Consider the following 288,358-nt stretch of genomic DNA (forward strand, 5'->3'; position numbering starts at 1 on the left):
AGTGGTTAAGAAGATCTTGGTATAGAGAGTTACAACTTGTATATAGTATGAGTCCATCTTGTATATAGTATGAGTCCATCTTGTACATAGTATGAGTCAGTGATTGTATTAACTCTTGTATATACCATGGTTTGATGAGAATGACATGTTTTGTGTAATTCAAATGGAATGATTATAGTAATTTTTGGGTTTCTGTTTTGATTCAAAGTTCTGAAAGTATATATATAGACTAGAAAAATTGCATGACAACACAAAATTACTTGTTATCACTAAAAGATCTTCATTAATTAAAAACTCAGGGTAATGCAAAAAGCCTTTACACTCCCACCCAGGAGAAGAAACTACTACTAAAACATGTTCAACTCCCAACCTTTAAGGGAGAGGGAACCAACTTAGAATGTGTTGCCGAAGCCTGGCTCAATGTCATGGATGACTATTTCCTGGCAGCAGGAACTGCTTCAAAAAATCAGGCAATGCTAGGAATGTTTCGACTCACTGGAGATGCGAAACTCTGGTGGAAACAGCATTGTAGAGATAATCCTTCCATTAGTCCATCCTGGGAAAGAATGAAACAGGCAGTGAAAGAAAGATATCTTCCTCCGGCTCATCAAGCTATTAGAATGAATGAAGTTTTCACCCTCAGACAGTTAGGACTTACTTTAGAAGAATACTACACCAAATATGTGTCCTTACGACGTTATGCACCACCAATGACAACGGAACAACAGATTACTCGCTTCTGTCAGGGCCTAAACAAACCTTTAAGTACCCACTTAGAAGCTATGAGACTCACATCTATTCAAGATGTCCTTCTCAGAGCTAAACCGCTTGCGACTGAAGGAAACCCCCCTGCAAGGAACTATTATAACTATAATAACTTTAGAGGAAGGACAAGGGAAAATTTCAACCAAGGAAATCAACGAAGGGCAGTGACAATTGCAGCTACTATAGAACAGGCTTTTCCAAATATCAGATGTTATGGATGCAATCGAATGGGACACTACAGGAGCCGATGCCCCGAGGAGAAAAATCGCAGAGTTGTTGCTGGAACTACTCCTTAGACTCAGATAGGCCAAGGAAATAATCAAAGAGGAGGAAGAAATAGAGGACGAGACATAGGAAGAGGTAGAGGAGCCAGAGCTTATGATGCAGTGGGAGAGCCAACCTTGATGGATGAAGAAGATGAAAGAGCTACTCTTTTTGCTGCCATTGATAACCCTGGAGCTCGGCAACAATATACAGTCATCCAAACCATTGCAAACAAAGAAGGTGACAAATTTGAACTACTTATAGATTGTGGAAGCATACACTCTTTTCTCCCCCCTAAATGCTTAGGAAACTCAGATTAAACCAATATCCCACCAAGAAATTAGTGGTAGAACTAGCAAATGGGAAAGAGGTTCTATCTCAATTTACAGCCGGGGAAGTTGAATTTGAACTGGAAGGAACCCTCACTTCATCTTACTTTCGACCTCTACCAGTAGGAATCTTTGACGGTATTCTAGGAATGGATCGGTTAATAAAAAATCAAGCCCATATTCAGTGTGCTCAAGGGAACCTATCCTTCAAAAATCACTTAGGTGAAGAAACATTAGTACAAGGATCAAATGGGAAGCCTAAGGCTCATTTAGTTAAGGCTAGTCGTCTTTTGAAAGGGTTACACAAGGGGCAACAAATCTTTGTAGTAAAACTCAATAAGGAGGATGATTCAGAGGACAACACAACTCCAAAATGGCGTAAGGAATTTTCGGATATATTTCCGGAAGATCTCTCAAATTTACCTCCCCCAAGGGACATAGACCACGAAATAGAAACCTTTCCAAGTAGTGAGCGAATTTCAAAAAGACCCTACAAAATGTCCCTCCCTGAAGCTATTGAATTAAAAGAACAGCTTCGTCAACTTATTGAACACGGATTCATAAGACCGAGTCTTACAAGAGGGTGAGCGAGTTTTTTCGAGCGACAAAAAAAACGAGCAAGTCCCTCAATAAAGTTATTTTCCTTGAGGGTAGCTGGTGATGCTGAGGGGGATTTACTAGTAGTACTAGTTGGGAGACGTGACCAGTGCAACGGTTGGGAGACAAAAGCTTCTCATGCTCTGTAACCATATTTTCTGGTCATGTTGAACGTAAACTAGAGTGGTCCGCCTGCAATTGCACCACCCAATCTCTCCTCAAAGAGCTATGATTGGTTGCGACTCTATTGTCCTTACTTTTCTTAGTGCCACCCACGTTTTTCTAGTGCATGCACTATAAAATTGCAGCTTGAGGCACGATTTTGCGGTGGCTAGAGCGCAAGCACTTAGCCCCCGTATGCCCTATAGAGCCTAGACGAGACCACTCTGCAAAGCACATATAACATTTGTAAGCCCCCTATGCAACTGGTGGAACGGGGCTTTAAGCACTTGTGCCTTTTTTCTTCTAGATAAAAGATCAAAGAGGAACTGGGAAGAGCAATGAGATTCTTACGCCTAATGCAAACAAGGAGGTGGAAATCCTTAGCACAGGGGCATCAAAGCTAGGTGGCAAAAGTTGATTTGCCGTGCAATTGAGATTAACTTCCTTCGGGCCTGTTATTTCCGCTCGCACGAGAAGAGTTGTTGAACTTTCTCAACCTCTCTCTTTTTTGCTCTTCCTCCTTCAGAAAAGGCTAATCTATATATCTACGGCGGGACTTGGCTCTAAAGACACTGGTCCAAATCCAAAATGGATTATAAAGAGGCCGAGCCTCGAGGTGACCAACGTCATGCACGGATTCTTCGTACCCCTTTCGACAAGGCAATAGGTAGGCACCCGAGTACCATGCCAGCTTGATTCTGCCTTAATCTTGCCGTGGACTCTCAAGCACAAAATACACTAGTAAAAGACTGAATTGACTTCTGAGCTTATGCTATAATGGTTTGTGTTGATTATAACAAACATCACTTTACTTTCCAAAGCTCCTTGCCTCGATACTCCGCCTTGGGTCACCGATGAGCTCATCCGGCGGCGCCGACTCTACAAAGAGAAGAAGCGAAATCTGGTCCCTGGATCCTCCATTTGGGCCCACGTCTCCCTGATCCCTCTCAATCGCTCCTGAGCCCCAAGTGCACTCTCTCTCTCTCTCTCTCTCTCTCTCTCTCTCTCTCTCTCTCTCTCTCTCTCTCTCTCTCTCTCTCTCTCTCTCTCTCTCTTTTGTGATGAATATCAACTGCAGTTTTCTGCTACAGATACAAAAAAATGAGAATCACACCTAGGTATCTCTGTGGCGGTGATCTCTGATAAGGGAATTGTAGTCCACCATGGAGAATATTTTCCCCACGTATGACAATCACTTCTTTTTCTCAGTACCACCAGTAGATCTCTGCTTCCGGAGAGCAGCATACATTTCCTCATGCTTTTTCCTCCTCCTTAGGTGAGTTCCAAGCCTCCTCTTTGCCATCTTAAGAGCTCTCTTGTCCTTTCCCACCTTCAAAAGCTCAGTGATACGCTTCTCATAAGGTGCAAACCCTACACCTTCTTGGATCAGCTTCTTGACAAAGGAGGTTCTGGTTCTTACCCTTTCTTGAGGAAGGACGAGCAAGAAGCTCGCGCTTGGTAACGATGTGCCCCTTGTTTAATCCCGTCTCGCAACCGAGTGTGTGTCAACTTAAAGAAAGTGAATGCTGCAACAATCAGGGACAATTATCCCCTGCCAATAACTGATCATGTTCTAGAGCGTGTATCAGGGAAAACAGCATACTCTTTTCTTGATGGTTTTTCAGGATATAACCAGCTAGCCATAGCACTGGAAGATCAACATAAAACAGCTTTTGCAACGGAGTGGGGAATCTATGCTTATAGGGTTATGCTTTTTGGTCTAACCAATGCTCCCGCAACCTTCCAGAGGCTGATGACGCATGCTTTCAAGGAATACTTAAGGTTGTTTCTAGAAATATACATGGATGACTTGTGTGTACATTCTCTTCTGAGAGATGAGCATCTAGAACACCTAAGAAAAGTATTTGAGAAATGTAGGACATACCGCATTTGTCTCAATCCTGAGAAATGTGTGTTTATGGTCCGACAGGGAAGAATTCTGGGACATATTGTCTCACAAAACAGAATATCCACGGATTTAGAGAAGATAAAAGTTATAGTGGATATGCCTAGACCAACCAATGCGAAACAAGTGCAGAGCTTTATGGGACATTGCGGATATTATAGACGATTCATTTACATGTACGCTATAATAGGCCAACCACTTTACAGGCTGATAGTGAACTTTGAATGGACAGATGAGTGTGAGGAATCGTTCAAGAAATTGAAAGAGGCACTCATTACTGCTCCAGTCTTGAAATCACCAGATTGGGAGAAGATATTCCATGTGCATATAGATGCTTCGGCATATGCAATAGGATGCATTCTGGCTCAGCCAGAAGAAGGAAATATGGATTTTCCTATCTGTTACGCCAGTCGACAGCTCAACAATGCAGAGAAGAATTACACCACAACAGAGCGAGAAGGATTAGGAATGATATATGCTGTGAAGAAATTTCGGCATTATCTTCTAGCCAATAAGTTTGTGTTTTTTACGGATCACCAAGCCTTGCTCTACCTAGTGAATAAACCATGCAATACCGGGAGAATAGTGAGATGGTTCATTATCTTACTGGAATTCGACTTCACGGTAGTTGTAAAGAAAGGAAAAACACATCTTAGAGCTGATCATCTTTCGCGATTGACGAATGGAGAAGACCCTATAGGAGTAGATGACGACATGCCAGACGCGTACTTGTTCAACATAGAAATGATACCGAAGTGGTCTCAAAATGTCGTTAACCTATTAACCTATGGAGGAGAGTTCGATAGAAGAGAATACAACCAGAAACATATTGCTATTCAACAATCCAAGAATCTTCAATTGGTTGCAGGAAGGTTGTATCAATTGGGAAATGATCATGTTTTACGACTATGCATCAATCCTGAGGAATATAATATATATCTGCGCGAAGCACATGTTCAGGAATGTGCATTTCATTGTTCAAGAAGGAACACATATAGGAATTTGTTACAATTGGGAGTCTATTGGCCAGGAATGAAAGAAAGCGTACATGAATATGTCACTGTATGTATTTATGTTCATCAAAACCGCCAGCAGAGTATTCGACATTATATCAGATAATGATCGCTCCAGAATGGAGTCAGTATATTGTTGAATATCTCACAAATAGAACTTTCCCAGAAGGAACGTCAAAAGCTCGTCAGAAATCTGTAGAGACAGAAGCTAGAGATTACACTTTCATAGGAGATCAACTCTATAAGAGAGGTAAAAACAACCAGCTTAGGATTTGCGCATCAGAGTTTGAGTATGTGATAATCCTGGAGCAAGCTCATGGAGGAGTAGGTGGAGGCCATTTCTCAGGTGATAAGACAGCAAGACTTGTCTTAGCCGCAGGAATATGGTGGCCAACATTACATATGGACGCTGAGGAATACGTTAAACGGTGTGATGACTGTCAGCGAACCAAAGTACCACTTAAAAGAGATGATATGCTGCTTAGACCAATGATGGGGGCGAGAGCTTTTGCAAAATGGGGGATTGATTATGTCGGACCCATTTCACCTCCTGCATATAAGACTCATGCACAATACATCATTGTGGCTACAGACTATCTAACAAAGTGGGTCGAAGCAAAGGCAACTCAAAAAGCAGATGCCAGGACCATGGCACAATTTCTGTATGAATACGTCTTTGTACGATATGGATTGCCAATAGAAATTGTGAGTGATCGAGGCACACATTTTATAAATGAAGTGATAAAGATCCTTCTAGATGAATTCATGGTAATCCATAGGAAATCAGCTCCGTATCATCCACAAGCAAACGGACAAGCTGAAGCAACAAACAAAACCATATGCACGGTCCTTACGAAGATTGTATCTGAGTCGAGAACTGACTGGGACCGGAAGATGCATTCAACATTATGGGCATATAGGGTAGCATATAAAACATCAATAGGAACGACCCCATATAACATGGTTTTCGGGCTAAATGCTATCTTACCAATAGAATTCTTGATTTCAACCTTAAGGGTGGCTAAGGATCTAGAGTGGACAAGGCACGAGCTTTCTGATAGAATAGATGACCTGGAAAAACTAGATGAGCTTCGCCTAAAAGCAGTAGCTTCTATCTACGCTCAAAAAAGGTGACAAAAAGAATTTTTTGATAAGCATGTGCGGACTAAAGAGTTTAAGGTTGGGGACTATGTCCTAGTTTACACTCTGAAACAGCATGCTAAGAAGCTTAAAAAGCGAGGGATGGGACCTCTGGTGATTAAAGATCTATCACCAAGTGGAGACGTCAAGCTTGCTACATTAGACGGAGAAGAAATGCCCAATTGGATTAGTGGATGCAGAGTGAAAAAGTATCTTTTGCCGCTAACCCAAGACATGCTTCTCAAAATACATCAAGAAAAGCTGCGTGTCCAGAAAAAGCAAAAGATTGTGGAGGAAGCGCAAGCCGAGGCGAAGGAAAGAATGGAGAAAAGAAGACTACTACGTCAGAAACAGCGCAATGAAGGAGCAATACGAATAAACGCAGTCAGTATAACAAAATGGATAATGACAAAGAAGAACCCATCATTGAATGCAAAGTAGGAACCAACCAAATCAAAGCCAGAGCACTATTGGATTCAGGAGCTCAAGCTAACCTACTTTCACTCAGTTTGTATAGACAATTGACAAATGACACTAAACTACAAACTGCCAAGCAAGAGTTAAAGAGTTACTCTGAGAATTCAATCAAAACTGTCGGATGCACAGTTTTACATATACAGATTAACCAATATGTGTATCCTCATATGTTTTACGTTGAAGACCAAGCTACACAACAACCATTATTGCTAGGACAACCATGGCAGAAACAATACAATGCAATGATTGACTGGAGTTCTAAATCAGTGCTTATCAAATACGAAGGTGAAAGCCAATCAGTTAAGTTCACCAAAGAAACAGAGCCAACTCCAAAGGACGAATCCAAAGACAAAGGTAAACAACAACAAGAGAAAAAGAAGAAGCAATGGCAACCAAAAGTTTCTTTACAACCGGATTACTGTTCGACGAGGAATTCTCAACAGTGAATAAGGAAGACAAGCAATAATATAACAGCTCAACCTTGGGAAAAAACGAAGTCAAAGTTAATATGGAGACCAAAAAAGGTTGTGCCAGAGAACACAAAGGTGGAAAACAGAGTCTTCAATACCAGACAACAGAGTGATTCCAGACAATCAAGGACAGTGAAACAGATCTGGATTCCAAAGAAGTTCATGACGGCACAAAGCTATAGCAAGCAAATTTGGATCCCAAAGATTTGTAAACAAAAACTCCCTTCAGTACAATCAACGGAAATTCCTAGGTATTTCAAGTCGAGGAAATCAACACAAAAAACAAAGCAGGTTTGGGTCGCAAAGAGTTTGTGGCAAGCACAAGCAAAGCGGAAGCAGATTTGGATTGTGAAAAAGAACAACAAGGTAAAGAAGAATCCATCGACTGATCCTACTACCGAAGTATCACCAACCCAAAACCCGACCACCAATCCTTCAATCAAACAAAGAGCACCTTTATTGGAAAGACTGTTGTATCATCGCTCTGAAATTGCATTGGGAACTTATGACCAAAACAACTACAATGCTTCGCCCACAGACACTTCATAGTCGTCCGGGAGGACTCAGACTAGGAGGGGGGGAGATATATAGGTATACAGGAGTTACAAAGCAACTACAAGCGCCAAAAACAAAGAAAAACAAAAATTATATTACAAGGGCAGTGTCTTACATGATTTTGCAATTTTTATGTTTGATTGCGGATATTGATAATATTTATGCCCTTATATACCTTTTTTTGCAACAAGAAGGGATCAAATGATGAATTTGGGTCTCTAGACGTGTAAATATCACTAAATAAGAGTGTTTTTGGAGCAAAAAAGTGAAAAAAAGTGGTAATCTAAGTCCAGAAATCACAAATAAGTGTATATTCATATACACAGGGTTACCAGCTATTTATCATGTATGTTTGGAATTTTTTGGCTTCAATTTGCTATTTTCCTTTATTTTTTTATGATTTTATTAATAAAAGTAAAAGGAAAATAAAAAAGCAGGTGAAATGAGATCGGAAAAAAGAAAAGACCAGGTCCGAAGCTTACAAAGAGAGCTAAGATTAGAGCAAGTGCAAAGGTTGCACATTGCGGAGGGATCATTGGCAGCAGAGGAGAGGCTCACTTTAGAAAATCAAACACTAAGAACAGAGAATGAGACCCTCCGCAAACAGCTCCAAGATCTACAAGAGCAACAAAGAAGAGAGACAGAGACACCACAAGAAGGATCAGGTGGAGCAGCCATAGAGCTACCAGAAACTGGAGAGGCAACCACAATTGAAGATCCAACCCAGTTCAAGAGGTGGCCTCAACTTCAGGAATCTCTGAAGAAGAAGAACAAAGGCTCCATGACCAAATAGAAAAGTCAGCAGAGGAGAGTGCTAAGGCGGAAATGGAATGGGAGAGGAGACTCCTCATCTCCATTAGACTTCAGGGACTAGACACAAAAGTGCTCCATGAAGAGTGGATGCAACCCAGCCTGCCTTTCCCTTTGATGAAGTTTGAAGTGATAAAAACGAAAAAGAGAATAGAGGAGGAGCAGTATGTCGCTCTTTACGAAGGCGACATCACAAAAGAGGAACAATCAAAGAAGATTGTAGATTCGCAGCCTAGATGGAGGAAAGGTTGGCTGAACAAATACCCAGCCTACCTCATCTACTTGGTAGAGGCACCAAAGGAGATTCGGGAGGATGCAACCTTCTGCCCGGTGCCAAGAGTCAGAAGCTGGAAAGAGCATGGCAGGATTGCAGAAAAGAAGCCAAATTGGCTTAATTACCCAAGGATGCCAGGACCAAAGGCAGGAGAGAGAATAGGTAAAGCCTACATGGTGAAAACCCTAACGGGCACCATCAAGCTCTTTACTGGCTCTCCTAACCTTTCGTGTCAGATGCTCAAGAAAATGTGCAGGACTCTCTTAGCTTGCATTGAAGTGTTCGCGCCAGATAAAGCCACGACCTCGAGTCTACTATCGACGGCCGACACAGTGACTGATATGATGTATGACCTTTCATTGCAGCCTTCTCCAAAAGTGTTGCACCTCCTATACCAGAGGATTATGTTTTTGCCTAGCTTCCACATGCAAACATTCGAAGAAGCTTTCTACACCGGTTTTCTCACCCACGAGAGTAAAATATTCGGCCCAACCTTGACCATCGACAACCTGCGATACGAATCACATTTGCAGATGCTCAAGACGACAGGACTTTATTGACCACGCATAAAGGTCATGTCAGGGACGACATGAACGCGGAGGGGGGGAGTGTTGAGCGAGCCAGCAGAGGATCACACCCACATTTTTGCTCACACTCATCATTTTTGTAACCATTGATTGTAATAAATGTCTTTCCGACATTGATTTTGAATTGAGCCATTCATTAAGTAACGGGACTCAATTGAGTTTCCAGCTTGTAATCCCGAAGCAATTTCACTTGCTGATGTAATTAGTTAGAGATGTTCTCACCTCCAAGGCTGAGGTATAAAAGCCAAAGTTTTTGTAACCTAAGGAGATTCAGATTATTAATCAAAATGAGTTTTTGAGCGCCGTGACTGTGTCTGAGAGAGAGAGAGAGAGAGAGTCTTATCTACTTGCTACGCGAGCTACGGAGCTGCCATTGGAGAAGCGACACCGCCATTGTGTTAGCAACGGCGAGAGCTACGCACTGATACCAAGAGTGCGCGCTATCGGCTTCTATGTGTGGTAAGTTCCTACGAGCTTCGGTGTGAGTTTTCTTCCAACTTGTGTGTCGGAATAGAGTGTGCAGCATATCTATAGAACCACAACGAGTAGAGCTACACATTAGTACCATCGGGGTCAAGTTTCGGTCACCTGTATTTTTCGGCCTGTCTTCATACGCGTTTACCGCACGGAGTGATTATAGGTTGATTTTGCAGTTCAAGTCTTAAGGGTGTTGTTCTTACCTAGTGTATAGACTTCCCCTTGAGTTTGAGATCGATTCAATGATTCTAGATCCTGTTTCGTATAGCATTCGTTCGTAGTACGGATTTCAGTCACTTGCGTATTTTAGAACTTAGATTTGATTTCCTTAGTAGTGATTGTCATTAGAAGGTCGAGTAGGTGATTTGACACCCACCTAGTTGTTTCCATGCGCTTGCGGATCAAGCTCCGTCCTCGTCTGACAAATTCAGTTGTTGGTTGAGTTCTCGCTATTTAGCTTCCGCTAGCGGCGTAACCGCCTTAACATAGTGTCAGGTCCGACCGACTCCATCATAGCATGACACATTTGCCAGCACTATACAACACAATCATCTGCTAAGCAACCCATGCATCATCCATCTACGCTAGAAGCAACCGATTTTGTTTTTGCTGGCTCAATCAGTGAAGGTCTATCCAACTGATTGTTGTGCATGATTTGTTTGTTTTGCAACCTGCTAGGTAGCACCTTGTATTCTCTTATCTAATGACAACATTCTGTTGTGATAAAAAATCTGCATTAGCTCACATCCCGTGGTCTTGCAATCCATTGGCCCGCCGTCTAAGCCTCTCAACTTTCTCAACTTGGCCAAAGTCCTTGGCCTTAGTAGGCTTTCTTGCTGCCACTTTTGAACTCGAAAGCAGTCCTCGGTCTTAGTAGGATTTCTCCTTGCCACTTTTGAACTCAAAAGCATCGGCCCTATTTAGAAGTCCTTGCAACATAAAGTTTTCTACACCGAATCAATGAGTGCATCCAAAGCCTTTGGAACTTACAAAGCCAAGGTGCCAATCTGCAAGAAGATAATCAAACTTCCAAGTGCTTTCAATCATTGTGAAGAGTTGCTTTGCATTCAACAAAGAGCTACTTCACATTCGTCATTTTATTGTAACCTCCTCTTGTAAAACTCACAATGGATAGACACTGCCTATACGTCATGTCATGTATATGATAAGACGACCCATAATCATGAGCACAGACACAAGCACTACACGTGAAATGTATGTGTATTGTTCTCCATTTGCAATAGAGAGTGCATCCTCAACAAGCTGCACCGATGAAGAAGAAGGACGTGACTACATGAAAACAACCACGAAGACAATGACATGACATATTCATTGGTCTCTCCCATGTTTTGTAAAGGCTTTAGACTCTGTCTCTATAAGAGGTAAGACCGGGCCTATGAACGATAAATGTAATTGGGTAAACTTTATAAACCCAAAGTTTGGGAGTAAACTAAAAACTCCGTCAATGATGGTAGCTCGTTAGAAGCACCAGGTTATGGGTACACCTTAAACCCTTGGTTGTGAAAAAACCTAAAACTCATAGATTGGAGTACACCAAAAACTCTGTAGTATGAATGATATGATATCAAGGGGAGGAGTCAATGAAATTGAGTTCAAGGGGGAGGCAATCATAACCTCTCAAGGGAAGAATTGTTAGGATGAGAGCCTAGATTGCTCCACCACATCGGAAACACCTCTAGCCACATAAGAAAGGATAGATGATGACATGGTCCTATGAAAAGATGATGCAACCCTTATATCCAATGGATGTAAAGCACTAAGCATATTGAAGAGGCTTCTCTCTATGAATCAATTGCACTTTGAGTTTACTTCATTGTGTCTACACTGTAGGTTTATGCTCTTGCTATTTCCATAGCCTAAAGCCTAATCATAATCACTCTAACCCTAACACCATGGTGAAGCCAAGGCTCCATCCCACCATAGCTCATGCTTACCATTGGTGATAGGGACTGCGCTTTCGCATCGACTAACCCATGAAGTGGTATCAGAGTTGACGATTCGCACCTAGGCTTAACTTATTTCTCCCTCTCTCCCTCTCCCTAGTCACTAGCATCAATAATCAAGCATGTACATGTTCTTGGCAATACCAATGAGCCACTACCCATCTTGAATAGTGAGCTACCCTTCTTGAATAGTAAGCTTTGGATTAGTGACATTATTATAATTGTGTGTGTGTGTGTGTGTGTGTGTGTTTGTTTGTGATTTTTTAATTCCTGTCCATTTTGAGATCATTTTCACCCTACTTTGGATTACCATAACTTTCATGGTAGGTTGCATTGCATTTTTCAACTTATGTGTGTGGTGTGTGGTTCATGACGCCGTTCCATAGGGCCCTCAGGAACCCAAATAACGCGTCACTTAGGCATTCAATTGAGCTCTTAGGAACCCAAATTGCATGTCACTTGGGCATTCAATAGGCCTCTCAATGTCCATTTGTTTTCAACTTTCAATAAGTTGCTTAACTTTTGGATTTTGACTTCATTAGCTCTCTAATTACTTTTATTGTACACGTAATCTCTTTATTAAGCACCTATGGAAGAAGCACTCGTCAAGAGCTTTCATTTGAGCCCTAGATCACTAAAATTGATAAGCATTAGCATCTTCAATTAACTTGGTAATTTTATTGTTTAATCTCTGGTTTTCTACAACAGACATAGAAGTGTGTCTGTGTGAGCTTCGGAGCACTCAATGCTCAAATTTTTTTCTTTATAAAGTAGGGCAAAAGAAAACAAACCCCCCCCCTTTTTTTTTTCCTTCAAACAACGTGGAAAAGCCCCTTATGAGGGGAATCTAAGGTCAAAGAGAGAAAGAGATAGGACCCACGTGCCCATCTCCTAGCGCCCCTTGGGCGAACGTGCATGCTTTCAAAGACGAAATTAATTCCAGTGTCGGGTCCGACAGACTCCATCAAAGCACAACACATTTGCGAGCGCTATGCCACACTATCATATGTTGGCCCTCGCATCACCCATTTGCACTAGAGGCGGGTGATTCCTTTTTTGCTTGCTCAATTAGTGAAGGTCGACTCAACTACTTGTTGTGCATCTTTTGTTTCATTTTACAACTTGTTGATCACCTTGTATGCCCTTATCTAATGGCATCATTCTATTGTGTTCCAAAATCCACATTAACTCACATCCCGTGGTCCTTAGATCCATTGGCCTGTTTGAGGCTTTGAACTTGGGGAAATTCCTTATCCTTAGTAGCCTTTCTTGATGCTACTTTCAAAAGCATCAACCCTATTTAGAAGTCATTCTTGTAGCATAAAGTGTTCTACACCCAATCCATGAGTGCATCCAAAGCATTTGGAACTTACAAAGCCAAGGTGCAAATATGCAAGAAGATATTCAAACTTCCAAGTGCTTTCGACCATTGTGAAGAGGTGCTTTGCATTCAACAAAGAGTTATTCACTTTCGTCATTTTATTATAACCTCTTGTTGTAAACTCACAAGGGATAGACATTGCCTATACGTCATGTATATGATAAGACCACCCATAATCATGAGCACACACACGAGCACTACACATGAAATGTATGTGTATTTTACTCCATTCACCATAGAGATTGCATCCTCAACAAGCTGGACCAATGAAGAAGAAGGAAATGACTACATGAAAACAATGACAAAGACAATGACATGACATATTCATTGCCCTCTCCCATGTTTTATAAAGGCTTTAGACACTATCTCTATAAGAGGTAAGACTAGGCCTATGAATGATAAAGGTAATTGGGTAAACCTTATAAACCCAAAGTTGGGGAGTAAACTAAAAACTCCATCTCTAATGGTAGCTTGTTAGAAGCACCAGGTTATGGGTACACCTATAACCCTTGGTTGTGAGAAAACCTAAAACTCACGGTTTCGAGTATACCGAAAACTATGTATGCATGATATGATATCAAGGGGAGAGTCAATGAAATTAAGTTCAAGGGGAGGGCAATCATAGCTTCTTAAGGGGAGGATTGTTAGGGTGAGAGCTTAGATTGCTCCACCACGTGGGAAACACCTCTAGCCACATAAGAAAGGATAGATGATGATATGGTCCAATGAAAAGAGGACGCAACCCTTGTAGCCAATGGATGTAAATCACTAAGCCTATTTAATAGGCTTCTCTCTATATAGGTTTATGCTCTTGCTATTGCCATATCCTAAACCCTTATCCTAATCAATCTAACCATAACCTTAACACCAGGGTGAAGCTAAGGCTCCATCCATTATAGCCCACACTTACCATTGGCGATTAGGGAGTGTGCTTCTGCATCAACTAACCCATCAAGTGGTATAAAAGCCAATGGTTCACACCTAGGCTTAACTAATTTCTCCCTCTCTTCCTCTCCCTAATCACTAGCATCGCTACCATGGGCATGTGCTTGGCAATATCAATGAGCCAGTACCCTTCTTCAATAGTAAACTTTTGATTAGTTGCATTCAAAAATTGTGTGTGTGTGTGTGTGTGTGATTTTTTAATTCGTGTACATTTTGTAATTATTTTCAGCCTACTTTGGATTACAATAACTCTCATGGTAGGCCGCATTTCATTTTACAACTTATGTGTGTGGTGTGTGCTTCATGACGCCGTTCCATAGAGCCCTCAAGAACCCAAATCGCACGTAACTTGGGCATTCAATTGAGCTCTCAAAGTCCTTTTGTTTTGAGCTTTCAATAAGTTGCTTAACTTTTGGATTTTGACTTCATTTTGACTTCATTAGCTCTTTAATTACTTTTAGTGGGCACATAACTCTCTTTGCACGCGTGGAAGAAGTGCTTGTAAAGAGCTTTCATTTGAGCCTTAGATCATTAAAATTGATAAGCATTAGCATCCTCAATTAACTTGGCAATTTTATTGTTTAATCTTTCGTTTTCTATAGCAGACATAGAAGTATGTGTGTGTGTGTGTGAGCTTTGAAGCATTCAATGCTGAAAGTTTTTTTTGATAAAGCACGAAAAAAGAAGACAAAACCCTCTTTTTTTGCCTTCAAAACCACGTGAAAAAGCCCCTTTTTAGGGGAATCTAAGGTTAAGGTCAAAGAGAGAAAGAGAGAGGGCCCACATGCCCATCGCCCAGCACCCCTTGGGCGGACGTGCATGCTTTAAAAGGCGCAATTAATTCTAGTGTCAGGTCCGCCGAACGACTCCATCAAAGCACGACACATTTGCCAGTGCTATACGACACTATCATCTGCATTAGCTCACATCCCGTGTTCTCGCAATTCATTGACCCGTCTGAGGCTCTGAACTTGGCCAAAGTCCTTGGCCTTAGTAGGCTTTCTCGCTGCCACTTTCGAACTCAAAAGCATCAGCCCTATTTGTAGCATAAAGTTTTCTACACCGAATCAAAAGTGCATCCAAAGCCTTTGGAACTTACAAAGCCAAGGTGCCAATCTGCAAGACGATATTCAAACGTCCAAGCACTTTCAATCATTTTGAATAGGTGCTTTGCATTCAGCAAAGAGTTACTTCACATTCATCATTTTATTGTAACCTCCTCATGTAAAACTCACAAGGAATAGACACTGCCTATACGCCATGTATACGATAAGACCACCCATAATTATGAGCACACACAAAAGCACTCACTACACATGGAATGTATGTGTCTTTTATTCCATTTTCCATAGAAAGTGCATCCTCAACAAGCTGCACTGATGAAGAAGAAGGACATGACTAAATGAAAACAACGACAAAGACAACGACATGACATATTCCTTGGCTCTCCCATGTTTTGCAAAGGCTTTAGACTCTGCCTCTATAAGAGGTAAGATCCTGCTTGAATGATAAACATAATTGGTTAAACCTTATAAACCCAAAGTTTGGGCTCCGTCTATGATGGTAGCTTGTTAGAAGCACCACGTTATGGATACACCTTAAACCCTTGGTTGTGAGAAAACCTAAAACTCACAGATTGGAGTAAACCAAAAACTCTGTATGAATGATATGATCTCGAGGGGAGGAGTCAATGAAATTAAGTTCAAGGGGGAGGCAATCATAGCCTCTAAAGGAGAGGATTGTTAGGATGAGAGCCTAGATTGCTCCACCACATGGGAAACACCTCTAGCCACATAAGAAAGGATAGACAATGACATGGTCCAATGAAAAGAGAATGCAACCCTTGTATCCAATGGATGTAAAGCACTAAGCTTATTGAAGAGGCTTCTCTCTATGAGTCAATTGCACTTCGAGTTTACTTCATTGTGTCTACACTATAGGTTTATGCTCTTGCTATTGCCATAGACTAGCACCTAATCCTAATGACTCTAACCCTAACACCATGGTGAAGCTAAGGCTCTATCCACCATAGCCCATGCTTACCAGTGGCGATTAGGGAGTGCACTTCCTCATCGACTAACCCATGAAGTGGTATCAGAGTCGACGTTTCTCACCTAGGCTTAACTAGTTTCTCCCTCTCTCCCTCCCCCTAATCACTAGCATTGCTAATCAAGCATGTGCATGTTCTTGGCAATACAAATGAGCCACCACCCTTCTTCAATAGTAGTGAGCTACCCTTCTTGAATAGTAAGATTTGGATTAGTGGCATTCTAATAATTGTGTGTGTGTGTTTGTTTGTGTTTTTTTAATTCCTGTGCATTTTGTGATCATTTTCAGCCTACTTTGGATTACCATAACTCTCGTGGTAGGCTGGATTGCATTTTGCAACTTATGTGTGTAGTGTGTGGTTAGAAGTCCTTCTTGTAGCATAAAGTTTTCTACACCCAATCAATGAGTGCATCCAAAGGCTTTGGAACTTACAAAGACAAGGCGCAAATCTACAAGAAGATATTCAAACTTCCAAGTGCTTTTGACCATTGTGAAGAGGTGCTTTGCATTCAACAAAGAATTACATCACATTTGTCATTTTATTGTAACCTCCTCTTGTAAAACCCATAAGGGATAGACACACATGAGCACACACATGAGCACTACACATGAAATGTATGTGTACACACATGAGCACTACACATGAAATGTATGTGTATTTTACTCCATTTTCCATAGAGATTGCATCCTCAACATGCTGAACCGATGAAGAAGAAGGACATGTCTACATGAAAGCAACGACAAAGACAACGACATGACATATTCATTGGCCTCTGCCATGTTTGTAAATGCTTGAGACAATGCCTCTATAAGAGGTAAGACATGGCCTATGAATGAAAAAGGTAATTGGGTAAATCTTATAAATCCAAAGTTGAGGAGTAAACTAAAAACTCCGTCTATGATGGAGCTCGTTAGAAGCACGAGGTTATGGGTACACCCAAAACCATGGGATGCGAGAAAACCTAAAACTCAGGTTTGGAGTAAACCAAAAACTTTGTATGCATGATATGATCTCAAGGGGAGGAGCCAATGAAATTAAGTTCAAGGGGGAGGCATTCATAGCCTCTCAAGGGAAGGATTGTTACGATGAGAGCCTAGATTGCTCCACCACATGGGAAACACCTCTAGCCACATAAGGAAGGATAGACGATGACATGGTCCAATGAAAAGAAGATGCAACCCTTGTAGCCAATGGATGTAAAGCACTAAGCTTATTCAAGAGAGTTCTCTCTATGAATCGATTGCACTTTGAGTTTACTTCATTGTGTCTACACTATAGGTTTATGCTCTTGCTATTGCCATAGAATAGCACCTAATCCTAATGACTCTAACCCTAATCCTAACATCATGGTGAAGCTAAGGCTCCATCCACCATAGCCCACGCTTACCATTGGCAATTAGGGAGTGCATTTCCGCATCAATTAACCCATCAAGTGGTATTAGAGCCGATGGTTCGCACCTAGGCTTAACTAATTTCTCCCTCTCTCCCCCTCCATAATCACTAGCATTGCTAATCAAACATGTGCATGTTTTTGGCAATACCAATGAGCCACTACCCTTCTTGTGCTTTTAATTAGTGGAATTCTAATAATTTTGTGTGTTTGTGTGTGTGTGTGTGTGTGTGAGAGAGAGAGAGAGAGAGAGAGAGAGAGAGAGAGAGAGAGAGAGAGAGAGAGCCTTTTTAATTTGTGTACATTTTGTGATCATTTTTAGTCTACTTTGGATTACCATAACTCTCTTAGTAGGCCGTATTGCATTTTTCAACTTATGTGTGTGGTGTGTGCTTCATGAAGCTGTTTCATAGAGCCCTCAAGCACCCAAATCACATGTCACTTGGGAATTCTATTGAGCTATTGAAGTCCATTTGTTTTTAGTTTTCAATAAGTTGCTTAACTTTTGGATTTTTAGCTCATTAGCTCTCTAATTACTTTTAGTGTGGACATAATCTCTTTGCATTAAGCATGTGTGAAAGAAGCATTCATCCAAGAGCTTTCATTTGAGCCCTATATCAGTAAAATTGATAAGCATTAGCATCCTCAATTAACTTTGTAGTTTTATTGTTTAATTTTTGGTTTTCAACCTCCCAAACTTGGATGGTACCCAAGAAACTCGCTAAAGCTGCTACAGACCGTATTCCGACATCTTCTTATTATTTTCTGTCCCTTTTGAAGAATGTTGCGCAGAAAAAACTCCCTTGTAATGAGAACACTTCTTTGGCTGAAGCTTGGGGACATGGTGGTCCGCTCTTACAAGAAAGTTGTTACAGGAGAAGCCTCTTTATCGCAAGGTGCCTTTATTTTCAATCATTTGGGTCCAGGTCTCGACCCACCTCCTTAGGTACCTACAAATGGGGAGGATGTGTCGATGGGCACTCGTACTTGAGTTTTCTCTCCTTTTTCCCATTTCCTTGCCCGTTGTATATACCATATCAGAATGCATAGTTCTTTGAATTGCATCTCCTATAATGTGCGTGGGTTATGCAATCACGACAAGTGGCAGCTTACCTAGCACTATGTACATACATGTGAAGCGGACATTGTGGTTCTTCAAGACCATAACCAACATCAATTTGTAGGACAAACTTCTTACTCTGCAGGCTACTAATAGCTTATGCACGATCAACTGGCTATTTTGGAGTGCTTATACTTGTTCGATACGAACTCTTCCCGACCTTGGTTTTCAATGACCTGACTGGGAGATGGATGGTCATCCAATGTATTGTTAATGGGGAAGTTTTTGAATTTGGAGGATTATATGCATACACAGCTTTTGCAGATAGGGAACAATTGTGGAGTGCTATCTCCTCTTATTGTTGGCGTTCCGATTTTAGTAATGCACCAAACCTTGCGGATAATACTACTAGGCATTCTCACATAATCATGGGATCAATTTATGTAGACATGGAATGGGCTTGTTTTTTGGCTCTTTTTGCATGCGATTGATCTAGGATTCACTTTTCACCATTATGCTCAATCTATGTATCGCGCTCGGTTGGATCACTGGTATCTTTTTCACATGCAACAGTATGATGACTTTGTATGCGAGATGAGGATTGATTATGCTATGTGTCTCTAGGATCATTTTCTTGTATGCTTGAAACTTCGTTTTGGCTCTTTTGATGTCAATGATCGCCTACCCAAGAAGGCTTTTGCACGTCAATAATGCTTATCTCAAGCATGAGTCTTTTCGTGCTATGATTGTGGATATCATCCCACCTTTGATCTCCCAGATGTATATTGATATGGATATAGCTTGGTTTTGTTTTGTTATGTGTGTTCAATGTGTTATCTAGGATTATGGTAGAGATTATTTGTCATAATTAAGGGAATAGGTTAATTAGGCAAAGGATGCTTGTAGCGGATTAATGCACTTGGCTAATCATTCTTCTCTTACTGACACTCAAATGATAGATTTTTTTTCTACTCACGCTATGTTACGACACAATGATGAGAGGAAATTGGCCAAATGGCAGACTCGAGCTCGTCAACAGGCCTTTGCAGATAAAGAATGTGTTTTTAAACAATTTTTCCATTCTTTCAATGCGACAGGCTCAAGGCTTGGAAGCTGTTCTCAGTAAGTTGGGATTGTATGCCAACTTGCTTGATTTGGGTCGATGGAGAGCTTTTTGGTTGGGATGGTCTCTCTTGTGGAATTTTTCTTGTCTTTCTTGGATTATTTGAAGTTGCCTCTATTGAATGAAGACATCTTGGGAACAACAGGAACTGCCCTCCTCTGGGAAAGAAGGTTTGCTCAAGCTGATACCTAAGCATGCATTGTGTGAAGAATTCTCTCATTGGTGGCCTATTACACTCATGCATGTGGTATATAAATTAATGGCAAAAATGATGACTCAAGTGCTTTCTGCATGAAGGCTTGCATCAATCTCAATACGGCTTCATTCCACGACATCAAATTACTGATAACCTCGTGAATGTCATCATTGGTATGGAATATGCAAAATATACTTGACATGATGTCTTGGTCATGCAGGTTGACATTGAAAAGGCATTGGATACTATTCTTTGGGATTATATTATGGATAACATGCAACACTTGGGATTTGGGCATCACTCTTGATACCTAGAGGACTTTCTTTCTAGCCTTCGGAGCCTCATAGTGCTCCAATTTTTGTATCCCTTTCTTTTCGTGGGTTTTCCTCGCTTTGAGGTTTCCCACTTGTAAATTAATCAAAGAAAAATTACAAAAATAGAAAAAATTGTGTGTGAGCTTCGGAGCATTCAATGCTCAAAGGTTTTTTTTGATAAAGCAAGAAAAAAGAAAACAAAACCCCCTTTTTTTGCCTTCAAACCACGTGGAAAAGCATTTTTTTTGAAAAACCTAAAGGTCAAAGAGGGAAAGAGAGAGGACCCATGTGCCCATTTCCTAGTGCCCCTTGAGCAGACATATATGCTTTCAAAGGTGGAATTAATTCCAGTGTCGGGTCCCGCCGACTCCATCAGAGCACGACACCATTTGCCATCACTATATATCACTATCATCTGTTGGCCTTCACATCACCCATCTACACTGGAAGCGAGCGGTTCCTTTTTTACTTGCTCAATCGGTGAAGGTCAACCTAGCTGCTTGTTGCACATCATTTGTTTGTTTCAAAACTTGCTGAGTAGAGCCTTGTATGCCCTTATCTAATGACAACATTTTGCTGTGCTCAAAAATCCGCATTAGCTCACATCTCATGGTTTGACAATTCATTGGCCCGTTTGAGGTTCTGAATTCTCCAAAGTCCTTGGCCTTAGTAGCCCTTTCTGATGCCATTTTCAAACTAAAATGAAATTGGCCCTATTTAGAAGTCCTTCTTGTAGCATAAAGTTTTCTACACCAAATCAATGAGTGCATCCAAAAACTTTGGAACTTGCAAAGCCAAGGCACGAATCTGCAAGAAGATATTCAAACTTCCAAGTGATTTTGACCATTGTGAAGAAGTGATTTGCATTCAGCAAAGAGTTACTTTACATTTGTTATTTTATTGTAACCTCCTCTTGTAAAACTCACAAGGGATAGACTGCCTATACGTCATGTCATGTATACGGTAAGACCACCCATAATCATGAGCACACACACGAGCACTACACATGAAATGTATGTGTATTTAATTCCATTCGCCACCCATAGAGACTGCATCCTCAACAAGCCGACCGATAAAGAAGAAGGACATGACTACATGAAAACAACGAAAAAGACAACGACATGACAGATTCATTGCCCTGTCCCATTTTTTGTAAAGGCTTTAGATAGTGCCTCTATAAGATGTAAGACCAAGCCTATGAATGATAAAGGTAATTAGGTAAACCTTATAAACCCAAAGTTGGGGAGTAAACTAAAAACTCTGTCTATGATGATAAGCTTGTTAGAAGCACCAAGTTTTGGCATCACTTGCATTAAACAAGATGATAATAAAGAATAGATTTCCAGTCCCAAGGATTGAGGACTTGTTTGATAAGTTGCAAGGTTATTTACTTTAGTAGAATAGACCTTAAAAGTGGCTATCATCAAATACAAATGGTGCTAGAAGATATTCACAAGACAGTCTTTAGGACTACCTTTGGCTTGTACAAAAAATATCTTGTCATGCCTTTTGGGCTCACAAATGCTCCAGTCACATTCAATTGAATAATGGAAATAATTTTTCATGTACATAGGGCTTACACTAGAGTATTCTTTTGATGATATCATAGTCTCCTTTAAGTTCTTATAGGAACACAATGAGTATCTCAAAGCAGTGTTTCAAGCAATGCAAGGGAATAAGTTATTCATTAATCACAAAAAGAGTGAATTTTTCTTAGAAAAGATTCATTATTTATTATCTCAAAGGATGGTCTTTGTATGGATCCACAAAAGCTTGAAGTGATAAATGAATGGCCTCAGCCAAGGAATCTACATAAACTACGAAGTTTTATTGGAATGTGCTCATACTATAGAAGATTCATTGCAAAATTCTTGGCCATAGCAAGAGCATTATATGATTTGACCAAGAAGAACATCAAGTAGGTATGGACTCAAAAGGAGAGAGAAGTCTTCACTAAGCTTAAAGAAAGACTAAAATCTCAACACGTCTTAGTGCTAGCAGACCTCTCAAAGCCATCTGAGATCCATTGTGATGCTAGTAGTGATTGACTTGGAGCAATACTACTTCAAGAAGGGCATGTTGTATGCACTTATCTAATGACAACATTCTGTTGCATTCAAAAATCTGCATTAGCTCACATCCCGTGGTCTTGCAATCCATTGGCCCGTTTGAGGCTCTGAACTTGGCCAAAGTCCTTGGCTCTAGTAGCCTTTCCCGTTGCTACTTTTGAACTCAAAGCATCGGACCTATTTAGAAGTCCTTCTTGCAGCAAATGTTGCATTGTATCAATGTTAGTACACTCACTCCTAAACATATAGAGCACTCTTGGCATTAGAGCTGACTTTCCTTTCCACTCATGAAATTTGAGTATCTGGGAGTAAAAGGGAGGGTCCTCAAGGATATGCAAGAGGAGAGGATGAAGTCAATGGATACCAAGAAAGAGATAGAGCCTATATGGAGGATTGTGTGGTTCTAGAAGCATCCCAAGTATTACATTTCTCTTAGCAATGCACTAAAAGAAATTTGATAGGAACCACTTTATTGTCCAACACATAGAGGTTAGAGTTGACATTTTTACCAAAGAATAATCAAGACAAGGACCACCTGGCTACATTACCCTTTGATTTTCAAACCAAGGTAGTCATTTGTTGGCTGGTAGAAAAAACTCACCGTTTGGAGTAAACCAAAAACTCTATATGCATGATATGATCTCAAGGGGAGGAGTCAATGAAATTAAGTTCAAGGGGGAGGCAATCATATCCTCTTAAAGTTCAATACTGTGATCTTGACTAAACAATGTCGAGGGCAACTATCATTTATAAAGGAGGGGGAGTGATTGGAGATGTTGATACGGACACTCCTTTTAGTGAAAATTCCTTTATAATTGACACATTTGTATTATTGAATTGCAAAATAACATTTCTATAATTTTAACTTGTTAATCTCTGTCATATTAATGTAGAAATGTAAACAATGGGAACTATGTCTAAGGCCATGTTTGAAACGCTCTAGGTATAAAGGTCAAATAAAAAGTAATCATCATATATTCTTTTTTGACAATCCAAATCAAGTATATACTATTGCACTATATTTCTCTCCTCTTGCTCTTTCATTTGCGTATATACATTGTCAATTAAATGAGGTTTCCCATTATGCCGTGTGAGCATAAATCCACTATATTTTTAAGTGATTATGCTAATTTTTTGATAGGAGACTATTCCTAGGCCTTAGTTGACGTGAAAAACAATGGATTGCGATTCATGTACCTTCCAAAAATTAGTTGTAAGAGTTCAAATAGGTTATATTATCCCTTGCCTATACTCATCAAATTTTTCTTCGTGTTTAGAACTCATTTGGGTTAGGAATTGTCAAGTAGTTAGTAGGAGCAATAAGATCGAGTGTGTGTTAGTTGTAGATGGATAGTGACAATACTGTGATTGCTCAAGAGTGCCTCTCTTTTCTGATTAATTACATTGAGTTTGACAAACCAAATATGTCTTCGTGTCCCATTTTGATTGCTTTCCTAAGTATTGAAATTAGAGTGTATGAGTGCCATATAACTATCCTATAGACATCCCTGGTTGTAGTGATCCCCCATAAGGACTTGGCCAAGACACCCTCCAGAAATGTCATCATGGGACTATATGCAAGGCTCATGTTTCTACCACGCCATTACATGCACAACTTTGAAGAGAGTTTTATCACAAGCTCGTTCAAATATGAGCCTTCAATCTTCAAAGTCCACTGGTCCAATGAATATTCAAGCATAGCATATCTCATATCAAAATACCATTGTTTCAATCCCATTGCCCACCAAGCTAAAGCAAATATAAGTGCTACAAGGTAGGTTCCATTTAATCACTTGATGAACTATCATACCGTAACCTTAGGCTCATGCTAGTTTTTTTAAAAAAAATGCAAGAGATGTTTGGTCTTTTAGATTGTCTACATTATAGATTGCTTCAAGAACACTTTGAATGCTAGAAAAGGAATATGTATGCGTTCAAGCGCTTGATGAATGCATGGTGTCAAGAGCAACAATTATCTTTGAGGGGGCAGTGATTGTAGATGCTGATACGGATAACTCTTCTAGTGAAAATCTACTTTTAAAATCCTATTATTGAATTGCAAAAGGCAATCTCTAGAATTGTAACTTGTGGATCTCTCTCTCATTAAGGTAGAAATGTAAACCATGGGAATTGGGCTTAAGGTTATTTTTGAAAAGCCCAAGGTATAAAGATCAAATTAATAGTGAAACATTCAGCTCTCTAGATGAGCATTGTACAAGTTGAGCTACTATATAGAGCAAATTTGTACATATCTTCTTTTCTGGTAATCAAAAAAGAGTTATGACTATTGCATTGTGTCTCTCTCCTCTTGTTCTTTCCTTTGAGTATACATTGCCACCTTGGATGACGTTTGTGACTATGCTCTGTGATAATAGGTCCAATGTTTAGATGAATTTTCAAGTGATAGTGCTAATATTTTGAGAGGAGAGTGTTTTTAGTCCTTAGGTGATGCTGTTAGACTACTTTTGTTCATGTTACAAAATGATGAGTTGCGATTTATATACCTCTCAAAAATGGGATATTTGGGTTCCGATAGGTTATATTAATCCTTGCCTATAGTCTCCCAAGTTTTCTTGGTGTTTTGAGCTCATTTGGTTGAAGAATCATCAAGTAATTAGTAGGATCTAGGATTGAGCATGCCTTAGTTGTAGACTAATAGTGATGATTCGGTGATTTCTCAGGAGTGCATCTCTTTTCTTAGTAACTTCATTATCTTAACAAACCCAATGCATTTCCATGTCCCATTCCGGTTGCTTCCTTGAGAGTATTGGCATTAGAGTTTGTTAGTGTCAAATAGCTATGTGATTTGGGACCCAGCCAGTACACCTCAAAAATGTCATCATGGGACTCTATGCAACACTCATGTTTCTACCGAGCCACTATAAGCAGACATTTGAAGAGAGTTTTGTCACAAGCTCCTTCAAAATTGTGTCTTCAATCTTCAATCCGATAATAAAGGATCTTCAAGCATGGAACATCACATATAAAAATGCTGGCATCTATAATGCACTGGAATATACAACCCACCAAGCTAAAGTAGAAGCAAGAGTTGCAAAGTATGGGCATGCCATTTAAGCACTTGATAAAGTCCCATATTGTGACGTTGATTAAACAATGTCGAGGGTGACAATCGTGTATGAGAGGAGAGTGGTTGCAAATGCTGGTAAGAATACCCCTTCTAGTGAAAATACCGTATAAAAGTCACATTTGTATTATTGAATTGCAAAATGCCACCTCTCAAACTATAACCTGACAATCTCTGTCTTGTTAATTTAAATTTGAAAACCATGGGAACTAGGCCTAAGGCCATTTTAGAAAAGCCCTAGGTATAATGATCAAATTAAAAGTGAGAGACCTAATTTTTTGAATGAGCATTGTATGAGTTGAGCTACTGCTACACAAAGCAAATTTGTAATCATCATTTTTTTTTTTTGGTAATTCAAATCAAGTTCTAACTATTGCATTGTGTTTCTCTCCTCTTGTTGTTTCATTTGAATCTATACATTGTCTATTTGGATAAAGATTATGACTACATTGTATGAGCATAAATACACTATTTTGATGGCATTTTAAAGAGATAATGTCAATTTTTTGATACAAGACTATTTCTATACCTTAGGTGATATTGATAGACAAGTTTTATTCATGTTTTGTTGATGTGGAAAATGATGAATTGCAATTCATGTACCTCTTAGAAATGGGATGTTAGGCTCCAAATAGGTTTTATTAGCCATTGCCTATAGTTTCTAAAGGTTCTTGGCATTTTAAAATCATTTAATTGAGGAGTCATCAAGTAGTTAGCAGGAGCGATGGTTGAGCATGTTCTAACTGTAGATCAATAGCAACAATTCTCTGATTGGTTAGGAGTATATCTTTTTTCATAGTAACTTTATTCTCTAATAAACCCAATGTATCTCCATGCCTTATCTCGATTGCTTCCCTGAGTACTCACATTAGAGTGTGATTTCCAGATAGCTATGCTATAGATGTCCGTTTTTTGCGGTGATATCTTAACATTAGGATGTGACTAAAACACCCTCCAAAAATTTCATCATGGGGCTATATGCAAGGCTCATGTTTCTACCAAGCCATTACATGCAGGCCTTTGAAAAGAGTTTCATCACAAGATCCTTTAAGATCAAGTCTTCTATCTTCAATCCGATGACAACAAATCTTCAAGCACAACACATCCGATATTTGAAATGTTATTGTCTCAAATCCAATGAAATACATAGCACGCCAAGATAAATCAGATGCAAGAGATATTGGAATGTTATTGTCTCAAATTCTCTGAAGTACACAGCCCACCAAGCTAAATCACATGCAAAAGCTTTGAAGTACAGACGTGCTACTTAATCAATTGACAAAGTCCCATATTGCAACCTTGATTAAAAAATGTCAAGGGCGACAATCATCTATGAGGGGAGAGGTGATTGCAGATGCTGATACGTATAATTTTGCTTATAAAAGTCACATTTGTAAACTACTAAATTACTGAACTACTAAACACCATCTCTAGGATTGTAACTTGTGAATCTCTCCCTTGTTAAGCTGAAAATGTAGACCATGGGAACTATGTCTAAGGCCATTTTTCAAAAGCCCTCTGTATAAAGACCAAATTGAAGGTGAGAGACCCAATGAGCATTGTACAAGTTGTGCTACTACTATACAAAGAAAATTTATAACCATCATATCATTTGTTTAGCTAATTCGAGTCAAGTTCCAACTATTGTGTTGTGTTTCTCTTCTCTTGCTCTATCATTTGAGTGTATATATTGTTTGTTTGGATGAAGTTTGGGACTATGTTATGTGAGCATAAATCCATGATTTTGATGATATTTCCAAGTGATAATGCTAATTTTTTTATAGGAGAGTTCTCCTAAGCCTTAGATGATGCTATTAAATCACTTTTGTTCATGTCTTATTGATCTATAAAATGATGGATTGCGATTCAGATACCTCTAAAAATTGAGATGTTTATGTCCCAATAGGTTCTATTAATTCTTCCCTTTAGTCTCCCAAGTTTTCTTTGTGGTGTTTTGAGCTTATTTGGCGGAAGAATAATCAAGTAATTAGTAGGAGCGAGGATCGAACATCATTAGCTGTAGACTGATAGTGACGATTCAATGATCTCTCAAGAGTGCATCTCTTTTCTTAGTAGCAAACCCAATGCATCTCCATGCTCCATCCCATTGCTTCCTTGAGTATTGATATTAGAATATTTCAGTGTCAGATAGCTATGCTATCGATGTGTGGTGTAACAATTTGCTAACATTGAGACCTAGCCAATACACCCTTCAAAAACGTCATCATCGGATATTATGTGAGGCTCATATTCTACCAAGCCATTCACATAGATCATCAAAGAGAGCTTCATCATAGGCTTCTTTGAAATCAAGTCTTCAATCTTCAATCTATTGACAAAGGATCTTTAAGCATGACACATCACATATCTAAATGTTGTTGTCTCAAACCCACTGAAATATGTAGCCCACCAAGCTAAAGCAAAATCAAGAGCTTCAAAGTATGAACATGCCATTCAGGCTCTTGATGAAGTCCAATATCATGATTTTGATGAAACAGTGCGGAGGGCAACAATTATCTAGTAAGAGATGAGTGATTTGCAAATGTTGATGATATAGATAGCTCTTCTAGTGAAAATATCCCTCTAAAAGCCACATTCATATGATTGAATCGCTAAATCCCATCTTTTGAATTTTAACTTGTGAATCTATCTTTCATTAATGTAAAGATGTAAACCATGGAAGCTAGGGCTAAGCCATTTTTGAGAAGCCCTAGGCATAAAGGTCAAATTAAAAGTGAGAGACCTTGTTTTTGGATGAGCATTGTATGAGTGCTACACAAACCAAATTTCTACTCTTCATATCTTTTTTTCCGGTAATCCAAATATAGTTCTGACTATTGTCCTATATTTCTCTCCTATTGCTTTTCTATTTGATTGTATATATTATTGAAGTTTGCAAATATGCTCTGTGTGACTATAAATACTTTGTTTGATGGTATTTCAAGTGATAATGCTATATTTTTTATAAGAGGCTATTCCTAAGAATTATGCAATGTTGTTGGACCACTTCTATTCATGTTTATGTCAATCCGTAGAATGATGGATCACAATTCATGCACCATTCAGAAAGTGGATGTTAGGGTCTAGATAGGTTATATTAGTCCTTTCCTATAGTCTTCAAACTTTTCTTGGTGTTTGAAGCTTAGTTGACAGAGAAATCATCAAGTAGTTAGTAGGCAACAAGATTGAATGTGCATTAGTTGTAGATTGAGAAGTGTGATTTAGTAATTGCTCATGAGTGTATCTCTTTTCATAGTAGCTCCACTAAGTCTAATAGACCCAATGCATCTTCATGCTCCATCCTGGATGCTTCCCTAAGTATTGACATTAGAATATATTAGTCCTAGATAGCTATGCTGTAGATGTTTGTTGTTACGAAAATCCTCTAACCTTGGGACTTGGCCAATACACAATGTCATTATGGGAGCATATTCAAGGCTCATGCTTTATCAAGCCATTACATGCAGATCTTCACAAATCTCCTTTCAAATTGAGTCTTCAATCAGGTGACAAAGGATCTACAAGTATGACACATCGCATATCAAGAAGTTATTATCTCAAACCCACTAAAATATATAGCCCATCAAGCTAAAGTAGATGCAAGATCTACCTAGTATGGATGTACCATTTAACCACTTGAGTCCCATACCCCAATCTTGATTAAACAATGTTGTGGTCAACAATCATCTATGAGGGGAAGAGTGATTGTAGATGCTAATAGAGATACCCTTTCTAGTGAAATTCCCCTTGTATATCCAAGTTTTGGATGTCAAGATCAAGATATGTTCTATTATCCCTTAAGGACCTATGATATCTAAAGTTTTCTTCGTGTTTCAAGCTCATTTGGTTGAGAGATCATCAGTGATGATCGAGCATGTGTTAGTTGTTGTAAACCAATAGTGAATCAATAGTGATAATTTTCAGATGATCAGGAGTGCGTTTCTTTTCACAATAACCTCATTGAGTCTCATAAACCCAAGGTTTCTTCCCTGAGTATTGATTGACATTACAGTGTGTGAGTGCTAGATAGCTATGCTATAAATTTTTGTTATTGCAATAATGATTCCCTAGCGTTGGGGCTTGGCCACAACACCCTCCAAAAATGTGATCATGGGACTATATGCAAGGCTCATGATTCTACCAAGTCATTATATGTAGACCTTTAAGGAGACTTCCATCAAAAACACCTTCAAAATTGAGCCTTTTATGTTTAATATGGGGACAAACGATCTTCAAGCATGGTACATCACATATCAGAATGCCATTGTCTCAAATCCATTGAAATACATCGTCCACCAATCTAAAGCACACACAAGAGCTGTAAAGTATGAACATGCTATTTAAGCTGTAACATTTAATGGCCTAATAACTTATGTGTAGCGGAAATTAGCATGAACATAGTGGGCATTTCATTAGAATAGATTCCTAATGAGAATTACAAGAGTGCTTGGGTGGAGAGAGCAACAAATAGCATAACACCTAGTTAGATAGCATCGACAATACTTTCAAAAGAGAAAGAAATTAAGCTATTGACAACAGTTGAGGACCGGATTTTCATGGAGCCGGTCCCCCCTCCAAAACGCTTTGTATTATGGTTTCTCCCATCAAGAGAGACATTGTACAATACAATTCTTTGTGTTCCTTCAAAACTAGCTAGTGCAATGAAGATGGAAACTTCATGCACTAAGCAAAACACTTAACAAACACAACTTGAATTATCCCCGTTCTCAGACTCAAGACCTCACACACCTTCGAAGATGGTGAGAGTAGCAGGGTATGAGAGTAGATTGAGAGGAAGAAGGAGTATCTTACGAGAAAGATGTACATCTCCTCACATAATCACTCATATGTAGCATAGCTTAGCTCAGTAATTAGCATGGTAGAGGAGATGAGCATGCATTGAAGCTTGGCTCTTGGTTGGATTTGCATCCACATGCCAAGAGAGTGTTGATGTAGGCTTCTATCTCACAAGCTTGGAGTAGGTGATGAGTTCTCCATTAAAGCTTGGGAAGAGATAGTCTTCTCTTTTTTCACACATGAGCTTGTGTGAGTGTGTGTGTGATAATGCCTTGCAAAAATCAGCTCCCAATCTCTCTTGGGCGAGCCCTCTTGCTAATTGCTCTTGCTGAAGCCTCATTGGCCCTCCCCAAGTCAAGTCAATTACAATCAAGCAGCATAAGTGATAGCCTTCTGACATGTGTCCCCCTTTCCCCTTTTGTGAGAGCTTTAGGTAATTAAATAATTAAACTAAACTCTCATTGGACCCCTTTGCCTCCTGGCCAATAGGAATCAGGCAAGCCATGGGGCTCCTGAATGCTCATTGGACCTCTTGGGAGACTGCCCAATAGTCTTCTAGGAGACTTAATTCTCATTGGTTTCTTTTATTAAATGTTTTTAAATTAATTAAACTAGATTTAATCTAGCTTAATTCTCATTGGTCCACTTCAAGGGTCATCCAATAGAAATTGGGCACACCTTGTGGGCATCTGGCCTAGGGAGCTGACATGTGTCCCTCATTCCCTGTGTAAAGGGAGCCTGTGTGTGTGTGTGTGTGTGTGTGTGTGGCTTTCTCTCTCATCCCCTACCTTTAGGGATCGCCCCCTCCCATGTAGGGATGTGCAAAGACTTTTAGGGCACACACAAAGCATCCAATTTTCCCTAGGGTTGACCTTTGGACACAACCTTTGAATTTTGGAACCTTAGCATTTTGGAAGTATTAATGGGCTGAACCTTAGGGTCTTTTTAGCCCATTGTTGCACATGGCTCTTTTGCAAATGGCCCCCCCCTTTGGATCCCTATTTTCCCTCCTTTGGATCCCTACTGTGGCCGGTCTGCTAGCTTAACCAATATTCTAGCTTTTTCTCCCCTGGCCTTCCCCACATTAAATGATCAGTTTAATATGAGAAAATCATTTAGGAGAATTAGATATTGATTATTATGACATTACCTCTCTCTTGAAATCATAGTCGTCCTCGACTATGGTGTAGAGAAGATAAAGCATGTTCATGAGTCCTTTTCTTAGCGGGTAGAGGATCCTTATGTTACCCTACGACATCATTCCACAATGGATGACTAGTCCATTTGGCACTTGAGAGCCTGAGGCTGCCGCAAGCATGTCTGCACATTAGTCCTATCAATCTTCCATAGTAGAGTGACAAGCTCTACTTGGTGTTTGGGAGACGTCGTCTCCACAAACTTGATCTAAGCATGCATACTACTTCATTTTGGTGCACAAATAAAGAAAAAGAGAGTCTTATAAGACAAAAATTTTGTTCATTTTTAACATTTTGTACATTTGCTTACTCTTGGGAAGCATTGTAAGCATTGACAAGGTTTAGGTTATCCTTTAATTGTATGCCTTGCATCCATCTAGCATCTTCAAAAGGATAATTCTTAAACTTAATAAGCTATCGTCGGATAGTCTTACCGCCTCTTAGTACCTTGTCTTCATGTCGGAGAATGGACTCGGGCTGCAGCACCTCTTCTTGGTCCTCGATCTCTAGTGGGTCTTCAATAGTTGGTTCTTGAGGTGGCTCTCCTTTGTAAGGCTTTAATAGGCTCACATGAAAAGCATTGTGTATGAGCCAATGATTGGGCAACTTGAGTTGATAGGCCATCTCATTGATTGGCCTAAGAATCTGAAAGGGACCATAGTACCTTTTTGCTAGTTTAGCATAGTACTTTTGGTGACCCGTAGGATTCTTGCCCGTTGTGTGCCTTAATCGAGCCTTGGGAAACTTTAACAAGACCCAATCATTTTCTTTAAAGGCTTGGGCTCTTCTGTGCTTGTCAACAGCAGCCTTTTGCCTTTGCTGTGAGATAGAGATAGCATCCTTAATCTTTTGGAAAGACTCTTGTAGGTCTCGGCTATACTCATCTGCAGCAAAGATCTTCCCATGTACCTTAAGTAGCAAGGGACTTTTTGATCTTCCCTCAATTACCTCGAAAGGTGCTTTTCCCGTGGAAGTGTGTACAGTGTTATTGTAAGCATACTCCACTAAGGGTAAGTACTTCTCCCATTGGGATCTTTGATCTACTTCCGTTACATAGGCTTTTAGTAGATCGAGAATGGTTAGGTTAGCTATTTCACTTTGGCCATCAGTTTGTGGATGATAGGCCGAAGAGAAGTTTAGCCTTGTTCCTAAATTCTCAAAGAGACCCTTTTAGAAATTACTGGTCATTCTAGGATCTCTATCCGACACTATGGACATGGGCAAGCCATGGTACTTGAAAATTTGTGAAAGAAAGAGGGTTGCCATTTGATGGGCTTTCATAGTCTTTTTGACAGATATAAAATGATCTTGTTTACTAAACCTGTCTACTATCGTCCATATTCCCGTATTCCCATGGATAGACTTAGGCAATCCAAAGATAAAATCCATGGATATGCTCTCCCATGGTGAATTAGGGATTGGCAAGGGTTGAAGCAATCCAAGTTGCTTCCCTCTATCAAATTATTTCTTTTGGCATACCACACATTTGGAAACATACTCTTGTATGTTCACTTTCATGGTAGGCCAATAGAAATATGTTTCAATTCCCTTTAAGGTAGACTGAATCCCTCTATGCCCCGCATAAGGTGGAGCATGAGATTCATACATTACTTTCTCACGTAGTGAGTTAGTAACGCATAGTCTATTGCCATAGAGAAGATAACCATCTTGTAAAGTAAATGGTTCTTCTTTCTTCCCTAATGCAAGGGCTGAAATCACATCTCTAAAATCGGGATCAATAGCATACTCATCTATCATTGAAGATAGATCATTGTGAGTTGCTATGGAAACCGCATTCACTCTCGGCCGTCGTGAGAGTGCATCAGCTACTTGATTATGCTTGCCAGCAATGTGAGCAATATGAAAATGAAATTGCGAAAGGAAATTTGCCCACCTCATTTGTTTGTTGGAGAGCTTGGTCTGTGTCATGAAGTACTTAAGACTTTGGTGATCCGTTCGCAGAATGAAAGGAGTCCCCAATAAATAGTGCTTCCATGAGTCTAAGGCATGTAGAACTGCAAGGAGTTCCTTTTCGTATATGCCTAGAGCTTGCTCAACAGGGTCGAGCCTTCGACTCTCATAGCCTATGGTGTGCCCTTCTTGGAGCAAAACAGCTCCAAGGCAATCACCACAAGCATCGCATTGGACCTCAAATGGTTTTGAGAGATCCGGTAGTGTAAGCACAGGTTGAGAGATATGTTTTTCTTTAAGCTTTTCGAAAGCATTGTTTTCCTTAGCAGACCATGTATACCTAACGCTTTTCTTTGTTAGGTCATGTAATGGTCCCGCAATTTGTGAGAACTTTTCTATGAAGCGTCTATAGTATGCACACATACCTATGAAGCTTCTTAGTTCATGAAGATTCCTTGGTTTAGGCCATCCTTTTATTACCTCTAACTTGGATGGATCCATTTGGATGCCATCTTGAGAGATAATGTGACCTAAATACTGAATCTCTTGCAAGAAAAATTCACTTTTCTTTCGATTAACATAAAGTTTATTCTCTCTTAAAACTTGAAATATTACCTGGAGGTGTTGCTTGTGTTCCTCCAATGAATTAGAGTAGATGATAATATCATCAAAGAACACTCCAATGAAGGTTCGATGAGGCCTGAACAGCTTCTCCATCAAGCGGTTGAATGTGGCTGGTGCATTGGTCAAGCCAAAAGGCATGACAATGTATTCGTAAAGACCAAATGTAGTACGAAATGCGGTCTTTACAATGTCTTGATCAACTATCCTTATTTGATGATAGCCACTTTTTAGGTCAACCCTACTGAAGTAGGTCGATCCTTGTAGCTTATCAAATAGGTCTTCTACCCGTGGAACGGGAAACCTATTCTTGATAGTGATCCTATTTAGTGCTCTATAGTCGACACACATACGATATGTGCCGCCTTTCTTTTGCACTAATAGCACAGGTGAGCAAAATGGAGATGAGCTTGGCCTAACCATACCCTTCTCAACTAGCTCATGCACTTGCCGCATAATCTCCTCTTGTTGAGCTTGAGAAAATCTATAAGGAGGTTTATTAAGCGGTGAACTTCCTGGAAGAAGTTCAATTGCATGGTCATCATTACCTCGTTTAGGAGGTAGCTCACAAGGGATGTCGTCAATAAAAACATCTTGAAACCCCTTGAGAAAATTGGATAACTCTAATTCCTTTTGGTTGCTTTTATTTTCTTTTGCTAAAGCATTAGGTTCATTTTGAGAGTCTTTAACAAAAATCATGTACACGGAAATAGAGCTCTTTATTGACTTGTTGAAAGCTTGTGTATGTACAATGGGGATGGTGTTACCCATTTCCTTAGCATCTATATACATGTCTTTTTCCCTGAACTTAAAGGAGATTCTCCTTTCAGGAAATTTAACATCGGTAGCCAGGCGGTCAAACCATGGTGCCCCTAGGATTACATCCTCATGCTTGAGAGGAGAGATAAAGAAGTCCTCTTTGTCCACATAGCCTTGAACATGAAGCCTCAATTTCCCGATTAAGGGAGTGACTGAAGTTTCTTGCCCCTTGAAGGCACTGTCTGTGGGTAGGACATCTCCCATCTCGTAGGATTGTATTCCTAGCTTGGTGGCCAACTCTATAGATATAAAATTGTGAGTAGAACCAGGGTCAAAGAGAATAAAAGGATCATGTTCTCTTACCTTTCCCCAAGCATGGCATAGAGGAGATCCTTTGTGGTGAGTTTGGTGAGTCTCCTCCTCTTGGATTTCAACCAAGGAAGCTCTAGGAGGATCTTGGCGGTTATTCTTTTGGGGACAAGCGCGGTACGCATGCCCTTGTTCGTCGCACTTGAAACACCGGTTATCCTTACGATACCGCTCAAGCTCTTCAAGAGAGAGTTTATTCTTTCCTTTGTAAACTCCCTTCTCTTTAGCTTTGTTGGAGTTTCCCTTAGGAGACTTTTGGACATTGTCCTTCCCCTTAGGCTCATTGGAACCCTTGTTTTTCGGGGGCTTATTATTTCTTTTTGCCCCCGTTTGGAAATTGATTCGAGAGGCGACCATAGTGTGGTGTATTACCGCTGATATGGTACGTGGTCTTTGGGAGTTGACATACTCCGCCATTTCTTCGGTTAAGCCCGCACAAAATTGTTGCTTTTGCTCTCCAAAATCCAACTTTTTGAAGACAGTGGCTTTGAGTTGTAGGTCCCAAAACTTGTCTACATATTTGTGGATAGATTCATTGGGAGAGAGCTTTAAGCTTCGCCATTTGGTGAGTACTTTGTCTTTGGCATCGGTGGCCAAAAACTGCTTCATAATGGAAGCTCTTAAAGCTTTCCATGTTCGTGGAGCTTCAACGTTGGCTCGTAGGCTAGACCACCATTGTCTGGCGGACTTTTGAAAGTGCATAGCTACATGGCGTAGCTTAGAGGACTCCGTGAAGCCCTCATCTCCAAACGCTGCAACGAATTGTTGGATAAAGGCCAAGACTTTGTCCGTAGCACCAAAGGTACCATCATAGGTAAGGAAAGAGATGCTCTTCCCTCCCTCTTTGAATTTATTCAACTTGGACAACCTCTTCCATGCGGCATAGGATTTCCTATGGCCTCTTCTTTTTGATGGTTCAAAGGTTGCACCATCACTTTCTTCAGAAGGTGAAGAATTTGAAGAAGGTGGAGAAGAGGGTGACCTCTTTCTCGCCTTTTTCTTGTCTTGATCTTTGTCGTCTTCACCATAGCTTTCATGAGAGGAAGAGGATGAAGAAGATGGAGAAGAGGGTGTCCTATTTCTCGCCTTTTTCTTCTCTTGCTTTTAATCATCCCTCTTTGAATTATGGCGTGGAGAAGAGTGTGATGGTCTTCTCCGCTTTGGTGGTGATGGAGAGCGTTTAGCCCGCCGTCTTCATGGAGCCATCTCCGCCGAGGTGGCGGGAGACTCGCTTCTTTCTCATTCCTTCGGTGGAGGCTCTTGAGTTCTCCTTTGGGAAGGAGATGCATCATAAAGAAGTAAATTCTTGAGCCCTTCATATGGATTCTCTTCTTCTTCCCGAATCGGAGAGAGACCTCTTTTGGTAGTCTCACAAGGAGGCTTCCTAGGTGTTCTCTCGTCATGGTGATGAGCTTGGAGAATCCCGTGAGCACGGAGCTGCCGTTGCACTTCACTTTGGAGAGATGGATTGCCCATGGCTTGTTGAAGCCTAGAAAAAAGATAGTTAACAAGCATTGAAGCATCATTAGTAGCTTGCTCTCTTTACTATTGTCAGCCATTCTAACAACTTTTAGGTGTAAACTTTTTAGGTGTACTTTGGCACTTCAAGCCCTAGTTGCTACTCATCTTTACCCCTTTAGAAAAAGCACTCAAGCTACTGTACCCGTGGCTCGAATACCATTAATTGCAAGGAATAGAAGAGAGGGTCTTTCAACACCAAAATAGCACCGGCTCCTGTCAAGCTTCTAATAGCTCAATAGTGGTTAAGTCGTAGGCAAGCCCCGTAGGACTCCACTATTAAGACCATAGCTCTCGACGGTGATGCCCCGTTAACTGCACGAAGGCAGGCGCACTACAAGGCTGAAAAATTCCTATTCTACTTACTCACAGGCAATTAATAATACCAACCATTTGTAGCTAGCTTGAGGACCTCCCTTCTTGAGCAAGAAAAGAGAAACCTTGAGCTCTGATACCAATGTAACATTTAATGGCCTAATAACTTATGTGTAGCGGAAATTAGCATGAACATAGTGGGCATTTCATTAGAATAGATTCCTAATGAGAATTACAAGAGTGCTTGGGTGGAGAGAGCAACAAAAAGCATAACACCTAGTAAGATAGCATCGACAATACTTTCAAAAGAGAGAGAAATTAAGCTATTGACAACAATTGAGGACCGGATTTTCATGGAGCCGGTCCCCCCTCCAAAAGGCTTTGTATTATGGTTTCTTCCATCAAGGGAGACATTGTACAATACAATTCTTTGTGTTCCTTCGAGACTAGCTAGTGCAATGAAGATGGAAACTTCATGCACTAAGCAAAACACTTAACAAACACAACTTGAATTATCCCCGTTCTCAGACCCAAAACCTCACACACCTTCGAAGATGGTGAGAGCTAGCAGGGTATGAGAGTAGATTGAGAGGAAGAAGGAGTATCTTACGAGAAAGATGTACATCTCCTCGCATAATCACTCATATGTAGCATAGCTTAGCTTAGTAATTAGCTTGGTAGAGGAGATGAGCATGCATTGAATCTTGGCTCTTGGTTGGATTTTCATCCACATGCAAAGAGAGTGTTGATGTAGGCTTCTATCTCACAAGCTTGGAGTAGGTGATGAGTTCTCCATTAAAGCTTGGGAAGAGATAGTCTTTTCTTTCTTCACACATGAGCTTGTGTGAGTGTGTGTGTGATAATGCCTTGCAAAAATCAGCTCCCAATCTCTCTTGGGCGAGCCCTCTTGCTAATTGCTCTTGCTGAAGCCTCATTGGCCCTCCCCAAGTCAAGCCAATTACAATAAAGCAGCATAAGTGATAGCCTTCTGACATGTGTCCCCCTTTCCCCTTTTGTGAGAGCTTTAGGTAATTAAATAATTAAACTAAACTCTCATTGGACCCCTTTGCCTCCTGGCCAATAGGAATCAGGCAAGCCATGGGGCTCCTGAATGCTCATTGGACCCCTTGGGAGACTGCCCAATAGTCTTCTAGGAGACTTAATTCTCATTGGTTTCTTTTATTAAATGTTTTTAAATTAATTAAATTAGATTTAATGTAGCTTAATTCTCATTGGTCCACTTCAAGGGTCATCCAATAGAAATTGGGCACACCTTGTGGGCATTTGGCCTAGGGAGCTGACATGTGTCCCTCATTCCCTTTGTGTAAAGGGAGCCTGTGTGTGTGTGTGTGTGTGTGTGTGTGTGGCTTTCTCTCTCATCCCCTACCTTTAGGGCTCACCCCCTCCCATGTAGGGATGTGCAAAGACTTTTAGGGCACACACAAAGCATCCAATTTTCCCTAGGGTTGACCTTTGGACACAACCTTTGAATTTTGGAACCTTAGCATTTTGGAAGTCTTAATGGGCTGAACCTTAGGGTCTTTTTAGCCCATTGTTGCACATGGCTCTTTTCTAGATGCCCCCCCCCCTTTGGATCCCTACTGTGGCCGGTCTACTAGCTTAACCAATATTCTAGCTTTTTCTCCCCCGGCCTTCCCCACATTAAATGATCAGTTTAATATGAGAAAATCATTTAGGATAATTAGATATTGATTATTATGACATAAGCACTTGATAAAGTCTCATACCACAATCTCAGTTAAATGATGTGGAGGGTAATAACCATGTATGAGGGGAGAAGTGATTGCAGATGCTAATATGTATACCCCTTCCCTTGTAAAGAACACATTTGTATTTTTAAATTACTATGAGGGCCATGTCAGGGACCATCGAACTGTACCATCTCCAAATGGATACACCATGACCTCCAACATCCCTCCTGCTTGAGACTGACACCAAGACATGACTCCTCTTGCTCTTCGATGCCAACTCAAGGGGGTTATAACATTCACTTTGTCTTATATGGATACCTTAGTCTCGAAGCACCTTTGCTTACTAGTCCAACTTTCTAATCGAAGTCATTAAACTAGATTTGAACTCAACCTTCAAGGGTCAACTGATGGGAGTTCTCTAGTTCACCCTTGTTTCAAGGTCACTAACTCTTTTTTCCTGGTTATTGACCAAGCATAGTCGACGGTGCGTTTCTGTTAGCAGCAAGCTAGCACAGATACCACGGATACCATTTTTCTAAGTTCTCATTGTAAACAAACTTATTATTTTGATAAATTGGGAATATTGTAACTCCTAATTTTTGGATAAACCTTGTTATTGATGAGCCGGGGCTACAAGCTTTTAGATTGTATCAACCTGTCATTACCCATCTTTGGTAGAACTCCCAGATTATTAGTTTTGACCACAAAAACCTTGGCTAAGGTATAAAAGCCAATTTTTGTAAATTATTAAAAAGTTTTTTGGATATTGAAATACACAACGTGAGCTAACAGCGCTCACTTCTCTTCTTCTCATGCTTCCTACTCCCTCCCCGATTGTCACATTGCAATCGCGTTTGTTGTGTTGCAACCGCAGGTAAGAGCTCTACACAAATACCGTGACGAAAACACATCACGGTATTTTGTAGCTTTTGGTGTCATTGACCTGCGGCCTAATTTCATCATAACTAGGAATTTACACATTCAAATCAAAAACTAAGCATAGGCGGGGTATTGGGGCATCATTGCTAAGTATTTAGATGCATTTTGGGTCGAAAACGACCAGGTCAAAAATCAACTGCTGTTAATAATCACAAATTTGGCATTTGATTTAAAGTGAGATTTGAGACCATAAACATGGGTGCTTAGGTCTTATAAACATGTTCTAGAAGTTTTGTTATGTTTGGATGTCATTTGATGCTACAACGGAAGTGATTTGTTTGCCGATGAGCGATTGGCTTTTAGTGATTTTTGTCACTTGAGTGTAGCATGAGTTAGATGCTAGTTGTTAGTTGTTTTCTGAGAGATTGACACCCTCTTGTAGCCTCTATGCACTAGTCAAGTCAGCTTCATCCCATGGATTGACAATTTGATCGTGATTCTCGCTAATACTGCAATAAGATAGGATAGTGAGGTTAGACACGCGTCCTACATTTGGCACCGTTCCCGGGGATCGAAGAGACCTAAACTAGGAAAAAACATGAGCGTCTTGTGAAGTTATCCTTTAACTTCCTCTAGGATCGCCTAGAGTTCAAAACTTTTTTTTAGAAACCGCATAGCCTAATATATTGTCATCTTCTGCTGTGTAGAGGTAGCTTGGAAGTAATCGTACCATCTGAGTGCCTTTAGGATTGTAGAATTATAGAAATAGATTAGGATTTTGAGGATGATTGATAGATGAGACAAGTCTTAAAATCAATGCTCAAAAAACCATAAAAGACAAGAAAACGAGTGTTAGTGGACACTTTTCACAACCCCATTGCATGAGAATCTAGGAGTAGGGTAAGTAGGATCCGAGGTGGATTTCAGAACATTGCTCTCTCTGAAAGAATCATTGTGAGCTATTATTGCAAGTTGCAGAATTTCAGGTCTATGGCTAGAAATAGCATGAAAAGACTCCAAATCACTCAATCTGACTGGAGAGTAAGCTTAAAAGTTGTTTGAACCCGTGGGTAAGCTCAAGGACACTAGCACATATTACCATAGTAGGACTTCACTTTGCGGAAGACCAAACCATGCAAAGGAGCGTGAGACTTGGAGTATTTTGGCCACCTATGAGGAGTGATGTTCGCTCTTTTGTAAAGGACTGTTCTCAATGTCAAAAACAAACACCCATACCTCACGTAACATTGTTTCAAATGTCACGTGTTCCTAAATGGAGTAACTATCTGGTTACTTACTTATCAAGCCAAACATTTCCTGAGGATATGAGTAAACGTCACCAAAGAGCAATTGAAACTGAGGCAAGAGACTATGCTCTTATTGAAAACCAACTGTATCGGAGAGGTAAAGATCAACATTTGCGTCTTTGTGCAAATGAAGACGAATTTATTCCAATTATAGAACAAGCACATGCTGGACTAGCTGGAGGTCACTTTTCTAGTCAGACCACCGCAAGAGCAATCTTAATGGCAGGCATATGGTGGCCAACACTTTTTGCAGATGTCAAATAATATGTTTGAAGGTGTGATTCTTGTCAACGAGCAAAAATGCCAACACGTATAGATAGCATGCCCTTAACACCAATGATGGGGGCTAGAGCTTTCACAAAATGGGGGATAGATTCTGTTGGGCTGATACAACCACCTGCTTATAGAACCCAAGCTCAATATATCATTGTAGCTACGGACTAGTTGACCAAGTGGGCTGAGGCTAAAGCAACTCAAAAGAATGATGCCCGAACCACTGCCACATTCTTATATGAGTATGTATTCACGAGATATGGACTGCTAATAGAAATTGTTACTGATCGGGGAACTCATTTCCTCAATGAGGTAACTGAGTATTTGCTTAATGAATTTATGGTCATTCATAACAAATCAGCTCCCTATCACCCACAAGCAAACGGACAAGCTGAGCATACGAACAAAATTCTTAGCTCGGTATTGTCTAAGGTGGTAAGTTCAGGAAGGACAGACTGGGAAATGAATCTCCATGCTGCTCTATGGGCTTATCGAGTTTCATTCAAAACAGTTTTAAATGCTACACCCTTTAACCTTGTTTATGGTCTTGATGCCATACTGCCAATAGAATTTCTATTGTCGACACTAAGGGTAGCAAAGAATCTTGACTGGACTGGACACAAATTGTCAGAAAGACTTGAAGATCTAGAAAAGCTAGATGAGCAAAGACTAACTGCTGTAGCTCACATTTATGCACAAAAGCAGAAACAAAAATAGTTTTTTGATTCCCGTCTAATTACAAAAATCTTCAAGAAAGGGGACTTAGTGTTAGTCTATTCCCTTAAGCAACACATTCCCAAGTTTTAAAAAAAGGGAAACGGACCATTTATCATTGAAGCTGTATCTCTAATTGGAGCAGTTAAGTTGTCCACCCTAGATGGTGAACCAATGGATAATTGGATTAGTGGATGCCGTTTAAAGAAATACAAGCTAACCAATGAGTTGCTAGAAAGAATGCATGCAGCCAAGCAAAGAAGGATTAAATGACAGTAGGTTATTGATGAAGCCCAAGAGGAAGCTCGGCTTTCGGTACTCAAATGAAAAGCTGCTCTCAAAAATCAACAGATACTGATTCCCATCAACACTTTGGATATAGATGATCGACAATGGGAATTGCCTAAAGATGCAATTTCAACAGATGATGAACGGTTAGACGGAATGGATCTGCACATAAAAGTACAACTCAATAATCATAGCACAAATGCTTTGGTCGACACAGGAGCTAGAGTAAATGCAGTCAGTTATTCCATGTACAAGAAAGCAACAAGTCAGTCTTTGACAGCAGGAATAGTGACAATCAAAGGATGCAACAAGAACCCAACCCCAACATTGGGAGCAGTCAACTTGAACGTGGTACATGGATTTTCATTTCCTCATCAGTTTGTATGCTTACCAGATGAACACATGAATGAGACGATGATTCTTGAAATTCCCTGGATGCAAATATACAAAGCAATACCAGATTGGGATACAAATCAGCTCAAGCTATCACCTAAAGGCGGGCAACTCATTGTTCCAATTGCACCAAGCAAGGAGGAATGGAAAGGAAGCAATCAACAGACCAAACCACGAAGCAATCAATCTTCTCTATCCTCTCGACAAGAAAATGCTACAAGTAGCATGCAAGGAGTCATGAAAATTTGGGTACCAAAAGTACAGCTTAAGGATAAGCCGATCCAAATTTGGATGCCCAAAACATCATCGACAGTACCAAAGGTGGTTCCAAAGCTCAAAACACAGAGACGAGCTTCTCCGAGCAAGGAACCTAACATGAAAAGGATTTTTAAGAAAAAAGAGCACTTATCTTCTCCACAAACCGTAAAACCAATCAAGCAATGGAGAGTTAAGTCTCAGTAGACTCCACCACACCATTCCACACCAAGCACACCAGCCTACCAATGGCAAAAGTGTTACCAACAGCTCATGCAATTACCGTGCTGAAGCATCCTAATGGTACAATCAAACAGCAAGCACACAAGCTACAAGATTTCTCTTTGGAAGACAGCTTCAAAAAGCCTCGACATCAGAAACCCTTGAGTTAATTACTCAAAATCCAGCTCTTGCACATCATAGTGGTTCGAATTGCATTGATCTTCAAAGCATGGTAGAGCCAACCACGGCTATGCATAAGACACGATTGTTCAACCCATGCACACAGTCGTCTCGAAGTACGCCATCTAGGAGGGGTGGAAGGGTACTAAGTAATTAAGGGCAATGTTTGAAGAGGGAGAAAAAAGTTCAATATTAACGTGTGATTTTTTAAAAAATTACCTAATAATTTATCGTTAAGGAAAAATTCACTGATAATATCTTCCAAGTGAGTGTAAATAGAATATATACTATCAAAAAATCATTAAAAAATAGTCCTTTTTGGTTATTTTTCATGGTTTTTCTTGATAATGAGACTTAAAAATGGAAAAATCCAACAAAAATTAATAAAGCTGTGTTTTTCAATGGATTTTCTTAATTATTAGATTTCTACTTTGTTTTTTTAGCGCATTTTGTTATTTTCTTTGATTTTTTTATTAAACAGGTCAAAAATTAATAATAAATAGCAAAGAAGCTCATATGGAAAAATGGAAGACACGGTGGTGATAAAAAAGACAAGGCGCATAAGCACAAAAATTTTCAATGAAATCGAAAGATGGAAGCGGGAAGCCTAAATTAGGTGGCCAGACCTACTTTTGCAAAATTCTTGCAGAATGAGTTATAGGAATCCGATCGGAGAAATTTTTGAGTTTAACATAGATTTCACAGCCTAGTAGGACTAATGGGGGAATCTGGGGAAAATGGTTCGGAAAGTCCGAGTATAGATATCCCAGGTAGGCTAAAACAACCTCATTTCCACTTGTCACCTTTGCAGAGAGAGCTTTTCGACCTCTTTCGTGCATACTTTTCAGAGTCTACAGTTGCCCGTTTTCAGCGTCGTCTCACACAAAACATGAGGGGTAAGTTCTTTACTCATCAATGATCCATTTTGTACGGTCGGTTAGCTAGTCTAAACCCCTAGAAAAAACCCTAGAATTCGAGCAGTGCACGAAGACCTACGACCAAAAATTGATCATAGCGGCTTGTGAGCTCGACCAAATTAGATGGGATTTGAACTGTAGCATGCCCTAACATAATAGAACCTTTCTATATCATCAGTTGACCATTCGGCAGGGGTCGAGGGGGTCCTCAGAAGAAAAGCTAGGTTTTGGCAGATGCCAAAATTTGGTTATGACTCCATAGACAGCTTCCATACGAGGTTTATATACAATGTAGATGATTGGTTTTGTGAAAGCAATCAAGCAAAGCCCTCAAAAAGCAGAAAGCGGTTCGAAGGCTACAAAGCGTCAAATTCGATATACGAGATCAAAATGACTCCAAATGAGCCAGAATTGGATGAGTTGCTTCACGACTATGTTGCGGACAAGTCCAAAGCCTCACAAGTGACAAACCAACTCAACAGGTAGTGTAGTCATAGAAATCAACGATTTCAGAGTCGACAAAGCACAAAGTGATGCCAACAAGACCAAATTTGACCAAATTTAATTTAGGACTTGTTTTAGGTGTATAGAATGTGTTTAGGTCAAAATTTTTAAGTTTTGCAAGAAAATTGTGACTGTTGTAAATAATCGTGATTATTTACTTTTGCAAAATGGTATCATCACCTCACCTATCATGTGTATACGCCAAAAATCATGTATGAGCCAAAGTGAGCAAATAACTTGTAAAATTACCAAAAAACGCAAAGAAGTCTTTGCAAGCCAAAATTTGAGTTATGGACCACTCTTTTTGACCCAAATCACCTCATATCACATACACAAGGTCTATACAATGCTTAGAACCAATTTGTACCAAAAAATGTTGATTTTGGTAGAAAAGTTAATAATCGTGATTATTTACTTTCTAGCCAAAATGAAGGAATTTTGATATTTTGCCATCATAAATCCAAAGTATATGATGTGGTAAACCCACTAGCCAAGTTTGAACCAATTTGGAGCTCAAAATCTCAAATTTCCATTATATCTACTGTTTCAGAGACCTAAAGCCAAAATCTCGTACCATTTTCACCCTATGCATCCAAATGAGCCCATATTTCACTCAGAGCATGTATTTGGTATATACTTCAAGCCTGTGATGCCAAGTTTGCAAAAAGTTGGAGAAATTACTCAGCTATAAATAATCGCGATTATTTATTTTGGTTGTAAATTTTTGTTTGAACTTTACAATTTTGTTCCTCACATGTTTTTATGCATCTATGCTTGTTCAAAAATTGATTTGAAGCAAATTGGACCAAAATTGTCAACATTTCAGACTAAAGGACATTTCGAAGAAAAATCCATCAAATATGCTAACTTTGACACTCTATTCACTGAACAGAAGCCATGCAAGCAGCAGAGAGGGCCAAGAAAAAGCTCAACCAGAAAGAAAAGTTGCAAGAAGTACCAGCTTACCAACTGGACGCCGATTCAATCAAAACCGCCAAGGCAACCTATCTCTCAAAGGAACAGCTTGAGGAGCATCACACCACAGTGTTCACTGCCATATTTAAGAGCGAGGAGGGGCATCAAGTAGAGTTGCAACTCCTACCAAAGGAAGTGTATGATGTCGCTGCAAAGCCCGAAGCCAAAGATGCCAACGGACGGCTAGGACTCATAGATTTTTATGAACAAGAGCCGTGCGGAGTGGACTTCCAAAAAGCTTACGAGCTTTTGTCTGCGATCAAGGAAGATGGAACTGCACAGATTTCTGACCCACAAGGGAACAAAGTTGAAGTAGTGATCACCAAGGAAATAGTGGCAGAAGCACTCAGACTGCCCACATAAGGAATGACAATGAGGGCAAGGGATAGGAAGACGGTAGAAACTTTCACAAAAGAAACCGCCACGGCCATCTTTGCAGACCTTATTCATAAACAAGTTGAAGATCCAGGTAGGTTATACCACCAACACTTCCATTTCCTTGCTAAGAGGCCGCCAAGGTATACAACACCAAACCATGCGGTTTCCACTACCTTCACACAAGGACTTAAGTCAACAACCAGGCAACTGGTTGACCATGCTCAATATGTCTTGACCACTTTGAAAGGAATAAAGAAAGAAGGAAAGATCACATACCTGGGTGCACCAGAGGAGTTGACAAGGATTGCATACCATGCCATCGGCATGGCCAACAACCTACCACCTGCTCCATATCAAAACACTTGGATAGTGTCAGCTCAACCATCTCCTTGAGCTACAAGGTTTGCCAAAAGATCATAGAAGTCAGATGAAGAGTGTGCTGAAAGCTCACCGGAATGGCATAGTAGTGAGAGCTCGGATAATGAAGAAAAAAGAGCATGACGGGAGGAAATGAAGAGAAAAGCCGTGGCAGCACACCAAGAAGAGCCTGTTCAAAAGCAAGCCCAATTTGAAAGAGAGAAACACGCATACCAACGCAGTCGCCAAGCACAAGGAAAGGACCCGGAAAAGTGGGTGCCTAGTGGACTTAAGGGACCAAGAACTAAGCATCACACCAGGAAGCTAGGTTGAAGAACCCACTGAAGTACTGGAATGGATGTACCAAGGAGTAGAAGTTCTAAAGCTAAAAGAAGCAGAAGAAGCGATGAGAAAAGCGAAAGAGGTAGCAGAACATCAAGAGCATGCAGAGGAAGACACTGCACAAGGAGAAGAACAACGTCCTCAAGGTGATGTGTCTCCCCATATCTCTTCTCCTATTTCTGAACACCAAGATCACCCAATACCGAGCCCACCACCATCACCGGCAGTTAGAACCACAACAACAGCCAACAAAAGAAGCAGAGCCTGAACAAAAAAAAACACCTGAATCTACACAAGAATCTGAACAGCAAGAAGCAGCGGAAACAACACAACCAATAGCTGTCTCTACTCAAGAGAAGAAAATAAGAAAGAGCCAGAGACAAAAAAGGCAACCAGTCCTGTACCAGAAGAGGACTCCGCAAAATTTGAGTACACAAGAGAACAAGAGGCTGAGAAAACACCCGCTACCTCAACACAACAAGATAAGGCCGAGGCACCACCTTCTACCTTAACTGAAAAAGATCAGCAGCCACAAGGGCAACAACAACAACTAGCAGCCATGATGTAGCCGGAGGTAAAAGAATCTGCAGAAACATCAAGACAATTAATACAAAGTGAAGATTGGCAATCGAATGATTAAGTCATCCTGCAAGTGAACAAATATGAACGAATCATCCTGCAAGTGAACGAATATGCTAAGCAAATGCAAGAGATGACAGAAAGACTTCGCTCAGTAGCACTTGGCCGTAGCACACGGGCCAAAGAGTTAGAGATGGTGATTGACGCACTCCAAGGGGAGCTGGATGACAGACTCAATGTCATCATCGATCTACAGAGGCAAGTGCACGAGTTGAGAGTGGAAGTTGAACAACATCAGTCGCAAGAGATAAGCAACAAAAAGAAATGGAGGAACTGGATGAGTTGCTCACAAAACTGTCAGATGCGTGCAAAGCAAAGGATGATCAGCTAATGGAAGTTACAATTGAACTTCTATCTATAACCCTATCAGCTCAAAATATCTAGGTACAATTAGATGTGGCCAATGCTTCCCTACAGTACTCAGAACAAAGAATCAATGATCGGGCGCTATTCTTGCGGCAAATACGAGAAAATCCAGCCGTCGCCTCGATCAAGGGAACATACGAGGTCTACAAGGCATTAGAAAAGAAAAATAAAGACCTCAAGATGGAGCTGAAATTAGAGCAGTCTCAGTGCAGAGACCTGGCTTTAATGCGGGTCCAAAGAGAAGACGAGATGCTGAAGGAGATAATTGAACTCAAATGAGTCAACCAGCTACTGAGAGAGGGAAGGAAAAAAAATGCAAGAAGAGGCAGGCACTTCGGAGCAACCTCAGATATAAATCCCCTCAGTATCATTTGTTGACATGGAGACACAGTCCACAGTAGAGCTGGGAAGAATTTCAAGTACCAATTACCAAAGCAGACACACTGCCCATGGTCTAGCTCTCAAAGGCTGAAGAAGATACAATGAAGGAAAAAGTTACACGAGGTACATGAGTAGTGGAAGGTAGCAATGGATTGGGAGCTGAGAGAACTTCATTCCATCAATGTCACACAACTCACTCCCAATCAAATAAATACGCAATGACACCAACAATCCCTGCCCTACCCTCTGATTAAAGTTGAGTTGCTGCAAGTAAAAGAAAGGCTTTACACCAACATGCAAGTCGAGGACACAGATAAAGACCACCCAAAGTGAAGGTTGAGCTAGCTGAACAAGAATCCCAGGTTCTTGATTCTGTTCACAAGAGCACTTGCGGCCCTGCAAAAGGATCCTACCTTATGCCTATACCAAGAGCAAGGACCTGGATAGTACATGAGACACTACTAAAAAAGCGACCAACTTGGCTACATTACCCCAGATTGCTTGCTCCAGAAAAGGGACAGCCGACTGAAGAATACATGGTGAAAACCCTAAAGGGCGCCATGTTATTCTTTAAAAGTCTACCAGATTTGTCATGTGCTATGTTATACAAAATCTATCGAATGCTGCTCACTCACCTGCATCAAAGTGTTCAATGAGCCAGAGCAAGCAAGCGCCCCTTGGATGTCATTTCTTAAGGGTAACAAAGGGTTGTGCTATGATCTCAGTGGCCAACCTTTTGAGGAAGTCCTCTATGGCTTCTATGCTAGGTGCATGTTTCTACCTTCTCACAATATGCTGGTGTTCGAGGAAGCATTCTACACGGGATTTTTCACTTGGCGAACGAAGATAGTTGCGCCAGTGATCATCAACCTGACCTCAAGGTTTGTAAGCTACTCAACAGTGGAGCTGAAAAACAGAGTAACTATGCAGTTCTTGTAAGTGCCAGATAAGGAACGAAAAATCAGATATCAAAAGGCTCTAACAGTGCATAAAGATCGCCTCGCCAGCCGCTTGTCCGAAGACTACTTCAGCCCATAAAGCTATGTCAAGGGACGACATAGGGGAGGAGGGGAGAATGTTAGCAGCAAGCTAACACAGATACCACGAAAACCCTTTTTCGGAGTTCTCATTGTAAAAACACTTATTATTTTGATAAATCGGGAATATTGTAACTCCTAATTTTTAGATAAACCTTGTAATTGATGAGCCGGGACTACAAGCTTCTAAATTGTATCAACCTGTCATTATCCATCTTTGGTAGAACTCCCAGATTATTAGTTTTGACCACCAAAAACCTTGGCTAAGGTATAAAAGCCAATTTTTGTAAGTTATTAATTTTTTTTGGATAATAAAATACACAGTGTGAACTAACGGTGCTCACTTCTCTCATTCTCGCACTTCCTGCTCCCTCCTCGATTGTCACATTACAGTCGTTTATGTTGCATTGCAACTGCAGGTATGTGCTCAACGCATTGACGTAACCACATCACGCTATTTTGTAGCTTTTGACGTCGCCTACCCGTGGCCTAATTTCATCATAACTAGAAATTTATACATTCAAATAAAAAACTAAGCATAGATGTGGTATTGGGGCATCATTGCTAAGCATTTAGATGTATTCTATGTTGAAAACGACTAGGTCAAAAATCCACTGCTGTTAATAATCGCAATTTTGGCACTTGACCTAAAGTGGGATTTGAGACCATAAGCATGGTACTTAGGTCTTATAAACATGTCTAAGTTTCATTATGTTTGGATGTCATTTGATGCTGCAACGAATGTGATTTGTTTGTCGATGAGCGATTGGCTTTTAGTGATTTCTGTCACTTGAGTGTAGCATGAGTTAGATGCAAGTTGTTAGTTGTTTTCCGAGAGATTGACACCCTCTTGTAGTCTCTATGCACTAGTTGAGTCAGCTTTATCTTATGGATTGACAATTTAATCGTGGTTCTTACTAATACTGCAATAAGATAGGATAGTGAGGTTAGATATCTCCTTCTCGTGCTTCCTACTCCCTCCCCGGTTGTCACATTGCGGGTGCGTTTGTTGCATTGCAACCGCAGGTAAGAGCTCTACGCATTGACGTAAACACATCACGGTATTTCGTAGCTTTTGGTCTCGCCGACCCGCGGCCTAATTTCATCATAACTAGGAATTTACACATTCAAATAAAAAACTAAGCATAGGCGAGGTATTGGGGCATCATTGCTAAGCATTTAGATGTATTCTGAGTCGAAAACGACTAGGTCAAAAATCCACTGCTGTTAATAATCATGATTTTGGCACTTGACCTAAAGTGGCATTTGAGACCATAAGCATGGGTGCTTAGGTCTTATAAACATGTCCTAAAAGTTCCATTACGTTCGGATGTCATTTGATACTGCAACGGATGTGATTTGTTTGTTGATTAGCGATTGGCTTTTAGTGATTTCTATCACTTGAGTATAGCATGAGTTAGATGCGAGTTGTTAGTTGTTTTCTGAGAGATTGGCACCCTCTTGTAGCCTCTATGCACTAGTTGAGTCAGTTTCATCCCATGGATTGACAATTTAATCGTGGTTCTCGCTAATATTGCAATAAGATAGGATAGTGAGGTTAGACACGCGTCCCACAGTTTCCCCTAAGATGAGTGTATTTACTGCACAAATTCCTCATTTCCAAGTTTAATTTGCGCTCCGTGGATGAGAATCCCTTTCCCCGTTTCTGACTAAACTTCATGGACAACATAAAATTAGATTCAACTTTTTGGCCAACAAATGAACCCTCCGAAATCCGCCCTTCTACCAAACCATTTGACAATGCATCTTTCCAAGGTAATACTATGATACTAGAAGACACTATTCCAACCAAGAATAAATTTTACGCATTTGAACGCAATATGTAATCTGTTGCATATCCTTGCAAGTGTGCATTTATCAGGTCTTTTCTCACCTTCTTCCATTTCAGAATGTTTTACTTTTTTGTATTATTAAAGTTATCCAGTTATCTTTCAAGCAATCACATATACTTCTCTAGGCATATCCCTGTCCTGCTCTTAGGACTCGAGTATCTGTCCCCTCTGCTATGTATGGAGGCATGCCTTAACACAACTTCCAATTCTTACAATTAATCTACCTTAAGCTCCTTTTAAATAAATATTCGAGAAGTAGAGCAAAGGTTCGGTTGATGAGGACAATTCTAGAATAGCCCATTGAGGTTCCTAGCCTTTTCAAAGTTCCTTTTTACTAAACAATTAATTAATCACATCTTTCTTCCTTATCCGATCCTTTCATGGAATCATTTTTCTTCATCATTTTCCTATTGGCATCAGACCTACCAGAACTAGGCCAATTTTCAAACGCATCCGCGAGTCTCATCACTCGGTCATGACACACTCCCATTCAATCCCATTTCTAGAGCAATGAATGAATCTGAGCTCAAAACATAGACCAATGGTTATTAGTCCTAGACAAAAAGGACCATCCCCCATTGCATCCCACATGTAAACACCGACGTTGGCCTTTTTCCAAACATGTAAGACAAACTTCACACTTAAATCTTCTATGTTATGCTAGGGCTATCCACGTCAAATCTTCTCGATAAAATTTTAATCTTAGCTTAAATTTAGATTAAGTTCCTTAAGTTATAATCTTTTAGTTCCTATTTCATTTTAATCTCTACTCAAACAAGACTTTAAGAAAAACAACGAGTTTCTTGGGAGTTAAGATTTTGTCTCGACGTAAATTTCAAGTTAACTCCGTCTTGGACAAATCCAATTTGTTTTTCTTGCATTATTTGCAATCCATAGGGCATCTCCATGGAAGCCATGGGAGTTTTATGTTCAAGAAACACGGTCATGACATCCGTGAAGCTATCCCCTTACTACTCTCATATCGTAATTGCATTAAAAAAATCAAATAATACAAACTTGAAGGAACAATGCATATGCTCTTTAGGATGATCTTTGCTTTAGTGTGGTCCATGAAGTGCAAACGTAAAACTTTAGAGTGAACCAACTTACAATCGTAAACTTCTTTTGAGTAATTATCAAGAGTCAATGCTTGATTGTGTAAGAGTAGAACCTTGCAATGAATGATAGTATAAAAGTGAAATGCAAAGTTCCTAAGAGTCGATATGTTCGTGTAGTGAGAAATGATCTTGCAAGTGAGTATGAATGCTTAATAAAATCTTCTTGAGATGGAATTTAGGCTTACCTCTTCTACCATGGAGAGGATTACTCACAGTGTTTTTAGGTCTCATTGGATGCTATTAGACTTTTGTTCATGTTTTGTCGGCTTCCAAAATGATGGATCAAAATTCATAAACCTCTTAGAAATGGGATGTTTGGGTCCAAATAGGTTTAGTTAATCCTATAGTCTCTAAAGTTTCCTTGGTGTTTTGAGCTTGTTTGTGTGAAGAATCATCACCTAGTTAGTAGGAGCGAAGATTGAGCATGCATTAGCTATAGACCAATAGTGACAATTTAGTGATTTCTCAAGAGTGCATCTTTTTTTCTTAGTAGCTCCATTGAGTCTAACAAACCCAATGTGCCTCCATGCCCCATCATAATTATGTCCCAGTGTATTGAGTGTAACAAACCCAATGTGCCTCCATGCCCCATCCTAATTGTGACCCAGTGTATTGACATTAGAATATGCTAGTGCTAGATAGATATGCTATAGATGTCTATTGCGGTGGGTTGCTAACTTTGGGACCTAGCTAATACACCACCCTTCAAAAATGTCATCATGGGAGTGCTAGATAGATATGCTATAGATGTCTATTGCGGTGGGTTGCTAACTTTGGGACCTAGCTAATACACCGCCCTTCAAAAATGTCATCATGGGACTATATGTATGGCTCATTTTTCTACCTAGTTATTATATGCAAACCTTCAAAGAGGACTTTATCATAAGTTTTTTTACAAATTGAGTTTTTAATCTTCAATCCATTGACAAACAATCTTCAAGCACAAAACATTTCATATTGTAAGATTTCTGCCACTCTTGGAGAGGGAATCTCCATGTAAAGTAAAATGATCATGCCATTTTATTCATAAATAGAAAGTTTCTATTTTTAGGAGCTTTTTCACTCCGATGAGCTATTGCTGTATGTATTGACGTAGGCTTTTCAAAAATAAAATTTAAATTCTTTGTCATTTTTGTCTAAAAATAGTAAGTTTTGAGGTGCTTGCTCCTTTGTAGACGTGATCATCCCATCTAAATCTACATCATCCTAAATTTCCATGAAAATAGCTATCTGCTCAAAAACTATTAATATAGCAGGTGTGTGCATCTGACGCATTAGCTCGTCTCAAGCTCATCTTTTAAAAGCAACTTTCATAATTGAATTTTGATAATCTAAGCCCACTCTAGTCAATTAATCCTTATTCTCAAGCTAGTATATTTAATTCATAATTCAAAATTATGTGTGCGTATGCATGTGAATGTCCATAGATGCCCATAGAATGACCGATAGGCATGGACCCATCTGCTTTGGAAAGAAAGGCTCTAAGCGGGGGCTTACATGAGATGTAACACTAGAAGACTTAGAAAATGGACTTTTGATATTTCTTGGCTAGCAAGTGAGTTTAAGACACCTCTATATAGCTTAGAATAGCAATAGGGGACGCCCTTGGAAGCTAGGGACTAGCTTAGGAGCAAGGGGGCAGCTTAAGCACAACCCCAACTTGCCAAAATCTATTAAAAGGACCCTCTTCTCACTCATTTTGGATATACTCCTGGGAGAAGAAGACTCTATTGTTGTTGCTTGTAACCTTGGTGATTACATCAAAGTTTTGAGAGATGAATAACTCAAAAGCACAATTGGATGAAAGCTATTATTTTTTTAAATGTTTAATCATGCTACCATCTTTTGTCTCTTTTTCATTTAAAATCCTTTCTAAATGTTTCTATACTACCCTACTTCTTTCACTCAATTTCACAGTCTCTTATGTATGATCGTATATTCAAATTCTCATCAGTATGCGTGCAAAACAAGCTAATCTCGTTCAAACTCCTGGTTCAACTAAAGGGATTAAGTGCTTGCCAAAAAATGGTGTAAACTAAGCATGTGGTTAGTGTAGGTTGCATTACACGGGTGTATTGACATGAATGTCTTTTAGACTTTACATAATCACCTGTTTTATTTCCTTAAATTTAAATTATTGGAAGGGACATATAAGTTGGTGTAATTATCATTGCCATTTCCTTATGGTCCAAACGGTTTGTGTCAACTTAACTAAGTAGTGGGGTGAAGATGGCCCCAAAAAGAACCCGTGCAAGACTCACTTTGATGAGGGTGATGCTAGTTGGAAATCTATTAAGGGAAAAAGAATCACAAGGAGGACGTATCATCAAATTTGCTAGGCATCGGCCTCGCAATAGATAAGGTTAGAATAATATATATAAGTATTACATGCATTGCATAGATGTTAGAGAAGTGAAAAGAGAAAAAAATCTAAAAATAAAACCAAATCCAAAGTAATCACGGCATATTTTTTTATGATTCTTTTTTACAAAAGAAAGACTGTTTGAAAAATAGATTGTTCAATTATAGGAAAAAATTGCCTTCTTTATTTTAAATCTTATACGCATGATATGTACACCCATATGCAATGTTATAGCATTCAATCCGCTAAGCCCTCCTCCGTGGATATCAAAGGGAGTTTAGACTATAGCGTGTTTGTGACCATATTACAAGATAATCCCTATGGATTTGTGTGTAGATTGTACGACACTTTGTGAATTTGTGCATAGATTACAAGACAATTTGGTTATATGGGTAACCAAAGACATCGAGGGTAATAAACTCTCACAACGAGAAGTGAAATTTTAGGGTTTTGACGTTTAAAAAAGTAATTTTTCTTTTAGGAAAGAATATTTTGGTCTTGATTTGATAACATTTGAAGGGTTGTTTTGAGGAATCCATGACAAAAAGTATAAGAAAATGAACTTTGTGTTATGAACAACCATGTGGTAGTAACTAGGAAACAAGTTTAAAGTGTGAGTGTGGATGTGGAAAGTGGGTATTGGCTCATGTTTCCATGTCAATGGATCAGTGGTCTTGATTAGTTCAGTAACTCTTTACTCTCCTTCGTTTAGGAAAAGAAAAATTAGAACCTCATTATGTTAGCCTTTTAGGTTATTAAGAAGTTCCATTTGAGCACCATGAATAGGCCAACCATAATGTAGATACAAATTTATATTAGGTGTTCTCATACCATTGACAAATAGAAGATATCATCCTCAAAAAATGATTAAGAACATTATTTTAAGGTATTTCCAAACCAGTGGACAAAGTAATAATGAGGGCTTTTTTTATTTCAGTAAGTCCGGCCTAATCTTGTGATAGGAATCCCTATATTTGTACACACTATAAGATTGGCCATAGATTCTAGAATTACGAATGAAAATCAGAATAGGTGCATATTTATGACTAGAATAGATGATTCTTCTCTAATGTTTGTGTCTCTTTCTCACACAATTGGATAAAAATGTTTTTATAAAGGGCTATAGAGATATTCTTTATCACTTGTATGGTATTTTGATGGTAAATTTTGTCCTAAGTGTAGATGGCCTAGGTGATCCTAGATTAGGGCGGTTGTTTATGCCTGGCTAGTGATGGGTGTAAATAATGAAGAACAAGAGGAACAGAAACAAGAAGCCACCACTCTCACCGCTAGAAGATCTAAAGGGAGACTAGTATAAGCATCCGCAGATGAAGATGAAGAGAGGGACAAAGGCCCCCCAGAACGACATGATATGGAAGACCAATCGTCCAGAGAAAGTGCTCTTGAACCATTGAACACTAAAGAAGAAAGAAAATGGGTTGTCAAAGGTAAACAAAAAGTAGGGAAAAGGAACTCAAAGAGACTTAAAGTACCACCACCAGTGATCATCGAAGAACTTTCCTAGAGATCCACAAGGATGGAAAAAGGGAAAGAGGCTTTTGAAAGGGAACGAGGTCTACAAGGTGATTTTAAAGATTTAAATCTCCGTAAGATTCAAACAAAGAACCCTATATACCATCAAGGCAAGGACCCTCTTGAAGATCTGGAATTCATATATATATATATATATATATATATATATATATATATATATATATATATATATATATATTAGAGAGAGAGAGAGAGAGAGAGAGAGAGAGAGAGCAGAAGTAAAGATCTAGAGATAGAATTAAAGCTAGATCAAATGCAAAGAAGAGAACTATCAGTCAGTTTTATGCACAAGGAAGAAGACTATCTAAAGCAAATTGCCAAGCTTCAAGAAGAGCTACAAGTGGCTCATATGTAGCTTAAAGGAAAACAAACCATCATAGAAGAAGACACCACTGAGCCAATCACTAAGGTTGAAGGCACAATTTTTTAAGGGTGAATATTGAGCAAGAGATAAAGTACATATGGAAAGAGACAATGGCCGAGGAGGAGCATGAAATGTTTCTCATCTTACCTCTCATAAGATCATTGACACATGGCATCAAAAATCTCTTCCTTATGTGCTAGTGAAGTATGAATTCCTCAAAGTTAAAGAATGATTGATCAAGGACCAAGCAATTGATACTACAGAGCCATATCCATCCTGGAGAAAGTATTGGTTAAAGTAGCATCCCAGGTATATGATAATGCACACACAAGCTCCCCAAGAGATAAAAAAGGATCTCACCATTTGTTCAATCCCAAGTGAGGAGTTGGGATAACCATCAAATCATTTTGAAGCAACATCCCACCTAGCTGAATTATCTTAGATTCTCTCCACCAAAAGGAAAAGCTACTGACTACATGATGATGACATTTAGAGATGCAATAGGGGTCTTCAAGAGAATCCCAAACTTGGAATTCATTTTTTTCATCAAAATAGCCAAGATGATTCTCACATGCATGTAGACATTTCATCAAGTAGAGCAAACAGACGCACCATGGATGTCTTTCTTAGAAGGCAACTAGGTACTTTGATGTATGACCTCTTAGATCAGCCACTAGATGAAGTGCTCTATGGAATATGCAAACCTTTGAGGCTTCCTTACCTTCAGAACAAAGATCTTTGGCCCAATCATTGAAAATCTACTAGCAAGATTTATTGGATACTTAGTCATGGAGCTCAAGATACCAATAGATCTTTAGATTCTCACAAAAGGTGACAAGAAGCTCATAATCAAATATTATGAAGCCCTTGAAGCTCTCAGGAAATAGCACACAGCTTGCATGCCAAAGAATTACCTTGCAATATGACATTGTCATGGATGACCCAGAGTAAGAGTGGGAGAATGTTACCAGCATGCTAACAAAGCGGCTCATTTTTTAGCTTAATTTTGTAATTACCTTCATTTTTTATATTTAAAACTGATCATCTTCAAAGCTATAACTTCAATTATTTTTATGAGAATATAAAGTTGATAGTCGAAGCTGTGAGTTTTGAGATTATAATTACCTGTATGTTCTCTCTAGTCTGTTTCTACCCTCTTGCAATATTCTCTCACTCATAACTCCCTTGTGGATTGTCTACTTGAGGTGTTGTCTGTTCCATTGCGAAATCTCTATGTGACATTTTAAGTTTCTTATGGATGATTCTATGCTTTGTATCTAATCCTCTTCTTAATAGAATCATAACTCAAGTTTAATCATCCAAATTACATTTTATGCATAGGAGAGGTGGCACCATTGCTAAGCTATTGAGTGCACTTTGAGCCAAAAAAAAACTATGTTAAAACAGCCCTTGTAGATATTAAGTGTTCTTTCAAAAGTGATTGAAAAGTGGATTTGAGACCTTAGGCATGTGTTTTAAGCTTCATCTACTTGACCTATAAGTTTGGTAACGTTTGAACTTTGTTTGCTTGGTGAATTATCAAGATTTTCTTGTAGATGTTACGATTAGTTTTTGTTGTCTGCCATGAAGTTGAGTGTAGTTTTGTGTAGATAAGGATTGAGTGTATTTTTCAAGTACCTTTTGACCTCTTGTAGTCTCCATACAAAATATTTGTGTCAGCTCTATATACAATGATACTTCAAAGCCTATAGGCAAGAGTTAATTGAACCTATATGGACCCTGACATTCCATTTTTAAGAGGTACATGAGTTGCAATCCATCCTTTTTCACATCAACAAAAGGTGAATATAAGTGGTCTAACAACATTATCTAAGGCCTAGAAACAATCTTCTATTAGCAAATTGGAATTATCACTTGAAAATACTATCAAAATAGTGGATTTATGCTCAGATTATGGCAAAATTCATCCAAACTGACAATGTATATACTCAAATAAACAAACAAGAAAAGAGAAACACAATGCAATAACTTGAATTGGATGCCCATAAAAGAAGATATGATGATTAAATTTACTCTATGTAGTAATAGCTCGCCATGTACAACATTCATTGTAAAAATTAGGTCTCTCACTTTCAATTTGACCTTTATACCTAGTGCTTTTAAAAAATGGCCTTAGGTCAGTTCCCATGGTTTTAATTGCATAAATCTGTTGATCCTTTTGTAGACCCTTCAAAAGTCTACTAGTTTTAACTAAGTGAGCCTTAGGTTTCCCATTCTTTCCTTGAACTAGAACCTCATTCGCAAGGTTATCTGTAAAGGTAAAATTCCCTTGTGCACAGTGAATGTGAACCTGGTTTTGTTTCAATCAATCCATCCCTAATATCCCATCATAAATTCCTAGGGGTAAAGTGAAAAAGTGAACGAAAGTAGGGTATCCCCCGAGTTTAAAATTTACATGACTTATTGTATGTTGAGTTAGGACTTCTTTTCCGTTTGTTAGATCTATAATTAATACGGTATTGGTTTAGCTTTAGCTTTCTTGTGCATTTAAGAGAGAAAAATGAGTGTGTCCTTCCATAGTCAATTAAGAATTCAACTTTTTTCACCTTGGCAAGCTCCCGGTGCTTGGATGAATACATATTGTTGTCTTGCCCCAAGATTTTCAATTGCGGCATGAAGAGTTGCTCGTTCATCAGCTTGGTCTCCTACTGTAGGCTCGGGCCACAACTCCTCTTCCATGGCCTCTTCTTGCATTTCTGCCTTGAATAGGTTGACCTCTACCATTTGGGGCTATAGGAATCGCATGTGCAGTTGTTACTACATTTCTTATGGGATACTGACTTCTATAGTGACCTACTAGTTCATTACACTTATAGCAACAAATATTTGGATGATGGCGTTGAGTTACTGTAGTTATTGTTGCTATAGGACGAGGTTGATAATCTTGATTAGCACGTCTAGTGTTCCAATTGTTGGGCATGTCCCTTTGGTTTCTAAAGTTTGCTCTCCCTTGATTCCTTTCCATTTCTTTAGCCAAAGGTGTTGCCCTTAAGAGAGCACCCTGGAGTGAAATGGGTCTCATTTCTTCAAGACAAGTATCCAAAGGCTGATTTAATCCTTGACAAAATCTAGCTACCTGCTGCTCAATGGAAATATTGGGCTCACATCTTATAGGGTTACAAATTTAGAGTAGTACTTCCCTACTGATAAGGATATTTCAAAGAAAACAACTCATTCATCTTTATGGTCCAATGAGCTAGTGGAAGATATCGCTCTGTAACTCTCTTTTAATATCCTCCTAAGACTGGAAAGATCATAGGATACCCAACTCCTTGCAATGATGATTTCACCATATCTTTGCATCGCCAGTGATGCAAAACATTGCAAGCATAGTTTGATTTTTGGGTTGGGTCTCTGCAGCTTCAAAATAGTCTTCCAAAGCCTCAATCCAAGCTTTTGCATCGCACTCAATATGGGTTTTCTTGCCTTTGAATGTGGGAGGTTCGGCTTGTTTTAGGAGAAGTTTTTTCTCATGTGCAATAGTGTACAAGGCAGTGGATGGTACCTATGCAATAATGCACTTATTGGTGATTTGATTTAAGATTCAATGCCATATCAAGTGTGTAACATTTAATGGCCTAGTAACTTGTGTGTAGCGGAAAATAGCATGAACATATTGAGCATTTCATTAGAATAGTTTCCTAATGAGCATAACAAGAGTACTTGGGTGGAGAGAGCAACAAAAAGCATAACACCTAGTTAGATAGGCATGAACAATACTTCAAAAGAGAGAGAAATTAAGCTATTGACAACAGTTGAGGACCGGATTTATATGGAGCTGGTCCCCCCTCCAAAAGGCTTTGTATTATAGGTTTCCCACATCAAGAGAGACATTTTACAATACAATTCTTTGTGTTCCTTCAATAACTAGCTAGTGCAATGAAGATGGAAGCTTCAAGCACTAAGAAAAACACTTATAGAACACAACATCAATTCCCTCACGGCCTCAAACCCAAGGCCTCACACACCTTTGAAGATGGTGAGAGCTAGCAGGGTATGAGAGTAGATTGAGAGGAAGAAGGAGTAGTCTTACAAGAAACATGTACATCTCCTCACATAATCACTCATATTAGCATAGCATAGCTTAGTAATTAGCATGGTAGAGGAGATGAGTATGCATTGAAGCTTGGCTCTTGGTTGGATTTGCATCACAAAGCCAAGAGTTGTTGGTGTAGGCCTCCCTTCTGGCAAGCTTGGAGTAGGTGATAAGCTTTTCATTAAAGCTTGAGAAGGAGAGAGAGAGTCTTCTTGATCCACACATGAGATTGTGTGGTAAGGTGTGTGCTAATGACTTGACAAATTCAGTCCTCTCTCTCTCTCTCTCTCTCTCTCTCTCTCTCTCTCTCTCTCTCTCTCTCGGTCGACCCCTCTTGCATTTTACTCATGCTGACACCCCATTGGACCTCTCCCAGCTTAGCCAATGAAATTTAAGCAACATAAGTGATTGCCTTCTGACATGTGTCCCCCTTTCCCCTTTTGTGAGAGCTTTAGGTAATTAATCAATGCAACTAAACTCTCATTGGACCCCTTTGTCTCCTGGCCAATAGGAATCAGGCAAGCCATTGGGCTGTTGAATGCTCATTGGATCCCTTGGGAGACTGTCCAATAGTCTTCTAGAGAGCTTAATTCTTATTGGTTCTTTTATTAAGTGTTTTTGAATTAATTAAACTAGACTTACTCTAGCCTCATTCTCATTGGTCCACCTCCATGGCCATCCAATAGGATTTGAGTGCACCTTGTGGGCATCTGGGCTAGGGAGCTGACATGTGTCCCTCATTCCCTTTGTGTAAAGGAAGCTTGTGAGTGTGTGTGTGTGTGTTTCTCTCTCATCCCCTACTTCCAAGGCTCGCCTCCTCCTATGTAGGACTCATTGAAGACTTTTTGTACACACACAAAGCATCCAATTTAACTAAGCTTTGACTATTGGACAGAACCTTTGAATTTTGGAACCTTAGCATTTTGGAAGTCTTAATGGGCTGAACCTTAGGGTCTTTAAATCCCATTGTTGCACATTGCTCTTTTGCAAATGGCCCCTCCTTTGGATCCCTATTGTGGCCGGTCTACCAGCTTAACCAATATTCCAGCTTTTTCTCCCCTGGAACTTTCCCATATTAAATGATCAGTTTAACATGAGAAAATCATTTAAGAGAATTAGATGTTAGTTATCATGACATTACCTCTCTCTTGGAATCATAGTTGTCCTTGACTATGGGGTAGAGAAGATAAAGCCTATTCAATTAGTCCTTTTTTTAGCGGGTAGAGGATCCCCATGTTACCCTATGATATCATTACAGAATGGATGACTAATCCATTTGGCGCTTGAGAGCCTAAGGCTGTCGCAAGCATGTCTACACATTAGTCCTATCAATCTTCCATAGTAGAGTGGCAAGCTCTACTTGGTGTTTGGGAGACGTCGTCTCCGCAAACTTGATCTAAGCATGCATACTACGTCACATTTGTGCACAATAAAGAAAAAGAGAGTCTTATAAGACAATAACTTTGTTCATTTTAAACATTTGTACATTTGCTTACTCTAGGGAAGCATTGTGCATTGACAAGGTTTAGGTTATCCTTTAATTATGTGCCTAGCAGCTTCAAAAGGATAATTCTTAAACTTAATAAGATATCGTTGGATAGTCTTACCGCCTCTTAATACCTTGTCTTCATGTTGGAGAATGGACTCGAGCTGCAACACCTCTTCTTGGTCTTCAATCTTCTGTGGGTCTTCAATAGTTGGTTCTTGAGGTGGCTCTCCTTTGTAAGGCTTTAGTAGGCTCACATGAAAAGCATTGTGTATGATCCAATGGCAACTTGAGTTGATAGGTCATCGCCATCTCATTGATTGGCCTAAGAATTTGGAAGGGACCATAGTACTAACCTTTTTGCTAACTTAGCATAGTACTTTTGGTGTCCTGTAGGATTCTTGCCCGTCGTGTGCCTTAATCGAGCCTTGCGGAATTTAAGTAAGGCCCAATCATTTTCTTTGAAGGCCTGGGCTCTTTTATGCGTATCAGCAGCAACCTTTTGCCTTTGCTATGAGATAGAGATAGCATCCTTAATCTTTTGGAAAGATTCTTGTAGGTCTTGGCTATACTTATCTGCAGCGAAGATCTTCCCGTGTACCTTAAGTAGCAGGGGACTTTTTTATCTTCCCTCAATTACCTGAAAAGGTGCTTTTCCAGTGGAAGTATGTACAGTGTTATTGTAGACATACTCCACTAAGGGTAAGTACTTCTCCCATTGGGACCTTTGATCTACTTTCGTTACATAGGCTTTTAGTAGATCAAGAATTGTTAGGTTAGCTATTTCACTTTGGCCATCCGTTTGCGGGTGATAGGTCAAAGAGAAATTTAGCCTTGTCCCTAAATTCTCAAAGAACCCTTCCAAAAATTACTGGTCATTCTAGAATCTCTATCTGACACTATGGACATTGGCAATCCATGGTACTTGAAGATTTGTGAAATGAATAGGGTTGCCATTTGATGGGCTTTGATAGTCCTTTTGACAGGTATAAAATGAGCTTGTTTACTGAACTTGTCTACTATCGACCATATTCCCGTATTCCCATGGATAGACTTAGGCAATCCAAAGATAAAATCCATGTATATGCTCTCCCATGGTGAATTAGGGATTGGCAAAGGTTGAAGCAATCAACATTGCTTCCCTCTGTCAAACTTTGTGTTTTGGCATACCACACATTGGCAAAGGTTGAAGCAATCCACATTGCTTCCCTCTATCAAACTTTGTCTTTTGGCATACCACACATTTAAAAACATACTCTTGTATATTTGCTTTCATGGTAGGTCAATAGAAATATGTTTCAATCCCTTTTAGGGTAGAGTAAATCCCTCTATGCCCTGCATAAGGAGGAGCATGAGATTTATACATTACTTTCTCACTAGTGAGTTGGTGATGCATAGTCTATTGCCATAGAGAAGATAACCATCTTGTAAAGTAAATGGTTCCTCTTTTTTCACTAGTGTAAGGGCTGAAATCACATCTATAGAATCGGGATCAATTCATCTATCATAGAAGATAGATCATTGTGAGTTGCTATGGAAACTGCATTCACTCTCGGCCGTCTTGAGAGTTCATCGACTACTTTATTATGCTTGCCAGCAATGTGAGCAATATGAAAATGAAATTGCGAAAGGAAAGTTTCCCACCTCATTTGTTTGTCGGAGAGCTTAGTCTACGTCATGAAGTACTTAAGACTTTGGTGATCCGTCAGCAGAATGAAAGGAGTCCCCAATAAATAGTGCTTCCATGAGTCTAAGGCATGTAGAACTGCGAGGAGTTCCTTTTCATATATGCCTAGAGCTTGCTCAATAGGGTCGAGCGTTCGACTTTCATAGGCTATGGTGTGCCCTTCTTGGAGCAAAACAGCTCCAAGACAATCACCACAAGCGTCACATTGGACCTCAAATGTCTTTGAGAGATTTGACAGTGTAAGCACAGGTTGAGAGATAAGCTTTTCTTTAAGCTTTTTGAAAGCATTGTTCTCCTTTGCAGACCATGTATACCTAACATTTTTCTTTGTTAGGTCATGTAATGGTCTTGCAATTTGTGAGAACTTTTCTATGAAGTGTCTATACAATGCACACATACCTATAAAGCTTCTTAGTTCATGAAGATTTCTTGGTTTAGGCCATCCTTTATTACCTCTAGCTTTGATGGATCCATTTGGATGCCATCTTGAGAGATAATGTGACCTAAATACTGAATCTCTTTCAAGAAAATTTTCACCTTTTTTTTAATTAACATAAAGTTTATTCTCTCTTAAGACTTGAGATATTACCTGGAGGTGTTGCTTGTGTTTGTCTAATGAATTAGAGTAGATGATGATATCATCAAAGAACACTCCAGTAAAGGTACGGTGAGGCCTGAATAGCTTCTCCATCAAGTGGTTGAATGTGGCTCGTGCATTGGTCAGCCAAAAGGCATGACAATGTGTTCGTAAAGAACAAATGTAGTGCAAAATGCGATCTTTACAATGTCTTGATCAACTATCCTTATTTAATGATAGCCACTTTTTTTGGTCAATCCTACTGAAGTAGGTGGACCCTTGTAGCTTATCAAATAGGTCTTCTACCCGTGGAACGGGAAACCTATTCTTGATAGTGATCGTATTTAGTGCTCTATAGTCAACACACATACGATATGTGCCGTCTTTCTTTTGCACTAATAGCACAGGTGAACAAAATGGCCCATGAGCTAGGCCTAACCATGCCCTTCTCAACTAACTCATGCACTTGCCACATAATCTCCTCTTATTGAGCTTGAGAAACTCTATAAGGGGGTTTATTAGGCGGTGAACTTCCTCGAAGAAGTTCAATTGCATGGTCATTATTGCCTCGTTTAGGAGGTAGATCACAAGGGATGTTGTCAATAAAGACATCTTGAAACCCCTTGAGAAAATTGGATAACTCTAGTTCCTTGTGATTGTTTATATTTTCTTTTGCTAAAGCATTAGGTTCATTTTGTAAAATCTTTAACAAAAATCATGTACACGGAAATAGAGCTCTTTATTGACTTATTGAAAGCTTGCGTATGTACAATGGGTATGGTGTTACCCATTTCCTTAGCATCTATGTACATATCTTTTTTTCTATACTTAAAGTAGATTTTCCTTTCAGGGAATTTAACATTGGCAGCCATGCGATCAAACCATGGTGCCCCTAGGATTACATCCTTGTGCTTGAGAGGAGAGATAAAGAAATCCTCTTTGTCCACATAGCTTTGGACATGGAGCCTAGTGCATTGAAGGCTTGCAATCATAAGGGACCTTTGAGGAACTGACTGCTGTGCCTGGAAGAATTCTAATCCCAATTAAGGGAGTGGCTGAAGCTTCTTGCCCCTTGAAAGCACCCTTTGCGGGTAGGACATCTCCCATCTCATAGGCTTGGATGCCTAACTTGGTGGCCAACTCTGTGGATATGAAATTGTGAGTAGAACCAGGGTCAAAGAGAACAAAAGCATCATGTTCTCTTACCTTTCCCCAAGCATGGCATAGAAGAGATCCTTTGTGTTGAGCTTCCTCTTCTTGGATTTCGACCAAGGTAGCTCTAGGAGGTTCATGGCGGGTGTTCTTTTGGGGACAAGCGCGATAAGCATGCCCTTGCTCACCGCACTTGAAACAGCGGTTATCTTTGCGATAACACTCAAGCTCTTCAGGAGAGAGTTTGTTTTTGCCTTTGTAAACTCCCTTCTCCTTAGCTTTGTTGTTATTGGAATTGCTTTTGGGAGACTTTTGGACATTGTCCTTCCCCTTAGGCTCATTGGAACCCTTGTTTTCCGTGGGCTTAGAATTTCCATTTGGAAATTGATTCGAGAAGCCACCATAGTATGGTGTATAACCGTAGATATGGTGCGTGGCCTTTGGGAGTTGACATACTCCACCATTTCTTTGGTTAAGCCCATGCAAAAATTGTTGCTTTTGCTCTCCAAAATCCATCTTTTTGAAGAAAGTGGCTTTGAGATGTAAATCCCAAAACTTGTCCACATATTTGTGAAGGATTCGTAGGGAGAGAGCTTCAAGCTCCGCCATTTGGTGATTACTTTGTCTTTGGAATCGGTGGCCAAAAACTGCTTCATGATGGAAGCTCTTACAGCTTTCCATGTTTGTGGAGCTTCACCGTTGGCCCGTAGACTCTATAGACCACCATTTTCTGGTGGACTTTTGAAAGTGCATAGCTACATGGTGTAGCTTAGAGGACTCCGTGAAGCCCTCATCTCCAAACGCCGCATCAAATTGTTCGATAAAGGCCAAGACTTTGTCTGTAGCACCAAAGGTGTCATCGTAGGTAAGGAAAGAGATGCTATTTCCTCCCTCTTTGAACTTGGATGACCTCTTCCATGCAGCATAGGATTTCCTATGGCCTCTTCTTTTTTATGGTTCAAAAGTTGCACCATCGCTTTCTTCAGAAGATGAATAATTTGAGGAAGATGGAGAAGAGGGTGACCTCTTTCTCGCCTTTTTCTTGCCTTTGTCTTCCTTGTTGGCACCATCACTTTCTTCATAAGAGGAAGAGGATAAAGAAGATGGAGAAGAGGGTAACCTCTTTCTCGCCTTTTTCTTCTCTTGCTTTTTATCATCCCTGTTTGAATTATGGTGTGGAGAAGTGTGCGATGGTCTTTTCCGTTTAGGAGGTGATGGAGAGCGTTTAGCCCGCTGTCTTCGTGGAGCCATCTCCACCGAGGTGGTATGATGTCATAATAATCTATATCTAATCCTCCTAAATGATTTTCTCATGTTAAATTGATCATTTAATATGGGGAAGTGCTAGGGGAGAAAAAACTAGAATATTGGTTAAGCTAGCAGACCGGCCACAGTAGGGATCCAAAGGGGGGGACCATCTGCAAAAGAGCCATGTGCAACAATGGGCTAAAAATACCCTAAGGTTCAGCCCATTAAGACTTCCAAAATGCTAAGGTTCCAAAATTCAAAGGTTGTGTCCAAAGGTCAACCATAGGGGAATTGGATGCTTTGTGTGTGTCCAAAAAAGTCTTTACACATCCCTACTTAGGAGGGGGCGAGCCTTGCTTGTAGGGGATGAGAGAGAAATCCACACACACATACACAAGCTCCCTTTACACAAAGGGAATGAGGGACACATGTCAGCTCCCTAGCCCAGATGCCCACAAGGTGTACCCAATTTCTATTGGATGGCCTTGGAGGTGGACCAATGAGAATTAGGCTAGATTAAATCTAGTTTAATTTATTTAAAAACACTTAATAAAAGAACCAATGAAAATTAAGTCCTCTAGAAGACTATTGGACAGTCTCCCAAGGGGTCCAATGAGCATTCAGCAGCCCAATGGCTTGCCTGATTCCTATTGGCCAGGAGGCAAAGGGGTCCAATGAGAGTTTAGTTGAATGATTAAATTACCTAAAGCTCTCACAAAAGGGGAAAGGGGGACACATGTCAGAAGGCTATCACTTATACTGCTTAATTACCATTGGCTAGGCCTGGGGAGGTCCAATGAGAGGAGAGCATGAGCAATTAGCAAGAGGGGTCGCCCAAGAGAGAGAGGGGGCTGATTTTTGCAAGGCATTATCACACACACACTCACACAATCTCATGTGTGAAGTAAAGAAGACTCTCTCTCCTTCTCAAGCTTTAATGGAAAGCTTACCACCTACTCAAAGCTTGTGAGAAGGAGGGCCTACACCAACAACTCTTGGCTTTGTAATGCAAATCCAACCAAGAGCCAAGCTTCAATGCATGCTCATCTCCTCTACCATGCTAATTACTAAGCTAAGGTATGCTAATATGAGTGATTATGTGAGGAGATGTACATATTTCTCGTAAGATACGCCTTCTTCCTCTCAATCTACTCTCATACCCTGCTAGCTCTCACCATCTTTGAAGGTGTGTGAGGTCTTGGCCAAGTCTGAGACCGGGGATAATTGATGTTGTGTTTGCTAAGTGTTTTTCTTAGTGCATGAAGCTTTCATCTTCATTGCACTAGCTAGTCTTGAAGGAACACAAAGAATTGTATTGTACAATGTCTCTCTTGATGGGAGAAACCATAATACAAAGCCTTTTGGAGGGGGGACCGGCTCCATGCAAATCCGGTCCTCAACTGTTGTCAATAGCTTAATTTCTCTCTCTTTTGAAAGTATTGTTCATGCTATCTAACTAGATGATATGCTTTTTGTTGCTCTCTCCACCCAAGCACTCTTGTAATTCTCATTAGGAATCTATTCTAATGAAATGCCCACTATGTTCATTCTAATTTCCGCTACACACAAGTTTTTAGGCCATTAAATGTTACACAGGAGATTCAGTTCTTTCTTGTTCCTTCGGTAGGGGCTCTTGAGTTCTCCTTTGAGAAGGAGATGCATCATCAAGAAGCAAAATTTTCAGCCCTTCGTATGGATCCTCTTCTCCTTCCCGAATCGGAGAGAGGCCTCTTTTGGGAGTCTCGCAAGGAGGCTTCCAAGGTACTCTCTCGTCATGGTGGGGAGTTTGGAGAATCCCATGAGCACGAAGCTGCTGTTGCACTTCACTTTGGAGGGATGGATTTCCCATGGCTTGTTGAAGCCTAGAAACAAGGTAGTTAACAAGTATAGAGGCATTATTAATAGCTTGCTCATTAGCAAAATTAAAGCTATCAACATTAATTTCACTCTCTTTACTATTGTCAGCCATTCTAACAACTTTTGGTGTAAACTTTTTTAGGTGTACTTTGGCACTTCAAGCCCTAGTTGCTACTCCTCTTTATCCCTTTAGAAAAAGCACACAAGCTACTGTACCCATGGCTTGAATACCATTAATTCCAAGGAATAGAAGAGAGGGTCCTTCATCACCAAAACAACACCGGCTCCTGTCAAGCTTCTAATAGCTCAATAGTGGTTAAGCCGTAGGCAAGCCCTATAGGACTCCACTATTAAGACCATAGCTCTCGATGGTGATGCCCCGTTATCTGCACGAAGGCAGTCGCACTGCAAGGCTGGAAAATCCCTATTCTACTTACTCAATTGCATTTAATAGTACCAACCATTTATAGCTAGCTTGAGGACCTCCCTGCTTCAGCCAGAAAAGACAAACCTTGTGCTCTGACACCAACGTAACATTTAATGGCCTAGTAACTTGTGTGTAGCAAAAAATAGCATTAACATGGTGAGAATTTCATTAGAATAGTTTCCTAATGAGCATAACAAGAGTGCTTGGGTGGAGAGAGCAACAAAAAGCATATCACCTAGCTAGATAGGCATGAAAAATACTTCAAAAGAGAGAGAAATTAAGCTATTGACGACAATTGAGGACCGGATTTACATGGAGCCCGTCCCCCCTCCAAAAGGCTTTGTATTATAGGTTTCCCCCATCAAGAGAGACATTTTACAATACAAGTCTTTGTGTTCCTTTAACAACTAGCTAGTGTTAGGAAATAAGACGTAGCTAAATAGATAATTGAGTAGATTACTTAATGGAGAGAGACAGATTTACATAACGAGATTATAGAGTAGAGAGAGAGAGAGAGAGAGAGAGAGAGAGAGAGAGAGAGAGAGAGAGAGAGAGAGAGTACACACGATATACGTGGTTCATCCAATGTGGGCTACGTCCATGGGAAAGTAGCCACTCAATGGCTTTAGTACTTCAAAACAAGAAGTAGTTTACAAAGGGATTAAACCCTTAACAGAGCTCCCGCCTTGCTTCACTCTCACCACCTCACACTCACCTTGTTGCATCAACTTCACACTATGAAATGTGTGTAGAAATGGCCTCCTTTTATAGGCCAAAAGGATTATCCTCTCTCATGAAAGGCAGCCATGTGTAGCCGCCCTTGTGTAGATAAGTCCAAATCGGACCCTCCAATCCACTCATGTGTGGCCGCCCTTGACAAGACAAGTCCGCTTTTGAATTCGGCCACCGGCCATTGACTACCGATCACCGGCCAACCGACGGTTGTTTTCCGACCACTTTCCGGTCGCCATCCGGCCATAATATTGCGGCGAGGCCCCTAAAGTTGCCCCTGATTTTTTGTCCGTGAAAATTTTGGTTTTTGGCGAGTGATTTTCCTTCACACACGATGGCTTCTCCTCATAATGGGGGCCTTACAAATGTGCGCTTTTACCACAGAAGATTACAAGGTAAATCAGGCTCCATACTTAATAATCTCCCACTTGGAGACTGATCTCAAAACCAAACCTGTGTGACTGCTTTCCATCCTGGCTTCTTATCCTTGAATGCCGATTGAAGATGAGCAAAAGATCAACTTCTCCTTGTTGACCACCTTTGTAAACATGTCTGCAGGATTTTCACTTGTATGCACCTTTTCTAGCTTTAGCTGTCCCTCTTCCAAAAGAGTGCATATGAAGTGATATCTCACCTCAATGTGCTTTGTCCTTGAATGAAAGGCTGAGTTCTTTGCAAGATGGATAGCGCTTTGGCTATCACTATACAAGACACAATTGTCTTGTTTGAATCCAAGCTCTTCTAAGAATTTGTGAAGCCACAGAATTTCTTTGCTTGCCTCCGTCATTGCTACATACTCTGCTTCCGTGGTAGAAAGTGAAACCACTTTCTGCAGCTTTGAAGCCCAGCTTACTGATGTGCCTCCAACCGTGAACACATAGCCAGTAGTGCTCCTTCGAGTATCTTTGTCACCTGCCATATCTGCATCAGCATACCCTTCTAGAAAAATATCAGTTCCTCCAAAATACAAAGCATTTGTTGTTGTCCCTTTTAGATACCTAAGTATCCACTTCACAGCTTGCCAATGCTCTTTACCTGGGTTGTCCATGAATCTACTCACAACTCCCACTGCATGTGCAATGTCTGGCCTTGTCCAGACCATAGCATACACTAGAGAACCTACCGTTGCAGCATATGGAACTTTAGACATATAGGCTATCTCCTCTTGTGTCTTTGGATACATATCCTTCATTAGTTTAAAGTGATCAGCCAAAGGTGTAGAAATAGGTTTTGCATTTTGCATTGCAAACCTTTCTAGTACCTTCTTGATATAATCTTCTTGAGATAGCTTTATTGTCTTCTTCGTCGTGTCCCTTGATATTTTCATACCAAGTATCCTCTTTGGAGCACCTAAATCTTTCATTGAAAAAGATTTAGACAGCTCCTCTTTTAGGTCTTTGATGTCCTGCATGTTAGCACTTGCAATCAACATGTCATCAACATATAACATTAGGATGATGAATTTCCCATCTCCCAAATTCTTCGTGTAGACGCAGTGATCCGAGTTGCATCTTGTGAATCCATGATCCAACATCCATCGATCAAACTTCAAGTACCATTGTCTTGATGCTTGCTTTAAACCATACAAGCTCTTCTTTAATCTGCAAACCATTTTCTCCTTATCTTTTACTTCATACCCCTTTGGTTGAAGCATGTAGATTTCCTCCTCTAAGTCACTGTGAGCGAATGCCGTATTTACATTCATTTGCTCGAGATTTAGATCATGAGCAACCACAAGGCTTAAGACAAGGCTAATTGAGTTCATTTTTACAACAGGAGAAAATAATTCATTGAAGTCAATACCTTTCTTTTGAGAAAACCCTTTTACTACAAGCCTAGACTTGTACCTTTTTTTTCCCACCTTCTTCCTTCAGCTTGTACACCCATTTATTTTGAAGTGCCCGCTTACCTTTAGGCAACTCAACCAACTCCCATGTTTGGTTGCGATGTAGTGAGTTCACCTCCACTTGCATGCCCTTCGTCCATTCTTCTTTGGATTCATGTTGCATAGCTTCTTCGTATGATTCTGGCTCTCCATAATCTGAGATCAAGAGATGGTTGAAGGAAGGAACAAACCTTTCTGGAGGTCTACTTGCTCTTGTAGATCTTCGGGGAATAGTTTGAGGCTCCTCATAAGGTTGACGTTGTTGCACATTGTCACCGTTTGCAGTCCTTGAGTCTTCACCGTCCTCAAGCTCCATGTACTCATCACCTGTTTCTTTTGTTTGTTTTCTTTCCAAGTAATCTTTGTACGTATTTTGTTCGTTAAAAATTACATCCCTACTCCTTAAGATTTTACCATCTTCAGGATTCCATAGGCGATACCCAAAGTCACCTTCTCCATAGCCAATGAAGAAACACTTTTTGGATTTTGCATCTAGCTTTGATCTTAGGCTTCTATCTATGTGCATGAAAGCCTCACACCCAAACACTTTGAGAAATGCAGAATTCACCGGTTTACCTCTCCATGCCTCTTCTGGAGCTCCCCCATCCAATTCCGTTGAGGGTGACCGATTGATTAAGTACACAGACGTACTTACAGCTTCCGCCCAAAGCTCAAGCGGTAGGCCTGCATGTAGCCACATGCTTCGTGCTCGCTCCATGATTGTCCTGTTCATCCTTTCCAAAATCCCATTTTGTTGAGGTGTCCTTGGGGTTGTCCTTTGCCTCCGAATGCCATTGCTAGCACAAAAGCTTTGAAAAGCTTGGCTGCAATATTCGCCTCCATTGTCGGATCTGAGGCATTTAACCTTGGTAACTGTTTCATTATCCACAAAGGCTTTCCACCTTTGAAATATTGAAAATACATCGGATTTATTCTTCATGACATAAACCCATGTTTTTCTAGTCTCATCGTCTATGAATGTTACATAGTACAATGAGCCACCAAGTGATGGTGTACTTGCAGGACCCCAAACATCAGAATGAACCAACTAAAGTTTTTTATTTTTTCTTTCATTTCCCGATTTTTGAAATTTTATCCTCTTTTGTTTACCATAAACACAATCTTCACAGAACTCGAAGTCCACTTCTTTCAAACCTGGTAGAAGCTTCTTTGTTTGAAGGATTTTCATTCCTTTGGCACTCATATGCCCAAGCCGATAGTGCCACACCGCACTATCAACTTATGTAGTTGCTGCACAAGCTGAAGGATGCGTGCTAACAGTACACAAGTAAAGTGTGCCGACTTTTTCTCCCTTGGCAACCACCAAATATCCCTTTGATATCTTCGACCGTTTGTTTCCGAATGCAATGTTGTGACCTTCATCGTCCAATTGTCCTGTAGAGATCAAATTTTTGCGAAGAGAAGAAACATGCCTAACATCTTTAAGCTTCCATTCATTTCCATTAGCAGTTTTGACAGAAACTGTATCTTTTCCGACAATCTCACAAGCTTCATCATCTCCCAAGTATACATACCCAAAATTACCTTTGGTGTAGTCTTGGAAATGTTGCTTGTGTGGTGTCGCATGGAATGAAGCCCCGGAATCTACTATCCAGGAATTAGACACATTGTCTAATGAGAGAATTAGAGCATCTTACTCTACTTTACCTGCCACATTGGCCTCCGATGTTGGCTTGTTGTCTTGAGACTCTGTCTCCTTCTTCTTCTTGGACCAACAATCCTTCTTGACGTGGCCCTTCTTGCCGCAGTTCCAACATTCAAGAACTGACTTTGTGCGTGACTTGCTCCGCCTTGAGCGATCACGACCCTTTTGGTTTTTGAACCTCTCCTTAGGCCTTCCTCTTGTTTCCACTGACAATGCAGCACTTGATGACTCTCCTGTACTTCTCCTTCACATTTCCTCGCTTAGGAGAACACCCACAACATCATCAAACTTAACACTAGGTTGGTAATGGGACACTTTTATGTCCTGTGAAGTGACCATTTTCCTCGAATTAGGTCAAGAGTTTCAAAATGGATTTTGAGGTGCTATCTGTCTAAAAAGTTGTCTCATGAGCTGAAAAAAACTCGACATTTTTTTGGAATATCAATTCCATCTTTAACCTTGTCCTTGCACAACATTTCACAACCTAAACTGTGTGAAAAAACGGGTCCTGTTTTTGGCTTTTTTCAACTTTTTGCAACTATACCAATTCATGTTTGTGAGGTCTATAATGCTAGAGAACTATATTTAGTAGCCCTAAACATGTCCTGATGCTTCTTGGGAGAAATAAATGTTAAAGTTGTAAGTTATGACCAAATTACAAAAATTGTCAAATCCTGTTTTTTAACCAATTTTAGCTCTTCTATGATTTTTTTGGTGGCTTTCATGATATCCAAATGCAGTTTTGATTTTCCATGTCGCATATTGTAACATAAAGCTAATATTCCTTGAGTTTTGGGGCACCTAATACCCTATTTTGTATAGTAGACAATGATGGTTGATTTTTTCAATTATAGAAGAAAACGAAACACTCTAGTATATCAAGTATAGCTTTTTCAATATTGTTAGTTTCTTGTGACAACTACGTGCATTTTGTAGGTAGTAACCATATCTAGTCATAAGGATCAAATTTGGCTAGATATTGAATAGTTTCTATGGGATTCTACGACTCATAATGTTGAACCCAGTTTTTTCATGTTTGCTGTATTTAGCACTTCATCTTTGTCCCCAAGATTTCCCTTGGTAAGAGATGTATTATTCTTTTGACATGCTCCATGGCTCCTTATGAACCTAAAGGACAATAGGGAACTAAGAAAACATGCATATATTATTTGTATTGAGCGTGGCTATAGAAACTTTGATGATAGGTTTGTAGAATGGTAAACATTCAACTTTTTTGTACCTATTTATTTTTGCAAAACAAAAAATAGTGAGTGAGAAGCAATCATATGTTATGATCACCAACCCATTGAAGTTAACTAGGGAATTTATCTCAAGTCCTACAAAAATCCCTAATCTTATTTTTATGCAACAAAATGTAAGAAATGACTGTTTTGATGAAAATGTACTGGTCCATCAACTTTGGAGGCTTGGTGTGACCAAAAGATGAGAAATTTTACAAGTTTCTTATTTTTCCCATGTGTAGTAGGCCTTGAACTATAACCTCATGAAAGGATTTCACAAAATGAGTGGATCTACTATGGTTTTGGAGGTTTTTTTCAAAACCCTGAAAGGACACTTTTATGTCCTATTAGGTTACCAACCTAGTGTTAAGAGTATTTGTGCCAGAGATAGAATTACTTACAACCATCACAAGGCTGTCCCAACTATCCGGTAGAGATGATAGTATAAGAAGAGCTCGCACTTCGTCATCAAAATTGATTTTCACCGATCGAAGTTGACTTATGTTTGTGTTAAAGTAATTTAGGTGTTCTGCAACTGGACCATTCTCTGCCATCTTTAGATTGAACAAGCGCTTCATAAGAAATACCTTATTGGATGCCGATGGTTTCTCGTAGAAGTCATCAAGTGACTTCATCAAGTCCTCCGTGGTCTTCATCTCCGAAACATTGAAGGCCACCGTTGACGCCAAGCTTAACCGGATTGTTCCCAGGGCCTTTCGATCAAGGACAATCCATGCTTCATCTGCCATCGTTGCGGGCTTCTTTGCAAGACCGCCTAGTGGCAAATAGAGGTCCTTCTGGTAGAGATAGTCTTCAATCTGCATCTTCCAATGTTGGTAGTTTTTACCGTTGAACTTCTCAATCTTGAGCTTCCCTTCCTCTGCCATAACTCCCACTCAATTCAAGGAATCCTTTCCTTGAGATAATTTAGCTACGAGCAAACCTTGCTCTGATACCAGTTGTTAGGAAATAAGACGTAGCTAAATAGATAATTGAGTAGATTACTTAATGGAGAGAGACAGATTCACATAACGAGATTATAGAGTAGTGAGAGTGAGAGAGAGAGAGAGAGAGAGAGAGAGAGAGCGTACACACGATATACGTGGTTCACCCAATGTGGGCTACGTCCACGGGAAAGCAACCACTCAATGGCTTTAGTACTTCAAAACAAGAAGTAGTTTACAAAGGGATTAAACCCTTAATAGAGCTCCCGCCTTGCTTCACTCTCACCACCTCACACTCACCTTGTTGCATCAACTTCACACTATGAAATGTGTGTAGAAATGGCTTCCTTTTATAGGCCAAAAGGGCTGTCCTCTCTCATGAGAGGCAGCCATGTGTAGCCGCCCTTGTGTAGATAAGTCCAAATCGGACCCTCCAATCCGCCCATGTGTGGCCGCCCTTGACAAGACAAGTCCGCTTTTGAATTCGGCCACCGGTCATTGACTTCCGACGACCGGCCAACCGACGGTTGTTTTCCGACCAGTTTTCGGCCGCCGTCCGGCCATAATATTCTGGCGAAAAGGAATATTCCGGCGAGGCCCCTAAAGTTGCCCCTGATTTTTTGGCCGTGAAAATTTTGGTTTTTGGTGAGTGATTTTCCTTCACGCACAATGGCTGCTCCTCATAATGGGGGCCTTACAAATGTGCGCTTTTACCACAGAAGATTACAAGGTAAATCAGGCTCCATACTTAACAGCTAGTGCAATGAAGATGGAAGCTTCAAGCACTAAGAAAAACACCTATAAAACACAACATCAATTCCCTCACGGCCGCCGCAGATCCAAGACCTCACACACCTTCGAAGATGGTGAGAGCTAGCGGGCTATGAGAGTAGATTGAGAGGAAGGAGTAGTCTTACGAGAAAGATGTACATATCCTCACATAATCATTCATATTAGCATAGCATAGCTTAGCAATTAGCATGGTAGAGGAGATGAGCATGCATTGAAGCTTGGTTCTTGGTTGGATTTGCATCACAAAGCCAAGAGGTGTTGGTATAGGCCTCCCTTCTCACAAGCTTGGAGTAGGTGATAAGCTTTCCATTAAAGCTTGAGAGAGAGAGAGAGAGAGAGAGAGAGAGAGAGAGAGAGAGAGAGAGAGAGAGAGAGAGAGAGATTATTCTTGCTCCACACATGAGATTGTGTGACAATGTGTGTGCTAATGACTTGACAAATTCAGCCCCCTCTCTCTCTTGGTCGACCCCTCTTGTATTTTACTCATGCTGACACCCCATTGGACCTCTCCCAGCTCTAGCCAATGAAATTTAAGCAGCATAAGTGATAGCCTTCTGACATGTGTGCCCCTTTCCCCTTTTGTGAGAGCTTTAGGTAATTAATTAATGCAACTAAACTCTCATTGGACCCCTTTGTCTCCTGGCCAATAGGAATCAGGCAAGCCATTGGGCTTCTAGAGAGCTTAATTCTTATTGGTTCTTGTATTAAGTGTTTTTGAATTAGTTAAACTAGATTTACTCTAGCCTCATTCTCATTGGCCCACCTCCATTCCGAACCTTAGGGTCTTTAAAGCCCATTGTTGCACATTGCTCTTTTGCAGATGCCCCCCCCCCCCTTTGGATCCCTATTGTGGCCGGTCTGCCAGCTTAACCAATATTCTAGCTTTTTCTCCCCTGGCACTTCCCCATATTAAATGATCAGTTTAACATGAGAAAATCATTTTAGGAGAATTAGATATTAGTTATTATGACAAAGTGATTTAAACTTCAATAGCTCAAGACAAAACTTAAGATGCAATTAATTCAAGATGCCATAACTTTTATTCCTGCAAGAAATAAAAAAAAGTTGGCCTTATTGAGAACTTAGACAAGCATTTATTTATTCTATCGTGATATATACAAGGGTTAGCTTTGCTAAAAAGCTAGATAATTCTCAGAGCTAGATATCCAAGGACATAATGGTACAATCGATTGACGTATATAGTTAAGTTTCTACAATCCACCATTCCATTTGAGTAGTAGCTCTTATACACATCATGAGAGGGTCGTAAAATACCCTGGCTCTTATTTTGGGAAAAAATGTCAGGGATAGAAATGGATTCGATTATGTATCTAGGAATCACCTTCACCACTTGATTGAATACCTATTCATTTAAGGTTGTCTCAATGTCGTCTTCAGAGATAACAATGTAGTCATTCCTAGTAGTACTCGGGATGTAGTAAAGCTAGATAACTTGTAGATCTTCTCCTCATCGAAGGTTTTTAAATAAGAGGAAAAACATCCGAGATTTTTACATGATGTAGAAGATGCCACCTTTGCAGTCCCATGCAAGTTCCCATCCCTCTGGATTCTTGTTAATGGAGGAGATAACACCTTCAACAAAATTTTCATCATGTTGCGATGAAACCTAAAGTTGTGGTCCTCACCCCGTCATTATCTAATACTTAGGCTCTATCTAATACCACATGTGAGGTCCTCACCCCGTCATTATAACCACTCGACAATAGGAGGATACCTGACAAGTCACTAGGTTCTAATCAATGAAAAATGAAACCTCCTCAAGATAAATTCGATTCCAAAGGATAGGCTCTTGTCACAAGGTAACTCAAATTTAAGGCATAAGATAGGTTTCCTAGTCTTGTCTCATAGGGGAAGCATGAACTAGCATGAATATTTAAACATTTGTAGATCTGATCTTGCAAAAGAGAGAAACTTAAATGTCATTTTTTCTATAGCTTTTTCAAAGGCACATACTTTCTCAGCTCTTAGCGTAAGTGGTCGATTTGTATTAAATCTACTCATGAGGATTCTGCAGTGATATTTGTTGACAATAAAAAGTATCGTAACCCCCCTCTTTTTTCATATTATTTGATGCTGATGATAAGGTTTTAAAAGTTGGTTTGCAATATGAGAAAACTATTGCAAACTATTGCTGAGTATTATTGTGGAACACCACAATAAAAACCTATTGCTGAGTATTATTGTGGAACACCACATCTAAAAACCTTGGTTTATCATCAAGATTTGATTTGCTTATTTTTCAAAATCAGATTTTAAAACATTCTAGACCTTGAATCTGTGTATTGCTATGGATATATGCCTTTTTTGATTTGGTAAGTCCAATCTAATCTTGTGATAAAAATCCCTATACTAGTGCGTACTATAATTCTAGAATTACTAATGGAAAACCTAAATAGCTACAAATTTATGAGTAGAATACCTGGTTCTTCTCTCAATGGTTGTGTCTCTTTCTTGTACAACTGGATAAAAAATGTTGGTAGTGGACATGGTGGGGGAAAGGGGAAGAGAGTTCCTAAGCGCAAAGACCCCCCAAGCATGCCGATGAAACAATGCAAGCATTTGAAGAGAGGCCAAAAAAGTACCACCATGATACTCCTGCATGGACATGTAGAGAGTAGCCTCCACCACCCCCACCAATCCAAAAGAAGCATAGGTGGAGGCTTGGAATTTGTGCTCTCTGTGACATACAAAAATATCAAAAGAGCATAGAGCCAATAATTCCCAAGGCACCATTTACAAGGCTAGTAAAAGAAATTATGTTTCAAGACTATGGCAGGGTCAACAGAGTGCAATCGGCTGCCTTAGGAGCGCTACAGCAAGGCGCAAAAGACAGTTTGATTTCTCTTTTTCAAGATTTAGTGGCATGCCAATAGGGTTACCATAAAAGGTATGGTGTTAGCAATGCATCTACGTGGCAAAACTTGCCTCCATTCCCACTAGTTAGAAAAGCCTTTGTAACAATTGTTGACTTCAAAGTCTCACATAAGATGTAACTTTTTACAAATCAATGAGAGCAGTGCATCTTGTAGTTTGATTATGTATTGATTTAATTCTTCAAGTAAATTTCAATGGTGTTGGTGCAATGAAGATAACTTTTTTATCACTATATATATGCGGTATAGTCTTCTAATAATCATGATGATCAAGATAATGCATCCAAATCAAATCCAAGGTCAAAAGGCGAAGGATAAAAATACATTGCTAACATCAAGGGAGAATTAATAGGCCACCAGAAAGTGCCCCTAGGGGTAGGTGGGGGCCTAGGGGAGACCATTCGATGATACCTGGGGTGGAAGACGGCCAGAAGCCTACTTTGAGGGGGGTGTTCTCCATGGGGCAACTTTAGCATGTTTGATCGGGTCAAATAGGATAAAGCCGCCATATGGAGCACAAGCCCCCGAAGCATGCTTCTGCCTGGCTTGCATCCCCCCCCCCCGGTATTGCAAAATGGGCTCCCAGGGCTCCTAGGGGCACTTTTTGGAGGCCGTGATGTGCACTGACCAAAATTGGGATGCTAAAACATGCCATAGCTAATAATTCTCAAGGCACCAACCTTTAGCGTGTTTGACCCGATCAAACATGCAAAAGTTTCCCCATGGATCATAAGCCCCACGAAGCGGGCTTCTGGCTGTGGCTTGAACCCCCAAGTATCGCCAAATGGGCTCTCGTGACCCCCCACATGCTCCTAGGGGCACTTTTTGGAGGTCTTGATGTGCATCAACCAAAAATGGGATGCTAAAACATGCCAGAGCTAATAATTCTCAAGGCACCAAACTTGATTATGTGTTGATTTAATTTCTTAAGTAAATTTCAATGGTGTTGGTGCAATGAAGATAACATTTTTTTCATTGTATATATGCGGTATAGTCTTTAATAATCATGATGATCAAGGGACCCCATGTAGCACAAGCCCCTCGGAGCGGGATTTTGGCCACCTTGCACCCCGAGTATCACCCAATGGGCTCCACCAGGGCCCACCATTCCACTAGGGGCACTTTTTGGAGGTCTTGATGTGCACCAACCGAAATTGGGTTGCTAAAACTTGCCCCTAGGGCAAGGTGGGGGCCTAGGGGAGCCCACCTTGCCCTAGGGGTACCTTTTAGCAGCACAATTTTGGTCAATGGTAGGCATTGTAGCCCTCAATCAATTGATGCTTCCCTCGCCCTCCCGCCCAATGCAATCGATGTTTTAGTGCAAAGAATGACCCTACCTTGCACTTGACTTTGCCAGAAGTCTATCGCTTCCCCACCTCAATATGTCACCTTGCAATGCACTCCTTTGTACATCTACGCTCCCTCATCCCGTCCAAGCACACAAGCAAAAGTGCTTACTTACACCCCCTTTTGTGATGTTAATTTAAGAAAAATATACCACGCGACGTTAACAAAAAAAAACTCAATTGGTACACACTTGTAACTCAATTACTATACACTCTTAAGACAATTTAGCAATGGTAAAGACCAAATTAGAATAGAAATCGAATGTACAACAAGAAATTGAACAAAGCATCGTTACATACTAAGTAATTACATGTGAAGAGTTTCTAGAAAGGGCTAAGGTAGTCTCTTCATGAGCTCGTTGAATGACTCAATATTTAGGCTTTTTATAGATGGCTGGTTACCAATGCGGGATGCAATCTCTTTGGCATCCATGATCCCTTGCCCAAGACTTAAGCCACAATATCCTAGTAAAGATCCAACGCTCTTGTTGCCAAAGCTAAAGAGTGCGGCTTCTTTATTTACAAGTATACATTTGTGTGCATTTTAGGCTATGGGATTTTTTGCGAGAATGGCACTAAGTTCCTTGCATTTGAAAATTTCAATGTGTGCATCATTTGAGTAGTCACTATGGATGACCCGGACCATGTCAGCATTGAAAGTTGGGTGGTAGTGCCACAATGAACCGTCTTTATTGTAGTGTTTGTAACCTCTATTGCAACCTCTACTGCAACCTCTACTACCTCTTTAATTGACCTTTTTCGTGAAGGTATGCCTCAAGATCCATATTACACAAAGATTATGTATTAAATGATCTTGGATAATTTCATAGAGAAGCAAGAAAGGCAAATAAAAGGCTTTCATGTTTAAGACAATAATCTCTATTACGACACATCTTTTATACCAAATCATGGTGGGATCAAACTTCAAATACTACAAGAAGCTCACGATATACCTATTGTAGGACATTCAAAATACATTTAAACTTACACTACAATAAGAAATAATTTCTTATGGCTAGGATGAAAGCATGAAGTGTTGAACTATGTTACAATATGTTTAACAAGTCACCATATTAAAGATGAACGGGTTCAATACCCTGGTAAGCTTCAACCTATTGATGCATCACAAATGAAATGGAAATGCATATTCATGGATTTCATTACAGGACTTCTTATATAAGTCTATTTTTATGGTTGTCAATATGCTTACAAAAATGACCCATTTGTTTCTAGTCAAGACAACATTTACGACTAAGGATATAACTCAACTTTTCATGAAAGTTGTCTTTATGTATCATGGCTTACCTCGCTGTATAATTTTAGATCATGATGCAAAGTTCACCTGAAAGCCTTATTCTCAGCTACAACCCACTTAACCTTTAGTACTACTTATCAACCTCAAATTGACGGACAAACAGAGAGAACCAACCAAATTTGCAGAGAGAACAGAGGATATGTTAAGACCTTATTGTGTGCATGAGTAGAGTAAATAAACCAAATATTTGTATTTGGTTGAATTTGCATATAATTCCTAATTTCAATGCTCAATTGGAAAGTCTCCTTTTCAAGAGTTGTATGGACAAGAGTGTCTCACTCCATTAAAATGGACAGACCCTCTAATAAGACTTTAAGCATCCAAAGATATGTTGGGTGAAATTCAATTGCAAATGGAACTTATACCCCAAGACATAAAGATTGCTCAAGATAGACATAAAAGTTATGTTGACCCTAAACGATCTATGCAACTCTTTCTCGAACTCTTGCTAGAAGGGAGGGTTCAAACAAAAAGGTACATGATGTTTTTACACGTCAGCTTATTCAAGATACTTAATCCAAATCACATTCTTGATGATTCTCTACAGTCTACCTCTACCAATGGAACTTTTGATGTATACCCTGAAGCAATCCTCCAAAGTAGAACTAAACCTCTTCGTAACCGGATCATTATTGAATACCTTGTTATATGGGCAACATATCCTGAGAAAGATGCTACTTGGGAACGTGATGATGTAATGAGACTAAATTATCCAGATTTCATGTCGAGGTGAGGACACCTCGAATTTTTCAAGTGTGGGAGGATGTAAGATTCTCGATTTTCACGTCTCTTTTAAAAATTTTTAAAAAAAGACTATAATATTTGCTTCATAAAATTTTGGTATAGAATGCTTGTTTGGCAGAGTTGTAAGGTTCTAAAGTGAAAAGCATGTTCCGGTAGGTCAGACGAACATTTAATTCATGTTCCGGTAGGTCAGACGAACATTTAATTCATTTTGAAAAAAAATCCCCTTTTTTTTAAGCTTTTTGGTGCTTTTTTGCAAAAGGCAGGGCCAAATCCTTAATCTACAAGTCCCGAGGAAGCTCTGGTACAATTTTGTAAAAACCTACTTTTCGAACGCTTTTCACTCTTTTTTTTAGCTTTTCATGATTTTTAGTGAAAAGCGAGCCCGTTTTCTTATTTTGATGGGCGAAGGGAGCCCATAGTTTTTTTTAAATCTTTTCTTTCTTTTTGTGCTATTTTTAGCTTTTTGTGCTTTTCGGCATTTTACGTGCTCACTAGGTTGGTAACCTAACAGGACATAAAAGTGTCCTTTCAGGGTTTTGAAAAAAACCTCCAAAACCATAGTAGATCCAGTCATTTTGTAAAATCCTCTCATGAGGTTATAGTTCAAGGCCTACTACACATGGAAAAAATAAGAAACTTGTAAAATTTCTCATCTTTTGGTCACACCAAGCCTCCAAAGTTGATGGACCAATACATTTTCATCAAAATAGTCATTTCTTACGTTTTGTTGCATAAAAATAAGATTAGGGATTTTTGTAGGACTTGAGATAAATTCCCTAGTTAACTTCAATGAGTTGGTGATTAGAACATATGATTGCTTCTCACTCACTATTTTTTGTTTTGCCAAAAGAAATAGGTACAAAAAAGTTGATTTTTTACCATTCTGCAAACCTATCATCAAAGTTTCTATAGCCATGCTCAATATAAATAATATATGCATGTTTTCTTAGTTCCCTATTGTCCTTTAGGTTCATAAGAAGCCATGGAGCATGTCAAAAGAATAATACATCTCTTACCAAGGGGAATCTTGGGGACAAAGATGAAGTGCTAAATACAGCAAACATGAAAAAACTGGGTTCAACATTATGAGTTGTAGAATCCCATAGGAACTATTCAATATCTAGCCAAATTTGATCCTTATGACTAGATATGGTTACTACCTACAAAATGCATGTAGTTGTCACAAGAAACTAACAATATTGAAAAAGGTATACTTGATATACTAGAATGTTTCGTTTTCTTCTATAATTGAAAAAATCAACCATCATTGTCTACTATGCAAAATAGGATATTAGGTGCCCCAAAACTCAAGGAATATTAGCTTTATGTTACAATATGCGACATAGAAAATCAAAACTGCATTTGGATATCATGAAAGCCACCAAAAAAATCAAGGAAGAGCTAAAATTGGCTAAAAAACAGGATTTGACAATTTTTGTAATTTGGTCATAACTTACAACTTTAACATTTATTTCTCCCTAGAAGCATCAGGACATGTTGAGGACTACTAAATATAGTTCTCTAGCATTATAGACCTCACAAACATGAATTCTAGAGTGGTATAGTTGCAAAAAGTTAAAAAAAGCCAAAAACAGGACCCGTTTTTTCACACAGTTTAGGTTGTGAAATGTTGTGCAAGGACAAGGTTTAAGATGGAATTAATATTCCAAAAAAATGTTGAGTTTTTTTCAGCTGATGAGACAACTTTCTAGATAGATAGCACCTCAAAATCCATTTTGAAACTCTTGACATAATTCAAGGAAAATGGTCACTTAACAGGACATAAAAGTGTCCCAGGACATAAAAGTGTTCCATTACCAACCTAGTGCTAAAGGATGACCTAAATATAAAAATATTATTTTTAGTCATTGTCGGGTTCAAAAATGACTATCCGGTGAAGAAATGAGATCAAAAGAGATTTTTACGATAATTATTTTTATAAAAACTGACATTGTAAATACGTCGAAGTAGTACGAGAAAGTCATAACTATGTCGAGCATCATGGTCCAGTATAGTTTAGTCACAGTCACATTAGTTGCCAGGATACTATCCAATTAATCAATTTTTACTAGAATTGAAGGAAATTTGGAGAGTTGGCAGCCAAAAGCAAAGGCCATGTTTTTAGCAAAGTTTCCCAATAGCTAGGAGCTATTCCAAGCTTAGAGCTAGCACTACTTGCTAGCTTGGGGCTCACTCCAGCTTAGCAGAGCACCTTTGAATTGACCTGCAAGGCTTAGTTTTTAGTGCCGACGATAGTTGTGTCTACTACCGCATATCAATATGTATCTATTATACGGAGTGGTGCAAGATCTCCATCACCATCTCCATAAGATCTTCTCTCTCGTTCGGGGGAAGAAAAAGAAGAAGAGAATTCTCTCTCTACTTGCTTGCTATCTTCTCTTCTCTTTTACGGTGTGCATGTTCCCCGACAATTTCGTGGTGAAAATCTGTATGTAGCTCTCATTACCGCTCTCTTGTGGTGGCAAAGTAAGAAGCCTCTTGAAAGTCAGCGTGTTTAGCACGCTGATTTATGCACACAGTGTGTTTATGATCACCTGTGTATATAAAAAGCGTTTTTCGTTTCACGTCACATAGTCCATAGGAACATTGTTTTGGTCATATCTCCTAAACCGCTATGAATAAGGTTGACACCCTATAATAGAGATTAAACACGTCATTTAGAACATTTTCTCTCTAGGGTGTCATGTGAAAATTCAACACGAGCAAAAAGTTATGGTCAAAATACAGCTTGCTGCCCACTGTACTTTGTCAAAATTTTGGACCTTAGGCTCCTGGGAGAACCACTATATACACTCATCGGATGAGCTAACCCACTTAGACAAAGCAAAACATTGATTAAACTTGCTAATAAATGTATTTAGGTCTTTGATATCACTTTATGATTGTGAGTCATCAATCGTTCCATGTACGGGTTTACCTACGTGTGTCAGGGTGCTACCAAGGGGGAGTACCATATGACGTCGTGACTTGGATGAGTTGTTCATATACGTTTAATGGTTTTTTGCTGAGTTTATTTCAAGTGTTGGATGTCCATAAACTTATATGTGGATATATGATCAGTCAACCTGAACCGTACGGGCAAATATGAAAAAAGTGGTTTTGCAGGATTGGATGTGCATCACCCTGAGTTGGGTAGAGTGCTTACCCATGTGATGTGATTAGATTATGGTTTATGGTTTTGATTGGAATATGAAGTGGATTTGATGGTTTATGGTGGACGTGTAAGGGTAGAGACCCTGTACAATGTGACTGCTTGGAAAGGATTATTTGTGCATATGGAAGATGCTATTGTGATTGGACTCATGTGTGATGTTTCTCATGGCAGCGTCGCTAAACTCTAGGAGCACCTACATCGCTTAGCCTTAGACAAACGGGTCAATGACTTGGGGCTTTGCTAGGTCTTCTTTTTTTTTTGTTGCTAGGCTCATCTACATGGTTACTAGCATTGGGGGTTCAATGACCTACACGGCTAATGCGTTAGGGATCTTGCCTTGGCTTTGCCTAAACACTTGATGATGGGCATTGAGAGGTGTGGTGCTTAAACTGGTATGGTTGGTGTTGATACCCTACCACCTACTGGTATTTGGTATCCTTTCAAAGCTCGGGTTCATGGAGGGAGGCGAAGCAGCCTCAGCCTCAAGTAGGTTGGAGGTGTTCTGGCTCCCTCTCGACGAACTAAAATTCTCTATGTTTGTAGTAGAGTGAAGTGGATGGGTGGACCGGTTGATCCCTACAAAGGGTTTGGTGCTCTGCTAGTCATTTTATATTTTTTTATGTTATAGTATACCTAGATTTTGTTATGGCATAATACATGGTTGTCTGTTTCATTTGAATGGGGCATTCAAAGATTCTCTTTTTTCATTCTCTTGTGTCTTGCACACTCTATTTCACTCTTTATTATTCTCTTTCTTTCTATTCTCGCTGCAATGCGGTGTACACATATATTCACCCTCCACAATATATGTGTACACCGCAATGCGGTGTACACTTATATTTACCGTCCACAATGTTATTTTTCTTGTGTACGCTTTCATTCATATCACCCATTTAGAGATAGCACTAGTCGCTAGGTGCCTCTAGATGCAGCCCGGCTCATGGCTTGAACTCTATGCTAGGTTGGGCACTGAGAACTCCTCCCTTATGCAAACGCTTCCGCAACTTTGATGTATATTGAAATTGCATATTGACAATTGTATAAAAGTGTAGATTGTGCATTTTGTGCATAGACCCCTAGGGAGGGGTATCTTTCAGTGACTATCTCAAATTCTAACTCAAAGTCAAGGAATTTGAGAATTGGTGCAGTTGTCAGTGCTACTTTGAGTTTCTCAAAGATTTGGCTTTGTTCTTCGCACCAAGTCACCTTGCTATTCTTTTTGAGGAGCTTAGTTAGGGGTGTAGTAAGCTTACCCAATGATTCCAAGGAATATATGGATCTCTCTGACATCCTTTGATTAAGGCCACCCCACTATGTCCTTGACTTTAGCTGGGTCGACATATATTCCTTTGTTGGACACCAATAAATCCAAGGTACTCAATTTTTTGGACAAAGAAGGTGCATTTACTCCTCTTGGCAAAGTGTTGGTGCTCTTGTAGAAGTTCTAAGGATTTTTTGACATGGTATTCATGCTCTAATTTATCCTTTGAGTAGATAAGGATGTCATCAAAGGATACCAAAACATATATGTCAAGCTGCTTCCTAAAAATATACTGCAATAACCAATTAAGGAAGAGCATTTATCAGGTCGTAAACTTGTAATGTTCATACCTAGAGTTGAATGCTATTTTGGGTATATCTTCGTTTCTTTCCCTTATCTAGTAATATCCATATTTAAGTTCAACTTTTGTGAAGATTTTTGCACCATGTCTATAGACGGTCTAGCAATTCGTCAATCCTTTGAATGGAATGTACTTGTTCTCTATTGTTAGTTGATTCAATCCTCTATAATCAATGCACACCCTAAGAGTTCCATCCTTTTGTTGCACCCCATGGTGGAACACAGGGTAAGATAAACCCTTGTTCCAACAACAACGGAAGTTTTTCTTTAAGCTTTGTAGCTTCTAGGTCTGACATCTTGTAGGGGCTTTTGACTATTGGACTTGCCCCTGTAGGGTATGAGCTTGATTCATGGTCTACTTCCCTTCTTGGCAGCATTTGGGTTAATTCCTTCGAGAATAGGTCTTGGTATTCTTGTAACCAAGCCAAGTCATGAACCTCGGGTTGTTCTAGCTAGTTAAGCTTTGCTACATATGTCATTTGTTTGTTTCTAAGATCCTTCAGAATTTTGTTAGCTTTGACAAGTTATAACATGAGTTTCGATGTGAAATCCATGACCATCATTGATTGTCATTGCTGGGGGGGAGAAATTGACGATACCAGTTCCACATTGGATGATGGCCTTATTAGCCCTAAACCAATCCATGCATAGGATTCCATCGTGGATACCCAAAGGTAGGACATAAAAGCTGCATTTGTTTTGGTTACCATCAATTTCAACATTGATTTCAGTGACTAGTGCTATGGTTACAATTTTCTTGCCACGAGCTAGCTTGACTCTCATTTTCCTAGAAGGCTTATGGCTTAAACTTAGCTGATATAGACACCTTGGAGAAAGGAATGAGTGAGTGCTTCCAGAACCCACTAGTAACTTGAAGTGCTTACCTTGATAACTAGATGGAGCTTCTATATTAGAGAAATGCTAGTTTCCTCCTTGGTGTTGAATGGCAGCATGGATTTGGGCTTGTTCTTCCTCCTCGTCTTCAAGAGTAGCTTCGACACCATGAATATCACCCACCATTCCACAGCCACGGCTTCTAGCACTTCCTCATTGTTGAAGTTTGCAAGCACTGGTTGAAATTGAGATTCTTGTGAATGCTTCCTTTTAAGAATTTTCCCTCATTGTTGAATGCGGGCGTAAGTGGTGGGGTGCACACACACACACACACACACACGACATGTTTGGTGACGAGAGCTTGATGATGCTAGGTACAAGAGCCTAGTGATGTTAAGTAAAAGAGCCTAGTATTTGGAAGTTAGGTAGAAAAGCTTAATAGAAATAATAGAGCCTGGTGTTGACACAAGAGTCTTATGAAAGAGCCTCCACTTGTATGGAGTACATGTGAGTTTCCACAATAAGGTGGAGGCAGAAAATGAACCCGAGTTCTACCACTAATTACAAGATATGAAGTGTTCTTATTGTGCAAGAATAGAGCCTGGTGTTGACACAAGAGTCTTATTGAAAGAGCCTCCACTTGTATGGAGTACATGTGAGTTTCCACAACAAGGTGGAGGAAGCAAGTGAACCTGAGTTCTACCAGTAATAACAAGATATGAAGTGTTCCTATTGTGCGGGAATCACTAGCCTCAAGGGTACAGGTTTTAAACCTACAATAAGATGATAATGATAATTTGTGATTTTAGATAGGTTTTTAAAGAGGATTAGGTAAATTTCCACCACGTCTACAGGATTCAATAGTGTCACTAGTGTGCACAAAATGCTCCAAATTAACCCCTACATATAGGACCTTGCTTTGTAACTACACTTTTCCTCCTTTTTCTAGCCCTCCTCTCTTATATACATGTAGTACCATATGATAGCTCTTATGGAATGCCTATGGAAGATGCAAATGCTTTGCTTGTAACAATATAGCAACGATTTGTAATTTTGTCGACAATGCCCCTTTAGATGACCCTTTTGTCTTGGTTTGAGAAAGTCAAATCTTCCTTGTAGAATTGACTGTCAACATTGGTTACAACCTTGCTCGGTTGAACTTATAGCCATTAATCATCAAGATAGCGAAATATATGCACGCAAGTTCTTGAATCTCCTTACCTCCAAATATGATGAGATTACCTTTTCTAACTTGTTTGAAAAGCCTCTATAGAGTCTTGCACAATTGATCGTGTCTCTTTAATACGAGCCTTATCCAAGGAATAGTCACGTGAAAGCTTTAAGCCAAAGATTTTAGTGATAACAAGTGCTAATTGGGATAATTTTATCTGAAAAAAAGAACTTAGTAATAGGAAAAATGCATGACGAAAAAAATAGGGTTGAAATGTTTCAGCATGAAAGTATCCATGAATATAGGACGGAGCCACGTGCCATTATTGGAGGTGGCAACACTTGGGGTATGCCAAAGGTGAGTCGAGAGTCAGCATGCAAGAGTTGATCAGCATAGATCTACTTGCATTTGCCGGTAGAAGCGGAGAGCCAAAGCAGTACCCACCCACCTCATTAGCTGCTTATTGCTTTGAACAAAAAGAAGGACAAGGGATTCCTTCCATATCATCATTGTTGTTCACAAGCACTGGTTGAAATTCAAATTCTAGTGAATGCTTGCTTTTAAAAAATTTCCCTCATCGTTGAACGCAGGCTTGAGTGGCTCATGAGAGGAAAAGAACATACCACCCAAGCACGAGATGTGTTTTATTGGTGGGCGGCGCTTGCAAGCCGACGGGGGATGCGAAGATCCAAGTGTTTGCTTTTATCGAATACGGGGTTTACTTAGTGAAAATATTTCCTTCCTGGATCCAATATCTTAGCAAGATAGATCTGTGATTGATATATCGCCGATCGTAAGAGTATGAGTTGCAAGGACCTACTAGACCTGTGCTTGCGAGTAGTATGACGCTGCGCAATGAGGCACAAGTAGCACCGTCGTTAGAGGGGCTCTCTAATACTATGCCATGGATGAAGTGGTTGTAGTAGCTAACTCTAGAGACGCGGTTTCTCTATCTGATTGGACCTAGTTTTCGTGAATTGAAGACCCCACACGAAGAAGCCTGCTTGAACCATCTAAACGATCTTGCAGACAGTGTGCACATAAGCATGGCAGTATCAAAGTTGGAGATAATGAGAAAGCATCCTTGCCAATGGAGCATAAAAAATATGTTGGTTACTATTAAATGCCTCTGTGTGGCCATCAGCGGCATGGAGGTGGGGTGTGATTTGCCCACAAATGAAGCCATGCTTGGCAATTACCTTGTGAACCCTCTGAAGTAGGTTATAAAAATTACTCCACTGATAATGTAGGCGGGGGGTGTAGCTCACTAGGTAGTACGCAGGCATGGTATGCAAGGTGAACGGGGATCGAAGCCCCGCAGCCGTTCTCGGGCCAGGTCCGAAGCATATTAATTATTTTATCGCTTTTGGGGCTGGCAGACCTTTTTGGAGCTATGGCTTACTAAGCGAGAGAGAACTCTAGTAGAGTTACTTGTCTAGCTAAGCAGCTCTACTGCTATGATCGTGCCTTTGTTAATTCGATTTGTTTTCAGCTTCACAAGCATTACGGTTGCACAAACGATCTCCTTCAAAGACCAATTGACACCCCACTTGTCAAGTGGGATCAGTGGTCCCAAAGAGGCATCACCCGCAAGATCTGATGCGCACCGTCCGAGTTGGGATCAAACCACAAGTGGTCCCATCTAAAAGTGAATTGCAAGTAAACTCTCCCTGTGAACACAAAGTGAACCCGCAGACCTCAAAGTGAACACAAAGTGAACCCGCAGATCTCAAAGTAAACACGTGAATACATTGTGAGCCCGTGTCTACTCATGTTAACATCAAGTGATTCTAGGGATCTCCAAGTGAACTGCATGTAATCCAAATGTGATCACAAAGTGAACTCCCCCCACCATTTTTCTCATATCACTCTTAGTTCACACCACCATTTCAACGAACGCGCGATAGCTTAATGGAAGCGCCTTGTGAGTGGAACATGCCAGGGTCAAAACCCGGCTGCTCATTTTGTTTTCTCCATCGTCTAATCGGATGGCCCATATCGCTCGATGATTCTGTACCTTTGATCCCACCTCAAAAGGGGGTGTGTCAAATAGTCACGAGGACGGAAGATCAACGTAATAACTGCGGAGTGTAGCTACAAAGTGCAAGCTTTACCATTAGATGCTTGGATTCGCAACCAATGAAGTTCTTCTAGAGAGTAGTCGTCATTCAAAGGAAGAGCAAAGAGAACTGCAACAAGAAGGTTATTATGGGAACTACGGAACAGGCTATATGTAAAAAGAATTTTCTTTGGCTCATTTGGGGTGGAATTTGGGATGCTCATTGGCCTTTGCAAACTAAAGGACAACTACAATGTCAAAAGTCTAGCCAGCTAAGCTCGTGTGGCACCCTAACCTATGGTGGACAATTTTTGAGCATCAGAGAGAGTTGGAAGCTTGAGATTTTGAGAGAATGGGTTGGATGTAGAAGTATATAAGTAAGGGGAACCTGAGGCACTTGTCAGATCAATGATAGTCATCTGCATCACTGCAAATGTCACCATGTGGTAGCTAGTACTACCAAAAGTACCAAATAGTGTGGAGTCTATGCCTAGAGATGTGGAGAAACACATAGAGAGTTCACACATAGGCCTAAGCTAAGTTTACCCCATAACCCTCCCCTTAAGGTGATGTCTCTAAATAATGTGTAATAAGTGACCATCTGTCGGTTATTTTGTTGTGAAGTTCTTGAAGTGAGATGAGTATAAAACTGTGTTCTCCACATGTGGAGCACATCCATGGAGTTTGATCATGTTTATTGAACTGAGATGAGTCTAAAACTGTGTTCTCCACATGTGGAGCACATCCATGGAGTTTGATCATGTTTGACGAGAAAAATTCCTTAGATTTTGAGTGATGTGCACTTTAGTGAAAGATGCCCTTGCTTGTTATAGAATCAATTGAATTTCTTGCTACTACGATAGGTGTCTTGTAGATGTTGTGATCGTTGGCAAGATGATTACTCTACAACATGATTGGAACAAAAAACATTTGTAAGCATAAGTAAAAGGTTGATTCTATATGGACAATTCCAAACCACGCATATAAAAATTATGCTAAAGATAGAGCATGCAATCAATTCTCTCCAAGAGCAAAGAAGAAGCTCAAAGGCAACCATACGGAGATAGGAGCATCTCTACTCATAAAATGATCGATCACCACAACAACTAAAGGAATTTAAAATGTAACCATTGTGGAAGAACCAAGCACCTCTTCATGAAGATTGTTGAAGTGAATTCATGAAATATCTATGGTAAATAAAACCATGATACAAAAAATTGTAGACTCAATGACAAACCACAATAGGTAACCTTTGCAAATCAAATGTAACACTACAAAGACCAAGAAAAATTCAAAACTAACTAAAGATTCTAGTGACGAAGACAAACACGTAAGCCTTTTTAGATCTACTCAAGAACACACTATGTACCCTCTTTGATGATGTAGTCGAGCTACCTTTTGTATCAACTCTATCACTCTCTAGCATCGAGTCTTGTGAGTAGTTTAAGCTCTTACCTTATCTCTAGCTAATCATGTTTATGCAATGAATGGCACACTAACTCAACTTGCCAAATCAACTATACGAACATAATCCTCTATATTGCCTTGTGTTTTTTTAAGATGAAAAATGTACTCTTTCCTCCAATGCATGGTTGTTGCATCTACTTGTCAACTCATGGCCAATTGGTATATCACACACAATGAATAGTGGCCTTTTATTTTCTTTTCTTGATTGTAGAGTGTGAGGTGTGTGCGGAGTGAAGGGCATACACACGAAGTGGGTGGAGCACAAAGTGAGGATAGCGATGCCTCCATTATTGAATAAGGTTAGATGGGTTAGTAATAGAAGTGGGCATCCGGCCAATTGGCTTGAACCCCAGCAATCCCCCACTTGAAGATTGACGTGGCCCAAGTGGTCTATGTATGTACAACATGTACACCAATGCAATGTGCAAAGCGCTCTGAGGCTAAGCCCTTTGTGAGAGTGCGGAGTTTTCATTCATATGAACCTTGACTATCTTGATGCGCTTGCTAGCGAGTATGTCCCATATCATATAAAACACGACCTCTATGTGTTTTGACTTGGAGTGGAATGCAGGGTTCTTTGCTAGCACAATAGCTTTCTGACTATCACAATGTAACACTTGAGTCTGATAAATGCCAAGGTCTCCCACTAGATGAACTAACCATACAGCTTCCTTGTGCTAGCACTAGAAATTGCAACATACTCTGCCTTTGTGATGGAAGACAAAGTGCAATCCTGGAGACATGATCTCCATGATAGAGCTACTCCAACAAACAAGAATACATAGCCAAACATGGATCTTGGACTATCTACACCACCCGCATAGTCCGCATTTGTGTAACCCACTATGGATGTATCACTATTTCTAAAGCATAAGCACATGATTGATGTACCCTTAAGGTAGGTATCTCACAATGTGCTTCACTACTTCCCATCGCTTCCTGTGAGGATTGGCCATAAATCTGCTAACCACTCCCAATGTAAATGCAATATCTATTCTAGTAGCTACTATGGCTTACATAAGATTTCTTACTACCGAAGAATACGACACCTTTGTCATTTCCGCTTTCTTATCATCAAATTTGGGAGTATCATTCTTGCTAAATTTTGCATATGTCTACAAAACTTTACATGTACTTTCTCAGCATCAGATTTGGGAATATCCTTCGTGTTGTTTTGCATATGCCTGCATTGGGATACTCAATGTAGCCTTCCCTCCCTTCACATTAAAACGTTGCAAGACCTTGTGGATATATGTTTCCCAAGATAACTCGAGTATTCCGTATTCCCTCTTCATATACATACCGAGAAAGTGACTTGCCTCTCCCAAATCCTTCATAGAAAATTGTGTACTAAGTGACTTCTTCGAAATGGAAATCTTATCTTTGGACTTCTTGGTAATGATCATATCATCGATATAAAGTATCAAAATGATAAGTGAACTATCGTTCAATTTTTGGGTATGGAAGCAGCGATCTTCTTGTCTACATGTTGGGTATTCAAGCCCTAGTCTGATTAGTGGTGTCAGCCTGTGGAAACATGCTCTTATGAATTCATCATGCAAGAAGCTCAGTTGAGTTTCATTTTGCATGGTAAGGCTTCACAAATTAATCATATACCAATATAGCATGATTTTTACTTTATTATGTCAAATCTCTCTCTCCCTCTCTCTCTCGTTCATCCTTCCCTACTCTGCACGCTTCAAAGGTCTCATGGATCCTCAACTCCATCATCCTCCATAGCCTACTCCTACACGTGGTATCATAGCACAAGTGCTCCAAGCAAGAAAATTTGTGAGCATATCAAAAGGCACACCATCATTTTGGCGGGCATCGCAGAGCCCAGGCGGGTTGGCATCCACGGTGTTTTCTCATCCCCTGTGCAGGTAGATCTTCTCAAAACGCTACCATTTTGTGGCAGTGACAAGGCAAGCCTAAACTCGTCAACGTGAAGAACGATCAACAATATAACAGAGACTAGAATATCAAAACACAATCAGTTTTGGTGGCAAAGGCTGCAGCAGCAAGGTACACAAATGTGAAGCTGCGTTCCAAAATGCTCACTGGTGGGTAGTTGGTGGCATTAGCAATTTTTCGCATGCAAATCGAAACACTGACAGTTTTGATTTTGCCACAGTCTTCAAGCCTTTCAAAATGCTACTACAAAGCATAGAGCCACCGAGGGTGCATTTCAAGATGCCCTTGTCAATGGTGATGGCTGCAGTCGGCAAAGGTGGTGCTTGGCAGCAGTGGTCGCATGTTTTTGCTTATCAAAATGCCCCTATATATGGTCTAACAATGTTGTCAACGTCTACTTTTTTCGATTTGGTTCCTACAACAAAAGAGCATTCCAAGAAGCTAGAGTTTGTGCTGGTTTGTTCATTGGTAGAACCAACATTTGCCAGCAATTGCAAAGGGAATTACTTCGTTGTCCACATGCTGTATGATTTGGTAAGAAAGTGTCTACAAGAGCAGAAGCCATCCAAAATTTTGGATGTGTACATTGGAATACTGATACATATAGAGCATGCGAAAGGTTCAAGTGTATCAATAACGAAGGTTTGCTTTGAGCACTCCGTACATCAACACAGAGTTCAAAAACTATTTTTCCATGTTAAGTGTCATATGTTTTTTGTCTATTGTTAACACAATCGCATATTTTTAGTCAAATCATTCTTTTCGTCTATAAATTGTCAATAATTACCATGTCCAAATTTGTACGGGTTAGGCACTACCACACATAAGTGCTAAGACCTTCCAAGAAACTTTTTTTTTCCTCAGCCTATTGTCCCACTTCTCATGAGGTTATTGGGTACACCTTAAACCCAAGGTTTGACAGTGAACCAAAAACTCCATTTTCGAGCTTGAGGGGGGGGATTCTTGGCTATTTAAACCCTGGTCTAATTAGTGGTGTCAGCCCGTGGAAACATGCTCTTATGAAGCATGCAGGAAAGGTCAATTGAGTTTCAGTTTGCATGGCAAGGATCTTTTATGTGTAAGGCTTCACAAATTAATCATGTATAAATATAGCGTGATTTTTACTTTACTGTGTCAAATCTCTCTCTCTCTCCCTCTCTCTCTCTCTCTCGCTCATACTTCGCTACTCTGCACGCTTCCAAGGTCTCATGGATCCTCACTGCCATCATACTCCATAGCCTTGATTTAGGCCATACAATGCCTTACATATAGTCTACATACCAGTTATGTCCGCGTAAGCTTTTTAAGTTCAACTTCATCCCTCTGGCTACTAAATGTAGACAGATTCTTTTAGATCTCCGTGAAGGAAAGTCATTTCCACATCCATTTGGGCAAGTTCCATGTCCTCAATGGCTACTAGTCTAAGCACAAGAAGCATTGTAGTCATCTTGACTACTGGAAAGAAAATCTCATCAAAATCCATGTCTTTTTTCTTCTTAAATCCCTCAGTGACCAATCTAACATTATATTTAGGCTTCGGATTGTTTGTTGTATATTACTTCTTGAACACCCATTTACAAGGAAAGGCAAGGCTTTTTTGTCCTCTGGAAACTCTATCAGTTTCCAAGTCTCATTTGTCATAATCGAGTTATACTCTAATTACATTGCCTGCTCCCACTTCACACTATCTTTCATCTAAATAGCCACTTGGTAGCAGGTAGGCTCTCCACAGTCAGTGACCAATAAATAGTCGAACCTTGATTGAAAAGGCTCAGGGGCACAAGAGACTTGCATAGATCTCCTTTAACTACTCGACTTTAGTCTCTCTGGAGTACTACTAGTGGTAGGAACGTCACTAAATAGAATGAGTTGTTTGTTTGATCTCACTTTAGGCTATGTCCTCGAATCTGACCTTGCCATACTCAACCACTTTGGCATGCTATCTATGCATCTTTGACTCATTGAAGATAACTTGTGAGCTGCAAATGACTTTTCTAGGTTGCGGGTACCATAGATGATAGTCATTCGCTCCATCTGCACCATAACCAATGAAGATACATTGTGTGATTTGGGATCTAGCTTTGTGCGTCTCACTTTAGGGACATGTGTGAGAATGCCTCACACCCAAATACACGTAATTTGTCACAATTTGGCTTCTTGCTAGTCCACATCTCCTGCGGTATCTTATAGTTCGATGGCATACTAGGAGAGAACTATTAATAATCTAAATTGTTTTCATAACAACCTCTTCCCAAAACTCTAGAGGTAAATTTGCATACACAACATAGTTGTGACTCTCTTGGATTGTTCTATTCATACGATCATCAATACCATTCTAAGTAGGTATGTACAACATAGTAAAATGTTGTCTAATGCCTCTTTTGCTACAAAAACTCTTGAACTTTGTGCAGACGTACTCTCCCCTGTTGTTTGTGCACAAAGCCCTCAACTTCTTGCCTAATTGGTTTTCTACCATTGAAATAAATTCCTGGAAGGCAGCAAAAACTTTTCCTTTCCTCTTCAAGAGGTAGACTTGGGTAGTCATCTATGGAATATAATGCCTCCCCTAGCGATGTATATGGCATAGGCCCACATAAATCACTATGTACCAAGTCTAGAGGATTCCCTAACTCTATATTCAATGGCGTAACCCTAGTCTGCTCGCCATAAATGCAATGCTCACACAAACTAAAATTGGAATAGTTTAAGATAGGTAAGTAGCCCAAATGTTGAAGTTGTTTCATTCCTTTCTAACTCATATGACCAAGATGACTATGCCATAACTGAGTAGAAGATAGCTCAGCAACATAAATTAAATGATTAATGTCTAATCTCTTTCGTGAGCAGAGCACTGGTAGAATCACTGAGAACAAGCTTGCCCTTAGGGACAAAGTTACTAATGGTAGTGTTAAACATGTCCCACGATGAAGACAAAGAATATAGCAAGAAAATGGATATATAAGCTCCAAAAACAAGTTGTTGAACTTATTCAAGTGTAAAATGACATTGCTACCCTCTTTCATGTTCAAACGTATAAGCTTTTTCATCAGAAAAACTTTATTGAATACCATCCCAAGCTAAGCATCATGACTCCCAAGATTGTCCATAATAGTGAAGAAAATAGACTCACCAAAGGTGCATGCGAATGGTCACCATAGCACGAGCATCAAGCTCCTCCCACTAATCATCAATGTAAACACCCGCTTTATGTTCTTTCAATCCATGGAATCTTTGAGCTTAAATCCATTGCTGATGTGAAGCTCATCGGGAAGAGGGACACGTCACGAGGCCCTTATTGACCAAAATATCCATATCGTGAATTTTGTGCCATGGTATAATATTCTTCTTTCTCATAAGGTCCAATTATATAACTGATAAGAGAATCAAATAGAGAGAGACTAGGAATGTATCGTGAAATTTTTGTCTCCTTTGTTCAGAGATCAAAATCTCAGGCAAAAACTCAGCATAAAACAATGCATAAATTGTGAAAGACTGCTAACATGACATCAACTGGCATATACTGCTCAAAAGAAATGACGAAAGACTGCCAACTTGGCATCAAAGCACCTATATCCTTCTATGGCAATCCAAAAAAACAATTACTCTCAGAAACGCATGAAGCTATTGCTAACGGCAATCTGTAACTGACAACCTCCCCACTCCTGACAAATTGTCTCTCTATTTTGCTCTCTACAATGCCAAAGAGTGTGTGAAAACCTATAGTTGATGCCGATGCCGGGTGTCACTCCTCTATAGAAGAGGCACCTCACCTGTGTATATTGATGTTAAAGGAGAAACCGATGCCACAAGCCGAGAAAACAAGCCGTTGATGCTGAAAAAAAGTTGGGCGTCGATGTCGAAGATCAATGGGAGGAGGAAAATAGATTTTTAAAAAAACCAAATCGATGTCGTAAGCTGAGAAGCATCGATAGTCGAATCGAATGCTGAAAACGTCGTCTAAAAAGCACCTTCTGTTGTGATGCTCAAATGGAGATTCTAAGAGCATAAACTGCTTTGAAAGGGGGATAAAACCCACGATGCCTACTGGAAATGCTCTCCGAATGACGAAGAAGCTGCAACAACAATCACAACCAAAATCCGACTTAAAACTACATGTGCACGAACACAAACTCTCTCTCTCTCTCTCTCTCTCTCTCTCTCTCTCTCTCTTTGAGCTTTCTCTATATTCTTGTTCGAAAACTCTATGCACAAACCTAATGTACTCCAAGCTTTACTTCATGTGCTACAAAGTCTACTAGCAACTCTCAATTTGCTCCAGACATACCTTAATCCCAATTAGCTTTGAGTGAACCTTAGCCACTCCAAGAGGGGTTGCACGCATTCGCAAGCGAGGAGGAAGACTAAAGTGCGGTACCATTCGTAGAGTGCGACATGCGTGCAAAGTGTGAGAGAGAAGAAGTGCACACACAAAGTGGGTGGAGCACAGACTGAGGCTAACAATGCCTCATGCTCCTTAGTCTATTGTGTATTAATGAATAAGGTTAGATGGGTTAGTAACGGATTTGGACGTCCGACTAGTTGGCATGAATCCCAACCTGATTAAACAATAGCAAGTTGAAGCTCAAAATGTGGCAACGGATTTAAGTGTCGATACTAGACTACTGCTTGGTCTTTCCACATTTTCCCAGTATCTTCATAATGCATGTAAAACCTTGCCAGGCGCCAGGTAAAACTCCTTAGTAGAACCATGGCATCAACCTCGCAAGACCACGTGCTCAAAGTGAAAACACTGGCCTAAGCCACTCTAGCGAACCCTTGTCGTTGTCTCCCCTACAAGCTGCATCTATTAAAACAACCTTCAATACTTCCTGCGCGCTCATCTGTTGACAGATGGCACTAGCCCTGCCACCTTCTGCGTCCATATTGCCCTTACGTGGTGATAGCTGAAAATATTTCTCTTTCTCTCTCTCTCTCTCTCTCTCTCTCTCTCTCTCTCTCTCTTTTTGGTAGATTGGTTATGCCATTTCCCTCTTGAATAACAGGTCTTGAGTTCAACCTCGAGTCCTCGTCGTATATATCTTTATGGTCTCTTCGGATAATTTCCAACGACGTCAAAATTCTCTTCTTCTTCTTCTTCTTCCTCTCTCTCTCTCTCTCTCTCTCTCTCTCTCTCTCTCCATCCAATCAACTCTCTCTTCCAATTAACTTTGTCGTGATCAAATTAGAGTCAATACACCTTAAATGGCATGGCTTATTTTTTTAGTGCTTCATAGTAGTACTCCCCTTGTTCGCTAGTAGCATCTTTTATACCTGCCTTGACCCACTCATCACCGCCCACATAGGATAAACTTTATGGGTGATCAACATGTGACAAAGACTATTGGTGGAAGTGAACATGACCCTTAAGCTACCTCCTCTCATCCTTAAACTCTTTGCATTTGCAGTCCAAGCTTCGTCACCTTCATCACCATCGATCCCCACTACCCTATTCCTTCCCATTTTCCATGCATCATAATCTACTTGCATACTATATCTAGAAAGGAATTCAAGCGAAAGTAGGCATAGCTTAACCTTGCAAAACTTAAGAGGCAAAAAAAGATAGGTGAGAGGAAAACTCTCAGTTTAGTTTAGATTCTCTCTCTCTCTCTCTCTCTCTCTCTCTCTCTCTCTCTCTCTCAAAACTCCCAATTGTGAGTGATTGTAATAGAATGTCATCAAGAAATATAAAAATCAATCTCAAGCTCGTGTTGAGCCTTGAAGGGCAGAAGGTTACATCAGAGACTAGTTAGACGTACGCAATTCCGTACTATTACCAAATCCCTTTACACAGCATGGCTCGACCGGATGGTGAGGGTCGTCCTCAACCAATCATCCCGAGTCTTGCCTTTTATCTATCACATATACTAACTCCTTACTTTCTTGTACAATCTCTGTGAAGTTAGTCACAGAGAGGATGCTATCAAAAACACGATAGTTCTTGACCTTCCACATATAATTGAAGAAACAGTATTTGACAATTTGAGTACAGATTAGAAGTGCTTCCCACTGAGGCACGGATCCTTCTTGAAAAACCCTATCTTCCATGTTCTTTGTACCCATTTGCAGACCTTCCATGCTGCCAGGCCTCCGATTGTCGGGCATTCCATGAAAAGGTGGGCGAGCCCTGAACATCTATCGGATCCGATACCACGTGCCTGAATCTTTACGCCCGTCGGCAAAGAAATACCTTCATAAACTGAGGCCACTGTGGATTCCAAATGCTCTTTGTGACCTCCACCCATCGAGCTTCCGACCATTGTTTCTTCCACTGTTTGTTCAAAGGGGCAAACCAATCAACCTCGTGCATTAATGCTTGGTAGATGCCCTTGGTATCAGGTTTAAAGAATTGACTACTATATGGACCATTTCCAAGCTTTCCACTCAAAAGTAGATTCCCAAATCGGCATCAAAATGTTGTCAAGGCCCTACAGCTCTATCGACATTTCTTAATTCGTTTGTTTTCTTACATTGATTGGACCTATATTTTCATGCAAACAATTGAAATGTTCTCTTTTATTTGGACTACATAAGTAGCCCTTAGTAAAGGGTTGGACTTTGAGTGCATACCTGGACCATTGGAAAAAGCTTGGTGATTATTGTCACATTGCAAGCCAATGCTTATAAACTTTTCTTTTATTATTTCTTTTAGGCAAGGGTGTGACATTTGTGTACCTCTTTCTTTAAAGAGGGGCACTAAGTATACTGTCAAACATTATTTGTTATGCTTTTGAAATATATTTTAATATAAATAATTCATTATTGCACGTTTTTCAAAAAAACATAATATTTTATTGTGATACCACATGTTTTCAAATACTAATGTCACTTTCTATTTTTCTCTCTCACAAAGAAATCGCTTATTATGAAACTCTTCTCGATAGCCTTATGTAGGCCATAGTGAATTTTCACCCTTTTTTTTTTAGTTTCTTAACGGATTCTTTCACATGGCTTATTTGTTTGTCAAAAGGTCCATTTCACAGCCCTTGCATACTTGACTTTCTTTTCATTTTATTGTCTAGAATCCAATGTGAACGTTCACCTCGTTAATTTTATGCTAATTGATGCCATAGTGCCACTGCCTTACCTAGCATAAAATTATTTGGATCTTATAAATGTCACTTTGATCAATGGAACATGCACCCCTAAAAACAAAACAAGTGAAAGGGTCGCGGTGGCTTTTTAAAACAATAAGAAACTGATAAATATCATTAGGTTGAGTTCAGCCAGTTTAAAATGGAGACTAGTCGATTGCAAACCATGGTAAAGGTGGGATATGTGAAAAAGTTCAAAAATCATGCAAATTTTAAATTTTTGCTAGTATTTCCAGTTTGTTTTTTTGTGAGGAGGAACCTTGGCTGATGATTGCTTAATAAAAGAGACTTTCGCGAATATTGAATAGAATTAAGTTATAGAATGCAAGAAAACTCAAGCCATATGAGCAATTATGCCATGGTTGAGTTTCCATGGTTTAACAAAAGCTATAAGTTAAAATATTGAGAAGGAAAACGAGTGCCTTTTGGTGGTGGTTTTGGGGGAAGGGGGGGGGGGGGGGGGGGGGGGGAGAGAGAGAGAGAGAGAGAGAGAGAGAGAGAGAGAGAGACGGTAATTTTTTTAGTGTTAATATTAGGCTGTTCATAAGATATTCAACAGTCCTATAGTTAGAGATGCAAAAAGGCTATATTTATCAAAATAGACATGAGGACACTACTCTTTAAAAGAAAATGCACACATAAAATCTCAATTATATTTTAAAAAATGATCATAGAAAACTCAATTATATTTAAAAAAATGATCTAGTAAACTTTTATGACATTGGAAACACTCCAAATCTGTAGAGATCATTCGGCCCATTGAATTAAACTACACCAATAAGAATGACAAACAGCCCCCATAGTGCTCAAAAAAATCGTCATATCCGACTGAAAGATGTTACTAGGGTACATTTTTCGAATTCATCCTAAACATTGTATGAAATAGATATTTACCTCTGAGATTATGTGAATGATGATACAACACATCTCTATATTTTTACATCTTATCTTGACCTTCTCTACTTATCTTGAGATATAATGATGTGTTATGTTTCCCTTATATGGAATCTTCAACCGTATTGGAAAATTCACTTTTTATTTCTTGTGTAGAATGTATTAGTATCACATGCTAGAAAGGTATTTATCTTATGTATTTGCCTAAGTCCTTTGTGGTGATTTAAAAACTCTATATGTAGTTACTTGCTGTGATCCCTCAAAATATCATGCATGTAAGGAAAACAAAGATTTTCATAAAATAGAAATTACTTGGGTGAAATTTAGAGAGAAAAGTAATCTCTGATTTATAGAAAGTGTTGAGCTAATGCTTGCTACAATAGGCTCGAATGTGGCTGAACAATGAGGGCAAAGGCCACCCGGTATAAGATCTCACACAACCCTACTAACATAAAAAGCTAACAGCTCAAAGCCTCTACATGAATTACATGCTAAGCAATTGTCCCCTTCATAACTTTGTGCTTAAGAAAAATGATTCATTCCTCCGTGAGACATGGCCAACTTCTACCTTCCTCTTTGTTTTTTATTTTTTTTGGGAAGGGCTTGGGAAGAGGGAGGGGTTGAACAAAATATATTAGATTCCTTAGCGAAAGGCATGCAACATACCAAGGTCTGCCAACCAACGTACTATATCTTACACTGAAGACTAGTTCTCCAAATTTCACCCATTCTACAAGAAGGTAGAGCCATCATTGACAGAATTTACAAGAAGCTAGAAACCCTACAACTTCAAGCTGCATGTGCCCAGAGAGAGTGCTGGAAATGGAGTGAGAGCACAAGGGTGCTTATAGTTGTTTGCAACAAAATGGCCCCACATACAGATTTCGATGCGACCTGAGGTATTTACCATAGAGCAGAGGTGCCGCATGCAAACCCCCCTTCAGCATCACCATATGATTGGGCTCATAGATCTCAGTAGGGGAATCCTACTCAAAATCCAAAAAAACCCTACAACACAAGACAAGCTAGCAGCGTTCTTCCACTCGTGACAATACAAAGCTCCACGCAAGAAAATGTGCCTTGCCATTCATGTTATATGACAAGTATTAAACCTGGGACCTGTAAGTGCTTAGCCACATCTTTTACTCACGGGAGAATAAGCAGCTTATTGAACACACACATTGATTGTAATAAACAGTTTGCTGAATCCTTGAAAACAACACATTTGAGGCATTAATATATTGGAAATTATTGGAGAGCACAAGTTTCAAAGTTGAAGACTCACATCTCAAACATGCACCATTTCAAAGAGATTTCAAGTTGGAAGGCTTCTGGTAACAGATCTAGGCTCAAAAATGACAGTTTTCCTTTCACATCATTAAGTTCTATTAACTTCCATAGCCATGTAAACCACCTTCATATGAGTCAAAAATTAGGCGACAAAAGGCACAATACAGAGTACATTACCAGCCCGATAGTACATCGCAAAGTACGTGCTATGTCACCAATCCTTGCACTACTATCGGCACCAAACAACCGCATGTTTCAGCAAAAACTCTCATCATGCCTTCAACATGCACCAACAAAATAATTTCTGTAGCCCAAATCTCCAAAATAATTTCTTTCAGATAGATAAGTGGCATGTTTCACAAAGATAAAAAGCGTCCAAGATGAGTAAGCATAGGCTGTTGAAGATTTGGCCGGTCAGAAAAAAAGCCTCTTTAAGTATCACTGCTTCTCTGTTTGCTGTATGGACTGCTCTCTTGGTCCTTGAATACCTGCTTTATCGTGCATCAAAATGGTTCAGGATGATAAAACGGATGACTAAATAAGAGAAAATTATGAAAATGAAAAATCATGAAAATGTACTGTATAGAAAGGAACCTACCTTGAGAGGGTAAGGAGTGAGGTGGGAACGAGCCAGCCGGACCAGGCGGTAGATGATGGGAGCTACCATCTGAAGATAGTGGCAGGCCTACATAACCAGAGGGCATATAATGCCTGGGATCAGGTTGTAATGTAGTTGTGGTTGCAGCATTAGGAGGTGCTCTTTGTTGAGGATGAACTCCTGGAGGATTGCGCATCTGTTGTGGTAGAGGGTAATGGAAATGGTGTTGCTGTTGCCACTGAAGGTATTGTTGGTGCTGTTGTTGTGGATATGAGTGTTGTTGCAGCTGAGGCTGTGCTTGTGCTTGTGTTTGTTGTGGTTGTGGTTGTGGTTGTGGCTGCCTATGTTGCACATATGGTTGTAGAGACTGTTGTGGTTGTGCTTGTGACATTTGATGCTGTTGCCAATGAGGTTGCTGCAACAACACAAAACTTTGGATATTGCACCACTAAAAAAAATACACTCCTGATTGCAGATCAACAGAGTACCGTATACTGTGGTGGTTGAGTAGGCAAGGGGACCAGCTGCCCAGATGGAACATTTTCCCCTAGACTTGCTTGCTCTGAAGGTGTTGATTGGCCATCTGGTGTACTTACACCTTGTTTTGCCCGAGCGATTTTAAGCTTTGGTTTTCGAGCTTCTCGTACTTCACTTGCACCTCCTTCTGGGACCAACTTCTTTCTGAAATGGAGAGAAAACAGAATCACCTAAAAAGAAAACAATTAACCCCCTAGAGTATGGCAGATGCGCACCGACAACCCTCCATACAAATTCTATTGCAATGAATGCAGATAAGTACCGTCTTTCTCATTTGTACATTCACTTACGGGTGTGTGCGTGCGCGCGCGTGCGTGCCTGTGTGCGCGCGCGTGTGCGGAGTGAATGTGTGTGCAGGCGTGTGCGTGTGTGTGCGTGTGTGTGTGAGAGAGAGAGAGAGAGAGAGAGAGAGAGAGAGAGTCAAGAATCAATCACAACAGCACCAAATAACCACTTCAAAACAATTCACAGTTCACAATAGATTTGCACTAGCCCGGCGGAGTTCTGTGCCTAGAGATATTGGCCCCAAAGACTGGCGCCCCTTTCGGTATTTCTTTATGTATTAATCAGTTCAAAGTACAAGAGTGGGTCGGGTTCTCACTCTCAGACTCTGCATCCAGATCCTTTGCACAGTGTGAGCCCTCACCGCTTATTTATTGTTTACAAGGGATGCCAAAAGCAGAGCCCCAAAAGCTTAAAAAAATAAAGCAAAACTCTTTTCTCTCACAAGCTCTCCTTGTAGAGCTTTTAATAAAATAAAAGCAATGTAATTCTCCCTCTCTCTCTCTCCTGGCAATTGCGTAGAGAAAATAAAGCAACTGCCGCAAAAAGCTGAAAAACTTCCCCAAACTGCCGTACGGTGCCACCTCAACAGGCCAATGAATTTTCCGGGAGTTTCAGCCTGCTGCCCTAGGGTTAGGGTTAGGGTTTATGGCAGATTTTAGGGTTAGGATTTGGGTCTCTAACAGATTTTAGGGTTTGCAGGTTTTAGGGTTAGGGTTTTCAAAATTAGGGTTTTCAGCAACAATCAGGGTTCCCACGTGCTCTCAGACAGACAAAGGCCCTCGATTACGCTTGCAAAACAGACAGAGGCCATTACCCGTCTTAACAGACACTGACTGTTAGTACCTACGTACTACGAACACACATCTAGCACATGTACCAATCGACACTCACATCACACGACATCACATGACATTCAACATTCATTCGGATCTTAGACCATGATTTATCGGCAATGTAGCTAGCAATCGCATCTAGATCCAATCGGGGCCTCATCGATGTCCGATTGACCAACCCCTATTGCAACCATGTCTATTCGAGATCAATCAGACCAAAATGCTGCAGTCATCTTGTCTATCAGTTCCTACACTTAAAAGAAGTCAAGAACAAATCAGTATCATAATCAAGAATTCCATTTCATAAAGTCATACAGCAAAATACTGTCAACTTTCAATATCGCTGAAGCTCAAAGAGACATCAGTGACTCTAGTATCTAAATCAAGGCATCTGCTGACAAAGAAGCGGAGTGACTCCCCTCTTGTGCATCCCACTGCACCAGATCTCCGGCCAAGCTGAATTCAGGGTTCCATTTGGAGTAGACTATGCTAAACCAAAAGCATCGAGGTAAGTTTCACAATCAGAAGAGTATCTGCCAGGTCCTCCTCCTCCATCCACTTCGCATCTAATGCAGGATAGTTCTTGAACTTAACCAAGAACCGTCTTCCGACTTTACCTTTATTCTTCGTATCCTTATGTGCCAAAATCTGTCCAGGAACAAGAATCTCCTCGTTTTCTTCCACTTTGGGTTGCTCATCAAGCTCCCCATCATCAGGCACATCACCTTTGAAAGGTTTCAAAAGACTCACATGAAATGCATTGTGAATCCTCCAAGTATCAGGCAATTTCAGTCGGAAGGAGACATCATTTATCTTTTCAGTGACTTGGAAAGGTCCGTAGTATTGCATACTAAGCTTTGGAAAAAGCCTCTCCTTTCCCTTTTTCTTTCTCACGCGTGCCTTCTCAAAACGTAAGAGCACCCAATCATCCTCCTTCAATTTCAAGTCACGATGATGGCGATCCGCTGCCTTTTTCTGTCGTTCTTGAGATTTTTGCAAAGCCTCGCGAACCTTGGCAAAAGCCGTATCTAAGTCTCGAGTACATTCATCCGCTTCAAAAATCTTATCTTTCGTGCTTAGGAAGGGTGGAACCTTCGCAGCACCTTCAACAATCTCAAATGGCGCCTTCCCTGTCGAAGAGTGTATCGTGTTATTGTAGGCAAATTCCACCAAAGGTAAGTACTTTTCCCATTGAGTCTTCTAATCGGAGATATAAGACTTCAATAAATCTAGAAACACTGAATTGGCAATCTCAGATTGCCCGTCAGTTTGCGGGTGGAACGATGATGAGAACTGCAACCGCGTGCCAACGTTCTCCCAAATTGCCTTCCAAAACAAACTCGTAAATCTAGGGTCCCTGTTGCAAACAATCGTCTCAGGCATGCCATGTAATGCGATACTTTCCCAGGGGCAGGTGGGTATGGGTAAAGGCTGTAACCATCCCTGTGCTTTATGCCTGTCAAGCTTGACCTTCTGGCATACTAAGCAACTGCGCACAAACTCTTCCACATCCTTTTTGAGTCTCGGCCAAAAGAAGTATCTCTCTACCCCTTTCATCTCTCTACCCCTTTCATGGTGGTAGCAATACCGCAGTGACCCGTAAAAGGTGGAAAGTGGCATTCAGTCATAACCTTTTCTCTCAACGGCTGTGTAACGCACAACATGGTTTTTCTCATCAAGTAGCCATCCCGAATGGAATATCCCGCTACTGTCTCCCATCCCGTATCCGTATGAAAACGCCTGCAAAATCTGCATACTAGTCGACCATATCCTCGAAGCTCCTATAATGTACCGCGGAAATAGTCAGAACCAACGGCTTCCGAGACAAAGCATCTGCCACCACATTCTTCTATCTCTGCACATGGACAATCTGAAAGTGAAACTGTGACAAGATGTTCGTCCACCGCATCTGCTTTTCCAAAAGCTGCTTCTGTGACAAGAAGTAGCGCAAACTCTGATGGTCTATAAAGACAGTAAAATCCGCTCCGAGTAGGTAATGCCGCCACTGGGTAAGAGCATGGATAACTGCCAAAAGCTCTTTCTCATAAATCTGTACTGTCATCTCCGGCGTTGAGAACAATCGACTCTCGTAAGCAATGACATGGCCTTCTTGCATTAAGACCGCACCCAGACTACGACCACAAGCATCACAATATACTTCAAATGGCTTTTGTAAGTCTGGCAAAGTCAAAACTGGTCCCGTAGTCAATTTCTCTTTAAATGTCACCTCTGTGGCTCCCCACGAGAAAGGGACTCCTTTCTGTGCCAAGATATGCAAAGGGGAAGCAACCTCTGCAAACTTTCGAATGAACTGCCTGTAGAAAGAACACAGTCCCAAGAAGCTTCTAACTTCATGGATATTCTTCAAATTGGGCCAATCACGTATAGTCTCTATCTTCGCCGGATCCATTTGCAATCCTACTACTGAGACAATGTGTCCCAAAAAGTGTATCTTTAGTAGGAAAAATTCACTTTTCTTTGCATTAATCACTAACTTGTGATCTCCTAATGCCTGAAACACCTGAAGCAGATGATACCACTGTAACAGACTTGGACACTCCAAGTCAAGAATCATTCACAGCAGCAATAAATAACCACTTCAAAACAATTCACAGTTCACAATAGATTTGCACTGGCCCGGCGGAGTTCCGTGCCTAGAGATATTGGCCCCAAAGACTGGCGCCCCAAAGACTGGCGCCCCTTTCGGTACATCTTTATGTATTAATCAATTCAAAGTACAAGAGTGGGTCGGGTTCTCACTCTCAGACTCTGCGTCCAGATGCTCTACAAGTGTAAGCCCTCACCGCTTATTGTTTGTTTACAAGGAATGCCAAAAGCAGAGCCCCAAAAGCTTAAAAAAATAAAGCAAAACTCTTTTCTCTCACAAGCTCTCCCTGTAGAGCTTTCAATAAAATAAAAGCAATGAAATTCTTTCTCTCTCTCCTGGCAATTGCGTAGAGAAAATAAAGCAACTGCTGCAAATTGCCGTACGGTGCCACGTCAGCAGGCCAACGCATTTTCCGGGAGTTTCAGCCTGCTGCCCTAGGGCTAGGGTTAGGGTTTATGGCAGATTTTAGGGTTAGGGTTAGGGTTAGGGTTAGGAATTCTGGCAAATTTTAGGCTTTGTAGGTTTGAGGGTTAGGGTTTCTAGAATTAGGATTTTCAGCAACAGTCAAGGTTCCCACATGCTCTCGGGTAGACACGTCATCACTTTGTGACAACACCCCTTTCCGTATTTCTTTTATATTAATCTTTGAGCAAAGTACAACTGCCCACGAGACTCTGCGTCCAGATGCTTTGAGAAGTGAGCCCCTTGAGTCACTTATAAAGGTTACAAGGGATGGTAAAAGTAGAGCCCCAAAAGCATTAAACTCAAAAGCAAGCTTCCCAAAAGCAACTTGCTAAAATCTGCCAACAAAAGTAGTCAGCGAAAATTGCGGAGATTGAAACCGGCCCGTAGAACGGTAGACTTTGGCTTCACTTGAAATTCTTTACTTTACTTTAGACACACACACACATAGTAATTTGCAAAGGTAACCTGCGACGAGACTTAACACTTAAAACACACACACGGCTCGGAAGCTAGAATGCTCCGAGCAGACGCCGACAACCTGTAGGCCCCAAAATTGGCACCCCTTTCGGTATTTCTTTATACTTTAAGACGGGAGATTATAAAGAAGAGTCCTGGGAATGCTTTACGTGTATCCAGCTAGATACCACCTATTTTGACAAAATTTCGACAACATAACAACCCCAAAACTTGCCCGAAACCAATTCCCCTGTTAGAACTCGCTTCCACTGACATCAACCCTCTAGTTTCTGCCCAAAAACAGCAAATTCAGCACGCTGTACTGGTTTTTGCCATGTTTTCAGCCCTAAAAAGTCCATGAACTGGCCTCTAGCAGTGGGGCATTGTTCCCAATAGTTCTGCCATCTGTATGGCTGAGAAACAGTCAAAATTCAGCACAACCAACGCCGAAAACGCACCTATACGGTGAGGTTATCACCCTCACCGTTGCCTGCTTTTGGAGTAGCAGTTAGCTAGTCATGTTCCTGCTCAGAGAGGCTGTTGCCTCAGCAAAAACGCATGTAAGCACACAGTTGTACATGAGTCAAATGAAGAGCCCTCTTGTGGAGCATCACATTACTGCACGTAGGGGAGAGAGAGAGAGCAGTGTGACGTGTGCAGGACACAACTTCTTGCACCACACTGTACATGAGAAGGCAAGCTTGCAGTCAATAGCTCTTAACCTGTGACAGGTTGCGCATGAGCTCTCTCTCAGCTAGAAATCAAGCACCCAGCTTTTAGCATGAGGAAAGTGCACCCGGCAGTGCCACTTGACACATTTACAAGCATTTTCCTGTTTTGGGCTTCCTGGTTAAAAATCCCCCAGCTGGTTGCCCAGTTGACTTTGCAATAGAGTTCTAAAATGTTCCCCTTGTCATTCCAGAGGTAATGACGCGAACAGATTTCGTGGCCCAAAATAGCATTTCCCTAAATTTTAGGAGATGCTTCCGTTGGACTCCCACTGGTCATCTGACCATCTATCCCCATTGGGACCCCATTAAAAAATGCAATGTGGCCAAGCTATAAGGTACTTTCTCTTGGTGACCCCACCTTGGCACTATGCCTTTATTGAGTTCACTTCCTAGTATCCACCAACTTGCTAAGTGCGATGGGGAGACCTACATGATCTTGAACTGAGCCTAGACATTGAAACCAACCCGTGGGGCGATGGGCTTTTGGCTTTCACCCGAAATTCTTTACTTTACTTTAGACACACAGAGAGAGAGAGAGAGAGAGAGAGAGAGAGAGAGAGAGAGAGAGAGAGAGAGAGAGAGTACTTTGCAAAGGGAACTTGCATTAATACTTAAGCACACACACGACTCGGAAGCTACAATGCTCCGAGCAGATGCCGAAAACCTGTAGGCCCCAAAATTGGCGCCCCTGCTTCCGTTGGGTTCCCAGTGGTCATCTGGCCATCTATCCTCATTGGAGCTGCATTCAAAAGTGCAATGTGGCCCAACTGTCAGCTACTTTCTGGAACTGGCCTGTTAAATCCAAAAAGGGCGGTAGACTTTACTTTAAACCTTGATTTAGCTTTCACCCATTATTAGTCGTCTATTTTACCTGCGCTATAGTGACACAAGAGAGGGGAATGGGATACAGATGCTAGAATGCACCTGTATGAGAAGACCAACATCAGATTGGCCCCTAACTTAGGCGCCCCGTTCGGTATTTCTTTATTGTTCAAAAGAGGGAATAAATGCTGTGGATCCCTACAAGCTGCCCCGCACAAACTGTTCCAGCCCGATTTCGGCAACATAACTGTACTAGAACCCTTCACAGTCAGTAATTCCACGCATTGACTGACTTTCCCGACGCATACGGGCACTTTGCAAAACCTGGCGAGAATCTGCAGCACGCTGAATTCTCTGTTTTCAGCCCTGAAAATGCGCCAGATCACCTGTACAACGGTCCCCTTACGTCCCCGAACCTCCTGGGGGTATTAGGGTCCGTTTAGGGCCAAAACCCTAAACCTGCAAAAATACACAGCAGGCTGTAATTTACTGTTTTGGGCTCCGTTTCGCGTGCCGGTCGCATCCGTAGCAAGTCCTCGAGCTCCCGCACCTGTAGGGCTACTTGCCCTTTGAATCGGACGAGATTTCTGGCGTGAAACCTCTCCGAATTCACATGTACCTGCGGGGGGATTAGCCGCTAGCTAATCCAGTACCTGTGCAAGAGGCTCTTGCCTCGGCAATCGCGCATGAACCCACACAACTGTACATTGGTCAAATGAAGAGCCCACTAGAGGGGCATAACATACTGCCAAAGGGGAGAGAGAGGGCAGTGCGTAGTGTGCAGGGCATCACTCCTGGCACCGCACTGTGCATAAGAGGGAAAGCAAGCACTCCATAGCTCTTAACCTGTGACAAAACTGAAAATGAGGCTCTCCCCCTCCTAAATTCAGCACCAACTCTTGTTGCATGAGGCAAGTGCATCAGAAGGTGCCACTTGACACATTTACAAGCATTTTCCCGTTTCGGGGTTGCCGCCTAAAAATCTCCCAACCGACTGCCCAGTTGACTTCACGGCAGAGTCAGAAAATGTTCCCCTTGTCATTCCGGAGGTAATGACGCCAACGCATTTTCAGGTCCCAAAATAGCAGTTCCCTAAATTTTAGGAGATACTGCCATTGTATCTGTCTAGGTCATCCGACCCTCTTTGTACACTGCGGCCACATCCAGAACTGAAATGTAGCCTCTGTAGCAAAGGATTCCACTTTGGCTAGTCAATGACCCCACTTGGCTAACCATAGTCCTTGTCCAACCTTAGTGCTCTCTTGCCCTCAGGCCTGGACTCCCTTTGGACAGTTCCACACTAGCTATGCAATGCAGGGCAGTTAGATTTCCCGAGGGGTGTTTCCAAAAAGTGAAAGTAAATAGATAATTAGAAAGAAATCAACAAAAAGGATAGATAGTAGTCACACGCTGGTGACACTTTCTGTTAGTGATCCCACCTTAACTCTATGACTTTATTGAGTTCACTTCCTAGTATCCACCAACTTGCTAAGTGCGACGGGGAGACCTACATGATCTTAATTGAGCCTAGACATCCTTTTACTATACGAGTTCCAATGCCGACCAACTTCTCGTCTGCAGGTGAAATTACCGTTCATATTGGCCATACAATGTCCGACCATTTGCAACTTCAAAAAGAGGGCACTAAGTAATTAAAGGCAATGTTTGAAGAGGGAGGAAAAGGTTCGATGTTAACGTGTGATTTTTTGCAAAATTACCTAATAATGCCCTTATAATTCATCATCAAGGGAAAATTCACTAATAATATCTTCCCAATGAGTGTAAATAGTGTATTATATACTATCCAAAAGACATCAAAAAATAGTCCTTTTTGGTTATTTTTCATCATTTTGATTGATAATGAGACTTAAAAATAGAGAAATCCAACAAAAAACAATAAAGCTGTGTTTTTCAGTCTCAAAAGAGAAACAAAAATCATTGGAAAGAAACCAACAACTAAGGTTAGCAGTTGCCACGTCCTCATGACATAGTTAACAATTGCCACGTCCTCGTGACAGAAATCCATACAGTCACGCTACGTCAGCAACGAGCGCGTTTTGCGAAAGTCCGTACAGCTGTCATGTAAATCGCAACCATCCGTATAGCAACTAGGTCAGAAGATTCTTACGCTCAATTTTAAAGCCTCCCTTTTTTGGCCCCTCAGCAGTTGTTCATAAGTTGGAACAATTTTATAGTAATGCAACGTCATCAGTTTGTGACAGCATTTCCACTCTAGCATGGCCAGTGTTGCAGTGCTGCATATCCTCTGGTGAGTTTGTCAGTGGTGGCCTGAGCCATGGAGAAGGGCCCCTGTCTGCTGGTGAATGTGACTCCGGGGTAGATGTAGGAGGTGGCCACCTCGATTGGTCTTCCTGCTACTATAAATGTGGCTGCTCGTCGAGCTGCTCCAGAGGAGTGGAAGATCATGATCTTGGTTTTCCCAAGATTCACTGTGAGTCCTTCTCTGTACAAAACTCATCCAAAGCTCTCAGATGGCTCTGTAGGCCCTCTGAAGACTCTAAAATTGGTACAATGTCATCAGCATATAGCATGATGTGGACTGTAGTACCTGATAGGTCCGCTCCTGTCCCTCCCACTCGTAGGATGTAGTCGGCGATCTCGTCGATGTAGAGTCTGAAGAGGGTTGGAGAGATGTAAAAGGTGACCACCTCGACTGGTCTTCCTGCTCGTTCAGCTGCTCCGGAGGAGTGGAAGATCATGATCTTGGTTTTCCCAAGATTCACTATGAGTCCCCTCTCTGTACAAAACTCATCCAAAGCTCTCAGATGGCTTTGTAGGCGCTTTGGTGACTCTAAAATCGGTACAATGTCATCAGCATATAGCATGATGTGGATTGCAGTACCTGACAGGTCCGCTCATGTCCCTCCCGCTCTAGATCTCGTCGATGTAGAGTCCGAAGAGGGTTGGGGAGAGGCGGCATCCTTGCTTAACACCGATAGTGCTAGCAATAGACTCTGACATACCACATGGAAGCAAACTCTCCCGGTCACTCTCTCATAGAGATAATAGATGGCCCATATCATCTCTGAGCGTATCGCCAAGTTCTGGAGTTGTCCAAGGAGCCTCTCTCGTGAAACGGTGTCGAACGCTTTGCGGAAATCCACAAAGCAACAGTAAAGCCTCTTCTTCCGTATCTTTGCCCCCATCAATGAGGCAGCGCAGAACGAAGATGTGGTCAATATTAAAGAAGGTCCGCCTGAACCGTGCATGGCTAGGAGCCCTTAGGCCCTTAGCCTACCTACCCGTAAGAACTAAGCTCAACCTCAAGAATTGCGCCATATAGTTTGGCCATTGTATGGCCGATCATGATAGTCCTGTAATTCCCTGGGTCCAAAGTGTCTCCAAACTTGTGGATCGGCACAATGGTGTGCTTGGTCTACTCCTATGGGAAGCCCTCCCCTATAGCCCGGTTAAATGCATGAGTGATCAGCATGGCTATCGTGGCGGCTGCGTAAATGAGGTGCTCACTTAGTAAGCATTTATGGTCTGATGATCGACGGTGTTGTAGTCGGTGGATGGCCTTCTTAACCATCTTCGTTGTGAAGGAGGAGGAGCTCGTGGGTCGAGGATCAGGAGGTTGTAGAATCGGAGGCTGGTTCGGCACCTCAGAGTTTCTCTGTGTAGTTGTGCCATACCTCTGGATCCTCAATGGGGGTAGCCGTTCATGGCTCCTGCAGGGTGTGCCATGTTGTGGCACTCTCCATGCTCATGAACAGGTGGTATAGCTCTAGCTCCTATGCTTCCTCAAAAGCTCTCCGCTTTCGGCGTGTGAGTGTCTTCATTTGGTATCTCGCCTCTCGATTACTAGTCTCTCCATGAGTCCATTACACAGCCGGCGGTAGAGGTCTCTGCACTCATCATCGTACCAACGGTTATGTGGCATGGTGGTCCCTGGGGGGGTGTGTGGCCTGTATGGGTGGTGTGCGGGAAAGAGCTGATGGCTCACGTCTGAAGAACAGATGTGATGTGGGAGCCAAGCACAAGTAGTGGTGTAGAGGGGTGAAGCAAGAGGAGTTGAAACCAGCCCGTAGGGCGGTAGACGTTAGCTTTCACCCGATCTTTAACACTTGACTTTACGACACAAAGCAATGACTTAAAAGGAACCTATAACTGAGACTGGAATTACACTTCAAAACAAAAGCACGGCCAGGAAGCTAGAATGCTCCCAGGCAGACAGAGACACCTGTAGGCCCCAAGGTTGGCGCCCCTTTCGGTATTTCTTTATTCTTTAATAGAGGGAATAAAACCTGTGATTTCCTACAAGCTGTCCTGCACAATCTAGGCTGGATTCCATCTGTTCTGGCCGGATTTCGGTAGCATAACTGTACTAGGACTCTTCACAGTCAGTATCCCCACGCAATAGATGACTTTTCCGACGCATACAGTCACTTTGCAAAACCTGGCAAGAATCTGCAGCACGCTGAATTCTCTGTTTTCTGCCCCAAAAATGCGCCAAATCACCTCTACAACGGCCCCTTCGCGTCCGTGAACCTCCTCGGGGTATTAGGGATCGTTTAGGGCCGAAACCCTAAACCTGCAAAAAATACACAGCAGGCTGTAATTCCCTGTTTCGGGCTCCGTTTCGCGTGCCGGTCGCATCCGTAGCAAGTCCTCGAGCTCTCGCAATTGTAGGGCTACTTGTCCTTTGAATCGGACAAGATTTCGCACGTGAAACCTCTCCGAATTCACCTGTATCTACGGGGGATTAGCCACTAGCTAATCCAGTAACTGTACAAAAGGCTCTTGCCTCGGCAATCGCGCATGAACCCACACAATTGTACATTGGTCAAATGAGAAGCCCACTTGAGGGGCACAACATAATTGCTCATAGGGGGGAGAGAGAGTAGTGCGTAGCGTGCAGGGCATCACTCCTGGCACCGCACTGTACATAAGAGGGAAAGGAAGCACTCCATAGCTCTTGCACCTGTTGCAATCCGTCTGCAGCTGAAAATGGGGCCCCCTTTCTCTGGTAGACTCGCCCAGAGTGGCAGATGTGCTCACAAAGTGACACCTCGCCCAGTTTCCGACTTTGGCCAACTTGGCTAAAAATGCCTCAATTGGTGCGTCAGTTGACTTGGCAGCAGAGCAATAAAATGTTCCCCTTGTCATTCCGGAGCTAATGACGCGAACACATTTTTCAGGTCCAAAATAGCAGTTCCCTAAATTTTAGGAGATGCTTCCACGGCACTCACACTAGTCATCTGACTATCAATCACCACTGTAACCACATCGAAAAATGCAATGTAGGCCAGCTATCAGGTGATTTACATTCGTAGCCCCACCGTGGCTAACCTTAGTCCATTTGTCCAACTTTAGTGCTCATTGGCCGTCCGGCCTAGACTCTCACAGTCCGCCTCACACCATGCAACTCAGGCATTGCCATTTCGAGAGGGGTGCTTTAAAACAAGTCAAATAAAATTCCCCCAAAAAGAAATCAACAAGTAAAGTTGCCACAGACTCGTGATACACCCCCCTCTTGAAATCGCGAACGTCCTCGTTTGCATGAATATCAATCCATTAGTGTGTACAGCACTTCATGGACACCGTATCACGGCTAACAACCTTTATGTCGACATGGTACGAGACATACATGCTCGTACTTAACACTCTTCTATATTCAACACTTGTTAACTCATGTATGGTCTACCTCTGAGACTGTTCCATTGACATAGTGGATAGCTTTTATACTGTGCCACTGGATCAACGGTTTAAAAATGCATCAACATGTACTCCTTAGAAGCAATTATTGTACTCTTGACAACTCACAAGACATACTTACCTCTATAGCACTGAACAAACTTTTGGACAAAACTTTTATTCCCCATGGGAAATTGCCAAGCAGGGTACACTTCTATTGCACTATATCCATAGATACATGAGAAGTGCTAGCTCCTGGATCACCCCCCTATAGCGTAAGTCTCTTTCCTTTTGACCTTTGCTCTTCGTGAGTTGGAGAATACGTAGGTGGTAAACCAAAGGCTTCAAGGTAGAGCTGCAATACATTTGGTGACTCTAATTGTCACGTGACACATCCAACCCTATGTGTCCGTGGACAAGCTACAGCACGACAAGGGTTCAGTCAGTCCAGTCAGTCTAGATTTAGAAGTGATCTAGCACTTTTGTGAGTCTATTCGTAGACCGTGTAGTGTACCCCATCTCTTCAGCTTTGATGCCCAGCTTCATAGCTAATTTTGGCGTGATAAAGTTCGCTTTGGCTGTAACAAACTTGGACACTCCAAGTCCAGAATCGACCACCACAACACCAAATAACCACTTCAAAACAGTTCACATTTCACAATACATTTACACTGGCCCGACGGAGTTCCATGCCTAGAGATATTGGCCCCAAAGACCGGCGCCCCTTTCAGTATTTCTTTTTGTATTAATCAAAGTTCAAAGTACAAGAGTGGTTGGGTCTCACTCTAAGACTCTGCGTCCAGATGCTCTCCATTTATCTGTTTACAAGGGATGCCAAAAGCAGAGCCCCAAAAGCTTAAAATAAATCTTTCCTCTCCCAAGCTCTCCCTTGAGCTTCCAAAATAAAGCAATTCTCAACTTTTAATAAAATAAAGTAGTCCCAGCGTAACAAAAAGTTGCCGCAAGAGAAATCTCACACAAAAGCAACTCTACGACAGTTCCGCAATATGCGCCGCAAATTCCGGGATTCTGTCGTACGGTGCCACGTCATTCTGTCTGTGCATTTTTTGGAATCTCCCTGTTGCCTTTAGGGTTAGGGTTAGGGTTACGATTTCTACAGTTTTAGGGTTTTTTAGAGCAAAATTAGGGTTTGCAGGTTTTAGGGTTAGGGTTTCCAGAATTAGGGTTTGCAAGTTTTTAGGGTTTCTGCAGACGGGCATTCATGTCATTCAAACCCTAGCACTTGGGCAACCACGTCATCACTTTGTGACATACCCCCCTCTTGAAAGCATTGTAATCGCCCTCGATTACGCCTGCAAAACAGACAGAGGCCATAAACCGTCTTAGCAGACACTGACTGTTAGTACCTACGTACTAGGAACACACATCTAGCACTGTACCAATTGACAGTCACATCCAACGACATCACTACACATCACTTGACATTCAACATTCATTCGGATCTTAGAGCATGATTTATCGGCAATGTAGCTAGCAATCGCATCTAGATCCAGTCGGGACCTCATCGATGTCCGATTGACTAACCCCTATTGCAACCATGTCTATTCGAGATCAAGTAGACGAAAATGCTGCAATCATTTCGTCTATCAATTCCTGCACTTAAAAAGAAGTCAAGAACAAATCGGTATCATATTCAAGAATTCCATTTCATAAAGTCAATACAACAGAATACTGTCAGCTCTCAGTATCCCTGAAACTCAAAGAGACATCAGTGACTCTAGTATCAAAATCGAGGCATCTGTTGACAAAGGAGCGGAGTAACTCCCCTCTTGTGCATCCCACTGCACCAGATCTCCGGCCAAGCTGAATTCTGGGTTCCATTTGGAGTAGACGATGCTAAACCAAAGGCATCGAGGTAAAGTTTCACAATCTGAGGAGTATCTACCAGATCCTCCTCCTCCATCCACTTTGCATTTAATGCAGGATAGTGCTTGAACTTAACCAAGAACCGCCTTCGGACTTTACCTTTATTCTTCGTATCCTTATGTGCCAAAATCTGTTCAAGAACAAGGCTCTCCTCGTTTTCTTCCACTTTGGGTTGCTCATCACGCTCCCCATCATCAGGCACATCACCTATAAAAGGTTTCAAGAGACTCACATGAAATGCATTGTGAATCCTCCAAGTGTCAGGTAGCTTCAGTCGGAAGGAGACATCATTTATCTTTTCAGAGACTTGGAAAGGTCCGTAGTATCGCATACTAAGCTTTGGAAAAAGCCTCTTCTTTCTTTTTTTCTTTCTCAAGCGTGCCTTCTCAAAACGTAAGAGCACCCAATTATCCTCCTTCAATTTCAAGTCGCGACAATGGCGATCCGCTACCTATTTCTATCGTTCTTGAGATTTCTGCAAAGCCTCGCGAACCTTGGCAAAAGCCGTATCTAAGTCTCGCGTATATTCATCTTCCGTGCTTAGGAAGGGTGGAACCTTCGCAGCACCTTCAACAATCTCAAATGGCGCCTTCCCCGTCTAAGAGTGTATTGTGTTATTATAGGCAAATTCCACCAAAGGTAGGTACTTTTCCCATTGAGTCTTCTGATCCGAGATAGAAGACTTCAATAAATGTAGAACCACTGAATTGGCAATCTCAGATTGCCCGTCAGTCTGCGGGTGGAACGATGACGAGATTTATGCCTGTTAAACTTGACCTTCTGGCATACCAAGCAACTGCGCACAAACTCTTCCACATCCTTTTTGCGTCTCGGCCAAAAGAAGTATCTCTCTATCCCTTTCATGGTGATAGCAATGCCGCGGTGACCCATAAAAGGGACACTGGCATTCGGTCATAACCTTTTCCCACAACGGCTGTGTAACGCACAACATGGTTTTTCTCATCAAGTAGCCATCCCGAATGGAATATCCAGCTACTGTCTCCCCATCCCGTATCCGTGTGAAAACGTCTGCAAAATCTGTAACTATGGCATACCGGTCGACCATATCCTCAAAGCTCCTATGATGTATCGCAGAAATAGCCAGAACCAACGGCTTCCAAGGCAAAGCATCTATCACCACATTCTTCCGTCTCTACACATGGAGAATCTGGAAGTGAAATTGTGACAAGATGTTTGCCCACCGCATCTGCTTTTCCGATAGCTGCTTCTGTGACAAGAAGTAGCGCAAACTCTGATGGTCTGTAAAGACAATAAAATCCGCTTCGAGTAGGTAAATGTCGCCACTGAGTAAGACCATGGATAACCCCCAGAAGCTCCTTCTCATAAATCTGTGTTGTCATTTCCGACTGTGAGAACAGTCGACTCTCGTAAGCAATGACATAACCTTCTTGCATTAGGACCGCACCCAGACTACGACCACAAGCATCACAATACAGTTCAAATGACTTCTGCAAGTCCGACAAAGTCAAAACTGGTCCTGTAGTCAGTTTCCCTTTCAATGTCTGAAAGGCAGTCACCTCTGTGGGTCCCCACGAGAAAGGGACTCATTTCTGTGTCAAGATATGCAAAGGGGAAGCAACCTCTGCAAACTTTCGAATGGAGCCCCTGTAGTACGAACAGAATCCCAAGAAGCTTCTATATTCATGGACATTCTTCAAATCGGGTAAATCACGGATAGTCTCTATCTTGGCCCGATTCATTTGCACTCCTGTTGCTGAGACAAGGTGTCCCAAAAAGTGTATCTCTCGTAGGAAAAATTCAATTTTCTTTGAATTAATTACTAACTTGTGATCTCGTAATGCCTGAAAGACCTGAAGCAGATAATCTATGTGTTCTGCCTCATTTTTGGAGAAAAAAATAATATCGTCAAAGAAAGTGCCAACAAATAGCCTGTACTCTCGAGAAATCCTGTCCATCATCCGGTTAAATGTCGCAGGAGTAAGGATCCCTGTAATTTGTCGAGTATATTATCGATCCTAGGAATCGGAAATCTGTTCTTGATGGTGATTTTGTGGAGAGCTCTATAATTGATGCACATTCTCCAAGATCCGTCTTTCTTCAAAACCAACACAGGAGAGCAATACGGTGAAGTACTATGCTGGACAAGACCCTTTTCCAAGAGGTCTTTCACTTGGTTCATAATCTCTTCATTCTGTGCTTGGCTCACACGGTAAAGTGGCCAATTCGGTGGTGTGCTTCCAAATATCTAATCAATGGTATGACCTTCAAGACGAGCAGGTGGTGTCACAAACGGGAGCACATAACAATATAAAATTACATTCGGATAAATAGAATTTATCACTTAATACTCAAGCCAGAGTATATAGAGAGAAATAGATAAAGGGAGAGAGATAGAGAGGGAGAAGATCGACACAGTATTGGGGACAAGAAGATGGGTTGGTCCCCCCCCTTAAAGAGAATCCTTTATTAGGGAGAATCTTTTTACAAGCACAAGAACCAGAGAAAACCCCTCCGTTCTAAATCTCTGACTCGATGGTCGTTCCTTCCCGTAAGGGAAATCCGAGAGACGAGCTCTCAATCCTTTTTCTGTCCGAAACTCGGAGTCGAAACTCCACAGACAATTTCCGAATTCCGTTCTCGGAATTCCCAAGCGTAGGCCGAAGCCTTCTCACTTCTCCTTCGCGATGAAGTACCTGCAAACACACACGCAAACACGCGACAACAATTCGTATGGCGAATCCACAATAGATACATGTCGCTCTTGCGTGGGAAAAGCGACTTCCGTGCTTCGTAGTTTCGCGCGATCTCTCGCGTCTTCTGGCGGCGGAGTCTTCTCTTGTTGGCGTTGGTAACCCCCTTTCAGTGAGGGCATGTGGTGCTTTTATAGCTTCTTCGCCACGGCACAAATAGCTGCTCGCATAGAGATCGCAATCGTTTTTTTTTTTTCAATATTTTTTCTTTTCCGATGTTCTGCCAGAAAAAGAGAAAGAGAAAACGTTGGCTGATCTGTTGCTTTATTTATCGGATGGCTGCCCACTTATTAAAGGGGCGGCCGACGTATTTTAAAAATAGTCTGAATCTGCCCAAAAACTCAATAAAACCTTATAAGTTAAAAACAATGCTTTCACAGCACTTCCCAAGCGTCCCTGGATGCAACCACATGCACAAATGCAATGCAGACAAAGATTCCTCGCGGGAAAGCGTTTGCTCTTCCCGGAAAACTCGTTCAAATTTTCGGCTTTTTAAGAAAAGCTTCTAAGAACCCATCTTTATTCTTGTGCTTGCGTCTTTACATGTATTCCTCTTTCCAATTCGGATTTCCTCTCGACTATGGTTATCCCCTTTCCGATGCACCCGTCACCCACCTTGTGACGCATCAGGAATACCCATCACCTAGTCCTTTCCTATCAAACTTACGGTACAATCCCCTTCATGATGCTCTATGTCACCCATCCTATGACGCATCAGAGATGTCCGTTCCCGGATAGTCGGATACTTCTTCCCGATGCTCCCTATCACCCATCTGATGTGACGCATCAGAAGTACCCGTTACTGGTGCCCTTACAGATATTCCCGTTCACAATGCTCCCGTCATTACTTTGAATGACGCACTAGGAATACTCTGTACTTGGATGCCTCTAGTGAGAAAAACCCTCTCACTAAAAATTCCAATAATTCATTTAGAATTATTTTTCTTGGTGTTCCAAGTGAGAAAACCCTTCTCACTTATAAATCCAATAATTCATTTTGAATTATTTTTCTATTTGATAAAGCCAATTTAGCAACAGGTGGTAACTCGCGTGGTAGGCCCTCTAAGAAGCAATCGGCGTATGAGTGGATAAAATCTTGGCATTCTTTATCAAGTTTAGACATATTTGTCCTATCCTTATCACTCTATTCTTTCATGAAGATTGAGTAAACAAACAGACTCAATTTCATTAATTTAGAAATGGCCGAAGCCGATACAATAGTGACAGACTCGCCCTTCAGTTTAATGTCAAGTACAATGGTTATGCCCTTCTCTGTGTCAATGTCGCTTACCTCGCCCGTTAATCTACCATGGCGTTGCTCTTGTGGTACAAGGGAATTCCAAAGAGAACATCACAACCTTCCAAAGGCATTATGTAAAAGTCCTCATGCCCCAAATACCCCTGACAATGCAACCGAAGTTTGCCAATGACAGGTATTACGTAATGGCTACGTCCCTGCCGGGTGCCGCTAGAACCGCCTCTGCAAGTGGTCCCATCCAATCGGGAGTTTTCTCGAGCCGCGCCGCCAATTCCGGTGAAATGAAGTTGGCCTTGGCTCCTCCATCGAAGAAGATCAGGGCCTTCTGGTCTTTTACTTTGCGCCAAGCTCGGCAAAGTTCTGTACTCTCGTCCATGGTGTTGGGATCAGTACCAACACAATCTGGAACCAATCTTGTTTTCATCTTGCCTTTTCTTCCACGATCCTCAGTTGCTCTCGAACTCTCAGGCCTTTCGTCGTCCTTGTCATTTTGTTCTTTCTGTGCCTTTTTAGGGCACTTCGCGAAGATATGTCCATGTTCCCCGCATCCAAAGCACTTCCCCTCCCTGATGAAGCGAGCTCTCTCCCGAGGAGTAAGCTAGAGTGGTGCATCCTTCTTTTCTGGGTTGCTCTTTCTCTTTCTACTTTTGGTCTTTCACTTTGCCCCAAGCTCGGCAAAGTTTTGTACTCTCGTCCATGATGTTGGGATCGGTACCGACACAATCTGGAACCAATCCTGTTTTCATCTTGCCTTTTCTTCCACGATCCTCACTTGCTCTCGAACTCTCAGGCCTTTCGTCGTCCTTGTCATTTTGTTCTTTCTGTGCCTTTTTAGGGCACTTCGCGAAGATATGTCCATGATCCCCGCATCCAAAGTACTTCCCCTCCCTGATGAAGCGAGCTCTCTCTTGAGGAGTAAGCTTGAGTCATGCATCCTTCTTTTCTGGGTTGCTCTTTCTCTTTCTACTTTCATTCGCTCGAGTATGTTCGGCTCGTTGTGTCATGACCTCATCGGTGGGGTAGGTCAGACTGCCAGAGTGAATGGCAAAACCCTGTTTCGCATAACTCATCAACTCCTGAATAGAAGCTGACTTCTGTTCCAAGCAGTGATCTCGAATCTCTGTAGGTAGACCCAAGGTAAACCGCAAAATCTGTTCTCTGAACGAAATCTTCTTGAATGAAGAGGTGGTAGAAAAGAGCTCCAGAATCTCTCACAATAAGCGTCCATTGTATCTCTCTTGGTCATCCGAAGATGGTTCCAAGCAACTCGTATATCGCATTCATATTCTTGAGTTAGCCAAGAAAAAATAAAAAGCTTCTTAAATTTCAGTCATTTAACTGGCGCGGTCTTGTTTACAAGAAGCGTGGACCACCAAGTTCGAGCATTCCCCTTAAAATAAGAGGCAGCTCTCTGAATCTTAAGACTGCTCTGAATAGCGTCCTCCCGCAAAAGCGATGTCAAACTGCTGTATAAAAGACAAAGCCTTCGAAGCATCTTTATATCCTGAAAAAGTGTCAAATTTAATTGACTTTCCACCTTCCTTAAACTCTCGGACTTTCTTGCTTTTGTCTTCCAGAAAATCATACTGGTTGGCTTTATAAAAATTCTTCTTGTTTGCATAAAAGTTGCTGTCATCAGAGTTTGAACTGTCTGTAGACGAGTCATCTCTAGAACTGTCACTCACTGGGCGAGATTTAGACTTCTTTGCCTTTTTCTTGCCCTTTCCAAAGCGTTGTTTCTTGCTTCGCTTTCTACCTTTTCTATCTTCTTCGCTCGAGTCAGAAGAGCTAGAAGCTGTCAGAAGAAGAAGAAGAAGAACTGGGTACTCCTTCAAATCGAACACACTTCTTTTGTTTCTTTGCCTTATCAAATGTCGACTGACGACCCAAATAACCCGAGAAGTCAGTGCCTTTCTTTTGCTTTTTGCTGTGCTTTTTAGCTTTCTTCTACGCGTCAAGAAGCTGAGCAATCCGTGCATCAACCACCTCTTCTAATTCCTTCTCTAAATATTTCTTGTGAGCAAAAGGTTTCTTGAGAGCAGGTTTCAGGGGTAGTGTTGTGGTTTCCTCTCACTCCTCGTGCACTTCCTCAAAAGAAGTCTCGCTCATATAGTTTGCCAATTTTGGGTCCTTCGCAAAATTGAGCATCATCTTTGTTGCATCGCCGATCAATTGACAACACTCCATCTCTCGTCGCTCCGCTTAAGTAGGCCGAGGCGGGCCATACTCCTTGCCGGAATCTTCATTGTAATCCCTTGCCACATCTCCGGATGCAAAGGGAATCGACTAATCCTTGAGTGAAGCCATAGGTGCAACGAAAAAAAAAATTAGGGATCTGATTTCCCGTAGAAAAGAAATCGGCCGTGCTCTGATACCACTGTATAACAGACTTGGACACTCCCAGTCAAGAATCGACCGCGACAGCACCAAATAACCACTTCAAAATAGTTCACAGTTCACAATAGATTTACACTGGCCCAGCGGAGTTCCGTGCCTAGAGATATTGGCCCCAAAGACTGGCGTCCCTTTCAGTATTTCTTTTTGTATTAATCAAAGTTCAAAGTACAAGACTGGTTAGGTCTCACTCTCAGACTCTGCGTCCAGATGCTCTGCAGAGTGGGAGCCGAGAGTGAGCATTTTTGAAAGATTACTTTGAGAACTTGGAGGGTGAACTTAATTGATGGTAGCAACCAGTGTGACATAAAAACGCGTTTCATGCAGACGAAACCCCGAAACCTATGAAACGTTTTGCCGAAATGCATGAAACGGACACGCATTTTTTTTGAAACGTTTAAAATTGGTGCTTCTTTTCTATTATTAATATATAATTTAATGTCGTTTATGAAACACGTTTCATGTTTTTGACGCTATGAAACGAAACGTTTCAAAACCTTGAAACCCCGAAACGACCAAAACCACGAAACGTTTCATGTCACACTGGTACTAGCAACATAAACATAGTACTTAATTAACTCGGCATGACAATACTTTTGCAAGAGAGGCCCAATCCACGTATTTATCTGTTTACAAGGGATGCCAAAAGCAAAGCCCCAAAAGCTTAAAATAAAGCAAAATTTCTTTTCTCTCCCAAGCAGTGTGACATAAAAACGCGTTTCATGCCGATGAAACCCCGAAACCTATAAAACGTTTTGCCGAAACGCATGAAATGGACAGGCATTTTTTATGAAACGTTTAAATTGGGGCTTTTTTTCGAGAAACCCAACGTTGCTCGCTGGAAGTCGCTTCTCGTCTCTCTCTCTCTCTCTCTCTCTCTCTCTCTCTCTCTCTCTCTCTCTCTCGTGGACATTAAAGTCGAGTCATGTGTGCTACATTATATACATATTTATCATATTTTATTAATATAAAATTTAATGTCGTTTATGAAACTTGTTTCATGTTTTTGACGCTATGAAACAAAACGTTTCAAAACCTCGAAACCCCGAAACGACCAAAACCACAAAACGTTTCATGTCACATTGCTCCCAAGCTCTCTCTTGAGCTTCCATAATAAAGTACTTCTGAAACCGGCCCGTAGGGCGGTAGGCGTTGGCTTTCACCCGAAATTCTTTACTTTAAACACACACACACAGAGCACTTTGCAAAGAGAACCGGCGACGGGAGTTAACACTTGAATACACACACGGCTCGGAAGCTAGAATGCTCCGAGCAGACGCCGACAACCTGTAGGCCCCAAAATTGGCGCCCCTTTCGGTATTTCTTTATTCTTTAGGAGGGTAAATTACAAGGTAACGTCCTGGGAATCCTTCACATGTATCCACCTAGATACCATTTGATTTGGCCAAATTTCGGCAGCATAACAACCCCAAAACTTGCGCGAAACCAAATCCCCTGCTGGAACTCGCTTGCACTGTCGTATACCCTCTGATTCCTGTCCAAAAACAGTAAATTCAGCACGCTGTATTTACTGGTTTTTGCCCTGTTTTCAGCCCCAAACAGTCCCCTAACTGTCCTCTACCAATGGGGCACGATTCCCAATGATCGTGGCGTCCGTATGGCTGAAAAACAATGAATTTACAGAGCCTACACAGCGCTGATTTTGCAACTGTACGGTGAGGTTATGACGCTCACCAGTGCTTGCTTTGGAGCAGCAGCTAGCTACCCCTGTTCCTGCTCAAGGAGGCTCTTGCCTCAGCACAAAAGCATGAACCCACACAACTGTACATCAGTCAAATGAGGAGCCCTCTTGTGGGGCATCACATAACTGCACGTAGGGGAGAGAGAGAGAGCAGTGTGTAGTGTGCAGGGCATCACTCCTAGCACCACATTGTACATGAGAGGGAAAGGAAGCACTCCATAGCTCTTAACCTGTGACAGGTTGCAAATGAGGCCTCTCCCAGCTTAAAAATCAGCGCCCATTTTTCTGCAAGCGGAAAGTTCACGAAAATGTGACACTTGGCGCATTTTCAAGCATTTTCCCGTTTCGGGTTTGCCGCTTAAAAATATCCTGACCAGTTGCCCAGTTGACTTCGCGGCAGAGTTATAAAATGTTCCCCTAGTCATACCGGAGGTAATGACGCGAACACATTTCACGGCCCAAAATAGCAGTTCCCTAAATTTTAGGAGATGCTTCCGTTGGGCTGCCACTGGTCTTCTGACCATCTATCCTCATTGGAGCCGCATCCAAAAGTGCAATGTGGCCCAACTGTCGGATACTTTTTGTTGGTAGTCCCACCTTGACTTTACGCCTTAATTGAGTTCACTTCCTAGTATCCACCAACTTGCTAAGTGTGACGGGGGGACCTATATGATCTTGCTCTCAGCCTAGACATCCTCTTACCATACGAATTCCAGTGTCGACCACTTCCCGTCTGCGGGTGAATCTACCGTTCACAATGGCCATACAATGTCCGACCGTTTGCTACTTCAAAAAGAGGGTCTCAAAACAAATAAAATAAACCCCATTGGAAAGAAACCAACAACCAAGGTTAGCAGTTGCCACATCTCTGTGACATGGTTAATAACTGCCACGTCCTCGTGACATACCCCTCTCTTGAAATCGCAAACGTCCTCGATTGCCCTCCATAAATACACGCCACTGATGATCTTCTGCTATCAACACTCTTTTATCATCGCATGTATCCGCAAGAAAGGTCGTAACATACATAGATACAAATGACTTAATGAGGCCTTCATACTTTTGCCATTTCTATCTATGGCACTGAATTCATATGTACATTTGATGTACTTATCATTACCGCTCCTTAGCACACGTTGGGTTGGGGCATAAGTAGGCTGTAACCCAAAGGCTTCAAGGTAAAGCTGCAATACATTTGGTGACTCTAACAGTTCATGCTCTTCCATCCACTTTGCATCCATAGGCGGATAGTTCTTAAACTTCACCAAATAGCGTCTTGCAACTTGTCCTTTAACTTTTCTGTCCTTATGTGCCAAAATTTGCTCAGGTACCAGGATCTCATCAAGTTCCTCAACTTCTGGCTGATCCTCAACTGGCATATCTTCTGGCACATCACCCACGAAGGGTCTTAGAAGACTCACGTGAAACGCATTATGAATCTTCCACGCATCAGGCAGTTTCAGCCTGTAAGCCACATCGCTGATCTTGTCAAGCACTTGAAAAGGCCCATAGTAACACATGCTGAGCTTAGGAAACAGCAGTTCCTTGCCCTTCATCTTCTTTAACCTTGCCTTTTCGAACCTTAAGAGAACCCAATCACCAGGTGATAGTAACAATTCACGACGATGACGATAGGCAGCCTTTTTCTGTTTTGCCTGAGTCTTCTCCAAGGCAACTTTAATCTTCTTATACATCTCATCCATGTTCTCAACATATCGATCTGCCTCAAAGATCCTGTCCTTTGTGTGCAAAATGGGAGGAACCTTTTTGCCGCCTTCAACAATTTCAAAAGGTGCTTTGCCAGTAGACGAATGCACCGTATTATTGTACGCATACTCAAGCATAGGCAAATACTGTTCCCACTTGCCCTTATTATCTGACACATAGCATTTCAGCAGATCTAAGACAGTAGAATTGGCCTCTTCTGACTGTCCATCAGTTTGTGGATGAAACGAAGACGAAAACTTGAGCGTTGTGCCCATGTTCTCAAACAATCCTCTCCAGAACAAACTGGTCATGCGAGGATCACGATCACTGATAATCGATTGTGGCATACCATGGTACTTAAACACATTGTACATGAACAAGCGTGCCATCTGATCAGATTTTATCTTCTTCCGGACAGGGATAAAATGGGCCTGCTTGCTGAACCTGCAGATAATGGTCCATATACCATCATTCCCTGTTGGCGTTCTTGGAAGATCAAAGATAAAGTCCATAGCAATGCTTTCCCATGGCTTATCCGGAATCGGAAGTGGTTGTAACAACCCTGGTGCCTTTTGCCTGTCAAACTTGACCTTTTGGCAAACTATGCATGCTCGCACAAAGGCATCCACATCTCTCCTCAAGGTAGGCCAATAGAAGAACGTCTCTACCGCTTTAACTGTTGCATCAATGCCACGATGCCCTGCATACGGTGGGACATGACTCTCTTCCATGACCTTATGTCGCAATGGCCTAGTGACACAAAGTCTTCCATGCATCATGATAAAACCATCTCTGCGGAGGTAGTGCTCGTGATGTTGCCCCTCTTGTAACTGTTCAAAGATCCTTGCAAAATCTTCATCAGCAGTATACTGTTCCTTCATGTCATCTAACTCATGATGATAAGGAATTGACACAGCTGAAATTTGTGGCTTTCTTGATAACGCATCAGCCACAACATTCTTCTTACCTTCCACATGCATAATCTGGAAGTGGAACATGGAAAGAATGTTTGCCCATCGCATATGCTTTTCGGATAACTTTGACTGTGTCAAGAAGTATCGCAAGGTCTGATGATCTGTTTGGACAACAAAATCAGCACCTAAGAGGTAGTGCTTCCAGCTAGAAAGCGCATGAATCACGGCCAAGAGCTCTTTCTCATAGACTTGCATAGTCCTCTCTGGCCCTTGCAAAATTCGGCTTTCATAGGCTACTACCCGTCCATCTTGCATTAGCACAGCTCCGATGCTACTGCCACACGCGTCACACTGGAGCACAAATGACTTTCTGAGATCTGGCAGAACAATAACTGGATCTGAAGTAAACTTTTCCTTTAAGAGACTAAAAGCTGAAATCTCTTTTTGGGTCCATCTGAAAGTGACCTCTTTCTTTTGCAATGCGTGAAGAGGCGATGCTATCTCTGCAAAATTTCTGATAAACCTTCTATAGTAGGAACACAATCCCAAGAAGCTCCTGACATCGTGCACAGTCTTCAAGTCTGGCCATGTCTTGATAGCTTCGACCTTTGCGGGATCCATTCTAACACCATCCTTTGAGACTATGTGGCCCAGAAAGTGGATCTCTTCAAGGAAGAATTCACTTTTCTTAGGATTGACAAGTAACCTGTGATTGCGCAGCTCTTCGAACACAATGGTCAAGTGACGCCTATGCTCCTCTTCATTCTTCGAATACACAATCATGTCATCGAAGAATGTTCCAACAAACTGTTGATGCGAGCGGAAAATCCGGTCCATCATTCTGTTGAACGTGGCAGGAGCATTTGTTAGCCCAAACGGCATCACTAGAAACTCATAAAGACCAAATGTCGTTCTAAACGCAGTCTTGTGCACATCCTCTGGGCTTATACGAATCTGATGGTACCCACTCTTAAGGTCTATCCTGCTGAAAATTGCAGCACCCTCTAAACGATCGAGAATATCATCAATGCGAGGAATAGGGAACCTATTCTTGACGGTATTCTTATTCAACGCACGGTAATCAATACACATGCGCCATGAGCCATCCTTCTTCTGCACTAGGAGCACTGGGGAGCAAAAGGGTGAAGAACTAGGCTGAATCAGCCCCTTCTCTAATAACTCCTCAACCTGGCCCATGATCTCTTTCTGCTGCGCCGCACTAACCCTGTAGGGAGGTCTATTTGGTGGGCTACACCCTGGCACCAAATCTATCCGATGGTCCTCAGGTCTCTCTGGCGGCAATTGCGACGGTAATGAATCAGAAAAACAATCACTAAACTTTTGCAAAAATGCTGACCTTTCTTTATCTAACACAGATAAATTTGACTGATCACATCTGAGACATCACATGAAAAAATCAAGTACACAGAAAGATGATTCTTTATTACAGAAGTGATAGCAGAAGCAGATACAATAGGGACTGACTCTCCTTTAAGCTTTACATCCAAGATGTGAGTTTTGCCCCTATGCTGTACAGTGATCTTTTTGTTGTAGGCATCCAAGACTCCATGCACTCGGAACATCCACGGGATCCCCAACAAGGCGTCACAAACTTCCAGCGGCATGATGTAAAACTCTTCAGTGTCCACATACGACTGAATATGCAGACGCAGTTTTCCAATGATGGGAGTAACACACTCTGAGTGGCCAGGACATGCCAACCCTGCCTCTGCGGTGTACCCCATCTCTTCAGCTCTGATGCCGAGCTTCATAGCTAACTCTGGTGAGATAAAGTTGGCTTTGGCACCTGGATCAAAGAAGATGAGTGCCGTCTGATCCCTAACTTTACCCCATGCCCTGCATAACTCACTGGCATCTGTGTTGGGCTTGTCACCCACCATGTCTGGCACTAAACCTGCCGTGGGTTTTGGCTTCTTGCCTTTTTGATCTTCTTTATCCTCTGAGTCAGCTGGCCTTTTCCTTTGTGGACAATTGATAGAAATATGACCAGGCTGCTCGCATATAAAGCATTTGTTCTCAGCCATTAGGACCTTCTTTTCCTCGAGCGACTTGCGCACAAAAGGCTTCCTTTTCTGTTTCTTTGCCTGCGCTCCATAAGTCCCAGCTGAATCCTTGTCTTTGGTGGCCTGTTCTGACCCCTGTGACGCATCAGGAGCCGTTTTCACAAAGGGCTTCTTCGCTGAATTTTTCTTTTGCTGCCCTCCTTTATCACTGCTCGGAAATCCACTGTCCTCTCCTTTCAACAGGGCAAGACCAGTGTTCGCAACTTCCATGAGCTGAGTAAGGGTAGCCACTCTGTTCTTTGTACAGTAATCGCGAAGCCCTTTAGGCAACCCACAACAATACTTCTCTATCTGCTCTGTCAATGGCACAAATCTGTAGGAGGTCACTGAGAGTAAAACTTTACAAAACCTCCTATTGTACTCCAGCAAGCTCTTGCACGAAGCTGCCGTAAGCTGGTGCCAATCTGTCAGGACATCGGCTTCAAATTCATTTGATAGCCAAGCAGATGCAAACATTTTCTTCAAGTAAACCCAAGTGGCAGGTGCATGTCCTTGCATTAACAATGTCGTCCACCATGTAAGCGCATTGTCCTTTAAGAAAGTGGCAGCTTTCCTAACCTTCGAGGCCTCTGTAAAATTCCCTCCCGCATAAGCTGTATCAAACTGCTGGAGGAAAGTGAGTGCCTTTGTCTTATCCTCGAAACCACTGAAGGTACTGAACTTTACTGCTGCACCACCTTCTTTGTAAGCCTTCGGCTTCTCTAGTGCCCCCAAGTTGTCATACGAGATGGTCTGCAACATGGGCACTGTACTAGGCATGATCGGCACGCCTTGGCCATTCACATTTTGCGTCAGAGGTGCGATATCTGGCTGCTGTTCAGAAAAACCAGCCATGCCAAAATGAGCCTGTGGCACCCCAAACTGGCCCTGGTTGCCGTGGAAACCTTGCTACATGCCGATAGTACCATACATGGGGTTTGGCATGATGCCTTGCATACCCCCGAACACTGTTCCTGGCATGTACGGCTGACTTCCAGACACATAACCAGCCATACTTTGGAACACTGATCCACCCCCGAAATACCCAGGATGTACCGTGGGTGGTGGAAAAACTGAGTGCATAGCCTGGTATCCAGCTCCCTGTCCATTCAAGACAGCATGCTGGCTCTGAAAGGTGGCAGGCTGAACTGGCATAACCTGTGGAATAGGCGTTCTAGCCACCTGTTCAAGCACGGGAGGAACCTGCTTTGGAGCCCCCGACTCCGCAACATGCGAGTGTTCCCTTTCCTCCTCCGCCTCATGAAGTACCAGGGCTTGAGCTTCAACAAGCTCCATACGCGGCGTAGGTTGCCTATTTTGCTGTTGCACTGGTGGCGCTTGCAAGAATTCCATAAACCTCGGATTCTGCACCAGCTGCGAAACGACATTCACCGCGGCAACTAACTCAATCTTAAACGCATCATCCTCAAGTTAACCTGTCATAAAGCCCTGTACTACTGGAGGGACATTCACGTTGACAGGAGGTACAGACTGACGTGGCCGTGAGCTCTCGCCAATCTCAAAAATCATAGGAATCTCCTGCCTGTCCTTTGGAGAGGAACCCTCTTCCATAATTCCCTTCCCCTTGTCGGCCATAGTGTAATCCCCGCGTTCTTGCACTGTGTGTCTTTACCCTGAACAATCCAGGCTCACTCTTTGAGGAAAAAGTGATTGATATCCCGGCAATGCAACCATGAAACCGGCCCGTAGGACGGTAGGCGTTGGCTTTCACCCGAAATTCTTTACTTTAAACACACACACAGAGCACTTTGCAAAGAGAACCGGCGACGGGAGTTAACACTTGAATACACACACGGCTCGGAAGCTAGAATGCTCCGAGCAGACGCCAACAACCTGTAGGCCCCAAAATTGGCGCCCCTTTCGGTATTTCTTTATTCTTTAGGAGGGTAAATTACAAGGTAAGGTCCTGGGAATCCTTCACGTGTATCCACCTAGATACCATTTGATTTGGCCAAATTTCAGCAACATAACAGCCCCAAAACTTGCGCGAAACCAATTCCCCTGCTGGAACTCGCTTGCACTGTCGTATACCCTCTAATTCCTGTCCAAAAACAGTAAATTCAGCACGCTGTATTTACTGGTTTTTGCCCTGTTTTCAGCCCCAATCAGTCCCCTAACTGTCCTCTACCAGCGGGGCACGATTCCCAATGATCCTGGCGTCCGTATGGCTGAAAAACAGTGAATTTACAGCGCATACACAGCGCTGATTTTGCACCTGTACGGTGAGGTTATGACGCTCACCAGTGACTGCTTTGGAGCAGGAGCTAGCTACCCCTGTTCCTGCTCAAGGAGGCTCTTGCCTCAGTACAAAAGCATGAACCCACACAATTGTACATCAGTCAAATGAGGAGCCCTCTTGTGGGGCATCACATAACTGCACGTAGGGGAGAGAGAGAGCAGTGTGTAGTGTGCAGGGCATCACGCCTAGCACCACACTGTACATGAGAGGGAAAGGAAGCACTCCATAGCTCTTAACCTGTGACAGGTTGCAAATGAGGCCTCTCCCAGCTTAAAAATCAACGCCCATTTTTCTGCAAGAGGAAAGTTCACGAAAATGTGACACTTGGCGCATTTTCAAGCATTTTCCCGTTTCGGGTTTGCCGCTTAAAAATATCCTGACCGGTTGCCCAGTTGACTTCGCGGCAGAGTTATAAAATGTTCCCCTAGTCATACCGGAGGTAATGACGCGAACACATTTCACGGCCCAAAATAGCAGTTCCCTAAATTTTAGGAGATGCTTCCGTTGGGCTGCCACTGGTCTTCTGACCATCTATCCTCATTGGAGCCGCATCCAAAAGTGCAATGTGGCCCAACTGTCGGATACTTTTTGTTGGTAGTCCCACCTTGACTTTACGCCTTAATTGAGTTCACTTCCTAGTATCCACCAACTTGCTAAGTGCGACGGGGGGACCTATATGATCTTGCTCTCAGCCTAGACATCCTCTTACCATACGAATTCCAGTGCCGACCACTTCCCGTCTGCGGGTGAATCTACCGTTCAAATTGGCCATATAATGTCCGACCGTTTGCTACTTCAAAAAGAGGGTCTCAAAACAAATAAAATAAACCCCATTGGAAAGAAACCAACAACCAAGGTTAGCAGTTGCCACATCTCTGTGACATGGTTAATAACTGCCACGTCCTCGTGACAACTTCTCAACTTTTAATTAAAATAAAGTAGTCCAAAAAGCTGCCGCAAGAGAAATCTCATGCAAAAGCAATTGTACGGCAGTTCCGCAATATGCGCCGCAAATTCCGTGATTCTGCCATACAATGCCACGTCATCATGTCTACGCATTTTCCGAGATCTCCCTACTGCCTTTAGGGATAGCGTTAGGGTTTCTACAATTTTAGGGTTTCTCACAGTAGAAATAGGGTTTGTAGGTTTTAGGGTTAGGGTTTTCAAAATTAGGGTTTGCAAGTTTTTAGGGTTTTTGCAGATGGGCTATCATGTCATCCAAACCCTAGCACTCGGGTAGCCACGTCATCACTTTGTGACATTGGCACCTGGATCAAAGCAGATGAGTGTCGTCTTGTCTCTAACTTTACCCCACGCTCTGCATAACTCGCTGGCATCTGTACTAGGCATGTCGCCCAGCATGTCTGGCACTATACCTACCGAGGGTATAGCCTTCTTTCCTTTCCTGTCCTCTTTGTCATCTAACTCAACTGGCCTTTTCTTTTGTGGAAGTTGGTTGCAAAATGACCAATCTGCTCGCATATAAAGCACTTGTTTTCAGCCATCAAGACCTTCTTTTCCTCGGGCGTCTTACACATAAAAGGCTTCCTTTTCTACTTCCTTGCCTACGCTCTAGAAGTCTCCGTTGAACCTTTGCCTTTATTGAACCTAGCTGGCCCCTGGGACGCTTGAGGACCCGCTTTCATAAAGGGCTGCTTTGCTGAATTTTACTTTTGCTGCCCTCCTTTCTCGTTGCTCGGAAACCCATTGTCTTCTCCTTTCAACAAGGCAAGACCAGTGTTAGCAACTTCCATAAGTTGAGTAAGGGTAGCCACTCTGTTCTTGGTACAATAATCGCAAAGCCCTTTAGGCAACCCACAACAGTACTTCTCTATTTGCTTTGTCAATGGCACAAATCTGTAGGTCACTGAGAGTGACGCTCTACAAAACCTCCTATTGTACTCCAGCAAGCTCTTGCATATAGCCGAAGTAAGCTGGTGCCAATCTGTCATGACATCGGCTTCAAATTCATTTGACAGCCAAGCAGATGCAAACATTTGCTTGAAGTAAACCCAAGTGGCGGCGGGTGCCTATCCTTGCATTAACAATGTCGTCCACCATGTAAGCGCATTGTCCTTTAAGAAAGTGGCAGCTTTCCTTACTTTAGAGGCCTCCGTAAAATTCCCTCCTGCATAAGCTGTATCAAACAACTCGAGAAAAGTGAGAGCCTTTGCTTTGTCCTCCAAACCACTAAAGGTGCTGAACTTCACAGCTACACCACCTTCTTTGTATGGTTTTAGCTTTTCTATTGGCCCCAAATTGTCATAGGGAAGCGTCTGCAGCATGGGCACTATAGTAGGGACCATCTTTGCCCCTTGGTCATTGAGATTCTGCATCAAAGGTGTCGTATCTGGCTGCTGTCCAGAAAAACCAGCCATGCCAAAATTGACCTGTGGCACCCCAAACTGGCCCTGATTGCTGTGAAAGCCTTGTTGCATGCCAATGTTACCATACATGGGGTTTGGCGTCGTGCCATGCATACCCCCAACACTGTTCCAGGCATGTACTGCTGGTTTCTAGGCGCATAACCAGCCATACTTTGGAACACGGATCCACCCCCGAAATACCCAAGATGTACCATGGGTGGTGGAAAAACCTGATGCATTGCCTGGAGATTGGTTCCCTGTTCATTCAATGCAACATTTTGACTCTGAAAGATGGCGGGCTGAACCGGTAAAACCTGTGGAGTAGGGATCCTCGCCACCTATTCGTGGACAGGAGGGACCTGTCTAGAAGCCTGACGTGACTCCGCAACATGTGAATGCTCCCTATCTTGCTCAGTCGCATGGGGGACCTGGGCTTGAGCCTCAACGGACTGGACGTTGAGGGCATTCCCTTGCCTGCTGTGACTTTAATGGTGCTTGCAGATAATCCATAAACCTGGGATTGTGCAACAAATGAGTGAAGACATTCACAGCAGCAACTAATTGTGTCCTCAACGCATCCTCTTCAAAGTGCCCAGTCATGAACCCTTGAACCTGTTCCCGCTGTGCATTCACACGAACAAAAGGCGTAGACAGTGGCCGTCGTGAACTCTCCCCAACTTCATGCTGTAAAGGAATAGCCCGTCTACCCTGAGAAGAGAAACCCTCTTCTCTAGCATCGTCTGTTAGGTAAGCCATAGTGTAATTCCAAGTTCCTATGCTTTGTGTCTTCGCCGCAAACCAACCAAGGCTGACTTCTTGAGGAAAAGGTGATCTTTTCACGGCCATGGAACCATGAAACCGGCCCATAGGGTAGTAGACATTAGCTTTCACCCAATCTTTAACACTTGACTTTACGACACAAAGCAATGACTTAAAAGGAACCTATAACTGAGACTAGAATTACACTTCAAAACAAAAGCACGGCCAGGAAGCTAGAATGCTCCCAGGCAGACAGTGACACCTGTAGTCCCCAAGGTTGGCGCCCCTTTCTGTATTTCTTTATTCTTTAACAGAGGGAATAAAACCTGTGATTTCCTACAAGCTGTCCTGCACAATCTGAGCTGAATTCCATCTGTTCTCGCCCGATTTCGACAGCATACATGTACTAGGACTCTTCATAGTTAGTATCCCCACGCAATAGATGACTTTTCCGATGCATACGGTCACTTTGCAAAACCTGGCGAGAATCTGCAGCACCCTGAATTCTCTGTTTTCTGCCTCGAAAATGCGCCAAATTACCTCTACAGCGGCCCCTTCGCGTCCCCGAACCTCCTGGGGTTATTAGGGACCGTTTAGGGCCAAAACCCTAAACCTGCAAAAATACACAGCAGGCTGTAATTCCCTGTTTTGGGCTCCGTTTCGCGTGCCGGTCGCATCCGTAGCAAGTCCTCGAGCTCCCGCATCTGTAGGGCTACTTGCCCTTTGAATCGGACGAGATTTCGCACGTGAAACCTCTCCGAATTCACCTGTACCTACCCAGTACCTATGCAAGAGGCTCTTGCCTCGGCAATCGTGCATGAACCCACACAACTGTACATTGGTCAAATGAGAAGCCCACTTAAGGGGCATAACATAACTACTCGTAGGGAGAGAGAGAGAGAGAGAGAGCAGTGCGTAGCGTGCAGGGCATCACTCCTGGCGCCACACTGTACATATGAGGGAAAGGAAGCACTCCATAGCTCTTGCACCTGTTGCAATCCGCCTGCAGCTGAAAATGGCGCCCCCTTTCTCTTGTAGACTCGCCCAAAGTGGCAGAAGTGCTCACAGAGTGACACCTCGCCCAGTTTCGAACTTTGGCCAACTTGGCTAAAAATATCTCAACTGGTGCGTCGGTTGACTTGGCAGCAGAGCAATAAAATGTTCCCCATGTCATTCCAGAGCTAATGACACGAACACATTTTTAGGTCCAAAATAGCAGTTCCCTAAATTTTAGGAGATGCTTCCACGGCACTCACACTCGTCATCTGACCATCAATCACCAATGTAACCACATTGAAAAATGCAATGTAGACCAGCTATCAGGTGATTTACATTCGTAGCCCCACCGTGGCTAACCTTAGTCCATTTGTCTAACTTTAGTGCTCACTGGCCGTCCAGCCTAGACTCTCATTGTCCGCCTCACACCATGCAGCTCGGGCATTGCCATTTCAAGAGGGGTGCTTTAAAACAAGTCAAATAAAATTCCCCCAAAAAGAAATCAACAAGTAAAGTTGCCACAGACTCGTGACAGGAGTCCCTTCTCGGCCTCTACCAAGTATAGGGAGGCTAGCTCATGTGTGAAATGGATCGCCGTATGTGGGATGCGTGTCATGGGTGTGTGAAGTGTGGCGCCGCCAGTGAAGGAGAGTGCAAGATAGGTGTGGTCGGCTCCAATGGCTATGGATGGGATGATGAAGGAGCTAACTAAGTAGGTGGGTGGCCTCTCTGGGTCCCATGATGTAATCCACGGTACTCCCCCCCCCCCCCCCCCCCCCCGGGTGCAACTCCATGTGGTATGCATGTCAATCCTCTTGAAGTAGGCCAATTTGCCATCTCGTTATAAATAACAAGGCAATGCTGAGAGCCTAATCTCAGCAAATGATGGTTGTACTCTGTGGTGCGAGCTATGTCTACTAACTCTCTTATGGTGGTCTCCTCCTGTATGGCGAATAGTGCCATCGGGTCCTCGATGACGTATGCCTCACATTGGTTCCTACTTATCCTGGCGTTGAAGTCCCCCATAAGCAAGACTTTCCTTAGTGTGGAGTACACCATAATCTCATATGACAGGCATGTGTATCGGGATGATCTCTCCTCCCTCTCCCCTGTTGTCTCCGTGGTAGCAAATCTAGAGCCTAAGGGGGCAAAGTAGAAGAGGGCAATGTAGATAGTCTTGGCTTGTGATAGCTCAAAATGGATCCCGAGGTAATGGGCCAGTTGGTCTCGTGCAACAATCTGTATCTTGCTCTGTAGTCCCGGTCTGAAGAGTATAGCCACCCCTCATGATCCTCGTGTGGTGTGCTAGCTATGCTGGTGCTCTCTCAATGTGAGGATTCCCACTCAAAGCCCTAAATCTTTGGTAGACTACACTCTAGACTCTCATGTGTCTCTCTCAGAAGAATGATGTCCCGACTCCCGTCCTCTCATCACCTCCTCAAGCCTTTCTGGATGTGTTCATAGATCCCCGTTGCAGTTTCAGACGGCGAGGTGGATCTCTTCATGTGTCCCATAGGCCGCGAGTCCCTAGGCGATGGTCTTGCCATCAATAATGACCCTACCATCTCAATATACCGCCTTCTTCCCTTTCTTACGAGCTTTCTTGACTCTAGGCATGCATGCTCGGCGATGGTCTTGTTGCATCTTTGTGAGGGTAAATTGAGGGGCCCTCGAGCCCCTTGGCTTTCGCTTTGATCTCTCCTTCGGGGGTGAGGGATGCGATAGAAGCACGAAGGAGGTCGATTTGCTTCTTAAGTTCTTTCTTTTCTTTCTTCCATTCTTCTTTCTCCTTGTCTCTCTTCTCCTCCCACTTCTCCTTTTCCTTCTTCCATGCTTCCTTCTCCTTGTTCCTAATGCTTCTACTCACAGAAATTCGTATGAAATTCTAGTGAAAACGGCAAAAAGAAGATGCGTTGCTATTATTGTAAAGCTAATCATCACTTGATCAAGCAGTGTCCGGAATTGAAGGCAAAAGAGACTAAGAAGAAAGACGCTAGTTCCACTACAAGTGCAGCTATTGTTGAGTCTTCTATGAAAGAAGATTGTAATACAGTAATGCTGATGTTGATGCAGAATGGGTCTTTAGTGCAGAGTGCACTTATCATCCATATATGTCAGTTGCTACAGATGCTCATATCTGGTACTTTGACAATGGTGCTACAAAGCACATTACCTCTCATCGTGACTTGTTTACCTCTCTCGAGGATGTCCCTCATGGGAATTCAGTCGCTTGTCCCAACAACGCCTCTTATCCGCTAAGGAAGTTGGAAAGATTGTGCTGACTGCTGCAAATGGCAATTCTTTCACACTTGTTGATGCATTATATGTACCTGGGATCAAGAGGAATCTTTTGTCTATACCTGCACTTGCTAGACTTGGTCTTGTAGTCAAATTTGTGGATGACAGATGTACAGTACATGATCTCAGTTTTGGCGATGAAATTGTTGCATCTGGAATTTTATGACATGAGTTGTATAAGCTCACTTTGTATGACAAGTGTGGGTAGAATTTTGGAAATGCTGTTATGGATTTAGAGACTGTTTCACATGCAAAACTTTGACATGCACGTTTTGGGCATCTGAATTTTGCAAGTTTGCTACGTTTGCAAAAATCTGATATGGTTGCTTCTTTGCCTCCTCTCGAAGCACCTGCCAAACATGTTTGTGAAAGCCGTATTTTGGGTAAGATGCAGCGTTCGAAGTTTCCAAAGGATAGTTCGATTAGGGCCACATGCAAGTTGCAGCTTGTGCATAGTGATGTTTGTGGGCCCATGCAAACTCCGTCCTTAAGCAATTACCTTTACTTCGTGACTTTCATTGATAATTACTCCAAGTATGCATGGGTGTATCCGCTTAAAGCGAAGTCCGAAGTGTTTATGTGCTTCAAACAATTTCTGGCTATGGCTGACAATGTCTCGAAATATACTATGGGCACCCTCCGTTCAAGTCGAGGAGGGGAGTATGTGTCTCATGAATTTAATGCATTTTTGGCTAGTCGTGGGATAAAACACCAATGTACAGTGTCATATACGCCTCAACAAAATGGTGTTGTTGAGAGAAAAAACAGGTCACTTACGGAAATGGCACGATGTGTGGTCAAAAGTCGAGCTTTGCTGCATTCGTTTTGGCTTGAGGCCATCATGTGTGTCACTTATGTACTTAATAGGTGTGCTATGAAAGCTTTGCAGTCTTTGACTCTTTATGAAGCATGGCATGATAGAAAGCCTTCTATTGAGCACATGCGCGTTTTTGGTTGTTTGGGTTATGCTTTGGTGCCACAAACACAGCATAGAAAATTGGATGATAAGGCTGTCAAATGCATTTTTGTTGGTTACAGTGCTGAAAAGCAAAGGTTACAAGGTGTATCATCCACAAACAAAGCGTATCTTAGTCTCACGGGATGTTGTGTTTGTGGAAGATTCTGTTCAGCCCTTGCTCTAATGTACTAGAGATAGTAATGCAAGCTCACAGGACATTTATGACACTTTGTTGCCTCTTTTCAATGGTGGAAGTTCAAATGTAAATTTCAATGAGGCAAATGTACAACCTATGGGGGTTTCTAAAAATGTTACAGATCAGCCTATTACTAATGCACATGTACATGATGTATTTGATGAGAAAAGGGCTGAAAATGAGCGGGCTAGAGGTATGCCAAAATGGCTGATGCATACTTTGAGTGACAGTAAATTGGATGCACCTTTGTCTAGTCGTACTCATTCAGGTTCTCGCCATGCATCTTATGCATCAGATTGGTATGCTTTGGCTATGTCTAGCTAATGTGATGTTGAGGAACCTCTCTCTGTCACAAATTGATGACGTGGCAATTGAGCCCAGACACACACACAGTCAAACTGTACAAACGCTGACGTGGCAAGCTGTATGGACTCCACTGATTTTGCGCTGACTGCGGATGTGGAAAGACAGTACGGATTTTCGAGATTTGCGTTGCCAGTGCTGACGTGGCAGCCTGTACGGATTTTTGCAAATTTGCACTGGTGCTTTTTGTTGACAGATTTTTTGAACAAGTTGCTTTGGAATCATTGCTTGAAGAATCAATTGCTTTTGATTTAATTGCTTTTGGCCTTGCTTTTGGCATCCCTTGTAAGAATAAAAGAGCTCTAAGGGCCTCACTCTTCAGAGCATCTGGACACAGAGTCTGAGGGCAAAGGACCCTTCGAGAGTTGTACTTTGCTCAAAGATTAATATAAAAGAAATACCGAAAGGGGCGCCAGTCTTTGGGGCCAATCTCTCTTGGCACGGAACTACGTTGGGCTGTGTCGACTCTTGAATTGTGAATTGTGAATTAGTTTGAAGTGAATCTCTACTGAGTATTGTGTCGCGACAGAATCTAGACTTGGGGTGTCCAAGTTTGTGGACAATGGTATCAGAGCACGATTTCTCTTCTACCGGGAAATATGATCCTTCTCCTCACGACACCTATGGATTCCGAAAAGAATCAATCGACCTCTTCTACAACCATTGAGGCGGGAGGAGCCAATACGGAGAATTCAAGCGACTTAGCAAAAGATAAGTACGGGCCCACACAATATGAACTCTTGGAGATGCAACATTGACGGTTGACGAGTGCACAAAGCAGATGCTTTAGTTTGCTAAAGACTCCCAATTTGCAAAATTTTTAACCCAGCAATCGATGGTTGGAGTGCATACTTAGTGGCAGAAAGCCACCGAGCAACCAATCAAACCGGCAATCAAGAAGCCTCCTACTCCGATAATGTTTTCTGAAGAAGAACTCCATGATGCGGTCCAGGCCCAAATCAATCCGCTTCTAGACACGAAGAAGCCGTCGAAAAAGCAACTCAACTCATGTTTTATGAAAAAATCTGCTATTTCTGGACGAGAATAGAATTAAGAATGAGACGATGATTTTAGTGCAGTGACAGCTCCCGAATGAACATGATAATTGAATTGTAGTGCGTGCATCAAGAGTTCTTGCAGGATGAGATGACCACACAAGTGGAACTCAATTAATGGATCACTTTGTTCAGTATGAACTTAATGATAGATTGGGATCCCGGGAAATGATTATTCGCACATGACACTACTTGAGGGGAATGATTACTCACACGTCAATGTTTTAAGTCAAAAATCTCTATAGACATGATCGCAATATAGGATTAGTTAATATGACATCAGTGAGGTCCGAGATGGATCTAGATGCGACTACTACACACGTTGCTGGCAGTCATGGTCTGAGATTTCGAATGAATTTTTATGTGATTGATTTGTCATGTGATGTCCTGTGATGTCATGTGCAGTGATGTGATTGTCGTCTTTGTACAAGTACTAGAGGTGTCGTGTCAGTGGGTCGGTACTTAGAGTCAGTGTCTACTAAACTGGTTTATGGCCTCTGTCTGTTTTTGCATGCATAATCCAAGGCGATTACAATTCTTTCAAGAGGGGATATGTCACAAATTGATGACGTGGCAGTTTTGCCCAAACACACTATCACAAATTCCTGACGTGCCAGGCCACTGAAGAACAGAGCCACTGTGCAGATCACCAGCCGACGGGCCTAAACCCTAAGAAGCAAAAGCAGTAGAAGAAGATGACGTGGCAAACTGTACGTAACTCCAGATTTCGAGTTGGCTTGCTAACGTGGCAGACTGTACGCAATTCTGCATTTCACACTGGCTGCTAACGTGGCAAATTGTACGGATTTCCGTGATTTGCGCTGATAGGTGCTGACATGGCACTATACGCATTTCCGTAATTTGCGCTGACAGCTTTTGGACAAGATTCTTCTGTACCAAATGCTTTTGAGTTTAAGGCTTTTCATGTAAACTGCTTTTGGGCCTAGCCTTTAGATATGAGGCCATGGGCTCATTCTCTACCATGCTTCTGGACGAAGGTGCACAGGATGGAGTACCGGCTTGTACTCAGTTGTTGAAATATAAAAGAAATATCGAGAGGGACGCCAAGGTTTGGGGCCAATACTGTCACAAGACGCGCACCACGTGCCAATAGAAAAAAACAGATTGAACAGACTTTTATCACTTCAATAACAATTGAATTGAGAGAGAGAGACGACAGGCGACACGGAGTTGCGGAATTCGACCCCAAAGAGTATTGGCCCCAAACCTTGACGCCCCTTTCGGTATTTCTTTATATTGCATCAACACAGTACAAGCCGGTACTCGAGACTTTGCACCTTCTCCGGGAAGCATGCCAGAGAATGAGCCCTAACCTCATATTTAAAGGCCCTTGGCTTAAAAAGTAGTTCCAGTGAAAAGCCTTCAAAACTCAAAAGCTTATGGTCCAAAAGCAATGCAAAAAGCTGCCGCCTGCCACGTCATCAACCAGCGCAAAACGCGGAAATCTCCCTGCTGTCCTTAGGGTTAGGGTTAGGGTTAGGGTTAGGGTTTCTGCAATTTTAGGGTTTCTGGCAACAAAATTAGGGTTTGCAAGTTTTAGGGTTAGGGTTTCCAGAATTAGGTTTTAATTAGATAGGATTTCTGGCAAAAATTAGGGTTAGGGTTTTTTTGCTCTCAGGCAGCTACGTCATCACTTCGTGACAGTTTAGGCCCCTCAGCCACATCTGTAAGTTGGCTCCATTCTTTAGGCTTTGACACATCAACAGTTTGTTACAAATACTCTCTCGGGTGGAATTCCTCCACTCCATGTCGCGTGTTGTCTCTCTCTTTCAGTTCAGTTGAAGTGTTGAAAGTCTGTTCAGTCTGTTCTTTTCTATTGGCACGTGCCCGTCTTATGACAGTGGTATCAGAGCATCACGCGTGTGCTTTTCTGAAAGCATGTCAGTCCTACAAAAGAGCAGACAGAGCAAACCAGAGACTATTGGAATTTTATGTGAAGTATATTCGAGACCCAACCTCGGACTTGTTAGGCACTCCCACCCTTACTTCATCTTACATGGCATAAGCCATAAAGATCACTTGAAAGAGAAGGATCCAAGATTTGGTTTGAGTCATTGTTTTTCTCAAAAGCAGTGCCATGCAGATGTGCGCTCCTCCGTCTTCAACGCTCATCTTACATGGCATAAGCCATAAAGATCACTTGAAAGAGAAGGATCCAAGATTTGGTTTGAGTCATTGTTTTCCTCAAAAGCAGTGCCATGCAGATGTTGATGTCCATAGCTACCAAGTCCCACACTCTAAGGACTTGGCAACCTTTCAAGAAAATTTTTGTCCGAAGTTATATGGTTCCTGACATCTTCCTACAAAGTGCAACTTCTGGCAGAGTGGGGTATCTTGAAATGTTGCCATGGAAACCCTAGCAGATTATAGCTTGAAATTTCTAGACATCTCTCAGCAGGTGTCTCTTGTTGATAACCTCGGCGGTCCGGTGTGACTACTATGTCTTGGGACTACCATCACCGCCACAAGAACAATGTTTGTCCAAGAGCTCATGGACCACGTTGTGGTCGGCTATGACCTTATGGAAGGAGCCTAACCCTAATTTTTGGTGCACGTTTCAGGATAGAAAGTCAGTCAACTTTTCGAGCTCGATTGATGTCGAGATTGCTTTTTAAGTTTGAATTCTGTTTGAGAACTTGTTTGGTGATCCTGTTTGGAATTTGTTTGAAATGAATGGTATCTCTTGGTGCCGATTTGGATTGTTTGACTCTGGTTTTAATAATGGTTTCATTGATTGGTGATTTTACTCCCAGGTGGAGTAGTAAGAAATGTTGTTTTGGTATTGTTTGAACCTCGGAACGACGCAGACGTGATGTCTGGGAAGCGTTTCATTGGATGCTAGAAAACCTCTAAACGACGCAGACGCGATGTTTGGGGAGCGTTTCATTGGATGCTAGAAAACCTCTAAACGACGCAGACGCGATGTTTGGGGAGCATTTGGTTGTATGCTTGAAAATTATTGTTGTTGTCACTCCCGGCCTGGACCTGGATGGTTATGCGGGAGGAGTATTAAGAAGCCTGAGCAGTGGTTACTCTCAGCACCTTCAAACGACGCAGGCTGCAGTCTAGGGGGCTTGTTTGATCAAAAGAGCCGAAAGGGAAAGCCAACTCCTTAACAAAAAAAAGCAAACTGATTGTCGCTCAGATTGTCCCTCGAAATGACCCTCGGAATCTTTGTTTTGAGCTAACTTGAGTTGTTTTGGAGATATGTTGTAATCGCGGACGATTACTTTCTTTCAAGAAGGGGGGATGTCACAAACGTGTCAAGCCACTGAAGAATGGAGCCATTGTGCAAATCATCGGCCGAGGGGCCTAAACCCCAAGAAGCAGAAAAGGTAGAAGAAGATGACGTGGCAAATTGTACGGAACTTTGGATTTCGCGTTGGCTTGCTGACGTGGCAAACTGTACGGAATTTCGCATTTCACGCCGCCTACTGATGTGGCAAACTATACGGATTTCCGTGATTTGCGCTGACAAGTGCTAACGTGGCACTATACGGATTTCCGTAATTTGCGTTGGCAGCTTTTGGACACGATGCTTTTGTACCAGATGCTTTTGAGTTTAAGGCTTTTCATGTAAACTGCTTTTCAGCCTAGGGCCTTTAAATATGAAGCCATGGGCTCATTCTCTGGCATGCTTTTGGACGAAGGTGCAGAGGGTGGTACTTAGTTGTTGAAATATAAAGAAATACCGAAAGGGGCGCCAAGGTTTGGAACCAAAACTCTCTTGGGTGGAATTCCGCCACTCCTTATCGCGTGTCGTCTCCCTCTTTCGTTTCGGTTCAAGGTGGTACCAAACGTACTATATGTGGCGTATACGTATGTACTGTACGTTGTTTCGTACAGAAAAAAAAATTATCTCGTAAAAATACGTACTCTTGTAAAAAAACTCAATTGCCCAAACTTTTTAGGACATTTCTGATAAAAAAACAAGAGTGGGCAGCAACTTTTAGAGACATTTAAAGACATGTTTCACAAGACAACCGCATACTGTGTAACTACTACAAGAGATTTCAAAGTTTAGACGACATTGATCATTGAACACGCATATTAAAGCTCAAATGGCCATCCGATTTTGACGGCTCATTGCTGCTCTCACCCCCCCCCCCCCCCCCTCTCTTTCCCCCGCCCTCGCGTTGCTAGCCCACCCTGTTGCGCACTGCCCCCGCCCTCAGCCCTGCCCCTCCTTGCAGCCCACTGCCCTCTACCGTCCCCCCCCCCCCCCCCCCCCTCCTTCGATTCTTTGCCAACCTCTCCCTGAAGGCTTCTTTTGACTTGTTGCGACAGTTCTGGTTTCTTGACAGTAATAGTCGGGGTTTTTTGCGGAGGAACTTCTTCTTCCACTCCTTTTCCACCACAGCAACAGACACAGATGAAGACTCAAGCTCCGCCACAGAGGGACTCCCATAAAGTCCCCTCGCCCGACCCCACTGAGCCCACCATTCGACTTGCTCTTACTCCGACAAAGCAAGCGAGCCTATCCGCAGAGGTGGAATGCCTTCAGGGGACTTCCGTCATCTGCAAGATTCTCGGCACCAGGCCCAACAGAGGAGAGCTGCGTGATCTTCTCCAGACCCGCCTTCTCGCAGAGGTGGGCAAGATCTTGGATGTTCAGTTCCTCGAACGCGGCTACTATCAGATAGAGTTTGAGACGTCCGAGATGGCGTCCAAGGTCATCGCGATGAGTCCCTTGACCATCCGAGCAATTCGAGCCCACTTTCAATAGTGGAGACATGGTTTTGACCCAACTTCAGATGTTCTTGTAGAGGAGGCAGACCTTCCCATCTCGTCTGCTTTTCTGGTTTGAGGAGGGAGTACCTACCACTTTTATCCAGGATAGGCTCAGAGATTGAGACTATCTTGGAGACACCTCGCACGGTAGCCTCAAAAGCTGCCAAGGCGGCCGACATTCCCTTAGTACGGGTTCTGGTTAGGGACACCCACACTCTCCCAAAGGTCATCCTTCTTCCTCGGGTGAGTGGGGGTTGGTTCCGACATAGCGTGGAGTATTCGGGTCTCCCGAATCAGTGTTTCATTTGTCGACAAATGGACCATCTTGCGTAGGCCTGTTCATTGAGGAGACCTCGACCTACACCACATGCCCAACCCCAGCCTTCAAGGGCTGGCCAACAGCAGCAGCAGGCAGAGTCACAGAGTATGCAAGCAGTGCCACCCTCCGAGCCTGGGGCTCAAGTGGAGGAGAACTGGTAGTAGGTTTGTGGCCGACATCGGCACGGGCCACCACGCCAACCTGGCACTCAGAGTGGTCCTCAGGCTCCTGCCCAGCAGCAGTGGGTTCTCACAGGGAATCGTTTCGACCCTCTTCAGCAGGACGAGGTCCCTGCGCCCCCCCACCTCCTTTGCCTACGACTTTACACGGTTTCTCGGCGACCCCTCACCAAACCTTGAGGCAACCTGCTTCAGAGTTCATGTATTGTTCCTTGCAGCTAGGGGAATAGAGGCCTTGGACTCAACGATTGGCTTCTCTTTTCCCCCATGCGGCAGGGACCAAGCTAAGTGGACTATAGACTCAATGTTGGAGTGGTTGCAGACATAGGCCCTAGAGTTCTCTCATCACATGGGAGACCTAGGGGTAATAGATTTGCTTCAGACTCTGTGGCCATTGGCCAAGTTTGTTGTAACACTTCCAGATACAACAGGATGTAGACACATTGTGGTTCACTTTTTTTACTGACACGCAGAGCCCGCCATGCTATGGTCACATGCATGAGGACTCCTGGAGACATGAGGTTGCTTTACGCACGGCTCGGTCTACTTGGGCTTGGGCTAGACACTCTTTGCAGTCACGCCTATCTCGAGGACGCTCGGATGCAGATTACTCCCCATCCAAGCCTGCCTCGAAGATAGCACGGTTAGCTGCTGCAGCAACATCAGTTCTCTCTCGCTCCCCACGAGGATCGTCTCATGGAACGTACAGGGATTAGGTGGGCCCCAGTTTCAACGTCAAAGGGGCCGACTACGTCAGGAGCTTCAGCGACGCCTTATGGGAGGAGAGAATGAATTTCTTATGCTACAGGAGCATCATCTGAGTGAGAGCCGCATTAGACGTTGTGGTCAGCTTTTGCGTGGACGATATGAGACTTTTTGGTAAGCTGCATTTGGACCTGGAGGCATTCAGGGCGGGGTATGTATGACTTTTGCGGATTCTTTGCAGCAGGCCATTGTGGACAGAGGGATTATTGTGCCAGGCAGGGCTCAGTGGATCACTATGCAGATTCAGGGTTATCTCGTAGGCTTCCTGAACGTCTATGCGCCCAATGTGGCGAGTGCACGTGTAGAGTTTTGGTCTCAGATTGTTGAGTCTCTGCCGCAAGCAGAGCAATGGTGCATAGGGGGTGACTTCAACATGTTGCAGGATCCCTCTGACAGGATTGGTGGTAGCCATACTATTGTGCATGGAGTTGAGTTGGTAGCTTGGGAGAGGTTTTGTATGAGACTGCAAGTTTCAGATGTATGGCAGCATTCTAGCTTTGTGAGTCCCCCAGACAACTTGGCCTTCTCACGTTCAAACCGCAGAGTGGGAGGCGTGAATCTATCTCGGATAGATCGCTTCTACACTAGTGACCACTTCTGTGACTTGGATAGGACAATTGGCATTCTGGCAGGGACTTCCTTTTTGGACCATGCACCAATGATCCTTACAGTGACTGATAGGCAGAGGAGGGGGAGCTCGTCAGCATAGAGGAGAGGCGCCATGAGTTTGCTTTCCATCGACAGGCATCTCAGTGGACCCAGGTGGGTGACAGAGTGACAGGCACTTTCTTTGAGGCAGTGGGACCCCGGCATACGCATGTCAAGGTCAGCCAGTTGAGGAGGCCCGACGGGTCAGTTGCTTTAGAGCCAAAGGACATGCGTGCAGTCGCTACTAACTTCTACCGTGATCTACTGTCTACAGAGCCTCAGTCAGAGCGTCAAGATGCATGTAGAGAGCAGGTATAGGCACGGATGCCTTGTCTTGTGACTGAGGAGATGCACCACAGGCTTGAGCTTCCTCTTCACCTAGAGGAGCTACACAGCTCTTAGAGCACTCCCCTGAGGTAGCTATCTAGGTAAGGATGGCTCGACTCCCACCTTTTTCTTGGAGTACTGGTGGAGTACTGGGACTTGCTTGGCACAGATCTCTGCAGTGCTTTTCAGTTCATCCTACACACAGGAGAGATGCTTGACAGAATGAGCGAGGGCCTGATCTACCTCATTCCCAAGGAGGGTGGCTCCTTGGATGAGATTCGACAGTCGCGCCCCATCACCATCCTCAACTTAGCCTACAAAATTCTTGCCAAGGTTCAGAGTTTGAGGATTCAACCACTTCTAGCCAGCATTATACATGGGACACACATAGGTTTTGTCAAGGAGCGTAGTATCCTTGACAACATCTTTACTTTTTAAGAGGCTTCTGCCCTCGCGCGGCTCTGTGGTGAGGATCTGGTGATTCTTCTTCTCGATTTTGAGAAGGCCTACGACAGAGTTGACTGGAACTTTTTGGAGGGCACTCTACGCAGGATGGGCTTCTCAGATGCTTGGATTAGAGGGATGTCAGCTTTGTACAGACGGGCACACAGTCAGGTACTTTTGTCAGGAGGTACAGGAGATCATTTCATGCTTACACTCTCAGTCAGACAGGGCGGCCCTCTTGCCCCCTTCTTCTTTCTGTTCTATGCTAAGGCGATGAGCAGGTTTTTGGTTTCACAACAGGTTGGTTTACGTGGCTTAGCGCTCCCTATTCGGGGAGATGAGCTACTGGACGCTGAGTTTGCATACGACTCAGCCTTGTACTTGGATGGCCAGGAGGCCAACCTTCACAGGTGTGAGCACGCTCTTGAGACTTTTTGAAGACGGTGGCTTTCTCGGTTGGTAGTGCTCCTACGCCTAATTGGATGCCAGGTAAGGGTTTCATGTTGATTCCCCCAGGGACTGCAGTTCGGTACTTGGGCTTTCAGCTTGATTTGGACTTGTCTCCCGAGCAGCAAATTGCTCCCCTCCTCCTGTCTATCAAGAGGAAGTTGCATACCATCCAGGTGTCCCGTTCTTTCAGTACACTGTTCGATTGGGACGTCACATACTAGCAATGCAGAGAGAGGCTCGTCCTGTTGCAGCACCTCATTGGCAGGAGAAGGGTCTCACAGCTGAGTTCTTGACAGCTTTTTGGGAGAGGTTGTGGGACTCCAGACAGTCGAGACGAGTCACTTTGTTCCAGAGGCTGGTTGCACACCGAGCTACAACACTTGGGAGTTGGCTCGTACATAGTGGTCTCTCAGCTGCATGTGCAGCTTGTGACCACCTTGTGGAGAGTCAACGTCACTGTCTTTGGGACTGTCCTTTGGCACAGTAGGTGTGGCTTCATGTTCTTCGGCTGATGCCAACTCTTTCTACAGCTCAGTAGTACACTTGGGGGACAGCTGCTTGGTCCACTCTCACGGGCCCCGCACTTCAGTTTGAGCTATTCTCCACCAACTAAATGATAGTGATGCAGGGGGGTCGACCGACCTACACTCCAGCCTGCTACAGAGCTTACTCCACAGGAGTGGTACAGAGAGAGAGAGAGAGAGAGAGAGAGAGAGAGAGAGGAGTGTTGGGAGCTCATCAACGGCCTGACACTCTAGTTCGTCTGGCGGGTCCGCTGCTTCCGCATCATCGAGGCTTGCCCTGTACCACTAGTAGAGACTGTTCGGGATCTTTTGCTAGAGCTGATCCATACTCTCAAAGGACAGTTTGAGAGACTCCAAGGCACCTCCGACCGCATGCGGGAGCACGGAGAGGCTTTCCTTCCGACTTTGGCATCCTTGGCCTTTTTCCACCACGATCAAGGGTGTGCTCAGATGGCACTACCGTCCACCTCTGTGGCTTTTCCCTCCTCCCATCTCTTGATTTAGCCTCATTGTACATATGTTGTTTTTTCATTGGGAGAGTCTCCCCATCATGATTGTTGTAGCCCTCTCTTGTAGAGGTGGTTGTAGCCCTATGGGCACTTTCATTAACTAATAGAAGGATCTTTTTCTCGGGGGAAAAAAAAGGCTCAAATGAGAATTGGTTTGGCCGCCCATAAGTCAGCAAAAATGTAGCAAAAACCCTCAGCCACGCTTATCTTCCAAAAAAGAAAAATTTTAAAAAGTGCCTTGTACGGATCGTACAGTACGTCCGTACGGTACGGAACGGATCCTTACATACGTTTTGATCCTACCTTGGTTCAAGTTGAAGTGTTAGAAGTTTGTTCAATCTGTTCTTTTCTATTTGCACGTGGTGCCCGTCTTGTGACACACACGCAGTCAAACTGTACGAACGCTGAAGTGGCAAGCTGTACGGACTCCCTTGATTTTGCGCTAACTGGTGACGTGGCAGGACAGTACGAATTTTCGAGATTTGCATTGACAGTGCTAACATGGCAGCCTGTATGGATTTTTGCAAATTGCAATGGTGCTTTTTGCTGGCAAATTTTTGGAACAAGTTGCTTTTGGGATCATTGCTTTAAGAATCAATTGCTTTTGAGATTAACTGCTTTGGGCTCTGCTTTTGGCATCCCTTGTAAGAATAAAAGAGCCCTAATGGCAGGGCCTCACTCTTCGAAGCATCTAGATGCAAAGTCTGAGAGCAGAGGACCCTTCGACAGTTGTACTTTGCTCAAAGATTAAAGTAAGAGAAATACCGAAAGGGGTGTCAGTCTTTGGGGCCAATCTCTCTTGGCACGGAACTACGTCGGGTCATGTCGACTCTTGAATTGTGAATTGTTTTAAAGTGAATCTCTATTGTGTCACGACAGAATCTAGACTTGTGGTGTCCATGGTTGTGACACTGTCTTTTGATAAAACACAAAATTCAGAAAATTGGATGGTTGCCATGAATCAGAATATGATTCACTTATAGAAAATGATACATAGACTTTATGCAATTTGCCTCTTGGCAAAAAGGCCATTGGTACGAACAAGTTGAAACGCAAGCCGGATGGTGAGATTGATCGCTATAAGGCTCGACTTGCTGCGAAGGGTTATGCACAGCAAAAAGGCATAGATTATGAAGAGACTTTTGCTCCCACTTGTCGTATGACTATTGTGTGTTTTCTATGTGCATTGGCAGCTCATTTTGGTTGGAATGTACATTAGTTAGACATTGTTACTGCTTTCTTGAATGGTGACATATTTCAGGAAGTTTATGTAACGCAGCCTCGCGGTTTTGTCATTAAAGGGCAGACAGATAAAGTATGCAAATGTAAGAAAGCCTTGTATGGGTTGAAGCAATCTCCTCGTGCTTGGTATGTGAAGGCTTACACCCATTTGGTCAAATGAGGCTTTTGCAACAGTCCAACAAAAAGCACATTTTAAGGGTGATGTACTTCTCATTGTCGTTCTCTATGTGGATGATTTGCTGATCACTGACCAAATGAGAGACATATTGTTGAATTTAAGCCTGATTTGAATGCTACTTTCACAATGAAAGATTTGGGGCCGTTGCATCATTACTTGGGTAACAGTTTAAGCAGTGTGATGGTGGTATTGCCTTGTGTCAGACAAGTTACATAGAGATATTGCTATGTAAGTTTGGACTTGAGTGCAAACCTATTGTCACTCCCATGGAAACAAGTTTTAAATTGAGTCTTCATGATGTTGGCAATCATGCCGATGTCACTCTTTACCAAACTATTGTTGGATGCCTTATTTATGTACGCAACACGAGGCCGAATATTTAGTTTGCAGTCTCACAAGTCAACAGATTCATGCATAGCCTAGGGTCTCGACATTGGCAGGCTGTCAAGAGGATTTTTCGCTACTTAATCTTGGCTTGTTTTATCGATCATTGCCGCTAGATTTACATGCTTTTTCGAACTCAAATTGGGTTGGTTGTGCTGCCACAGGAGTGCCGACAAGTGGTTTTTGTTTCATGCTCGACACTTCATTCATATCATGGTTGAGCAAGAAGCAACCTACTGTGTCCACTTCCAGTTGTGAGGCTGAGTACAAGGCAGTCTTCAAACGCCTTATGGCTGAGACACTCAGAGCGCATTGGCAATTGAGAGGAACCCGCTTTTTCATGCTCGCACAAAGCACATTGAGGTGCATTACCACTATGTCAGGGAAAGGCTCTCAGCAGGAGAGATCAGCTTGGCTTATGTGCCAACACAGGACAACCTTGCAGATCTTTCACAAAAGCACTATCTCTAGGAAGTTCGAAGCTTTCCGCACAGCTTTGGGCTTACTCTCCTTAGTAGATCTTTTTAAAGAACGCCTTTTTTATTCTATTATTAGGCTTATAAACATAGAGATGTGCCTAACAAAGGCATAAAATCATTAGAAACTCTAAAAAAGCCAAAGGAATCTAGAAATATTTAGCAAAAGCTACTTTGGAAGCAGAGGCAAGGGAAACACCCTTTATAAACTTTCAAGGAGGCAAAGGAAGCAAGGGAATCTTTCCCCTTTGTCAATTGATCATGTCCTCAGGGCATGGCACTTCCCTATAGCTCTCGTTCACCGCATCACTCCCAGGGGGGATTTGTTACAATATACATGTGGTAGTGATGTGTGTGAACACACCTACGACCGCCAGGGAATTTTTCCCTCACTAGGAGGTTTTTTCCCCAGTGCATTGTATATACACCCATCACTCCAAGGCTATCTTATCTTTCCATTGCACACTAAGTAATACACTCTCTCTTGTGTGCCTTGAGCTTCCTTCGTCTTCTCCAAGTTGTGTGTGTTTTCTTGTAACCCTAATTACAACATTAATCGCCGGCTAAGCTTCACAGAGAGGGACATATATGTGTAAAGATATAGCACAATAGATGCGTAGAGATATGGATAACTTGAAAGACTGAGAGAGACTGTTTAGAGAGGTAGAGAAAGACCATTGAGAGTAACACAACATTGACCCGGAGGCTCGAAGCGGCTGGTCCCTCACCACGACCTTCAATTGGTTGACTTCTGATTTGATAGGTGTCCCTTTCATTCATCCAATGAACAATGTAAAGCTCGGGGAAAAGTTATGTCCTTAGTCTCTTTGATTCGGGATCCATGCAAAATCGGATTCCCTCTCACATTTAACTACAAGAAGGTTGGGCATGGACAAATATGCCAAAGGAGCTCGGATCGACGCACAGACAATTGGAGTTACACATCCTCGGCACCATTGATTGAATGGATCACTTCGACTTCCAAGTTCGAGGATTTGCAGATTCAGTTGATTTCTCCATTATGGAGTTAGCATGATGTGATGTTTTATCGGGCATGCCTTGGTTCTGCAAGTCATATGCAGAGCTCGACACTACAGAACTAAAGATTAACTGTAATGAGAATCTTATATGTGCAATCGGCAGCCAAGCATGATACGATGTCCTTTTATAGGCATTGTCTATGATACTGGCCACATGACGAATTTTCAGACGCACTCGAGGTGTCTATAGCTAGCTTTATCCTTTTTCATGCACACTGCCATCACTGCACATGAATACACGATTGAATGATCAATTGCAGGCTTTAATTAAACATTTAAATGTTAAGATGTGTGAACATTTTATTCTCTCTTTCCCTATATCCTACAATCGAGGATGATATCTTTGATTTTAGAGGGCGGTATGTGACAAGTTTTAAGGGTTAGGGCTTCTATGTAAAGGTCATAGACGCACCTAATCTTTGCGTTCATTTAGCCAATCGCACACACTCTCTCTCTCTAGAAAGGTGGTCCATGCCAATCTCTTCGTCAAGGCCAGAATCCTTCTACCGCGCATTGGCTCTCTCTCTAGATTCTCTCTCCTCTCTTTAGAGTGATCATTTTCTCCAAATCTGAATTTCAAATTTTCTCTCTGTAGAGTCTGCTGATTGTCCCTCTCTAGAACACTCCCGAGAGGGTTGCTTTTTTCTCTGCAGAGTCTGCTGAGTGTCTCTCTCTAGACACTCCCTAGAGGGCGTGCAACAATAGGTCCCCCCCAAAAAGTAGGGCGCGCAAAAACGATCCCACCCGCCCTTAACTTTTCTGAGTGCGGGCACTTTTACATGCAAATTTTAGAGAGAGAATATCTATTTTTAGAGAAAATTCTGTTAGCACTTCACGGACACAAGATTTGCAGATTGCGACTGTGTGATTGCTTAAGCATATACTCTTGGATTTCAGCCCTCCGACTTCTTGTATCAAAAGAGATCTAATCAACAAGAAACACCTGAACAGGGGTATTGACAGTGGCATCAGGGCCACCAACTGTGTACAGAAGCATCCCAATCCAACATCTGGGAATATCCTGGATTAATCTAGGTATATATCTTCTTTCTCTCTCCTTTCATTCTTTGTTCCGGTTCAATAGTTTCAAACATTTAAGAGAAAAGTGTTCCAAAATGTTGTAGATTGCAGCCGACTCAGTGTTTCTGTCTCCTCACCGGAAGTGATTACACCTAGTTATTTTTACGTGCGCGCATGGGTGTGCGCGTGTGCACATGTGTGTGTGTGTGTGTGTGTGTGTGTGTGTGTGTGTGTGTGTGTGCACGCGCGCGTGCGCATGCAAACAGCCATGTCCCTTTAACTACTGATCATTATTTAGGACCGCTAAAAGAGAGAGATAATCTTGGACCCACAAAAGTAACTTAACTGGAGAGTAACTTTTAATGTAGACCGAACCTGGTTAAGTAAGCATGGACAGCATGGGCAAAGCCTGGCCTGTAAGAAAACAACAGGCCACGCAATAACTTCCCATCTATCTTTGATTCGATCGTATAGCCATAATGAAATACATCTGTGATCTTTGCTTCGAATATCTTCTCCTCTACAGGTTTGAGTTCATAGAGACCTGTCATGAAAATCATGTATTTCAAAAATTAATTCTAGGCAGTATCTTTTCGATATTGAAGCCAATTCTACAAGCACAACTGCAAATCTGTCTTTCTCATTCATTAGAAGTAATCTGTTCATATTGAAGCCAATTCTACAAGCACGACTGCAAATCTGTCTTTCTCATTCATTAAAAGTAATCTGTTCATACCAACTCCAGGAGGTGCTGGTGGTATTGGAGCTGCGACTATTTTAGGTTTCAACTCTAATGCCGGTTCCTTTTCCAATTCAGGGCTCTTTACCACGATCTGATTCTCCTGTCGCTTTCTCTTTAGCTCCTTTCTCAGAGAATACTTCTCCGCCCTCTCATCTTGCACTTTCTCAACTTGCAGTTCTGTGTCAAAGAGGGACCTTTCAGTAACAAGTAGACATAACACAGGATGAGCAAGTATCAGGCTGTTGGTGACCTCAAAAAAAAAGGCAGCTGAGGTACCTTCCCACCTTCAAAACTTACTTAGTTTGGGTAGAAGTTTAACCTGTGTCTAGGTAATACATGTCATCAAGAGCTTCCAGATTTTCATTGCAGCCACCAATGAAAACAAGTACTCCCGATTTCACATCTACACAATCTCCTGCAACTGAAAACCGGGAAGAGGGCCCAACACCACTAGTTGTCACTTTGGTCCAAAGACCAGTCTCTACAAACAAAATGAGCTAAGGTCATTTGCAAACATTCCTTCTCAAAAAATTTCCATGTAGATAGCAGAAAAGAAAAGACGTACATACCTAAATTGAGCATATGTAGATCGTCATAAAGCTTTCTGTCGTCGGTAAAACCACCAAACACAAAGACATACTTCCCAACCGCTACTGTTGCATGCCCAGCCCGTGGCATGAGCATGTCCCCAGATGCATAAATTTCGTTCCATTCCATAACATCTGGATCAAACAATCAGGATCGAGATCAAAGGACCTCTCCCCAGAAAATAGCTGGGGCTTGCATTCATTACCTGTATCCAGGACGTGCACATCGGACAAATAGGAGTCTGATGCATCTTCACCTCCCAAAACTATAAGCTTATTATCCCATGCTGAGCAAGTGTGGCTGTCTCTTGGTGCTGGAGCTTCACCTTTCGTTGAAGCCTTAGTCCAGTGCAGCTTGACTACAAGGCCAGTACAATCTTTAAACTATGATAGACTCTATGGCAAACATATAATGAAAGTTGCACAGACCTGTATCTAGCATGTATAGATCATTGAAATATATCTCTTCTGACTCATCAGCAGTTTTTCCACACCCACCAAAGATGAAAAGAATGTGGCCGATCAGAGCTGCACTATGGCCTTCTCTTGGAGCAGGCCCATCTCCTCCTACTTGTGGTCTGGACCACGTGTTTGTAGCTATAACAAGAAGGCCAAAAATCACAAATCATATACCAATCAGCACGAAACAGCATGCATGTGCTGAGTGGCTTCCTACAACGAAGAGAGGAAAGAGGTTAAGACCTACTTGTGTCAAGAATATATAAATCTTTCAAAGGTGTCTTTCCATCAGTACCACCAAAAACGTACACAGAAGTCCCGACTGTAGTACAGCTATGACTATCTCTGGGGGATGGGGCAGTCCCTTTCACCATAGGCTTGCTCCAAGTCTGCTTCACTGCATTGTAGATGAAAAGATTCACAAAGAACGCTCACAAATACTCGAGACAAGAACAGCCTGCAATTTGGGCTGATGCGCTGAACTTTCAAATAAAAAATTTCTACCTTCACCTTTTCATCCTTGGATACGCTCTCAAGCCTGCAAGAAATATGATTGACTTAACGCATGCAATAACAGTGGTCTTCATCTGTTGTTCTTAACTTCTTTAATATGGCTGATAAATAAGAAAATCGGAGGCATCTTCCGATATGCATTGACAATCAAGGGTTCGATCCCATATTGTGGAAAGTCCATTGAACTCATTAGATCCCTTGCTTTGAGCTATAATTAACACACTTGAAGGTTGGGCCAAATTATGTTTATGTCGGTTGAAGGTATCCTTCTTTGTTTCTTATTTGAGACACCCAAGACTAAATACATACGCGAACAATGTGTGTGAAACCGGCCCGTAGGGCGGTAGGCGTTGGCTTTCACCCGAAATTCTTTACTTTAAACACACACACAGAGCACTTTGCAAAGAGAACCTGCGACGGGAGTTAACACTTGAATACACACACGGCTCGAAAGCTAGAATGCTCCGAGCAGACGCCGACAACTTGTAGGCCCCAAAATTGGCGCCCCTTTCGGTATTTCTTTATTCTTTAGGAGGGTAAATTACAAGGTAAGGTCCTAGGAATCCTTCACGTGTATCCACCTAGATACCATTTGATTTGGCCAAATTTCGGCAACATAACAGCCCCAAAACTTGCGCGAAATCAATTCCCCTGCTGGAACTCGCTTGCACTGTCGTATACCCTCTGATTCCTGTCCAAAAACAATAAATTCAGCACGCTGTATTTACTGGTTTTTGCCCTGTTTTCAGCCCCAAACAGTCCCCTAACTGTCCTTTGCCAGTGGGGCACGATTCCCAATGATCCTGGCGTCCGTATGGCTGAAAAACAGTCAAATTACAGCGCATACACAGCGCTGATTTTGCACCTGTACGGTGAGGTTATGACCCTCACCAGTGCCTGCTTTGGAGCAGCAGTTAGCTACCCCTGTTCCTGCTCAAGGAGGCTCTTGCCTCAGCACAAAAGCATGAACCCACACAACTGTACATCAGTCAAATGAGTAGCCCTCTTGTGGGGCATCACATAACTGCACGTAGGGGAGAAAGAGAGCAGTATGTAGCGTGCGGGGCATCACTCCCGTCACCATACTGTGCATAGAGGGCAAGGTAAGCATTCCATAGCTTCTGTACCTGTTACAATCCGCCTGTGCATAAATCGAGCGCCCTCTCTTCTGCCCTTGACCTGTAATGCATCTGTGAACAAATAGATGCAAAAAGGAGAAGATTTCCATGGCTGCCAAAACCTGCGTATCGCTGAAAACGCAGCAAAACAGCCCTGTAAACACGCATCTGATGCCTTCCAATGCTGAAAATGAGCTCCTTGGACCTAGGCAAAGTCATGGGAAGCTCAAAAATGGAGAGAAATGGCTAAAAATCCAAGTTAACAGCCTCCAAAACTGCTCTCAAAAGTCAGTTACGGGTTCTGTTCTCCCAGACTTGGTAAATTGACCACAAAGTGCCACTTGGCACTCATACATGCAATTTCCCCGCATTGGGCCTCCTGCTTAAAAATCTCTCAACTTGTGCATCAGTTGACTTTGCAGCAGAGTACTAAAATGTTCCCTTGGTCATACCGAAGGTAATGACGCGAACACATTTCACGGCCCAGAATAGCAGTTCCCTAATTTTTAGGAGATGCTTCCGTCGGGCTCCCGCTGGTCTTCTGACCATCTATCCTCATTGGGACCGCATCCAAAAGTGCAATGTGGCCCAACTGTCGGATACTTTCTGTTGGTGATCCCACCTTTACTTTATGCCTTTATTGAGTTCACTTCCTAGTATCCACCAACTTGCTAAGTGCGACGGGGGGGACCTGTATGATCTTGCTCTTAGCCTAGACATCCTCTTACTGTACGAATTCCAGTGCCGACCAACTTCCCGTCTGCGGGTGAAACTACCGTTCACATTGGCCATACAATGTCCGACCATTTGCAACTTCAAAAAGAGGATCTCAAAAATAAAACAAAAATCATTGGAAGAAACCAACAACTAAGGTTAGCAATTGCCACGTCCTCGTGACATACCCCCCTCTTGAAATCGCAAACGTCCTCGATTGCATACCATAAATACATGCCACTGATGATCTTGTGTTGTTAGCACTCTTTTATCATCGCATGTATCCGCAAGAAAGACTGTCAAAACATATGTACAAATGACTTAATGAGACTTCATACTTTTGTCAAACTGTACACTGCTGTTGCACTGAATCCATGAGTACATTTGATGTGCTAGCTCTATCATTACCCCTCCTTTGCAAACATTGGGTTGGGGCATACGTAGGCTGTAACCCAAAGGCCTCAAGGTAAAGCTGCAACACATTTGGTGACTCTGACAGTTCATGCTCTTCCATCCACTTTGCATCCATAGGTGGATAGTTCTTGAACTTCACCATAGCATCTTGCAACCTGTCCCTTAACTTTTACGTATGCAAAAGGCTCTTGCCTCTGCAAACGAGCATAATTCCACAACCTGACGTACCACCCACGACCAAGCAAGCTCAAATTTCAAGATGATTTACCAATGCGTCATAGAATCCAAGCAATCGCCTCAGAGAATCGGCAAGCAGCATGTCACCTGGCAGACCCACATCACTCCCGCAGAAGATCAAGTGGCCAATCTACCACCGTGAGACCTCTCCCTATCTCATCTTGGTTCATACTTGCAAACCCTAAAACGCAGCAGAAAATCAGCCCTAATTTGACCACTTTTTGGCAGGACGTACATGCGGAATTTCTTGTTTGTCCTGTGAAGAGGAACCCTCTTCCATAATTCCATTCCCTTTGTCGGCCATAGTGTAATCCCGTATTCTTGCACTGTGTGTCTTTACCCTGAACAATCCAGGCTCACTCTTTGAGGAAAAAGTGATTCAAATCCCGGCGATGGAACCATGAAACCGGCCCGTAGGGCGGTAGGCGTTGGCTTTCACCCGAAATTCTTTACTTTAAACACACACACAGAGCACTTTGCAAAGAGAACCTGCGACGGGAGTTAACACTTGAATACACACACGGCTCGAAAGCTAGAATGCTCCGAGCAGACGCCGACAACTTGTAGGCCCCAAAATTGGCGCCCCTTTCGGTATTTCTTTATTCTTTAGGAGGGTAAATTACAAGGTAAGGTCCTGGGAATCCTTCACGTGTATCCACCTAGATACCATTTGATTTGGCCAAATTTCGGCAACATAACAGCCCCAAAACTTGCGCGAAATCAATTCCCCTGCTGGAACTCGCTTGCACTGTCGTATACCCTCTGATTCCTGTCCAAAAACAATAAATTCAGCACGCTGTATTTACTGGTTTTTGCCCTGTTTTCAGCCCCAAACAGTCCCCTAACTGTCCTTTGCCAGTGGGGCACGATTCCCAATGATCCTGGCGTCCGTATGGCTGAAAAACAGTCAAATTACAGCACATACACAGCGCTGATTTTGCACCTGTACGGTGAGGTTATGACCCTCACCAGTGCCTGCTTTGGAGCAGCAGTTAGCTACCCCTGTTCCTGCTCAAGGAGGCTCTTGCCTCAGCACAAAAGCATGAACCCACACAACTGTACATCAGTCAAATGAGTAGCCCTCTTGTGGGGCATCACATAACTGCACGTAGGGGAGAAAGAGAGCAGTATGTAGCGTGCGGGGCATCACTCCCGTCACCATACTGTGCATAGAGGGCAAGGTAAGCATTCCATAGCTTCTGTACCTGTTACAATCCGCCTGTGCATAAATCGAGCGCCCTCTCTTCTGCCCTTGACCTGTAATGCATCTGTGAACAAATAGATGCAAAAAGGAGAAGATTTCCATGGCTGCCAAAACCTGCGTATCGCTGAAAACGCAGCAAAACAGCCCTGTAAACACGCATCTGATGCCTTCCAATGCTGAAAATGAGCTCCTTGGACCTAGGCAAAGTCATGGGAAGCTCAAAAATGGAGAGAAATGGCTAAAAATCCAAGTTAACAGCCTCCAAAACTGCTCTCAAAAGTCAGTTACGGGTTCTGTTCTCCCAAACTTGGTAAATTGACCACAAAGTGCCACTTGGCACTCATACATGCAATTTCCCCGCATTGGGCCTCCTGCTTAAAAATCTCTCAACTTGTGCATCAGTTGACTTTACAGCAGAGTACTAAAATGTTCCCTTGGTCATACCGAAGGTAATGACGCGAACACATTTCACGGCCCAGAATAGCAGTTCCCTAATTTTTAGGAGATGCTTCCGTCGGGCTCCCGCTGGTCTTCTGACCATCTATCCTCATTGGGACCGCATCCAAAAGTGCAATGTGGCCCAACTGTCGGATACTTTCTGTTGGTGATCCCACCTTTACTTTATGCCTTTATTGAGTTCACTTCCTAGTATCCACCAACTTGCTAAGTGCGACGGGGGGGACCTGTATGATCTTGCTCTGAGCCTAGACATCCTCTTACTGTACGAATTCCAGTGCCGACCAACTTCCCGTCTGCGGGTGAAACTACCGTTCACATTGGCCATACAATGTCCGACCATTTGCAACTTCAAAAAGAGGATCTCAAAAATAAAACAAAAATCATTGGAAGAAACCAACAACTAAGGTTAGCAATTGCCACGTCCTCGTGACAGTGTGCTTCCACTTCATGGAACTTCTGACCAATGCCCATGCCAATCATCTCTAATGGAGATCCCATTTAAGTACATGTGCAATTTGTACTGCTTCTTCATGGCACTTTCAACCAATGCCCCATGCCACGCAACTTTGATGAAGATCCAATTAGCCAATGACACTTCTCGCAAATGACAAGAGTTATCTATAAGAAGTTATATGCATCTTTATTTACTGCAAAATACCACTACAATAACGTGGGTAAAGTGACAAGTCCATCTACAAGAAATATGGGAACAACCCTGAAAGATATACAATGAGATCATGGGGAAAAATCCCAAATTAAACCACAGGATTCATCTAGGGATAAAGATGCTCTAATCACGTGGTGAAATGTAGCTATCTGGATTATCATCAAGTCTACACAGATGTGCCCAAAGCTCTGTCCACCGCGGGCGATGTAGCGAAAACGAGAGAATTCAGTGCTATGTATCTAATTGGTATAAAGCATCTCCTGAAAAAACCTCTCCTAGCGGCTCACAAAAGCCAAGGGACTATGAAACCCTTAAGCGATGCCTCCAAAATCATCTGCATACATTTCCTGATGATGTACCCCAAAAAAGGATACAGATCTACCGCACAACCATACTATAAGGAAGGAAAGAAGGACCCACTCGTCGTCCATCTCAAAAGCCAAAGCGAAATACCCATATGCACATCTCTCTGACCAAACCAACTTCCCCAAGGCTTCACTAAACTGACTCTTAAACAAATCTGCAAACTGTCTGATATCCATGAAGTAGTTGGCCTCAACCATTGTTTGCTCATGTATGGTATCATAAACAGCCTCCCTCGTCCAAAAGGAGTCCTCATGTAAAACCTGCACTTCGAAACTTATCATGGGAGCTCTCTCTAGACCAAGGAGAATATGATGTGTCGTGTTCCCGACAATTGTAGGAAAAGCATATCAATACATAGTGGCCCACTCCTCAAAAAAAAATCTAGAGATCTCTCTGGACCAACCGCAAAGAACTCTCACAGGTAAGATCTCAGATAATAGGTTATTTCCTAGTGATGCAAAACCTGTCGAATAGTCAAAATCCTCTACAAATTGAGAAGACTCACTCTCTTGCTTCCCTTCAATAGTGCCTACAATAAGAGGCACCTATGACTAGATATCTAAGAGATCCAAAGTTTGTTGAACTGGCCTAACTTGGGGCAACTCTCACTACTCGTGTACTGCAATCGGCTGTTGATCCTCATGCTCTATCCCTTAGTCTAGTTGCTCTAGAACCTCCTCTCGATCCTCATATGGTGACCTCTCCTCAAAAGGTTTGTCTAGGGTCTGCTCCGTCTTGACCAATTTTTGTCTCGCTACCCGTCTGTAAACAAGGATACGTATGAGGATGTAGTTTGTCTCTATCTTTGTCTGTGATCTGATCGACGTGCTACTATTGAGCACTCTATTGCTGCTAACTTTGACCCCTTTGATCTCCTACAACCAGTCTCTCTCAGTTGCCGCCCTTTGGGACAATCACTTTCCATATGCCCCACCTCATTCATGACATCTAAGGCACTAGTTCGGTCGCTAGTAACCACAATCCTCTACGAGTGTCCCTAGAAGGGATGGTAGCCACCTTTATAAATTGCACACATGTTTGTATTGAACACATGAATGGTATGCCAAAGATAGAACCCATTTGCCTCAACATGTCTAGCAACCAAAACTCTGTAGGCAGCTCTGAACAATCTATTTTTACAGGATACTTTGTGGCTTGACATCTATCCCCAAAAGCAACTAATGTAAAATCCTCGTACCACGGGTGCTAAAAAAACAATCTGACCCCAAGGTAGAGGAGTGACTGACGACCCAAGAGACAAGCTCCTGTGCAAAATAGCAATGAAAATACATTCGATGAGCAAGATGATGTCCTCACTTTGCCTTCATTTGAACCTACTAGAGTGCACGTGAGCGATTCTCGGGCGTTGACCCGAGCATAGGAATATCAAACCAAGCGGACGACAGCCCCTCTTTGAGGGAGAATCTCACGAAGTGATGACATGGCATGCCCAATTGGAAGAAACTGGCCGAGAGGACAAGAAGAACAAAACCCAAAAGAAATCTCAAAATTGAGGCCGAGAGGCCTAAAAAGGGGTTAGGATTTCAAAAACATAACCCACCAACTTAAAGAACGTATGGAGCACCGGCCGAGGGGCCTAAAACTGTCACCATGAGGTGTATTTTTCCTATTTCCTTCTTTGAATATGTACTACATATTCTTATTTATTTTCTTTTTACTTGTTTCCCCCGGAACCCTTGAAAAGGTGCAAGAAGACATTGCATGGCCAGTGTGAAACGACTACGACCAAGGGTTTCTCACATCGGGAGTCCAAGTCGGTCAATCTGGGACTGGTCGGGCCAGTTAGTACTGAATTTTGATGAGTATGGAAGCGTGTGTGCCCCATAAGGGGATTTGGGCCAGTCGGCAAGTCACAACTTCATAAGTTGGTGGGAACTAGGGAATTAACTCAAAAGACGCAAATTGGACACATGGCAGTAGGAGAGCAACCTGCACGTCAACACACACACTCCACACTCTCATCCCAAGAGGGGGCGCCCAAAAATGGGGAAGAAGGCTGATTTTTCAATAAGTGGCCTACTGTGTGTGTGAGTAGTGGGCGCAGGTGATCACAACTTTAATGGAAAGCTTGCCTTCTCCCTTCTCTCATGTAGCACGATGATTTTCTCTCGTGCATCTCTCTGACATATGGTAATGCCCCACTAGTTGGGCTTCTCAATTGACTATGTACAGTTTTGGGGGTTTTATGCACGTTTGCCAAGGGAAGAGCCTTCTGAACAGGAACCGGATTAGCTAATTGCTGATCCCCACAGGTATGCACAATTCCATCGCGAAAGATTGCGAATTTGGAGAGTTTTCTCGCGTGAAAACTCGTCCAAATCACAAGGGGACTGTCCCATTGCATGCGGGAGCCCTTGGGACACGCGTACACGTGTTCGCTCGGCTAAAAACGATCCAAAACAAAGAATTAAAGCCTGCTGTGTTTTTCTGCAGGTTTAGCATTTCGCACCTAAACTGCAAGAGAACACCAAGGGAGCCTTGGGAAGGCCTTGGCATGCTTAGACAAGGCTTTGAGCACCTGGCACTGAAAAAACAGGGATTTATAGCGCGCTGAAATTCTGTACAGCTCACCGGAAAGCTTCTAAATTGCGATGGAATCCGTCCTAGACAGGTACTTGTGACCTAGAGGGGATTTGGCATTCTTAATGCTACCAAAATTGGGTCAGGGACCTGCAATTTCAGCCCTTGCCAGGTTTGAACAGCTTTGTGAGACTTTGATCTATGTGTTCGGATCGTCTATTCTTAATTGAATAAAGAAATACCGAAAGGGGCGCCAATCTTTGGGGCCCACAGAGTGTCGATCTTTGTGTGCGCAGTGACATTCTAGTCGTTGGGCGCATCTGAGTTCTCTTTTCTTCTCGGTGCTCTGTGTAAAGTTAAGAGGTGGATGAATTAGTACCGCCCTCTACAGTGCAGAGGCTGGTTATATGTTTCCATCGACGGGATAGCCACCTTTTCTTCAAAAAGTACAACACGGATTGTTGTGGTGAAAGCAACACAGAGCTTGTCGTTATGGCAAAGAAGAGAGACCAAGTACCTGAGGAGGGATCTTCCTCACATGGCACAGACAAAGTTCCTTCAATTCTTCAAGAAGAGGATAGGTTGTTCAAAGCTCATCTGCGTAGCTGCATGGAAATGTTTCACCAGTTGGCTAACAACCCAAGCATGCAGGAGTTCACAGGAATTTCAAGCTCCTACACAGGGTTTCCAAGCTCCAACACAGGGCATGATTGAGCCGTTGCAAGAAAAGGAGGTTTCCAATGCACAAAGGTCTCGTGATGCTACAGGGAAAGCCCATGTGATTGAGCCACCAGCGGTGTCCATTGATCCCAAGCAATTTGCTTTACCTGGACAGGAACCCTTTGTGAATGGTCAAAAGAGTAATGAGCAATCTATGCGTCAAACCCTTCCGTTACCTACTTCATATCCTGGTTATTTTGGAGGAGGTTCCGTGTTTCAAGCTATGGCTGAACCTTCCACACGTTATATGCCAAGGAATGTGTTTGGGACAATGCAAACACATATGGTTAACCCTATGTACGAGAACATGGGTGTCCAACCAGGTTTTCAAGGTGCCTATGGTGAATTTAGAGTGCCTAGAACACAATTTGGTATGGCTGGTTTTTTGCAACCATATGCCCAAAATGTAGATATGGCAGGTAAAATAGGTGATGCGAGTGCTAGAATGATGTCACAAAGTGATGATGTGGCAGGACCACCCGGTTTGATGACGTGGCAGGACCACCAACGGACATGGCATACAGTATGGATGATGACGTGGCAGACAGTACAAATTTCCCTGTTTTGCGCTGACAGGCGCTGACGTGGCAACCTATACGGATTTTCGTAAATTGCACTGAGTGCTTTTCTAGCAGATTTTTGGAACAAGTTGCTTTTGAGACTTTTTGCTTTTGAGTTTATTGCTTTTGAGGCTCTGCTTTTGGCATTCCTTGTAAGAATAAAAGAGCCCTAATGGCCTCACTTCTCAGAGCATCTGGACGCAAAGTCTGAGAGCGGAGGTTCTCGATGAGAGTTGTACTTTGCTCAAGATTTAATAAAATAAAGAAATATCGAAAGGGGCGCCAAGTTTTGGGGCCAATACCTCTGGGCACGGAACTACGTCGGGCCATGTCGTGTCGAATTGAACTGTGATTTAAATTTTTGTGAATATTTTCAATGAATCTCTCTCTCTCGTGTCGCGATAGATTCTAGACTTGGGGTGCCCAAGCTTGTGACAAATGAACAATCCTGGAGCACCACTTTTACGGTGCACGTGTTTATGATAATTTGACTCCTTTGAGCCAACCTAAGGATTACAAGGAAGGTGGGCAAGCAATGAAGTTTGAAACTTTCAAGGGAACTGAGAAACAATTGAAGGCTTTGACCTTCATACAGCAGTTTGATGCAACTTATGTTGCAAGAAACTTCACAAAGTCTTCGAAGATACTCAAGGCTGCCACTTTCTTAAAAAGGGAATGCGCTTCAATGGTGGACCACATTTTTGAATCAAGATCAAGCCCCTACAACATGGGTCCAATTCAAACACCTTTTTGCACCTGCATCACTTTTGAAGTGGATGTGATGACACAATGGCACGAGTTGAATGCTAAACAATGTGCAAATCTTGAAGAGTACAATAAACAGTTATGGGCTACACTGTTGCTTGTAACCTCTTATAGGTTTGTGCCATTGTCAGAACAGATTGAGAAGTACTCTTGCAGATTGCCCAATAAAATCAGGGACTACTGCACAAAGACTACTGTCATGAATATGGCGCAGTTGATTGAGAATGCGACAATCTGTTGAAGGGAGATTCCGATGGATTTAATAGCAACAAGAGAGGGTCCCAGGGCAAACAGTTTTCAACCAAGGGCAATGCTACAACAAAATCTTCTTGCCTCCCACAAAAAAACCCTCCACTGATAAAGCTGACACGTTCAAGAAGCAGTCTAAATCTTCTTATGGGCGAGGAAAAGGACAAAAAGACATTTTTTTGGCAAATCTTTTGAAGAAAGGAAAGCTCTAAAAGAGGCCAAGATGTGCTACATTTGTGAGAAGGGACATTTTGCAAATGAATGCCCACAAAAGAAGTCACACGATAAGGATGACAAGTAAGAGCATAAAGGAAAGAAGCCAAAGCCCAGTGCAAGACTTGTCCCAGGTTTGGTTGGTGACCAGCCAAACATAGATGCCACGAGCTTGGGGGAAAGTTAGAGACCAGACACTATTGGTTTTCTTTGATCAGGACCCCGGGCAAATTTCATACCACCAGAATTGGCATCAAAGTTGGGCATTCATGCAGAGGAGATGGGTATGACAGGCCAAGCAGGTTTGTCATGCCCAGGTCATTCAGAGCCTGTTACTCCCATTTTGGGGAGACTTCGTTTGCACATTCGGAAGAATTTCATATTATGCCACTTGAGGGCTGTTATGTGTTATTAGGTATCCCATTGTGTTACACGTTGCATGCTATGGTGGATACTCACAACAAAACGATTACCCTTGTACATAGAGAAAAGACTCATGTCCTTAATGTAAAGCTTATAGGTGAGTCTATTCCAGTTGTTTCTCCTTTTGCTATTTCAGTTGTAATAAAGAATCATCTTTCTGCGTACTTGATCTTTGCAAAAGAAGTACCTGAAGTTGTATCTAATTTGTCTATACCTTAGATAAAGATAGGTCAACTTATTTGAGTGGTTTCAATAATTGTTTTTCGGACTCTTTTCCACGGGAGTTACCTCCTAAGAGACCTTAGAATCATGCCATAGATCTTGTACTAGGTTCCAGTCCATCAAATAGACCACCGTACAAGGTTAGTGCAGTAGATTATGAGTCAGGTCAGCGAGCTTTCGGAGAAGGGGCTAATTCAGCCCATATCATCCCCTTTTTGTTCGCATGTACTCCTAGTGCAGAAGAAGGATGGTTCATGGCGCATGTGCATTGACTATTGTGCCTTGAAAAAGAATACCGTCAAGAACACGTTTCCCATACCAAGGATAGATGGCATTTTTGATCGGCTTGAGGGAGCGTGTCACGAGATTATGACAACCACTATATATATTAGCTGGTTTCTTTCCCTTGAGTTTTATTTAATTTTTAGGACCCTCTTGTTAAAATAACAAATGCCCGGACATTGTGTGGCCAGTGAGAAACGACTGTTGGCCAAGAGTTTCACCCGCAGCACTCAAGGCCAAGCAGCCACGAGATGGTTGGGCCGATCAGCACTGGAATCCGACTTGTAAAGAAGTGGCTAGGCTCAGTTAAAGTCATTTAGGCCCCTCGCCAAGACTTTATAAGTTGGTGGGCACTAGGAATTAAACCAAAAGGAGCAAACTGGACACATGGCAGTAGGAGAGCAACTTGCTGGTCAACTCTCTCTCTCCAAAAGGTCATCTCAAGAGGAGGCGCCCAATTTGAGGATGGGGGGCTGATTTTTGTTCATTAACTGCTACAGTGTGTGTGAGAGTAGTGATCACAACTTTAATGGAAAGCTTGCCTTCTCCATTGCTCTATGTAGCGTGACGATTTGCTCTCGCGCATCTCTCTCTCTCCCCTTTGCACATATGGTAATGCCCCACTAGTTGGGCTTCTCAAATGACCATGTGCAATTCGAGGGGTTTTATGCACGTTTGTCAAGGCAGGAGCCTTTTGTACAGGAACCGGGTTAGCTAATTGCTAATCCCCTTCAAGTACGCACAGTTCCATCGCGAAGGAATGCAAAAACAGAGAGTCTTCTTGTGTGAAAACTCGTCCGATTTACAAGAGAACTGTCCCATTGCGTGCCGGATCATCTGACACACACGTAGACGTGTTTGCTCCGCCAAAACGATTCAAAACAGAAAATTACAGCCTGCTGTGTTTTTGTGCAGCTCTAGGGTATTTCACCTAAACTGCAAGACGTTGCCAGGGGAGCCTCGGGAAAGCCGTAGAATGCTTAAACAGGGCTTTGGGCACCTGACAGTGAGAAAACAGGGAATTACAGCATGCTGAAATTGACCTGCAGCTCTCTCGAAAGCTTCCATACCGCAAGGGAAAGTGTCCTTGACATGTACTTTTGACCACCAGGGATTTTTGTGCCGTTATGCTGGCGAAATTGGGTCAAAAACCTGCAATTACAGCCATGGACAGGTTTGGACAGCTTGGTGAGGGTTAGGTGGAAGCGTTCGGATCGTTTATTTGCCCTCGAGGGGAGCCTCGAGAAAGCATTAGGTCCTTGTACAGGACAATTTAGAGAGATTTCCCGCGAGGAATCTCGTCTAATTCAAGGGGCAAGTGACCCTATAGGTGCGAAAGCTCGAGGGCTATCCACAGAAGTGATCGGCACGCGAATTGGAGTGCAAAACAGAAAATTCGACGTGCTGTAATTTCTCGCCAACTTTTATAAAGTGCGTGGAAAGTCACCATGTACTTGGGATATTGTCCATGGAGACTTCTATTGTGGTTATGTTGCCGAAATCGGGTTAGAGTAGAGCAATCTCAGCCCAATAAAAGTGGGACAGCTTGTAGAAATTTACAGGTTTTTCTCAAGTTTAATAAGAATAAAGAAATACCGAAAGGGGCGTCAGTCTTTTGGGCCAACAAGGTGTCGCTATCTGCTTGGTAGCGCCCTAGCTACCAAGTCGTGAAATATCTTAAAGTGTTGAATTCCAATCACAAGCTTATTCGTGAAGTTCCTTTGTGTTGTAAAGTTAAAATAAAGTTTCGGATGTAAAGCCAAAGTCTACCGCCCTACGGGCCGGTTTCATGGTTCCGTTGCCGGGACAGAATAACTTTTTCCTCAAGAAGTGAGCCTTGATTGGTTTCGGCAAAGACAAAAAGCATAGAAACTCGGAATTACACTATGGCTGACTGGACAAATGACACCCGGGAAGGGAATTCCTCCTCACAAGACAAAAAGGAAGTTCCTTCAGTGTTTGAGGTTGGCGAGGGTTCACAGCCACCACTGTCTGTACCTTTTGTTGATTTGAATGCTCCACAAGTTCAAGGGTTTATGACTGGGCAACTAGACGAGGACGTATTCAAGACACTTCGTTGCCGCTGTGAATGTGTTCTCTCAGTTAATGCACAATCCTCAGTTTATGAAATATCTACAAGCGCCGCCAATGTCACAGCAGACAAGGCAACCGTCTCATGCAGTAGAGCCTGTTGAGGCTCAAGCCCAGGTCCCTTGTGCGTCCCAGAAAGGCAAGGAGCACTCACATGTTGCAGAGTCTAGGGCTTCAAGACAAGTTTCTTTTGTCCATGAACAGGAGGTGGCTAGGAGGCCAATTCCACAGGCTGTACCAGCTCAGCCAGTCTCCCTTTTAGAGTCCAAATGTTGGTTTGAATGGACAGGGACTAATTTCCAGGCTATGCGTCAGGTTTTTCCACCACCCACAGTACATCCTAAGTATTTCGGGGATGGATCAGTGTTTCAGAGCATAGTTGGTTATGCGCCTGGAAACCAGCAATATATGCCAGAACACTCTTTGGGGGTATGCAACAGAGTTACCCAGGAACGGCTATTTTGGGGCTTGGAACGCCAGAACGACGTTCCGGCCAGCTAGAAACTTGGGGAACGTTCCGGAACGGACTGCCGTTCCGACAGGCTAGTCATCACCGGAACGTTGGGGGGAAGCCGGAACGCCAACCAATGGTTACATCCGGCCAACGGCCAGAAACGGGAAGAAAATTGAAAAACGGGCAGACAGCCTCCTTATAAATTGTCTAACCCCCTCATCCCTTTCCTTCACAAAGCTCTCAAGCTCTCTCTTGCTCTCAACTTCTCAAGGCTCTGTCCCTTGCTCTCAACCTCTACGCCACTACGGTCTACTCAAGCTCTCAAGCCTCCAAGGCTCTCAAGCTCTCTCTTGCTCTCAAGACTTCAAGCTCTTTCCCCTTGATCTCAACTTCTCAACAAGTGAAGCCTCTCTCAAGCTCTCTATCGCGATTCTCAAGCTTTGAAGGAATTGTGGCTCAAGCAGCATTGGGCAAGCCTCTCTCTCCACTCTCAACTTTCAAGCCCTCTCTCAACTTTCAAGCTCTCTCTCTTTCTTGGATAATCCATCATCCATGGCCTCTTCTTCTCGTACAACCCCCTCTATTCATGCGGGCAACACTCAAAAGGAGAAGGAATGGTCGTGGTGGGATGAACTAACCTCGGGGGGCACCTTGTCGACGGCGGGAGGTTCTCTTGCATGGGCATGTAAGTTATACTCTTACATGCAGAAAGGGGGGCATGACAAAGTGAGGGCACACTTTCTTCGAGTGCAGGGACATGAGGTCAAATTTTGCACCAACGTAAGCGTCGAGAAGAGGAAGGATCTTGAGGGAAAAGATCGGCAATTCAATCATAAATCAAAGCCCGCACGCAAAGATATCGATCCGAAGACCCTCATTTTCCCTCTTGCTTCTCTACCCGGTGTTGATGCCGGTGGATCTTCATCAAGTCCGATTCGTCGCCAAAGGACCCTTGCCACCTCTTGGGACCCAAAGAAGAAGGAAGAGGTGGATGCCGACATGGCCCGTGTCACAAAGTGATGACGTGGCGGACAGCAAAAACCCTAATTTCTGCAAGAAACCCTAAAATTCCTGCAAACCCTAATTTCTGAAAATCGCGGAGGCTGAAAAAAATAATAATAATAATAATTTGGGGAAAATGATGAGCGACGCGAATTTTGCTTTTTTTTAATAAAAAAAGAGAAAAGACTCTCTAAGAGAGAGAGAGAACTGATGCTTTTTATTTTAAAAGCTTTTGGGCATCCCTTGTAACCTTTAAATTAGGGGTGAGGGCCTCACTTCTCAGGGCATCTAGACGCAGAGTCTGAGAGTGAAACCCTAACTGCTCTCTTGTACTTTGATGATTGATTAATACAAAAAGAAATACTGAAAGGGGCGCCAGTCTTTGGGGCCAATATCTCTAGGCACGGAACTCCGCCGGGCCAGTGCAAATCTATTGTGATCTGTGAATTGTTTTGAAGTGGTTATTTGGTGCTGTCGCGGTTGATTCTTGACTTGGAGTGTCCAAGTATGGTACAGTGGTATCAAAGCACAGCCGATTTCTCTTCTACGGGAAATCCGATCCCCGAAAAATTTTTTCCGCGGCACCTATGGCTTCAGGCAATGATCAGTCGACTCCCTCTGCATCTGGAGATGCGGGCTGGGATCACAATGAAGATTCTGGCAGAGAGAGTGGCCCGCCTCGGCCTACTCAGGCAGAGCAAAGAGAGATCACGCGTCGTCAATTGATCGGCGATGCAACGAAGATGATGCTCAATTAGAAACCTTCTGCCTCCAAGAAAATATACGGAGAAGGAACTGGAGAACGTGGTTGATGCACAGATTGCTCAGCTCTTTGACGCGCAAAAGAAAGCCAAAAAGCACGGCAAAAAGCAGAAGAAAAGCACCGACTTTCCAGGTTATTTGGGTCGTCAATCGACTTTTGAAAATGCAAAGAAACAGAAGAAGCGTGTTCGATTTGAAGGAGTACCCAGTTCTTCTTCTTCTTCTTCTTCTTCTTATGACAGTTCTTCTAGCTCTTCAGATTCGAGCGAAGAAGACAGAAAAGGTAAAAAGCGAAGCAAGAAACAAAGCTTCGGAAAGGGCAAGAAAAAGGCAAAGAAGGCTACATCTCGCCCAGAGACTGACAGTTCTACTGAGGACTCGTCTACAGACAGCTCAGATTCCGATGACGGAAACTTTTATGCAAACAAGAAGAATTTTTACAAAGCCAACCAGTATGACTTTCTCGAAGATAAAAGCAAGAAAGTCCGAGAGTTTAAAGAAGGTGGCCACTCCATCAAGTTTGATACTTTTTCAGCATACTCAGATGCTTCGAAGGCTTTGTCTTTTATACAACAGTTTGACATCGCTTTCGCAGGAGGACGCTATTCAGAGCACTCCAAGATTCGTAGAGCTACCTCTTACCTTAAGGCGAATGCTCGTACTTGGTGGTCCACGCTTCTTTTAACAAGAGTGCGCCACTTAAATGGCTGAAATTTAAGAAGCTTTTTATTTCTTCTTGGTTGACGCAAGAATATAAACGAGATGTACGAGCAATGGAACCATCTTCGGATGACCAAGAAAGATACAATCAATGCTTATTGTGAAAGATTCTGGAGCTCTTTTCTACCCGCCTCTTCATTCAAGAAGATCTCGTTCAGAGAACAGATTGAGCGATTTACCTTGGGTCTACCTACAGAGATCCGAGATCAATGCTTGGAAAAGAAGTCAACTTCTATTCAGGAGTTGATGAGTCATGAGAAGCGGGGCTTTGCCATTCACTCTGGCAGTCTGACCTACCCCACAAATGAGGCCAGGACACAACGAGCCGAACAGACTTCTGGGAATGAAAGTAGAAAGAAAAAGAGCAACCCAGAGAAAAAAAGATGCACGACCCAAGCTTACTCCTGAGGAGAGAACTCGCTTCCTCCGAGAGAGGAAGTGCTTTGGATGCGGGGAACATGGACATATCTCCGCGAAGTGCCCTAGAAAGGCACAGAAAGAACAGAATGATAAAGATGACCACAGGTCTGAGAGTTCGAGAGCAACAGAGGAATGTGGCAGAAAAGGCAGATAGAAAAGCAGAACTAGTACCACATGGCGTGGGACCTGCACCGAATCTAATGAATGAAAGTACAAACTTTGCCACTTTTGGGGCAAAGTGAAGGATCAGGAAGCTCTTTTGAAGGAGCCAAGGCCAACTTCTTTTCACTTGGAATTGGCGGCTCGATTTGGAAATTACGCCCAACAGATTGACGCCATAGGCGGAGGTAGTTCGTCTGGCACCCGGATGGGATGTTGCCATTACACCGAGCATTCGCAAACTTTGTTTGCAATGACAGGGGTATTCAAGGCACGCGAGTGACGTTCTACTCGGGATCCCTTGGTACCACAAGAACTACGCCGTGGTTGACTACCGGGCCGAGAAAGCGACTTTGACAAATGAAGGGCTTAGAGATTGTACTTGATGAACTTCAGTTTCTTACTCATTCTTTTGGAAGAGAACAGAACGATGGATAAAGGTTGAATATGTTTTGACCTGATCAAAAGAACGCCAAGATTTTTCTCCACACTCATGCCGATTGCTTTTCAGAGGGCCTGAAGATCAAACCATTGATCTGATACCTGGAAGCACGCCACCGAATCGGCCACCTTACCGTGTGAGCTGAGTACAGAATGAAAAGATTATGAACCCAGTGAAAGACCTCTTGGAAAAGGGTCTTGTCCAGCCTAGTATTTCACCGTATTGCTCTCCAGTGTTGTTCGTTTTGAAGAAAGACGGATCTTGGAGAATGTGCATCGATTATAGCACTCTCAACGAAATCACCATCAAGAACAGATTTCCGATTCCTAGGATCGATGATATACTCGACAGGTTACAAGGATCCTCGTGCTTTGGCAGGATTGACTTGAAGAGTGGATATCATCACATCAGGATAGCGCCAGGAAATGTCTACAAGACAACTATTCGGACGACTTCTGGGTTATTTGAGTTTTTGGTGATGCCTTTTGGCTTAACCAATGCTCCTGCGACATTAAACCGGATGATGGACAGGATTTTTCGAGAGTACAGGCTATTTGTTGGCACTTTCTTTGACGACATCATTGTTTTCTCCAAGAATGAGGCAAAACACAGAGATCATCTGCTTCAAGTCTTTCACGCATTACGAGATCACACGTTAGTGATTAATGCAAAGAAAATTGAAATTTTCCTACCAGAGATACACTTTTTGGGACACATTGTGTCAGCAGCAGAAGTTCAAATGGACACGGCCAAGATAGAGACTATCCGTGATTGGCCCGATTTGAGGAATGTCCATGAAGTTAGAAGCTTCTTGGGACTGTGTTCGTACTACAGGCGGTTCATACGAAAGTTTGCAAAGGTTGCTTCCCCTTTGCATACCTTGGCTCAGAAAGGAGTACATTTCTCGTGGGGACCCACAAAGGTGACTGCCTTTCGGACATTGAAAGAGAAATTGACTACGGCACCTATTTTGACTTTGCCGGACTGGTAGAAGTCATTTGAAGTATATTGTGATGCTTGTGGTCGTAGTCTGGGTGCGGTCTTGATGCAAGAAGGCCATGTCATAGCTTATGAGAGCCGTTTGTTCTCTAGGCCGGAGATGACAGCACAAATCTATGAGAAAGAGCTTTTGGCGGTTATCCACGCTCTTACTCAGAGGCGGCATTACCTACTCGGAGTGGATTTTACAGTCTTTACAGACCATCAGAGTTTGCGCTACTTCTTGTCACAGAAGCAGCTTTCGGAAAAGCAGATGCGATGGGCGAACATTTTGTCACAGTTCCACTTCCAGATTGTCCATGTGAGAGACAGAAGAATCTGGTGGCAGATACTTTGTCTCGGAAACCGTTGGTTCTGGCTATTTCCGCGATACATCATAGGAGCTTGGAGGATATGGTCGATCAGTATGCCACAGATAAAGATTTTGCAGATATTTTCACACGAATACGGGATGAGGAGAGAGTAGTTGGATACTCCCTACGGGAAGGCCACTTGATGAAAAAGACTATGTTGTGCGTTACACAGCCGTTGACGGAAAAGGTTATGACTGAATGCCACTGTCCACCTTTTACGGGTCACCGTGGCATTGCTACCACCATGAAGGGGGTAGAGAAATACTTCTTTGGGCCGAGACTCAAAAAGGATGTGGAAGAGTTTGTGCGCATTTGCTTGGTATGCCAGAAGGTCAAGTTTGACAGGCATAAGGCACAGGGATTGTTACAGCCTTTACCCGTACCCACCCATCCTTGAGAAAGTATTGCAATGGATTTCATTTTTGATCTCCCGAGAACACATAAAGATCACGATGATTTTCCGATTACATGGCACGTCTGAGACGATTGTCTCCGACAGAGACCCCAGATTTATGAGTTTGTTTTGGAAGGCAAATAGGGAGAACATTGGCACGCAGTTGCAGTTCTCGTCATCGTTCCACTTGCAGACTGACGGGCAATTTGAGATTGCCAATTCAGTGATTTTAGATTTATTGAAGTCTTGTATCTTGGATCAGAAGACTCAATGGGAAAAGAACTTACCTTTGGTGGAATTTGCCTATAATAACACGATACACTCTTCGATGGGGAAGACGCCATGTGAGATTGTTGAAAGTGTTGCGAAGGTTCCATCCTTCCTGAGCATGAAAGATTAGATATTTGAAGCGGATGAATATTCGCGAGATTTGGATACGGCTTTTGCCAAGGTTCGAGAGACATTGCAGGAGTCTCAAGAACGACAGAAAAAGACAGCGGATCGCCATCGTCGCGACTTGAAATTGAAGGAGGATGATTGGGTGCTCTTACTTTTGAGAAGGCACGCCTACGAAAGAAAAAGGGAAAGGAGAGGCTTTTTCCAAAGCTTAGTATGTGATACTATGGACCTTTCCAGATCACTGAAAAGATAAATGATGTCTCCTTCCGATTGGAACTGCCAGATACTTGGAGGATTCATAATGCATTGCATGTGAGTCTCTTGAACCGTGTTAAGGGTGATGTGCATGATGATGGGGAACCTGATGAGCAACCCGCAGTGGAAGAAAACGACGAGATCCCTGTTCCTGAAAAGATTTTGGCACATAATGACACGAAGAAAGGTAAAGTCCGAAGGCGATTCTTGGTTCAGTTCAAGAACTTTTCTCCACTTGATGTGAAGTGGATGGAGGAGGAGGACCTAGCAGATACTCCTCGGATTGTGAAACTTTACCTCGATGTTTTGGTTTAGCATAGTCTACTCCAAACGGAACCCAAAATTCAGCTTGGCCGGAGATCTGGTGCAGTGGGATGCACAAGAGGGGAGTTACTCCGCTCCTTTGTCAACAGATGCCTCGATTTTGATACTAAAGTCACTAATGTCTCTTTGAGCTTCAGGGATACTGAGAGCTGACAGTATTCTGCTGGATGACTTTATTAAATGGAATTCCTGATTATGATACTGATTTGTTCTTGACTTCTTGTGAGTGCAGGAACTGATAGACGAAATGACTGCAGCATTTTGGTCTACTTGATCTCGAATAGGCATGGTTGCAATAGGGGTTAGTCAATCGGACATCGATGAGGTCCCGATTGGACCTAGATGTGATTGCTAGCTACATTACCGATAAATCATGGTCTAAGATCCGAATGAATGTTGAATGTCATGTGATGTCGTGTGATGTGACTGTCGATTTTGTACATCTGCTAGATGTGTGTTCCTGGTACATAGGTACTAACAGTCAGTGTCTGCTACGACGGTTTATGGCTTTTGTCGGTTTTGCAGGCGTAATCGCGGTCGATTACAATGCTTTCAAGAGGGGGGTATGTCACAAAGTGATGACGTGGCTATCGACAGTAGAAACCCTAATTTCTGCCAGAAATCCTAAAATTCCTGCAAACCCTAATTTCTGCCGAAACCCTAATTTCCGAAAATCAAGGAGGCTGAAAAAGAAATTTGGGGGAAAATGATGAGCGACGCGAATTTTGCTTTTTTTTAATAAAAAAAGAGAAAAGACTCTAAGAGAGAGAGAGAGAGAACTGATGCTTTTTATTTTAAAAGCTTTTGGGGCTCTGCTTTTGGGCATCCCTTGTAACCTTTAAATTAGTGGTGAGGGCCTCACTTCTCAGGGCATCTGGACGCAGAGTCTGAGAGTGAAACCCTAACCGCTCTCTTGTAGTTTGATGATTGATTAATACAAAAAGAAATACCGAAAGGGGCGCCAGTCTTTGGGGCCAATATCTCTAGGCACGGAACTCTGCCCGGCCAGTGCAAATCTATTGTGATCTGTGAATTGTTTTGAAGTGGTTATTTGGTGCTGTCGCGGTTGATTCTTGACTTGGAGTGTCCAAGTCTTTTACAGCCCGATTCTTCTATCACGACCATATCCCATTTGTTGCGACGAGGTATGTTTTATCAATCTTCTCTCTCATTTCTTCCGTTATCGTCGTTTCCGCCTTTTTGATACTAACCTCTTCTATGTGTGATCCAAATAGGTCGGAGTATTGGAAAGTTATGGTGCAACGGATAGGAGAGTTGAGCACCGGCTATGTGCCGCCATCTTCAGAGACTCTCCGAACCACTTTGCTCGATCAAGAGAAGGAGACCGTGAAGCAAGAAACACTCAATATTCAACAGCTTTGGCGAAACATAGCGTTTCCCTCATTGCCTACGAGTGGAGCGATACAAGGAAGAGATCTATTCATGGCCTCGTCGCATACTCGAATGGACAGATGTACTTTCTGCACACTCATGATGCCACTGAGAGTGGCAAATCCGGCGATGTACTCTCTGCAAAGTGGAGAGCCGCCATAGAAACAATCGGTGAGCAACACATGGTGGCCTTTGTCACAGACGGGAAGGCATCAAACAGGGTAGCAACAGCTATTGTAGAGGGGCACTATCCGCATGTGGCAGTGTGCTTTTGCATGGCACACTGCTTGAACAACCTTCTAAAAGACATCGGCAAGCTAGACTGGATCGCTCCAGCCATTATTGATGCAGTGAAGATTGTTACTTCATCAACAATCACAACTCAAAAGGTCGGACAGCAAAGTGCTTCTAAAGTATTTAGCAGACACCCGCTTCGCATTCAACTTTCTTCTTGTGCACAGGCTGTCTAAATGTCAAGATGCAGTCCGACAAGTCTTCATCAGTGATGAGTTCACCACCTCCCCCTATGCAAAGACAGTTGCAGGGATTTTGTGCAAGGATAAGACAGAGGATCTTAAGTTCTGGAAGGAGCTCAAGAGTCTAAACATACACGTAAAACCAGTGGTTCATTTGCTTCGAGTTTTGGATGGCATGGACCCTTGCATTGGCAAGGTTTATGAGGCAATGGACCGCATGATCGAGCAGCTTGCACAACTTGAGCCAAAAGCAGAGCGATATGAGGAGATCAATGCGCTTTGCAGCTCGAGGTGGAATTCATATGTCACAAGGCGGGAACCATGTGCCAATAGAAAAGAGCAGATTGAACAGACTTTTAGCACTTCAATAACAACTAAACTGAAAGAGAGAGACGACACGCAACACGGAGTGGCGGAATTCCATCCAGACTCTACACCTTCTCCAGGAAGCATGCCAAAGAATGAGCCCATGGCCTCATATTTAAAGGCCCTAGGCCCAAAAGCAATTTACATAAAAAGCCTTCAAACTCAAAAGCATCTGGTCCAAAAGCAATGCCCAAAAGCTGCCAACGTAAATCATGGAAATCCGTACAACTGCCACGTAAGCAATCAGCGCAAAACGCAAAAATCCATATACTCACGTCCTCATGCCAAGGCAATTCACGAGATGTTGTACAATCTGCCACGTCAACAAGCCAACCCAAAATCCGGGTCCATCTTATGCTGCTTCTGCCTCTTCACTTAGGGTTTAGGCCCCTCGATCGTGATATGCAAGTTGGCTCCATTCTTCAGGGCTTGACGCGTCAGCCGTTTGTGACATCTCCCCTTCTTGAAAGAAAGTAATCGTCTGCGATTACAGCATATCTGCAAAACAACTCAAGTTAGCTTTAAAAAATTTCTGATGGTCGTTCCGAGGGACAATCAGTTTGCTTCTTTTTTTTTTGTTAAGGAGTTGGCTTCTCCTTTCGGCTCTTTAGATCAAGGAGTTGGCTTCTCCTTTCGTCCAGATCGAAACTCTAAATATGCTGGCGTAGTAAAATTAGCCATCACACCTAGACCGCATTGATCTTCCACGGGTGTCTTGATGCAATATAATTACCTACCCAAGCAATCTCATCCAGTTAGGAATATTTAGTATTTGGCACGTCACAATGCAACACAAATGCTTACATATGCATGTTACAAGACTCAACAAACAGCGCCGCTAAGCACTCCCTCGAGACAAATGGTCTGCGGTATGAAGCTACTCAACGACTACCTCATCACAAAAAGGTCCGGGCCATGAGCTCAAAGGACTGTACAACCAAACGCTCCCCAGAACGCAATCTGCATCGCTTGGAGGTGCAAGCATACAACCAAATGCTCCCCAAGCATCGGTCTACATCGTTCGGAGGTTATTTAGCATACAACGGAACGCTCCCCAGATATCGGCCTGCGTCGTTCCAAGGTTTTCAAACATACAACGAAACGCTCCCCAGGCATCGGCCTGCGTCGTTCCGAGGTTCAAACAATACCAAAACAGTATTTCTCACTTCCCCACCCGGAAGTAAAATCACCAATCATTGAAACCAGTATTAAAACCAGAGTCAAACAATTCAAATCGGCACCAGCACAAGTTTAAAACAAATAGCATCCATTCCAAATAATACTTTCTCAAACACTGTTCAAAAATATCTAACTAGAAAACAACTAGACAGGTCATTCAGGGCTTTGTTCGGACGACTGAACTTTGAGGATAACTGGCTTGCCCTTCTGCATCACGGTGATGGTTCGGTTCCGAACCTGGAGAGTTGTATCATTCTAGTCGTGCCAGGGCATGCCCAAGAGAACATCACAATTGCCCAACCTCATGATGTGAAAATCGGCTTTTCCATGATAATCTTGTATAGTCACTGGAAGAGCACCAATGAGCGGTACCACTTTTTGAGTTTGCCCCGTGGGTAGCTCAACTTCAATTTCTCTACTCTCTGCATCATAATCAAAGTGCATCTGTTTCAAGATTTCTGGATGGATGAAGTTCTCCATAGCTTCGGGGTCAAAGAAAATAAGGGCTTTCAAGCCATTGACTTTTCAAACATACAACAGGACGCTCCCTAGGCATCGCTCTGCGTCGTTCCGAGGTTCAAACAATACCAAAACAGTATTTCTCACTTCTCCACCTGAGAGTAAAATCACCAATCATTGAAACCAGTATTTAAAACCAGAGTCATCAATTCAAGGCACCAAGACAAGTTTAAATGTAAGGTGCAGCGGAATGAATGTTGTATTTTCTCAAGATTAGTGATCTTTATTGCTCAAGGTTCCTTTTAGTTCTTAGGGAAGGAGAGAGCCTTCCGTCTTGGAGAGCGATGTGATCACGAACAAAGTGAGTGGATTTTGTGCGTGCAAGTGAATGAGACTGAGAGAAGGAGAGAGAAGAGATACGACACCCAAGAGGTTGTAAAACCCTCCTCCGAAGGCCCCACTCTCGTCGGCGAGAGTGGTCTAACTTTGATTGCACAAAGGTGTACAATGCGAATGCAATGGACTGATGCAATGGGACTATGCCGATGATGACGACGATGACTTGATGGCTGAAATCTGGGACCTTCTAATCGCTGAATTTCGGGACTGTTTCGGTGGCTGAAAATGACTGTTTTGGCTGCGTTTTATGGCTGAAAATGGGGGAACATCTGCAACAGACTGGGGGCTGATCTGCTAGTGTGTCATAGGCTGAAATCGTTGTGTATCTGCTGCTGGTTTGGGCTGAGAATCAAAAACGCTGGCTGGATTTGTCTCTTGCCAAAAACGCTAGGCTGATTTGCATCTGCAAAGCAAAAATGCTAAAATGCTTGCAAAAACGCTGAGATGGCTGAGCTGTGAAAACGCTAGCAACTCCAATGGATCTCTGGCGATGGCAACAATCTGCTAACGCTAGGGTGCTGAGTGTGATGGCAATGGTCTGCAATGAGGAAACGCCAAGGGAAGTAAGTGGATGCTGCTGGGAACAGAAAACGCTAGGGGTCCTACTAAGAAGTTGCCTGTTGAGCGGGAAGCTTGTCACCAACGTGTCACTACTATCTATCCTTTTTGTTGATTTCTTTCTTATTATCTATTTACTTTCACTTTTTGGAAACACCCCTCGGGAAATCTAACTGCCCTGCATTGCATAGCTAGTGTGGAACTATCCAGAGGGAGTCCAGGCCTGAGGGCAAGAGAGCACTAAGGTTGGACAAGGACTATGGTTAGCCAAGTGGGGTCATTGACTAGCCAAAGTGGAATCCTTTGCTACAGAGGCTACATTTCAGTTCTGGATGTGGCCGCAGTGTACAAAGAGGGTCGGATGACCTAGAAAGATACAATGGCAGCATCTCCTAAAATTTAGGGAACTGCTATTTTGGGACCTGAAAATGTGTTGGCGTCATTACCTCCGGAATGACAAGGGGAACATTTTCTTGCTCTGCTGCAAAGTCAACTGACGCACCAGTTGAGATATTTTTAGCCGGGAATGCCCAAAGTCGGAAAATGTGCCATGTGGCACTCTGTGAGCATTCTGCTACTCCTGGCCAGAGAGGGGGCGCCTAAAATGAGAGAGGAGGCTGATTTTCAGATTTTTATCACAGGTTAAGAGCTATGGAGTGCTTGCTTTCCCTCTTATGCACAGTGCGGTGCTAGGAGTGATGCCCTGCACGCTACGCACTGCCCTCTCTCTCCCCTTTGGCAGTATGTTATGCCCCTCTAGTGGGCTCTTCATTTGACCAATGTACAGTTGTGTGGGTTCATGCGCGATTGCCGAGGCAAGAGCCTCTTGCACAGGTACTGGATTAGCTAGCGGCTAATCCCCCGCAGGTACAGGTGATTCGGAGAGGTTTCACGCTCGAAATCTCGTCCGATTCAAAGGGCAAGTAGCCCTACAGGTGCGGGAGCTCGAGGACTTGCTACGGATGCGACCGGCACGCGAAACGGAGCCCGAAACAGTGAATTACAGCCTGCTGTGTATTTTTGCAGGTTTAGGGTTTTGGCCCTAAACGGACCCTAATACCCCCAGGAGGTTCGGGGACGCAAGGGGACCGCTGTACAAGCGATCTGGCGCATTTTCGGGGCTGAAAACAGAGAATTCAGCGGGCTGCAGATTCTCGCCAGGTCTTGCAAAGTGCCCGTATGCGTCGGGAAAGTCACTCAATGCGTGGGAATACTAACTGTGAAGGGTCCTAGTACAGTTATGCTGCCGAAATCGGGCCGGAACAATTGAAATTCAGCCAAGTTTGTGCGGGGCAGCTTGTAGGGATCCACAGCGTTTATTCCCTCTTTGGAAGAATAAAGAAATACCGATAGGGGCGCCTAAGTTAGGGGCCAATCTGGTGTCGGTCTTCTCATACAGGTGCATTCTAGCATCTGTATCCCATTCCCCTCTCTTGTGTCACTATAGCGCAGGTATAATAGACGACTAATAATGGGTGAAGCTAAATCAAGGTTTGAAGTAAAGTCTACCGCCCTTTTTGGATTGAACAGGCCGGTTACAAAGCTCCTGCTGCCTCTTCTGCCAGAAAGTGCTAACTTGGGTTTGCTTATATATTAACTTAGCAAAATTGCCCTACCTACTTGGAAAGTCACTTAAAAATAATAAGTGAAAATACCAATAAATAGGAAAATAGGCTAAATGCACTGGAAAATTCCCCTAACTGATGCTAATGGATTCTGATGGGAATTCCGATGATCATGTTGTGTGGAACCGGAGGATATGCATCTATGCTAAGTGACTGGGCATGCACGGTCTACGAATAGACTCAAAAAAGTGCCAGATCACTGTTAATCTAGACTTTCAATATCGGGTACTAGTCCAATAGCACATCTAGCCCTCTTGGCCGGAGAGGCCTCGAGATCTGTCTGACGTGGGAGCAGAAGGTTGCACTGAGGACGTCAAGGCTCGCTCAGGACATGTATTGAACGTAAGCCCTATTTGGAAACATTCAAAGCATCGGCCTTCTTGTAACAAGGCCTCTTGTTGACGGTGTGTCAAACCGGCTTCCCAAGAATTTGTTCGTTGTTGCCGGGAGTTCTGGTTAGTGGCCGGAGGTTCTTCTAGGAGGTTCTTCTGTGGTAAACTCCAACCTTCCCTTCATGAGCTTGTAGCCGACCCCGGCATGGTCCATAAGCTCTTGCATGGTAGAGACTTGCTTGGAGAGACATATTCTTGCAATCGTGATGGTACTCCAATGGTGTAGCGCTCGCACTGTCACAAGGCGGGCACCACATGCCAATAGAAAAGAGCAGACTGAACAGACTTTTAGTACTTCAATACCAACTGAACTGAAAGAGAGAGACGACATGTCACAAAGTGATGACGTGGCGGACAGCAGAAACCCTAATTTCTGCCAGAAACCCTAATTTCCGGAAATCGCAAGGCGGAATATTAAAAAAACAAAAAAAAAATTGGGGGGAAATTTTGAGCGACGCAAATCTCAGCTTTTCGCTTTGATTTGGGAGAAAGAAAGAGAAAAAGAGAACTTGCTTTTTACTGACTCTCATTGAGAGAGAGAGAGAGAATCTACTTTTGCTTTGAAGCTTTTGGGGCTCTGCTTTTGGGCATCCCTTGTAACCTTTAAATTAGTGGTGAGGGCCTCACTTCTCAGATCATCTGGACGCAGAGTCTCAGAGTGAAACCCTAACCGCTCTCTTGTACTTTGATGATTGATTAATACAAAAAGAAATACCGAAAGGGGCGCCAGTCTTTGGGGCCAATATCTCTAGGCACGGAACTCCGTCGGGCCAGTGCAAATCTATTGTGATCTGTGAATTGTTTTGAAGTGGTTATTTGGTGCTGTCGCGGTTGATTCTTGACTTGGAGTGTCCAAGTCTGTTACAGTGGTATCAGAGCACGGCCGATTTCTCTTCTACGGGAAATCCGATCCCCGATTTTTTTTCTGCGGCACCTATGGCTTCAGGCAATGATCAATCGACTCCCTCTGCATCTAGAGATGCGGGCTGGGATCACAACGAAGATTCTGGCAGAGAGTATGGCCCGCCTCGGCCTACTCAGGCGGAGCAGAGAGAGATCACGCGTCGTCAATTGATTGACGTGCAACAAAGATGATGCTCAATTTTGCCAAGGACCTGAAGATGGCAAAATATATGAACCAGACCTCTTTGAAAGAGGTACAGATGGAGTGGCAAAGAACCACAACACCACTCCCGAAACCTGCTCTCAAGAAACCTTCTGCCTCCAAGAAAATATACGGAGAAGGAACTAGAGAACGTGGTTGATGCACGGATTGCTCGGCTTTTTGACGCGCAAAAGAAAGCCAAAAAACACGGCAAAAAGCAAAAGAAAAGCACTGACTTCCCGGGATTTTTGGGTTGTCGGTCGACATTGGACAAGGCAAAGAAATTGAAGAAGCGCGTCAAGTTTGAAGACCTACCCAGTTCTTCTTCTTCTTCTTCTAACAGTTCTTCTAGCTCTTCAGACTCGAGCCAAGAAGACAGGAAAAAAAAAAAGCAAAAAGCGAAGCAAGAAACAAAGCTTCGGAAAGGGCAAGAAAAAGGCAAAGAAGGCTACATCTCGCCCAAAGACTGACAGTTCTACTGAGGACTCGTCTACAGACAGCTCAGATTCTGATGACGGAAAGTTTTATGCGAACAAGAAGAATTTTTACAAAGCCAACCAGTATGACTTTCTTGAAGATAAAAGCAAGAAAGTCCGAGAGTTTAAGGAAGGTGGCCACTCCATCAAGTTTGATACTTTTCAAGATACTCAGATGCTTCGAAGGCTTTGTCTTTTATACAACAGTTTGACATCGCTTTCGCGGGAGGACGCTATTCAGAGCACTCCAAGATTCGAAGAGCTGCCTCTTACTCTAAGGGGAATGCTCGTACTTGGTGGTCCACGCTTCTATTAAGCAAGACTGTGCCAGTTACATGGCTGAAATTCAAGAGGTTTTTTTATTTCTTCTTGGTTGACTCAAGAGTTTGAGCGAGATATACGAGCTACTTGGAACCATCTCCGGATGACCACGAAAGATACAATCAATGCTTATTGTGAAAGATTCTGGAGCTCTTTTCTACCCGCCTCTTCATTCAAGAAGATCTCGTTCAGAGAACAGATTGAGCGGTTTACCTTGGGTCTACCTACAGAGATCCGAGATCACTGCTTGGAACAGAAGTCAACTTCTATTCAGGAGTTGATGAGTCATGCGAAGCGGGGCTTTGCAATTCACTCTGGCAGTCTGACCTACCCCACATATGAGGCCATGACACAACGTGCCGAACAGACTTTTGGGAATGAAAGTAGAAAGAAAAAGAGCAACCCAGAGAAAAAGGATGCACAACCCCAGCTTACTCCTGAGGAGAGAGCTCGCTTCATCAGAGAGGGGAAGTGCTTTGGATGCGGGGAACATGGAAATATCTCCACGAAGTGCCCTAAAAAGGCACAGAAAGAACAGAATGATAAAGACGACAACAGGTCTGAGAGTTCAAGAGCAGCTGAGGAATGTGGCAGAAAAGGCAGATAGAAAAGCAGAACTGGTACCACATGGTGTGGGACCTGCACCGAATCTAATGAATGAAAGTACAAACTTTACCGCTTTTGGGGCAAAGTGAAGGATCGGGAAGCTCTTTTGAAGGAGCCAAGGCCAACTTCTTTTCACTTGGAATTGGCGGCTCGATTTGGAATTACGCCCAACAGACTGACGCCACAGGCGGAGGTAGTTCGACTGGCACCCGGATGGGATGTTGCCATTACACCGAGCATTGGCAAACTTCGTTTGCAATGAGAGGGGTGTTCAGGGCACTCGAGTGACGTTCTACTCAGGATCCCTTGGTACCACAAGAACTACGCCGTGGTTGACTACCGGGCCGAGAAAGCGACTTTGATAAATGAAGGGCTTAGAGATTGTAGTTGATGAACTTCAATTTCTTACTCATTCTTTTGGGAGAGAACTAAAAGCTGGATAAAGGTTGAATATGTTTTGACCTGATCAAAAGAACGCCAAGATTTTTTTCTCCACACTCATGCCGATTGCTTTTAAGAGGGCCTGAAGGTCATACCATTGATCTGATATCTGGAAGCACGCCACCGAATCGGCCACCTTATCGTGTGAGCCGAGTACAGAATGAAAAGATTATGAACCCAGTGAAAGACCTCTTGGAAAAGGGTCTTGTCCAGCCTAGTACTTCACCGTATTGCTCTCCAGTGTTGTTGGTTTTTGAAGACAGACAGATCTTGGAGAATGTGCATCGATTATAGAGCTCTCAACAAATCACCATTAAGAACAGATTTCCGATTCCTAGGATCGATGATATACTCGACAGGTTACAGGGATCCTCGTGCTTTAGCAGGATTGACTTGAAGAGTGGATATCATCAAATCAGGCTAGCGCTAGGAGACGTCTACAAGACAGATTTTCGGACGACTTTTGGGTTATTTGAGTTTTTGGTGATGCGTTTTGGCTTAACCAACGCTCCTGCGATATTTAACCGGATGATGGACAGGATTTTTCGAGAGTACAAGCTATTTGTTGGCACTTTCTTTGACGACTTCATTGTCTTCTCCAAGAATGAGGCAAAACACAGAAATCGTCTGCTTCAAGTCTTTCAGGCATTACGAGATCACACGTTAGTGATTAATGCAAAGAAAAGTGAAATTTTCCTACCAGAGATACACTTTTTGGGACACATTGTGCCAGCACAGCAAGAGTGCAAATGGACCCGGCCAAGATAGAGACTATCCGTGATTGGCCCGATTTGAGGAATGTCCATGAAGTTAGAAGCTTCTTGGGACTGTGTTCGTACTACAGGCGGTTCATACGAAAGTTTGCAGAGGTTGCTTCCCCTTTGCATACCTTGACACAGAAAGGAGTACCTTTCTCGTGGGGACCCACAGAGGTGACTGCCTGTCGGACATTGAAAGAGAAATTGACTACAAGACCTATTTTGACTTTTCCGGACTTGCAGAAGTCATTCGAAGTATATTGTGATGCTTGTGGTCGTAGTCTGGGTGCGGTCTTGATGCAAGAAGGCCATGTCATAGCTTACGAGAGCCGTTTGTTCTCTAGGCCGGAGATGACAGCACAGATTTATGAGAAAGAGCTATTGGCGGTTATCCATGCTCTTACTCAGTGGCGGCATTACCTACTCGGAGCGGATTTTACTGTCTTTACAGACCATCAGAATTTGCGCTACTTCTTGTCACAGAAGCAGCTTTCGGAAAAGCAGATGCGGTGCGCGAACATCTTGCCACAGTTCCACTTCCAGATTGTCCATGTGCAGAGACAGAAGAATGTGGTGGCAGATGCTTTGTCTCGGAAACCGTTGGTTCTGGTTGTTTCCGCGATACATCATAGGAGCTTCGAGGATATGGTCGATCAGTATGCCACAGATACAGATTTTGCAGATATTTTCACACGGATACGGGATGGGGAGACAGTAGCTGGATACTCCCTTCGGGAAGGCTACTTGATGAAAAAGACTATGTTCTGCGTTACACAGCCGTTGAGGGATAAGGTTATGACTGAATGCCACTGTCCACCTTTTACGGGTCACCGCGGCATTGCTACCACCATGAAGGGGGTAGAGAGATACTTCTTTGGGTGGAGACTCAAAAAGGAGGTGGAAGAGTTTGTGCGCAGTTCCTTGAAATGCCAGAAGGTCAAGTTTGACAGGCATAAGGCACAGGGATTGTTACAGCCTTTACCCATACCCACCCGCCCCTCGGAAAGTATTGAGATGGATTTCATTTTGATCTCCCAAGAACGCAGAATGATCACGATGATTTTCCGATTACATGGCAGTCTGAGACGATTGTCTCCGACAGAGACCCCAGATTTATGAGTTTGTTTTGGAAGGCAATTTGGGAGAACATTGGCACGCGGTTGCAGTTCTCGTCATCGTTCCACTTGCAGACTGACGGGCAATCTGAGATTGCCAATTCAGTGATTTAAGATTTATTGAAGTCTTGTATCTCGGATCAGAAGACTCAACGGGAAAAGAACTTACCTTTGGTGGAATTTGCCTACAGTAACACGATACACTCTTCGACGGGGAAGACGCCATGTGAGATTGTTGAAAGTGCTGCGAAGGTTCTATCCTTCCTGCGCACGAAAGATTAGATATTTGAAGCGGATGAATATTCGCGAGATTTGGATACGGCTTTTGCCAAGGTTCGCGAGACTTTGCAGAAGTCTCAAGAACGACAGAAAAAGGCAGCGGATCGCCATCGTCGCGACTTGAAACTGAAGGAGGATGATTGGGTGCTCTTACTTTTGAGAAGCCACGGCTAAGAAAGAAAAAGGGAAAGGAGAGGCTTTTTCCAAAGCTTAGTATGTGATACTACGGACCTTTCCAGATTACTGAAAAGATAAATGATGTCTCCTTCCGATTGAAACTGCCACATACTTGGAGGATTCACAATGCATTGCATGTGAGTCTCTTGAACTCTGTTAAGGGTGATGTGTCTGATGATGGGGAGCCTAATGAGCAACCCGCAATGGAAGAAAACGAGGAGATCCTTGTTCCTGAACAGATTTTGGCACATAATGATACGAAGAAAGGTAAAGTCCGAAGGCGGTTCTTGGTTAAGTTCAAGAACTTTCTTGCATTTGATGCGAAGTGGATGGAGGAGGAGGACCTAGCAGATACTCCTCGGATTGTGAAACTTTACCTCGATGTTTTGGTTTAGCATAGTCTACTCCAAACGGAACCCAGAAACTCAGCTTGGCCGAAGATCTGGTGCAGTGGGATGCACAAGAGGGGAGTTACTCCGCTCCTTTGTCAACAGATGCCTCGATTTTGATACTAAAGTCACTGATGTCTCTTTGAGCTTCACGGATACTGAGAACTGACAGTATTCTGCTGGATGACTTTATGAAATGGAATTCCTGATAATGATACTGATTTGTTCTTGACTTCTTGTGAGTGCAGGAACTGATAGACAAAATGACTGCAGCATTTTGGTCTGATTGATCTCGAATAGACATGGTTGCAATAGGGGTTAGACAATCGGACATCGTTGAGGTCCCGATTGGACCTAGATGTGATTGCTAGCTACATTGCCGATAAATCATGGTCTAAGATCCGAATGAATGTTGAATGTCATGTGATGTCCTATGATGTCTGGTGATGTCCTGTGATGTCGTGTGATGTGACTGTCGATTTTGTACATGTGCTAGATGTGTGTTCCTAGTATGTAGGTACTAACAGTCAGTGTCTGCTAAGACTGTTTATGGCTTTTGTCGGTTTTGCAGGCGTAATCGCGGTCGACTACAATGCTTTCAAGAGGGGGGTATGTCACAAAGTATTGACGTGGCGGACAGCAGAAACCCTGAAATTTCTGCAAACCCTAATTTCTGCCAGAAACCCTTGTTTTTGAAAATCGCGGAGGCGGAATATTTATTTAAAAAATTTTAAAAAAATTATTTATTTATTTTTTTGGGAAATTTTGAGCGACACAAATCTCAGCTTTTCGCTTTGATTTGGGAGAAAGAAAGAGAAAAAGAGAACTTGCTTTTTACTGACTCTCATTGAGAGAGAGAGAGAGAATCTACTTTTGCTTTGAAGCTTTTGGGGCTCTGCTTTTGGGCATCCCTTGTAACCTTTAAATTAGTGGTGAGGGCCTCACTTCTCAGAGCATCAGGACGCAGAGTCTGAGAGTGAAACCCTAACCGCTCTCTTGGACTTTGATGATTGATTAATACAAAAAGAAATACCGAAAGGGGCGCCAGTCTTTGGGGCCAATATCTCTAGGCACGGAACTCCGCCGGGCCAATGCAAATCTATTGTGATCTGTGAATTGTTTTGAAGTGGTTATTTGGTGTTGTCGCGGTTGATTCTTGACTTGGAGTGTCCAAGTCTGTTACACGACACGCAACAAGAGTGGCGGAATTCCACTCCAGAGAGTATTTGCCATGTATTTCTTTATATTGCATCAACTCAGTACAAGCCGGTACTCCAGACTCTACACCTTCTCAAGGAAGCATGCCAGAGAATGAGCCCATGGCCTCATATTTAAAGGCCCTAGGCCCAAAAGCAATTTACATAAAAAGCCTTCAAACTCAAAAGCATCTGGTCCAAAAGCAATGCCCAAAAGTTGACAACGTAAATCACGGAAATCCGTACAACTGTCACGTAAGCAGCCAACGCAAAACGCGGAAATCCGTACACTCAACCACGTCATTATGCCAGCGCACTTCACTGGATTTAGTACAATCTGCCACATCAGCAAGCCAACGCAAAATTCGGGTCCATCTTCTACTGCTTCTGCCTCTTCACTTAGGGTTTAGGCCCCTCGGCCGTGATATGCAAGTTGGCTCCATTCTTCAGGGCTTGACACGTCAGCAGTTTGTGAAATCATATGTCTCTCCTTTACACATGGCAACGTACATGGTAGATCCAGAGGTCCAAGGTGCAAGGCAAGAGACAGATAGAAAAGTCATGAACCAATTTATAGAGATCCTAAACAAGATGGTTCTAGACAGAGATGGGCGACGCATTGTGAGAGATCAATTGAGACAGTACAGAGAGATGTGGGAGTCATTTGGCAGTCCAGATGCTTAGATTGATAGCAGGAAGATAGGTTCAGTGCTACGGTGGGAGGACTATGGCTATGATGGCCCTGAGCTTCAGAGATTGGCGATCCGTATTCTCAGCCAGTCGGTTAGAACCTCATGCTTGGAGCAATTGCGCAGTATCTTTGGCCACATTGCTTCCAGGAAGAGGAATCGGCTTGAAGTGGAGAAGGCAAATGATCTTGTCTTTGTCAACGCAAATTTGAAAATGCTTTGCAAGAGTACAGGCAAACAGACAAATCCTTTTACACAGTGGGAAATGGAGCAAGAGGCTTCTCAGACACGTGGAGATGCAGAGCTACCGACACCAAGTACTTCATCCATGGTTGAGATCGAGCCGGGCCTAGAGCTCGATAATGAGGAATGGGAGGATGTCCATAATGTACAACCGGCTACTACGAATTGGGAGGCCTCTCAGGCTAGTGGCTCTTTGAGTCTTGAGTCTTGAGTCTTGAGACTTGAGAGTTGCGACTTTAGGACTTCCATTATCCTTACCTTTTTGTACGGCTGCTTGCAGCCTTGCCCTCTTTGTAGCATCTTTATGGTATTTGTCACCTTTAGTCTTTTGGTATTGTGGTCACTGGTTTGGCCCCCTTGTAGTCTCATTATGGTATATGTCACCGTTGGTTATTTGTAGCGCCTTGGCAGGCCTTGTTAGCCAAAATTAAGCAAAAAGTGTTATCTCCGACTTCTACTCTTGCAATTATTTGAGAGCTCTAATCTCTAAGTACATGTGTTATTGTGTATAGGCATTGTGTTTGTTCAATTGTGTATGTAAAATCATCCATGGCCATGGCGCCGCACATCCCAATCAAGTCATAATAGGTTGAATGGTCTTCGAATCGTGTTTTTTGTGGATATTAGAGTCAAAGGACTCTAGTACTACTTGTATTCAAACACATAACGCTAAAATAGCATTATTTGGGTGTTTTTTAAGCCTCCTATTTCGCGTCGGTCCCATTCCGGACCCGTTCCTGTTCCCTCGTTCCGCAGGGAGGCCCGCCGCCGTTCCCATTCCGCATCCCGAGTAACTATGGTATGCAAGACATGATGCCAAATCCCATGTATGGAAATATTGGCATGTAGCAAGGGTCAAGAAATCCACAGAAGGTTGAAGATTCAGCCGAGTCTTCTTGAGGGCATGCCAAAAGAGAGAAAAGTTAAGGAAAAGTTGTTTGACGGTATTTGGTGAAGTTCAAGAACTATCCACCTATGGATGCGAAGAGGGTCGAAGAAAGTGAACTGAGTCACCAAATGTATTGCAGCTTTAACTAGAAGCTCTTGGTTTACAATTCACGTATTCTCTAACTCGGATCACTTCAGTAGAGCAAAGGTCAAAGGGCTTGACACGTGCTCAATAGAGGGGTGATGATAGAGCTAGCACTTCACATGTACATAAGGATTCAGTGCAATAGCAATGTACATTGTTTAACAAAAGTATGAAGGTCTCATTAAGTCATTGGTACACATGCTTCAAAGTCTTTCTTGCGGATACATGCGATGATAAAAGAGTGCTAACCACTCTAAATCACCTATGGCATGTATATATGGCATGCAATCGCAGACGTTTGCGATTTTAGGGGAGAGGTATATCACGAGATTGTGACAACCACTCTATATATTTACTCGTTTCTTTCCTTTGATTTTTATTTAATTTTGAGGACCCTCTTGTTAAAATAACAAATGCCTTGACATTGCGTGGCCAATGTGAGACGGTTGTGGCCGAGAGTCACCCGCAGGAGTCAAGGCTAGGCAGCCACAAGATGGTTGGGCCGATCGGCACTGGAATCCAACTTGTAAAGAAGTGGCTAGGCTCAATTAAAGTCATTAAGGCCCCTCGCCAGGACTTTATAAGTTGGTGAGCACTAGGAATTAAACCAAAAGGAGCAAACTGGACACATGGCAGTACGAGAGCAACCTGTTGGTCGACTCTCTCTCTCCAAAAGGTCATCTCAAGAAGGGGCGCCCAATTTGAGGCTGGGGGGCTGATTTTTGTTCATTAAGTGCTACAGTGTGTGTGTGAGTAGTGGGTGCACGAGATCACAGCTTTGATGGAAAGCTTGCCTTCTCCATTGCTCTATTTGCTCTCGCACATCTCTCTCCCCTTTTCACATATGGTAATGCCCCACTAGTTGGGCTTATCAGATGACCATGTATAATTCTAAGGGTTTTAAGCACGTTTGCCAAGGCAAGAGCCTTCTGTACAAGAACCACGCAAGAAAACTCTCCGTTTTTGCATTCCTTTGCGATGGAACTGTGCATACCTGAAGGAGATTATTAATTAGCTAACCTGAAAACTCGTCCGATTTACAGGGGAACTGTCCCATTGCGTGCGGGAGCGTCTGACACACGCGTAGACGTGTTCGCTCTGCCCAAAACAATTCAAAACAGAATATTACAGCCTGCTGTGTTTTTCTATAGGTTTAGGTTTCGCACCTGAACTACAGGACATTGCCAGGGGAGCCTGGGGAAAGCCGTAGGATGCTTAAACGGGGCTTTGGGCACCTCACAGTGACAAAACAGGGAATTATAGCATGCTGAAATTGACCTGCAGATCACTAGAAAGCTTCCATACCGCAAGGGAATGTGTCCTTGACGTTTACTTTTGACCTACAGGGAATTTTTGTGACGTTATGCTGGCAAAATTTGGTCAAAAACCTGCAATTACAGCCATGGACAGGTTTGGACAGCTTGGTGAGGGTTGGGTGGAAGCATTTGGATCGTTTATTTGCCAGAGGAGCCTCGAGAGAGCATTGGGTGCTTGTACAAGACAATTTAGAGAGATTTCCAGCAAGGAATCTCGTCTAATTCAAGGGGCAAGTGACCCTATAGGTGTGAGAGCTCGAGGGCTATCGACAAAAGTAATCGGCACTGGAATCGGAGCGCAAAACAGAGAATTCGGTGTGCTGTAATTTCTCACCAGGTTTTGTAAAGTGCGTGGAAAGTCACCGTGTACTTGGGATTTTGTCCGTGGAGACTTCTATTGTGGTTATGTTGCCGAAATCGGACTAGAGTAGAGCAATTTCAGCCCGATATAAGTGCAACAGCTTGTAGAAGTTTACAGGTTTTTCTCAAGTTTAATAAGAATAAAGATATATCGAAAGGGGCGCCAGTCTTTGGGGCCAATAGGGTGTCGTTGTCTGTTTGGTAGCGCTCTAGCTACCAAGTCGTGAATGTCTTGAAGTGTTGAGTTCCAGTCTCACAGGCTTATTCGTGAAGTTCCTTTTTGTCGTAAAGTTAAAATAAAGTTTCTGGTGAAAGCCAAAGTCTACCGCCCTACGGGCCGATTTTAGAGCGTCACTGTTTGCCAGGATAGACCTAAAGAGTGGGTACCACCAGATACGTATTAGGCTAGAAGATGTCCATAAGAGTGCATTCAGGACAACATTTGGTCTCTATGAGTTTCTTGTCATGCCATTCGGTCTCACAAATGCTCTTGCCACGTTCAATAGAATGATGCATAGAATATTTAGATCACACAGAAACTTCGTGTGTACATTCTTTGATGACATGATTGTCTACTCAGTCTTAAGAGGAGCATAGGGATCACTTGACCACAGTTTTCAATGAGTTACGCAGGAACATGCTACTCATTACTGGGAAAAAGAGTAAATTCTTTTTGGAAGAGATTCGCTTCCTTGGGCACATTGCTTCAAAGGATGGGGTGCGCATGGCATAGTAACAGGGAATGGCCATTTTCAGGTCTCCGTTCCCCGTTCCCATTCCAAGTTCCCGTTCCGAATCCCTGTTCCGTGTTTCAAACGTGAGTACCCGTAACAGGGAATGGCATTTTGTTCCGCGTTCCCGTTCCCGTTCCGGTTTCCCGTTCCTGGTAACTATGGCGCATGGATCCGCCAAAGTGGAAACAACTAGGTCATGGCTAGACTTGACGTCCGTACATGACATTCGAAGCTTTCTAGGCTTGTTCCTATTACAGGAGGTTCATCAAAAATTTTGTTGAGATTGCTTCTCCACTCCATGCACTACAAGGGAAAACAATTACTTCCAAGTGGACAACCAAGGTGTTTGAAAGAAAAGATGACTTCAAATATAGTAGTCATTTTGTTAGATCTTTCGAAACCTCTCATGGTTCAATGTGATGCATGTGGCCATAGTCTTGGTGCAATTCTAATGCAGAATGGTCGAGCAGTCGCACATGAGAGCAGAATTCTTTTGAAGACCAAAAGGAATTTGCAAGTTCATGAGAAGGAATTGCTGGCAGTAAATCACCCTCTCACTAGTTGGAAACACTATCTGCTAGGGCTGATTTTGTTGTCCAAACAAATCGTCAAACCTTGCCATGCTTTCTCACAAAAACGAAGTTGTCTCAAAAACACATGTGATGGGCAAACATCTTGTCAATGTTCCATTTTCAGATTATGCATGTGGAAGGAAAAAGAACGCAATGGCTGATGCGTTGTCACAAAAGCAACAAATTTCAACAGTGTCAATTCCGTACCATTGTGAACTAGACGAAATGAAGATACAATATGCTGAAGATTCAGATTTTGCAAGGATCTATGATCAGCTTGTTGATATGCAGCATCATGAGCACTATATGCTTAAGAATGATTTTCTCACAATGCATGAGTTATGCTTTACTAAACAGTTACGGCCAGGTTTTGTTGGAAACTGTCACCAGCGTGTGACTACTATCTATCCTTTTTGTTGATTTCTTTCTTATTATCTATTTACTTTCACTTTTTGGAAACACCCCTCGGGAAATCTAATTGCCCTGCATTGCATAGCTAGTGTGGAACTGTCCAGAGGGAGTCCGGGCCTGAGGGCAAGAGAGCACTAAGGTTGGACAAGGACTATGGTTAGCCAAGTGGGGTCATTGACTAGCCAAAGTGGAATCCTTTGTTACAGAGGCTACATTTCAGTTCTGGATGTGGCCGCAGTGTACAAAGAGGGTCGGATGACCTAGAAAGATACAATGGCAGCATCTCCTAAAATTTAGGGAACTGCTATTTTGGGACCTGAAAATGTCTTCGCGTCATTACGTGCAGTTTGACATGGGGATCATTTTGTTACTCTGTGGCCAAGTCAACAGAGGCTGCAGGTGAGATATTTTTAGACCCGAGGGTCTAAAGCGGGAAAATGCACAAATGAGTGACACTTGGCACTTTGAGGCCAGTTTACTACTTATAGAGAAGGCAAAAACGTGATTTATAGTTGGGAGGCTCATTTTGCAAGTCTCTGTCACAGGTTAAGAGCTATGGAGTGCTTGCTTTCCCTCTTATGCACAGTGCGGTGCCAGGAGTGATGCCCTGCACGCTACGCACTGCCCTCTCTCTCCCCTTTGGCAGTATGTTATGCCCCTCTAGTGGGCTTTTCATTTGACCAATGTACAGTTGTGTGGGTTCATGCGCGATTGCCGAGGCAAGAGCCTCTTGCACAGGTACTGGATTAGCTAGCGGCTAATCCCCCCGCAGGTACAGGTGAATTCGGAGAGGTTTCACGCCAGAAATCTCGTCCGATTCAAAGGGCAAGTAACCCTACAGGTGCGGGAGCTCGAGGACTTGCTAGGGATGCGACCGGCACGCAGAACGGAGCCCGAAACAGTGAATTACAGCCTGCTGTGTATTTTTGCAGGTTTAGGGTTTTGGCCCTAAACGGACCCTAATACCCCCAGGAGGTTCGGGGACGCAAGGGAACCGCTGTACAGGCGATCTGGCGCATTTTCAGGGCTGAAAACAGAGAATTCAGCGTGCTGCAGATTCTCGCCAGGTTTTGCAAAGTGCCCGTATGCTTCGGGAAAGTCAGTCAATGCGTGGGAATACTGACCGTGAAGGGTTCTAGTACAGTTATGCTGTCGAAATCGGGCTGGAACAGTGGAAATTCAGCCGAGTTTGTGCGGGGCAGCTTGTAGGAACCACAGCGTTTATTCCCTCTTTTGAACAATAAAGAAATACCGAAAGGGGCGCCTAAGTTAGGGGCCAATCTGGTGTCTGTCTACTTATACAGGTGCAATCTAGCAGCCTGTATCCCTCTCCCCTTTGTTGTGTCTTGAAAATACAGGTAAAATAGACGACTAATAATGGGTGAAAGCTAAATCAAGGTTTAAAGTAAAGTCTACCGCCCTTTTTGGATTGAACAGGCCGGTTTCATGGTTCCATCGACGGGACTAAATCACTTTTTCCCATAGAAGTGAGCCTTGGTCAGTTTTGGGCTTGAAGACACAGGGGATCATAGACCAGACACAGGGAATTGCAATTATGGCTGACAGACCAGATGATGTGACTGAAGAGGTTTCCTCTTCACAGGGTCAACAGACACATGAAGTGGGTGAGTCCTCAAGACCACCACAGACTGATGACGATATATTCAGGACCCAGTTGGCTACTGCTGTGGCTATGTTCACACAAGTAATGCAGAATCCGAGGTTTTTAGCCTTTCTGCAACCTCCTGTTCCGTCTCAGCAAGTTGGGTCAATGGATCATATTCAAAAGCCTGTTAAGGCTCGAGCACAGGTGATTCATACCGCACAGTCAATGGAAACACCTGTACACTTGACGGAGAACATGCAGTCTCCACAACCTGTGCCTAAGGTGCAAGAACAGGTGGCTGAGATGCCAGTTTTTCAAGCTGTACCAATTCAGCCCGCCACCTTTCAGCAGCCTATAGCTGGTTCTAATGGGCAGGGAAGCAACTTACAGGCTATGCATCAGGTCTTCCCACCACCTTCAGTACACCCTGGCTATTTTGGAGGTGGATCGGTATTTCAGAGCATGGCTGGTCATGCACCTGGAAATCAGTTTTATACGCCAGGAACAGTGTTTGCGGGTGCTCAAACGATGATGCCTAACCCCATGTACAGTGTCATGGGTATGCAACCAGGGTTTCAAAGCACTCAGGGACAGTTTGGGATGCCACAGGCAAATTTTGGTATGGCTGGAATTACAAATCAGCAGCCAAATATGGCGTTTCCAAGTCAAGTTAATAGCGGCCAAGGAACACAGATGAACCCTAATAGTGTTCCCATGTTTCAGTCACTTCCATATGACAATTTAACGCCGCTGGAGAGGCCAACTCCGTACAAAGAAGGTGGCAAAGGTGTGTCATTCACGACCTTTACAGGGTTTGATGACAGGAAGAAGGCTCTTTCATTCCTCCAGCAGTTTGACAAGGCCTATGCAGGGGGAAACTTTACAGAGGCTTCAAAGGTCCGCAAGGCAGCCACTTTCTTGACAGGGAATGCGGGACAATGGTGGACAACTTTATTGCTTCAAGGGCAAGCTCCGTCCACATGGATTTACTTCAAGCAGATTTTTGCAGCAGCATGGTTATCTGATGACTTTGAAGCAGATGTCATGACAGAATGGCACCAGCTAAATGCTGCCACTTGCAGAAATCTGGATGATTACAATCGGAAGTTTTGGAAAGCTCTACTTCCAGTAACTTCCTATAGGTTTGTGCCATTGACAGAACAGATTGAAAAATACTGTTGTGGCCTACCCAAAGGATTGAGAAAATACTGCACGAAGACAAAAGTCACTACTTTGACGCAGCTCATCGAGGTAGCAAACACTGGCAATGGTTTGCTCAAGGGAGAAGATTGTGAATTTAACACTGGCGTCAAGGCAGGATCAGGCAAGAAAAATTCAGCCAAGAAGCACGTTCCCAATGAGGCTCCTAAAGGAACTCAGGAGTCAGCCAACGCAGGGAAAGACAAAGCTACGGCTGAATCAGAAAAAGAACCAGCAAAGAAATGGAAAAGACGTTTTCCTCGCAAGTCAGAAGAGCAAAAGAAGGTCCTGAGGACAGAGAACAAATGCTTTATATGTGAGCAGCCTGGCCACATTGCTTACAACTGTCCTACAAAGAAAAGGCCAGCTGATTCTGAAGACAAGGAAGACAAGAAAGGAAAGAAGCCCATGGCTGGTCTAGTGCCAGATATGGTGGGCGACAAGCCAAATTCAGATGCAAGTGAGCTTTGCAGAGCATGGGGAAAGGTTAGGGATCAAACAGTGCTTATCTTCTTTGATCCAGGTGCCAAAGCCAACTTCATTTCCCCAGAATTGGCTTCAAAGTTGGGAATCAGACCTGAAGAGATGGGGTATACAGCAGAGGCAGGTTTGGCATGTCCTGGCCATACAGAGGCTGTGACACCCATCATTGGAAAGTTGCGTCTACATATCCAGTCCTATGTAGATACTGAAGAATTTTACATCATGCCACTGGACGGATGTGATGTGTTGTTAGGTATTCCTTGGTTGTTTCGTGTACAGGGAATCATGGATGCCTACAACAAAAAGATCACTGTACAGAGCAGGGGAAAGACTCACATTCTGGATGTAAAGCTTAAAGGGGAGTCTATTCCTACTGTATCAGCTTCTGCTATTACTTCTGTAATGAAAAAGCATCTTTCTGCGTACTTGGTTTTTGCACGTGAAGTGTCAGATTGTGATGAATCAAATTTATCTGTGCTAGATAAAGAAAGGTCAATGTTTTTACAACAGTATAGTGACTGTTTTTCCGATTCATTACCGTCTCAATTACCGCCAGAGAGACCCGAGGACCATGCAGGTCTATGAGAAAGAGTTACTGGCTGTGATTCATGCGCTCTTAAGTTGGAAACACTACCTGCTAGGTGCAGATTTCGTTGTCCAAACGGACCATCAGACCTTGCGATACTTCTTGACACAGACAAAGTTATCTGAGAAGCATATGCGATGGGCAAATATCTTGTCCATGTTTCATTTTCAGATTGTGCATGTGGAAGGCAAGAAGAACGTTGTGGCTGATGCCTTGTCAAGGAAGCCACAAATTTCAGCTGTGTCAATTCCTTATCATCATGAACTTGATGATATGAGAGAACAGTATGCAAATGATGAAGATTTTGCAAGGGTCTTCGAGCAACTAATGGATGGACAACGTCATGAACACTATCTTCTTAAAGACGGGTTCATGATGATGCATGGCAGATTGTGTGTCACAAAGCCATTGCGACGCAAAGTTATGGAAGAGAGTCATGTCCCACCGTATGCAAGGCATCGTGGTATGGATGCTACAGTTAAAGCGGTTGAGACATTCTTCTATTGGCCTACATTGAAAAGAGATGTGGATGCCTTTGTGCGAGAATGCCTAATATGCCAAAAGGTCAAGTTTGACAGGCAAAAGGCACCAGGGTTATTGCAACCACTACCTATTCCAGATAAACCATGGGAAAGTATTGCTATGGATTTTATCTTTGATCTTCCGAGAACGCAGACAGGAAACGATGGTATTTGGACCATTATTTGCAGATTCAGCAAACAGGCTCATTTTATTCCTGTCAGGAAGAAGATAAAGCCAGATCAGATGGCACGCTTGTTTATGAGCAATATTTTCAAGTATCATGGCATGCCACAGTCGATTATTAGCGACCGTGATCCACGCATGACTAGTTTGTTTTGGAGAGGCTTGTTTGAGAATATGGGTACCACGCTCAAATTCTCTTCGTCATTTCATCCTCAAACAGATGGGCAGTCAGAAGAGGCAAATTCTACTGTCCTAGATCTGCTGAAGTGCTATGTGTCAGAGCATAAAGGAAAGTGGGAGCAGTATTTGCCATTGGTGGAGTATGCATACAATAATACAGTGCATTCATCAACTGGCAAGGCACCTTTTGAGATAGTTGAAGGTGGCAAGAAAGTTCCTCCCATACTGCATACAAAGGATAAGATATTTGAAGCAGATAAGTATGTTCAAGACATGGATGAAATGTACAAGAAGGTCAAAGTGGCCTTAGAAAGAACTCAGGCAAAGCAAAAGAAAGCAGCTGATCGTCACCGTCGTGAAGTGGTATATTCACTTGGTGATTGGGTGCTTCTACGGTTTGAAAAGGCAAGGTTAAAGAAGATGAAGGGCAAGGAAAGACTGTTTCCAAAGCTCAGCATGCGTTACTATGGGCCTTTTCAAGTGTGCGACATAATCAATGATGTTGCATATAGGCTGAAATTGCCTGACAGTTGGAAGATTCACAATGCGTTTCATGTGAGTCTTCTCAGACCCTATGTGGGTGATGTGCCAGAAGATATACCAGCTGAAGATCAGCCGGAAGTCGAGGAACTTGACGAGATCTTGGTCCCTGAACAGATTTTGGCACACAAAGAAAGGAAAGTGAAAGGCAAGGTTACTAGGCGTTACTTGGTAAAGTTCAGAAACTATCCACCAATGGATGCTAAGTGGATGGAAGAAGGTGAACTTGCAGAGTCACCAACTGTGTTATCACTTTACCTGGAAGCCTTCGATTTGCAACCTACCTTGACCCCTTGAGTTTCAAAGCTAAATGGATTGTCAGTGTGACAATGGCTTCTGAAACAAATGATGTACAAGGTATTTAAAGTGAGCTCAAATCAAATACCTGTTACATGAATGTTAGAGTTGTACAGATTGTCAGTTTGGCAATTGCTCTTATGGAATGTCCAAAAGATTGATTAGTGCTATAGAAGTGAGTATTTCTTGTCAGTTTGTCAAGGATACAGTGATTGCTTCTATTGAAGAGTACATGTGTAACTGCATTCTTAAACTGTCGGTTTGGGTATGCTCAAAAGTGTTACGGGATCCAACGTGTACTATAAGACAGTGGCAAAATGTGCAGCTACCATTTTGTCATTGGAAAGTTAGTGACTCAAAGCAATGGCAGAGTGTGAAGCTACCACTATGTCATTGGGACAGGGTTCACACGCAGGCAATACATGAGTCGACGAGGTGTTGAATACACCAGGGTTGACAATGAGCATGTATGTGTCGTACATGTGTCGACAGGTGTTGAATACATCAGTGTTGACTAGGAGCATGAACGACATAGATGCAAACGAGGACGTTTGAGATTTCAAGAGGGGGGTATGTCACCAGCGTGTGACTACTATCTATCCTTTTTGTTGATTTCTTTCTTATTATCTATTTACTTTCACTTTTTGGAAACACCCCTCGGGAAATCTAATTGCCCTGCATTGCATAGCTAGTGTGGAACTGTCCAGAGGGAGTCCGGGCCTGAGGGCAAGAGAGCACTAAGGTTGGACAAGGACTATGGTTAGCCAAGTGGGGTCATTGACTAGCCAAAGTGGAATCCTTTGTTACAGAGGCTACATTTCAGTTCTGGATGTGGCCGCAGTGTACAAAGAGGGTCGGATGACCTAGAAAGATACAATGGCAGCATCTCCTAAAATTTAGGGAACTGCTATTTTGGGACCTGAAAATGTCTTCGCGTCATTACGTGCAGTTTGACATGGGGATCATTTTGTTACTCTGTGGCCAAGTCAACAGAGGCTGCAGGTGAGATATTTTTAGACCCGAGGGTCTAAAGCGGGAAAATGCACAAATGAGTGACACTTGGCACTTTGAGGCCAGTTTACTACTTATAGAGAAGGCAAAAACGTGATTTATAGTTGGGAGGCTCATTTTGCAAGTCTCTGTCACAGGTTAAGAGCTATGGAGTGCTTGCTTTCCCTCTTATGCACAGTGCGGTGCCAGGAGTGATGCCCTGCACGCTACGCACTGCCCTCTCTCTCCCCTTTGGCAGTATGTTATGCCCCTCTAGTGGGCTTTTCATTTGACCAATGTACAGTTGTGTGGGTTCATGCGCGATTGCCGAGGCAAGAGCCTCTTGCACAGGTACTGGATTAGCTAGCGGCTAATCCCCCCGCAGGTACAGGTGAATTCGGAGAGGTTTCACGCCAGAAATCTCGTCCGATTCAAAGGGCAAGTAACCCTACAGGTGCGGGAGCTCGAGGACTTGCTAGGGATGCGACCGGCACGCAGAACGGAGCCCGAAACAGTGAATTACAGCCTGCTGTGTATTTTTGCAGGTTTAGGGTTTTGGCCCTAAACGGACCCTAATACCCCCAGGAGGTTCGGGGACGCAAGGGAACCGCTGTACAGGCGATCTGGCGCATTTTCAGGGCTGAAAACAGAGAATTCAGCGTGCTGCAGATTCTCGCCAGGTTTTGCAAAGTGCCCGTATGCTTCGGGAAAGTCAGTCAATGCGTGGGAATACTGACCGTGAAGGGTTCTAGTACAGTTATGCTGTCGAAATCGGGCTGGAACAGTGGAAATTCAGCCGAGTTTGTGCGGGGCAGCTTGTAGGAACCACAGCGTTTATTCCCTCTTTTGAACAATAAAGAAATACCGAAAGGGGCGCCTAAGTTAGGGGCCAATCTGGTGTCTGTCTACTTATACAGGTGCAATCTAGCAGCCTGTATCCCTCTCCCCTTTGTTGTGTCTTGAAAATACAGGTAAAATAGACGACTAATAATGGGTGAAAGCTAAATCAAGGTTTAAAGTAAAGTCTACCGCCCTTTTTGGATTGAACAGGCCGGTTTCAGAAACTCGTGCTCCACCATATGTTGGGCATCGGGCAATTGATGCGACAGTGAAAGAGGTTGACGCCTTCTTCTATTGGCCAGCTTTACGTCAAGATGTTGATACATTTGTAAGATCATGCTTAGTATGCCAAAAAGTCAAGTTTGACAGGAAAAAGCAACCGGGATTGTTGCAACCATTGTCGATCCCTAATAGGCCACGGGAAAGCATAGCGATGGATTTTATCTTTGATCTTCAAAGAACGCAAACAAGCAATGTGGGATTTGGACTATCATTTGTAGGTTCAGTAAGCAAGCCCATTTCATTCCTGTTAGGAAGAAGATAAAGCCAAAACACATGGTCAAGATATTTATGAGCAATATCTTTAAGTATCACACGATGCCTTAGTCAATTTTCAGTGACACGGATCCACGTATGACGAGTCTTCTCTTGAAGGCATTGTTTGAGAACATGGGCACTACACTAAAGTTCTCATCTTCGTTGCATCCACAAACTAATGGACAGTCACGGATCCATGTCTGACGAGTCTTTTCTGGAAGGCATTGTTGAGAACATGGGCACTATGCTAAAGTTCTTATCTTCGTTTCATCCACAAACTTATGGCGACTGTCAGAAGAAGAGGCAAATTCTACTATCCTAGATCTGCTCAAATGTTATGTGAAAGAGAACAAGGCAGCTTGGGAACACCATCTCCCGTTTGTTGAATATACTTACAATAACATTGTGCATACATCAACAGTAAGGCACCATTCCAGATTGTGGATGTAACAAGATTTTTAAATAAAGCATAGCGTGTTCTTTTTACTTGCAATGTCAAATCTTTCTCTTTCTCTCTCTCGTTCTGCACGTTTTCTCCTTGTCTTGCTTCTGCGTGCCCTTAAGGTCGCCATGGACTACCCTCGTTGGCACCCACCATAGGCCTTCAACCTAACATCTGGTATCAGAGCCCTTGTCACCAGCATGTGACTACTATTTATCCTTTTTGTTGATTTCTTTCTTAATATCTATTTACTTTCACTTTTTGGAAACACCCCTCGGGAAATCTAACTGCCCTGCATTGCATAGCTAGTGTGGAACTGTCCAGAGGGAGTCCAGGCCTGAGGGCAAGAGAGCACTAAGGTTGGACAAAGACTATGGTTAGCCAAAGTCGGGTCATTGACTAGCCAAAGCGAATCCTTTGCTACAGAGGCTACATTTCAGTTCTGGATGTGGCCACAGTGTACAAAGAGGGTCGGATGACCTAGAAAGATACAATGGCAGAATCTCCTAAAATTTAGGGAACTGCTATTGTGGGACCTGAAAATGTGTTTGCGTCATTACCTCCGGAATGACAAGGAGAACATTTTCTTCCTCTGCCGTGAAGTCAACTGGGCAACCGGTTGGGAGATTTTTAAGCGGCAACCCCGAAACGGGAAAATGCTTGTAAATGTGCCAAGTGGCACAATTCTGTGCACTTTCCTCATGCAGAAAATTGGGCGCTGATTTTTAAGCTAGGAGAGGCTGATTTTCGGAATTTGTCACAGGTTAAGAGCTATGGAGTGCTTGCTTTCCCTCTTATGCACAGTGCGGTGCCAGGAGTGATGCCCTGCACGCTACGCACTGCTCTCTCTCTCCCCTTTGGCAGTATGTTATGCCCCACTAGTGGGCTCTTCATTTGACCAATGTACAGTTGTGTGGGTTCATGCGCGATTGCCGAGGCAAGAGCCTCTTGTACAGGTACTGGATTAGCTAGCGGCTAATCCCCCCGCAGGTACAGGTGAATTCGAAGAGGTTTCACGCCAAAAATCTCGTCCGATTCAAAGGGCAAGTAGCCCTACAGGTGCGGGAGCTCGAGGACTTGCTACGGATGCGACCGGCACGCGAAACGGAGCCCGAAACAGTGAATTACAGCCTGCTGTGTATTTTTGCAGGTTTAGGGTTTTGGCCCTAAACGGACCCTAATACCCCCAGGAGGTTCGGGGATGCAAGGGGACCGCTGTACAGGCGATCTTGCGCATTTTCAGGGCTGAAAACAGAGAATTCAGCGAGCTGCAGATTCTCGCCAGGTTTTGCAAAGTGCCCGTATGCGTCGGGAAAATCATTTAATGCGTGGGAATACTGACCGTGAAGGGTTCTAGTACAGTTATGCTACCGAAATCAGGCTAGAACAGTCAAAATTCAGCCAAGGTTGTGCGGGGCAGCTTGGAAAGAACCACAACGTTTATTCCCTCTTTTAAACAATAAAGAAATACCGAAAGGGGCGCCTAAGTTAGGGGCCAATCTGGTGTCGGTCTTCTCATACAGGTGCATTCTAGCATCTGTATCCCATTCCCCTCTCTTGTGTCACTATAGCGCAGGTATAATAGACGACTAATAATGGGTGAAAGCTAAATCAAGGTTTGAAGTAAAGTCTACCGCCCTTTTTGGATTGAACAGTCCGGTTTTAGCCCTACCTGGCCTCGACTGTCACGTGACACATCCAACCCTATGTGTCCGTGGACAAGCTACAGCATGATCAGGGTTCAGTCAATCCAGTCAGTCTAGATTTAGCAGTGATCTGGAACTTTTGTGAGTCTATTCATAGACCGTGCATGCCCAATCATTTAGTGTAGATGCACAGACTCTGGTTGCACACAGCATGATCATAAGCATTCCCATCAAAATCCTTCAGGGGAATTTTCCAGTGAGTTTAGCCTATTTTCCCTATTTTTGACATTTTTCACTTATTATTTTTAAGTGACTTTTGTTGGAAAGTAGGTAGGGCAAATTGAGTAAGTTTGTATATAAGCAAACCTAGACTAGCACTAAATGCCAGAAGAGGCAACAGGAGCTAAGCTCAGCAGGCAACTTCTCAACAAGAACTTGGTGGTCTTCCCTCCAAGCAAAGGACTCAGCACCTTGGCGTTTTCCATCCAGGTGGTCATCGCCATACCTCCCAGCCTGGCGTTTTTGCATCATCATCATCGCCACAAGAACCCTATCAGATAGAGTTTTTCAGGTTTTTCCTAGCGTTTTTGGATTGTCACAGCATTAGCAGATTGCAGCGTTTTCAGCCACAGCATGCAGCGATTTCAGCAGTAGGAAAACCATCAAGATCAGCCCCTAAGAAGGTAGCAGATTCAGCCCGAAAGACCATCAGATTTCAGCCTAAAGGAACCTCAGTTTCAGTCCTAAACCTGCAGAATTTCAGCGACAAAGACCTTCAAAAACAGCCCCCAAAATCAGTGTTTTTGGACTAGCCGTAGATTTCAGCCCATAGCATTTTTGGACAGCAGTAGAAAGATTGCAAATTTCAGCCCTTAGGTCGACTTCGTCATCACTGTCGTCCTCGTCAACATGGCCTAGACTTGCTTCAATCCCATGCATTCAGTTTGTACCAATTTGTGCAATCGTAAGTAGACCACTCTCGCCGACGAGAGTGGGGCCTTCGGAGGAGGGTTTTACAACGTCTCTGGTGTCGTATCTCTCTTCTCTCTCTATCTCGCAGTCTCATACACTTGCACGCACAGTGTCCATTCACTTTGTTTGTGATCATAGCATTCTCTCATTGAGAACGGAAGGCTCTCCCTTCCATAAGAACAAAAGGAACCTTGAGCACAGTTCGGAGCACTCATCTTGAGCAAAGCGCAAACATTCATTCCGCTGCACCTAACATTGGTATCAGAGCTTTGGCAGTGTTCTGTATCACTCAAGGAAAGAACCACAAGAATCACAAGAATCGTGTTTTTGAAGAGTGACAGGAATCCCAGGAAAGAAGGGCTTGTCCAACCTCCCCTTGTGCATCATTGAGAGCGGACCGTGCACTTAGCAGCCGGCCAATCGACGTGAGGTGGGAAAAAGCAACCTTGGTGTGAGCGCAAGGCCGCCAAAGGGTGCACCCGCGGAAAAGAGTGAAGAGAAGATCTTTCTCTAACACAGATTGCAAGCGAAAGAAGAACCTCAAGACCCGCAAGAACCTCAAGAACTCAAGAATCCCAAGAACCAAGACCCCCAAGAACCCAAGTTCCTCGTGAACTGAAGAACCCAAGACCGCAAGAACCCATGACTTCAGTGAATAGTCATCACTCGAGGCGGAATGGATACTTCGCTTGGAGGTGATGAGCATGAGAAAGGCGAAGAAGAATTTTCCCAACCACGAGGTTTTTCCGACCCTCCCCCTTCCCCATCTACGTCAAGGATTGCACTAACTCCTATGGAGACTTTGGACCAGATGTTTATGGAAAGGAAGTTAGAACGCGAAGCAAGATATGCAGAAAGAATGGCAGAAATGGAAAGCAGACACGCAGAAAGAAGAGCAGAAAGAGAAGCAGCAAGAAAGGAAGCCATAGCAAGACAAGAACAAAGAGTTTTGGCGACTCTTTTCTCAAGTTCAGGCACAGATGCAAGAGATTTGGGGAAAGGAGACTCTCTCTGTCTCTTCTTCTCCCAAGAATGACACACAGGATTTGCATGATGATTTGAATGATGATGATAAGCATGATGATTTGAATGACAATGATTTGCATGATGATTTGAATGCCAATGATTTGCATGATCAAGATGTGATTTCTCACCAGCATGATGATTTGCATGATCAAGATGTGATTTCTCACAAGCATGATGAATTGCATGAACCTTGTTGTAGATTCGATCAATCACAAAGAACCGATCTTGACTTTCGAGTCGAGGTCCAAAGAACCCCCACAGGACGATTCGATCATTCGGGAAGAACCGATCTTGGCTCTCGGGCCTAGGTCTCAAGAACCCTCACAGGAAGTATTATGTGTTCGCATGATTGATACGCACGCATTGTTCGAGTGTTTCATTCGTGATCGTTTCCTGTATTTTAGTCAGCGTCTTTATGTGATCTTTTTTCCTAGGCTGACATATTGTACGTTGAGCACGTTTCACTCATGAATGAGCACGAATGTATACGGATTTTTCATGAAAAGCTGAAAAGTATGCATCCAAGGAAGTCGCATTCCCCGTCTCTTCCTTGGCATGACACATTCGTAGAAAGAGCACATGAAAATATGAGCACCAAGCATGGGCATTTCCGTTGTGAATTGCCACAGTTGATTGCTTTAGATCATAAGAGAAAGATTCGATCTCATTGTTTGCATGTGTTTGATGAACGGTTTGTCACTCCGTCTCTATGTTCATCTACATTGCATACACAGTTTTTAGAGAAGATTGTTGGGTGAAAGGCCCAAATGGCCCCCTTTAATGTATATTTTAAAGGTTACTAACCAATGTGAACTTGGCCACTAACATTAAAATGGTCCTATACTTTTAATAAAGTGAACAAGTGAGTCAATTTTACTCACTTTATCATTCCCCTCACAAAACGTGTAGCGTGCTCTCTCTCTCCTCTATCGTTCTGCTAGCGCCCTGCTTCCTGTTGGCTTTCGCCACCTCTCCCTGCACACACACTGCACTGCTCTATCACTTGCACACACCACCGCGCGCTCATCAACTGGTATCAGAGCCCAATTAGGGTTTGCTCCCAAATCTGCAAACGTTGATTTTCAGTCAAGTAGGTCAACTTTCACGCGAGATATTGCAATTTCATCGCCAAAGGACTCGTTCCCGGACACTAGAGAGCTCCCGACAAGTCAAATTGACATAAAATAGGCTGAAATTAGGTCAAAATCAGCAAATTACAGGTTATGACAACAAAATACAGGTTTTGCAAATGATGTATTAAAATGTGGGAACACTTTTGCTAAGTCCCCGCTACCCGAAAACACTAAAATTGCCGAAAAACAGGTCTTAAAATAGGTGTTTTCAACAAATTTCAGATTTACTCAGGTTTTTGCAAGTGTCTTTATGATGCGACTACGTTGGGGAAAGTGCAAATTGATGCAATCTACGCACGTTTGATAAATTTTGGCTATGTATGACCATTTGTGGCTCAATTTCATGCAATTTTGATGCTACAAATTGGGGTTTTTGCTCTTACAAGCTTCTAAAGGCTGTGCATTAGCCTTATGTATGTTCTGTGAGGCTAAAAACAACTAAATTTGTTATTTTCGAGCACAAATTCGCTCGCTGAAATTTCCTGCGCATAAATTTCAAAAATTGTTTTTTGTGCCCAAATCGACCTATTTTGCCCCAAATTGCTCTTGTGACCATTTGGAGCTGTAGTGCACACCTCTGCGAGGCTATACTCCGGTTTTTACGCATTTTGCCCAAAAATTCAGCATATTAGCCCTCTTATTCGTGCAACTATGGCCTCGTCTTCTTCGGATGTGAAGAATCTCTTCCAGATTAGAAGGTACGATGGAACAAGTTTCGACCTTTGGAAAGACAGGATTCAGGGAATCCTATTTCTTAAGGATTGTGAAGGGGCACTTGAACAGGTAAAGCCACACAATATGACAGATGAAGCATGGGTTAACCTGAACAGGAAGGCTGTCACATACATTAAAATGGCCATGACCGATGAGACAGTCATTGATGTGAAATGTCTCACAATTGCTTTTGATGTGTAGGAGAAGTTAAAGGGAATGTATGAAAATACAACGCATGTCAACCAAGTGCATTTGATGCGAAAACTTGTTGGCATGCAACTAGATGAGTCCAAGAGCGCTGCAGAGCACTTGTCGTTATTCGCAGGTACTTTGTCGTAGTTACAGGACTCAGGCTTGCCCCCTTTTGATGATAAGCTGAAAGCTATCTTCTTGCTTATGACCTTACCTGAGTCATGGGAAACTTTGGTGGTTTCATTGTCCAATAACCCCAATTTGACATTTGATGGTGTTAGGGATTCTATCTTGAATGAAGAAATCAGGAGGAAAGCAAGTGGAGAGGGAGGCAGCTCTGCCAACATGATTAGAGGCAGGACAGAAAAGAAGAATGCTTATGCACAAAGGAGTAAGAGTTAGAGTAAGGAAAGGGGAAATGCCAGCAAAGGCAAGGGTGATGTGACTTGTTATCAATGTGGCAGGAAAGGTCACAAGAAACCCGATTGCAAGTACTATAAAGCCGAGTTAGAACAGAAAAAGAATGGCAGAGACAAAAAGAAAGAGAAGAAGGAAGTCAAGGCAGATGCACAGGATAGCTCAAAGGACAAAGAGAAGGCCAATGTGGCTTCTAGTGTTGTGATTGAGAAGCTCTCAGATGTAGAGGACATCTTGTGTGTCACTTTGTCAGATGATGATGCTTATGACTATGATGCCTCTCTTAATGTTCATTCACAAGACATGCAGATCACCAAGAGTGATCTTATTGATGCTTTGTTGATTGTCAATGATGCATCATCCCAGACTTGGATTGTTGATTCCGGTGCTTCATTTCATGTGACTCCTATCAAGGAGTGTTTCTCTACTTTTGATGCAGGCAAGCGTGGCCATGTATATCTTGGAAACAATCATGCATGTTCCATTGAGGGTATTGGCACTGTGCATCTCTCCATAGATGGCACAAATGAGCTTGTCTTGCATGATGTTAGATATGTGCCGGGAATCAAGAAGAGTCTGCTTTCTGTTGGTCAGATGGATATGCATGGTTACAGCATCTTGTTTGAGAGAGGATCATGGAAAATGACTAAAGGCTCAAGGCTGATTGTAAAGGGCACAAAGAAAGGGACACTTTACTGCATGCATGGAAAGGCCGTGTTGGGCAAGTTTATTGCATTGGCTGAAATTAACTCTCACATGGAGTTGTGGCACAAGAGGCTTGGCCATATGAGCCAAAAGGGCCTTTCTAAGCTTTGTACTTTGAACAAGCTTGATGCTAAAGGCACAAAGCTTGACTTTTGTAATGAATGTCAATATGGCAAGCAAGTAAAGCGATCTTATTACTCTGGTGTCTCTCGTAAATCTTGTGTGCTTGATCTTGTACATTCTGATATATGTAGCATGCCTACTAAGTCTATGGGTGGTGCATGTTATTTTGTCTCCTTTGTTGATGACCATTCTAGGAAAATTTGGGTTTTTTTGCTTAAATGTAAGGATGAAGCCTTTGCTGCGTTTAACAGATTTCATGCATTTGTGACCACCCAAACAGGTAGAAAGCTAAAATGCTTGCGTACAGACAATGGAGAGGAGTTCACAAGTGTTGAATCTAGCAAATTTTGTGAAAATTTAGGCATTAAGAGGGAGCTTAATGTGCCATACAGCCCCTCTTCTAATGGTGTGGCTGAAAGATTCAATAGGACACTTTGTGAGAGAGTGAGATGCATGCTGTCCACAGCTAATCTCTCTCATGGATTTTGGGGAGAAGCTTTGAAAACTGCAGTGCATATATGCAATCGATCCCCTCACATGTCTTTGAAAGGTGACATCCCTGAAGAGGTTTTGTCTGGCAAGCCTGCTTCATATGATCACTTACGCATTTTTGGTTGCGAAGCTTTTGTGCATGTTAGACTTGAGTTGAGGAGTAAACTAGATGCGAAGTCCATTAAAGGCCTCTTCATGGGATATGGTGAAGAAGGCGAAATGGGTTACAGGATTTGGTTACCTCAGCTCAAAAGGGTTGTACGCAACCGGGATGTTGTTTTTAATGAGGCAAGGCTGCTTCAAAACAATTGTGCCTCAAAGCATGACCATAAAAGGGTGAAATTTCAGCATGACCAGCCACCTGTTGAGCCTATTTTTGACCCTCAGGATGCACCACGAAAGGCTGAAAATGTAGATGATCCAGTGGTGTTTGAGCCAGATGATCTTGGACAGCAAATTGAGGCTCCTGAAGGGAATTTGCAGCCAAGAAACAATGCTGAAAATGGTGCTGAAAATGATGTACAGCAGCCCATTGTTGATGATTTTATCATGCCACCTGATGTAAACCCATTGCCGGATAATGTGGATCATTGGGTGAGGCGGTCTACTCGTCAAAGACAGCCTGTGAGCAGATATGATCCCTCTTTGCATTACATTATGTTGACAGATGAGGGAAAGCCTCTTACATATTAAGAGGCAAAGACATGTGAGCACAGCGACAAGTGGGAGCTTGCTATGCAGGAAGAGATTAAAGCTTTGCATGCTAATCATACTTGGAATTTGGTTGAATTGCCCAAAGGAAGGAAGGCTATTCCTAACAAATGGGTGTATAAAATCAAGACTGTTGATGCAAAACCCAAGTATAAGGCAAGGCTTGTGGCAAAGGGATATGTTCAAACCAAGGGCATAGACTTTCAGGAAGTGTTCTCTCCTGTTGTGAAGATGACCACTTTGCTTGTATTGTTTGCCATAGTGGCAGCTCTTGATTTGGAAATGGACCAAATGGATGTACATACCGCTTTCTTGCATGGTGATGTGGAAGAAGAGCTTTACATGAAGCAACCCGAGGGTTTTGTTATTCCTGGCAAGGAACATATCGTATGTATGCTCAATAGAAGCTTGTATGGGCTAAAACAATCATGTAGACAGTGGTACAAGAAGTTTGATCACTTCATGCTTAAACATGGTTACAAAAGAAGCCATGCAGACCATTGTTTGTATACCAAACGTGATGAGTATGGCAGCCCTATCATTCTTGTGCTCTATGTTGATGATATGTTGATAGCTGCAAAGAAAAGAAGCACTGTTGAGGCTCTTAAAGGGCAACTGAAATCTGCATTTTCAATGAAAGACCTTGGGGCAGCTGAACATATACTTAGAGTGCGTGTTACAAGGCAAAGAGACAAGCGCCTATTGTATTTGTCGCAAGAAAAGTACATTGAAAAGGTGCTGGACAGATTTAACATGGCTGAAGCAAAGCCTCTTGGTGTGCCATTACAGCCATATGTCAAAATCTCCAAGGATGATTGTCCTAAGTCAAAGGAAGAAGCCAATGACATGCAAAGTGTACCTTATGCTTCAGCTTGTGGTTCACTTATGTATGCTATGGTTGCTACTAGGCCTGACATAACTCATGCAGTGGGATTTGTGAGCCGATTTATGGCTAATCCAGGCAGGTTGCATTGGGATGCAGTGAAGTCCATTATGAGGTACTTGAAAGGGACTAAAAACAAATGCCTCTGCTATGGTAAAGGACCATTGGAGTTGGAAGGGATTTTGTGACTCTGACATGGCAGGTATGTGGATACACGAAAATCCACAAGTGGCTATGTGTTTACCCTTGCGGGAGGGTGCTGTTTCATGGTGTTCTAGACTGCAAAAGATTGTTGCATTGTCTACGACAGAGGCTGAATATATTTCAGCCACTGAGGCTTCCAAAGAAGCTATTTGGTTAGCACGCATATGCAGTGAGTTTGGTTTGCCTGCCAAGGCACCTATGCTTGGTTGATAGCCAGAGTGCCATATGTCTGGCAAAGAACGCCATGTTTCATGCACGCACAAAGCATATTGATGTGCGGTATCACTTCATACAAGAAGTGCTTGAGGATGGCCTTATTAATTTGATTAAGGTCCATACATCATAAAATCCAGCAGATGCTCTCACTAAGTGCTTACCCAAAGCACAATATCATCATGCATAGAGATGGTGGGAGTCACGTAGCTTAAAGGCGCCATTTATGCCTTTAAGTGGGAGGTTGTTGGGTTAAAGGCCCAAATGGCCCCTTTAATGTATATTTTAAAGGTTACTAACCTTTGTCCAAGTTCACATTGAACTTGGCCAAATGTGAACTTGGCCACTAACATTAAAATGGTCCTATACTTTTAATAAAGGGAACAAGTGAGTCAATTTTACTCACTTTATCATTCCCCACAAAACGTGTAGCGTGCTCTCTCTCTCCCCTCTATCGTTCCGCTAGCGCCTTGCTTCCTGCCGGCTTTCGCCACCTCTCCCTGCACCCACACTGCACTTCCTCGTGTGCTCTATCACTTGCACACACCGCCGCGCGCTCATCAAAGACAAGATTTTTTCCATTCACTTTAAACGGAATGTTCATGGTTTTGTGTTGGAAATGGTTTCAGGAATTTTCAGCCATGGAGATTCTTGAAGAAGGTGGACCTACGTCCATAGACAAAGTTGAAGCATTGAAGGAGTCCCAAAAGACTGTCTCACTTTCGGTGCGGCCCAAAGAAGCAAGCGTTGCAGACCTTTATGAAGTTCAAGTACCGCACGACCCACACATCAGAGTGGGGGCGAAGAGTCCCTTCCAGGATTCCGGATGCTATTGGCAATCTCCCTCGATGCCATACAGTTCGGTACCAGTACCTCACTTTGAAAAGGAGGGGATGTCACGTGACACATCCAACCCTATCTGTCTGTGGACAAGCTACAGCATGATCACGGTTCAGTCAGTCCAGTCTAGTCTAGATTTAGCAGTGATCTGGCACTTTTGTGAGTCTATTCGTAGACCGTGCATGCCCAATCACTTAGTGTAGATGCATATCCTCTGGTTGCACACAGCATGATCATAAGCATTTCATCAGATTCAATCAGAATCCTTCAGGGAAATTTTCCAATGCATTTAGCCTATTTTCCCTATTTTTGACATTTTTCACTTATTATTTTAAGTGACTTTTGTTGGAAAGTAGGTAGGGCAAATTGAGTAAGTTTGTATATAAGCAAACCTAGACCATCACTAAATGCCAGAAGAGGCAACAGGAGCTAAGCTCAGCTCAGCTGGCAACTTCTCAACAAGAACTTGGTGGTCTCTCCTCCAAGCAAAGGACTCACCACCTTGGCGTTTTCCATCCAGGTGGTCATCGCCATACCTCCCAGCCTAGCGTTTTTGCATCATCATCATTGCCACAGAAACCCCATCAGATAGCGTTTTTGCAAGAGTTTCCCTAGCGTTTTTGCAGAGCTTCCCTTAGCGTTTTTGGACTGTCTCAGCGTTTGCAGATTGCAGCGTTTCAGCCACAGCATGCAACGATTTCAGCAGTAGGAAAACCATCAAGATCAGCCCCTAAGAAGGTAGCAGATTCAGCCCGGAAAGACCATCAGTTTTCAGCCTAAAGAAACCTCAATTTTCAGCCCTAAACCTGCAAAATTTCAGCGACAAAGACCTTCAGAAACAGCCCCCAAAATCAGCGTTTTTTCACTAGCCGCAGATTTCAGCCCATAGCATTTTTGGAAGGCAGTAGAAAGATTGCAGATTTCAGCCCTTAGGTCGACTTCGTCATCACCGTCGTCATCGTCGACATAGCCTAGACTTGCATCAGTCCCATGCATTCAATTTGTACCAGTTTGTGCAATCATAAGTAGACCACTCTCGTCGACGAGAGTGGGGCCTTCGGAGGAGGGTTTTACAACGTATCTGGTGTTGTATCTCTCTTCTCTCTCTATTTCTCAGTCTCATATACACTTGCACGCACAGTGTCCATTCACTTTGTTTGTGATCATAGCATTCTCTCCTTAAGAACGGAAGGCTCTCCCTTCCATAAGAACAAAAGGAACCTTGAGCACAGTTCGGAGCACTCATCAAGAGCAAAGCGCAAACATTCATTCCGCTGCACCTAACGTCGGCTCAACTCAATTCGCAAGAACCACCGCTTGCAAAGAAGAGAAGAAGATCGCCGACCTGCTCAAAAATTAGCAGCATCACCCTCAACACGTTCACCCTGACTTGAAAAGCACTTCAACCCTTGCTATTTCCGCCTCTTCAACCCGCTGCAAGCAGAATTTTCCATTGACGTCGTCGACTGTCTCAACTACCAACAGAGCTCGTCTTATTTTTTGTGTCCATACTTTATTTAAAGTGGCCACCTTATTTGGTATTAGGCTTCTAATCAAGAGGTCATTCACACGAGCTTACCACCCTCGATAGTTAGCATTGATAATTGGCAGCACTTGTGAGCAACTTTTGCGTGTTTTTCAAAATGCATGCAGAAATAGAGCTTGGTGATATCAAGCATCTCAAAAGCTACAAGACTCAACAATAGCTTCATCAGTTAAAAGGCGAGATCATTGGTAAGAGATTTCTGGAGCTAAAAAGAATTCTCAATTTGATATCTTGAGAATGGAACCTATCCTAATTGCAAGGACACTCGTCAAAGCTGACACTCTCATTCAAAGTACTGTTGACACAAGAGACCATTCTTGTATAGCACGAGCATGCAATTGCATGAAGAAGCCCTCAACCACCAAGCTTTATGAGCTTTGCACAATTGAGAATAGCTCGACGGAGATTGATCTAATACGACATGTTAATCTGAAAAGACAGCTAGTGAAGACTATTTCAATTGTTTGCTTCAAGCACTCGGCATATCAACAGATGCAACACATGACGATCTCCTTCGACATTGCGGTCCAAGATTTCACAAACTATTTTTGCCAGTTTAGTGTCATAGGTTTGTCCTCTTTTGTCTATTGTCAAAACCATCATACAATTTTCAGTCAAAGCCGTATTTTAGCCTATAAATTGTCAACTATTGCCATGATAAAAACTTGTACGAGTTGGACACTGCCACAAATACATAAGTGGTAAGACCTCCCCAACACATTTGCTCCCATCCCATTTTTTGTTGCACTTCTCGTGCGGTTACTGGGTACACCTTAAACCCAAGGTTTGGTAGTGAACCAAAAACTCCATTATCGCTAGCTAATTATTTGACCTACACCCTATCTGTTCAAGGGGGGGTTTACTATCATAGCCCCAGGTTATGGATACACCAGAAATCCTTGGTTGTGAGAGAACCTACAACACACGGTTGCCGAGTACACCAAAAACTCAAGATATCACGAGAGGGTCTGTCTAGTTCGGGCTTGAGGGGGGGTTTGTTAGGTTCAAGCCCTCGTTCAATTTTGGTATCAACCCGTGGGAAACCCCTTGGAGCATGCAAATGAAGGAACCCCCCTTGGAGCATGCAGATGAAGCTTCAGCTACTTTTTTAGTTTGCATGGCTATAAGGCTTTATATGTAACAAGAATTTTAAATCAAGCATAGCGTGGTCTTTTTACTTGCAATGTCGAATCTCTCTCTCTCTCTCTCTCTCTCTCTCTCTCTCTCTCTCTCTCTCTCTACACGTTTTCTCTTTGTCTTACTTTTGCACGCCCTTAACACTAATTTCGTACCAAAAAGGACACTTTAGTGTCCTTTATTTTGCGAAGTTAAATAAAATGGTACATGAAATCTAGAACACATCTCAAAAAATGCTTTTGCAAACTTATAAAATGTTACTCAAAGTACTCATGGATATTATAATCCCTCATTTTTTATCATAACCTCAATAGTAACTACGCTCATGAAAAGAACCTATGCAAAACAGCATTCAATGTTTCATTAAAACTCGTACTCTAGCCTAAGAAAAAAATGAGCAGGGTGCATACACTAATCCGTGGTAGCTACTTATATCTGTGTTTGATATTTTTGCAATTGTCATGTGAGAAAAAAATCCTTTGTGACTAGAAGTAAATATAGAAAGTCCTGTGGGTCAAATATGCAACGTTCACAAATTCAACTAACGATGTCACGAGGACGTGGCAACTGCTAACCTTAGTTGTTGGTTTCTTTCCAATGAGTTTTGCTTAATTTTTGAGACCCTCTTTTTGAAGTTGCAAATGATGAGACATTGTATGGCCAATGTGAACGGCAGTTTCACCCGCAGACGGAAAGTTGGTCGGCACTGGAACTCGTAAAGTAAAAGGATGTCTAGGCTCAGTTCAAGATCATGTAGGTCCCCCCGTCGCACTTAGCAAGTTGGTGGATACTAGGAAGTGAACTCAATAACGGCATAAAGTCAAGGTGGGATCACCAACAGAAAGTATCCTACAGTTGGGCCACATTGCACTTTTGGATGCGGTCCCGATGAGGATAGATGGTCAGATGACAAGTGGGAGCCCAACGGAAGCATCTCCTAAAAATTAGGGAACTGCTATTTTGGGTTGTGGAATGTGTCTGCGTCATAACCTTCGATATGACCAGGGGAACATTTTATTACGCTGCTGCAAAGTAAACCGATGCACCAATTGAGAGATTTTTAAGCAGGAAGCCCAATGCGGGGAAATTGCATGTATGAGTGCCAAGTGGCACTTTTTGGTCAATTTACCAAGTTTGAGAGAACAGAATTCGTAACTGACTTTTTGGAGCAGTTTTGGAGGCTGTTAACTTGGATTTTCAGCCATTTCTCTCCATTTTTGAGCTTCCCATGACTTTGCCTAGGTCCAAGGAGCTCATTTTCAGCATTGGAAGGCATCAGATGCGTGTTTACATGGCTGTTTTGCTGCGTTTTCAGCGATACGCAGGTTTTGGCAGCCATGGAAATCTTCCCCTTTTTGCATCTATTTGTTCACAGATGCATTACAGGTTAAGGGCAGAAGAGGGGGCGCTCGATTTATGCTTGGGGGATGCTTCATTGAGAACCTGTCACAGGTTAAGAGCTATGGAGTGCTTTCTTTCCCTCCCATGTACAGTGTGGTGCTAGGAGTGATGCCCTGCACACTACACACTGCTCTCTCTCTCCCCTACGTGCAGTTATGTGATGCCCCACAAGAGGGCTCTTCATTTGACTGATGTACAGCTGTGTGGTTTCATGCTTTTGTGTTGAGGCAAGAGCCTCCTTGAGCAGGAACAAGGGTAGCTAACTGCTACTCCAAAGCAGGCACAGATGAGGGTCATAACCTCACCGTACATGTGCAAATTCAGCGCTGTGTATGCATTGTAAATTGACTGTTTTTTAGCCATACGGATGCCAGAACCATTGGGAATAGTGCCCCACTGGCAGAGGACAGTTAGGGGACTGTTTGGGGCTGAAAAAAGGGCAAAAACCAGTAAATACAGCGTGCTGAATTTACTGTTTTTGGGCAAGAATCAGAGGGTTTATGCCAATGAAAGTGAGTTCCAACAGGGGAATTGATTTCGCGCAAGTTTTGAGGCTGTTATGTTGCCGAAATTTGGCCAAATTAGGTAGTATCTAGTGTGATACAAGTAAAGGATTCCCACGACTCTACTTTGTAATTTACCCTCTCAAAGTATAAAGAAATACTGAAAGGGACGCCAATTTTGGGCCCTACAGGTTGTCGGCATCTGCTCGGGGCACTCTAGCTTCCGAGCCGTGTGTGTATTCCTACACGCATCCCAAGGCTCTCACGAGGCTCCCCTGGTGTTCCCTTGCAATTTAGGTGTGAAACCCTAAACCTACAAAAAAACACAGCAGGCTATAATTCCCTGTTTCGGATCATTTTCAGCAGAGCGAACACGCCTACGCGTGTCCCAAGGGCTCCCACACGCAATGGGACAGTTCCCCTGTGAATTGGACGAGTTTTCACGCGAGAAAACTCTCCAAACTCGCAATCTTTCGCGATGGAACTGTGGATACCTGTGGGGGATTAGCAATTAGCTAATCCGGTTCCTGTTCAGAAGGCTCTTGCCTTGGCAAACGCGCATAAACCCCCAGAACTGTACATATTCATCTGAGTAGCCCAACTAGTGGGGCATTACCATATGTGCCAAAGGGGGGAGAGAGATGCACGAGAGCAAGTCATAGCGCTACATGAGGCAGAGGAGAAGGCAAGCTTTCCATTAAAGCTATAGACCTGCACCCACTACTCACACACTGTAGGTCACTTAGTGTAAAATTCAGCCTCCTCTCTCAATTTGCATGCCCCCTCTTCATGTAGGAAGTGGCAAAACTGCTTGGAGCCGCCATGTGTCCAGTTTACCCCTTTTGAGTTAATTCCCTAGTTCCCACTGGCTTATAAAGTTATAAGTGACTTTCCGAGTGGCCCAGACTTCGTTTGGCGCACACAAGCTTCCATACTCATCAGAATTCACTACTAACTGGCCCGACCGGTCCAGACTGGCTGTCCTAGACTCCCGATGTGAAACCTGTTCAGCCGCAGCCGTTTCACACTGGCCATGCAATGTCCACTTGCACCTTTTCAAGGGTTCCGAGGAAAACAAGTAAAAATAAAGAATAAATAAAAATATCTAGTACTTATTTACGGAAGGCAACAGAAAAAATACACCTCCTGGTGACAGCAACCACTAATTATAAGCAAAGCAAGCCAAAAAGAAGCGCCCCTAATTTGGCTAAAAACAACATAGAGATTACAATCTCTCTCCTCTCTCTAAAATGTTGCTGCCAACCTCTCTTTCTCTCTCTCCATATTTTGGTCATCTCCATCCCACTTGCTATTGTTGAGTGAAAAGTAGCTGCTCCCCGACTATTCCTGCAACACCTCTCTAGCCTATAAAAGCAACACAAGCGCCCCCACTCCTCCCAAATGTGTCAGCGCTAGGAGAAGGCTGCTCTCCCTCTACAAGTCTACAAGTGGTCGCAACAAGTTGGAGTACAGAGGTTGCTTTTCTATACTACAAGCGACAGGTGAAGTGTGTGCATAAGCTCTACGATTCTTTGCTACCGTATTTGTGCTTTTGCACATACTCCATCTTGGAAAAGGAGCAAGGAGGCTTTGACCTATGCTTGGGGATTCCAGAAACGAAATCCCACACGGTCTGCGGAGTTTCAACACTCTTAAGTACAAAACAGAAGGTATCTAAGTTAAGAGCTAATCGCTCGGGTTTCCCTTACAGGAAGGAACCACCATCGAGTCTTAAGAACTAGAATGGAGGGGTTACTCCAATTCTTGTGCTTGTGAAAAGATTCTCCCTGAATATAGATCCTCTCAGAGGAGGGGGGGGGAGACTAGCCCATCTTTTGGTCCCCAATACTATGTCGATCTTCTCCCTTCTCTCTTTTAGTTAACACTATTTATTTTCCGCTAGTAAATTGCTTGTGTGCGAGCCCGTTTGTGACATAGTGACTCCAAGAGAAAGTCGCCTAGATACAAGGAAGAAAAGAGAGATGTAGATCCCGTTGTAAGATAGACAAGGAAAAGGTGGGTGCTGATGAGAAAAGAGATCGCTCAAGAAGTGACTCCAAGAGAAAGTCGCCTAGATACAAGGAAGAAAAGAGAGATGTAGATCCCTTTGTGAGATAGACAAGGAAAAGGTGGGTGCTGATGAGAAGAGAGATCACTCAAGAAGGAGAGAAAGAAGGCACATGAACAGAAACGTGGGTGTGCATAGGGTGTGCATAGAAGAGGCAAGGTTGCTCATTAATATGAGGCCCAACCAGCCTTACGCGCTACTCACCTCCAAGTCCGACAAATAAAAGCATGAAGATAAAAATAGAACCCCTGCCCAGAACAACCTAAAAGGCCTATCACACATGAAAACTACATAACCACACACATCTCGCTAACCAAACTGCCTGAAGAACATGGCAAATGTGTACACATGCTATACAACTGGCACACCACCAAGGCATAGATCCAAGTATTCCCACAGCATATAATTAGATGGATCTAAAAAAATGCTAGATCCGCCTATCAATCAAAGTGCAAGCTATAGACTCCTGATAGTCATCCCAAAGACACTACAACCATCATCTTCATCACACACGACACCTAGACAACAGGCAGCCGCTAGTTATCATTAGTAATGCCTTGCCAGCAATAACCTTCTTCGTCACACTAATATAAACGAAGAGCCCCCCTCTCTCTTTGAAAAATAAGCAGAATCGTCTTTCACGTCCAACCAATGTTCATATAAGAACTAGCTTAGTAAATTCTCAAGGATAACATTGGAAGAAGGCTAGAAAATGTCAGTATAAAAAAAGAGAAAAATGTTGGCTTTGCCCTTTGTTTTATTGATTTATTAGCAGGCATAGAAATAACAGTGCTGCAACCTGCTTAAGTGGAGTTAGATGGGTTTCTTTCATTGAAGCAATATATAAAACTGCATAGTTGACTTTGTCTAACTGCATAAGCAAAGAGAAAAACAAAGATTTCGCCCTATGACGTCTAAAGGTCTCTGCATTCTCGTGACTCCCCCCACACCCTCTACCAGATACCGTTGCCACAACATTATCAAGCATCTTCAACAAACCACACATTCCTGATTACTTTGAATGCCTGCCTGGGGCAAATATTAGAAGCAAAAGGCAGTTGTTAGCAATCACTCAAAACAGGACATTGGTACATTATATGATTGAAAATCATAGCTACCACTTTACCTATAATTGCAGAGGCTAGACATACCAAGTATACTATCGATTGAAAGCGCACTTGACAGCATGAGAAGACATGATTTTGAGTTTTGGTCGGGTCGAACAGATAGACAAGGCATTGCACATGAGTTGTATTATGCATGTCGCTCATTGCATAAACTAAGCAGGTATCGAGCGCAACAAACAGGCAAGACGCACACACGCACAGAGAGACCAAGTGAGGCTCTCTACAGGCACGCACACAGACAGACACACAGAGCTGAGAAGCAGGAATTACTCGCAATTTCATGGTCCAAAACAGAGAGAATGCAGCGAATGGCCAAGGAGGAAGAGAGGAGGAGAGCTTGCCTGTGTCGAAGACATGAACATCGTTGGTCTGGCGGTTGTCTTTGCCATAGCCGCCGAAAATGTAGAGGAAGCGCCCATTCTTGACGGAGTTGCAGGTATGGCCCCATCGCTTGCCAGGGCCGGCAGTGCCACCCTTCCTCCCTATGGACTTGCCTTCCGCCTTCGCCTTAAACCTTACTCTCTCCCACCTCATTTCCTTTCCTTATAGCACACAATCAGACCCCCCACAATACAATTTTGCACCCTTCCCCGACCCTTTGCCCTGTTCCTCTCGCTCGCTCTCTCAGACTCACCCTCGGAGCCTCACCTAACGTTAATCCCCCTCGAATCCCTTGTTCCCACGTAGATAGAAGTTTTCTGCATAACGAGAGAGAGGTGGATAAAATGAATTTCAAAAAGAAATTCTCTCATTGAGCGCGCGTGCACACATAGACACACATATATATAGCCAAAGCGGCGGCCCACAGAGTCTCTCTCTCTCTCTCTCTCTCTCTCTCTCTCTCTCTCTCTCTCTCTCTCTCTCTCTCTCGGCTGCCAGTGCTCACTAGCCTGAAGTTGGGATATGAGGACACATGGGGGAGGGTCTATCGGAATCGTTGTGTGTGTGTGTGTGTGTACCTTTGCCAACTAAAGTCTGAATGACAATATATTTTTTCTAGCAACAATCGCCAAAATACCCATGTTTTTTGTGAGAATTCCCAGAATACCCATAAAACCATGATGTTAGCTCCAATTTGCAGATACATCTTCCTTTTTAATAGAAATATATATTTGAGCTCACAAAGAAGCTCACAAATAGTGGCATTTGCGTCTACAAGTATGAATTGTTTCATACTTAGAACCCACAATACCATCAATGATCCTAATTTTTGTGATCTTCTAATGATGGAGAACCAATCTTCATATCATGAGTTACTATCTTGAGAGATGTTTTCAAGATTGGCAAGGGATATCTTGAACATTGAGGTAAAATATAAGGGAATTTTGGTAAATTTTGACAAAATTCCTCAAAATCGGAAGAGTATTTTGGTCATTTTTTAGCTTTGAGGGGTGTATTGGGAGTTTCCAGAGATCTGAGTAGGCTTTTGGTAATTTCCCACTCTTTTTCAAGCATAAAGGTTGATAAATTTGTATTATCCAAAATGGTTACAATAATTGTTATGCTAGAAGCTTCCAAGCTACGATCTTGATCGACTCTCAAGATTTTTGTAGGAGATGCCATGCAAGAGTAGCGGCTTGTGGGGAATGTTAGGAACCGTCAATGTGTAGTGGGTGTTGCAAGTGTCCAATTAAAATGGCATGACACTTGCCAAGTTTCATACGAGAAGTCTAACATTGTATTGCTTTGGCATCGCTACCTAGGTACATTTAGTGTTTTCTTCAAGATTTAGGAATCTAGCACATGATGTGTCACCTCTCTCTCTCTCTCTCTCTCTCTCTCTCTCTCTCTCTCTCTCTCTCTCTCTCTCTCTCTCTCACACACACACACACACACACACACAAAAGATACTCCAAACTTGTACGAGTACTCTCTTTGTGTCCTCCTTTTCAACCCCAACTTTTTCGTTGCCACTACATTTTGCCAATCTCTAATAAGATAACCCTTCACTGAAGACACCTAGTGCTTTGTGGCCCTTCTCATGTTGGGCACATATCCTGGAATCAATGTACCCTAGAAGACAACATTCCAGCATGAAGCTCGTCGAGCAATTTGGAGAGAGGTCGTGACTTTGCACTTGCTAAAATGAACCCAAAATTTCCTTTCCGTATCAATCCAAGTGCACAAAAAAGTAATGACCCTTTGTTTCTAAGGTACTCAAAATCAATGCAGAAGGCCTCTAACACCTTACTAATACTTTCTAACCCTACTCTAATTATTTTTTTTAAAAGGCAAAAGGAACTTCCTCTACACAAAAATTATAATTCGAGCATAGGGGTAGGACAAGAAGATACACACACCCTATCAAATCATGAAATTCTCCAAAAGATATACAATATTAAATCATCATCTAACATGTACTAACCAAAAAATATGCTTCGCATTGTTGCAATTAGGGTTGCAGGAAAACACACACAGCTTGGAGAAGACGAAGGAAGCTCAAGACACACAACTGAGAGTATGTTACTTAGTGTGCAATAGAAAGATCGATAGCCCTAGAGTGATGGGGTATATACAATGCACGGGGGGGAAAACCTTCTAAAGACGAAGGAAGACGAAGGAAGCTCAAGACACACAACTGAGAGTATATTACTTAGTGTGCAATAGAAAGATCGATAGCCCTAGAGTGATGGGGTATATACAATGCACGGGGGGGAAAACCTTCTAAAGAGGGAAAAATGCCCCGGCGGTCCTAGTGTACACGTTCACACATATCACTTTCACATGTATATGGTAACAAATCCCCCCTGGAGTAATGCGGTGAACGAGAGCTGGCACATGAGTAAAGGGAAGTGCCATGCCCTGAGGACATGATTAGTCCACAAAGGGGAGTGAGCCCAAAGCTTTGCAGAAAGCTTCGAACTTCTCACGAGACAATGCCTTTGTGAAAAGATTTGCAAGGTTGTCTGTGTTGGCACATAAGCCAAGCTGATCTCTCCTGTTGAGAGCCTCTCCTTGACATAGTGGTAATGCACCTCAATGTGCTTTTTACGAGCATGAAAACTGGGTTCCTCGCAACTGCCAATGCGCTCTGACTGTCAATGTAGATAGTGTTGGCAGTGTCCTGTCCAACACCCAAATCAGACATAAGGCATCTAAGCCATACACACTCAATCGTAGCTGTGAAGACTGCCCTGTACTCAGCCTCACAACTCAAAGTGGCCACAGTAGGTTGCTTCTTGCTCAACCATGATATACATGAACTGCCAAGCATGAAACAAAAACTACTTGTGGACATTCGTGTGTCAAAACAACCAGCCCAATCTAAGTCCGAAAAAGCATATAAGTCTGGCGGCAATGATCCCCCCTTGGGATAAAACAAGCCAAGATGTAAAGTGCCACTAAGGTAGTGAAAGATCCTCTTGACAGCGTGCCAATGCTTAGACCCTAGACTATACATAAATCTGTTGACTTGTGAGACTGCAAACTGAAAATCCGGCCTCGTGTTGCATACATAAATGAGGCATCCAACGACAGTTTGGTAAAGAGTGACATCTGCAAGATCACTAGTATCATGAAGACTCAATTTTAAACCTGTTTCCATGGGAGTGACAATAGGTTTGCAATCCTCAAGGCCAAGCTTACATAGCAATGTCTCTATGTAACTTTTCTGACGCAAGGCAACACCACCATCACATGGCTTAAACTGTATGCCCAAGTAATGATGCAACAGCCCCAAATCTTTCATCTTGAAAGTAGCATTCAAATCAGCCTTAAATTCAGCAATATGTCTCTCATTTGGTCTAGTGATCAGCAAATCATCTACATAAAGAACCACAATGAGAAGTACATCATTCTCACGCTTTGCATACAATGTGCTTTGTCATAATAACTAATATCTAATTCTCCTAAATGATTTTCTCATGTTAAACTGATCATTTAATATGGGGAAGTGCCAAGGGAGAAAAAGCTAGAATATTGGTTAAGACGGCAGACCGACCACAGTAGGGATCCAAAGGAGGGAAAATAGGGATCCAAAGGGGGGGGCATCTGCAAAAGAGCAATGTGCAACAATGGGCTTAAAAGACCGTAAGGTTCAACCCGTTAAGACTTCCAAAATGCTAAGGTTCCAAAATTCAAAGGTTGTGTCCAAAGGTCAAACACTAGGGAAAATTGGATGCTTTGTGTGTGTACCAAAAAGTCTTCATGGCTCCTACATAGGAGGGGGCGATCCTTGCAAGTAGGGGATGAAAGAGAAACACACACACACACAAGCTCCCTTTACACAAAGGGAATGAGGGACACATGTTAGCTCCCTAGCCCAAATGCCCACAAGGTGTACTCAAGTCCTATTGGATGGCCATGGAGGTGGACAAATGAAAATTAGGCTAGAGTAGATCTAGTTTAATTAATTTAGAAACACTTAATAAAAGAACCAATAGGAATTAATCTCTCTAGAAGACTATTGTACAGTCTCTCAAGGGGTCCAATGAGCATTCAACAACCCAATGGCTTGCCTGATTCCTATTGGCCAGGAGACAAAGGGGTCCAATGAGAGTTTAGTTGCATTAATTAATTACCTAAAGCTCTCACAAAAGGGGAAAGGGGAAAACATGTCAGAAGGCTATCACTTATGCTCTTGAAATTCCATTGGCTAAGCCTAGCGATGTCCAATAGGGTGTGAGCATGAGCAAATAGCAAGAGGGGTCGACCAAGAGAGAGAGGGGGCTGATTTTCTCAAGGCATTATTGTATACACACTCAACTAGTCCATGTGTGGAGTAAGAATACTCTCTCTCTCTCTCTCTCTCTCTCTCTCTCTCTCTCTCTCTCTCTCTCTCTCTCTCTCTCTCTCTCCTCTTCTCAAGCTTTAATGGAAAGCTTATCACCTACTCCAAGCTTGTGAGAAGGGAGGCCTACACCAACAACTCTTGGCTTTGTGATGCAAATCCAACCAAGAGCCAAGCTTCAATGCATGCTCATCTCCTCTACCATGCTAATTACTAATCTAAGCTATGCTAATATGAGTGATTATGTGAGGAGATGTACATCTTTCTCGTTAGACTACTCTTTCTTCCTCTCCATCTACTCTCATACCCCCCTAGCTCTCACCATCTTCGAAGGTGTGTGAGGTCTTGGGTCTCAAATCGTGAGGGAATTGATGTTGTGTTTTATAAGTGTTTTGCTTAGTGCTTGAAGCTTCCATCTTCATTGCACTAGCTAGTATTGAAGGAACACAAAGAATTGTATTGTAAAATGTCTCTCTTGATGGGAGAAACCATAATACAAAGCCTTCTGGAGGGGGGACCGGCTCCATGTAAATCCGGTCCTCAATTGTTTTCAATAGCTTAATTTCTCTCTCTTTTGAAATATTGTTCATGCTATCTAACTAGGTGTTATACTTTTTGCTGCTCTCTCCACCCAAGCACTCTTGTTATTCTCATTAGGAATCTTTCTAATGAAATGCTCACTATGTTCATGCTATTTTCCGCTACACACAAGTTACTAGGCCATTAAATGTTGCATTGGTATCAGAGGACAAAGTTTCTCTTTTCTTGCTCAAGAAGGGAGGTCCTCAAGCTAGCTATAAATGGTTGGTACTATCAATTGCATTTGAGTAAGTAGAATAGGGATTTTTCAGCCTTGCGGTGCGCCTTTTGGCTTGACCAATGCACCAGCCACATTCAATCGCTTGATGGAGAAGCTATTCAGGCCTCACCGAACCTTTACTGGAGTGTTCTTTGATGATATCATCATCTACTCTAATTCATTAGACGAACACAAGCAAAACCTTCAGGTAATATTTCAAGTTCTAAGAGAGAATAAACTTTATGTTACTCGAAAGAAAAGTGAATTTTGCTTACAAGAGATTCAGTATTTAGGTCACTTTATCTCTCAAGATAGCATCCAAATGGATCCATCAAAATTAGAGGTAATAAAAGGATGGCCTAAACCAAGGAAGCTTCATGAACTAAGAAGCTTTATAGGTCTGTGTGCATACTATAGACGCTTCATAGAAAAGTTCTCATAAATTGTAGGACCATTACATGACCTAACAAAGAAAAACGTTAGGTATACATGGTCTGCCAAGGAGAATATGCTTTCAAAAAGCTTATCTCTCAAACTGTGCTTACACTACCGGATCTCTCAAAGCCATTTGAGGCCCAATGTGATGCTTGTGGTGATTGCTTTGGAGCTGTTTTGCTCCAAGAAGGGCACGCCATAGCCTATGAAAAGTCAAAGGCTCGACCCTGTTGAGCAAGCTCTAGGCATATATGAAAAGGAACTCCTCACAGTTCTACATGCCTTAGACTCATGGAAGCACTATTTATTGGGGACTCCTTTCATTCTGCGAATGGATCACCAAAGTCTTAAGTACTTCATGACGCAGACCAATCTTTCTGACAAACAAATGGCGTGGGCAATTTTTATTTTGCAACTTCATTTTCATATTGCTCACATTGCTCGCAAGCATAATCAAGTAGCGGATTCTCTCTCAAGATGGCCGAGAGTGTATGCGGTTTCCATATAGCAACTCACAATGATCTATCTTCTATGTTAGATGAGTACGCTATTGATCCCGATTTTAGAGATGTGATTTTAGCCCTTGCATTAGGGAAGAAAGAGGAACCATTTACTTTACAAGATGGTTATCTTATCTATGGTAATAGACTATGCCTTACTAATTCACTACGTGAGAAAGTAATGTATGAATCTCATGCTCCTTCTTATGCGGGGCATAGAGGGATTCTGTCTACCCTAAAAGGGATTGAAACATATTTCTATTGGCCTACTATGAAAGCAGACATACAAGAGTATGTTTGTAAATGTGTGGTATGCCAAAAGATGAAGTTTGATAGAGGGAAGCAACCTGGATTGCTTCAACCTTTGCCAATCCCTAATTCACCATGGGAGAGCATATCCATGGATTTTACCTTTGGATTGCCTAAGTCTATCAATGGCAATACGGGAATATGGACGATAGTAGACAAGTTCAGTAAACAAGCTCATTTTATACCTATCAAAAAGACTATCAAAGCCCATCAAATGGCAACCCTCTTCATTTCACAAATCTTCAAGTACCATGGCTTGCCAATGTCCATAGTGTCGGATAGAGATCCTAGAATGACCAGTAATTTTTGGAAGGGTCTCTTTGAGAATTAAGGAACAAGGCTAAATTTCTCTTCGGCCTATCACCCGCAAACGGATGGCCAAAGTGAAATAGCTAACCTAACAATTCTCGATCTACTAAAAGCCTATGTAATAGAAGTAGATCAAAGATCCCAATGGGAGAAGTACTTACCCTTAGTGGAGTATGCCTACAATAACACTGTACATACTTCTACGGGAAAAGCACCTTTTGAGGTAATTGAGGGAAGATAAAAAAAGTCCCCTACTACTTAAGGTACATGGGAAGATCTTTGCTGCAGATGAGTATAGCCGAGACCTACAAGAATCTTTCCAAAAGATTAATGATGCTATCTCTATCTCACAACAAAGGCAAAAGGCTGCTGCTGCTGACAAGCACAGAAGAGCCCAAGACTTAAAAGAAAATGATTGGGTCTTACTTAAATTTCCCAAGGCTCAATTAAGGCACACGACGGGCAAGAATCCTACGGGACGTCAAAAGTATTATGCTAAGTTAGCAAAAAGGTACTATGGTCCCTTCTAGATTCTTAGGCCAATCAATGAGATGGCCTATCAACTCAAGTTGCCCAGCCATTGGCTCATACACAATTCTTTCCATGTGAGCCTACTAAAGCCTTACAAAGGAGAGCCACCTCAAGAACCAACTATGGAAGACCCACCGGAGATCGAGGACCAAGAAGAGGTGTTGCAGCCCGAGTCCATTCTCCGACACAAAGATAAGGTGCTAAGAGGCGGTAAGACTATCCGACGATATCTTATTAAGTTTAAGAATTATCCTTTTGAAGATGCTAGATGGATGCAAGGCATACAACTAAAGGATAACCTAAACCTTGTCAATGCTTACAATGCTTCCCTAGAGTAAGCAAATGTACAAATGTTAAAAATAAACAAAGTTAAGTTTTTGTCTTATAAGACTCTCATTTTCTTTATTGTGCACAAATGTGAAGTAGTATGCATGCTTAGATCAAGTTTGCGGAGATGACGTCTTCCAAACACCAAGTAGAGCTTGTCACTCTACTATGGAAGATTGATAGGACTAATGTGCAGACATGCTTGAGGCAGCTTAGACTCTCAAGCGCCAAATGGACTAGTCATCCATTCTGGAACGATGTCGTAGGGTAACATAAGGATCCTCTACCCGCTAGAAAAAGGACTAATGAATATGCTTTATCTTCTCTACCCCATAGTCGAGGACGACTATGATTTTAAGAGAGAGGTAATGTCATAATAACTATATTTAATTCTCCTAGATGATTTTCTCATGTTAAAGTGATCATTTAATATGGGGAAGTGCCAGGGGAGAAAAAGCTAGAATATTGGTTAAGTTGGCAGACCGGCCATAGTAGGGATCCAAAGGAGGGAAAATAGGGATCCAAAGGGGGGGCATCTGCAAAAGAGAAATGTGCAACAATGGGCTTAAAAGACCCTAAGGTTCAACCCGTTAAGACTTCCAAAATGCTAAGGTTCCAAAATTCAAAGGTTGTGTCCAAAGGTCAAACACTAGGGAAATTGGATGCTTTGTGTGTGTACCAAAAAGTCTTCATGGCTCCTACATAGGAGGGGGCGAGCCTTGCAAGTAGGGGATGAGAGAGAAACACACACACACAGAAGCTCCCTTTACACAAAGGGAACGAGGGACACATGTTAGCTCCCTAGCCCAGATGCCCACAAGGTGTACTCAAATCCTATTGGATGGCCATGGAGGTGGACCAATGAGAATTAGGCTAGAGTAAATCTAGTTTAATTAATTTAAAAACATTTAATAAAAGAACCAATAGGAATGAGGCTCTCTACAAGACTATTGGATAGTCTCCCAAGGGGTCCAATGAGAGTTTAGTTGCATTAATTAATTAACTAAAGCTCTCACAAAAGGGGAAAGGGGGACAGATGTCAGAAGGCGACTTATGCTCTTGAAATTCCATTGGCTAAGCCTGGAGAGGTCCAATAGGGTGTGAGCATGAGCAAATAGCAAGAGGGGTCGACCAAGAGAGAGAGGGGACTGATTTTCTCAAGGCATTATTGCATACACACTCACACTAGTCCATGCGTGGAGTAAGAATACTCTCTCTCTCTCTCTCTCTCCTTCTCAAGCTTTAATGGAAATCTTATCACCTAATCCAATCTTGTGAGAAGGGAGGCCTACACCAACAACTCTTGGCTTTGTGATGAAAATCCAACCAAGAGCCAAGCTTCAATGCATGCTCATCTCCTCTACCATGCTAATTACTAAGCTAAGCTATGCTAGTATGAGTGATTATGTGAGGAGATGTACATCTTTCTCATAAGACTACTCCTTCTTCCTCTCAATCTACTCTCATACCCCGCTAGCTATCACCATCTTCAAAGGTGTGCGAGGTCTTGGGTGTGAGACTGTGAGGGAATTGATGTCGTGTTTTATAAGTGTTTTGCTTAGTGCTTGAAGCTTCCATCTTCATTGCACTAGCTAGTATTGAACGAACACAAATAATTGTATTGTAAAATGTCTCTCTTGATGGGAGAAACCATAATACAAAGCCTTTTGGAGTGGGGACCGACTCCATGTAAATCTGGTCCTCAACTGTTGTCAATAGATTAATTTCTCTCTCTTTTGAAGTATTGTTCATGCTATCTAACTAGGTGTTATACTTTTTGTTGCTCTCTCCACCCAAGCACTCTTGTTATTCTCATTAGGGATCTATTCTAATGAAATGCTCACTATGTTCATGCTATTTTCCGCTACACACAAGTTACTAGGCCATTAAATGTTACGTGCTTTTTGGGTGACTGGTATGAAAGCCTCGTTTGACCAAATGAGTATCAGCTTTTTCATACCAAGCACGAGGAGATTGCTTTAACCCATTCAAAGCCTTTTTACATCTGCACACTTTGTCCTCTTGTCCTTTCTTGACAAAACCGCGAGGCTGCGTTATATAAACTTCCTCAAATATGTCACCATTCAAGAAAGCAGTAACAATGTCTAATTGTTGTACATCCCAAACCAAAATGAGTTGCCAATGCACATAGAAAACACACAGTAGTCATACGACAAGTGGGAGCAAAAGTATCTTCGTAATCCATGCCTTTTTGCTATGCATAACCCTTTGCAACAAGTCGAGCATTACGGCAATCGATCTCACCATCCGGCTTGCGTTTCAACTTGTAAACCCACTTCGTACCAATGGCCCTTTTGCTAGGAGGCAAATCACATAAAGTCCATGTGTCATTTTCTATAAGTGCATCATACTCTGATTGCGATGGCAACCATCCAATTTTATGAATTCTGTGCTTCATCAAAAGATAGGGGCTCCTCAACATCATGTAAGCTAGACATAGCCAAAGCATAACAATCTGATGCATAAGATGCATGGCCAGAGTGTGAACGAGTACAACTAGACAAGGGTGCATCCAATTTATTGTCATGCAACGTATGCACCAGCCCTTTTGGCATACCTCTAGCCTGCTCATTTTTAGTCCTTTCCTCATCAAGTACATCATGTACATTTGCATCAATAATAGGTTGATCTATGTGACATTTTTGGAAACCCCCATAGGCTGTACATTTACCTCATTGGAATTCACATTTGAACTTCCACCACTAAAAAGAGGCAACAAAGTGTCATAAATGTCCTGTGAGCTTACATTATTTTCTCTAGCACATGACAGCAAGGGCCGAACAGAATCTTCCATAAACACTACATCCCGTGAAACCAGAAACACTTTGTTTGCGGATGATACAACCTGTAACCTTTGCTTTCAGTACTATAACCAACAAAAATACATTTGACAGCCTTATCATCCAATTTTCTACGCTGTGTTTGTGGCACCAAAGCATATGCCAAATAGCCAAAAACACGCATGTGCTCAATAGAAGGCTTTCTATCATGCCATGTTTCATATGGAGTAATAGACTGCAAAGCTTTTGTAGGACACCTGTTAAGTACATAAGTGGCACACATGATGGCCCCAAGTAAAAAAGAATGCGGCAAAGCTTGACTTTTGACCATACATCGTTCCATTTTCGTAAGTGACCCGCTTTTCCTCTCAGCTACACCATTTTGTTGAGGCGTATAAGGCATTGTACATTGGTGTTTTATCCCATGACTAGCCAGAAATGCATTAAATTCATGAGACATATACTCCCCCCCTCGATCGGAACGGAGGGTGCCCATAGTACATTTTGAGACATTTTCAGCCATAGCCAAAAATTGTTTGAAGCACATAAAAACTTTGGACTTCGCTTTAAGAGGAAATACCCATGCATGCCTGGAGTAATCATCAAAGAAAGTCATAAAGTAAAGGTAATTTCCCAAGGATGGAGTTTGCATGGGTCCACAAACATCACTATTCACAAGCTACAACCTGCATGTGGCCCTAACTGAACCATCCTTTGGAAACTTAGAACGTTGCATTCTACCCAAAATACAACCTTCACAAACATGTTTGACATGTGCTTCAAGAGGCAGCAAAGAAGCAACCATATTAGACTTTTGCAAGTGCAGCAAACTGGCAAAATTTAGATGCCCAAAATGTGCATGCCACAATTTTGCATCTAAAACAGTCCTTGAATCTGCAACAACATTTGCAAAGTTTTGTCCACACTTGTCATACAAAGTGAGCTTATACAACCCACGACACAAAAGGCCAGATGCAACAATTTCATCACCAAAACTGAGATCATGAACTGTACATCTGTCATCCACAAATTTGACTACAAGTCTAAGTCTAGCAAGTGCGGATACAGACAAAAGATTCTTTTTTATTCCAGGTACATAAAGTGCATCAACAAGTGTGAAGAAACTGCCATTTGCAGTAGTAAGCATAATCTTTCTAACTCCCTGAACTGGATAAGAGGCATTGTTCGTACAAGTGACTGAATTCCCATAAGGGACAGACTCGAGAGAGGTGAACAATTCACGATGTGAGATAATGTGCTTTGTAGAACCACTATCGATATACCACACACGCGAATCTGCAGCAATTGATGAGTCATAAAATTTAATATCTAACCAACCCAAATGATTTTCTCATATTAAACTCATCATTTAATGTGGGAGAATAAACGGGAACAAGGGTTAGAATATAGACATGTGCTTTTGGATCTGTCTCAACACGGGGCCAATGTTAAAAGGGGCCCAAATGAGAAATGGTATGTTAAAAAAAAATGCTACCTAATGGAGCTTAAATAATGTAGGGTTAGCTTCATTAAAGACCTCCAAAAGTTAGTGTTCAAAAGTCCTTTGACCTTAGGCAAGCTAGGGCCGACCTTGAGGTGGGAATCCTACCCAAGCATGAGGTGCTTGTTGGCTTGCTAAGTGTTAGTGGGAACCTTACCCAAAATCTTGAGGTGTTTCTCACATGCTTAAATGACTAAGGTTCTTGAAGTATTCAATTCAAAGATAACTCTCAAGAGGCATCAATGTTTCCATGCTTGATTGACTAAGTCCTTGAAGTATTCAATTCAACCAAATGACTTAATAAGCATAAAAGACACATGTTCAAATGATCCTCCACATGGAACCTCATGATGTGCTTGAATGCTATTGGATAGGTTTTAAAGGGGTCCAATGAGAATTTAGATACATTAAAAAAAAAAAAAAGTTCTTTCTCTCAAAGAGGGAAAAAAGGACACATGTCCAAATGAAATAATAAAAATAATACGAGAGAGAGAGAGAGAGAGAGAGGTGTGGACCAAGCATGAGAGAGGGTATACTCTCCCACACACACACACACACATTCTCTCATTGTGTGGAGTGCAAAGTGCAAGAGCTCCATCTCCTTCTCGAAGCTTGTTGAGAAGTGGAGAGCCTACACCAACACTCTTGGCTATGGAATGCAAATCCAACCAAGAGCCATGCTTCAATGCTTAAGCTTTCCATCTTCTTCATCTTCATTACTATGCTATTATGCTATGCTAAGCAAAAAGACTAATGATAAGTGAGGAACTATTTCTTTTCCCTATGGGTGATTCTTCTTCCTCTTCCCTACCCTCATTCCCCGCTAGCTCTCTCCACCTTCGAAGGTGTTTGAGGCCTTGGGACGGAGGCTTGGGATAGTTAATTCTTTTTGCAAAGTTTATGTTAAGCTCGTGATGCATGAAGCTTTCCATCTTCATAGCATCACCAAGGTCACAAGGAACACAAAGATTGTAATATAAGAAGTCTCTCTTGATGGGAGAATCTATAATACAAACACCTTTTGGAGGGGGGACCGGCTTCAAGTAAATCCGGTCCTCAACTATTGTCATGTTCTCTAATACTCTCTCTCCTGCAAAAGTATTGTTCGTGCCAAGTTAATCAAGTACTATGTTCATGTTGCTACCATCAATTAAGTTCACCCTCTATGTTCTCAAAGTAATCTCACAAAAATGCTCACACTAATTCTCTTAATTCCGCTATTCTCAAAGTTCAAAGGCCATTTCCATTACATTGGTATCAGAGCATTTGGTTTCTCGTTTTTTGCTTAAGAAGAGAGGTCCTTAAGTAGCCTATTAATGGTTGATTTTGTTAATTACATCAGGGTAAGTGGGACTGGGATCTATTATCAATTTTGTTGAGCCCACTATGTGGGATATGGTGCACACCTCGAGAGCTTTGGTCTTAATAATGGGGTCTTTTTAGACTTGCCTACGGCTTTACCATTATTGAGCCATAAGAAGTCCGAAAGGAGCTATCCCTCGGCAATTCTGCTATTTTAGACCCACCCCATACTCTCTATAATTAACCAATTTGAGTCGTGGGTGTAGATACTTAAGTGCTTATTTTCAAAGGCTAAGATGAGTAGCAACTAAGGTTTTGAGTTGCCAAAGAATACACTAAGTAAACACATAAGTATAATTAACATGGCTGACAATAACCAAGAGAGTAGAATAAACATTGATAACATTGATTTTGCACTCTTTGATTTTGCACATGAAGGTGCTAATGATGATGTCCCCATGTTTGTCAATTATCTTGTTACTAGGTTGCATCAAGCTATGGGCAACCCTACTGTTACCATATACATGTGGTAGTGATGTGTGTGAACACACTAGGACCGCCGGGGCATTTTTTCCCTCTTTAGGAGGTTTTTCCCCCCGTGCATTGTATATATGCCCATCACTCTAGGGCTATCAATCTTTCCATTGCACACTAAGTAACACACTCTCTATTGTGTGCCTTGAGCTTCCTTCGTCTTCTCCAAGCTGTGTGTGTTTCTCTGCAACCCTAATTCCAACAATTGGTATCAGAGCAGGTCACGTCCTCCCGGGCTTAGTCGCCAGCTACTCCAGCACACGCCTGCTCACTTTCTCCAATTTCAGTGAGCTTTGGCGAGCGTTCGCAGGTCGATAAAATTTTTGGGTAGGCTCGAAGAGCTTTGTCAGCTCAGAATTTTGATTTGGGCTCATTTCGGCCTCCGTTTCCACTACAGGCAGTACTGCACAGGCTATTTCGTCATTTTGTGCAAAATTTTTGTCAGTTCCGTTTTCTGCATAACAGGTGCCTTATAGTCTTCTACGGTTTGTGCTATATAGCACAGGTTGTTCCCGCTCCGTTTCTCCTATTTTCGGGCAGTTTTCACATCAGGTGCAACATTTACCATGGCTGACAACAACAACACAGATGTGTTCAAGATGTTTGCTGTTGAGGATAGGTTGGATGGGGACAACTACCCTATGTGGGCTTATATGATGCAACATGTTCTTGTGTCAAAGGGTGTCTAGAACATTGTGCAGGGCATTGATGTACGTCCTGGTTCTAAGGATGTAGGTGATGTTGAGGATGTTGCAGGTCTTGCTGCAAGGATTGCAGCTGTTAGAGTTGTTTTGCTTATGACAGAACAAGCTCGTTGGGATGTTAAGGATGCGCAGGCTCATGCATTGATTGCGTTGTCTGTGAAGCGCACCATTGTTCCTCACATCCGTTCAGCAAAATCCGCAAAACAGGCTTGGGATATTCTAGCAGGTCTTTATGCAAGCCGCAATGAGGCTAAAATTGCTTTGCTGCGTAAAGAGCTGGAGTCGAAGATTATGCATGAGGAAGATGATATGGACACTTTCCTTGCTAGTGTCAAGGATATCAATGAGCACCTTATTTTTGCAGGTGAAGTCATTTCAGACAGTTCCCTTGTGCAGACTGTTCTTGATGCCTTACCAGATTCCTACCAGACTTTTGCTAGTACTTGGAGACTTATGACCCAAGGAAATCCTGAAGTTGTCAAGTTTGATGCATTATGCACATTGCTGTTGCAAGAGGCACTTTCTAGAAAAAACAGGACTAGGCAGCGTGCAGTTGAACAGGCTTTCATTGCTTCTCAAAGAAAGGGTGGTAACAGTAATGCAGCCACTTCTTATGGTTCTGCCGAGTGGCAAAAATTCTGTTCCTAATGCTTCTGCTGGTAGCACTTCGTCTTGCAATTCTGGTGATAAGGGCAAAAAGAAGATGTGTTGCCATTATTGTAAAGCCAATGATCACTTGATCAAGTCGTGTCCTAAGTTGAAGGCCAAAGAGGCTAAGAAGAAAGAGGGTGGTTCCACTGCAAATGCTGGTTCCACTACAAATGCAGCCATTGTTGAGTCTTCTGTGAAAGGAGACTGTAATGCTGATGTTGATGCAGAATGGGCTTTTAGCGCAGAGTGCACTTACAATCCTGCTGTCCATGATGCATGCTTGTCATTTGCTGCAGATTCACATGTGTGGTATTTTGACAGTGGTGCTACAAAGCACATTACCTCACATCGTGAATTGTTTACCTCTCTTGAGTCTGTCCCTCATGGGAATTCAGTCACTTGTGCCAACAACGCCTCTTATCCAGTTCAGGGAGTTGGAAAGATTGTGCTCACTGCTGCTAATGGCAGTTCCTTCACACTTGTTGATGCACTTTATGTACCTGGGATCAAGAAGAATCTTTTGTCTGTATCCACACTTGCTAGACTTGGACTTGTAGTCAAATTTGTGGATGACAGATGTACAGTTCATGATCTCAGTTTTGGTGATGAAATTGTTGCATCTAGCCTTTTGTGTCGTGGGCTGTATAAGCTCACTTTGTATGACAAGTGTGGACAAAATTTTGCAAATGCTGTTGCAGATTCAAGGGCTATTTCAGATGCAAAACTTTGGCATGCACGCTTTGGTCATTTGAATTTTGCCAGTTTGCTTCGTTTGCAAAAATCTGATATGGTTGCTTCTTTGCCGCCTCTAGAAGCACCTGTCAAACATGTTTGTGAAGGCTGTATTTTGGGTAAGATGCAGCGTTCTAAATTTCCAAAGGATGGTTCAGTTCGGGCCACATGCAGGTTGCAGCTTGTGCATAGTGATGTTTGTGGGCCCATGCAAACTCCGTCCTTGGGAAATTACCTGTACTTCGTGACTTTCATTGATGATTACTCCAGGCATGCATGGGTATTTCCGCTTAAAGTGAAGTCCGAAGTTTTTATGTGCTTCAAATCATTTTTGGCTATGGCTGAAAATGTCTCGAAATGTACTATGGGCACCCTCCATTCCGATCGAGGGGGGGAGTATATGTCTCATGAATTTAATGCATTTCTGGCTAGTCGTGGGATAAAACACCAATGTACAGTGCCTTATACACCTCAGCAAAATGGTGTTGCTGAGAGGAAAAACAGGTCACTGACAGAAATGGCACGATGTATGGTCAAAAGTCAAGCTTTGCCGCATTCTTTTTGGCTTGAGGCCATTATGTGTGCCACTTATGTACTTAACAGGTGTCCTACGAAAGCTTTGCAATCTATTACTCCATATGAAGCATGGCATGATAGAAAACCTTCTATTGAGCACATGCGTGTTTTTGGCTGTTTGGCATATGCTTTGGTGCCACAAGTGCAGCGCAGAAAATTGGATGATAAGGCTGTCAAATGTATTTTTGTTGGTTATAGTGCTGAAAGCAAAGGATACAGGTTGTATCATCCGCAAACAAAACGTATTCTGGTTTCTCGGGATGTAGTGTTTGTGGAAGATTCTATTCAGCCCTTGCTGTCATGTACTAGAGACAGTAATGTAAGCTCACAGGACATTTATGACACTTTGTTGCCTCTTTTCAGTGGTGGAAATACAAATGTAAGTTCCAATGAGGCAAATGTACAGCCTATGGGGGTTTCTGAAAATGTTTTAGATCAACCTATTACTGATGCAGATGTACATGATGTACTTGATGAGGAAAGGGCTGAAAATGAGCAGGCTAGAGGTATGCCAAAATGGCTGGTGCACACTTTGCGTGATAGTAAATTGGATGTACCTTTGTCTAGTCGTACTCGTTCAGGTTCTCGCCATGCATCTTATGCATCAGATTGTTATGCTTTGGCTGTGTCTAGTTTACATGATGTTGAGGAGCCCCTGTCTTTTGATGAAGCACAGAATTCAGAAAATTGGATGGCTGCCATGCAATCAGAATATGATGCACTTATAGAAAATGACACATGGACTTTATGTGATTTGCCTCCTGGCAAAAAGGCCATTGGTACGAAGTGGGTTTACAAGTTGAAACGCAAGCCGGATGGTGAGATCGATCGCCGTAAGGCTCGACTTGTTGCAAAAGGTTATGCACAACAAAAAGGCATAGACTATGAAGAGACTTTTGCTCCCACTTGTCGTATGACTACTGTGCGTTTTCTATGTGCATTGGCAGCTCATTTTGGTTGGGATGTACATCAATTAGACATTGTTACTGATTTCTTGAATGGTGACATATTTGAGGAAGTTTATGTAACGCAGCCTCGCGGTTTTGTCATAAAAGGACAAGAGGACAAAGTGTGAAAATGTAACAAGGCTTTGTATGGGTTGAAGCAATCTCCTCGTGCTTGGTATGAGAAAGCTGACACTCATTTGGTCAAACAAGGCTTTCGTAACAGTCCAACAGAAAGCACATTGTATGTAAAGCGTGAGGGTGATGTACTTCTCATTGTGGTTCTTTATGTTGATGATTTGCTGATCACTGGACCAAATGAGAGACATATTGCTGAATTTAAGGCTGATTTGAATGCTACTTTCAAGATGAAAGATTTGGGGCTGTTGCATCATTATTTGGGTATACAGTTTAAGTAGTGTGATGGTGGTATTGCCTTCTGTCAGGAAAGTTACATAGAGACATTGCTATGTAAGTTTGGACTTGAGGATTGCAAACCTATTGCCACTCCCATGGAAACAGGTTTGAACTTGAGTCTACATGATGCTGGTGATCCTGCTGATGTCACTCTTTACCAAACTGCTGTTGGCTACCTCATTTATGTATGCAACACGAGGCCAGATATTCAGTTTGCAATCTCACAGGTCAGCAGATTTATGCATAGCCCAGGGTCTAAGCATTGGCACGCTGTCAAGAGGATTTTCCGCTACCTTAGTGGCACTTTACATCTTGGCTTGTTTTATCCCAAGGGGGGATCATTGCCGCCAAACTTACATGCTTTTTTGAACTCAGATTGGGCTGGTTGTTTTGACACGCGAGTGTCCACAAGTGGTTTTTGTTTCATGCTTGGCAGTTCATGTATATCATGGTTGAGCAAGAAGCAACCTACTGTGGCCACTTCGAGTTGTGAGGCTGAGTACAGGGCAGTCTTCACAGCTACGGTTGAGTGTGTATGGCTTAGACGCCTTATGCCTGATTTGGGTGTTGGACAGGACACTGCCAACACTATCTACACTGACAATCAGAGCGCATTGGCAGTTGCGAGGAACCCAGTTTTTCATGCTCGCACAAAGCACATTGAGGTGCATTACCACTATGTTAGGGAGAGGCTCTCAGCAGAAGAGATCAGCTTGGCTTATGTGCCAACACAGGACAACCTTGTAGATCTTTTCACAAAGGCATTGTCTCGTGAGAAGCTTGAAGCTTTCCGCAAAGCTTTGGGCTTACTCCCCTTTGTGGACTGATCTTGTCCTCAGGGCATGGCACTTCCCTTTACTCATGTGCCAGCTCTCGTTCACCACATCACTCCAGGGGGGATTTGTTACCATATACATGTGGTAGTGATGTGTGTGAACACACTAGGACCGCCTGGGCATTTTTTCCCTCTTTAGGAGGTTTTTTCCCCCGTGCATTGTATATACGCCCATCACTCTAGGGCTATCAATCTTTCCATTGCACACTAAGTAACACACTCTCTATTGTGTGCCTTGAGCTTCCTTCGTCTTCTCCAAGCTGTGTGTGTTTCTTTGCAACCCTAATTCCAACACCTACTTTGCAAGCCGAAGTTACTCAACAACTTCATGCTTATGGGATTTCCCTTCCTTTCCAAGAGGGGAGAGAGCTTAGGAGGCCTCTTGATGAGACTCCCAAAAGAAGACTCTCTCCCATACGAGAGGAGGAATCCAAAGAACAAGAAAATAATGAATCCCTAAGTTCCTCTGAAGATGTAGCTCCACGAAGACGGCGGTCTAGACGATCGCCAACTCCTCCCATGAGGAAACGGTCAACACACAGTCCTTCTCCTCGTCACTCCGAAAGGGAAGAGAGGAAACAAAGGAAGAAAAGGCCAAGAAAGAGGTCATGCTCTTCTCCTTCTTCTTCACATTCCTCCTCTCCCGATAAAATCTATGGCTATTCTCCTAGAGAATACAAGAGGGGAGGATATCAAAAATCATACCCTGCATGGCGAAGATCACAAAAGCTCAAGAAGTTTAAAGAGGGAGGAAAGAGTATCTCTTTTCTCACCTATGATGGCACCTTTGGTGCCACCGACAAAGTATTGGCCTTCATCCAACAATTAGATGCGGCCCATTAGGAAAAATATGAACCCTCTAGGGGCCCTTTGGGATTAAGGTTAATTAGAGGCCAGCCAATAGGAAGAGGGTGGTGGACACACTCTATACCCTCAAAAAAGTAGGGGGACAAGGTAGCCTTACACCTCTTTATGGCCTCTTACCTAGTGAGAAGGGGTAAGGGAGGTGGCTAGGGGAAAGGCAGAGGAGGGGGGGGGGACCACTTTCACCTTTTTCCCCCCCACTTTTTGGTCCGGATTTAAAAATTTTCAAAAAAATTCAAATTTTCAAAAAAATTCAAATTTCAAATTTTCCCTCTTTAAAAGGTCCCCAAACTTATTTCATGGTCAAAAAAGTATTTTTGACCTCCAAAAGTAAAAAACGTGCACTAAAAAATACAAAAATTTGAATTTTTTCAAAAAAGTTCAAAACATCATTTTCCACCCTCCAAAGTCTTTCCAAACCTATTCTATAGCTAAAAAGTGATTTTCTCTCTCTACAAACTCTTTTCTAAGCTCTCCATTGCTGTAACAACCACATGCACCCCCTATAGTGTAACACTATCTCTCTACTAGCTTTCTCCCACCTCCATTTAGCACCAAGCAAGCTCCTCCTCCATCTCTTCCCCTTGGCTACCACATAGTTTCACACCAAGCTAGCTCCTCTTCCTTCTCTCACCTCCATTACACCATGAAACAAGATTCTACTCCTTCTAATTCTATTCACTCACACTACATGGAAACCTCTACTCCCGAAGATGGAAAAAATATGAGCTCACATGACTTGAATACCACAACAATAGGAGGTGTGAATAGTGTGTGGGCTTTGCAAGGGTTGATCTCCAACATAAAGATAAAATGGTAAGAAAACTACCCTTGTAGCTTACATTCAGAGCTTAACATCATCTCCATCTTTAAGTTTATCATGCTGGAGAGAATAAACCTCTTTATGGCTTTCAATGTTTAGGCTTCATACCTCATAACACTGGGTGGTGCTATTTTGTTGATGGCTTTGGCGCGCCATCTATAGTTGTGTAGCATGTGATTGAGTCTCACAATGCAAGTAAGTTGTGTTATCTATAGAGAGTCATCAAAGATTTTTCTTATAATTTATTCTTTGTATAGTTGTCATTAGATTATCATTTTCTACTTTATAACTTTGTGCTCACATAATCTGTTGTTTACTTACAGAGTCAACTTCTTTTCAGAGGACATGAGCAAGCAAACATGTGCAGAGATGGAAATCACTCTATTTTTGTTCCATGAGGAACCTTTCACTACGATGTTAAAGGATTTTGATAAGAATAGTAGAATTTTTGTAGAATCTTGAACCAATAGGTACTCTCTAGGAGCTCTTAGAAAAGCCATCCATATGGTACTACTATCTTCCCTAGTGTCATAGACACACAAATACTCAAGTGTATATGAATCTCTAGATGAGGAAGACAAATACTTATAAGAGAAGCCTAATAACAACAACATTTTCTCCGTTTGTAATTATTTTCATGAGGCTGGATTCTTCTATAAATGCAATATAAATGTGTTTTTTTGTTAAATGGCGTCGCATTGAGTTAGAGTATTTAATTTAGATTACTGGAGTTTCATACAGATTTGAGAATTATTGTTGAACTTTATGGATATTTTTATTTGCTTGTAAGATGTTTCAAGTCTCAAGTCTTAATCAGAAATTCAAGCAATATTTTGATTTCAGTTTAATCATTAATGGTTATTCTTATTAAAGTGGATCATAACCTTTGTCAAGATGTCCTTATTTGGGGATGCTGAATATATATCATTAACAACGTTTCACAAGTTGAGAAAGCTAAATTCTTGCTTTCCAACATGTTATTGTTTCCATACTATGCCTATGCCAAGCTTGACTTAGAGAAATGACAACTTGAGATGAAGGTGTCGATGTATAAGGGTGACTTATTATTGACTCATGTTTCATCATACATATATTGTAAGGCCTTTGAGTTTCCACCTTTTTGAGTAGTGGTGACAAGTTTTTGGTATCAAATCTTCTTAAATATCCCTATTCATGAGTTACTGGTAGCTATTTCTTTGGTATTGCTAAAGATGATACCAATAGCTATTACCTTGTGAACTTAACTGTTAAATTGTGGATTTGATTTTTACTATGTAGCTCATTTGGATAGAGAAAGTGTAACATCAATTATAAATACATGCATTATTAACATAGAAGATATGTACCAATCGAGCCTATGTAAACTGCTAATCAAGAAACCTTTGGTTGGATACTATAACAATAGGGGTCACATGTGGTTTCAAATACCAAAGAAATGGCTTAACTAAAACATTCCCAAGAACACGAGATGGACCCAAGGAAGTAAAAATTGGCTCCTTGTTTGGTCAATTTCTAGTGTGAATGTTTAGTGCATAGGATTTGTGAGGCCTTTGACCTGGGGAGTTCACTAAAGTATGTGTAACATAGCACATGTGTTCAACATAAGGGATTTTGTGTAGATAAGGTCTATAAGGGGTACTTTTAATCCATTCTGGTGAACGCACATGATATAGGAAAATTTTACATAGTGAATGTTCCAAGACCTTTGAACACATAGAAAAAGGGAACGGGGGGGGGGGTGGGGGTGCTCTGATTACATCAAACGCTACACCTCTATCTCATGGCCATGCATTAAAAAAGCTCCTATTTGTCAGTATAAGACCCCAAGGGGGGAGCTCTTGCTCTTTGTACATCTATCTTACATCCTTTTCTCATACTTATAACAATAGTGTTACAAAATTTTCTCATGTAAAGACTCCCAGGGCTCTCAACAAGAGTGGCCACAAGGGTGCGCAAAATGGCTATCCAAAAGTCCGGGATGGCCATTTCGCGCGCCCTTGTGGCCACTTTTTTTATAAAAAATTTTAAATATATATTTTTAGTGTTTAACTTGTAGATTTTGATGCAAAAAAAAACATACCTTGTTTGGATTCTCTAAAAAACAACGTGCAAGTTGACAATCTCTTAAAAACTAATGTAAAGCATTACTTTCTCCTTAATCTGCGGGCTCCAACGAATATTAAAACCATGGAATCTGAAAATACTCAAAGAACCAATGTTTTTTATTGTGTTAAGGACTGTATTTCCTACATACAATACTTTCTTAAAATCTTGCTCTAACACCTTCAAAGGCCCCAAGGGGTGAGCTCTTGCTCTCTGTACATCTAATTTACAGACTTATCTCATACTTATACACAATAATTTTGTGAATTTTTTCCATGTAAAAGCTTCCAGGGCCCTCAACAAGAGTGGCCACAAGGGCGCGCAAAATGGCCATCCAAAAGTCCCGGATGGCCATTTCGCGCGCCCTTGTGACCACTTTTTTTTTTTAATTTTTTTAATTTTAGTGTTGAACTTGTAGACTTTGATGTAAAAAAAAACATACCTTGCTCGGATTCTCTAAAAAAGAACGTGCAAATTGGCAATCTCTTAAAAACTAATATAAAACAGACATTTCTTACTTTTTCCTTAATCTGCGGGCTCCAACGAGCATTAAAACCATGGAATCTGAAAATACTCAAAGAACCAATGTTTTTTATTGTGTTAAGGACTGTATTTCCTACATACAAAACTTTCCCAAAATCCCACCCTAACACCTTCAAAAGTGGCTTCTAAGGAGTGCCCTCGGTCAAAATTTAAAACTGAAGGAAAATAATTAGAATGAACTCCTAAACTCTGTACAAACTTTAAAATAACCAAAATTTCATTCAAAAAAAGTTATTCCTAAAAATTTGAAAATAGACTTCCCTTGAACTTCCCGCAACGATAGAAAACAAAGGGTTTAAGGAGAGATGTGGTATCGAGGTTTATTCCGTCAAGATCTCTTCTACTTTATCATGTCTTCTCATGTACAATCTTACCAAACAAAAACAAATTTACACTTTAAATGACTACAAATCTTATTTAACTTATCAAACAATCTAAAATATGGTAGACCTAGATTGCTCTTTCACATTAACAAACAAAAAAGTCCAAATTTCTTCTCATTAACTTTGATAAACATACATTTGTGAACAACTTCCAAGGAGTAGTGCGGTCACAGTTCTTACATCCATTCCATGATATGGCATGGTATGGGGTGACCTATCACATAAAAATATCTTTGGTAGGAGTGCCCTCATGTTAGAAAAGGGCGTGTTGCTGCTGATGAAAAGATGTTGCATTGTCCTACTAGGGATCTCTCCATGTTAGCATAATGATTTTTGGTGTAGTGGGAGCCACATTGCCGTTGAGGAGAGCTTTGTGCCACCGTAAAAGCTTCATATTATGCCAGTTCCTTGAGCCATTCTTGCAAACAACACCACTCAACTAGCATATTAAGAGGTCACCTTGTAACAAAAATATGTATGAATTCAACATTTGCAAGCTGTATAATAAAGACACTTGTTAAGTATAAGTTGTACAAATGTGCAAGTATTTTCATCCAAATGGGAATAAACAATCCTAAAATATACATTATGATGAGATTACCCACCTCTAATAATCGTGGATTTGAAGCACCTACCTGCAAGATGTAATAAAGAAGACTGTTTTAGAGGAAAAGTGGTGACACTTGGCCTATCTAACCTGCAGCTTTTCACTATTTGTGAACAAAAGCAACCTTTGTGCCAAGCACTACGAAACAAGTAGAGGCAACACATTATACTTCAAAGTTTATGATAAGAAGAACACAACCAAAAGAAAGAAGTATATTGTTACCTTGCACAAAGGGGTGTTTTATTCAAATATGTGATGGTATTGGCAAGATATTGAAGAACCATCAACATTCATCTCACTGACGGTACGACGTTCTTGGGATGACCTCTGCTCACCCTTAAGTGTGGCCTTCGGTGCAAACGCCACAGACAAGAAAACATGTTTGCATACGATTTCTAATGTCCGTGAGCACCATGGCAGCTGTTGCGTGAGGAAGCAATAGATGAAAAGAGAGAGGGGGGAGGGAGAGGAAGGAACATGGGAGGAGAGAAGGGGGCAGTGGGGGAGAGGGAGAGAGAGGGGAGGAGAAGGAGAGAAGGGGACAGGGAGGGAGAGGGGGAGAGAGAGGGGAAGAGGAGGAGAGAAGGGAGCAGGGAGGGAGAGGAGAGGGAGAAAGGAGGGAGGAGGAAGAGAGAACAAAGGTTTTTTTTTTGGGGTTTTTGTTTGAAAAATTGGACTTTTAGTGCTTGTAGGTTTTAAAAAAGGTCAAAAAATGATTTTTTGATATGCATATATGTTGGGGGGAAGTTTTAAGTAAAAAAGAAGTTTTTTTTTTTGTGGAAAAAAGTCAAATTTTGGCTCTTAGTGACCCACGTTTTTGCTGATGTGTCCACACCTCTTTACTCCCTTCACTTTCAAAAAGCTAGAGAGAGAAGGTGACCTCCTAGGTCCACATCCTACACGTGTCTAAAAAAAAGGCTAGAAAAGCCTACTCAAAACTAGCTTCTTGAATGCCCTTGTCCCCTTAACCCTACACAACATTAGCCTTAATCCCTAAAAATTAGGATTCCTTACAAGGCCCATGCAAGGTCCATATTTCTCCTAATGCTTTGGAGACGAGGGCTTCACGGAGTCCTCCAAGCTACACCATGTAGCTATGCACTTCCAAAATTTGGCTCATCAATGGTGGGCTAGCCTTTGTGGCAATGGTGAAGCCCCAAAGACATGGAAAACTCTACGAGTTTCCATCAGGTTGCAATTTCTTACAAGCGATGCAAAGGACAAAGTACTTATCGAATGACGCAGTTTGAAGCTTCTCTCACATGAGTCTATTCACAAATATGTGGACAAGTTTGGGATTTACATCTCAAGGCTATTGTCTTCCAAAAGATAGACTTCGCCGAGCAAAAGCAATAATTTTCTGTAGGATTACCTGAAGAAATGGCCGAGTTCTAGGGCTTCCACCATCGAAGCTCCAAAAGAGAACGCTCATTGCAAAGGATCATCTCTCTGCTATGCTTGGGGAAAGGTAAGGGAGCATGATGGCTTCATCTTGTTTGACCCTGGCTCTACTCACAACTTCATATCAACAGAGTTGGCCACCAAGTTGGGCATTCAAGCTTTCGAGATGGGAGATATGTAATGGCTGACATAGCTTTCAAGGGACAACAAGCCTCCATTACTCCCTTGATTGGGAAGTTGAGGCTTCATGTCCAAAGCTAGGTCGACAAAGAAGAATTTTTCATCGCTCCTCTCCAACATGAGGACGCTATCCTAGGGGCGCCATGGTTTGATTGCATGGCTGCCAACATGAAGTTCCCTGAAAGGAGAATCTACTTCACCTACAGGGGGAAGAACATGTATATAGATGCTAATGAGTCTAGTTGTATGATACCTCTTGTAAATCACCAGCTTTTGATAAGTCAATGAAAAGCTCGATTTGTGCATACATGATTTTTGTCAAAGAATCCACTAATGATGCTAATGGTTATCAAATGAAAATGGTAGGAATCAAGAAGAGTTAGACTTGTCTAACTTTCTAAAAGGATTCCAAGTTGTGTTCATCGATGATATCCCTATGGCCTTACCTCCAAAACGAGGGGATGACGACCATCGAATTGAGCTCCTATCAGGAAGCGCACTGCCTAACAAGCCTCCTTATCGAGTTTCCCAAGCTCAACAAGAGGAGATTATGAGGCAAGTACAAGAATTGGTAGACAAAGTGATGGTGAGGCCTAGATCCTCTCCCTTTTGTTCTCCAGTTCTTTTAGTGCAAAAGAAAGATGGTACATACCGCATGTGTGTGGACTATAGCGCACTAAACCATATCACTATCAAAAACAGATTTCTCTTACCTCGAGTAGAAAATCGGTTTGATAAGATACAAGGCTCTATCTACTTCAGTAGGATTGACCTTAAAAGTGGCTATATCAAATAAGGATAGTGGAGGACGATATCCTAAAGACCGCGTTTCATACAACGTTTGGTCTTTATGAATATCTAGTCATGCCTTTTAGCTTGACCAATGCACCTTCCACATTCAATCGTTTGATGGAGAATATATTTAGACCCTACCGTAAGTTCACTAGAGTGTTCTTTGATGATATCATCATCTACTCCAAGTCCTTGGAGGAACACAAGCAACATCTCCAAGTGATTTTTCAAGCATTGAGAAAGAACAAGCTTTTTCTCAACCAAAAGAAAAGTGAATTTTTCCTTCAAGAGATTCAATACTTAGGTCATATTATCTCTCAAGATGGTATCCGTATGGATCCATTGAAGTTAGAGGTAATAAAAACATGGCCTAATCCAAGGAACCTACATGAGCTAAGAAGCTTTATTGGTATGTGTGCATACTATAGACACTTCATAGCAAAATTTTCTCAAATAGTAGGACCATTACATGACTTAACAAAGAAGAACGTTAAGTATTCATGGACTGCTAAGGAGCAAAAAACTTTTGACACGCTCAAAGAGAAGCTTACCTCTCAACCAGTGTCCTCATGCTTCTGGATCTCTCAAAACCATTTGAGGTCCAATGTGATGCTTGTGGTGATTGCCTTGGAGAAGTCTTGCTTCAAGAAGGGGATGCCATAGCATATAAGAGCCGAAGGCTCAATACGGATGAACAGGTCTTGGGCATTTATGAGAAAGAGCTTTTCGCTGTTCTACATGCCCTAGACACAAGGAAGCACTATTTATTGGGGACTCCAACCATTTTACGAACAGACCATCAAAGTCTTAAGTATTTCATGATGCAAACAAAGCTTTTCGACAAACAAATGAGGTGGGCAAATTTTCTTCACAATTTCATTTTCAAATTGCTCACATTGTTGGTAAGCACAATCAAGTGGCCGATGCATTATCATGATGACCAAAAGTTAATGTTGTGTCTATAGCAACTTACAATGATCTATCTTCTATGATAGATGAGTATGCTATTGACCTTGACTTTAAAGACATAATGTCAGCCCTTGCTTTGGGGAAGAAAGAGGAACCATTCACCTTGCATGATGGTTATCTTCTCCATGGCAATAGGCTATGTGTTACCCACTCCCTTCGTGAGAAATTCATGTATGAATCCCATGCTCCTCCCTATGTGGGGCATAGAGGCATTCAACCTACTCTTCAAGGAGTAGAGACGTATTTCTATTGGCCTACCATGAAAGTGGACATACAAGAGTATGTTTCAAAATGTGTGGTATGCCAAAAGACTAAGTATGATAGAGGGAAGAAACCTGGATTGCTCCAGCCATTTCCCATCCCTAATTCACCATGGGAGAGTATATCCATGGATTTTATCTTTGGATTACCCAAGTCTATCCATGGGAATACGAGAATATGGACAATAGTCGACAGGTTTAGCAAGCAAGCACACTTTATTCCTGTCAAAAAGACTATTAAGGCACACCAAATGGAAACCATCTTCATATCTCGTGGATTACCAACATCCATCGTGTCAGATAGAGATCCTAGAATGAGTAGTAATTTCTGGAAAGGTCTCTTTGAAAATCTAGATACAACATTGAATTTCTCTTTAGCCTACCAACCACAAATGGATGGCCAAAGTGAGATAGCCAATCTTATGATACTGGATCTACTAAAGACTTATGTTAAAGAAGTAGATTAAGGATCTCAATGGGAGAAGTACTTACCCCTTGTAGAGTATGCGCACAATAATATTGTCCATACAACTATAGGAAAAACACATTTTGAGATCATAGAGGGAAGACCTAAAAGTCCCTTGCTACTTAGAGTACATGGGAAGATCTTCGCTGTGCTGATGAGTATAGCCGTGACCTACAAGAATCTTTTCAAAAGGTTAAGGAGGCTATATCCATCTCTCAACAAAGGCAAAAAGCTGCTGCTGACAAGCACAGAAGGGCCTTAACATTTAAAGAAAACTATTGGGTCTTACTTAAGTTTCCTAAGGCTCGATTGAGGCAAACGACGAGCAAAAATCCTACGGGCCATCAAAAGTATTATGCTAAATTAGCAAAAAGATACTATGGTTCTTTTTAAATCTTGAAGCCAATCAATGACATGGCTTATCAACTCAAGTTGCCCTCTACACAATGCTTTTCATGTGAGCCTACTTAAGCCCTACAAAGGAGATCCACCAATAGAACCAATTATTGAAGACCCTTCAGAAATCGAAGACCAAGGAGAGGTGCTACAACCCGAAGCTATCCTTCGGCATGAAGACAAGGTACTACGGCATGGTAAGATTATCTGACGGTACCTTATTAAGTTCAAAAATTATCCATTTGAAGATTCAAGATGGATGCAAGGAATACAGCTTAAGGTTAGTATGAACCTTATCAATGCTTACAATGCTGCACTAGAGTAAGCAAATGTAAATGCTTTCTAAATGAGCAATGTTTTTTTCTTATAAGACTAATCCTCTTTTGTGCACAAATTTAAATAGTATGCATGCTTAGAATCATGTTTGTGATGATGACGTCACTCCAACACCAAGTAGAATTTGTCACTCTACTTTGGGAGTATGATATGGACTAAAGAGCAGACATGCTTGCGGCAGCTACGTCTTCCAAGCACCAAATGGACTAGTCATCCATTCTGGAATGATGTCGCAAGGTGAAAAGGGATCCTCTACCCGCTAATAAACGTAGACTTATGACTAAAACTTTATCTCTTCTACCTCATAGTCGAGGACAACTATGATTTAAGAGGGAGGTAATGTCATAAAATCTAATATCTAACCAACCCAAATGATTCTTTCATATTAAACTCATCATCTAATGTGAGAGAACAAACGAGAACAAGGGTTAGAATATAGACATGTGCTTTTGGATCGGTCTCAACACGGGGCCAAGTTTAAAAGGGGTCCAAATGAGAGATGGTATGATAAAGAGCAATGCTACCTAATGGAGCGTAAATGTCGTAGGGTTAGCTTCATTAAAGACCTCCAAAACTTAGTGTTTAAAAGTCCTTTGACCTTAGGCAAGCTAGGGCTGACCTTGAGGTGGGAATCCTACCCAAGCATGAGGTGCTTATTGGCTTGCTAAGTGTCAGTGGAAACCTTACCCAAAATCTTGAGGTGTTTTTCACATGCTTAAATGACTAAGGTTATTGAAGTATTCAAGTCAAAGATAACTCTCAAGAGGCATCGTTTCCATGATTGATTGACTAAGTCCTTGAAGTATTCAATTCAACCAAATGACTTAATAAGCATAAAAGACACATGTTCAAATGATCATCCACATCGACCCTCATGATGTGCTTGAATGCTATTGGATAGGTTTTAAAGGGGTCCAATGAGAATTTAGATACATAAAAATAAATAATTAAGTTCTTTCATTCAAAGAGGAAAAAGAGGACACATGTCCAAATAAAATAATAAAAATAATACGAGAGAGAGAGAGAGAGAGAGAGAGAGAGAGAGAGAGAGAGAGAGAGAGAGAGGTGTGGACCAAGCATGAGAGGGGGGTATACTCTTTCACACACACACACACACACATTCTCTCATGGTGTGGAGTGCAAAGTGCAAGAGCTCCATCTCCTTCTCCAAGCTTGTTGAGAAGTGGAGAGCCTACACCAACACTCTTGGCTATGGAATGCAAATCCAACCAAGAGCCATGCTTCAATGCTTAAGCTTGCCATCTTTTTCATCTTCCTTACTATGCTATTATGCTATGCTAAGCAAGAAGACTAATGATAAGTGAGGAACTATTTCTTTCTCCTATGGATGATTCTTCTTCCTCTTCCCTACCCTCATTCCCCGCTAGCTCTCTCCAGCTTCGAAGGTGTTTGAGACCTTGGGATGGAGGCTTGGATAGTTAATTCTTTTTGAAAAGTTTATATTAAAGCAGTGGTGCATGAAGCTTTCCATATTCATAGCATCACCAAGGTCACAAGGAGCACAAAGATTGTATTGTAACAAGTCTCTTGATGGGAGAATCTATAATACAAACACCTTTTGGAGGGGGTACCGGCTCCAAGTAAATCCGGTCCTCAACTATTGTCATGTTCTCTAACACTCTCTCTCTTGCACAAGTATTGTTCATGCCAAGTTAATTAAGTACGATGTTCATGTTGTACCATCAATTAAGTTCACCCTTTATGCTCTCAAAGTAACCTCACAAAAATGCTCACTCTAATTCTCTTAATTCCGCTATTCTCAAAGTTCATAGGCCATTTCCATTACATGACATGCATGCATCATGGATAGCAGGCTTGTAAGTGCACTCTACACTAAAAGCCCATTCTGCATCAACATCAGCATCACTGTCTCCTTTCACAGAAGACTCAACAATGGCTGCATTTGTACTGGAACCAGCATTTGTAGTGGAACCACCCTCTTTCTTCTTAGCCTCGTTGGTCTACAACTTAGGACACTGCTTGATCAAGTGATCATTAGCTTTTCAATATTGGCAATGCATCTTCTTTTTGCCCTTATTACCAGAATTTCCAGACGAATTGCTGCCAGCAGAAGCATTAGGAACATAGATTTTCCACTCGCAGTAGAGCCATAAGAAGTGGCTACATTGCTGTTACCACCCTTTCTTTGAGAAGCAATAAAAACCTGTTCAATTGCACACTGCCTAGTTCTGCTTTTTCTGGAAAGTGACTCTTGCAACAACAATGTGCATAATGCATCAAACTTGACAACTTCAGGATTTCCTTGGGTCATAAGTCTCTAAGTACTAGCAAAAGTCTGGTAAGAATCTGGTAAGGCATCAAGAACAGTCTGCACAAGGGAACTGTCCGAAATGACTTCACTTGCAGAAATAAGTTGCTCATTGATATTTTTGACACCATTAAGGAAAGTGTCCATATCATCTTCCTCATGCACTCGTTACGCAACAAAGCAATTTTAGCCTCATTGCGGCTTGCATAAAGACCTGCTAGAATATCCCAAGCCTGTTTTGTAGATTTCGCTGAACAAATGTGAGGAATAATGGTGTGCTTCATCGACAACACAATCAATGCATGAGCCTGCGCATCCATTACATCCCAACGAGCTTGTTCTGTCGTAGGCAAAACAAATCTTACAACAGCAATCCGTGCAACAAAACCTGCAACATCCTCAATATTGCCTACATCCTTAGAACCAAGGCATACATCAATGCCGTGCATAATATTTCAAACGCCCTTTGACACAAGAACATGTTGTATCATGTAAGCCCACATAGGGTAATTGTCCCCATCCAACCTGTCCTCAGCAGCAAACATCTTGAACACATATGTGTTGTTGTCAGCCATGGAAAATGCCTATACCTGATGTGAAAACTGCTCGAAATGAGGAGAAACTGAGTGAGACCAGCATGTGCTATATAGCACAACCCACAACAGACTGTATAGGACCTGTTATGTAGTAATTGGCACTGACAAAAATTCTGCACAAAATGACGAAATTGCCTGTGCTTGTAGACCTAGCTATAGTGGAAATGGAGGTTGAAATGAGCCCGAATTAGAAATCTGAGCAGATTAAGATCTACAAGCGCTCCCAAAATTTTTGTCGACCTGCAAACGCTCACCAAAGCTCACAAAATTTGGAGAAAGTGAGCAGGCGTGTGCTGGAGCTGCTAGCGACTAAGCCCGGGAGGAGATAACCTCCTCTGGTACCAATTGTTGGAATTAGGGTTGCAGGAAAACACACACAACTTGGAGAAGATGAAGAAAGCTCAAGGCACACAACTGAGAGTATATTACTTAGTCTGCAATAGAAAGATCGATAGCCCTAGAGTGATGTGCATATATACATGCACGGGGGAAAAAACCTCCTAAAGAGGGAAAAAATGCCATGACGGTCCTAGTGTGTTCACACACATCACTACCACATGTATATGGTAACACACACATAGCAGAAGAACAAATAAGACATAAGCCACCCTCTCACATCATGAATTGCCACAAAAAGAATTAAAAGAATAAATTAGCAGTTACAGTTCGTGCCTTACAATTAAATGTGGGCACTAGGGGATATGATCGAAACAATTTAGTTACAATTCTGTTTTATGTTGTACAATGATACTTGAACACACGAAGCAGATCCTCATTTGTCAGCTTTTTTTAAAGGATAAACGTATTGTGGTTTAAATCCAAGCCAAAGTAGCGAAGGAAGATGAAGTAAATATGCTTGCAGGCCATATATGGCTTGCTTTGTGCTACTCATTTTGCAAAGTCTCCACACGTACACATCAGGCTACTTTTAACATGAACTTCATACCTCTTGCCCAAGACTTGTGAAGAAGATGTCTCTACCATGATTTTTTCATGCATTCCTATCTTCACGACAGTGTGTTGCACAATCGAGGGTTCTATGGTTACTGCCGAGTCAACTCTCTTGGAGGCTTGAATTGATACTCTTGGTTGATAACACACATTATTGGTTTCCCTTACTGCAATCTTCTTTACTATGAAGCCTCCTATCTCCAATTCTAGCAACTGTGAAGTAGTTATGTTTGTTCCCTTTTCCATTGGCCATATATTGGGGACTCTTGCAGTGAATTGAGTGATTGTGTTACAGATCTACCACGTGTGATCCACACTATCATTGTAGATTCAATGCAGAACCACATGAATTGTGCCTTTGAAATGTTACCATGAGCAGTATCATCCCCTCTTTCCCATGTCCGAATACCACAAAAGGATGGTGCAACAGGGCTGCACCCGTGTTCTTTTTTTTTTTATATACATTTATCGATTCTAGATCCTAACGACCCTTGACATTGAGCCCTGGCTCCCTTTGGATTCCCCACATTGTCTTATGAATGTCTCTCTCCTCAACCGCTAGCCCACCCTCATGTTCTTTGACTACTTAATCGGTCACTATGGTAGTTGCTTGGAGACTTCTACAATTTTGCGGGATGTTTTAAGTGAGATACGCAGGTCAATGTGAAGCATTCTCCTCCTCACCACTCAGTGTCCCAGCCTGTTTTCGCTTTCTGGCTATTGTAATATTATTTCCCTCCATTGCCGGTTGTTGAGAGAGTGGTGTACCTCCTCCCATCCTCAGTCGCTCTTAACAATAGCAATTGGGCGTGGTGCTCGGCCTTGTTGTGCCCGACGAGCAAGTTTTTCTGCAGATGGTCCACCTCCGTGATATCTACCATCGACAAAAGCAAGCATCTTCACACTTTGTAGCAAAGTGTTTGATAGATCAAACATGCATGCATCGTACAAGCTTTGAAGGAGTACGAGCGGAAGTGCGACGCGAGAGAGAGTGCGAGAAGAAGAGGACGGCGATATGGTGAACTCGCTCTACTATAATGTGCAGAGCATAGTGAGTTCTTATTAGGTTTTTACAAAAGAATATGTGTACATACCTGGCGGCCTGCCCACTTACCTAGGCGACCACATTGGGCTTTATACCCCAACAACCTCCCACTTAAAGTCCAATGTGGTACTTTAAGTGTGAGAGAAGCTACTATACAAGTTAATAGACAAGAGATGTAGAGAAGTGATGTACTACCCTACACCTAACTGCTTGCGAAAATGCGCAAAGCTCTCTGAGGGAAGTCCTTTTGTAAGTAGATCAGCAGGATTTTCTGTGGTGTGAACTTTGACAAGCTGAAGTTGCTTATCCTCGAGCATTTCCCTAATGAAATGATACTTCACATCCACATGCTTTGTCTTTGAGTGATAAACTGGATTGCGAGCCAATTGTATAGCACTTTGACTATCACAATATAACACAGGCATCTCTTCTTTGATTCCCAAATCTGTTACTAGTCGATTAAGCCAAATTTATTCTTTGCATGCCTCTGATGCTGCAACATATTCAGCCTCTGTAGTAGACTGAGTAACACAATCTTGTAATCTAGAACGCCATGATACTGCTCCACCAGCCAATGTAAAGACATACCTTGACGTAGACCTTCGGTTGTCTAAGTCACCTGCATAATCTGAGTCTGTAAAACCCTTTACACTTAGCTCCAGAATCCCATAGCATATACGCATACTCTTTGTAGCTTTCAGGTATCTCAATATTCCTTTCACTGCCTCCCAATGTTTCTTGCCTGGGTTTGACATGTATCGACTTACTACTCCCACTGCAAATGCAATGTTTGGGCGAGTAGCAATCATTGCATACATCAAACTACCCACTGCAGACGCATATGGAATCTTATCCATTTCAGCCTGTTCTTCCTCAAACACAGGACAATCTTGTTTGCTAAGTTTCACATATGGTGGCAATGGAACACTCATTGCCTTTCCCTTCTCCATATTGAAACGTTGCAAAATGTCATAATAATGAATATCTAATTCTCCTAAATGATTTTCTCATATTAAACTGATCATTTAATGTGGGGAAGTGCCAAGGGAGAAAAAGCTAGAATATTGGTTAAGTTAGCAGACCGGCCACAGTAGGGATCCAAAGGAGGGAAAATAGGGATCCAAAGGGGGGGCCATCTGCAAAAGAGCCATGTGAAACAATGGGCCAAAAAGACCCTAAGGTTCAGCCCATTAAGACTTCCAAAATGCTAAGGTTCCAAAATTCAAAGGTTGTGTCCAAAGGTCAACCCTAGGGAAAATTGGATGCTTAGTGTGTGCCCAAAAAGTCTTTCTACATCCCTACATGGGAGGGGGCGAGCCCCAAAGCTAGGGGATGAGAGAGAAAGCCACACACACACACACAGGCTCCCTTTACACAAAGGGAATGAGGGACACATGTCAGCTCCCTAGGCCAGATGCCCACAAGGTGTGCCCAATTCCTATTGGAAGACCCTTGAAGTGGACCAATGAGAATTAAGCTAGAGTAAATCTAGTTTAATTAATTTAAAAACATTTAATAAAAGAAACCAATGAGAATTAAGTCTCCTAGAAGACTATTGGGCAGTCTCCCAAGGGGTCCAATGAGCATTCAGGAGCCCCATGGCTTGCCTGATTCCTATTGGCCAGGAGGCAAAGGGGTCCAATGAGAGATTAGTTTAATTATTTAATTACCTAAAGCTCTCACAAAAGGGGAAAGGGGGACACATGTCTAAAGGCTATCACTTATGCTGCTTAATTCCTATTGGCTTGACCTGGGGAGGTCCAATGAGGCAAAGGGCAGACTTATTTAGCAGCTAGGGCTCGCCCAAGAGAGAGGGGGGGCTGATTTTTGCTTGGCATTGACACACACACTCTCACACTTGACCATGTGTGAAGGGAAAATACTCTATCTCCTCCCAAGCTTTAATGGAGAGCTCATCACCTACTCCAAGCTTGTGAGATAGAAGCCTACATCAACACTCTCTTGGCATGTGGATGCAAATCCAACCAAGAGCCAAGCTTCAATGCATGCTCATCTTCTCTACCAAGCTAATTACTAAGCTAAGCTATGCTAATATGAGTGATTATGTGAGGAGATGTACTTCTTTCTCGTAAGATACTTCTTTTTCCTCTCAATCTACTCTCATACCCTGCTAGCTCTCACCATCTTCGAAGGTGTGTGAGGTCTTGGGTCTGAGAACGGGGATAATTCAAGTTGTGTTTGATTAAGTGTTTTGCTTGGTGTATGAAGCTTCCATCTTCATTGCACTAGCTAGTCTTGAAGGAACACAAAGAATTGTATTGTACAATGTCTCTCTTGATGGGAGAAACCATAATACAAAGCCTTTTGGAGGGGGGACCGGCTCCATGCAAATCCGGTCCTCAACTGTTGTCAATAGCTTAATTGCTCTCTCTTTTGAAAGTATTGTCGATGCTATCTAACTAGGTGTTATGCTTTTTGTTGCTCTCTCCACCCAAGCACTCTTGTAATTCTCATTAGGAATCTATTCTAATGAAATGCCCACTATGTTCATGCTAATTTCCGCTACACATAAGATTTTAAGCCATTAAAATGTTACACAAAACCTTGTCAATATACTCTGTTTGAGATAACCAAATCAACTTCTTTGATCTGTCTCTCTCAATGCACATACCAAGTATATGACTTGCCTCACCCATGTCTTTCATGTCAAACGATTTTTCCATCTTTGACTTCAAAGCTGAAATTTCTTCCAAGTGCTTGCCAGCAATCAACATGTCATCCACATACAAAATAAGGATCAGCCAACTACCATCCTTAGCCTTCTTTGTATATAGACAGTGATTGAACTCACTATGTTTGTAGCCTTGAGAAAGCATAAACTTGTGGAATTTATGGTACCATGCCCTCGGTGATTGTTTTAAGCCATAAAGACTCTTTAACAACTGGCATACCCAATCTTCCTTGCCTTTCTCAACAAACCCTTCTGGCTGCTGCATGTAAATTTCCACATCTAAATCACCATGCAAGAACGCTGTCTTGACATCCATTTGGTGCAACACCAAATCTAATATGGCAACCAATGCAAGAAAGCATCTCAATGTAGTCATCTTGACCACCGGAGAGAAGACTTCATCAAAGTCAATGCCTTGTTCTTGCTTAAAGCCCTTGGCAACAAGCCTTGCTTTGTACTTTGGTTGACTATCATGAGCGGTGATCTTATACCTGTAAACCCATTTACAAGGTAGAGCCTTTTTGCCCTGTGGTAATTTAACTAGCTTCCATGTCTTGTTTTTATGTAGAGCTGTCATCTCTGACTCCATGGCCAATTGCCAATTCCCGGAGTCCTTCATTTGCACTGCTTCCTTGTAACATGAAGGCTCATTGCAATCAGTCAACATGACATAGTTCATAGATGGAACAAACCTATCAGGAGGTCGCGTGACACGTCCAGATCTACGCACAATAGGTGGCTCAGGCTCAGCCACAACCTGTGGTTCCACTCTATCCTGTCCTTGCTCCTCTTGAGCCCTGACATTTTGTCTTGCACGTGCAGGTCCATCTTCTTGGAAGACAACTCTTCTAATCTCCTCAACCCCCCTCTCTGGTTTAGAATGATATTTGGATTCATTAAAGTGAACATCATTGCTGCGGACAACCTTTCTGGATTCGGGATCCCAAAGTCTGTACCCCATCTCACTAGAATTACCATAGCCTAGAAAGATGCACTTTCTACTCTTTGGCTCAAGTTTGTTCCTAAATTCCTTTGGAACGTGAATATATGCCTCACAGCCAAAGACTCTGAGATGCTTGTATGAGGGCATTTTGCCTGACCATACCATCTCTGGCACTGAATCCTTCTGCAAAACCTTGCTAGGAGATCTATTTACAAGATGAACAGCTGTTGATACAGCTGTTCATACAGCTTCAACCCAAAACCCATTTGGCAGCTGTGCATTAGACAACATACTTCTGACCTTCTCTTGTATGGTCCTATTCATCCTCTCAGCAACACCATTTTGAGGAGGATTGTAAGGAGCAGTAAGTTCACGTTTTATACCTTTTGACTCACAAAAGTCCTGAAAGGCCTTTGAAACATACTCTCCACCATTGTCAGTGCGTAAGCATTTAAGCTTCTTGCCACTCTGATTCTCCACAAGTTTTGAAAACACTAAACGATTCATCCTTGTGCTTGAGAAAGTAAACCCATACTTTCCTCGAGTAATCATCTATAAATGTCATAAAGTAAGAAGCTCCCCCTAGAGATAGGTTAGGCATAGGTCCACACAAATCACTATGAACAAGTGCCAACTATGTATCTCTTCTACTGCTTCTATGCTTATGTGGCTACTGTGTTTGCTTACCATACAGACAATGTTCACAGAATTCAAAATCATTAAATGAAAATCTAGGTAAATAACCAGAACGAGACAAGATTTCCATTCTCTTCTTGGACATATGTCCTAACCGGCTATGCCACAAAGAAACGTTCGGCTGCTCGGTTACATTGATTACATTTTTAGAGACATTTGATACATAAATCATGTAAAGTCCTCCAGACTTTACTCCATGTGCTATTGTCATAGAACCCTTGGATATCTTCCACATGTTCTGTCCAAAAGTGGTGACGTAGCCAGCATCATCAAGTAAACTTGTGTTGATCAAGCTCTTTGTAATTGCGGGAACATGTCTCACATTCTTCAGCGTGAAAGAAGAGCCATTCTGAAACTTCAATTGAACATCTCCAACACCTAAGATCTCACATGTTTGCCCATTGCCTAGCCGAACATGATCTTTAGTGGTCACATAAGAGGTAAACCACTCCTTGTTTGGAGACACATGAAGTGATGCCCCTGAGTCTATAATCCAGTCACTCAGTGCATTTCCATCAGATGCTGTAAAAAGAGTTGAGTCCATTGTATTCTTCAAGAAGTAGATGTCTCCTGACACTAGACTGTCATCCTCTGCAACAGTGTTTGTCACATTTATTTCTTGAATCTTCACTGAGGACTTGTTCTTCTCACCATGGTCTTCAGCTTTCTCTTTGCCTTTTTCTGCTTTCCATTCTCTGCAGTCTCTTTTCATGTGACCCTTCTTGCCACAATGGTAGCATTCTATGTCACTCTTGCCTTTAGCACTGCGGGACTTGCTACGAGACTGATTCCTCTTTCCACCTTTGTACTTTTCTTTGGTCCTTCCCTTGACAACTAAGGCTGTTCCTTTGCCTTTGTCCATTGTCTTTCTATTGGTTTCTTCAGTAAGCAGACTTCCTTCTACACCTGCTATGTTCAAACCATCTGGAGGTGCAGAATTACTCAAAGCTGTGCGAAAAGTGTCCCAACTTTTCGGCAATGTGATCAACAGGAACATAGCTCTAACAGGTTCATCAAACTTGACACCTTGAGCTGACAACTGACTATAGATTGTGTTGAATTCATTCAGATGATTGGACATAGGTGTCCCTTCTTTCATCTTCAAGTCAACAAGCTTCTTAAGCCAGTATACCTGTGAAGCTGCACTCTGCTTCTCATAAAGATCACTCAGCTTTAACCATGCTTGATAAGCCGACATCTCGTCTGCTACATTGAAGTAAACGCTTTTTGCCAAAGTCAGCATAATGGTAGAAAGTGCCAATTCATCCATTTCGCTCCATTCATCTTCGTCCATATCTTCTGGTTTTATCCCCTTGAGATTTATAGGTTTTATCTGCTTCTTTTGTACCAACACGTGCCAAATCTACTGCTTCCATAATGGGAAATTGGTTCCATCCAGCTTCTTGATATTGTAAAGAGCAGTGTCCTGTGATCCAGCCATAGCTACGCTTCACAGTAGTTTACTTTCCTGGGAAAAATTCGGCAGAGTTTCCCCTGTAAACTGACCTCCGAACCAATATCAACCTGATGAACTAGTGGATGTCGCCTACAGACTGTGTGTAGATGCGCCCGTGTCGTATGTGACACGCCTCCAAGAATTGTGAGCCGTCCTTCGATGTGTAGACAGCCACAAATCAACACTCTGGGAGTGTAGATATCCTCAGCACCTGCAGTCGTAGGCCAAAAAACCCCAAATTTGCAGAGTCGGATCTGCACCCGCTGAGACCACGTAGTCGAAAATGGCATGTGCAGAACTTTGTCGAAGCCGAACGGTGACCGAGATGACCTTAGAATGAAATTCTGAGCACACCGAGCCCTACGGGTGTTCCCACAAGATTTGGGGCCGTGTCTTTGCCTGTCGAATTTCACTCCAATATGAGCTGGTGACTCTAGCCTCCTGCGGTGCTGCCCCGAGCCTCGATCTGAGCTCTGATACCAGTTGAAGGAGTACGAGCGGAAGTGCGACGCGAGAGAGAGTGCGAGAAGAAGAGCACGACGATATGGTGAACTCGCTCTACTATAATGTGTAGAGCATAGTGAGTTCTTATTAGGTTTTTACAAAAGAATATGTGTACATACCTGGCGGCCCGCCCACTTACCTGGGCGACCACATTGGGCTTTATATCCCAACAAGCTTCACACTTCTTTGTTTCCCTTGCCAGCAACTCACGTGCTTTGTTTTAGCAAGGTTTGTAGTCGAAATATACGACAGATCATCCACTTCTTGCAACATAGTGTTATTATGGGATTACATTCGAGCACTAAAATACAGGACTCTCTCAAAAAATTGATTGGCAGTGTTTACCCCAACAAAGTGTTTTGTCTAGCGAGGGTGTCGTTCATGCCACTAACTTAGCCAACAATCCATTTGTGACAAGTTATAATCAACCACTTTGCCAAAGCCCACCAAGCTCGTATAGTCATGTACAAGATGGTTGCTTCTTCCTCGATCCTTGCATAACACCAAAATTCACACATATGCTTGTGCTCATCTTGAAATTGTTTATGCACATATTGCATGGTGTGAATGTGCAAGCTTTGTTCCCAATGAAACAAGCATGAGCATTCTTTTCCTTCCATAACATTGTCAAGTCCTCCGTTGAATACAGTTCGAATCACTTTCCAATTTGCTTGAACCTCATTTGCCATGAATCCTCTAAAATCAGTTGGACGATGGCCGTTGTCTAGCAGCATCAAATTCATCATTTCCCAGAACATGGGTTGTGCCTGTGTGTCTTCTTCCTTCATCTTGCAGATGGAAATTGTTTGCATTTCTTGAATCCTTCAAAGATTAATCATTAAACAATGCTACAAATGAACAAAGAAAAAGTAGGAGCTGTCTTAGATGGCCTTACTCATGATCATAGACATGTGATGTCATTGTTGTCCACCCCATTGCCCAACGTATGTGATCGAGGCAAACCGAGCTTCTTCGCAAGTCCCTACTCTCGTCTTGTCGCATTCTATTTACTAGCTCGACACCAGATCAAAGACCATTGATCGACATTTTGAACACATGACATCTTTTGTTATGGTCTGTGGATTTCCCTAGAAATAGCTTATGGTGGAAAAACCTATAGCTACAATTGTTTTTCAATCGAATCAATTGGGACTCTGCACCGACTCCAATCTGTGTAGTAGTTGCTTCTCTGATCCAGTGTTTAAACCTGAGATTAATAGTACATATATGCATGTCCGCTAGAAGGAAGTGAAACAAGTATGGAGACAAGAAAATAAAACAACACTTTTGTGTATGGATCAATGGTTGCATCTCCTCCAATATTGAGAGGATCTCATTCCTGGTTAGTTGCTCCCCATTTTATCAAACCACCACTCCCATTATCATCTGCATTGCAAGATCCAATTGCAAATGCCTAGGTCCAGTCATTCATTGGTGATTCAGACACCACACGAGACACAAGTTCTCTCGTCTGTTGAATTGCCAATGGCAAAACTCCCTTTGCGATGGGGTGGTTATGGCTTCTAATGTGGATGAACAATCGGGTCCATTTGTATTCAGCGAGCAAGTAATAGACAACACATGAACACTCTCAAAGCAGAATTGGACTCTGACCACATTGTAAGCATCGTAGTGTTTTGTTTTTGGACCTCAACATACCAACTGACGTAATTGAAGTAGAAACTTCCCTGTCCAAGAAGTCTCATTCAGTCGTCTCCTCATTGCATTGATTGAGCATGAGCTATTTTTTGTAGACAAGATGTCCACCACATTTACTTCTCTTTATTAAAGCTGGCTACCTCATTCTAGAACAAATTTGCTTAACCCAACAATGGCCATCATACTTCTGATCCATCCCTAACATTTTGGGGACACCATCGAGCACAACGTCCAACTCATAAACGCAATCTCCATTTTACACTCAGGGAACTTCATCTACCTTTTTCTTAATCAAACACCTACAAATCATTTGGCTCAATTTGGGGTACTTGTGGCTATTTAGCACAATGTACTCCAGTGTACTTTGTGTTTTTTCTACCTAGTTTGAACCCGAATATATTTTGTTGTCTTTCTTTTCGTCTTCTATCCAAACATCTTGCGTTGATTCTTGGCGAACAAAAAATGTTTTGTGAAGTTTCTTGGTTGAGTTTCTAGCTACAAAACCTTCTTTTTCATCAGTGGAGCTATCAAATAACACCACCATTGACACATTTGATCTTGAGGACATATCCACACCCATATTTGTGACCAACATAAACTTTATGGACAAGGTTGAATCGAATACAAATTGAAATTGATGACCTAATGTCACACCATCTTTCACCTGAGTCCGAATGTCGCCACATTCGGAGCAAAAATGATGGCAAACATCAAATAACACCACCATTGACACATTTGATCTTGAGGACATATCCACACCCATATTTGTGACCAACATAAACTTTATGGACAAGGTTGAATCGAATACAAATTGGAATTGATGACCTAATGTCACACCATCTTTCACCTGAGTCCGAATGTCGCCACATTCGGAGCAAAAATGATGGCAAACATCTCGCTGTTACTACTACCCCCATAATCTCCAGATCGACCATGGAAATTCTTGCAGGGCAATCAAACAACAAAGGTTCACTGTCAATAGTATTCAAGAACAAACTCACCTTGCATGACGAGACCGAAGCCATCGCTAGGAGAATATTTTAGAGCTTACTGGCTATCCGTATATATTTCAATTGACACCGAAGCCTATATTTATAGACAAACTCTATTTGCCCAACTGTCTCTATCCCCTCCCTCCCCCTCTCTCTCTCTCTACATATCTCTATCCCTCTCCGTCCTTTCTTCTCTCTCTATCCACACCCTTTATCTATATCTCTATATATCTTTCTTTCTCTCTCTCTCTCTCTCTCTCTCTCTCTCTCTCTCTCTCTCTCTCTCTCTCTCTCTCTCGCGTATACCTTCACAATGGAAACTTTCATAACTTCTACCCTCTCCATTTCCCTCTCTATCTTTCATAACTTTCAGGATGTGGTCGTATGGCACGATTGAGTATTTTTGTTTCTTTAAGACTTCCCCGCATGCCATTTAGACAATTGGCAATGATGCAACTATACTTCTCTCTCTCTCTCTCTCTCTCTACCTTCACAATGGAGACTTTCATAACCTCTACCCTCTCCATTTCTCTCTCTCTCTCTCTCTCTCTCTCTCTCTCTTTCTCTCTCTCTCTCTCTCTCTCTCTCTCTCTCTCTCTCTCTCTCTCTCTCTCTCTCTCTTTCTCTCTCTCTCTCTCTCTCTCTCTCTCTCATAACTTTCATAACCTTCAGGATGTGGCTGTATGACGCGAGGGCGTATTTTTGGGTTTCTTTAAGACTTTCACGTGCCATTCAGACAATTGGCAATAACGCAACTATACTTCTCTCTCTCTCTCTCTCTCTCTCTCATTCCCCCCCCCCACAATCACTAAGATAGACACTCCATGCCTATGAATGCTTGAATCAGGCTTTTGACACTATGGAATGGGCACATGGCCCAAAAATTGAACTCAAAACTAAGTGTTAGTCAAGTTAGTTAAGCTAACTAACACTACCTGGATGAGACCTAGTTCTCATGACCTAGCTAGATCACAAAGGAAACCTATCTAGGTTAGACTAAGGCTATACCCTAACATGGGATGAACTAGGCCTTAATGCCTTTTGACTTGGGGACTTGGGATGTAATAAACCCAAGGGACTGTACCCTAGGACGACTTGAAGGATGAATCCTTTTGCAGGCGAGGTGACGTGGGCTGTATTGGAAATGGCCTATGAACTTTGAGAGTAGCAAAATTAGGAAATTAGATAAAGCACTTTTGTGATATTACTTTCTGAGCATACAGGATGAGTTTAATTGATGGTAGCAACATAAACATGGTACTTAGTTAACTTGGCATGAACAATACTTTTGCAAGAGAGAGAGTTAGAGAAAATGACAACAATTGAGGACCGAATTTATGTGGAGCCGGTCCCCCCTCCAATAGGCATTTGTGTTATAGTTTCGACCATCAAGAGAGACTTGGTACAATACAATCTTTGTGTTCCTTGTGACCTAGGTGATGCAATGAAGATGGAAAACTTCATGTATCACGAGCATAACATAAAGTTTGCAAAAAGCATTAACTATCCCAAGCCTCAGTCCCAAGGCCTCAAACACCTTCGAAGGTGGAGAGAGCTAGCAGGGAATGAGGGTAGGGAAGAGGAAGAAGAAACATTCCATAGGAGAAAAAAGTAGTTCCTCACTTATCATCACTCTTCTTGCTAGCATACATAATAGCATAGTAATGAAGATGGAGAAGATGGCAAGCTTAAGCATTGAAGCATGGCTCTTGGTTGGATTTGCATTCCATAGCCAAGAGTGTTGGTGTAGGCTCTCAACTTCTCTACTTGCTTGGAGAAGGAGATGGAGCTCTTACACTTTTCACTACACACAATCAGTGTGTGTGTGTGTGTGTGTGTGTGTGTGTGTGGGAGAGTATACCCCCCAAGCTAGACCCCTTCTTGCTTTGATCGACCCCCTTGTAGCTCATGCTTGAAGCTTATTGGACCCTTGCAAGCCTAGCCAAAATGCAGAAAGCATAACAAGCAATAAGGGCAGCCTTGGGACAAGTGTCCCTCTTTCCCCATTGAGAGAGAGGACTTGATAAATGCAAAAACAATTAATTAAACTAACTAATTTATCATTGGACCCCTTGGGAGGCCAACCGATAGGCTTTAAGCACACCATGAGGGCAACATGAGGAGGAACTTGACAAGTGTCCTATATGATTTCTTTGTACCAAGCTTGCCTTGTGTGAGGGTGTGTGTGCTGTCTCTCTATCCCCCTCTTGTAGGGCTCGCCCCCTCCTTGTAGGGATAGTTGTTGACTTTGTGAAACACCTTACCCTCAAGCACCTTAGTCAGCAAGCATGACAAAGCACCTCAAGCTTGGGTAATGTTCCCGCAAGCATCTCAAGCTCCCTAGTCGGCAAGCACGACAAGAACCTCAAGCACCTTAGTCATCAAGCACGACAAGCACCTCAAGCACCTTAGGCAGCAAGCGCAACAAGCACCTCAAGCACATTAGACAGCAAGCAGGACAAGCACCTCAAACATCTTGTCAGCAAGCACCACAAGCACCTCAAGATTGGGTCGGGTTCCCACCTCAAGCACAACCCTAGCTTACCTAAGGTCAAAGGACTTTTAACACTAACTTTTGGAGGTCTTCAATGAAGCTAACCCTAAGGTCTTTTAAGCTCTATTGGCTAGCCTTGCTGTTTGACATACCATCTCTCATTTGGACCCTTTAGCATTGGCCCCGTGGTGAGATAGATCTGTAAGCACATGTCTATATCCTAACCCTTGTTCCCGTTTATTCTCTCACACTTAAATGATTAGTTTAATATGAGAAAATCATTTGGGTTGGTTGATTAGATTTTATGACATGGGAAATTAAGATAGGCCCAACGGTGCAATCATAGCATCTTTATTGAAGATGAAATAGGTGACAGACGCCTAGAAATTTGTGAGCAGTCCACCTTAGCAGCATGGTATGCATGCCTGATATAGGGCGTTTTTGTTGCAGAATAGCGTTAGATACTCTAAGCAAGATGGAAGAGAAGCAATACTTAAAGGTGAGTTCATTATCTTGAGCTCACTTAGTTTCCATTTCAATATTTCCTAACAACAATTGCTTAGTATGTGAGCATAGTAAGTGCTTCCTTTGTACGAGAGCCTTGCTGATTAAGATATCAAATAGGAGTAAATCATTTTTAAGTATTAGCTTTACACCCCCTTCTTCTCTGAGCAAGTGGGAAAGCAGCATATATGAGCATTGAACTTGAAAGTTTGAAGTTTCAAACCACTCTGCCATGGCGATGAACAAAGCGACTGGACCATGTGAGGTATCATAACAATTAGTATATGCTCAATTTCTATTCTAAGGTATGGAGTAGTGACTAAACTCAGGCAATGGGCGTGCATGGTCTATGCATGGTAACTATTGGTACAAGGATATCAGGCTAGATGCATGGTTTAATTGGGATGAATGTAGTTATCAAGAGAATTTGGAAGGATTAACCTGTCTCAGAAGGATTAACAAACTTATCCTTGTTAGATTCTTACACCTTTTACATCATTCTCCTCTTTTAGCATAGGTTAGGGTGACATGGATGACAACTAGAGTCACCCCAGTTACCAGCAATCCTTTTTTGATGCAGGCAAGGGTGCTCTCTCTCTGGCTTTGCTAAAGGAAGGGCGTGCTATCACTTTTCCCTTTTCTCTAGCAGGACCCAAGAGAAACTAAGATTTCGCCTGCACATTAGAAAGATGTATCTTTTAGTATGAATGACTAAATAGATATGTCCACTTGACATGGATGGATCTTGAATTTTTTATGAAGTCTCATGTGCTACTCTAGCCTATATAAGTAACTTTCAGGATATGGTTGTCTAGCGTGGTTGTGCATCTTTGAGTTTCCTTAAGACTTCCCCACGCACCAGACAATTGGCAATGATGCAACTGTATGGCGCAGTGGCGTATTTTTGATTTGCTTTAAAGCTTCCTCGTGTACCATTCGGACAATTGGCAATGATGCAACTATACTCTCTCTCTCTCTCTCTCTCTCACACACACACACTTTTCCCTTTTCTCTAGCAGGACCCTAGAGAAACTAAGATCTGGCATGCACATTAGACAAATGTATCTTTTAGTGTGAACGACTAAATAGATATGTCTACTTGAAATGGATATTGTGGTATGTGATTCTTGAAGTTTTGATGAAGTCTCATGTGCTATTTAAGCTATTTATATAATAAACTCTCTCTCCTACGTACATGAGTGGACAATGGCAAATAGTGCACTTGAACACCAGAACCTTGGCTACAATAGTTCTTCCATAAATATCTAGTTTATCTAGTTATCCTTGGATGGGGGGATGCCACACAACCATTATGACTCTATTTAGGTTGGTTTAAGGATGGCCTCCCTTTCAAATTTACTTACCCTGTTTAGTTGATGGCTTCAGATGGCCTTGGTATCTACTGGACTTGACCTTTCAACCCAGCCTCACTCACCTGCCTCCCTTCTTGTGATAAAAATGATAGTGCTCTAAATTTAGACAATTTTGTAAAGACTTTGATTATCTTGGATGGCATGTATGCACTGACAATTTGAATGTTTTTTTTGACAAGGAGATGAAAAAATTGATCAGTTGAGGGTTGAACCATTGAACCCCCACCCAACCACTAAATCAACACTTGGATTTTGCCGCACTACTTGATTGCTTGGCTGACATAGCCAGTGTCCTAACATCGGAGAACCTAACCACAAATTGTCTGATGGTTTGTTTTCACACTTTCAAATGTGCATTGGAATGATTCCACCAGCTTGAATGAGTAATGAGACTTCATGGCTCTCACCCTCTGTTTCATAAATGCTTTTTAACTTGAAATAGGACTTGTTCATTGTCGAATTAGACAAAGCACCACACATCTCTACTATCATTTGCAAACAGCTTGCAAAAACTGTTGCTCTGGGATGACTTGATGGACCACACTTTATTATGATAGACATCATTGCCAAGGAGGTAATTGAATTTCTTCAAGGAGCACTATAGCACTTTGGACTAGAGATAAATGGTAACAAAATTCCTATCCTCTTTCCAACTCACAAAAGTCACAAGCACAAGTTTAGATGGATTTTTGATGCATCTATCTGTATCATGTTGCAAGCTATATCTATCATCACATCCTGCTTGAATCTCTTTCTGGAAGATTTTTTGCACCATCTGTGAAGAAAAATTCTTAACGGTCAAACCTTTACTTGCCTTGAGCTATGGCAAACACTGTATCATTTAGATGTTGAACATCTAACAACTTGGTGTAGGAGTGGGTCACCACTTGGTGGTCCCCCCCCCCCCCCCCCCCCCCCCCAAGTGGTTGACCCTCCCTGGGATAGGGTGGGTCTCTCTCTCTCTCTCTCTCTCTCTCTCTCTCTCTCTCTCTCTCTCTCTCTCTCTCTCTCTACCTTCACAATCAATACTTTCATAACTTCTACCCTCTCCATTTCCCTCCCTCCCCCTCTCTCTCTCTCTCTCTCTCTCTCTCTCTCTCTCTCTCTCTCTCTCTCTCTCTCTCTCTCTCTCTCTCTCTCTCTCTCTAACTTTCATGACTTTTAGGATGCGGCTGTATGGCGCGATGGTGTATTTTTGAGTTTTTTTAAGACTTCCCTGTGCGCCATTCGGACAATTGGCAATGATGCAACTATACTTCTCTCTCTCTCTCTCTCTCTCTCTCTCTCTCTCTCTCTCTCTCTCTCTCTCTTATAACTTTCATAACCTTCAAGATGTGGTACGGTATGATGCGAGGGCGTATTTTTGAGTTTCTTTAAGACTTTCCCACCCGCCATTCAGACATTTGGCAATGATGCAACTATACTTCTCTCACTCGCTCCCACACACACACACACTCTCTCTCTCTATCTCTCTCTCTCTCTCTCTCTCTCTCTCTACACAACCACTAAGTAGACACTCCATGCCTATGAATGCTTGAATCAGGTTTTTCTTGAAAAAAGACACTATGGAATGGGCACATGGTCCAAATATTGAACTCAAAAGTATTGTTAATCAAGTTAGTTAAGGTAACTAACACTACTTGGATTAGACCTAATTAACTCATGACCTAACTAGATCACAAAGGAAACCCAACTAGGTTACTCTAAGGCTATACCCTACCGTGGGATGAACTAGGGCTTATTGCCTTTTGACTTGGGGACTTGGGATGTAATAAACCCAAGGGACTGTACCCTGGGCCGACTTGAAGGATGAATCCTTTTGTAGGCGAGGTGACTTAGGCAGTTAAGAAGGCTCGATGGTGCTCTCATAGCATCTTCATTGAAGATTAAATAGGTGATATACACCTGGAAATTTGTGAGAAATCCACCTTAGTAGCATGGTGCGCATGCATGATCTAGGGCGCCTTTGTTGCAAAACGATGTAAGATACTCTAAGCAAGATGGAGGAGAAGCAATACTTAAAGGTGAGCTCATTATTGAAATGGAAACTAAGTGAGCTCAAAACATTTCCTAACGACAATTGCTTAGTCTGTGAGCATAGTAAGGGCTTGCTTTTTATGAGAGCCTTGCTTATTAAGATATCAAATAAGAGTAAATCATTTTTAAGTATTAGCTTTACACCTCCTTCTTCTCTGAGCAAGAGGGTAAGTAGAATATACGAGCATTGAACTTAAAGTTTGAAGTTTCAAACCACTCTGCCATGGCGATGAACAAAGCGACTGGACCATCTGAGGTACAATAACAATTAGTGTATGCTCAATCTCTTCTCTAAGGTATGGAGTAGTGACTAAACTCAGTAAATGGGCATGCATGGTAACTATTGGTACAAGGATACCCTGATAGATGTATGATTGAGCTGGGATGAATGTAGTTATCAAGGAAATCTAGCGGGATTAACCTATCTCAGAAGGATTAACAGACTTATCCTTGTTAGATTTTTACACCTTTTACAACATTCTCCTCTTTTAGTGTAGGTTAAGGTGACATGGATGACAACTAGAGTCACCCCAATTACCTGTAATGCTGTTTGGACTAATCTATTGATTGTTTTCTTAATGTGGATGCAAGTAAGGGTGAGCGCTCTCTCACTAGCTTTGCTAAAGGAAGGACGTATTGTCACTTTTCCCTTTTCTTTAGCAGGACCCTAGAGAAACTAAGATGTGGCATGCACATTAGAAAGATGTATCTTTTAGTATGAATGACTAAATAGATATGTCTACTTGAAATGTATGGATCTTGATTTTTTGATGAAGTCTCATGTGCTACTCTAGCCTATATAAGTAACTTTCAGGATATGGTTGTATGGTGCGGTGGTGCATCTTTGAGTTTCCTTAAGACTTCCCCCACGCGCCATTCAAACAATTGGCAATGATGCAATTGATGTGGCTGTATGGCATAGTGGCGTATTTTTGAGTTCCTTTAAGGCTTCCCCGTGCGCCATTCAATAATCGGCAATGATGCAACTATAATTCTCTCTCTCTCTTTCGAATAATTGGCAATGATGCAACAATAATTCTCTCTCTCTCTCTCTCTCTCTCTCTCTCTCTCTCTCTTTCGAATAATTGGCAATGATGCAACTATAATTCTCTCTCTCTCTCTCTCTCTCTCTCTCTCTCACACACACACACACACACACACACACACACACACACACACACACACACACACACACACTTTTCCCTTTTCTTTAGCAGGACCCCATGGAAACTAAGATCTGGCGTGCACATTAGACAGATGTATCTTTTATTGTGAATGACTAAATAGATATGTCTACTGGAAATGGATGTTGTGGTCTATGGTTCTTGAATTTTTGATGAAGCCTCATGTGCTTTTTTAGCCTATGTAAATAAAAAACTCTCTCTCTCTCTCTCTCTCCCCCTCCCTATTATCTCTCTATCTCTTTCCCACTCTCTACATTTCTCTCTTACTCTCTCTTTCCCTCTTTCCCCCTCTTTCTCTTTCTATCCCTCCATTTCTCTCTCTCTCTCTCTCTCTCTCTTTAAATTATTATATTGTAAACTTTCTTATCCAAGTGTAAATTATATTAAAAAGAAAAAATCTAACGAGCATGTAAATGATGCAGTACATTATCTTCTGAATTAAAGGTAAGCGCTAGCGCTTTGTGCGAGCTTGCACAAGAGAGAAAGAGATAGAGAGAGGAAGAATGGGAGAGGGATAGCAAGAGAGAGAATAGAATAGGTGATGATTTTTTTCCCTAATGATTGATAGTCTTCATATGATCTTTCTTCAATTTGTGATATAGCCCATGTGATCACAACATTTTACTCAATCGAAGAGCACGAAGCCCTCTACGCATTGATGTAAAGACAAAAATTTTCAGAGTTTTGGAAGGCATTTTTGTAACAGCATTTCCGAAGTGAATAGGTTCATGAAAATTGACTCTCATCTCTTGTTTTACATACAATGTCTTCTGGCACTCGCAAGGGTTCTTCTTCTTCAACAAGGTCCACAACCATTGTGGAAAATGATCCAAAATCTCCTAAGTGTGATAGTAACACACACCCAACCAACGACATCAAAAACCATGATCATGGCATACTTGGTATCATTGCAAGAGACCGTGGAACAAACAAGGCAAAGACTTACGAGTACTTGCAATGGAGAATGGCACACTAAGGGTACTTGTGGTTGAGAATGAGAATCTCAAGAGGACACTTGAGATACAAACAACACGTTTGATGCAACTTGAAGAGGAAGTGAAGGAATGTAAACGCTCTCTTGTGGACTTGAATGCTTTGAAGGAGTGGATGAGCAAAGTAGAGCATGACCATGTATTGAAAGAGGAGAAATTTGACACCATGAGCCAGGATGTATGCAACATGAAAAATGTATGCACAAACAAGTCTTGGGTTGATGTATGTGGTAGTAATGTGGTTTCTAATTCCTCACTCATGCAAGATATGGTTCAAACAAATAATGTTGAGAATGTGGATGTGGAGGAGTTGAAGGAAAGGCAGTGACGTTCCAAGAACATGGTTATTTGTGGAATTCTTGAAGAGAAGCTAGAGACACCTCCTTCTCTTGCCATTGTTATCGAAGATCTCTTCAAAACCCACTTTAGCATGTCCGGATTTATGGTCTATGGAGCACATAGAGTGGGGAAGCAAGGAGCTCCTCGCTCGGGAGAACGGCCAATTGTATGCACCGTGCCAGATGAGACCAAGCAAAAGATTATGCTTGATAATAGTTGGATCTATTTGAGGGATACAAAATGTTTTGTATGTGAAGATCACACTATTAAGCAACAAAATATGCATCGCAAGGCATATGAGAAAAATAATAAGAAAAACAAGGAGATCTCTCATGAAGAAAATGTGCCCAAGGAGGAGGCAAATCCCTCGAGCAAATAGGGATGCGTGACCTATGAGTTTGAGTTACAATTGAAAATATGCTTTTGGAATTGTAATGGATACCCATGGAATGCGAGGGTTGGCATTGATGCACTAACTAGCAAAGCCGATGTTGTACTTCTTGTTGAAACATGGGAGCATGATACACAAAGGATTAACGGCTTGGAGAATTACAATGTACATTCATTGATGTGGTCAAAGAATCTTAAGCAACGAAGAGGACAAGGAGGGGTAGGATGTATGGTTAAGAAAGGATTGAAAAATTTTGTATCAATTGTGAAAGATGACAAGTACAAACATTATGTATGGCTGAAAATTATGACACCAAAAAGAACACCCATTTTTGTAGCCGGTTGCTACATTCCTCATCATGATTCCCCTTTTTATGCTTGCATGGATAGAGGTCATCCATTTTTTGATTTAGAAGAGGACATTGATTATTTCAAAGGTGAAGGTGATGTTATTGTATTTGGGGATATGAATGCTCGCACAAAAACATTGTAACATGATACTCAACAATTTGATATGCCATACATTTCAAGGAAGTTGGAGGAAGTTCACTTGTATGATCGTTCTTCGATGGATGAGAAAGAGCCGGATCACTATGGAAAGTTACTTTTACACATGTGTAATAGCACGGTATGCTCATTGCCAATGGTGTATCTTTGTGGAGTGGAACCAATGTATTTACATGTAGGAGACATAATGGGGACAATGTGATTGACTATATGCTACTCTTCAAAGCCATCATGTATTGCATAAAGACTTTTATGTTTGGCCAATGGACCCCGGAATCTGACCATTGCACCTTATGTATTGACCTTTCATGTGGAGAAGCAACTAAGCATGATAATCTCATCCAAAGGAAAGAGACATTATCACTTTGTATGAATTTCAAACAGGCACCAGTGTACATTGAAATGGTTGAGCAAAAATTATAGATGAAGAAGCTTCAGTATGATGCACCATTGGAAACTAAATGAGAAGTTTTCAAGAAAGTTATTTGTTCTTGTGCCGAAGAATGCTTTGCTATAAAGCATCTCCATGGTATCAACAAAGATAGATCACGCAAAAGGTGGTTTGATAAAGAATGTCAAGATGCTCGAAAGTCCTTGATAAAGCTTGATGCAACTATGGACAAAGACAACCATCAAAGTCATTTGAATACATACAAGGATTGATTCAAAAGAAGAGAAGAAGATGGGAAGTAAAGCAACAACTTTTTCAAGTCCAAGAAAAGGCACATGCATGTGGAAGATTTTGGAGAAACTTGAGGGACAAGTGGGTTGAGAATTTTGGTAACTTGAGTCTTGTGGATATGTACACACATTGTAAGCAATTATATGAGCAAGCAAATGCTGAAAAAATACCATTTTATGGTTCACTCCCATGTATGACCTCTTTTTTTACTATTGAGGATGTATACGGTGGGCTTGAAAAGTTGGCCACTCGCAAAGCGGGAGATCTTCAAGGTATCAAGCTGGAGATGATCAAATGGATGAGAGATTTTACCCATGAGTGGATGTGTGATATGTTCAACCTTGCACTTCAACATGGTATGCCTTATGATTGGAGTACTAATTGGGTTAAGGCTTTCATAAAGGAGGGGATGTAAAGAATGTAAACAACTACTGGACTATAATGATTGGGTCTCTCATGGCAAAGTTGTTTGGGTGCATAATGGAGATGAAATTGAGTGATTGACTGAAGAGAATGACAAGTGTGCAAAGTACAAGTGGGTTTCGTCGATTCCATAGCACCATTGATCATCTTGTCACTCAGGAAAGTCTGTTGAAAGGCAAGCGATTGTATTGTTGTTTTGTGGACTTTAAGAAAGCCTTTGATATGATTCCACGTAACAATTTGTGGAGAAGGATGGAAGAACTCCAAGTGCCAAGTGAGTTTATGCTTGCGGTTTCTCAAATCTGTGAGAAGGTGATTTGTCAATTGTGCATGGGAAGAGAAATTTCAGAAATTTTTGTAAGCACTATTGGGGTTAAACAAGGATGTCCGTTGTCACCAACTCTCTTTGGTCTATATATCGATCAATTGGAACAAATGGTACTTTGACTTTATGCAAGAAGAAGGCATTGAAGAGGTCACATTTTGCAGTGCGGTAATCATGCTTTTGTTGTATGCGGATGATGTAGTGCTTCTAGCACACACTTTAGAAGATGCACAAAAGCTTATGGTCGTCCTGGAGAACTTTTGATTGCATAGTGGGCTGATTGTGAATGAATCCAAAATAAAGGTTATGCTTGTGAAAACCAACCATAAGGAGAAGCCATGCATTGTGTACAACAATGGGACATTTAAAGTTGTTGAGAGATTTAAGTACCTTGGCCTTGAGGTTCCGTCCAATCACAAGTGGCATGAGTGTGGTATGCATCGTTTGGAAGCGGGAAAGAGAGCATATTATGCATTTGAGAACATGTGTAAGGTGGGAAACATCAAGTGTGGGGTTCTCAAGAAGTATCTTTTTGATGCATTGGTGACACCTGTTCTTCTTTATGGAGTTGAAATGTGGGACGGGAGCATCTCAAAGTCTACTTGGAAAGAGTTTGAGAATGTCCAAAAGCGTTTTCTTACAAACGTTCTCCAAGTGAAGACACAAACACCATATATGCTCCTACTTCTTGAGTCGGGATGTCTTCCAATTGAGGTTATGGGCATGGAAAGGGTTGTGGAGTACATGATAAAGATGCGTCAAAACCCCTCACATCGACTTCCTACAATTGCATGGGAAGCAAGCAAAAAAGTTCAAAACATGCATAAAAGCAATATCTTGAGCACGGGATGGATGCAAGACATAAAGAAGTGGTTTGGGAGATGGGATGCATTACACTTGCTACATGATGATTCAATTGACTCCCAAGTGAATGAAGCTTTTCTACAACGCCAATGTATTACGGCTTGGGAGAAATCCGGTGGGTCACGCTTCATACATTACACCACCCATATTGCCCCCAACTACAAAACCATGTTCTTCACTGAAAGAGGAAACTGTACTCACACTTACATGCTTGAGCCTATCCCCTTGTCGGCGATACACACTATCGCAGCCATTCGGCTTAGCTCCCTTCCTTCGATGTGAGAGATAGGGCGTTGGGGCAATGGAGAAGAGTCAAATCGATTGTGCACATTATGCTCACTGCAAGTTCGAGAGTCTGAGTACCACACACTACTAGAGTGGTCAGCTTTTGATCACATCCGAACTTGCTTCTCTCACATTTTCAGCCATAACTTAGACCTACACACTTTCCTCTCCCAGCCAATGTGTAGGCTCTCCATTGCGACTCTCATCACCACAGTTTTGGAGCATCAAGAGTCACTCATCAGCCATACACATACTACATCACATGTAACTTTGGTCCCCTAGGTCATATTTGACCTCCGAAGACGATAATAAAATCTATCTATCTATCTCTCTCTCTCTCTCTCTCTCTCTCTCTCTCTCTCTCTCTCTCTCTCTCTCTCTCTCTCTCTCTCGCATAAGTTCATTGTTGTGAGCCATTTTGCGTTATCTCTCTCTCCCTATTCAGCTTGGTGCTAGCGTCCATTTTGAGAGAGAGAGAGAGAGAGAGAGAGAGAGAGAGAGAGAGAGAGAGAGAGAGAGAGAGAGTGAAATAGATGATTGAGAAAGGAGAGCCTAATTATAGAAGACAAAAGTTAGGTTGTGAGCCTATACAAGGTTGTTGTGAGCCTTTTTGCGTATCTCTCTCTTCAGCTTGGCACTAGCGCCCACTCTAAGAGAGAGTAAAAGAGATAGTTGAGAGAGGAGAGCCTATATATAGGAGTGAATAGGTAAGTTTTATTTGCTAAGGATTACTAACGGTATTTGAGGTGAGTGGCTCCTAAAGTCTATCTCCTTCTCTCTCGCTCCATCTCTACTCCTCTCTCTCTCTCTCTCTCTCTCTCTCTCTCTCTCTCTCTCTCTCTCTCTCTCTCTCTCTCTCTCTCTCTTACAACGTCATTGTGAGCGCTAGCGTTCGCCTTTGGCTTGCACATGAAAGAGAGGGAGAGAGGGAAAGAAGTGAATCTTTTGGCATTTTTGCGGTAATTTTTTTGCGTTAACTCTTTCAACTATTGAACTTGGCGCTAGCACCCACTATGAGAGAGAGAGAGAGAGAGAGAGAGAGAGAGAGAGAGAGAGAGAGAGAGAGAGAGAGAGAGAGAGAGAGAGAGAGAGAGAGAGAGAACGATAGGGGGAGACATAAATAGAAAGAGAGAGAGAGAGAGAGTGACAAGTGAGAAAGAGTTGAGGGAATGAAGAAGAGCGAGAAATAAAGGAAAACAAGAAGAGAGAGAGAGAGGATTGACAAAGGGAGTGGGATTGAAGATGGAGGGAGAGGGAGCAAGGGTGGGAGGGAGAGAGAACAAAAAAGAGAGAAAAAGCAGATAGAATTTTAATTTCTATTTTACAGATCAGAGCAAGAGTGTTTACTCTTAGTTGAGATTAAAGATGGCCAAGAAATCTGATGTTGGCGCTTACGTTGAGTTCATTTACAATGGAGAGGCAATTGGTGTAGGTCAAATAGAAAAGACGTCAAACTTGGCTAAGCTTCATGGGAGTAGATTGCCATATGGTTGCTTCTTTGTTGTGGTGCTAGAAGTATATGATGGCAAGGATGCTCCTCTACGTCATGCTTCTTCAACGAACAAAGAAATGACTACTTCGTAGAAGGCAAAAAAAAGTCTTATTGCATGGCCTAAAAGAGATCTGGTAAATTTTGGGTTCAACTCGAAAAAGGCTTTGAATTGAGTATAAACTGTTAATATCTAATGCAAGTTGACCTGTTGAATGATCATTATTGTATTGTTTGTTTATTAGCGACTTACCAAGACATCAACTAAAGAACCACAAGAAATGTCTCAATCTGTTAATGTGTCTCTACCCAAGAGCAGAACAGTTAGCGCCATGCCATCTCCACCTATTTTGACATAAGAAAAATCTAAAAAAGCAACAAAAGGAGAGGCAAAAGTGCAGGAAGGAACTCCATCTCATTTTGTTGTCAATGTTGACAACTTCGATGAGGAGATCGATGAAAGAGAAATGGGGAATACATGACAGTAGGGTGAATGCTGGAGGTGAATTTCCAATTAATGAAGATGTTATAGTTTGCCAAGATATCTTATTGAAACATCTTGGAAATTTGAAGATACATAAGAGCATTTGAGTTTATAGAAGCAATATCTGTTGCAAAGTTTGGACTTTAAAGTTATTTGAACAATGCAGGTTGAACATGAAATTCCTTGCCTTGGGTTCCTCTTTGTTGTTTGGTAAAGCTAGAAAAAGCAAGACAAGTTAGCTGGGACCCCAAGCGGCTGCAACCATTGACCAATACATTCTTGTTGGAGGGGTATTATGAGCCCAAGGGATGCTTCATATGCTCGCTTGATGTATCAGGCCATCCTTCCATTCATGCAAGCATGGGATCCCTTGTGGCGAGTGGCTAACGAGGAGTTCGAGGTGAACCTTCCATAAATTTGCCGATCGGTCCATTTTCCAAAAGAAGCTCCCTCCGTTCCCCTTCTCACATAGCCCATTGCCAATCAGCATAAATTACACAATGTAAGCAATGAAAGAGAAGAGTAGTTATTAGAGATTACTAATATGCAATTAGAATAACAAATGAGTACACTAGATGCAAGAAATTTTGATTTATATTCTTGATAGCAACTCTTGATATAAAATGTTGCTTAGATCAGATACCGACCTTGAAAAATGAGCTAAATGACTTTTATACCTAGGGAGTGGCAAAACTAAATGGTCTAAGGCTAAAAAAATCATGGAAGACTTGTTTAATTACAAGCTAGAAGTCCAATGACCATGTTCTTGTCGTGAAAAATAACATTTACAAATAGGAGCTTTTAGAATTCTAATGGGATTGGACTTGAGCTTTGCAATATTGGGTGTATCTTCGTGTTGCCTTCTCACAACATTCCCCCCTTCCTCATCAGATGAGTGTCTATGATCATCTTTGAGTGCTTTAAGGGCCTTGGTAATTGTAGAGATGATCAATCGCTTTGTGGAACCAGAGTATATGTGCATTGTATTTGGCTTAATTTACAACAGATGTCAATGAGTTGGCATCGAATGCTAATTGATAACAGACATGTCGTGCTTGCAACTCCTTTGATAGAGGATTGGAGACCATACTATCAAATTTGAAGAATCTTGTAATAAAGATTTCTTTAAATTCTACAGGAAACATGATAGAAGAAACATCACACAAGCATAAATGCTCATAAGAATGTTACGGTTGTGACATCTCTAAGATCCCAACATAATCCCTCATAGCCTTCCAAAAGCACAATCTAAGGTTGGCCTGTATAGTTAACATTTTGGAATGTCTCAATGACTATTACAAGCGTCTTGGAAATAAAATGGGAAACATATTTAGTAGGGTAATGGTAGATTTTAGAGTGGTGACATGTATTGCTCACTTGGAAGAGTATGCAATAGTAGGCTGGCCAACATAGGATAGCTCAACAAAGATTTTTGCTTTTCTCTCCATGCCTAAAATGTGCTCCATGTTCTTATTCTTATAATTGGGTTGTAAGTGAGCTCTATCCTAAGATGTTGAGGAGCATTCTTGTAAATTGTTACGCCAACGGGGTGGCCTTGGAGCCATTTACTCTTACACTTTGGTTGATTGGTTAAGATAGGCTCAACTTCTTTATTAGCAATTGCCACCCCTTTATAATCTCTATATGTACATTAGGTTCTAAAGTTGGAAGCATTTGTTTTCTACTGAGAATCACTTCCTGTCATAAGGGCAACATTGGATGACCAAAGTTTATCATTGCATCTTTGGGTTTCAAATACTTCAAAGTTGCGGATCTGAGCAATTGGAGTTCCCACTGCAAATTTCATACCTCGAGGTGTGTTCATATGTGATGCAGGGTCTAGAGGTAGATCAAATTTTTTGTGTGCCATCCTCAATGTCTCCCACATCCAAAAGATCTCTGTGAGGATAATTTTAATCATATATTCCAAACCCTTTTTTGTCACCTCCACCATAGGATTTTGTCTCTTTAGATTTTTAATGGGAACATTGTTGGCTATAAAATGTATATATGAACTAGTCAATTGCTTTTCTTTATCCGCCAATAGAGCCTTTAAAGCTGCTATTTATTCTTTAAACTTCTTAAATTTTTAATCCTTTGTTGCAACTGTAGCTTTAAAACATGTCACTAGGGCCGGCTTCTAGCTAATGTTGCAGCTTGGTAACCATGGCTTGAACAAACATTGTGGTACTTTAGGAGAGAGAAGCAACACTGTGGATTGGAAAAAGTACTATTGGTGGAGTCATCACCTATAACGAAATTGTGTTAACATCATTAACTGTAGCGGAATTATATTGACAATAGAGAGCATTTTATTGAAAGGAGATTCCTAATGAAGAAAGAGAGAGTGCTTGGTTGGAGTCTACAACAAGAAACAACATAACTAGTTAGCTTGGCATGACCAATAACTTGAAAGAGAGAGAGAGGAATTAAAATTGACAACAAATGAGGACCAGATTTATTTGGAGCCCGGTCCCCCCTCCAGAAGGACTTTGTATTATAGATTCTCCCATGAAGAGAGACTTGTATACAATACGATCTTTGTGTTTCTTAAGACCACTTCATGCACACAATAAAACTTGGCTTGGCCTCAATCCGAAGACCTCAAACACCTTCAAAGGTGAAGAGAGTTAGCGGGGAGTGAGGATGGATAAGAAGAAGGAGTATTCTTAATCCGAAGAAGGAGAAAGCTTGGCTTGGCCTCAATCCGAAGACCTCAAACACCTTCAAAGGTGAAGAGAGTTAGCGGGGAGTGAGGATGGATAAGAAGAAGAAGGAGTATTCTTATGATTAAGAAGATTTCTCTCGCATTAGTTCACTCATAGAGCATAGTGTAGCTTAGTAATGGAGATGGAGAAGAAGATGAGCAAGCTTAGAGCTCGGCACTTGCTTGGCTTTGCATTCCATGGTCAAGTGTTGTTGGTGTAGGCTTCTCCACTTCTCCCACACATGAGAAGGAGACTCTCACCTCGTGAATATGTTTGGGTGAGGTGCAACAATGAGTGTTCTCATTGATTTTCCAAGAATACACTAGCTTGAAGGCTATTGATCCATACTAGGGGCTAGCCAATGAATGGATTTGATATCAAGCAAGAGGGCTAGTCTTGTGACAAGTGTTTTTTATTCCCTCTTTGAAAGGAGAGCTTAATTATTTAATTAAATGAAGCTAAATTCTTATTGGCTCTCAAGATAGGCTAGCTAGTAGGATTTACGCTTGCTCATGGGTTGCTTAATTCTCATTGGTCCCCTTGGTAGACTTTCCAATAGGATCTAAGCTAGCTCATGTAGGTCTCAATTCTTATTGGTTCTCTTTGTGGGCTATCCAATGAGGTTTAAGCTTGATTTTATAAATCTTAATTCTCATTGGCCCTTCATATTGGCTACCCAATAGGATTCAGGCTTAATTGTGTGCAACATAGCTAGGAGCCTAACATGTGTCCTTTATGCCTTAGTGAAAAGGTGAGCTCCCTAGTGTGTGTGTGTGTGTGTGTGTGTGTGTGTGTGTGTGTGTGTGTTCTCTCTCATCTCCCTACACTTAGGGATTGCCCAATGCGAGTGGGGGGTGCCACTTGACCCACTTGAGGTCCTTTGCAACCTTAGACTTAGTATTAAAAGGTCTAAAATACCTAGTGTTGGCAACAGTCTTTCCCATTGATCCTAGACCTAAAGGACTTTAACACTAAAATTTGGAGGCTTTAATGAAGCTTATCCTAAGGTCATTTCAAGATTCACTAGGTTCAAAATGCTCTTTGGTAGACTTTCTCTCTCCTTGGTCACTTATTGAGGTAAGTCTAGCTGCACACTTATTAATATGTTTACTCTTGGTCACTAAATCTCCCCATTTTAAATGGCCAATTTAAGATGATAAAATCATTTGAGAAAGTTAGTTATTAAATTTCATGACATTACCTCTCTCTTGAAACCATAGTCGTCCTCGACTATGAGGTAGGGAAGATAAAGCATAGTCATTAGTCCATGGTTTCCTAGTGGGTAGAGGATCCCTTTTGACCTAGCGACATCTTTCCAAAACGGATGACGAGTCCATTTGGTGCTTGGGAGGCTTAGGTACCACAAGTATGTCTAATCTATAGTCCATATCAATACTCCAAAGTAGATTGACAAGTTCTACTTGGTGCTTGGGAGACGTAGTCACCATAAACATGATCATGAGTATGCATACCTTAAAATTTCTGCACAATAAAAGAAAGAGCGCCATATAAGACCAAAACTTTGTACATACATTTACATGTGCTTACTCAAGTGAGTCATTGTAAGCCTTAACAAGGTGCATACTATCCTTAAGTTGGATTCCTTGCATCCATCTAGCATCTTCAAAAGGATAATTTTTTAAGATACCATCGGATAATCTTACCATCTTGCATGACCTTGCCTTCACTTTGTAGGATAGACTTCGGTTGGAGTACCTCTTCTTAACCTTCAAATTTTGAAGGATCTTCAATGATGGCTTCTTGAGGTTGCTCTCCTTTGTAAGGCTTAAGTAAGCTCACATGGAAGGCAATTGATAATCCATCTCATTGATTGGCTTAAGAATTTGAAAAGGACCATAGTATCTTTTTGCTAGTTTAGCATAATCCCAACATAATACTTTTGGTGTCCCGTAGGATTCTTGCCCGAGATATGCCCTAGACGAGCTTTAGGAAACTTTAGCATGAACCAATCATCTTGCTTGTAGATCAAGGCTCTTCTGTGCTTATTAGCATCAGCCTTTTGCTTTTGCTGAGAGATAAATAGAGCTTCTCTAATCTTTTGAAAAGATTCTTTTAAGTCTCGACGATATTCATTAACAACAAAGATCTTGCCATGTACTTTGAGTAGCAAAGGCCTTTTGGATCTTCCCTCAATGGCCTCAAATGGTGCTTTTCCCGTAGAAGTATGTACGGTGTTGTTGTGTGCATACTCTACAAGAGGGTAGGTACTTCTCCCATTGACAATGTTGATCTAGTTCAGTAACATAGGCTTTTAGTAGATCAAGAATCGTGGAGTTAGCTATTTCACTTTGACCATCCGTTTGTGGGTGATAGGTCAAAGAGAAATTTAATCTAGTACCTAGATGTTCAAAGAGACTCTTCCAAAAAAGACTCGTCATTGAAGGATCTCTATCTGACACAATGGATGTAGTCAAGTTATGGTACTTGAAAATTTGTGATATGAAGAGGGTTTCCAATTGATGTGCCTTAATAGTCTTTTTGATAGGTGTAAAATGAGCTTGTTTGCTGAATCTGTCAACTATAGTCCATATTCTCATAATCCCATGGATAGACTTGGGCAATTGAAAGATAAAATCCATGGATACTGTCTCCCATGGTAAATCAAGGATTGGCAATGGTTGGAGTAATCCAGGTTGCTTCCCTCGATCATATTTTGTCTTTTGGCATATCACGCACTTGGAAACATAGTCTTGTGTGTATTTTAGAGGAATGATGATTGAATGGAGAAGCCAGATCAGTCAATTGAACAAGTATATGAATGAGTTGTACGTTTCTTAGTCAAGGCTTCCAAGATCCTTGAGAAATAATTAGCTAACAAAGCTAGCTCTAAACCACAACTTAGAGAGATGATTGAAGTTTCCTTCAAAGCCCAAATCTGTTAAGTATGGAGACTAATTTACCCCTTGTAATTTTTTGTGTTAAAAACGACATTTGTAAGCCCCCCATTATGAGGAGAAGCCATCGTGCGTGAAGAAAAATTACTCGCCGGAAAATAAAAGCACTCGCCGGAAACCAAAATTATCACCGAAATATTCATTGTCGTCGGAATATTATGGCCGGATGGTGGCCGGAAAGTGGTTGGAAAACGACCGGTCGGTGGGCCGGTTGGCCGGTGGTTGAAAGTCAATGGCCGGTGGCCGGTGGCCGAATTCAAAAGCGGACTTGTCTTCTCAAGGGCGGCCACACATGGGTGGATTGGAGGGTCCGATTTGGACTTATCTACACAAGGACGGCTACACATGGCTGCCTCTCATGAGAGAGGGCGACCCTTTTGGCCTATAAAAGGAGGCCATTTCTACACACATTTCATAGTGTGAAGTTGATGCAACAAGGTGGGTGTGAGGTGGTGAGAGTGAAGCAAGGCGGGAGCTCCAAAAGGGTATAATCCCTTTGTAACCTACTTCTTGTTTTGAAGTACTAAAGCCATTGAGTGGCTGCTTTCTCGTGGAAGTAGCCCACATTGGGTGAACCACGTATATCGTGTGTACTCTCTCTCTCTCTCTAATCTATAATCTCTTGTTTGTGTAAATTATCTCTCTCCATTAAGTAATCTACTCAATTATCTCGCTCCATTAAGTAATCTACTCAATTATCTACTTAGCTACATCATATTTCCTAACAACTGGTATCAGAGCAAGGTTTGCTTGTAGCTAAAGTATCTTAAGGAAAGGATTCCTTGAATTGAGTGGGAGTTATGGCAGAGGAAGGGAAGCTCAAGATTGAGAAGTTCAACGACAAAAACTACCAACATTGGAAGATGCAGATTGAAGACTATCTCTACCAGAAGGACCTCTATTTGACACTAGGCGGTCTTGCGAAGAAGCTCGCAACAATGGCAGATGAAGCATGGATTGTCCTTTATCGAAAGGCACTGGGAACAATCTGGTTAAGCTTGGTGTCAACGGTGGCTTGTTCAATCTAAAGATGATAGAGAATGGTTCAATTGCAAAATACCTAACACAAACATAAGTCAACTTTGATCGGTGAAAATCAATTTCGATACGAAGTGCGAGCTCTCCTTATACTATCATCTCTACCGGATAGTTGGGACAGCCTTGTGATGGCTGTAAGTAATTCTATTTCTAGCACAAATACTCTTAAGTTTGATGATGTTGTGGGTGTTCTCCTAAGCGAGGAAATATGAAGGAGAAGCACAGGAGAATCATCAAGTGTTGCATTGTCAATGGAAACAAGAGGAAGGCCTACGGAGAGGTTCAAAAACCAAAAGGGTCGTGATCGCTCAAGACGGAGCAAGTCACGCACAAAGTCAGTTCTTGAATGTTGGAAGTGCGGCAAGAAGGGCCACGTCAAGAAGGATTGCTGGTCTAAAACGAAGAAGGAGACTGAGTCTCAAGACAACAAGCCAACATCGAAGGCCAATGTGGCAGGTAAAGTAGAGCAAGATGCTCTAATTCTCTCATTAGACAATGTGTCTAACTCCTAGATAGTAGATTCCGGGGCTTCATTCCATGCGACACCACACAAGAAACATTTCCAAGATTACACCAAAGGTAATTTTGGGTATGTATACTTGGGAGATGATGAAGCTTGTGAGATTGTCGGCAAAGGTACACTTTCTGTCAAAACTGCTACTAACGGAAATGAATGGAAGCTTAAACATGTTAGGCATGTT

General features: G+C 42.4%; 2 protein-coding genes and 1 pseudogene across 4 annotated transcripts; 1 reads left to right on the forward strand and 2 right to left on the reverse strand.

The window, feature by feature from the left end:
* The first annotated feature begins 425 nt into the window (after positions 1-425).
* LOC147466017 (uncharacterized) lies at positions 426-1,061 on the forward strand. Its single transcript, XM_086504543.1, has one exon. The coding sequence runs from the start codon at positions 426-428 to the stop codon at positions 1,059-1,061; it is 636 nt and encodes a 211-aa protein (XP_086360669.1).
* Positions 1,062-3,220: 2,159 nt separating this feature from the next.
* On the reverse strand, positions 3,221-59,004 carry LOC147466018 (large ribosomal subunit protein eL36z pseudogene; annotated as a pseudogene).
* Positions 59,005-103,882: 44,878 nt separating this feature from the next.
* On the reverse strand, positions 103,883-224,370 carry LOC147466019 (uncharacterized). 3 transcript variants are annotated; one of them, XM_086523445.1, is made up of 12 exons: positions 224,083-224,220; positions 158,285-158,312; positions 158,022-158,171; positions 157,745-157,912; positions 157,522-157,674; positions 157,298-157,450; positions 157,048-157,209; positions 156,723-156,905; positions 156,362-156,530; positions 104,915-105,107; positions 104,427-104,841; positions 103,883-104,316 (listed from the first exon to the last, which is right to left on the reverse strand). In XM_086523445.1, exons 3-12 carry the CDS (start codon positions 158,146-158,148, stop codon positions 104,267-104,269), a joined length of 1,773 nt encoding a protein of 590 aa, XP_086379571.1. In that variant the 5' UTR covers positions 158,149-158,171; positions 158,285-158,312; positions 224,083-224,220; the 3' UTR covers positions 103,883-104,266. The 3 variants fall into 3 exon arrangements, with proteins under 3 accessions (XP_086379571.1, XP_086379562.1, XP_086379554.1); XM_086523436.1 differs by having other exon boundaries at positions 158,279-158,312; XM_086523428.1 differs by lacking the exon at positions 158,285-158,312 and having other exon boundaries at positions 224,083-224,370.
* Between the last annotated feature and the right edge of the window lie 63,988 nt (positions 224,371-288,358).

Source organism: Adiantum capillus-veneris, chromosome 1 (assembly GCF_014529385.1).
Source record: "Adiantum capillus-veneris isolate H3 chromosome 1, ASM1452938v2, whole genome shotgun sequence".
NCBI classification, from domain to species: Eukaryota; Viridiplantae; Streptophyta; class Polypodiopsida; order Polypodiales; family Pteridaceae; genus Adiantum; species Adiantum capillus-veneris.

Coding starts and splice junctions, on each gene's coding strand:
- LOC147466017 (XM_086504543.1), top strand. CDS start 426: ATGGATGACTATTTCCTGGCAGCAGGAACTGCTTCAAAAAATCAGGCA.
- LOC147466019 (XM_086523428.1), bottom strand. CDS start 224,275: ATGAGGTGGGAGAGAGTAAGGTTTAAGGCGAAGGCGGAAGGCAAGTCC. Junction 158,172..224,082: donor TGTTCATGTCTTCGACACAG/GCAAGCTCTCCT, acceptor TCTACAATGCAG/TGAAGCAGACTTGGAGCAAG. Junction 157,451..157,521: donor TGTGCACGTCCTGGATACAG/GTAATGAATGCA, acceptor TGTTTGATCCAG/ATGTTATGGAATGGAACGAA.